Genomic DNA, 288358 nt, shown 5'->3' on the forward strand with positions numbered 1-288358 from the left:
TATTTGGAGTTCTATTCTCCATAACAGAGGTTTTTGGGTTAGATCACGGAAATATATAAATGTGTCGTTAAAATTCGCCACCACCCGACACAGCCAACTAGTAAGGGTTGTCACGTTCCATTCTTTTTAAAAACATTTAAATATACTGTGACGTTTGCACCACTCTAATAACAGCAACATGCACAAATTTGCTGAATTTTGTTTGAAAAAAAAATGTATTTCATAAGGGTTTTTTTTTTTACACTCAATGTGTTCATGTTAATTCAAAGTGTTCACATGTTAACTCTTAAAAGTCTCCAGTTTTATCAGGAAATCAGGGCCCCAGAGTGTAAAATGTGCAATATGCAACTACAATCATTCAATTGCTCAACTCTCAGCTATGAATAATTTCCATTTGCCTGAAACGCCGGCCTCCTACTAATTGCTATCGGGCAATTTTGGTGACAAACTCTGGCGAGGGCACACATTTGCCTTCCAAAAATTCATCACCGGAAAAAAAACCCAAAAAGCTCCCGCGGAGTCACAGCTCATCGTGTACACGGTACAGGCCCCATGCGTCCATTCACTGCTGGGTGGAAGGACTTCCCCGCACAATTTGCGGGTCATTGGGAGGGCGTTATATTTGACCACCCTTCACCACGTTTGGTCAGCGTGGGTCGGCGAAGGATTGGGAGGAGAGAGGCTAGAGAGCAGGCAAATGCACAACAACAATGCACTTCCCCCACCACGCAGCCCTGTAGCCTGCACAGTCGGCTTGCCATGCGTGGCGGCCCCCCACTCAAGGACTACCCCATCCCGGCCATGCTCAGCTTCTGGGATATGACGATAATGGCTTACAAGACCTTGCAGGCGATTTGATCGGATACAAACTCAGATATAGAGGGGGCTATAAAGCAAGATTTGTTATGCAATCCGTGTTTCATCATCACACACAGACGCACTAAAATCGGGAAGTTGTCACACGTCCGTGAACCCATTACGCTTGCTCATGTGCTATTGAGGCGACCTCCGTTTTCATCTCTGTTCTTTCTCACCAGCCGCGAACTATCCACTGCTGGATGAAGTCCAACCGCGAGCTGAACAGTGATCTTTCGCAGCTCTGAGCGATGCAAAAAAATGGGTCCAGCGCCGATGCAAACACACACACACGAGCCGGCTTCATTGCTCCATCTCCGCAGAGGATGTTCTGCCGGACACGTTCACTCCTCCGGCTGGCACTCCACCCCCCCCCCCCCCCGTCATTTGTCTCTTGAACCCGCGTGGATGAAACTAAAATGTAAAGAATGTAATCCCTTCCGTGCAAAGAGTCCCTGTCCAAAACCACTTTCTTTTCTCATCTGTTTGCTGCCTGCACCGAGCAGTGTGGTATAAAGTATGGTCAAACAACTCCCCCATAACCCACATGGCGTGGAGACGCGTGCAGCCGGCATTGGGTTGGCAAACACACAACAATGGGTTCTTAAAAGTATCGATCTGCCCAGAGCCCCCTTTGCTCTAAATTGGGGCAATTCCCGCTTTCTTCTTATCCGATTAAAAGGGTTGTAATTTTTAGAGCAAGTGGACATGCTGCTGCTGATGACACAAGAGGCAAAGGTGAAGCCCTACACGAGCGCTTGCTCTCGCCCACTGCTGGAGTGGCATTCACGAAAGGGAGCTACAAGGCCTTAATTATAACAGATATTGGGGGGGGCACATCACCCCCAATAATCAAATATGCTCATAATGTCACCACCCCCCACACTATATTGCTATAAAAATATTTGTAAAAAAATAATTGCGATGCTATGTAAATAAAAACAACAATTTGCTAAACCTTGGCCACAATATCTGGACTTGTCTTCATATAACAATGCATATACTCTTTGGTTTTTTCGGTAAAGTCACGTAGGTAAAATAAAATAGAAAACAACTAAATTAAATCACGACGTTTCGGAGGCAACACAAGCTTCCGTCTTCAGGTGGAACAGACAGCAAAAATTTGCTGTCTGTGGAACAGACAGCAAAATTCGCTGTATCCACATTTGTGGATATAGCGAATTTGTGCACAGCAAAGCAAAATTCGCTGTATCCACAAATGTGGATACAGTGTCTGTTCCACCTGAAGCCTTGTGTTGCCTTCGAAACGTGGTGATATAATTTAGTTATTTTATTTTACCTACGTGACTTTACCGAATAAACCAAGGAGTATGAATCCTTGCAGTCACGAAAGCTTCAAATCTAGAAACAATGCATATATTTCTGTTTACATGATTGTGGTTATGGTTATACTTATTAATCCATAATCTCTGCCATTACATACAGTGAAACAAGACAAGGTAAAAAAAAGAAAAACAGAGCAATGTAATACAATACACTATTAGACGTTATTGTCAAAAAATAAATAGAAAGTCCATCCTATGTGTTAGTGAATTTTTAAAATATTTTAGGCAGGAAATTTGTTTTAAAATTTAGATTTTTTTTCTGGGGGGGGGGGGGGGATACCCCCAGACCCCCCCGGAAGATTTGGTCCCCGCCAATGTGGACTCTATGGGTACGGCCTTGCTCTCTGTACACCGCGCCTTCAACACTACGCGCTAACCGGTGCGGTGAAGTATGGTCAAAATACCCCCCCCCCCTTTCCCCTACGATGCTTAACGCAGTGGGGGAGATGGCCTCGTAATGAGGCGGTGGGCAAAAGGGGGGCAAGGAGAGGGTAGGCACATCTTAATTGCGATGATTGTGAAAGACACTGCTGAGTAAATGCATGGGCGAGAGTGAGGACGCGAAGAAGATTACGCAACATTTATTATGTTTCTGATCGGCGACTCCCACCACCAGCACCCCCAAAGGTGACAGGAAGGCCACCAGGAGACTTTCCCATCTTGGGAGGGAGATTCAAGGAATTCCTGGATGACTCAAATCGCGTCGCGACCGTCAACATTTTTAGGCCACGATTTATCCACGTGCTGGGTGAAAGCACCAGATTTCAGGGAGGATAATTTAAATTAAAAAAAAAACCTAATTAACTATTGAACATGCGAAGGAACTGACCAATCAAAACTAAATGAACGATTGCATGGGCGGATTAACGAATAAATTAACATGTGAATGGCCAACGGAATGGCAAAATGAACTAACAAATCAACAAACGACCACATTGGTCTAACGAAATAAGACATCTATTAAGCAAAGCATACGGAAATTTGGGAATTGACGAGTGTGTGCACAAAGCAACGAAGGAATGAGTGAACGAATGAACAAAGACAACGAATCGACTGAACTTACCAGGCTAACCGATGAATGAGCAAATAAACAAGGCAATGAATGAGTTAATACAAATGTGACATCGTCAACTGAAAGACCGTAAATCAATGAACAGACACAAGAACGGGTGAACGAACAAAACAAAGAATGAGTGAACGAAGAAAGCAACGAACGGATAAATAAACGAAAAACCCAACATGTCACGCAAATGACCATCATCATGCCTATAACAAGCGAGTGCGCGTTACGACCTAGCGCGCGCGAATGAACAAAGACGACGGAGGAATGATTGGGCAAGAACGAAACACGATCCCCCCCCCTTCACCTCGACAGCTCCGTTCTCGCCTGCATCCTTCACGCGCGACACGTGGCGCGGAGCCGGTTCACCGCCTCTTTGATCAAATTGCCGCTCATCAGCAACTCGTGGAGGACATCGCGGGGTTCGCACAGCGGCGGGGGCGTCGGCTCCTCCTCGGGGCGGCCGGGGGACGCCGACCCCGGAGGACCCCCGAGGGAGGCCCCAGCCGAGCCGACGACACCCCCGGCGAGGGAGGGTGCAGGAGGAGGAGGCTCGCGGCGAGCCGGGTAAGGGGCGGCGCGGGCTCGCTGAGCCGCGGCCGCCCTGCGCGGCATCTTCAGCCGCAGCGACTCCGCCATGCGGGTCGCCAGCTCGTCCACGTTGTCGCCGCCGCCGCTGCTGCCGCCGCCGCTGCTGCCGCTGCCGCCGTCCTCGTCGTCGCACGGCATTGCGCTTGCTTACTCGTGTTGTTGTTGTTGCTGCTTGCCGCTGTTATTGCTGCTGTTGTTGTTGCTGCTGCTCTTGTTGCTGCTTGCCGCTGTTATAGTTGCTGCTGCGACTGTTGTTGTTGCTGCTTGCTTGCTGTTGCTCGCTGCCGCTGCTGAGCGATCGTTGAGAACGTGACTGTGTTCAGCGGAGGCGGAGGCAGTGGCGGCGGCGGCTGCGCGCCGAGACAAAGAGACGGGGCCCGGAGGGATGCGACGACGTCGGCGGCGGCGGCCTCCCTCCTCCTACTCCGCCTCCGCGAGCACGTGGGACCCAAACAACAACAAGCCCGCCTCGCCGCGACGTCACGAGGCCACTGTCGGCGGACACCCGACGTCACGTCGCGCTTAGGGGTGCGGCCAACGTAGTGACGTCACGACGGACCGTTGGACGGCGTCGGTGACGTCATCGCGCCCGTCAACGTGTACGTCATCGCGCCAGTCAACGACTACGTCATCGCGCGGTTTAAATCGGATGTGGTGACGTCACGCGTTCACGATTTAGCGGAACTATTTTTTATATCCTTAGTTTTTTCGGTAAAGTCACGTTGAAGAGAAACAACAAAATAATAAAATGTATATAAAACAATAAAAAATTCTCACGACGTTTCGACCATAACTCAAACGGTCGTCTTCAGGTGTGCCCGTTTGTGTTATGGTCGAAACGTCGTGAGAATTTTTATTGTTTTATATATATTTTATTGTTTCCCTTCAACGTGACTTTACCGAAAGAGCTAAGAATATGAATTACTGCAGTCACGAAAGCTTTAAATCAAAACTATTTTTTTGTTCATATTCTCAGCTCTTTCGGTAAAGTCACGTTGAAGGGAAACAATAAAATATATATAAAACAATAAAAATTCTCACGACGTTTCGACCATAACACAAACGGTTATATAGTGTGATTCAAAAAAAATGTTGACACTTACATGGGACTGTCGTTTTTAATGGAAGCATAACAGATAATACATTTTCTTAGTTTTTTTCGGTAAAGTCACGTTGAAGAGAAACAACAAAATACCAAAATATATATAAAAACAATAAAAAATTCTCACGACGTTTCGACCATAACTCAAACGGTCATCATCAGGTGTGTCGGTTTGCATAAATTTATTTTTAAAACGTCACATTTATTTATTTATTTATAAAAAACGTTGGCGTCACGCGCAGCGATTGGCAGTTTGCCCAGGACTAGTCCATCTATTTTTTTTGAAAAGAGGAGGGGGGAGACGAAATTTTTTATAATGTATGCTGTCTGAAAGCCACTGTAAGCGTGCACAATCAATCAAGAACTGAAATGATTTATCAAATCTTTCGAATGATTGCTAAGATAGAATCCATCTTCTCGGTTGAAATTGTCTCTGTGCTTGTATATGTGGATAGCCTCATGAACGAATCTCTCAAGGAAGCCAGATGGCTTACAAAGAACCTCCGTATTGGAAAAGTCAATGGCATGTGAGCCTACTGAATTAGAACAATGATCTGCTACGGCCGAGGTGTTGGTCCTACCGTGTTTAAGGTCTGCTTTATGTTCACGAATGCGGTCCGAGACATGGCGTTTGGTTTCTCCAATGTAACTACTACCACAGAGGCAACTTAGTTTGTAGACACCAGGGTATTGTATGTCCGGAATCACATCTTTTACAGACGGAACCAGATCACGGATTTTATGTAATGTGTTGAAACGGACCTGGATCTTGTGTTTATTCAAGATTTTGGAGATCTTTTTTGTGATCCCAGCAATGTAGGGTAAAGTGATGGTTTTGAAAGGCTCCTCAAGAGGGTTCTTCTTCATGGTTTGAGTGATAGCTTTGCGGATTGTATAGTCGGAGTAACCATTAGCCCTAAGAGCTTGGTGTACGTGCTTGAGTTCACTGCTTATGTGTTCCTGGTCGGATATGCATTGGGCTCTATGATACAGAGTCTTGATGAGAGAATTCTTCTGTGATGGATGGTGGTGGGAATCCGGTTTCAGATAAGCATCCGTATGGGTAGCTTTCCTGTAGACAGAGTGGCTCATTGAACCATCAGGTCTCTTTTTAATTAGGACATCCAAAAAAGGTATCTTGCCATCTATTTCGACTTCCATGGTAAATCTGATGGCTGGGTGTATGGAACTGATGTGGTCGAAGAATTGGTCTAGAGCAGGCCGGCCATGTGGCCAGATGACAAAAGTGTCATCCACGTACCTCTTCCATAAGGTTGGGCGCAGAGTGGCAGTCTGGATGGCGTCAGTCTCAAATTTATCCATGAAAATGTTAGCTATAACTGGAGAAAGGGGGGAGCCCATTGGGGTGCCCTCAGTTTGTGTGTAGAAAGTTCCATTCCAAGTGAAGTATGTATTGGTTAAACAGTGTCTCACCAGGGGGGGTACCTCAGTGTTTAGTCCTTGATGAACCAAGTCTTCAATGATTGCAATGGTGTCAGGTACAGGAACCTTGGTGAATTAGGAAACTACATCAAAACTGACAAGCAGGTCGTCTGGGGACAGGGAAATACCCTTGATTGTTGATACCAGGCGAGTAGAATTTTGTACCGCAGAGGTAGTCTTTCCAGTGAAAGGACGCAGGATTTCAGACAAAAAACGAGCTAGTTTGTAGGTGGGGGAGCTGATAGTAGAGACTATGGGACGAAGAGGTGTATCAACTTTATGTATTTTTGGTAAGCCGTATAATCTTGGTGGCCTGGCAGCAGAAGGTTTCAACGAAAACTGTTTAGATTGATCAATTAATGCGGTTGAATCAGAAATTATTTTGTTGGTTTGTGTGACGAGGCTGTTGGTGGAATCTCTTTTTATTTTTGTATAACTACCATCGTCGAGTAATTCTTTAATTTTGTTGTTGTATTCTATTTTATCCATGATGACAGTAGCATTGCCTTTGTCAGCTGAGAGAACTACAATATCATTCCTCTTTTTTAATTTATATAATTCAAAACGCTCATCTTTGCTGAGGTTGCTAGCTGGCATCTTAGCGTTTTTGAGGGTTGCAGCGATTTCAGATCTTGCTACGTCTGCAGCGATGTGACCCAGGCCCCTGAGAGCAACGTCTACTTGGGCAATTATATCATTAACTGGTATGTGTTTAGGTGTGACTGCAAAGTTTAGACCTTTAGCTAAAACGGATTTCAGACCATCGGAAATAGAACTGTTACTGCGATTAATTACGACTTTATTAACGTCTAACTTTTTGGTGTGTGGGTCCGGTCTTTTGTTGAAGAGGAGGTTAAATTTGGAAATCAGGTTTTCCTTACATTTGGTCGACATAGTAGCAGCTGAAGAGGCAGTCATATTGTCTACATGTTCCCAATCCGATGTGGACATTATTGCCGTCAATGATAAGTGTGATTTGTAGAGTGTCTTGTCTAACTGATCTAGTTCTGTGCGTATAAGTCTGATTTTTTCTGAGATAAGAGCTAAGCTAGTTTTGAAAAGAATTCGTTTCGCATTAGAAATAAATGTGCCGTTTTAAAAATAAATTTATGCAAACCGACACACCTGATGATGACCGTTTGAGTTATGGTCGAAACGTCGTGAGAATTTTTTATTGTTTTTATATATATATTTTGTTATTTTGTTGTTTCTCTTCAACGTGACTTTACCGAAAAAACTAAGAATATGAATTACTGCAGTCACGAAAGCTTTAAATCAAAAGATAATACATTGTAACATAACAAATGTATATTAATAGCTTCAAAAAGTCAGAGTCTCCACTTGCTCGCCATCATTGTCAACGCTTGCTTGGAATCTTCTGCAGGTGGTCTCCAGAGCCTGGAGGCAGTACATTTCTTGTGGTCTTGTTGCAAATTATCACAGTTGTTAACATTTTTGTGAAGCATCCTGTGTATAAATTTTTTAAAGGCCACACTGACTTTGACAAACGTGTTCGAGTTACTCTCAACGGAGACACCCGAAATGCGTGACTTAAATGATTACATACCCAATGTTAGACTGCCGACAGCGTGCGTACGAGCTCGCCTTTCATTTTTGTACAAATTTGAAACTAAAAATTGCCAAGCCGAACCATCGATTCACTTGGGCCATTCCTATAACCTTGTTCACAGACAGGTGCACAATACAACCAATTAGGGGGCCACCACCTGGACTCACATTTTCCTAACAGCCAAACACATTCCCACCCACCAAGTTGCACGGATTTGCGTGCGAGAGTCACCAGCAGGCAAGGTCACACAGGCTGCGATTGCTTTCATCCGATCTGCTCCTTTGGACACAAACTATATTCATTCGCGTCATTGTGGAGAGGTAAAAAAAACCTGTATATTAACCCGAATCCGCTCAAGCGTCCCGTGACTTCTGAGTGGCCGACCCACTCTGAATCCCCTGCCCTGTCTCTTCATCCGCCGTGAAAACAGACGGCGGCTTCCATGCGGCTCAACTTTCTCCTTGCTCCATATTTGTCTCTGCCGATCTTCGTTCCCCTACCCTCATCTTCGCCCATTCATTCCTTCTCCCTCGCTTCCCTTTCCTTATTCCTACTACTCATCTTGAGCCGTGGCCTCGCTGGGTGCCTCTTCACCCGTTGTCATCTTTGCTGACCCTTTGGTCCAGATTTTTTTCATTCCTTTTCCATCCTTTTCCTCTTCATTCCCATTTTCTCTCATCCCTTTCCCATTTTCTCTTTCCATACTTGATATGCTCGACTCCACTCACCGTCTCGTGGTGTGCCATGGGTCAAATGGCTTATAACAAAATTAATTATCAGAAACTATATCTTCATATATCTGTCCGTCCAAATAAAAATTAAATAAACCAATGCTGTATAAATGAAACAGCACTGTTTCAACACGAGCAAACTCTAGATCGGTTTCGACATATACACTCATGTAGACACATTTTAATGCAGAAACCTCCTGAATGGGAGTCTTACAGGCTCGGTTTAACGCATAGGCTTGTGCGACCATTATTATCCATGATAGATTAGATCGCGTAGACATACATGTGCCGTTAAACCCGCCGCCATCCGATAGCGAATTAGTAGATTTTTGTTCAAGACCGAGACAGGAGGATTACTCCAATAATTTGGCTGCCACCTGATGATGCTAGTTGCAATTACTGGCGAAACGTCGTATTCGAATTGTAAATGTTGTAGGTTTTCTCTCCAACACAACGGTGTGCTGTACCAGTAACGAATTGACATTTTGTTTATGTTACAAATCTTACTAATTGGCTGTGTCAGGTGGTGGGTTTAACGACATATATATATACGCGATATAACCCAAAACAGCTCTATTATGGCTTAAAGGCTCAGTGAGGTTTTCATAGATAAACGGCCATTATGCTACAAACTGGTGCCAGCCCGTCTTATGGACAAGATAATTTTTATATTCTTAGTTTTTTCTGTAAAGTCACGTTGAAGGGAAACAACAAAATAATAAAATATATTAAAACAACATATATATTTTATTATTTTGTTGTTTCCCTTCAACGTGACTTTACCGAAAAAACTAAGAATATGAATTACTGCAGTCACGAAAGCTTTAAATCAAAATTTAAGATAATTTTTGTTCTCTTAAACCACAAAAATAAAATAACATTGCATTCGTGATCCGAAGCTGCGTGAGATGCAATCCCGCACTGTCAGCCACGTTGTGCTGCAGTCATCGCGATTCGCACCGTGATAATGTTCGGTCACGGTGGGTTTTTTTCCTCCCCGAGGTCAAATGTCATACACAGGTTATCGGTGCCAAAAATCCCTGGATCCTTTTGGTCAGAGTGAGCCTCACTTGACTCGACAACGAATATTGTTCAAGTTAATGTGATTGACGGACAAAAAAAACCTACGGACAAAGTTATTTACGTACAAAGATTGTTACGATGCCCCTGACAGATGTTCTACAATCTACATTGTATGCAATTGTCGGTTTGGTCCAATCTAACTGCCCATATTGTCCCACCAATTGATTTGTCTCCATCTACCTCTAATCATCGGCTGTTGCGGTTGGAGGAGGGTTTAAGTCACACGTTTAACTTACACAATATAACCTAGCCATAACCCCTTCCACACATCTTCAGTCGGCACAAGCGTATCAAATGTTCTTGTCGTTGTTTTTCACACCTGATGATGACTGCTTGTGTTGCAGTCGAAACGTCGTGAGAATTGAATTGTTTTATATATATTTTATTATTTTATTGTTTCCCTTCAACATGACTTTACCGAAAGAACCAAGAATATGAATCACTGCAGTCACGAAAGCTTTAAATAAAAATTTTACAAGCGTATCTGTTTACTCCTCTGACACACATATTTTAAAAGATGAACAGTAGAATGTTCTCTCAAGCCACGATTGCCGTCTTGGCTATACTGCGAAGCACACTCCAGATCACAGTGCTCTTGGACGTGAGCATTTAAAATCGTGTGTCCACGACTGTTTCAAATATAACTTGCTCCTGGCCAGGAATTTAACTTGGGTTAGATCGATTGCACGAAACGCAATCGATCTACAGTTTTGTAATGGGACACAAAGTTATTGGACTGTGTTGACAGTAGTGCCTTGGCTAAAAAAACTAAATTCAGAATATTCGTGTGTGACACCACCCTCTTTCATAAACGTGTACAATATTGTAGGATGACTAAGGACAATGGCCCTTATTCAGAGTATACTGAGAGAGAGAGAGTCGAGATATTAGCTGATTTATAGTTGGAGATGACATTGTGGAGTACTCATAAAGCTGAGTATTAAATCAACTGTTGAATTGTAAACTTTCAAAGTTCTCAGTTTTATCTGGGCCCCAGACCATAGTGTGACCTCCGACTACAAGGCAATCAATCGTTCTGCCTTCGCTGTGCTGAAAAAGGGCCATTGCCCAACACATCAGCCAGTTATAGAATGTTTATGTTGTGTTGTGAGGCAGTGTAAATGACAAATGTACGTTTATTAAACGAGTAATGGGAGACAGATTACTCTGGGTTAGAAGTAATTGATTTCACGATTCGCGTTTACAAATGTCACACACACACACACTACTGTATATGTGTAACCAAAATGTGCTTGGTTACATTATTAATAAAATGTCTCATAATCACCACTCATCTCACCAAACAGGATAATCAGGTGCATTCCATCCATTGTCAGTGCCGAGAGACACTGCTTTGCTTCAAAAGCATCATTCAGGTTAGAGGTTGTAATATTATATTGGGATCATAAGAATTACACTTGTACTGCTGTGCAATCAAAACAACCAGAATAAACACCTCATCCCAGACCCAAACATTGCACCTCCTGGCTTGGAAACTCCACAAAGACACCGGAGGAACCATCGACCGCATCAGAACATCAGCAGGCTGCTACACACTTCTTAATAAATGAAAAATGAAAGACAAGCCACAGTGCGACTGTGGCCATGAAACCCAAACTGTAGACCACGTATTTGAAATGATTAGCACGGTTGGCTACGTACGGTGCGAAAAAAGTTCAACAATCATAGTCTGCAGTCCTTCAAAGGAGGAATATTAAGACAACCCGAATCATCTGAAGTTATCTCGTGGCTAGCAGACCTCCGACAGTGGCATCGCCATACGCAAGAATAGAATGGTTTCAGCAAAACCCATTTTGCACGGTGTTTATATTCTGCCGTGTCTTCTCTCACTGCCTTCGTGGAGTAGCACTGAACAGCGTGAAGTGTGATCAAACAACTCTTAACGACCTGCAGGGTATGGGAATGCCACCGTGCAGCAGTGGATTGATAAAGGGTTGAACATGCCTATCGAGAGCGAGCACATCTTGAAAACTAACGTGTATCTGGGTAAAGTTTAGATACAGTGACCAGGTCCTAGGGAAAGGCAGCAGAACAAAGCCTCTCAGTGAAACGTTAAACATTGTATATATATTCTTAGCTCTTTCGGTAAAGTCACGTTGAAGGGAAACAATAAAATAATAAAGTCACGTTGAAGGGAAACAATAACATAATAAAATATATATTGTATTATTGTCTACATGTGTATTTTATTATATTATTGTTTCCCTTCAACGTGACTTTACCGAAAGAGCTAAGAATATGAATTACTGCAGTCACGAAAGCTTTAAATCACATTGTATATAGTTTACTTTTTCACTTAATGTAAGAGTGATGAAACCACAATATTTCGAGTTCCGTACAGTAAAAAACAACTACATAATCACTAAAAATGTGCCTAAAGGAGAAATGTTTTCTGATGATTGAATCAAACATGCCAACCTGGTGATGTTTTTTCCTCTCTTTCTGAGTTTGTTGTAATACAACCGCATTACTTAAATTTTGGGAATTATGATTTGGCAAGAAAACTTCTTCCACGCTGGTCTCCAAAAGTATTTTTTTTACATTGTTAGTTAAATATTAGGTTTCATGTTTACACAGTAGCGATGGCATTAATCGTTTGCCACTCCCATAGGCTGTAACTCCCTCGAACTCGTAATCCGAGCTTTCAAATCCATACCCCTATTCAAGTCTGGACTCGTACCTTCCTTTTTATCCTCCGCATGCGTGTGAGATTGTCTACATGTGTTCACGTCCAGGTACAATGACTGCATCTATAAAATAAATATGCCCACTGCTTCTGTCCGGTATCTTGAGGTGTTATATATGTATAGTTGCTAAATAAATCCACACAAGGCCGTAGCAATGGAGTCAACATTAGGGGGGACCAAATCTTCCTGGAGGTCTGGGGGTCCCAACCCAGAAAAATATCTAAATTTGAAAACTCATTTCCTGCCTAAAATATATTTTGAAATTCACTGACACATGGGATGGACTTTTTTTACAATAATGTCTAATAGTGTATTGTATTACGTTGCTCTGTTTTTACTTATTTACCATTTCTTGTTTCATTGTATGTAATGTTTGAGATAAGGGATTAATAAAGTACAACCATAATCAATTTTCGATTTAAAGCTTTCGTGACTGCAATGATTCATCTTCTTTGGTTCTTTCGGTAAAGTCACGTAGAATGAGAATAAAATAATAAATTGATAAAATAAAATAACACAATAATATTCTCACGACGTTTCGGCCACAACACAACACAAGCGGCCAGACAACACAAGCGGCCAGACAGTCTCGTCCCTTCACCTGATGAAGGCCGCTTGTGTTGTGGCCGAAACGTCGTGAGAATATTATTGTTATTTTATTTTATCAATTTATTATTGTATTCTCATTCTACGTGACTTTACCGAAAGAACCAAAGAAGATGAACCATAATCAAATAAACAGAAATCAATGTATTGATTTATATGAAGACAAGTCCAGATATTGTGGCCAAGGTTTAGCAAATTGTTGTTTTTATTTACATAGCATAGCAATTATTACTTTCTATTTTTATAGCAATATATTGGGGGGGGGGGACATTTTGAGCATATTTGAATATTGGGGGGGAGGGATATGCCCCCCCCCCCCAATATATATTACAATTACGGCCTTGAATCCACAGTATATTGTATTGACTGACGGAGGCCCCTATAGACTCACACACAGCAACTCATACGACTGCCTCTTTATTTATTTACATTAAATAAATGTCTCTATTTATGCGCGTAACGCGTTCTCGAGATGCGGCCGCGTCTTACGACGCTACGTGACACCACACTTCGTTTGCTTTCGAGCAAGCAGCAAAAACCACTCCCTCACCTGCAGCGGCGGACAGACCGCTCACCTGGAGCGGACCGATCGCTCACCTGGAGCGGACCGACGCTCACCTGGAGCGGACCGACGCTCACCTGCAGCGGACCGACGCTCACCTGCAGCGGACCGACGCTCACCTGGAGGAGGGGGAGAGGTGGTTGGCTGAACCCCGCCCGTTTAATTTGCCGCCTCCCGGTGACGTAGAGAAGACTGAAAAAAAACCCCAGCCAGGCACGAGGCAGCCAAGAGACGCTCGCGAGACGTTGCGGAGAGATCCGAGGGCGAGACGAAGTTAACCTGCAGCTTCGCAAGGTACGCGGGGGATCGTACGCGCGCACACGGAGGAGCAGGGCAGCATGATGTCACGCGCGTTCGTTCTTCTTTTCTTTTCTTTCGAGCTGATGTTTCGTAACGAGTGAAGCACAATGCAAGAAGCATCTCCAAGTGCCAGGACGAAGGGGTGTTTGAGACGATTACTCGGTTAAGGAAGCGATTGCAGAGCTAGTATGATGTACAGTGTGGTCCAGATGTCGTGTGACCCCCCCCCCCCCCATGAATTGACCCCCAACATTTGCTTCCCTTTTATATTAATTTCTGCTTAAAATAAACCTTGCTTGAACGCATTACGTTTTGGAGACATAAATGGGGTCACAAGACATCTGGACCACGCTGTACACAAATAAACATACATGATAGACAACATACACAACGGAGGAGAATACACAACATTAGAAAGGGAACATGTAACCGTCATTTGAGGTTATTCTCATATTATTCTGAAAATAATGTATTTCATTTTGGTCATTTTTTCGGTGCATTCATATTTCTGGGTAAGCTGTGCCCCAACTTTCGTCGCCAAATTCAGACTGTAGCTATACGGCCGAAAATTAAATGCCTTCCAAAATTGTGCAGTCGTTGCTGGTAGATTTGCTCGTGTCAGCCGTGGCAAAACATTTGCCAATGCAGACGTCAGTAAATGTTTTGCCAAAATTAAAAAAATAAATTAATAACTTTTAAAGTCTCATGGTCGCCACATGGCAAAACAAACCATTGGTGCAGTGGTTATCTCCGTTCGCAGCTCATTTCTCCAGGAACGCCTGCTCCTTTTATTGCCACAAAATGAGCGTTGAAAGCTGGAATAACTCGAGTGGAATAAACCACAAAGTGCTTGCAGCCTCAATAGTTGTTTTTATCCTTCCGATGGCTTTCTGGTGGTTGTGCAAAAAAAACAATGATTATCGGATTCCGCAGTGCCCATTGGACCATGGATCGTCGGACATTCCTCGTGACCCACGTGACCCCCCCCCCCCTCCAACTTGGTTTCATCCCTCGCATCCAACTTGGGCAACCGTGGTGTTGTTGTTTATTTTACTGCCTTTAACTGTTTCTACACGGTGTCTTGAAGATGTGGTCGCGTTCAGACGCTCTATATGTACCGCGTGGAATGCACAATATAAACAAACTATTAATTTTTTTTAGAAGCGACCTGGTCACAAGTGACAGCTCAACGAAGTGGCTTAACCATGTGGAAATGTATAACAAATACTAAGAAACGCCTGTTTCAAAATTCGGAGGGAAATCCACGTGACCACGTGGAGAGACATGCAAAACTCCAAATATTCAGACGTCAGGGCCAGGGATCAAACCCACAACCTCCTTCAATACCAGGGGTTTCCTGTGATCGCCCGTTGCCTGGAGATTTAACGGTTCAGCATCTCCCCCCAAAGAACCCACTTACATACCTCTCACCGTAATGTGGCACGCAGCAATGGGCAGAGCATAATTAGCCTGGGGCTTGGTGCGAGGAACTAAATGCCTCCCCGCCTACCCCCATCCAATGTTCCCCTCTCTTCACAGCCAAGTGCCTTGGGTCCCACCGATCCATGAATCCCGGTGCAGCTGCAGTAAAAAAAAACAATATATAATGTTAATAAATACATGGGTTTGATGAACCAAAGGACAGTAGTTGTACATCTCGCACCCCTCAGGGGCTCGTGCACCCCAGGTTAAGAACGACTGCTCTATAGTCAATGCCACTGTCGCACACCCAAGCCAACGTGAGCATTATTGGCAAGTGCTTCCTTTAGGTTAGACGTCCCTAGGCTTGATGCTGTCACGCTTGGTTGTTTTTTTAACAGTAAAAACATGCGATAGGGCATAACAGCTTTGGCAGGCTCTTCTAAACTGTCATGCTCACATGAGCACGCTTGACTGCGTGCAGTGCGAAATAAGTTCAACATACATATACTGATTTAAAGCTTTCGTGACTGCAGGGATTCATGTTCTTGGTTCTTTCGGTAAAGTCACGTAGAAGGGAAACAATAAAATAATAAAAATATGAAACAATAAAATTCTCACGACGTTTCGACTGCAACACAAGCAATCATCATCAGGTGTGAAAACCACAGCAAGAACCTTTTCTTGCTGTGGGTTTCGCACTGAGAATTTTATTGTTTTATATTTCTATTATTTTATTGTTTCCCTTCTACGTGACTTTACCGAAAGAACCAAGAATATACATATACTGTATAGGACAACAATTATTATGTTGCATTTTGCACCCCTTTGTGAGAATCTGAATTTGTATTTATACTGGAGGAATATGATGAGCTATGAAGCTCTTTTTCACTGATGTCTATTAGGGTTGGGTAAGAACGTTACAACAACAAACAATACAAAGGCATAATAGTAGTGCAAAGTAAAAGGAAGCTAAACAGATGACTCAAACACAAACACATGCAACTAAACCATCCCCATCCTACCAGGCAAAACCCACTGAGGTATTAACTTATCGGTTCAGAAGCGACCTGGCCACAAATGATAGCTCAACAAAAAGTGGCCCATCATTTGGACATTTGAAGCAAACAAAATAATGTAAATAATCTCAATGCATGTTTCTAAATGTGGAGGGAAAAAACCGGGCGACCCGGAGATGGGGATTGTTTGACTTAGTTTCACAAAGGTGGTCACCGTAGGGGTACAACACCGTTCAGAGATATCACTCACCGCTGATGTTTGCCAAGGCTCAGTTTGCAAGTACGTACCGTATGTTGAACTTCTTTCGCACCATACATAGCCAACCGTGCTAAGCGAAGGTTCGGGGTAAGGACAACAAACTAAAAACACACAAAAAACTGTTTTAAATAAATGAGTTTTCAATCTAGATTTAAAAGTGCATCGCTCCAATGGTTTCCTAATATCGGAAGGAAGAGCGTTCCAGACGGCCGCAGAAGGGCATCTGCAAGGTTGCCGAGTTCCCAGTGCAATGTGCGAACCACTGTGCCACCGTTCCCCGGCGGTTGTACGTAGCGGGGAGGTAGCGAGAGTAGAGTTGGGTAGTTGTGACGGCAACAGCCCAATAGCTCCACATTTTGCACACGGAACCTGTCGTACACAAAATCTCACCCAAGTCTCAGCAAACCCAGCCATACCCCTGCTTTTAGATTGAAAAGAGTCCCTATCGGAGCTTCATGCAGGACTGTACAATATATATATACAATTGCACAAGTTCTCAAAGCATTTGGAATTTAAAAATATAATCACAACTGGTGGCTTTCATTTTAAGACGTAGTTTGTTTTTATTCAAAGGCAAATGCATTCTTTTATCGGTTGTTGAGCAAGGGCTCAAATGCCCCCAAAGCAACAAGTGTCAATTTACAAACAGCACCATGGAAGGTGTATTATTAGATATAAGAGTTCATGCATCTCTTGAAGAATCTGGGAAAGAGACGATTGGATTGAATTCTTAAAGTGGAGTAAGTTCGAGTGAAGAAGTAGAAAAAAAAGTTGACCAGCAGTGTGGTGGTTGAAACACAGAACGGCAATCTGTAACCAGAGCCTCCACAATCATTCACTACCCATCTCCTCCCTGTTCTTCAATACTCTAAACCCTGGGAAGAAATGTGTTTTATGCTCAGGAAATAATGAAATACAAATAGCGTGTTAATCTGTGTATTATATACAGTGAGGGAAAAAAAGTATTTGATCCCCTGCTGATTTTGTACGTTTGCCCACTGACAAAGAAATTATCAGTCCAAAATTTTAATGGTAGGTTTATTTGAACAGTGAGAGACAGAATAACAACAACAAAATCCAGAAAAACGCATGTCAAAGATGTTGTAAATTGATTTGCATTTTAATGAGGGAAATAACAATTTGACCCCCTCTCAATCAGAAAGATTTCTGGCTCCCAGGTGTCTTTTATATATATAAGGAGCTGAGATTAGGAGCACACTCTTAAAGGGAGTGCTCCTAATCTCAGCTTGTTACCTGTATAAAAGACACCTGTCCACAGAAGCAATCAATCAATCAGATTCAAAACTCTCCACCATGGCCAAGACCAAAGAGCTCTCCAAGGATGTCAGGGACAAGATTGTAGACCTACACAAGGCTGGAATGGGTCTACAAGACCATTGCCAAGCAGCTTGGTGAGAAGGTGACAACAGTTAGCGCGATTATTCGCAAATGGAAGACACACAAAAGAACTGTCAATCTCCCTCGGCCTGGGGCTCCATGCAAGATCTCACCTCGTGGAGTTGCAATGATCATGAGAACGGTGAGGAATAAGCCCAGAACTACACGGGAGGATCTTGTCAATGATCTCAAGGCAGCTGGGATCATAGTCACCAATAAAACAATTGGTAACACACTACGCCGTGAAGGACTGAAATCCTGCAGCGCCCGCAAGGTTCCCCTGCTCAAGAAAGCACATATACATGCCCGTCTGAAGTTTGCCAATGAACATCTGAATGATTCAGAGGACAACTGGGTGAAAGTGTTGTAGTCAGATGAGACCAAAATGAAGCTCCTTGGCATCTACTCAACTCGCCGTGTTTGGAGGAGGAGGAATGCTGCCTATGACCCCAAGAACACCATCCCCACCGTCAAACATGGAGATGGAAACATTATGCTTTGGGGGTGTTTTTCTGCTAAGGGAACAGGACAACTTCTGTACATCAAAGGGACGATGGACGAGGCCATGTACCGTCAAATCTTGGGTGAGAACCTCCTTCCCTCAGCCAGGGCATTGAAAATGGGTCGTGGATGGGTATTCCAGCATGACAATGACCCAAAACACACGGCCAAGGCAACAAAGGAGTGGCTCAAGAAGAAGCACATTTAGGTCCTGGAGTGGCCTAGCCAGTCTCCAGTCCTTAATCCCATAGAAAATCTGTGGAGGGAGCTGAAGGTTCGAGTTGCCCAACGTCAGCCTCGAAACCTTTATGACCTGGAGAATATCTGCAAAGAGGAGTGGGACAAAATCCCTTCTGAGATGTGTGCAAACCTGGTGGCCAACTACAAGAAACGTCTGACCTCTGTGATTGCCAACAAGGGTTTTGCCACCAAGTATTAAGTCATGTTTTGCAGAGGGGTCAAATACTTATTTCCCTCATTAAAATGCAAATCAATTTATAACATTTTTGACATGCGTTTTTCTGTATTTTTATTTTGTTATTCTGCCTCTCACTGTTCAAATAAACCTACCATTAAAATGATAGACTGATCAATTCTTTGTCAGTGGGCAAACGTACAAAATCAGCTGGGGATCAAATACTTTTTTTTTCCCTCACTGTAACTCGTGTCGGCACTGGCTCAGCTCCGCGACGAGGACGTGATCCGTGTCTTACACTTTACACCATGGAATTCCAGTGGGTGGCTAGTGGGTGGGATACAAGGGATAGGGAAGGAGAGGGGGGTGGAGAAACGGGGGTTGTATTTGGCGCTTAGGGGTGGTGTGGAAGCCGAAGGCAAGTAGTGGAGGAAAGAGTGGGCGGATCAAGGACACATCTGGCAATGACCACAGAGCCCCGACGAATATCTGTTTACGCGCCCGAACGGGGCCGGCAGATTCACAGTACCGCCGAGAGTCAATGCGCCCGCTGAACCCACGGAGAAGAGACGCCGGATCGTCTGCCGCGATGGACGGGGAACCGACCACGCAGAAGGTACCTTTAATGGAAGCCGAGGTTTTAAAAAGGGCAACAATTTTCCAGTGGTCGTTTTCTTTAAAAAAAAACAAATGTCATTACAGCGGGCCGGTCCGATTCATTCATTTGCGCCCGTGATTGTTTTTTTTTTGGCGATAGAGCGACAGAGAGGCAACTCTGCACAAAATCCACCCGCTGACGCGCGTCTCGCCGCCTTGCCCGTTCTTCACTTTTGAGGCTTTCGCTTTAAAGAGCTTTGGGCTTCTTCATCGCCCCCTCCCCCGCAAGACGGTCGAGTCATGACCCCAGAATGAGGTCGTGTCGAGCGATGGGTTCCTCTTGCGTTGGGCGGGTGTTCACCCTCGTCGGTTCGTGTGCTAAATATTTCTTTCTCGGTTACCGCCTTCAAGGAGGGTATCTGGGCAACAAGAGGCTAAGCGGGTTACGGAGCCACAACTCGCCAAACTTACTTTAGTCTGCACCTCCCTGTACATTGTCACCCGCAGTGATTAATGATCACGAATGATCACATACGGTCCATGGCGGAGCAAGGATTTTTAGGTAGGGGGGTGGGGGGGGGGCAACCCCTCCAGCAATGAAAAATGTTAGTTGTTAGTAAGTAAAGGACTTGTCCCTTGCTTTTTATTCGACGCGTGTGTGTGCGGCGATGGCGCAGCCATCGATCGAGGGTGGAATTCGAACCGCGTTGTGTGATCGGCATCGCGCTCGCTGAAGGTGTCGATGCCTTCAAGGAAGTCGTGTCCTGCTGTAGACGCAACTGCGCACAATTCTGTGAGTCACTTGTAACCGCTTTGCCGTTATCTATTGCCAATTATGGACTCAGACTATTGTCCTTTCGTCTCATAGAGACCCTGGCACGTGATAATATGCTACACAGTGGCAGTAGGGGTCGCAACATTCCGATTTATTACTAATAAACCCCAATGATCCGATCGAAATTAGGGATTTCGATCGGGTCATTGGGGGGCCACGTGCCCCCCCTCCCAGTGACTCTGCCAGTGTATACGTTATTTCACGAAGAGCTGGGATGGGAAGCTAGTCTTAGTAGTGAGTACTGTAGGCGGTTCTAAAAATACTTTAAAATGTACATCCTTAGTGTTCAGAAATGTGCAATGTATCCTGCGTGTGAATGCGAGTTCACACAGCCAGCGACGCTCACTACAGCGGGCTGTTCTTATTTTTAAAGCCAGGCGGTTGATGGACGTACGCAGTGATAAAAAATAATTTACTTTCAAACGGAGATCGTTCTTAATGAGGAAAATTAACCACATCCACTGGCCAGGGCCTAACATTTACAGAAACCTTGGCACAGGGTGCATGCACTGTGACTGAGCATTTAGGTGCCGTTCTGGCAGCGATACTTACATTTCTTGGTAAACGAAATACGAGCTGTTTACAACTAAATGTTTATCCATGAAGGAGGGGTAATATGAGAAGGTCTCTTTGCTGTTTTTTTTCTAAACACTCAGGGGGCTCCACACCTTTCCCGTGAACCCCATGTTTAGTGCTGCTTAAGAGCACGGGGATTGAATATTGCAGCACATTGCCCTCCCGATGTTACTCACTGTCAGCCGCGAGCTAGCACATTGTACAGTAGGTCATGAATACATTCGTAAAAGGTTCGCGTCTTACAGTAACCAAAATACATTTACGTGAATGTAAGCCGCACTAAGCTACCGCTGGTCGTTTGAGGACTTTAAAATTGTTGGAGAAATAAAAAACGGTCAGGCAATTGCCTTTTTATGCCAATTTGTTACCCACAAATCCACCGCAGTGACTCATAATAAAACGTTCTACAATGTTCTACTGTACTGAATGGGCCCCGCCATGTCCATGTAGAGCTATTGCCTAAACATCAGGAAAGCCAGCAGCAATTCATTTAGCAGGCTACATGCTGCTGATGAGTACTGGGGTAGTGGAAACCGGTCCAGTGCTTCTTTGATGGAGCAAGTGCCGTTGAAAATCATTGCCTGGATGGCTCATAGGCTGATGGACTATAATAAGGGATCTTACAATCCCCCCCACCTAATCCTCACTGTTGACAAGCTATGGTTTCAATCAGATTAAGAAATAACTATTTACATTTAGCGGTGAATCTAGCGGCATCTAGTGGCTGGTGGGAAATGCACGAAACCCATGACATACGATCGTCGAAGTCGGCAGTCCCTCGGGTTTCGAGGATGACGTCCATCAGATGTAGTGGTGGCTCGTGAGTTGGCTGAAGGAGTCCAATAGATTCTTACAAAACATGAACCCATGCACGTATTGTGAGCTCGGGCAGCAAAGGCCATCGATGAATCGATGCATCCATCGCTTGCATCGATAGTTCACACAGCCAGCCAGTCACACGAGGCGAGGCAATCTCAACCTGACCTGCCATGTTAACGATCCCGTCTGCATTTGTAAATGCTTCTTCCCAAATGACTTTGAAAGTGTTCGTGCATTATCTATGTCTGTCCATTAATCCGAAACGGGGAGAGGAGGGGGGGGGTAGCGGGGTTGGGTGTCTGTGCACATTAATGCTCGTAAAACATGATCCAATATGAATCTAACTTTAGCATAAAGTGGTGTTCACTTACCCGATAAAAAAATTGGTTAAAGTGGCCAAACAGTTGCTCAAAATTTGGAGACACAAACCAGGCTAAAATGACATCACTAATATTTTTAAAAAACACATGTTGCTCTGAAAGCTTCTGTTACTGCTAATGAAATGCTTGAGAGGAGGACAATGCTTATGCGTGACGATATTTTCCTGAACCCGTTTATTCCGCTCTCCAGTGGCAGATTCGCCTCGGCATCTGTCTGCTGATCGCCGTTATGGCCCTGCCGCTCCGAGCCAGCTCCTCCGAGTCGTACATGGCTAAGCTCTTCAAGCACGTCGATGCCACGCAAGAGCAGTACGTGCAGGTGAGAGGCGCGCAGTGGCAACGGGCTGCGTGAAGAGGAGACCTCCAGGACAAAAGTCTGCTGTTGGCTCTCAGCCCAGCCGACAGTACATTGGGTCATCCGTATAGAATATTGAATGCAGTGTAAAGCCCACGGACACTTTGTAAGTCCGTGTGCTACGTTGGTCTCCGGGAGGTTATTCAAGTATATGGGCCCTATGTAAGTCCCAGGTCTATGGGTGCTGCTATATTAGTCTATGGGTCCTATTTTAATTGAGAGGTGCTATGTTAACATTGAGCCATGATAATTTATGGGTCCAATGTACCATATTAGTCTATGGACACTATGTAATTCTACAGATGCTATGTGGGTCTATAGGCACCAAGTAGGTCTCTACGTCCTATATTGGTCTATGGGATGCTATTCAGGTCTATGGGCCCTATGTACATCGATGGTCTATGGGTCCTATATTAGTCTATTTTTCTATTTTAATTTGTACGTATGCATGTTGAACTTCTTTTTGCACCGTACGTAGCCAACTGTGCTAACCGGAGGTGTGGGTGCTATTTGCATCTAAAGTCATATGTTAGTCTATGGGTCATATGTATCCTCATCATTTATGGGACCTGTGTTTGCGTATCGGCTGTGATCGTCTATAAGCATTAGGTTTGTCTGTATTGTTTATATTTCGTCGTTATTTCCTAATCTCAAGTTAATATTTCATGAGCTGCAAAGGTACTTAAAATAAAACAATGTAATGTTGCCACCCCCCACAATCACGTGTGTTTGCTGCCAAGTCAAGGTTAAAAAAAAGGACATGCTTTCCCCCACTCAGCATTTATAAATCTTATCGGCTACTTTTAGCTACTCTTTGCAAAGCAGTAAAATAATGAGTAACCTGAACTTTGAGTTGCGCAATTCAGGAGTGGTTAAAATATCAATCAGGGGTAAAATATATCCGTTCATTTGTTCGTTTCTCAGTCCGCTGGTCCTGGTAAGGGTAGCGGTGGCAGCGTGTTGAGTTGTGGCGGTCCAGACCTCCCTTTCTCTGGCGACAGACTCCAGCACTACACTGCTATACACTACACTATACACTACACTACTATACACAGACTCTAGCTCTTCCTGGAGAATTCCCAGGCGTTCCCAGGCCAGCCGAGCAACACAGTCCCACCGCCAGCAGCGTGTCCGAGGGCCGGCTCCGGGGTCTTCGCCCAGTGGGACGTTGCTGCTGCCCGGTAGAGTTCCAGGGGCAGTCTACTGGGGGGCATCCTTCACCAGGTGCCCGAACCACCTCCAACTGGCTGCTCTCGATCCGGAGGCGCAGCGGTAAAATTTGTCTCCTTTAATACTATAAAGCATGAATGGGGAAGGCTTACGGCCCACAGACGGTGGTATGGCCCATGGCTTCATTTCACAAGACGCATGGTCACACGAGGCCCATCACTTCCAAACGATATTTATCCGTTGTCGCTGCAAGCATCTTGGCCACACTAATCGGACACCAGAGGGGAATCTTTCGACTTATTAATGCTCTATTTCTAATTTTTTGTGAGCTCAATCAAATCTGCCGCTAACTGCAAGGGTCTCTTTACAGTAACGAAGGTGACTGATGTGTGTGCTTGTGTGTGCGTGTGTGTGCAGATTTGCTGAGCATTTCTGTGAGGTCCTGAGGGAGGGGAAATCCCTCAGCCAGGAAAACATCGTGGCACAAAGTGGGGATGACCCTGCTGAGGCTGCAGTGCCTCAAATATTGGAAGAAGTCACCCCCTGTGAGTGGCTGGCTGAGGTGCCATCTGTTGAGGAAGTACTGAAGGCGATCCGGAGTCTGAGACCAGGAAAGGCACCGGGTAGAGATGATCTCCCAAGCGAAATGCTGAGGGAGGGTGGCGTTTGTGCACAGACTGCCCTATATGACATCATAACAACAGTCTGGACAAATGGACGGGTTCCGCAGGATTGGAAGGATGCCCTGGTGGTCCCCCTCTTTAAGAAGGGGGACTGCACAAACTGTAACAACTACAGGGGCATCTCACTCCTCAGTGTGCCGGGAAAGGTCCTGGCAAGGATTATTCAACATCGCCTTGCCAGGCATGCTGAGGAGAGGCTTGCGGAGCCCCAATGCGGTTTCAGAAAAGGGTGGTCCTGCACAGATGCCATATTTTCTGTCCGTCTGCTACAGCAGAGGTGTAGGGAATTTCAACAAGACCTACATCTCTGCTTTATTGACTTGGTCAAGGCCTATGATACCATCAGTAGGCCTGGGCTCTGGGTTGTTCTTCGTGCTTTTGGAGTCCCTGACCCTCTGCTCACGATCATTAAGGACCTTCATGATGGTGAGCGGGCCTGGGTAAAACTACGTGGCCGGGAGTCAGAACCATTCCCTGTACACCTTGGGGTGCGACAGGGATGTCCTCTGGCTCCCACATTATTTAACATCTATTTTGACCACGTAGTTCGTGGAGCCTTCAATAGCTGTACCGGGGGAATCTCCATTTGGTACAGATATAATGGGAGGCTGATCGATGCCCGGGTGCGGTCAAGGGATGGCTCCCTATTGCTCAACCACGTTATGTATGCCGATGATTTGGTAATAGCTGCTCATTCAGAGGAGTAGTTGTAGACGCTGCTGCTGAGACTGGAGCATGCCACTAAGAGATGGGGCCTTACCATCAGCCCCACCAAAACTAAGCACCTGCCTGGGTATTTTGTACCATCGGACACTCCACCCCCCACAACTCCCAATCGGTGATGGGGCAGTTGTGGGGAGAGTGGAGAGCTTCCCATACCTGGGCAGTGTGCTTATGACCGGCTCCAGTTTAACAGCAGAGGTCTCACTCCGAATCAGTCGAGCGGCAATATCTTTTCATCAGTTGCATAACGCTGTGTGGAAGCTACCTGGTCTGTCGCTCCACACTAAGCTTCAGGTCTTCTCGGTTACGGTCATTCCCTCCCTTCTCTACGCTTGCGAAACGTGGACCCCCCTAATGGAACATCTTCGCCGGTTAGAAACATTTAGGCTAGCCTGCCTATGATCCATCCTGGGTTTAACCAGGCTGGATTGTGTGAGGAGCTCACAAATCTTTGAAAGATCTGGGCAAGGTCCCATCAGTGAGCTCCTCCGACAGGCAAGGCTGCGTTGGCTGGGTCATGTAGCCCGCATGCCCAGCCACCGCATGCCGAAACAGCTTTTGTTCGGCCGGATCGAGGGGGCTAAATGGGCGTGGCACGGGTTAGAGAAGAGATGGAGTGATGTGGTACAGGAGGACGTGGAGCTGAGTGGACTTGCCAATGACTGGTATCAGCGGTGTCAAGATCGGCCTCTGTGGAGGAGGCTCGTGAAGGATGCTACTAGGCAGTTGGAGGCAGTCGCCCTCCAACAACAACGGAGGGCGGAGGAGCGACGCTCACAACAATGAGCGGAGTGCCGGCTGGCTAAAGCACAGCAGGTTGGCACAATAGGGGGCACAGGTGGTGCATCAGCCAGTCATCTCAGTCATCTTAGTCAATCGACCCGTGGCACTTGGGTCTGCCCCGTGACCTCCTGCCAGCAGGCTTTCAACACTTCACGTGGCCTCAAGGTGCACATGGCCTGGCACAAGCGTCGTGGTGACGTCACCGCCACTTAGTGGCAAATGGCGGTTGTTGTTGTTGTGTGTGTGCGTGCGTGTGTAGCTTAGCGTAAGTATTTTAAAATCCTATTTGTCTCTCAGGAAGGAAAAATCCTCCATACCTGTTAATGAAGGATCATAGGTCTGGGTCATGTGACAACTGCTCAAGGTCCTCTGTCGCTGAGGGTTACCACCTGTCCTGGTTTTACAAGTATCGCCCTCCTTTTCAGATGACTCTCTTTGTTAATCTTTAAGTCCTCCTCCAGATACGAGCAGTGACAGTTTTTTGGTCAGTTGGTGTAATAATACCCAGCTCATTGTCTTGATTTTTTTTAATTGCAGTTCCTCCCCATTCCAGTACTGTGAAATATCCTTACGCCCGTTGTTGTGCCCTGGTTTTCGTTGTGTTTATTTCCTAGGTGGTAACCCTACCGTCACCCCTGACCTCTTACTCTACCCTGACCCCTGACCCCAAGGAGAACCTGCAAAGCAGTGTTCTTCATTGCAAGGCCCGCGGGCCACTGGCGACCACTGGTGGCCTTCAGTTGCAGCCCACCGACTATACACAAATAGTCAAACCCCCCCGTCATCGTCGTGCTGCTGTCAAACCGTTATGGTTTCAAATGCGCGGCGGCCCTCGAACTGACGATGTCTTCTCGGTAAAAGTGCCACCCCCCCCCAACCTTTGAAAATTAGCGAAGAACACCGCAGTAAATGGTGGCAGCCCTGGTCACGTGACAGCTGCTCACACAGTGCATCCCCCCCCCCCCTGTCGCGCCTGATGCCTGTGCAGGAGCTGCGCGAGTGGGTGGCGGTGCAGAGCGTGTCGGCGTTCGCCGAGCGCCGACACGACATGATCCGCATGGCGGAGATGGCGGCCGAGCGAGTGCGGTCCCTCGGAGGGGTCGCTGAGCTGGCGGGGGTCGGCAACCTCACGGTAACTACACGGCAACTTCACGGTAACCACACGGCAACTTCACAGTAACCACACGGCAACTTCACGGTAACCACACGGTAACCACACGGCAACTTCACGGTAATCACACGGCAACTTCACGGTAACCACACGGTAACCACACTGCAACTTCACAGTAACCACATGGTAAACACACGGTAACCACACGGCAACTTCACGGTAATCACATGGCAACCTCACGGTAACCACACAGTAACCACACGGTAAACACACGGTAACCACACGGTAACCAGCGCCAGCTCTCGCGGATGAGCTTGACCGGTCTGAATGTTGTACTGTACTTCAGCGGTGCTACAAAAACGTACATACGGTAATCGCCTGATTGACGTCTTCTGCCTTTTGACGTCGTGTCGCAAGTACGTCGTCGCTTTATGAATACCGCGACCCGATTTCCGTCCCGTCAAGCCACACTTGCGTACGTACGTATGTTAAACTGCTTTCGCACCGTACGTAGACAACCGTGCCAATCGTCGCTGACAGCATCGTCCGTCCTGTCCCGTATCCGTCGTCCCAGCTTTCGCCTCCACCACATATCATGAAACCGCTTTGATTGACGTCGTTTAGATGTTCGATGTCGCACCTTTCAGGAACGCATCCACGACATAAACCGGGTTATCACTGTATAAAGAAAGCAGATGATTAGTCGCTTGGCCTATAGGCTATTCAAACGAATATTATCCATCTGTATTTATTTAAGCAAATCAAACTCTGACACCCGTTTCGAACTTCTGGGTCTCACCAGCAAAGTGAGGCTTGATGAAACAATTGCTTCTGGGTTGCTAAACGTTATTGGCAAAGCACATTCCATATCAACGATTGGGGGCCCCCGTTCAACTAAATAAAATTTAGTGTACAAACTCATCCATTGTTGTGGAGCATAATTGGTAAAAATATGTTTATTAAACTATTTATATTTTTACACTCTTTGGCTCTTTCGGTAGATAAGGCCCACTGAACTATATACTATAGCTCTTTTTCAGAAGCGACTTGGCCACAAATGATAGCTCAACGAAGTGGTGTATAATGTGGAAATGTATAGCAGCCAAATGCTCTCAGCACATGTTTGTAAATGTGGAGGGGAAAACCTGGCAAAAATCCACGCGGCCACGTGAAGAACATGCAAACTGCAAATAAACAGAGTGGCAGGGTCAGGATCGAACCCACGACCTCCTACAGTATACACCAGGCGCTACCACCGCCGCCGTGTATCACGATCCACCCCACGCCCCACCCACGCTCCTCCATCTGGTCCCAGACACCGGACGGGGAGGTGGTGCAGCTGCCGCCCGTTGTGCTCGGCACCTTCGGAGACGACCCCGCCAAGCCGACGGTGATGGCGTACGGGCACCTCGACGTGCAGCCGGCGCGCAAGGACGACGGCTGGGACAGCGACCCCTACGTGCTCACCGAGAAGGACGGTGCGTCTCATTAACCCTTTCCTGTTCCGACGACGTACACACGTGCTAATGACGTACGTACGCATGCACAGCGTCGCGAGCTTTTTATTTCCGTTTCCGACGGTGTACGCGCACGTCATCGGGAACGGGCGGACCAGCATTCTGTTTGATTAAAAAAGGGGTCTAAATTATAGAATGCCATTCACTCTCAAATATGTGTACATGCAGAGCCGTCCTGCTAATCTATTGTTGGGTGAGAGCCCCCCAAGCCATGCCGGTTATTTGTCCAACCGTCACCACGCTGCCCAGTGCAGGTCGGTGAAGGCCAGGGAGCATACACGTGGGAGCATGGAAGGACAGTACAACACTGCAATTTTCTGAACTGTCCCCCGATGACAAAGTAGCTCCACAGCAGCCTGCAGTAGCGATTGCTTGCACAGTGGACGCCCGTCCAAGCGCAATCCAGGCTCAAGCCTTCTTAGCTTCTGACATCTGATGGGATTGGACACCTTCCAGGTGATTTAGTCATAGGCTTAATCATTGTCCCAGAAACTGGTTTCTCGCAGTTTTCAATCTTGTCAATAATTGCAATTAAGTCCGGGTTACATCACACGCTGGCACTTTCGTTGCATATTGTACCGTTGACTTTGATGCCAAGGTTAAGACCAGCGTTACTGCATGAGAAGACCTAAGAATAGAAATACGATTAGCGGTTGTTACAATATCATTGCAGAAAGACAAAAAAATGCTATCGAGAGCATTAAAATACTTTAAGGGGCGCCACGGTGGCGAAATGTTAAGTATCACGCCTGGCATACAGGAGGTCGTGGGTTCGATCCCGACCCTAACTCCTTTATATTTGGAGTTTGAATGTTCTCCCCGTGGACGTGTGGATTTTTCTCCGGTTCTTCCGGTTTGCCCCTCCACGTTTAGAATCAACATCACGCGTTAATAGTGTAGTGTTCGATTTCACTCGGACAACTTCTGTCTTTCTTCGAACACCGCTTTATTTACAACTCTCAGCATGTCCTCCACATTCCGCAGTATCCTGATCGCCACGGCTCGCTCGCCGTGCTTCACTCGCCTCGCTCGCCACCTTTGTCTCTCCACTCCCCACGATCACTTCGCTTACTCCGCCGCTAACTTCTTCGTCTCCGCTCTCCGCTATCACCGTCGCTATGTTCTCTCCACTGCTAACTACTTCGTCTCTGTTCACCGCTATCACCATCACTATGCTCACTCCACTGCTAACTGCTTCGTCTCTGTTCACCGCTATCACTGTCACTATGCTCACTCCACTGCTAACTGCTTCGTCTCTGTTCTCCGCTATCACCGTCACTATGCTCACTCCACTGCTGGCTGTTCTTCGTCTTCAGCTCCGCTATCGCTACGCTCTCTCCACTGCGGCCTATTCTCTTCTTCAGCTCAACTATCACTCTGTCTCCAAGCTCTCAATTCCCCGCTGTTGACTCCGACTTCAATTTCCCCCGCTGTTCACTCCGAGCTCTCCAACTTCAACTACCCCGCTCCAATTGCCGACCCCCCAATTTATCCCCGCTCTCCTTACTGCCCAATTAATTAGTCCGCGTCCCAAGGGCACTCCGCGTGACCGTACACCTGTTTCTCCTCCATACCTTTAGGCGCCACTCTAGCCCTGGCAACAGCACCAACCAATCACAGCCGTCCACGGCTCTCCCAGCTTAATTGCCCCAACATAACCTGCACTGTATTCGCCTTCGCTACAGGCTGACCCAAGATAACCCGTACTGTCTGTGTGATCATGTAATCACGCTGTTTGTACTACGCACCTTCCTACTCCACTACAATAGTATTGACTGCTTTACATTTCCACATGGTAAACCACTTTGTTGATCTATCATTTGCAATAGCCAGGTGGCTTTTGAGAAAAGAGCTACATGTATATAGCTCAAGTGGGCCTTTACTTGTCAAAATACCAAAACATTGTTTTTAGTTTGAACAGATTCTCCACCTTGAGAGAAACGCGTTCAACTTCACCCACTAAGGCAGGCACAGCTTATGCCTGTAGGATGTGATGGTTAGCACACCGGACATTGCAATCGAGAGGTTCCGCCGGTCTGATTGACGTCCCTCGCCGTGGTAGTTGAAACGATGGTGTTAGTTTCTCCAATTACCTCCCCCCTCTCTCTGCCTGTGTCCATCGGGCGGTATGAATGGGTACACCGCCACAGTTAGCCGTGCGGTGGGATTAACATTGTGGGTGCCTCCACCCAACCTCTTTTAAAGTCTCCTGGTCATCGTGGAATAGTGGGCTAACGTTTCCTCACGAGGGGAACTCCCCAGAGCTCCAGGATATATGTTAAACACAATGGAACGTGGGAGCACATCTATGCGGAACAGCCTCATGTAATGTATACAAAATCCTTACTGAGAAGCCCTATATAATGTCTCTCTGCGGTCAATCCACTGCTAGATGAGGGCCTTTCCATGCTCTGCGGGCCACGGGGCGTTATTTAATTACACTTCAGCTCGCTGGTTAGTGCGGCTTGGTGAAGACAGGGGACATAGACAAGGAAGGACAACAAACTAAACACACAACAATAACTGCTTTTTGTGTGTTAAGTTTGTTGTCCTTCCCCACACCTACCGATTTGTACGGGTGGCTACGTCGGTGCAAAAAAAAATAAAGAATGAACACAATGAAAACAATGGAGCGTGGTACTGCGCAACGCCACATCAGAATATTTATTTATACTGGAGGAATTCCGATGAGCTACGAAGCTTTTGTTTTTTTCCCCACAGACGCCAGCGGGTGGAGCGAGCGATGGCAGAGCCCGCAACTTTTGCCCACCTATGGAGGTGGTGGGGGGGGGGGAGGCGAACACGCGAACGAATCCCAACCCCCCCCCACCTCCCCTTACAAGGAAGCTGCACTCAGGAGTTTGGCGCCAGCCCACGTGCGGTCCGGGGGGCCCCGAGCTAGAGAGAGAAATGTGGGCACCGTGGGGCGTGGGCAGCCAGAACCTTGCCAACCCTCACTCTGGCCCTTCGTCACGTCTGCTCGCGCTATATTTATTGAGGGCGGTTATAAATACATTACCACGAAGCGCGAACTGCGTTGAGGCGTGGGGGTGGCGGTGGGGGGGGGGAACACGTCTCGCTTTACCAGCGGAGCGGAGGAGCATGCGGTGGACATGCACTGGCACACACGTGCCAGACTTAGTGCCGTTGATTCCTATTGGACGACGCGGTTGAGGGGGGGGGGGGGTCACCAGAGTCCTCGCGCGGAAGAAGACATTTGGTATTGACCACGAGGATGGCAAAAAGACATCAATCGGTAAACTACCCGCCGTAACGTATGAATCAGAAACGTTGACCTTTTTTTTACACCCGGCAAAGCCTCGCTGAGTCTCAAGACTCATTATTTTTCAGCAGAGGTCCTGCCAGGCTATAACGCTGTCGGGTGAGATGCCGGTGCTGTCGGTGCGGGATCGCTTTTACGTGTGATCCCACTTGGGGGCGATTTACATCGAGAGAGAGAGAGGAGCACGTGGATTAGAGAACATACGCAGGGTTTAAGAGGGGACAGGACATGGAGTCGGGAGGGTTTGATGGACACTGGTCGAGACTAACGATGGAACGGCACCCAAAGCAGGAGGAACGCGCCCGAGAAGTGACCCACCGCGGAGACAGAGTGACGAAATCAGGCCCGCGTGCAGCTCCTCGGTATTGCATTGCAGGAATGTGAGGAAGAGTGATGGCTCACAGAGGCCTTCATCTAAGATTAGATTGAGGATGATGACGATGATGGTGGCGGCGGCGATGAGACGGCACCGATTTTCTATTTGATTTCACGATCAGGGTGGAGCAGCGGCACAGTAAGTCGGCGTGCCGTGCTGCGGACCCGGCGACCTAAGCGGATACGTCGTAACTTCATTACTGACACCACCACTCGATCTGCGTCGCCTCAACCCGCACACTCACGTCGCTGACAGCATCGCCCCGTCCTTTCTCGTTATCCGTTGCCTCTCACACAGGGAAACTATTTTGCCAAAGGCGTTTCTTGTCCTCGTTTTGCAAATATTTTATCGAATCTTATTCCTCACTCTAGATGCACTATTTTGCAAAATGTTTCTCTAATCTTAATGTTTAGTTTAGTTAAATATTGAAATCATAATTAAGTAATATATATTTGGTTGACTTTTTTCATTGCTGTATTTATTGTATTTATATTTTTAATGCGACCTGTTGCAAAAGTTGTGTTTTTAATGTTACAGTTGTTCTGTTTTGTTGATGAAACCCGATTCAAGAGCTTCTTAGCTCACAGGGCAATTCTAAATAAACTGTTCAAACTGTTCAAACTCCACCGCCTACTGTGTAAAATTGCTTCGATGATTTACGCAGTTTCAGGAAGGCATCCCCAACGTAAACCGGGGTACTACACTGTATTTGGTCTGCAACTAAGGTGCGCCTAACCGCCTTTCCGCAGGTAAACTCTATGGACGTGGGGTGTCTGACAACAAGGCGCCGGTCCTCGCTTGGCTCAACAGCATCGAGGCGTTCCGTAGCATCGGGCAGGTGAGATGGCTCCCACTGGCCACGCTGATGTCTCCCCATCATGAGTTCTAAACGACCCTAAAGCTGCAACATGGGATGCAAGCCGAGGGACTTCCCTTTGCTGGGCACACACAGGGGCATCTGTGTCCTGGCCAGGGTTCGAACTTGGATCACCGGAGTTAATGGCGTAGAGCAGCACCGACCGTATGGTGTATATATATGCGCAAACATACGTACACGCAGATGCACACGCAACCTCGTCATCATCATCATCATCAGACAGCCACGTGACCGAGTGCTGGTGTACGTTGGAAGTTTTGAACCATGATGCCAGCACGCACACACACATGTACTTAATATTCTCCGTCACTGGGATCTTTATAATTTTTCACTGTGAAGCAGACGACGCGTTACCTTTACGCTCGGTACACCCCCGCGGCATTCACATCGGGGGGCGGCCGCCGGGCTGACACCACGAACCCTCCCGCAACAAGCGGCGAATGTGCCACCGCTCGGCTGGTGTCACCGCACCACCAGCGTCATGGTGCGAAATGTTGACTACCTCGCCTGGTATGCAGGAGGCCGTGGGTTCGATCCCGACCCTGGCACCTGCTGTTCATTTGGGAGTTTGCATGTTTTCCCCGTGGTCGCGTAGATTTTTCTCCGGGTCTTCCGGTTTTTCCCTACATATTTATAATTGTATGGATGTACGTTGAACTTCTTTCGCACCGTACGTAGCCAACCGTGCTAATCGCAGGTGCGTTTAAGAGTATTTGGCTGCTATAAATGTACACGCGATAACCCACCGAGTGGCCAGGTCGCTCCAGAACAAAAGAGCTACACAGCTCAGTTTGTTCTTACTGTTCCTGGTAAAATAAAAAATGGTTTTCAAAAATACTCGTAGTCTCACCCGAGCTCACTCCATCGTGCTCCTGTGGTTCCCCGCTCCCTTGCTTGCTGCTCCTCCTCCTCGTCGCCACGACCGCCACCACTACCAGCCGCTGCCCGTGAACCTGCGCCTGGTGTTTGAGAGCCTAGAGGAGGTGGGCTCCATGGGGCTGGCGGAGCTGCTGGCGCGGCACCGCCACACTTTCCTGCGCGACGTGGAGCACATGTGCGTGTCCGATAGTGAGTGGCTGAGCGTCGGGGTGCCCGCGCTCTCCTACGGCCTCCGCGGGAACTGCTACTTTTTCGCGGAGGTGAGAACACCCGGGTGAACGGTCACGTCGCCAGCCTGACACTCGGCAAGTTTTGTACCTGTGTAGTGTTGTAAAGACGAGTAAACTTCTTAGGAGGCACACTCTATTTATTGTAACTGTTCCTTACACAATCCTTAACACACACAGAGGGATATTCGGTCCCCTCACCCAATACCCGAGGGAGGTACAGCCTTCTAGCTTGGCGGGACTTGCACGTCTACCGCTATCCTAGAGTCCTCCGGCTTGGACCTAGGGGAGGCTATCTGACCCACCGCTGGCCCGGTGGGTCCTGACCACTGGGTATGCCGAGCCTTAGCCCTCAAAAGGGCTGGAAGGCTGGTCCAGGGTCCTGGCGAGTCTTCAGCCCAGTCTTCCGTCTTCGTGTAGGGAGAGAACTCCCCGAGCTCTGTTGGGTCACCCTTCTTATACTCGTTCGTGGCCAGGTACAACCAATCACACATTCCCACGTGGAACTGGCCAATTGGTTCTCCCTAAACTGTGGCTATGATCCACTGCACCTCGTCTGACCCCAACCTTTATGTATCCCGAGGTAACGCTGCACTGCCCCCTTGATACCTGGTGGCAATGCAGGTTACCGAATAGTGCGTGGTTAACACCTCTGTGAGTGTGCCTCATGAACAACAAGAACAAGAACGAGAACAAGAGAAAAACCCATATAAATACCCCCCTAACAACATAACGTATATACAGGGAAGAGAGAATCATAAAAGCCGGCAAGATTTAGCGCGCGTGTGTTTCGCGGGGCCATCGTAGGGGATGGTAGGTTTCGTCGGCGGCACAAGAGGAGGAGGATGAACAAGAACATCCGGTTGGTCTTTAGGCATCTCCACGGGGACACCTGACGCTCCATAGTCCATCGAGGCCGAACGTGGCCTGCACGGAGCTGTCACTCTCGTGTCATCTGCGGGAGGAATGACACGCCTGCGCTGTGGGTTAGGCACCAACGGGGCAACATCTGGCCCATCGGACGCGTCGCACATTCGGCCCCCGTGTTGTGTGTGTTGTGGAGGGACGTGCGGCGTGACGAAGGGTTTCAACCGAGATGGGTGAACGAACCAGCGACGCCGTCCCCAGCTAATTTTAATACATTGGGGATGCAGGACCTCCACTACCTCTACCGGACCCCGCCATGGCCTGAGGAGTTTTTGCGATGTGGATACCGGCACCTGGGGGCAGTGAAGCCATGCCCTGTCTCCCGGTGCCCACCGATGCGTGGACGTTCGAGGGTCACGCAGTCTCAAATTTGCTCGTTGGCGGGAAGCCGAATTCTCAATAGCAGCCTCCCGTGCCTCAGCCAACTTATAGAGGTTGAATCGCAAGTGGTCAACGAGCTTGGATTTCCACAGTGGCTGTTCGATTTCCAGCCAAATGTCGGCGGGAAGAAAGGCATCCCTGCCGTACATTAAAAAGAATGGGGAAAATCCCGTCGCCACGTGAGGTGCCATGCGGTATGCGGCGAGGACCCCCGGAACCTGCAAGTCCCAATCGAGGTGGGATTCATCGACCTGATGGCATAACATAGCGGTGAGAGTTCTATGCAGGCGCTCCACCATGTCGTCGGTTTGGGGATGGTAGGGCGAAGTGCGCACTTTCTTTGTGCCCAACAGGCGGCAAACCTCATTCAGCAGGACTCCTGAAAAATTTCTTCCCTGATCGGTCAGCAACCATTCTGGTGCGCCCTTGTCCAGGACGTAGCCCTGAACAAAGGCGTCCACAATGGCCGCTGCCGACTGGTTGGGGAGGGCCCAGGCCATAGGCCACCGCTTAAAATACTCCACCCCAACCAGAAGGTACTTATTACCCCGTGGCGTAGTAGGAAAAGGGCCCAAGATATCGAGAGCCACCAACTCGTTTATACGAGAGACCGAAATGGGTTGCAGGGGTGGACATGCCGGTTTAGCCGGTGGTTTACATTGCTCGCAGTGGATGCACCCCAGCAGAATGTCGGATACATCGCGCAGCATGCCCGGCCAGAAAAATTGCAATCGCAACAACCCAATGGTTTTATGGACACCCAGGTGTAATAAACGCTCATGCGCTGCCCATATGGCTTTGCATCGCAAGGCGGACGGCACGACGATTTTATGTTGACACGAGTCAGCATCCCAATGCATCAACAAGCCGTGCTTCATGACGAATGAATTAAATCGCCCCTGTCGTGGAGCCGCATTATTCGCGTGACGACGCAACAGCAGTAACGACATGTCGTCGCTCTGGTGCCGACCCCATTCGGCCAAAGTCAGCCCCAGCAAGTCGTCACTGGCCATTGGATCTGCATGATCCGACATCGGTGCTGAGGCGGCGGGAAGCGCGGCTGACACCGTTTTGAGAGGCGCGACCTGCGCAGGCAGTGGCAGCTTACAACGGCCCGAGCCCAAAAAGCACGCACATTTTTGAGCCGGCGGGAGGCGAGACAACGCATCAGCATTTCCGTGCTATGCACCCTTATGGTAAGTAACGTTGAAATCATAGTCCTGAAGGACTTCGAGCCACCGAGAAAGCTGGCCAGATAGTTGGTCAACCCGCAGAGCGTACTGTAATGCCGAATGATTAGATTGCACGGTAAAATGCTGGCCATACAGGTACGGCCTGTATTGCTGAATAAAAAATAATGGCCAGCAGCTCACGCCGGGTAACACAGTATCTGTGTTACCATAGGCAACGACCCTTTCAATGCCATCAACTTTTTGGAACAGAACACCCCCAATCCCCGTGTTGCTAGCGTCGGTGTCCAACACGAATGGTACGGAAAAATTGGGGTATGCAAAGGACGGTGCCGTCACGAGTGCATTCCGCAAGGAGTCGAACGCGGCCTGTTCTGCATCCCCCCAATGAAACGCCACCCCTTTTGACGTAAGGGCATGGAGCGGCTTGGCAATCGTCGCAAAGCCAGCAACAAAACGGTGGTAGTACGACGCAAAACCAATAAAACTATGAACATTGCCCGCAGATGTAGGGGTCGGCCATTGTTGAACACATTTGTTTTTTTCAGGGTCGGTAGAGATTCCCGAGCGGCTAACTATGTGGCCCAGATCACGCACTGACTCACGCAGAAGGTGACACTTCTGCGGCTTGAATTTTAAGTTAGCGGCCCGCATTTTCAAGAAGACAGCACGCAACTGTTCGATGTGTTCGCCGAACGTGCGGCTAAAGACGATGACGTCGTCAAGATAAATTAGACATGAGTCCCACTGGAGCCCAGCGAGGACCAGCTCCATGAGCCTCTGGAACATCGCTGGGGCCGAGTGGAGACCCATGGGCAATCTATTAAACTCGAAAAGGTCCTGTGGTGTCCGAAAAGCAGTCTTAGGTTTTGAAGCTTCGTCGAGGGGGAGTTGCCAAAACCCCGACAGAAGGTCCAAAGTGGAGAAATAGTTCGCCCCTGCCAGGGCATCCAATGACTCGTCCATACGAGGGAGAGGGTAGGCGTCAGCTACTGAGATTTTATTTAGGCGCCGATAATCAACGCAAAAACGAAGACTGCCATCGTGCTTTTTGACCAGCACTATTGGAGCACCCCAGGGACTAGTGGAGGGAGAAATGATATCGGCCTCCAGCATGTCATCCACAGCCGATTTAACATGCTGTTTCTCCGCCGGGCTAAGCCGAAACGGGTTTTGTCGAATTGGGGCAGCGTCACCAGTATCAATGTGGTGACGCAGTAGCTTGGTGCAGCCAATATCAAATTTAGATTTACTGAATACATCGGAAAATTCTTGCAGAAGAGTGCGCAATTTAATTCGCTGCGAACGAGACAGATCACCCGTGTCTCCGCAGAGCGCGTCCAACCATTTCTCATCCGATTTGGAAGGAGGTGGGACCTGCGGCGTGTCACGCACGTGTCCCGCGACTCTGATCCCCAGCGGCACCAGGGTCGCGTGAGCGAGCACAGTTCCTTGCGGAATGACGGTTGTGGACAATCCGACATTCAAAACCTGCAAGAACGGCTCCCTGTCAGCTGCTACGAGGGTCTGTGCAGCCACCAAATCTAACCCCTTAGCAGCTGTGTTTGAAGGCCCCAGCAAAATGCCATGTGCCGAGGCATCCGGGGCTAGCGTTTTTTTTAGTCGCAAGGGCACGAGCATTTGTGTCCCTGGCAGAATGCGGACTATGCTCGCGACGAACGCCTGCTCCGAGGCATTTGCCATGCGCGGATGTGAGGGTGTGGGCAAGAATGCTATCCATCGACCCGATGGGAGTTCGATGCAGCCTTGATCTATAAGGATCTTAATAGGCATTTTCGCGAGAAAATCTGTGCCTAACAAACACGGCACGGTGAGGGAAGAAGAGACCAAAATAGGCCTTGCCAATTTAATGTCACCAATCAAAATTTGCGCACGAATTTGCCCAATAATGCCCAGAGAACTTCCATGAGCGGCGAAACATGGGATAGAAACCCGTTCCAAGGGGCGGCATCGTACGGGCAGTATATTATAAATTAAATCAGAAATGATCGTAGCGGACGCACCAGTATCGACCAACACACGAAATTCCACACCCTCGATTGATCCAACAACCACGGATGAACCTGCCGTCGCCGCGACTACCCTATGGGCCAACTCAGACCACTGCCCAGGTCCAAGTGGCCGTGAAGAACCCCCGGAACACCCCCCATCACACGCCGAATCATGAGCCTTGCCTATAGTGCGTTGCGGTGTGTATGGTGTGAATGGGGGCCGAGCGTGAGAGGCGTCGCGACTTGCCTGACTGTGCCGCGATGTCGTGGGCGCCCTGTAGTCCTGGCCTCGGGATCCGGAGGGGCGTCGTCGAGGTGCACGGCAGTCGGAGGAGATGTGGCCTCATCGGCCACAGTTGAAACACGTTATGTCGCCGCGTGGAGGAGGCCGTCCCTGCTGCTGGTCGTCGCGGCGACCAGCGTGGTCGGACGGTCGCCGGCCCATTGACCTGGTAGCCATGAAAGCCCAGTCGGGGGAGAACTCGTCCCTGCTGGCAGGCTCCGACGTCGAAGCCGAGGCGGCGATGGTCGATTCCATGTGGAGCAGCAGATGTGCGTGGATGCTCCGAGCGGCTCGTAGTGAGCACATTCTGTCGTCGTCCACTGCTTGGATGACGATGCGCAGCTCGTGCGCCAGCTCCAGCATCTTCTGGAGAACGATAGCGTCGATGGCCTCGTCGTCCATGCGGGGGTAACCCGCTCTTGGCATTGCGAGTAGGGTGGTCAGGAACGCCAACGGAGACTCCTTAGGGCGGCGTCGCCTGTCGTAGAATCGGCTGCGGACGTCGGACACCCGTCGGAGGGCCGATTGCAGAGTTGCCCTGTGTTGCCTTGGGATGGTGAGGAGCGAGGTGAGAGCGTCGTTGTCCAGAGTGGCCGGTAGCACTCAGAGCGCCTGTGCGTCCGACCATCCCACATTTTTCTTGGTGGCTCAGGAAGCGATGCTGGAACTCCGCCCAGTCGCCACCTTCAGACGCGAATTCCCGGAAGATGGGCAGGCGCTGTTGGATGGCGGATGTTGTCTCCTCCTCGGCTTGCACCGTCTCGAGTCGGAGATTGGTGATTGCTTGGCCAAGTGTGTCTACTGTACCCTGTTGGTACAGTGATGATGCGGCGTCCACGGAGTATCTTGAATTTACAGCGTCGCGCGCTGATGACGCTGCGGGTCGTGATTGGCCCCCAGCGTTCCCAGGATGCCCCTGGCTTCCGCTTCCGGCGGGATCACGTGGTTCCTCGGCGGGAAAATCAAAATGTCCGCCTTGGCCGATGGCGGGAACATCTGCCGGCGGTTAATTCGGCCCGCCCGCGACCTCCGAGTTGATTTCGTCGAGAATGGAGGCCGCGGCTTGTAGAAGTTGGGCGAGACGGCTGTGTGCTGCCCGGAGTCCGTCCCCCATGGCAGGAGGAGCGACCGGCTGCTGAGCCGGTGGCTGGGCGGCCGTCAATGCGGCAGCATTCTCAGTGGAGCTGGCGGTTCCCGCAGGTGAGGCAGAGTTATCTTCATTCTGGCTTCGCACATGGGCCAAACTTCTTGTTTCCATTTTCAACCACTTCTGACACCAGTTGTAGTGTTGTAAAGACGAGTAAACTTCTTAGGAGGCACACTCTGTTTATTGTAACTATTCCTTACACAATCCTTAACACACACAGAGGAATATTCGGTCCCCTCACCCGATACCCTAGGGAGGTACAGCCTCCTAGTTTGGCGGGACTTGCACGTCTACCGCTAACCTCCTAGCTTGGCGGGACTTGCACGTCTACCGCTAACCTCCTTGATACCTAAGGAGGTACAGCCTCCGGACTTGGTGGGACTTACACGTCTACCGCTATCCTAGCCTAGAGTCCTCCGGCTTGGACCTAGGGGAAGCTATCTGACCCACCGCTGGCCCGGTGGGTCCTGACCACTGGGTATGCCGAGCCTTAGCCCTCAAAAGGGCTGGAAGGCTGGTCTAGGGTCCTGGCGAGTCTTCAGCCCAGTCTTCGGTCTTCGTGTAGGGAGAGAACTCCCCGAGCTCTGTTGGGTCACCCTTCTTATACTCGTTCGTGGCCAGGTACAACCAATCACACATTCCCACGTGGAACTGGCTGATTGGTTCTCCCTAAACTGTGGCTACGATCCACTTCACCTCGTCTGACCCCAACCATTATGCACCCCGAGGTAACGCTGCACTGCCCCCTTGATACCTGGTGGCAATGCAGGTTACCGAACAGTGCGTGGTTAACGCCTCTACACCTGCATATATATTTTATAATTTTATTGTTTATAAGAGCCCGGTACAAAGCACGAGCGACGGGGGGAAGGGGTGCAGATGTTGTGCGGACGATTTAGCCCCCGAGGCTCGGTGCCAATGGGATAGGTGAAAGGGATGAGCGATTTGGCTCACTGCCCTACTAACGTAGGGGCGACGTTCAGGAACTTGGCATATATTATGGGGGGGGGAGCAGAGGGATAGGGGTGGAGGGGGGGCGGGAAAGAATGTCCCCAAACAAAACCGCAAGATAAAAAATAGCATACACGCGCCGAGTGGGCCTGTCATTATTGTAGACCCCCTGGGGGCAGCGGCTGCCTCGTGCCCATCGATGGCATGATAGTGCCAGTAGTCCACCCCCTCCTGTGTGCCTGCAAGTGCTTAGAGGTCCCCACGGAGACGTCGTCGCCGCCTACGGCCGAATCGCCCGCGATGAGCTCGAGCTTCGCACAGATGTCACGAAGCTAAGCAGGGATGAGCCTGGATAGTGCTGGGATGGGTGACCGCCATGCACGGGGTCTGTGAGGCTGTGCTGTGTTGCGGTGTAGCGGTCAGCGCGCTGCTCTACGATCCCGGGGACCCACGATTCTCGGCCTTCGTTAGGTCGACTAAGCTTTAAATGAGTACCCGGTGTTGCATGTAAACATCGCTACTGGGGAGACAAAGGTGGCCCGGCGTGGTGCTGGCCACCCACCCCCTTGTGTGCCGCTCTGGGCTTCATAGGTGCTCGCTATCAGCACTTGCCCCAACAGTCTGTTAAGGCTACGCGGGGGGATCTTTGTCTTTGTTGTAGGCGGTAGAGGGCAGTGTGGCAAAATCCATTCGTTCATTTATACAAATGTTACATTTCTTTAATGAGTGAATTGCTTCACTGTTCTCTGTCTTACTCTTGTAGTCTTTATTGTATTATTTTTTGGTCGATGTAGCTCGCTGACTCGCCCCTATTGGACATCTGTGAACAAAAAGAGCTTCATGGCTCATCGTATTCTTCATCCAGGATGACTGAAGATTCAGAAGCTGATTTTTTGTTGTACACGCGCCAATGTATGTGTGTTGATTTTTTTCCGCACCGTACGTAGCCAACCGTGCTAATCGGAGTTGTGGGGAAGGACAACAAACTTAACACACAAAAATCAGTTATTTGTTGTGTTTAGTTTGTTCACCTTCCTTGTCTATGTTCCCTGTCTTCACCAAGCCGCACTAACCAGCGTGCTGAAGTAAAGTTAAATGGCCCGCACGGCATGAGGAGGCCCATATCCAGCAGTGGGTTGACCGCACAGCGATATTATATAAGGGTTCTCAGTAAGGACTTTGCATACATTAACAACATTAACACGCAATCAGAATCTTCGCTTATCCTGGAGAAATCCGACGAGCCACAAAGCTCTTTTTCCCAGACGTCCAGTCGGACGTTGAGGCGTTGAAACGTCGGGCTTCGGTCGTCCGTGAGAAGTCAGCCTCCTCCTCCTCTTCCTCACGGCTCCCTTCTCTCACGGAACATCTTCCCGTGGTTTCTCCACTGTGGCCCTCGCACAGGTGACGGGGACTAACAAGGACCTGCACTCGGGGACGTACGGAGGCTCGGTCCACGAGGCCCTGGGGGATCTCGTCGCTTTAATGAGTAGCTGCCCCCGCCCCGCCACCCCCAGCGCAATCACTCATCCCACCACTCGATTCACTCGCAAATCGTTCGCGTATATCAAACCCGCCCGCACTCGCTCAACAGCTGAAAAGGCCTCACTCCTGATCTCACTCGCTCACACTCTCACTCATCAAAGCCACTCAGGCATGCAACCACTCACTCAATCATTCACAACTCAACTTATACGTCAACCCACCCAGATTCACCCAATAATTCAAACTCTCATTCTTGCCCTCACTTACCCACATTCTCACCTAACCACTCATGTAATCACTCACACACCTATCTACCCACCCACAACACCCAGTCACTCACTCAGCTTCAAACCTTCACTCTCACTCATAACTCCCACTCACTCAACCAGCCATGCTTCAATCACTCACTACTCAAAGACAAATACCCCCCATATAGCCTTAACAGACAGTTGGGGCAAGTGCTGTTTGCGAGCACCTGTTGAAGGCCCACGCACACACTCACTGACCTAATCACTCACTCACCCACTGACCAGTTCATGGTTATTTCATAGTTCCATTTATTTGGTATAGCCCTGTGAGCCATTCGGCTCTTGAATCGGGTGCAACCGCAACAAAAAAAAAACAAAAACATGAACAAGAAATCATCTTAAAGTGACTTTGTGTGACTGTGCAAACAGAAAATCCAGGAAAAAACATCAAAATATGCCTGAAATAGCACCGTACACCAACGCTGTGTGCAAAAATCCCAGTGGGGTGCAAGTCAAACAACAACAAGAAAACTTAGATTAAGGCCATCAGTCTAACTCCGTACTACACTGAACAAAAACATGGCCAAACCAAAAAACTTTTAGAACTCACCAAAATAAAGCCATAAATGCAATGTAACAGTGATCATAGGAACTGTGACCGAATTTTTAACAATAAACTACATAAAGAACATGTAACACCAAACCCTAGAGCCACAGCTGGCTGCATGAGTCACTCCACAAACAACAGGAGCATCAGTCGGAGTATCACATTTTTCAATGCACCTTTAAGATCAGCACACTAAATCAAAATACAGATAATACTTTGCAGCGGTCATCCGGAGCGAAACATTTTATTTTATTTTAGGCCACTGAATAGCAGTGGCAAAGAGGGCTGTACAACTCCTCTAGAGCAGTTTTGAGTGAAGATCTCATAGGTAGTGATTCCAGTTGCAGTTTATTGGCAATAGCATTCCAGACCCTGGGGGCATCAATAGCAAAGGCCCTTCCTCCGGTTTTTGTACGGCAATAGGGAATGTGAAGCTGGTAGAGGAGCGATGACCTGAGGTCAAATTTGTTCTTTGAAACAGAGAGGAGATACAGTAGGTAGTCTGCGGATTTTTTTGTAAGTACATCGTGAATAAATAAGATCTGGTGTACAAGCCGTCGAACATTAAGAGATGTTAAGTTTGACCCAATGTAGAGATGACAGTGGTGAGTCCTATATTGGCAGTTCAATGCAAATTTTAAGGCCGAGTGATAGATGGAATCAAGCTTCTTCAGTACAGTACTTGGGGCTGATTTATACACGATATCACAGTAATTAAGTAGAGGCAGTATGGTAGCTTTTATCAATTCCAAACGGAACATAGGGGGGAAGCAGTGCTTGTGTCGATACAGAAAACCAATTTTTATTTTTGTCTTTTTACCAATATAATCAATGTGATCTTCAAAATTCAAATTGAATCCAGGATGACCCCAATATACTTATAGATCTTGACTTGCTCTATTTGATCATTATTTAAGGAATCTAATTGGGGAAAAATAACTTCCTGCTTTAGTCCCGGTGAGAATCATAGCACCTTGGTTTTGGAGGTATTTAGGACTAGTTTAAGAGCAACTAGCTGATGTTGTAGTTTGTTGAAATCACCCTGGAGCTTAGCAATCACGTCATCCGGAGAGCGGCCAGCAGTAATCAGTATCGTGTCATCTGCAAAAATATTTACCCTGGAATGATCCAGGTCAGTGCCCAAGTCATTGACATAAAGAGAGAACAAGAGGGGGCCGAGTATGGAACCCTGTGGAACCCCTTTTGTTATCTTAACACTGTTTGACCTCCAACCATCTGTGAATACAGTTACCATTTTCCTGTGTTTTTGGAAAAGCGAGGCAAGTTAGTTTACCAAGCAGGGTGTTGTGGTCTACTGTATCAAAAGCTTTGGACAGGTCAAGAAAAAGACAGGCACAGTACTGCTTATTATCAAGGCTACTGTAAATTTGATTCAGAGAGTCTAATGCAGCAGATGTGGTGCTGTATTTTTTTCGGAACCCAGATTGTTTTAGATGTAGTAGATTGTTGGTGGACAGGAAACTGCTAATTTGGTAGTTCAATAATAAAAAAAAAATCATCAATGGGGACAAAATTGAGATAGGTCGGTAATTATAAGGAACATCTTTAGGGCCCTCAGTGATGTAGCTATCAAGTGAGCTGGCAGTGCAACTGCACCGGGTGGGGGGGGGGGCTCACGGACCAGAGGGCCCATGCCAACCACTCGATGCCACTGCCACTGACCCAGTCACCCACCCAGCCACTCACTGACCGACGGGTTTTGTCAGGGTTCTCCTCTCTTCTGATCGACCTGCCAATGCCGTCTGCAGGCAGCCTCGAGAGCGGCGCTGGGAACATTGCGGTGCCGGGGCTGTACGACTCGGTGGCGCCGCTCACGAGGGAAGAGGAGGAGATCTACGAGAAAATCCACTTTGACCCCGAGGAATTTCGCAAGGAGATTGAGGCACCAGCCTTGCTCTACCCCACCAAGGCAAGGCCCGGCGGGACCCTACCCCCTAATTACCTTACCGTGCCGATTATTGTCATCATCATCATCATCGTCACAGTCATCATAATCTACTTCATCGCTGGTCTATCCCACTACTCGGATGAAGGCCTCTCCAACGTTGATGCCATCCCATTATTTTACTGTTATCCGATTGCTTGAATAATTACCGGTCTGATAATTATCAGACCGATCGCCGGTAGGGTAGCTGCCAGTTCTCTTACTCCCAGCGACGATCTGCGGGTAAATGTATTTGTCGGGGACCGAAGCTGCAGGGGTGGGAGGGTGGTGGGAGGGTAAGAGAGTAGGGGAAGGGAGGGGGAGAGGGGAGCATGTATGCATTCTGTGATTAAAAAAGTTGTTTTCCTTTCCACTGTTCACTCGTCGGGCCTGCTAATAACGAGCCACCACTGCTCGTGTTGTTGCCCTGCACGTGCCGGAGGAGGAGGCTGTCACATGGCTCTGTGGCTACGGGGGCCGACGTCCACTCACAATATATAACACCGACAAACAAACGCGTACATTTCATAATTTTCTTGCATATCCGGTGCTCTAACCGTATGACAGTCGCGTGCCCAAAAAAAAGTATTGTTCGCTAAATAAATAAATAAAACTGCTGATCCTCCATTTATTTTCATCGGGCAGGACAAAATCCTGATGCACCGCTGGCGCTACCCGGCTCTCTCGCTGCACGGGATCGAGGGGGCATTCGCCGACCCCGGCGTGAAGACCGTCATTCCCCGTCGTGTGCTCGGCAAGTTCTCCATCCGCATCGTGCCCAACATGGACCCAGACGTGGTGGAGGACCAGGCGAGTCATTTGCGTTGTGGCGGTGGGGATGGGGGGACGGGGAGCGGCTGGCCTGCCTTGCTCCGTCTCTTTTTTCCCTCGAGCTGCAACGTTTCTAGGAGGCTCAAGCTGAACACGTGGGGGAGCTGGCAGCCCATCCCTCCTCTATCGTGGGTTCCGTCCCGATCCCTAACGATGCCTGCTGTATATTTGGAGTTTGCACGTCTCTCGCTCCCCATGGTCACGTGGATTTTTCTCCGGGTCCTCCGTTTTTTCCGTCCACATTTAGAAACGTGCATTTAGAGTATTTGGATGCTATATATTTCCACATGATAAGCTACTTCGTAGGGTATCATTTGTGGCCAGGTCGCTTCTGAAAAAGAGCTAAATAGCTCAATGGACTTTACCTGGTAAAATAAAAATAAAATCTATCAGCCCTGTCGACTTTAAATATCCACGGCCCCACTCAGCTACTATCCCTGCTCACACAAAGTGAACAGGCTCCTCGACCTCCTCCTCGCTCCTTCCGACGTTGGCACCGCCTGCTTTTCGTAAGCATTGTGGGTTGAGAACGAGGTGAAAGCTAGGTTGAACCGGGAAAAAACCTCAACCTACGCCCACTGGCGTGGTGAAGCCTACCAATATTGTTGTTGAAGCGGTAAACTTATGAATGACGGCACTGTGGTGAACAGGCACGGACTGGGTCATAGGGCAGCAGTCTGGGCAAACGCCCGGTGGGCCGGTCCATTCCGAGGGCTGGTGGGCCGGCCTGTGTGTGTCAATGGAAAATGTGATCAGAGTAAAATTTTATTTTATTATAATTTATTACCTCTAATGTGTACACTTCATTGTTTATTTATGCTCTCAGTCAGCATTAAGTCCCCATATGTTCGGCAGCTCCAAAGATTCTTCCCCACGGGGCCTATTTGTGGTTTTTGAACCCAGCCCAAATGGGCCAATGAGATCGGTACGGCAATTTGGCGCCCCGTGCGTTTACAAATACCTGGGCCGATTTCTTTTGTCCCAGTCTGTCACTGGTGGTGGGTCACGAGGAATGGAGCTTCTGGAAACTCTGCTTACACTTGCGCTCCCCGCTGCTTATCCGCACCTGTGGACAGGTGCGGCGCCATCTGGAGGCCGTTTTTGCCCGGCGCAAAAGCCCCAACAAGCTGCGGGTGTGGGCCGAGGTTAAGGCCAAGCCCTGGGTGGCCAACGTCACCGACCCACTCTACACGGCTGGCCGCAGGGCCTTTCAAGCAGGTGGGTGCCACCGGCTCCCACAGTACAAACTGTTGCCCTTTTGTCAATCCACTGCTGGATGAGGACCTCCCCCACTATAAACTTTTTTTATTTTACATGGTAAGGCCCACTGAGCTATATATAGATCTTTTTCAGAAGCGACCTGGCCACAAATGATAGCTCAACAAAATGTCTTATCACGTGGAAATGTATAGCGGGTAAATACTCTAAATGGATGTCGATTATAAATGTGCAGGGAAAGACCGGAGGTCCCAAAGAAAATTCCACACGACCACGGGGAAAACATGCAAACTCCAAAAATACAGGTGTCAGGATTGGGGTCGAACCCACGACCTCCTCTATACAAGGCAAGGGAGTTAACATGTCGCCACCACGGCATCCACGCTGTCCGGTTCGTGGGTGTTAGTTGACCGTACATCACCGTGCCGGTCAGTGTGGGTGGGTGAAGGCAGGAAGCTTAGGCGTTGGGACAGAGTACCTTACAACATGGACTTTTCTGCACTGCCCTTTTCTGACAATTTATGTCTGCAACAGTCTAAAGCACCTGTTTTACGCATAGTAATTGCCCAGCCAAGCACCGTCCAAACTCAATCATGCTGAACTTGGCTTCCGAGATCTGACGAGATCAGCCACGTACCTGTGACTCGTCTATGAGAAGTAATACAGTACGAGTGGTCACTGCCCACATTTTGACTACATCTCAAAACGATAATAGACGACCGACAGGAACCGAACGGACACTTCAGTGAGAACTGGCTTGGGTGGTTTTGTGCGCAAGACTCCTTGTTGATTAATTAAAAAAATGCGTTGAATATTTTTTTTATTTGTTGTTCCGGAACGCAAGTGCACGGGCGTGAACCCGACCTGATCCGCGAGGGTGCCACCATCCCGATCGTGGCAGACCTGGAGAGGGTGGTTGGCAAGGGAATCGTACTGCTACCCATTGGCGGCGCAGACGACGCCCCGCACTCGCAGAATGAGAAGGTCGACAGGTGAGCAGCGCGTGACGCCGATACGCCCGTGAGCAAAACCCGTCGATTTACTGACTCGCTTTCTGACCGCCCGGCTCGGGTTTAAAGGGACCGGATTTCTGGGAGGTTCAATCGGGACACGTGGTGACCTAGCTAGCACCCACTCCCTCTTTCAGCCCCGCCTGCTTATACGTAGCCACGCCCGCTCGGCCACTAGCCCCGCCCACACAGTGAACGGCCTCTCTGACATTGGCCCCTGCCACTGCTCATGGGCCCTGCCCACTCTTCTACCAACCGCGCCTACTACTTAGTGGGAGAAGCTACACCGCCCACTGTTCAGGTACTGGGAGAAGCTACCACACCTACTGTTCAGGTATGTCGTTGAAGCACCAACATTTTTGGAACAACGTTGTTTCCACCCTTAACATCCTAAATCTTACTTTTAAAATATATATGCTGAACCAGAAGACTAGTACTGGATACAACTGCGTTTGCAAATGTGATTTGTAACTTTCATCCTTGCCCATGGATTTATAGTTAATTTTTTATGTGCAATTATATGGAGGGACTGCATGTTGTCTTGATGTGGTCTGGGACTGCTTTTGCTGTTGTTTTTCTGCCTTGCCCAGGCTTGGGAATTTGTAGATTTATTTTCTCACCTTCCCTGTTCGTTGCACTCCTGTCATTGTTTGCTGTTGTAACCTTCCGACCAAGCCCTACTGGACAACTGTAAAACAAAAGAGCTTCGTAGCTTATCAGATTTCTCCAGGATAAATAAATATTCTGATTCTGACTCAGGTAGTCCCTTCCATTTATCAGGTAGCTCCACCCTCCTTTGCCCATATTATCAGTTGGGCATAAAGCCGTCGGAAGAATACAGGGACTCCTCTACTTACGAACATTCGACTCACGAATGTTCAGAGATACGAACAAACCTGTCCGTGTGTCCAGTTGGCTGTTCGAATCGAGAGTCGTAAGTTCAACCGCCACTCAATATATGGCGGTGGTGGCATCTACATCTGCAGAACGTGAAGAACCAGTGGCATCTACGTCGACACGAAATTATACAGCTTTTAAAGCCATTCCCCATGTTTAGTGTACACGCTGTACAACGCGTTTGGAATCGACAGGAGTAAAGTTGTACTTACGAACAAATCGACTTACGAACAGACCTCTGGAACCCAACTCGTTCGTCAGTAGAGGACTCCCTGCATTCCACTTTTCGCAAATGTTTACGGGATACACTCGGGCAACTTTTTATGAAACCACCAGGGGACTGTTCCGACCAAATCAGGACGCCTTTAATCCAAGCGACTGCCTGGGCAGAGTGATTGAGTGAGTGCTCGCGGCATGCATGGCTGGCCAGTTTGATGCAGTGCACCGCTCTGTTGTTTGTCTCAATGCAGGATACACTTCATCAATGGGATCAAAGTGTTTGCCGCTTTCCTGCATGAGGTGGGACAGCTTCCGCGGGAGCCAGCTGCAAAGGATGTTGGGAATTCGGATGTGCCGCCCGCTCAGTGAAGCACAGGGCAGTGAACTACGAAACCTAAAAACGAGATCAGGCGAGCCTTCTCAAGGATAGGGAGGATAATTTGCAATTTTTAGCAGGTGATTTCTGCTGTCGTATCTGTTTGACAAACAACAATTCGGTAACGCTTCCAAATGCCGTGCGGAAGCTGGAAATGGAACCACTTGATTTTGGGAAGAATGATCAGTATCTATGTATGTTAAACTTCTTTCACACCGTACGTGGCGGTAAAGTAGCTTTGGCGTTAATTCCAAAATATATTGGCACATTTTGATGAAAAAAACAAATACTTCCAATTATGTCAGCTCTCGAATATCCTGGGTAATGGTGGAGACGGTTAACCCAGATAAAACAAAAGGATACATGATAAAAATAAATAAAAGTGTATTCGGCTTTTTTATGCGTGTGCATCGATTCCCCACGTGGAATGGGAGCGAAAACTTAGAACGAGGATTTTATCTTGTATGGTGGTGCAGAAAGCAGTTTCCGTACGACAAACATGTTCTTGAATTGTTAAAATCACACTTGTATGTTTCATCGCGGAATTCCTGAGGCAGGGCCGGGTTTAGGCCTTAGCTAAGTAAGCCACGGCTTAGGGCCTCGAGTTACGTGGGGCCTCTAAATACGGAAAACACAAAAAACTAAAAATAATTCAAAGTTTCAATTTTAATATAATCGGTTGAAAAATAAAGGAGATGGGGGGGGGAATGCTTTCTAAAACAGTAATATTTATTCCAATATGAAAAAAATTTAGAGGCATTCCTTGATGGGGTTCTCTTACGTTTTGCGGAAGTTTAGGGCCCCAGTAATGCGACCATCCGGCCCTGGTCTGAGGTCACGTGGGCCCCGAGCCACTGACCCTCAACGAGTTATGAGCAGCTAATGATTGTGCCGGCATCTGCATAAATACATTTTATTTGTTTTTCTTATAAGCACGGTTAATCAGAAACAGGGGTAACATGCCCACGGACAATCGAGAGATGACTATGTTTTATTGCCAACGTGATTTCGGGCCCCTAACGTCATGACCATGGTGTGAAGACTTTCTTGCTGACGTCGATAAAGTGATGGGCCGTCGGTGACAAAACGAGTGCCCCCGTTTTTAGTTTACAACCATGCCATTCATTTCGACGAAATTCTGTACAATTACACAACTAATAACCGCACGCTGATATTTGCAGGGTTGTGTATATAATTGCACGCTGCATGTGCTGCGATGAACCTACCAAAGCTTGGATTACGTTCAAATGAGAAACGTGCGAGAGTACAGCCTCCTGTGTCAATCCACTGCTGGATGAGGGCATCTCTACATCGTGGGGGGCCATGGGTGTTGCTTGACTCTACTTGACCCCTACACCAGTCAACGTGGGTTAGTGAAGTGAGTAAAGCCCAGCACTTGTTCAGATACTACTCACCGCTGATATTAGCCATGGCCGGGAATGGAATTTGGGTCATCAGGCTTGTCGTTCAGTGCGCTATTCACTTTACCACCACTCCCTTCGAGATAATATAATCTATTGCACTATTAAAAATAGAAAATTCAGATTCATAGAGGGTGGAAATCTCATCGAAGGTTTCCATTAAACGATCTGTCTCGTGCAGCATCATAGTATCGTGGGGTTTAAAATGCCTTTAGCCCGAGGTTACCAAGTGGATCGGAGGTTAAAGCACTGAGCTGGCAAAGCTGGGAGCCTGGGTTTGAATCCAGGCAGCTGGCTGTTGTGGCTTAGCTCTCCAACACACCGGTGTGCTGTACTCGTGACGAATTGGCACATTCTGTTTAGGTGACAACCCTTACTAGTTGGCTGTGTCCGGTGGCGGCGGGTTTTAATGATACATTTATATATTTAGATGATCTAACCCAAAAACCTATATTATGGACCTACAGGCTATCTGCCCATGGATCGTGATGATGATGATGATGTGCGTCATACCGTATATGCCATGACGATGCTGTTTGGTTGGGACTCGCTGAAACAAGAAGATGGATTGATTCGAGCCATGTTAATTTGTATGTGCTGTGGACATTAAAGCCATTAGAAAAATAAACTATGAGCAAATGCATACGGCTGTATTTCTATATCTTTATTGCTACGTAAAGCATGTTAACTTGCATGAGCTATTGCAGATCATATTGCCTGAAACCACAACAAATTCAGCGTGATTAATTTAAGTGAAATATGAAAAGACTGAATCTTGATTTGAAGCTGCAGGAATCCATACTCTCTGGTTCTTTCCGTAAAGTCACGGAGATAGAAAATAATAATAAAAGAACACGACGTTTCGGTCGCAACACAAGCGTCACCTGATGACGGACGCTTGAGTTGCGACCGAAATGTCGTGTTCTTTTTATTATGTTTTCTATCCACGTGACTTTACCGAAAGAACCAGAGGGTATGAAAAGACTGCATTGGTTGTCCCTTGATGATTCGAATATGTACGTGTTGGTGCCATAACATCACACGCCGCCGTCGTCAATTATGTGTCATGTCCCGGCTATGACGTTAACCTGCATCTGGCGGTGGTGTCACCTATAAACAACGCTGTTGAGGGAGGCAAGGGGAAGCCAGCTTGCCCATTCCTTCACTCCCCGTAATGCACGAGGCTCGAGTGTGGTGCGTGTCGCAGCGAGGTGATGGTGAGGGACTGGGCTGAGCTGGGATGGAAGGAGCTTCAGCCACGGAGCCTGTCCATGGGTAGAGAACTCAAGAGACAGGGAGAGAGGCTGATTATATTTCAATAACATTTTATTAATCCATTCGCACAATGTCAAATTGATCGATTTGGCCGTTCTTGGTCTCAATGGTGACACCAAGTGAAGATTTGCCCCATGCATAGAGACCCATGGTGCGAGGCTAGCTCGATCACTAAGACTCATATAGAGACCCCATAGACTCGCACAAAGACCCACAGACTCACATAGACTAATACAGAGACCCATGGTACGAGGCTAGCTCGATTCTCTAAAGCTCACATAGAGAACTCCATAGACTCGCACAAAGACCCACAGACTCACATGGAGACCCGTAGTCTCACATAGATACCCATATAGACTCATACAGAGACTCGCATGACCCACACGGTAACCCATGGGTGCGATGCTTCTGGGAGAAAGCCTCTTCTGCGGATATCACAGCTCGTTGCGGGATGGTGTTTTGCAAGGATTCGTGTGATGCCACTCCCTCCAGATTGGGTAGCTCCCCAAGCCCATCCCATTGAATTGCCCCATTCACTGTGTTCAGTAGTTGCACGGCAATAAGCTAAGAGTCATTCCCACGAGTCATCGGACTGCGGTCACCAAACCAGCAGAGGGCCCCAGTGCTTAAGCTTTGCTGTGATCATGTATTCATGTTGGAGAATATTTAAATATATTGTTGAAGTCGAAATAAAAATTAGCATTTGTCTCCACCTATCCCACCACCCCTTCCATTGATCCCCCCCCCCGCCTGTCTATCCCCCCCCCACTCCCCCCCGTCTACCCAACCCCACATCCCCCCGTGTACCCCCCACTCGCCCCCGTCTTCCCCCACTCACCCCCCCCGTCTTCCCCCACTCCCCCCCATATCCCCCCGTGTACCCCCCCCGCCCACTTCCCTCCCCCCGTCTACCCCCCCAACTCCCCCCCGTGCACCCCCCCACTCCCCCCCATCCACCCCACCCCCCCGTGCTCCCACACCGACCCACAAAAAAACAAATCGTGATGCCTTAACAGCCGAGCGTCGTTGTGCCCCCCCGCCCAACACAACGCAGGGTGAACTACATCAACGGCATCAAGCTGTTCGCCGCCTTCCTGCACGAGGTGGCCCAGCTCCCCACTGCCGCCACCGCCGCCGCCGGCGCCCCAGGCTTCAGGTCGCTGGAAGGCGCCCGGAGCCTGGAGCCCAACGGAGGCCCCGCCAGGTCCACGACCTCCGCCAAAGCGGCCGTGCTGTGCTGCGCGCTGCTGGGGCTGCAGGTGGCGCGGAGGGCCGGAGAGTGAAGCCCCCACCCACCACCACCCCCCCCACCACCACCACCCCACCACCACCCCCCCACCACCACCACCCCCCCACCACCACCACCCCCCCCCCACCACCACCCCCCTCCAACCAGCGAATCCTCCAGCCTCGATTATCTTTTTTTTTGCGCTTCGGTTTTTTTGTACCTCTCCGCGCCGTAGCTTTTGATTTTGTTCAAAACCGAGGACTTTTTTGGAGGCTTTTTTTGCCTTCGCCGATGGACGCCAGCCGATTCGCGCCCAGCGTGAGAAGTTGGATGGTGATCGCCGTCGTCGTTTTATTATTATTGTTGTTGTTGTTCCGGTTATTTTTAATGCTTTGTACAATGGAAGATGCCACGGTGTAACTATTAGTACGTTGAACTTGCAATTCAGAGGTCGCCGGTCTCTTAAGTCTCTCCCCCACCCCCACCACCACCTCTGTCTCCACCCAGCAGCATCAATTGGTTCACCATATTCACTAAATCCATCAGCAGCTCGCGTGCGGTGAAGTAATGTGTGGGTACCCCCCCCACTTCTCTTCCGATTACACGTGGCGAGTGTGTACGAGTGAGTCAAAATACCCTCTCGAATGCCTCTCTTTGAGGAGTCCCTTCCACCGGCAGTGAGCGTGGGCAAGAAATTGCAGGGCTGCGCCTTTACCGTACACCGCAAGGACGCTTCTGACAGGCTGCCCTTGGTTGTGTGGTAGTTGTGGGAAAGTTGCCATCGGTCCACAACCTTTTTACACTTTTTTTATTCCGTTGTGTCAGATGTTGAAGGCAACTTCGGTTAGTTAAGTCTCAGAACCCTCACTCGTGTTGTCAGCATCACCAGCAGCCATCCAGGGTTGACAAAGAATATTACCACTGCTTTGGCAGGAGGTCAACAGCGGTTGTCCTATGTAGATCCCTGCCACAGGAACGTGGAATTTCAACTAATGGCTCAGGAACCTCGTCATCAGCATCCACTCAACGTTCATTTGAGGTGACTTCACTTTTGGCGATGGTAGTGGGGGTGATGCATCGATTCAGTTGTCCTTTCCCCCGCAACTCCGATTAGCACGGGTGGCTACGTTCGGTGCGAAAGAAGTTTAATATCAATACACTGCCCATAGACTAACACTAACCATAGACTCAACACTGCCCATAGTCTAACACTAACCATAGACTCAAACTGCCCATAGTCTAACACTTACCATAGACTCAACACTGCCCATAGACTAACACTAACCATAGACTCAACACTGCCCATAGACTAACACTAACCATAGACTCAACACTGCTCATAGACTAACACTAACCATAGACTCAACACTGCCCATAGACTAACACTAACCATAGACTCAACACTGCCCATAGACTAACACTAACCATAGACTCAACACTGCCCATAGTCTAACACTAACCATAGACTCAACACTGCCCATAGTCTAACACTTACCATAGACTCAACACTGCCCATAGACTAACACTAACCATAGACTCAACACTGCCCATAGACTAACACTAACTATAGACTCAACACTGCCCATAGACTAACACTAACCATAGACTCAACACTGCCCATAGACTAACACTAACCAAAGACTCAACACAGCCCATAGACTAACACTAACCATAGGCTCAACACTGCCCATAGACTACAACTAACCATAGACTCAACACTGCCCATAGACTAACACTAACCATAGACTCAACACTGCCCATAGACTAACACTAACCATAGACTCAACACTGCCCATAGACTAATACTAACTATAGACTCAACACTGCCCATAGACTAACACTAACCATAGGCTCAACACTGCCCATAGTCTAACACTAACCATAGACTCAACACTGCCCATAGACTAATACTAACTATAGACTCAACACTGCCCATAGACTAACACTAACCATAGGCTCAACACTGCCCATAGTCTAACACTAACCATAGACTCAACACTGCCTATAGACTAACACTAACCATAGACTCAACACTGCACCTCTGATTATCACGGTTGGCTACGTACGGTGCGAAAGAAGTTCAACATACCGTACATACATATCGATCCTCCAAGCTTCAGATGCGTGCATCGATTCGCATGTGTCTGCTTGTAATAGGTTCATATGGACCGCCTGCAGGCTCCTTTAGACGCCTAACACTCGCCACGGTATTTGATCGATTCTCCGAATCAAACCGTGGCCTCGAATTGTGGCCATTCATCGATTTTGCTGCGACGCTGGTTTGGTTGGTGGTGGTGGTGGTGAGGCATTGCGGGCCGAGTCGATGAGATTCTGCTGTATTTATTGCACGTTGCTGTAAGGTATCATCCATTCTATATCTAAAGTCGTGTTTTCGTTCGTTGTTCTTCCCCCCGCACCTCCGATTAGTACGGTTGAATACGTACGGTGCTAAAGGAGTTCAGCATACATACATTATCTTTTGCATATACATATGTACACCAGTGTTATTAATATGAATGATATGCTTAAGTGAAAGCATAATAAAAGCATCTTGTTTGCATCGGTCCTTTTACGTGTATTTATTCTAATAGGATGAGCGGCATTGCTTTTCCTTCACTAAATCCCCATCAGCCATGGTCACTCCACTGCTGGATGAAGACATCCCCCAAGCCGGCACCACCCCCCCCCCCATGATTAAACCACACTAAGGATCTGCACGTAACCCGATTCCTCGTTCCGTCCCCACGATAGACTCCACTCAGATGCGTTCCATTCCTTGGCTGCCACTCAGTTATTATTACTATCCCATGGTCTCATCCCTTCCAGCGCCGTCCTCCGCTTCACCCATAGCTCTCAGGAAGAAAAAAAAAACCTAATCTAATGCTAGTGAGGGGGTGTCGTGGAAAATGTCATTGTCCCGAAAGTAGGCTTTTGAGCTGAGAGTGGGCAGATTAAATGGTTTAAAAGGCAGAGTTATTAAGTTCATTGTGCAGCCATCCGTGGGGACATGATAAGAAAACAAAATCTTCACGATCAAAAGTGGATTGTAGAGAGTTTGTTTCAGCGAAGTTGTGATGTATTAGTTTGAGAAATATAATGCAGGTGCTGAAACGGCTCAGAGGTCAGAGCGCTGAGCTGACGCTGCTGAGGTCCTGGGTTCGAACCCTGGGTTCTCAAGCGTCGTGAGTTGATGGTACCAGCCTGGTAAACAATGAAACTACACACACAAAACCCCTATCACATTATAATTTGATTCCGCAGGGAATATGGCGAAATTACACACATCTGCGAATAAAAAAAACAAATTTATTTTATTGACACGTGCTGCTTCTTACTGCGAGTACGGAGGTTATGAATGCGAGGTCATTGCCCAGCAAACTAATGTAGTCGGGACCAGTTACGATCATTTGTGGGCACGGGGCTCTCGCACAGTCTCAGATGCAGCTCCGCGATATCCACTTCCGCGGGCCGTTCTCTCACACCGAGATATTTGCACTCCACTCGTTTGCGAGATACCCCAATGGATTATTCCACCTCGCGACGCGACAGCGATTTACCGACAGCACGGTAGGAATGCAATCGGAGCGAACGGTAACGTAATTAAATAGCCATGCAGCGTTGTTTATTGTTCTTATTTTTAGGATGCCCTCAATTTCATTGGCGTTGTCACCAAGGGTCGTCGTCGGCAGTCCCACGGGTTTCGAGGATGACGTCCATCAGGTTTGGTGGTGGTGGCTCGTGTGGTGGCTGAGGGGGGTCCCAATTCTGGATCCGCACTGGGTTGCACCCTCGTCCCAGATGGAAGCGGAATCCGCGGTGCCGGGTTGGCTTCCTGCACCACAAGGATGGCACGCATTGATCACGTCCGTCAATTTGTCGCAGACTACGGCGTCACTCTTCATGGCCTGACCCTAGCAGTAGCAGCAGAAAGCAGCGTTCTCCCTCCGCTCCACCGTCCCTACCTCCCTCCCTCCCGCTCCCTCTCTCTCTCTCTCGCCATCCCTTGTTTAGACAATGTTTTTTTTGGGGGTGTCACGACGCAGTTGGGGTGCTCGGCGTGCCACGCGCGGGGACGCGTCGAGAGGAACGCGCGGAACGAAGGGGGTGCCGACCTCTTCTTACTGCCAAGAGGGAGAGAGGAGAGAGAGAGGGGAGAGGGAGAGAGAGGGGAGAGGGAGAGAGAGGAGAGGGAGAGAGAGGGGAGAGAGAGAGAGGAGAGAGAGGGAGTTGCTACACGTGTGGCAAGCTGGGCCACTTGGCCCGCGGGTCCAGCAGTGGCGGCGGTGGACCCGGAGACGACAAGTGCTACGGGTTGCGGCCAGCACGGCCACATGCAGCGCGACTCCACCAAAGCCAGCAGATCGAGGGTGAGAGGTGGATGCTTACCAGGGAAGCAATGAAGGACGCATCGGAGTCGCCTGGTTCAGAGGCAGCAGCAGCAGAAGGACATCGACCGCCGCCTCCACAACCACCACCACCTTCCTCCTCGTCCTCGCAGCTCACGGTGTCGGCATGGCTGGTCACGACTTGGGTGTGCAGTACCAGTTCAAAGGCATCCAGAAATATTTTAATGCTAACACCCTGATCGGCAGACGCAATTGCGTCCTCGCCACATATGCAACCATTGCGGGCATCGTTCTGTTTTTCAAGTTGAAGTAAAAAAAAAGCCTAAGCAGATTCAAGGTTCTTAAAGGAAACTTGATGAAGATGGGGACCATCCAACAACTCAACACTCGGATGTGAAGAAATTTGCGTTCCTAAAGTATCGGCTACTCATCCTGCTGTGTAATGCCCCAATAAAGGAAGTTTTAAAACAAAAAAAGTGAAGGACGCATTTGAGTTCAGCCACTCGCTGGCTACCATCGTCCCAACGTGCTCGCTGCATGCCCCCCCCCCCCTCCTTCTCAAAGGCAGACATCGCTTGGCCCCATACAAATCACCGAAATTTTTTTTTGTTTTACTTTTTTATGTTTCCCGTTAAAAAAAAACTAAATTGTGTAAAAAAAAATTCTCCGCTAAATGTTTAGCGATCTCACCAGTGTAGATTGAGAAACTTTGTTGCATTGGGTTACCATAAGTGGAAGGCAAAAGGGGAAAAAAAGAAACCCACTGCCATATAAATCTTGATCGCATGTAAATCACGGCCTGCCCTGGAATTTGATTCCCATCCCGAGGGGGTGGTGTCACACAATCTGGATTCCCCCGCTTCGTGTAGGACTCGTCTGGGGGGGGGGGTGATTATTCCATGTTTCTCCAGTAATGGTGCATTGTTGAGACAAGAGGCATTGGGTTGTATTTTGACCTAGTTAACTTGCGACATTGCTTTCTGTGCTTGTTTGGGTGGGGAGGGGGGTGTTTCATTTTGGGCACCACAGCCAGCTGCCCCGGCTTGAGTTAAAAAAAAAGTTTGTCTCGTGAGCTGCTCACAACTGCGTTAAAAACAAATGACTCAACAGTTTGAACAACACATAGGTGTTGTTGGAATTTGCTTTTTAAAATATGTTGCTGTGGTTTCCTGCACACTAATAATAAAAAAGTTTAATATGTAAACAAAGAGAGGGAAGAGGGAGAGAGAGGAGAATGCTGAATAAATTGTTGTTGCCGTATTAGTTTCATTAAGGGATGCTTCCGCCTCTGTCCGCCCAGCAGTATGAACAACACCACAGTTCATTGGCAGTTCTAAGGTGTTACTTTTCCAAGAGGTTTGGCCAGAGTGGAAGAGAATTTACCCACTAGAGGACGGGCTCTCGCTAGAGCTCCTTCTCGACTGGAGGCTCTTGCGCTCAGCAGTGGCGTGAACTGGCAATTTCAGCGCTGCATCTTTGCCACCTTTTAAATAGACCGATTATACCAGTTTTAGTAATTTTTTGGAAAAAATTGACAACTCGATAACAACATATTGCTGTCAGAATTATGACAATGATTTTAAAAGACTTTCTATAAATCCCATAGTGTAAAGGCTTAGTGTGCTTATTTTGGTTTATAAACCAGCTGTTTTAAAGTGTAGCAACATTTATAGCTTTAATTGCAAAAATTGGTCTGTTTATCGCTCATGGTGCATGCATTTAAAGTTATGAGACACTTGAGTGTAATATACTTTTACGTTTGTGGTTAATGAGAATTGTATTAAAAGTGTTTTTATATATATACATGACCGTTGTATTGAACTATACGTGTCCCCTGCCTGGCTCCGCCCTCGGCCACGCTCCCTTCTGGAACTCACGAGAAGGTTCTGGGCCCTACAACACGTGTCCCCTCTGTCACCTTTGGCCTACATCCCATCACGTGCCCCTGCCGGCCAATCGGGCTACTACGTTCTCCATTGCATCCTACTCTGCCAGCCCCAGAGACCTCTTCCATGACATCATATACACTGCTGGCAGAGGGCCACTATACCCACCATTCCTCTCTCTGTCGGTAGATGGCGCTAGGCGCCATAGTGACCCATTATATGTCACTACACTTGTAATGGGTTCATATGGGCCGCCTGCTGGCTCCTTTAGAGGCCGCTAACACTCGCCAGTGTTAAGGTAATTAATTGATTCTCTGAATCAAACCGTGACCCCGAATTACGGCGGCGACAACATACATAAAACATGCGTACAACATACATGCGGTACATCGACGGGCAGATGTGCGCATCTCATACACCACTGCCTCGTAATGTGCATTGCGCAGGGAGTAGCTGTCACTTGAATTTGCACAACGGGGATTGAGACACAAAGTCGGCTTCACGGGGCAGTCCCGTGGCTTAGCGGGAACAAGGTTGCGCTTGCTTCAGAGGTTTATGGTTCGAGCCCAATGGATATTTGGACCAAAGGCGAATCTGAATTTGTCTGCTTCACAGCCAGCATCACAGTCCAAACCGTGCACCCTTTATTACTTTATCTCAGTAGTTCACAATCAATATTCAAATACATTATATGCCTCGCACCCCCCCCCCCCCCAATACCCCCCCCCCCCCCAATATAGAAGTCAAACTCCGCCTAATGGATATACAACACAGCAGCAGCATCACCCCCCTATTGTGAAACAGCCGCAGACGACACGGCACGGGTCATCAAATGTTGCGCACGCTCCGAATGCGTAGGACGTCGCAGACTTCCCGTGGCAATCTCTGAGACGATCCGTTAATGCCACCCAGAGGGCCGTCCCGTCGGGGGGTTGAGGGGGTGCCCCGGGGGACAGATCACAACCGACGCCTTCAAACTATTACATTTGATACCGTGACGTCGAAGCGTGGTGGTCCACCCCCCCCCCCCACCCCCCAAAGCGTGGGGCCCGGGGCGGTCGCCCAAATTCGTCGTACCCTAGAGGGTAGCTCTGTCCATCTCAGTCAGTCGAAGCCAGGGACGTCGACAACCAAAATAACAAAGAGCCATTTGTTTATTTTTGTTCGAATTCGGTAAAGCAAAACAACAAAAAACCTTCAACATATCAATAGCCGCAATGCACTGCGTGGTGAATAGTAGACGGTGCTGGTCCTTAATAAATAACGGCACAGAGTGGCGCTTAAAGAGACGCAGGTTGCCGATTCCCCCACCCCCCCCCGCCCCCCCCCCCCCCCCCGGGGTCTAAGCGCAATCACGGCCCACCGAGCCTAAATCCCACCACAGCCGAAGCCACCGACGACGACTCCGCTGCCCGAGTCCACGTCGGCATTTTTGCTTTGACCCCGGCTCCTACGGGAGAAGAGTGCGCGTGCGTGTCTGTGCGTGCGTATGGGGAGCGGTAGTGTAGTGGTCAGCGCGCTGCGCTACAAACCTGGCGACCCGGGTTCGATTCCCGCTCACGGCCAACATCAGTGACGATTATTTGAACCGGTTCTTGGGCCTCCCCTAGGTCGACTCGGCGTCAAATGAGTACCTGGTGCGGTGTGTAAACATCGCCACTGGGGAGACAAAGGCGGCCGTGCGTGGTGCTGGCCCACCCAGCCCCCATCGTGTGCCGTTCCAGCCTTCATCGGCAATGCTCGCTAACAGCACTTGCCCCCAAAGGTCTGTCAAGGCTATACCGGGGGATCTTTGTCTGTGTCTTTGTCGTGTGTGTGTGTGGGCACATTTTAGCCGTGGGTCACTCGGGGCGGGTGGGCGAGGTGAGGGGGGCTGAGGGGGGCACCGCTGGCAACTGGCGTGCTGGGCACACGGGCCGATCGTACGAAAATACTCGCACGCCCCGTGTGCCCTCACTCTCTCACTCTCCCGCTCTCCTCCTCCTCGCGACGCTCAGCACTTTCTATTTAATCACACGTACAGGGGAATGTGTGCGTCTTGGGGGAAAGTGCCGAGATGTTGTTGTTTTTGTTGTTGTACCCACAACCATACCGATCCATATTCGTTTTTTTTTGGGGGGGGGGGTTGGGACACGAGGTGGTAACTTTATGCCAAAATCATTGTCGTGAACCCCTCCACCACCCGAGGAGAGTGTCACGTTAACAAAGAAGTGATTCATTATACGTGGCCAATGCAATCGATGAACTTTCCGACCCGGTCGGTGGCTTGAATTTTTTTTTCGCGAGCGAATTAATCTTCATCGCGGGATGGCGTGGGTCGCTCTTTGAGCTTCGTCGGGTGAACGAACTATGGGCAACGGAGTGGCGCGGCTTCACGACGCTGACGATGTCACCACCTGCGTCTGCCACTCGCGACGTCTCTCCGTCACTCTTCTCTTCCACACCGGCCTGCAAATATTCAGCGTCACCTCACGAATTTTCGCAACCGTGACCAGGTCACCCCTGAATGCGCCCTGACCTCGTCGAGGAGCGTAAACCACCGTGACGCAAACTGCGGTCATCCTCGCAGCGACGGCGGCTTTTGGCTGGACATCGAACAAAGGTGTCCATCGCATCGCGCGCTTTCAGATGCGCTTCTGCGGCCATCTGGAACGCTCTTCCATCCGATACCTAGGAAGCCACTGGAGCTGTGCGCTTCTAAGTAATCTAGATTGAAAATGAATTTCTTAATTACTGCATTTTGTGTTTAGTTTTGTGTCTTTCCCCCGCACCTCCGATTAGCACGGTTGGCAACGTACGGTGCGAAAGAAGTTCAACGTACGCAACATCAGATCTCAGAAGTCTGCTGTATATGGTCCTGTGCTTGGATGGGCGATTGCCACGCAGCTTGTCCCAAGGGCTCACGCAGTGGGCAGCGTTGGCCAGCAGAGGGCAGTGTAACAAAATACTCCCCAGGACTGTATGCTACTCTGCCATCTTCATACTCCCCTGACCACCGCGGTGAAATGTGATTCAAATAACGAACCGCACCGTGTGGGGAAAGGCCGTTATCAGTGGATACATATAAAAAAAAAACAATTATGTAATTGTTCAATGTATTCCGTGCCTGGCACCTGGCATAGTAATGTGGAATTTTCTAATCACGGGCTTGGTAGTTGCCATTGGAGATGAGCACTCCCCCATTGCTATTATTTAATTGACATTCAAACATCCACTCGTGGAAAATGTCTTATTCGCTAATTGAAACCTCTGGAGAGAAAAAAGAATAAACCAAAGCGTCACCTCTGTATCGCCACGTGAAAACAAATGTGCATCTCAGTCTTTCGGCCTCGTGGCAATTTCCGGCCTTTAATAATTGAGTCCATTTGCCACCGTGGCGCTGTCATTGTTAACAGCGCAGGGCTATCGCGAAAGGAATGGCGTTGCGCATCACGAACACAATCTGCAGTCGTTTCACATTCGTGGACGATGCCGCCGTGCGTGAATGCCGATTGAGAAATGTTCAGTACGGTATACATTTTTTTGTTGTTGCAAAATTTGCACGCTCGAACCACATTAACCAGGAACTTTAGTTGAAGCAGAACTCTGAAGACACGTTTAACCCTTTCAGGGCTCATCAGCGGCACCAACTGGCGAGATGTTAACTACCTCGCCTGGTATATGGGAAGTCGCGCGTTCCATCCCGACCCTGCCGCTTGTGTATTTGCAGTGTGAATGTTCTCCCCGTGGTGGCGTGGTTTTTTTCTCCTCCGGTTTCCCAGTCTTTTCCACCTCAACATTTAGTAACACGCATTAAGAGTATTTGGCTGCTATAATTGTCCACGTGATGAGGTCGCTTCAGAAAGTGAGCTACACAGCTCGGTGGACCTTACCTGATTAAAAAATAAAAATAAATAAAAGCAAAGCGTAATTGTTTAAAACAAATGTTGCGGCTTTAACCAGACGCCCCATGCACACCTGAGCGGGAAACCAATTTTTCCCGTTCGCGACGATAACGTTGGCACATAGCGCGGGGAATCGAGGAGGACGCCACGAGGACGAGTCTGAGGCGCGACGCGTCGCCGCACTCCGTCGGGACGGCATTCGGACGCGGCCGCGCGCGCGTGATCACGATCGTCGCCACGACCGCCGCGCAAGCGAGCGAGCGAGCGATAGTTCCATCGCAGCGGTCAGCCCGTGGCCGCTCTTCTTCTTCTTGACGGCGCAAACACTCGCCAGGGCGCCCCCCGCTCCGACGCTTCGCAGTGACCTCCTCGTCCTCCTCGTCCTCCTCTTCGTCCTCCTCGTGCTCCTCATCCTCCTCGTGCTCCTCGTCCTCCTCCTCGTCCTCCTCGTGCTCCTCCTCCTCGTCCTCCTCCTCGTCCTCCTCGTCCTCCTCGTGCTCCTCCTCGTCCTCCTCGTCCTCCTCCTCGCCGGTGCTCCCGACTATTTTTGGGAGACGCTGTGGGGGTGGGGGTTCGGTTTCATGACCTGGGCTTTGGCGTCGATCGCCGGGGGGGGGGGGGGGGGGGTGGCGGCGGGGGGGTCACGTGACACTTCCACTGATCGGCAGCGCCAGGTGCCGTGCGCGCCGCATGAACGAGCACAGCCAGGTGTGATCGCCAAGGGGGCGCAGAATTCTCTTTTGTTTTTGTGTGTAGAGGCAATCAAATAAATAAACGACGACATAGCGCCCCGACGGTTCTCGGTCGCCGCTTTGAGTTGCGAACGTTTCCGTCGTTCGCATCGGACCTGCCGAGCGTGCGGTGGGGTAAAAGTGTTCGCGTTAATTCCTCCCGCCCCCCCACCCGAGGTCCCGACAGGTGACCGTCACTTACAGGAGGTTCCGCCGTGAGGTTGGAGACTCAACGCTCGTCGTGACCGCTGGAGTTGATGACCCGCAGCGTCGCCCTCCGCTCCGTTCCGCCGAGCCCCACCGGATTGAGCGAGGACGCTGTTGAGAGCTTCGCGCGCTCCATCTCCCGAAGTGGGTTCACGATCGCAGGACCGCCGTGTTACCGTTTCGGGTTTCGAGTTTATTCTGGGGTCAGGATGAGTCTCGTCTGCAAGGGTGATCAGGGCCATTAGGGTGCCAGTGTACGGAGGGTGGATTTTCTACGCACAATAATGATATTCCGAAATCAAGTCACGTGGTTGCAGCACTTTCGTGTCAAACCAGGGAGCTTCGACTACATTTTCCGGCAGGCCACAATGACACCATGGCATAGGGTCCTAAGATCGTAACGTCTGCACTTGCCTCGCTTTCATCTCACGAATCTGCATCTTTGATGTCTTGGTGAGACATATCTCGCAGCGGGCCATAGCTCAGGGGCCATGCAATGGCCATACATTGAAGAACCCTCGTCTAGACTTGGCATCGGTATTTGCGTGTTGTGACATCTTCAGTGGGAAGTTTCAGTGGAAAGGGACCGTCCATAAATGACGTCACGCAATTTTGGACGATTTTTGCCCCCCCCCCCTCGTCACACGGCGTCACAAAAAGTCAGACCCCCCCCTCAAATATGACGTCACAAAGCTCTGCCCCCCCCCCCCCAAGAAATAAAACATGCTTCAAATCGCTTTAAACTATTGTCATTGTAGTGCGTATTTAACGTGGCGCTGCACTCTGACGTTGTAGGAGAAAACATTTATTAAAAAGTCTATTTAATTAAGTAGAACGTGTTGTCTATATTTATTTAAAGTTGCGCATTTTGATGTGACGTCACATCAACCCACCCCCCCCTCGTCACACATCGTCACAAATGTCTGACCCCCTCGGAGGTGCGTGACGTCATTTATGGACGGCCCCAAAGCTGTCACAGCGATTAAATGGTCAGCGCACTGGACTTGCATTCCAGGGGTCGCGGGTTCGATTCTAAATGAAGGCGCAAGTTTCTTAAATCCGTCCCACCACCACCGCCTCTGTCGACCCAGCTGCGTGTGCTCATCACACTCAGTCTGTGATCGGCAGGTGACGCGTTGTGTGGGTACTTTCGCGTCTTCCAATACGTCTGACCAGTGTGGAAGAGTAGTCCAAAATGACCGTGTAGAGGCTCTAGAGTTCCCTCCAAGAGAGGCCCTTTTCGCTGGCAGGGCCGTGAGAAAACGCAAAATTGCAGGCGGCACCACCAGCACCAACCGCTCGATTGCGGCACTTCTGTAAACCCAAATAAAAACCCGGCCCTCCGGCTGCGCGCAGCCACAACGGGCGAGAGACCTGCGGCAGGAACAAAGCCACGCTGGGCAAACGCAACACCGCCACCACTGGGGTTGCCACTTCTCAGGTACAAGACTAAAAATAAACCCAGACGTACCGTGGGTAAAAGACAAAAAAAAACCTATAGGTATTTTTCAGAAGTGACCTGGCCACAAATGATAGGTCAACGAAGTGGCTTACCGTGTGAAAATTTATAGCAGCCAAATACTCTAAACGTGTTACGTTGATTCTAAATGTGGAGGGAAAACCCATGGCAGCCAAAGTAAATATATCGCGACCACACGGAAAGAGAACACGCAAACTCCAAAAATACAGGTATCAGGGTCGGGATCGAATCCACGACCTTCTGTATACCAGACAAGGTAGTTACCATCTCACCACCGTGTGTAAATCCATGTCTTGAGTGGTGTATTGTTATTATTACCACTACTAGTAATAACAAAATATGAGTATTTTAATGTCCTGCGGGAACATACAGATTTCTAAGCGATGGCTACCTCGCACAGAGAAGGAAGAGGCCCGGGGAAACCAGAACAGGTGGCAAACCACAGCAATCGCTCGCGATTTACGCTTTGGCTGCGCGCAAACGCTGGCCAGGTGCCGGGAGCAGTTGAAGTGGTTGCAGAACCCTCGCACTCAGCACCAGAACCGTCTGGTGACAGCCAGAAGACGAGCCACCCCGCTTCACACCGCACAACCACAGAGACAATTCATGGCAGATATGATACAGAAGAAGAAGAAAAGGTTACTCGGTTAAAACAATAATTGTTTTGTTTTGTATTTTTAAAATTTCGTTTACATTGGTATACAGCAACAAAAAAAGGGGGGGGGGGTTTCCGGGCAACAACTCTTCCGTGTACATTTGCATTGATAAAGAAATGTCGCATGGTTTGTATTTTTCTGGCAGTACAGTACAACCCTGATCCTCTGAGTCACAGTCATTAGAACCGCAAGCCCTTGGCGTAGTCGAAAAGCATTTACGCGTACGGAGGTTTCGTAAAAAGTTTAATGATCCAAATGAAGGGGCATTTTTTTCTCTCTTTTGATAATTTCCGCTTGTAAAAAACAAAGTTATCAAAAGGTAAACCAGTGCACATTTTAACCGTGCGGCCGATGGGGTTGCGTAACAAAAAATAAACCACCTTTACTGTTTACGTGCAGAGAGACAACTGCGGGAAGAGGAGGCGTTGTTTATTTCGCTCCGTTGACATTCCCCACCATTCAGCTGTCGCGTTTCTCTTCCAACGAGAGAAACGCGCTGAGTGGCAGTGCTGACAGCCGTGGCCTGCCGCGGCCGCTGGCGAGGAGGGCCGGCTCGAGATGGAGGGGGGGGCCCCTTCGGGTCAAGCATCACGACGCTCGCACAGGGGGGCCACGCGTCGACAGGGCCTATCGTGGCCCGGAGCACGGCGTCGTGGGGTGTGGGGGAGACGGGGTGTGCAGGGGGTTGAAGGGGCGAGCAGATAGAATGCGCAGGGTTGGTTCTACTATATTTGACAGGAGCGAGCTAAACTCTGGAATTGAAACGGTGAGATTCGATCCCTCTACCCCCTCACCCCGTGTGACGAGGGTGAAACCAAATCTCGCCCGCATTGCCCACGCGTCGCCCACAAGGACCGTGTTCTTTCGCGACGAGCGTCTTTGTTTTTTTTTGCAAGATTTTTTTTTACCGCCCCGCTCGCATTTGCGTCCTTTTACATTCACGCAAAAAAAATAACGATTGTGATTTTTCTGCCTGGTCTCTTCTCCATGACGAACCATTCCCCTCCCCCCACCCAAAACATTTCCGTAAATGGTACTGGTTTCAATCAGCTCCGGAGACATTTTTCAAAGTACTATTTTATCCACCCCCCCACGCTTATACAATGTATATCGGCGGGTGGAATTATTTTATTACTTTTCCCCAAAAAATCAATTCGCTTTCCGATCATGGTCAACCTCCCTAAACTTCCCCACCAAAACCCAAGATAACAACACGTGCAACAACAACAATCCAAACGTCGCTGAGAAACTGAAAGCTTCCCCTTCCGACCCACGCCGCACAGCTTAGCGATATGCATGTTACGGTTTCTTCAAGACCCAACTTAGAAAAAAAAGCCCTTTCGTTTGTATATTGTGTTTCAAGGTCATTACTTGTTTTTACTGACGCGACTATAAAACGCATCACACACAACGCCTCCTCATCCTCCTCAAAGCCTTCAGCTTTGCTCAATGAGAGTTTCGTCATGGAGCTGCAGAAATCACATTTCAACGTTTCATATGTTCAATAAATAATTTAACCCTGAAACAGGCATTTCATGGTATGCCTTGAGGGCCAAATCTTGCATGCAAAAGGGGGGGGAGGGGTGTTATGTTTTTCAAGTTTTAAGAGAGCCACTTACAAGTGTAATGAAACCTAACAGTACTTTTAGCCATTGGACTGACAGTGACTTCTGCCTTGAAATATTTTTTTTTTAATGTTGGGTGAAATTATCGTGGAAATTATCTTGGAAATAATAAAAAACCATTTAGGTAAATATCAAATTTCAGATTGTTTCTCCCCCCCCCACCCTCAAAAGTGTAAAAATTGATGTTACTCATTTACGCTGTTAAAGGTAAAAAAACACAAGTTCACTTCAATCACATGTTTCAGAAAGACGTTTCCCTGATAGTGATGGACGCCTAGATTATCGACGTGGCACAGCAGCGGCGGCGGCGGCGCAGTGAGTTACGCTTGTCGCTCAACAGGACCAGGCGACCTGAGTTAGATTCGTGGCCACGGCTAACCCACGTGGGTGGCGACCGTCATACGAACCGGTCCTCGGCACCCCCCACCCCACCCCGCCCCCACCACCCCAACCCCCACACCGTGCCCCCCCCCCTCCCCGACCCCACCAACCCGCACTGACCAGCATGGTGAAGTATGACCAACGTGTCGTGGCAGGGCCTTAATTCAGCGGTGGATCGACAAAGGGCTGCGAAACGTTATTTAATCATATTAGTAAAACCGTCAGGGGGAACTAAAACCCCCACATTGGCTTGCATCATAAACCATGCACAACTGCACTAAATATTAATGTTTATAAACCGGTGATTGTAATCATACTATTATCAAATTCGTCCGTGTCACTGATTATTAGCTGAGTCAAACTGACATGCACAAACGGGCGTATAAAAGATAATGTTAACGATCAATTCCTCGGCAGCGGCAATACAGCACAGGGCGCGTAAGTTTTGACGAGAGGGAAATTATACCGTTGACGTGGCCTTTGGCCATGTCTCGTGAAGTCTCAATGTGCTGATACAGCAGAACGGTGCGACGCTCAAAATGTCCACGGCTACTGATGTCCAATATTGCCCGCGTCGTGCATGTCGTCCCGTTATCGTAGAATGGACAAAATGTTAGCGGAGAGAGAGAGAGAGATGACGACGATGATGATGATGATGACGATGTAGGCCAACTGGATCGTAAGCAGCTATACTGCTGGCACCGATCTCAGAAGTGTGTGCGTAAGCATGCGATTCGGGGAAAATTATTTAAGGCATGTCACGATGGAGACAATGTAAGTGACAGTCCGAGAGATATCGTAATCGTAAAATACAATCGAAACCCACATCGGGTACAATCATGTTAAGAATAGTGGGGGGGGGGGCTTTCCTGAAAAAAAAACTAAATTATTAAAAGAAAAACAAAGAACTTTTGGATTTTTTTTCAAATATATTTCCTTCATTTAACAACATTTGTTCTAAAAGTAGAGTATACGCTACTGCCAAACTAAGTTTTGATTTAACAAAAAGTAGCATTACTAAAATAATCCTGGCCACCGGCTTTCGACCACATTCGAATTCGTACTACGGGGAAAATCCCATGCGAGTTGGGACGCTCACTTCTCTAATAGACTGTCGTGCAGTTCAGGTGAGCGTTTACAAAAAGCAAATTCAGCTGAAATATTTTTTCTTAGTCGCAGGGTTCCATGGCTTAAGTACAAAATGCAACGATATTTCCAACACCATCAAATCACAATCAAATTGGGTTAGTGGGGGGTGCAAATATAGTTATTATTTATAATGCATGCATTAAATAATTTTGTCCGTACATATTTAAATTACATAAATTATTAAATAGATTGAAAGGAGGCCATGCGTTTTTACTTCATTAGTTCTGTGAACCGTACATGTAAAATGTATGTTTCCTCTTGTTTAAACACAATTCATGCTGTTTCCAACTCCATAAATTCAAGACGAAAAAAAAAATCGTTCATTTTATCCAGCGTTTACATGACCGTCTGGAAATACCACGTGGAAAACACATGAAAAATAAAAAAAAATGTTACAACAGTTTAGCGAATTGCAAGGAGCGTGATGTAAAATTACGCGTTCAGGCAGAGGCGTCGTCAGAAACCGCTCAATTATTTAGCGACAATGTAACTTACACGAACAATGCTCAGAAACTAGGTCAAATACTCAGCTCACGGAGTGCCCTCCCCTTAATTACTCGCAATTAAGAGGAAGTCAGTCAAAATATGATCAATATACAGTACTTAAAATAATAATCTGGAGCATATACTAAATAATAAAACTTGCTCAAGCGAACATTAACTCGTTAACGGTGCAACAATTTCTATATCCAATTTAACACGTGAGCATCGGTTGTGATAGCAACCGAAGCAGAAGCGACACGGATGCAAGCATTCGATAAAATTCGTCTTGCAGTGAAAAATATAAACCGGTACAGACTTGAACGGACGTCATGGCGCGATGATATTTTTTTTTTGGCGAGATGCGTGGCAACGCTTCGTCTTAAGAAGGGAGGTGGGGGGGGGCGGAAACGCCTACGGAACGTTGCGTCTGTACCACCGGTGACAATTACCAAAATGGTCTTGGCACAGGTCCACCCATGCCGTTCGCACTTCGCACGGTTCAAACGCAAGACATCGCAACCACCCCCCCCCCCACCGCAACTTCCAGCGTGCGGTGACACTTTTAGAGGGCAGCGTGCGGCACGTGCGGTTAGTACCGCTACGTCCTCGTCTTCTCACGGGGCCCATGGGGCGGCAAAATCTGCCCCGGGGTGCGCCGTGACAGTGCCTCGCGGAGCCGACGGGCGCCGCCGGTTTAAAAGCCACCACCCGCCGCGTCCTCTTGGCCGCGCGGCGCGGAAACTAAGCATGCAATTTGTCGTGCGTTTAAACGCCCGACGCGAATCGCCGGAAATTCGACCGTCCGTAAAGCTACCTTGGTGTTAAACAGCTTGCAGCACACCGGTAATTTGGCACTAATCTCTCCGCGCCGCCGAAAAGGTCGTGGCCCGCGCAACGGGCGAAACACCGCGGTTCCCGGCGGCTCGTTAACCCAAACGTGCTCGTCACGTGCGGCCGGTGAGGCTGGCACAGCGGCGCCGCCAAAACCGCGTGATTGTTGCGGTCAGGCATACGAAAGTCTCGACGCGCGGGCGGCGCCAGCAAAACACACGCCTCGCTCGTACCTACGTACGTACGTACGAGCGATCCGTCGGCAATACCGAATGCTGAGGGACGAAAGCAAATTTGCCAACGGGCCAACGAGGGCCAGAAGAGTCCGTACCTTGCGGCGTGACCGCCACTTTCTTGTGGGTGTTTATGGACCAGTGGCCGTGCCTCGGAATGACAGAGCCAGACCGAGGTCGGCGATTGCAAAGGGCAGTGGTGCGATTGCAAAAGGCAGGAGAATCCTACCGGCGCAAGTTGCACGAGAGCTCCCGGCGCAACAAACTGCAGTGCCATCGCAAAGCCAAACGCTCACCCAAGTGCGGGCCTTCTGGGTTAGGCCACGCGTCGAGCATAATCTCCTCTCGGGCCAACGCCGCGCGCCAGCTGCTGGCGACTTCAGGACACGAATCGTTGAAGATGCCCGCAAGACGGTAGCCTAATCCAGAAAGCCACACTTGCACCACGCGTGGCTGCGGAAATGTACGCGCTGGATATCGTTTTACAGTCCCGGACAAAGATATATTTTTTTGGTTTTGTTTCAAATACGGTACTGACACATGCTGTCAGATTAGTGTTGCGAGCCGCGGCATACGTCTCTCATTGGCACCCTTCGATTGAAACAAAAAATAACAAATACATATAAATGACCAAACATACCCTGAAAAAGAGCCCTGAGACCCGGTGAAGCTCTGGTTTTGCGATCAAGAACCACGCAACGTTGTTTTTCCAGGCCCTGAGAGATCGCGCGACCTCATGGAGAGAGAGGATGGTGGCCCCCGTGACTCCATCTCCCTGGATGTGCGCACTACACTGCCGACGATTCCCACCGCATCTTCAAGTCCAGACTGAAGACCTTCCTCCTCTCCACTGCCAATGGCCACTTGCCTAAGAACAATCTTGTCGATCTATCTCACCTCTCTGCCCAATCACCTCGTATCATCATCTCCCCCCAGACCGCACTCCTCCTCGCAGCTGCTGGCTGCCTCAAACTCTGGACACACATTGCGGTACGTTCATCACTAGCGTGGAGGCTGTGGCATTTGACACGGCAGGACGCGGGCGGTGTCTCGTGTTCCCCTGGTGCCCTGTCGCAGACCTGCGGCTGTGCCTCGTGACGGCCTGGGCCCGTGAGGATCAGTACAAAGCCTCTGGCGGCTCCGGCTTAGGGGTATGGGGTCAACTTATTTTGATCAGGTAAGGCCCCAATGAGCTGTGTAGCTCTTCGTCTGAAGCGACCTGGCCACAAACGATGTCATGTGGAAATTTATAGCAGCCAAATACTCTAAACGTGTGATATTGATTATAAATGTGGAGGGAAAAACCGGAGGACCTGGGAGTAATGTCCACGCGACCACAGGAAGAACATGCAAATTCCAAATATACAGGCGTCAGGGTCAGGATCGAGTCCATCACCTCCTGTATACCAGGCGAGGTATTTAACATCTCGCCACCGTGGCGCCTACAACCATGAAGGCACTTTTGAGTTTGATTGTGAAGTCCAATTGGCAACACCTGGTCTCAGGATTCAGTGTGAAGGGCCCCTTCAAATATAAAACTCAGATATTGGAATCGAGCAAGGGACACCGATAGACATGCACAGTTCAAATAATAGACGTTTACACGAATGTAAAGTTACACGTTCAGATGCTATGTCATTACAATGCGTATTGTTTTGTTTATTGCTCTATTTGGGTACCTGGCACTCTGCGCTACAACCACTTAGAAGCCCTAAGAGTCCCAATAATTCTGCTCTCAAATGTTCTCCCGTTGTTTTTTTAGCATGGATAAAAAAAAACAACGACAAAACAATACGGAAAGGATTCAAAACTGAACCGACCACTCCGTGGGCGTTTGCTGCCAGGGCAAAATGCAGGCATGCAGAGGAGGTGAATTTACACCGGCACGTAACGACGCATCGATCAGTCGATTGCCAACGTCGATCCTCACGCTCGTGGTACATGCATCAACAAATCGACCGCTCGAAATTTATGCAAGTAGCACGTGTAGTATATTTAGCCTGTCGCGGCAAAATAAAAGTACGCCGGTGAGATGACGAAACGTTGGGAACGATACGAACGGGGAGAATGATTCATTGATTTGTTCAATCGATTCGCCTACCCTGCATCGCGACAATTGATCAGATCGCTGGAGGAGCAGAATTAGTGGTAGGAGTTGGTGTAAGGGGGTCGGGGGGGGGGGGCTGGTGAATTGTGACATGCCTGACAGCTCGGAAGAGGTTCGAGCGAGACATGAACGCACCTCTGTTTGTCGTTCCGTGTGTCGGCTGGCCCAAAACGTTTTCCCTACCGGCGCTACCTCTCGGCCCACCCCTCTGCTCCCCCAACTCACCCCACACGGCTCCATCGAGCCAACCCCTAGCACAGGGAGCTAGGCGCTCGTGAAGCCGCGACTGCACGTGGGTGCGCACACAACTGGCACTTCATGTAAATCGACGCGTGAACTTTGCTGGTTGCTTCGGGAGAGCACTTGCATCATGCATAATACGTTAATAACACCGAGCGCACTCCGACAACAACATCGGCTAAGAATCCCTCCGCTACGGACACTGTATAAATACTAAATGCACATGCCGAAATGCCACGCGGTGTAGATACGAAATCAATTTGCAATCGTTTATATATTTAAACTTCTTCGTTCCAAAAAAATAGACTTTTGCAGAAAGTTGTAAGAAAATGGAAGAAAACGTCTCTGTTGGGAAACTGTACCTATGTGTGAAATGGCCGATGCTGTTTTGAAACATCAGATTTGCTCGCGACTTTTCATTTTTCTTCAAATTTTCTTTCAACCAACCAACATTTATTTTTTCAATTTTTTTCTTTTTTTTTCATCTTTATCCATCCTGCAAAAATATTACCACGATTTTTAAACGGGAAAGACCGTTTCGTTTTTTTCGTTGTTGTTTAGATTTGTGCTTTCCCGTCACCCCAACCACCCACGTCACGCCCAATTAACTTTTTTTTTTCCCCCCAACCACACGCAGAAAAGAAATTAAACGAGAGAGCAAAAAACGTGATAAGACAAAAGCACTTTTTTGTTCGCTGTCTCGACAAAGTCCACGCGTGTTACTCCACTCCGTTGCACCGGTGATCGCAGAGGTCAAAGTTCACACTTCGTTCCCCCCAGCACCGCCAACCACGGCAAGTCGGGGTCGTGGGATATTAGGGCAGTGTGGGAAGCCGGGGGGGGGGGGGGTGGGCTTGGTGTTGGTGATGGTGGTGGCGAGGCGGCGAAATTCGAGGTGGCGACCCTCCCCAGCAGGTGCCATCGCCCGCGGAGTGTCGAGCTCCGGAGTCGGCGCCGCCCTCCTCACCGTCGCTTCCCTCGCCTCGTCGGCAAAAAGGGGAGCTCACGTGAGGAGGTGAACGAAGAGGATGGCGAGGCCCAGAACCAGCAGCCCCACCAGCGCGACGAGCACCGCGTCCGGCGCCTGCTGAGGACAGAACCGCACCGTGCCGGCCACGTGCCAGGGGTCAGCACCACCGCCTGCAACGTCACGGTTTTACTTGCAGCGTCACCGTTTATTTTGATAATTTCACATTGCCCACTGGCGCTGCTCCGTTTCGATGAACCCGAGGTGTTAGGTTTGGCGTACGTGGAGCGGTGGCGGAGCGGTTTGGGCAATGTGCCGCGTAGCCAAACCAACCCGAGTTCGATTCCCTGCAATGACTAACATCAGTGGCGATCGAGATCTGGCATGGGCCTGGGCAACCCCCCTTGACCGACCTGCACTAACCAGGCTATGCTTCACAGGTGGATATAATCCGCGAGTAAGGGGTGATATTGCCATGTGGATTTAACCGATTTTTTTCAGTAATTAAGGTAATTTGTAGGTAAATCGTAAAATATGGATAAATGTAGTTGGCAAACATGACCTACACCATTTCAGGATTGCACACCGGGACCTTCAATATCCGCTTTTTTAACAATTAATGCGCCAAACCCACGGTATTAACCAGGGTGGCCGCCGTATTCGATCCGTGAACATCTGACAACAAGCGGTGAAAAGCGCCACCACTCAGCCGTGTCAACTCGGGCTCTGCGGCATTCGGGGCCTCTCAACGAGACGAGGGCCGCATTCTGCGAGCCACAAATTTAGCTCGAGGGGGGTGGGGGGGGGCGGTCGGTGCTGCTGGGGTTTGCAATCGTCAGGCATTCGCTGAGCTTTAAGCACGAGTTGCTGAATTCGACTTCGTGGCTCCCAGATCAAAGGTGTAGGACTCCCCCCCCCCCCCCCCCCCCCTCCTGTAGGAGTACAGAGACGTTTTAAGTCGGGCAGTGCAGTTCCGGTCAGCGGAGTTTGCACAAAGGATGAATCAACATAGCAGGCCCCATCAGCCGCATATGCACTGTATGTATGTTGAACGTGGCCAACCGTAATAATCGGGGCGCATGGTGGTCTCCCGTCCAACATTATCATGGCTAGAATATGCTTAGATTCCAAGATATGATGAGGTTGGGTGCATTCGGGGTTACATAGGCCGACATTCACAAGCGTCACATGATTCACTTGGGTCTTTGTTTTCATCTGCCTCCTCTGCCCCCCCCCCCCCCCGCTGCCTTCTGCCAAAGTGACTGAGCTCACATTTTCTGTCGCATAATTTATTTATTTTATAATCACGAAAACCGGTGTAGACACAGCGGCTCACAACATACACTGTGAGAACAGCCTCTTCCAACAGCCTCGTGGAATCAAAGAGAGCGGCGAAGATCAGCGACTAAAATATGACCCCTTACAGCAGGGTCAATAAATTTTTGGAGGCCTGGGGCAAAATGCCAGATAAGGTCCCCACTGAGGGCCCCATCAGATCTGAGGCCCAGGGAGAACGGGGCCCAGCTGATCTTCCCATGGGGTGGCCGGGTCAATCGATCAGGCATTCGGTTTCTCGATTCCAATCGATTTTTTACGCTCATGACACCGTGGCTGAACCCAGTATTTCCACACGAGAGAATACACTCTCATGTAGCGAGGATAAGGGCATAGCATTTGCATGGTGAATGTACACGCACAGCGCATCTCTCTGCACCTCTGATTAGCACGGTTGGCTATGCACGGTGCAAAAGCAGTTCAAAAGACAAAGACCACCCCATATAGGCTTTACAGACTGTTGGGGCAAGTGCTGTTAGCGAGCACCGATGAAGGACAGCATGGCACACGAGGGGGTGGCCGGCCAGCACGCCCGTCGCCTTGTCTCCCTAGTGGTGAAGTATTTACACATTGCACTAGGTACTCATTTGAGGCTGAGTCGTCCCAGGACCGGTTCAGATAATCGTCGTCGGCGTTGGCTGTGAATGGGAATCGAACTCGGGTCGCTGGGTTCATAGCGCAGCGAGCTAACCATTACACTACCGCTCCCAAAGCAGTTCAACATACATACATACATCGAATTGTGCGTGCGAGACTTGATTATTTTCGTATTTATATTAATTGGGTTGGGTGAAGCGGTGGCGCATTGGTTAAGCGCACTGCTCCAAGGCCATGGCGACCTTAGTTTAATTCCCGTCCATGGGTAACGTCAGTGTTGAGTGGCATCTGAACCGGTCCGGTCCTGGCCTCCGTCTCCCACCACCGCTTCTCATGTCACCAACCCGCACTGGTGAAGTATGGTCAAATAACTCTCATGACCGACGCGGCATTAAGTCGTGTCTGGCCAAGGCAGGAAGCTAGTGTTGTCACGTGCAATTTTAATTGAGGAATCGATTCATTTATGACGGCATTCTCTCCAAGAAAGCCACTGCACCTTTCAGGAGATTCACTTATGGAGGGGTTTTGTCGATTGATCTTTTGACGCATTTATTGTGCGATTACTGATCAATCGACCACTTAACGACCGATCAATTATAACCCCTCGCTATTAGTTAACCCATCTACTTGGGAAAAAAAAACCCATCACGGCACACGTCTCATTCGAATGATTTAATTTCCGCAAGGGATCTCTTATCGCCCCCGGCCCCCTTCCCGCCCCCCCCTTGCCGTGGGGGTCCTGGAGGCCGGGTCCGTGCCGCTGTTAGAGAAGGAACATTCTGCTGCCTTGCGGGGGGGGGGGGGTACGGGGGGGGGGGCGCGACACAACGTCCAGTTATTTTCAGCGGCAACCCGAGCCACCGCTGACGCCACGGGTCCCGGACTCACGCGCCGTCCCTGCCCCTAAATAAGGCCGGCGCGGCCACGGTGACTTTGGGTCGGTTTGGGGGTGGCAGTGTCGCGGAGCCGGAGCCGAATGACAACGCACCAGCGGGCTGCCACCTGCTTATCGTCGACCAAACCGTGATTGGCACCTCTCCTGACCGCTGAACCCTCGCGTGTTTAAAGAAATTGAATTGCCGGCGGATATTGAGTTTGATCGGGCAAAGGTGGGCAGCCCCCTTTTTTTCATTACTGGGGGAGGGTTGCGAGTCACACTTTTGCACGCCTTTGGCGGGCGACCACGCATTAGTTGACTCTCAAATTTGATGAGGCTAGGACTCGTGAGCGTCCACTGTGCGGAGCTCAGAACTGCTCGTGAAAGACAACAGGTGACCGAGCATGCTAAAAACAGAAACAGTGGTAGTGTTGCCAGGCCGACCATAGTCCGCCCCCCGGTACCCGATTAGTGCGGCTAAGACGCGAGTGCTGATGGGTAAATACTGTATAGTTTGCTTGCCGGCCCTTTTCTGAGCGGTAGGCCTCGCCGGCGCGGCCATGGGCAGTGCAAAATGAATCGTCAGGTTGGTTTTGTCGCACTTCCGAGCCTTCGGTTCAGCACCCCTGGACTAAAGTGGCACGGCGTGCGGTGGCCCGGGCTGGGAGGCGGAGGAGTCAATGGATGGGCACTGGAGAGAGAGTGCAGAGGAGAGAGGGAAAAGTGCTGGAGAGAAAGAGAGGGAGGGAAAGTGCTGGTGGGAGAGAAGGGGGGGGGGGGGGGGTCTTGAAAGAAAGGGAGAGTACTGGAGAGAGAGGGAGAATACTGAAGAGAGAGGGAGAGTACTGGAGAGAGAGGGAGAGTACTGGAGAGAGAGGGAGAGTACTGGAGAGATAGAGGGTGCTGGAGAGAGAGGGAGAGTACTGGAGAGAGAGGGAGAGTACTGGAGAGAGACGGTGCTGGAGAGAGAGGGTGCTGGAGAGAGAGGGAGAGTACTGGAGAGAGATGGAGAGTACTGGAGAGAGAGGGAGAGTACTGGAGAGAGAGGGAGAGTACTGGAGAGAGATGGAGAGTACTGGAGAGAGATGGAGAGTACTGGAGAGAGAGGGAGAGTACTGGAGAGAGAGGGAGAGTACTGGAGAGAGAGGGAGAGTACTGGAGAGAGAGGGAGAGTACTGGAGAGAGAGGGAGAGTATTGGAGAGACAAAGAGGGTGCTGGAGGGACAGAGAGGGTGCTGGAGGGAGAGGGAGAGTACTGGAGAGACAGAGAGGGTACTGGAGAGACAAAGAGGGTACTGGAGGGACAGAGAGGGTGCTGGAGAGACAGAGAGGGTACTGGAGAGAGAGAGGGAGGGTAATGGAGAGACAGAGAGAGTACGGGAGAGAAAGAGAGGGTGCTGGAGAGAGAGGGAGAGTACTGGAGAGACAAAGAGGGTGCTGGAGGGACAGAGAGGGTGCTGGAGGGAGAGAGAGAGTACTGGAGAGACAGAGAGGGTACTGGAGAGACAAAGAGGGTACTGGAGGGACAGAGAGGGTGCTGGAGAGACAGAGAGGGTACTGGAGAGAGAGAGGGAGGGTAATGGAGAGACAGAGAGAGTACGGGAGAGAAAGAGAGGGTGCTGGAGAGAGAGGGAGAGTACTGGAGAGACAGATAGGGTACTGGAGAGAGAGCGAGGGTGCTGGAGAGACAAAGAGAGGGTGCTGGAGAGACAGAGAGGGTGTTGGAGGGAGAGGGAGGGTGCTGGAGAGACAGAGAGAGTACGGGAGAGAAAGAGAGGGTGCTGGAGAGACAGAGAGAGAGTACTGAAGAGAGAGGGAGAGGGCGCTGGAGGGTCAGGGTGGGTGCTAAAGGAGCAGTGCTGGAGGGAGTGCTTGCTGCATGTGGTTCTGAGCATTGCTCCCCGGCTCGCCGCTTCCCATTAGCCGCCGCCACGAGTTATCACTGCTCTTGCGTATCCACAGCAACCGAGAGCGGTCGCCATGGCAACCCCGCATCCGCCACTTGGGGCAGAGGGCGGATGCTCGCCGGCGAGCGAGCCAATGGCCGGCTTGGGTTTAACAAAAAAAAATAGATTTCGTTCTTTCGTTCGTTCATTCCCCCTTGTTGTGAAACGGCGATGGCGAGAAAGCGATCCCATCAGTGGCGTTAATCGCTCACGGAGCTTACGTGACCCCTTTCAAAGTGAGCCGTCCCATGCATTGCAAAACCCACTATCATAATCGTGGGTGATCCCATTAGAGGGTTCGTCAGATTCAGGGTTCGTATGCATGTGGCTACGAGGGGAAATATAGAGACGCACGCATACACATTCTCACTCACAAGTGCATACGTACAAACACACACACGCATGCAGACCTACACATGAATATGCAAACACAGATCTATATATATATGTGTGGGTAGATAAACAAACACAGACTCGTGTATACAATTACACATACACACTTGCACACAAAAGCAAAGACAAAGATCCCCCGTATAGCCTTAACGGACTGTTGGGGCAAGTGCTGTTAGTGAGCCTGGCGCTGTACACGAGGGAGGGTGGATGGCCAGCACCGCGCCCGACCGCCTTTGGCTCCCCAGTGGCGATGATTTTTACACATCGCACCAGGTACTCATTTGAGGCCGAGTCGACCTAGGTGAGGCCCAGGAAACTTGCGCACACACATATACAGAGAGATGCTATTATCTGAGATTCGGGAGGTGAGCAAATGCTGTTTGACGCAACCACAATATCCTCAAAATGAACCCCCCCCCCCCACATACAAATGCAACGGAGCAGACTAATTCAAACTAAAATATAACAGGTCCACCATCACCTGTTACGTAACCACGTATCAGGTCATCAACTCACGTCGTGGAAAAACCGAAGCGACGGATTGACGCGTCAGCAGAACGGCTGAAACGCTCCGGCTCGGTGATTTGGCACCATTGTTGGTAAGTCTCAGCAATTGGCACGGTTCGGCCAAAATTGGAACCAGAAAAATAAATTCCGAGCACTCGGCAACGGGCCACGCGAATCGCGACCAGAGAAAAACGTTGTGTCGCGTTCCCTTCGAACCGCGCGCGAATCTCACGCGAATCTCACGCGAATCTCACGCGAATCTCACGCGAATCTCACGCGAATCTCACGCGAATCTCACGCGAATCTCACGCGAATCTCACGCGAATCTCACGGAATCTCACGCGAATCTCACGCGAATCTCACGCGAATCTCACGCGAATCTCACGCGAATCTCACGCGAATCTCACGGAATCTCACGCGAATCTCACGCGAATCTCACGCGAATCTCACGGAATCTCACGCGAATCTCACGCGAATCTCACGCGAATCTCACGCGAATCTCACGCGAATCTCACGCGAATCTCACGGAATCTCACGCGAATCTCACGCGAATCTCACGCGAATCTCACGCGAATCTCACGCGAATCTCACGCGCGTCAACGCGCAACTTCACACCGCACGCGCGCACGCGTGCGTACCAGCGCACAAGCGAACCACACACACACACACACGGTGGCGATGGTGGTGGTGGTGGTGGCAGTGGTGCGGGTGGTGTTAGCCGGCATGCAAAATGTTTAGCACGAGCGGCGATGGGCGAGACGCAGTGCCGTGCGGGTTAGAGCACCAGAGGGAGGGAGAGTGCGTGAGCGCATGGCGTGAACGAGTACGCACGTACGCATGCTCAGGCCTCGTCGTCGCCACAGAGTCTGTGGCCCTGGGTAGCGCCATGCTTAGGGATGAGTTTCGGATGTAAAATGACAGTTTTTGGAATTAAGATTTTTTTTTCAGGAAAATTTTTGGGGTATTTTTGCGGGGGGGGGGGGGGGGATGGGGGGGATTTTTGGGGGGGATTTTGGATCGTCCGAAATTTCGTACGTAGGCCCGATTTTAAGAATGTTTACATTCCGTAATAATAATAATAATTTCACGTGTCTTTTTGTGCGACATCCACGCGACGCTTCCATCGGCAGGGAAAAGCGCAGAAGTGGTATTGTACAAATTGTGTCATTTCCTGTGACCTCGTACTCAATTGGAAACAAAAAACGACAGTTTTTTTTCTTTTACATTATTCGAAATGTCATGCCTAGGCCCGATTCTTGAGAATTTATTTGTTTTGGATCCGTCCAAAAATCGGGGGGGACGCAATGCCTAAGCCACCGCGGTAACCAACGTTAGCCCGAGCCAAGCACGGCCGTGGCAAGCAAGGACTGACGTCTCGTCGAGGGGCATTAATTACGCTGGCTATTTCGTTCGGTCGTTGCCCCCGCCCCCTCCCTGTGAATCTCATCACCAGGCAGCCAATTAATTGGCCAATGTGGAATTTAATCACGGCTAAGAGCGTTTGGATCGTCCCAAAATCTGAAGTGCCAACTCCGTGAGGGAATTATTAAATGTCTGCATTCGTTAAATAAACTGTGGACATTATGTTTTCTCAAATCAATTGCAGATGTTGTGCGACAGGATTCGGAATTTTTTCTTTCTCAGTTTATATCGAGTACGTAAAAAAAAAAACAAGAAGTCCCCACCCTCTAGTATTGCACTTAAGAAGGACCCAGGAGGACTATCAATTTCGGAATAATTACCATTACCAATGAGTTTTGCAATAGAGGGATAATTAAAATGTAACACCAATGATGCAGGAGAAAGGGAATGGGCATATCTACACAAGCAGCTATTTCAACAGCCAATGTTCATTTTTAATATATTTCAAAAAATGTTTTCAAACTAGCTAAATGTATTTCCGAGTAATGCCTGCTGCCGTTGTTTCGACGCAGCATTTGGCTTATCGAAACATACTCGGCCAGCAAAAGTAAAGTCAAATAATTTACGTTTGCCAATTCTGGCCAGTGTAACCGCGAGATGGGTGGCTTGTGCACTGACTTAATGGCACCGTACGGATGAGGTGGAGGCATCAGCTAAAGCAATGGGATGTCTCGAATAAATATCAATTAAATTATGCTTCAATGGAGGTGGCGGGGGGGGGCGGTGCAGATAGAAAATTAAAATGAGACATTCGCGAAATAAATAAATTTCACAGTGGGGGGGGAGGGGTGGGGAGTTCCTTTGGTGCAAGGTGTCCCGCCCCTCCAGACCCACGACGTTACCTCTGAGGCCCCCCCTCTGTGCAGGCGCCTTGCCATCCTGCCCAGGCCACCTAGGGGTCCTGAGCTGAGCCCAGACGCTACACTCATAAGCCAGGGCGGCACAAGCGGCGCGGAACCCTGCGAGCGGACACACCCGGTCAACGAGACACAACCGTAAACCGGTTAACGAAATTTTTTGTTTTACTTTTTCCGGGCAATGAAAGGCGGTGGGAGCTTTTCGGGTTTTTTTCTTCCGTTTCTGATATCTTCTCCGCAATCATCCGGCGGCGAGAGATCGCCGGAGCGAGTTAAGCTCTGTCGATCCCCTCTCGCCGAAGACCACTCGCAGACCTCGTATCGTCTATCACTGAAATCCGGTCCCGCTTGGGCACTTGGGCACCGGGACAGCGGTGGTTCACCTATGGAAGATGCAGCTGGTGCTTTCGTGAAGGCGCAGCGGAGAGCAAGTTGTGTGCTCGGCACTAGAAAAGGAGAGAGGCTCATATGCGCCTATTCATTAATTTAGTATCGTAGCGGTGTTATTACTATTATTATGCGTGTTTGCACAGGGTAACACTCACTGAGTCTCATGACTTTTGCATGAGGGTCCTGCCAGGTTTTTCCCAGGGAAATGTAAAATTTCCATGTACATTATATTCCAAATGAGTATTAATATATTAAATTGCTCACTGTTTTCCAAGGTGATGAATGAGAAAAATATAGGCCCGTTTTAGTAAAGCACATCAAATAATCTACACTGAAGCGGTGCAGGTTAGAATTATTTTAAGGTCTCCGCCAGTTAGAAAAATAGGATGCTTACCCACCTATACTGGAGATCTGTGGAAAAAAGATCTTCATAGCTCAACGAATTCCTCCAGTCTAAATACACATTTTGATTTCCAGATGCGTCGACTGCAAGGAAAACCGGGGCGACAAATTGCCCGTCGCTGAATAAAAAATTCGGTCCGAAAATAAAAAAAAAATTGTTCTTGTATCGTCCGTTGCCCACTTACATTGCCATCCAACCAATGATGGAAAGATTGATGACAATTTATTTTTGAAAGTTCAAGGCTGCGCAATGAAACCGGCAAGAATGAACCGTCCAATCGTGAGACCGTGCGAGGTGGCCAGACGGCTTTGGGGAGGCCTTCATCCAGCAGTGGATGGGTCACGACGATTCGGATCTGTTCAAAAACGTACGCTGCCATTGCACCACGTGCGAGCAGGTTTGGGCGGGGTCGCTTTTGCTTCCTTCGACGTCTGCCAGTCCTGCTGCGAGTTTTACAGACTTCTCGATTAGTAGGGGGTTTCACTTTGCGTGTGAGCCCAAAGCCACGGCAGAGAAGCAGCGAGGGCACCAAGACCAAAACTAACGCGACAGAGAGACAGATGCTGCCGTCGGTTACCATGGTTAGCACACTGGACTAGCAATCCGGAGGTTTTCGCTTGTTCCGATTCACCGGCACGGAAGTGAAAACAACGGTGCAATTTAATTTTAATCCCACCCCCCCCTCCGCCCGCCCTACCGCTTGTGTCCACCCAGCAGGTACATCACAGTTGGCCAATCAGCAGGTCGCATGCGGTGGGTAAAAGTGTGGGTCGCTCCAATCTCTTCCAAGACGTCCGGACAGTGTGGAAGAATAGGCCAAATACACTACATAGGGGCTCTGCAGAGCTCCCGCCAGTAGCGACAGCAGTGGCGTGAGAAAGCAATAACAGGATTGCACTTTTACCTTGTTTATATTAAGAAAGAGGGGGGGTCATGATAATTCATAGGAATGTGGAATTTCCACCACCAGTATCAACGCTGTCTATTGTGATGAACATCACCCAGTGCTCGTTTGAGCATAGGTGACTTCATACAATTACACAAGTGTGAGATTTATATAACGTCTCAAGCAGCTGTAAAACATTTTCAATAACCATTTCTTATGAGCTAACTGACTGGTGGCACAGTGGCCTTCTAAAACCTCATTCATCTTCCCATTCAAATACAAAGTCATTACATGCCACACGTGCCTGATGACTGTTAAACACATCCCACATCACACGGGCCTCACACACACACACGTGCACACGGACGCATGCACGCGTACGCAACATCCTCGATCTTAATTTCAATCGGCACTCTATACATCACTTGGGATGTGTTTGGCAATCACCAAGGCGCGTGCAGCGTGCAACGACCTAATCAGCACGTGATAGGAGGTGAACGAGTAAACTCGGTGGGACGCATCGCGGGAGGTCGAGAGGAACGTAGTTACAGAAACTCGAGGTCAGGCAGAAAAATGTGGCCTTCAATTGGAAGGATGCAAGTTCAAATCCCACTCGGGATTTGAAACTGCATCAACGAGTACCGCTCTGTTGAAGGGCAACCGTGGTTCTATGGATAATCTGACCCCTCGTCATAGGAACGTGCAATTTCCACGACTGACTCTGGGCGACGATCGGAAGGAGACAAGCACCACTGCCATGCACGTGAGAACTGGAACAAAAAAAACAGCTCCCGACTCGGGCACACGCTCGCTCCCCCCGCCCGCCCGCTCGCTAGCTCGCTCGCTCGCTCACCTGGTCCGACTGCACGTACTCAACCACCTCCTCCACCACCACCTCCGGCTCCACAGACCCATCCGGGGTCACCACCTCGGCCTGCTGCTGCTGCTGCTGCTGCTGCCGCCGCTGCAGCTGGCGCTGCGCTCCGTTCGCCGTCGCCGCTCCCTGCTCCGCGGGCGATCCTCTGTCCTCCCGCGCTCCATCCTCGTCCGGTGCGCCCACCCCGACCTCGTTGGCGCCCCCCTCTTCATCCTCGTCGTCCTGCTTCGGGGTGCTGGCGGCGATGGGCGGCGGCACGGGCGACGGCGTCCGCCGCAGCGCGAAAGGCGCCACCGGCGACGGCGTCTCCTCCTCCTCCTGCTGCTGCTCGAAGTCGTCGGGCAGCGGTCCGGTCACCGTGGCGACGGGGTAGCTGTGGAAGTCGGCGAACATTTCGGCGCCGCCGGCGCGCCGCTGCAGCCCTTGCGTGGCCGACTCGTACGCCGTCACGTGGTGGCTGCGGCCCTCCTTCCAGCCGGAGCCGAGCCGCCGCTTGCCGGCGCCGCCGACGCCGCGAGCGGCCGACCTGGGACTGGGCGGGGGCGTGTGGACGGGCGTGCCGTCGGCCGTCGCGTCTTGGCGGCAGAAGCGAGGGCTGGACTGCTCGTCGTGCTGAGCGCCGCGGCTGCCGCCGTGGCGCTCGTCGGCGTGCTCGGGCAGCGCCGGAAGGTGGTCGTCGCTGTCCGCGGCGTCGCGCATGATCCGCTGCTTGTGGTACTCCAGTCCTGGCGTGGCGGCAGAGAGTGCCGCGGCAGTGAGGGCGGGTTTTAATTTTAAAGCCCCAGTCGACCGCGGTGGCAGCGCCAAGCCAGAGATGCAAATTGCGCATTACCAAGGCTGCAGCGAGTCTTTCCGCACGAGAGAATAACGTCCCGTTTACCGAGGAGAGGGTTAAATCATTTCCACGGTGAATGTACACCGAGCCCATTTCCCCGCAACCTCCCATTTGCACGGTTGGCCAAGTACGGTGCCAAAGAAGTTCAACATACAAACATACACTGCTGGATATTGTATCATGTGTGCCAGGCCGAATCAGAATATTTATGCCGGAGGAATCTGATGAGCTATAAAGCTCTTTTTCACAGATGTCCAGAAGTCAGCACACTGCCGGCCGAGGGCTTCTCCATACCAAGCGGTAATGAGGTTTTTTTTTACCGTACTTTACCTCGCTGGCCGGTGTGCGTTGACGAATGCGATGGAAGATAGACGAGAGAACACAGAAGTGCAGTACAGCAATATATTTTGCTGCACTGCCCCCTGTTGCCCACGACATAGCCATGCGAATGCCTATAATACCTCGAGTGCATGGTGGTAGTGGTCACGCATCCAAGTACTATCCAGGCCATATATGAAGAGCTGAAGTGACACTGTCTGCATGCTCGAATCATATCTTGGGGCAGCGGAGCGGCACTGTTGGAGGCGCTGAGCCAGACGCGGGAATTCCACGTCTTGGTGGGGACTCATTCTCACACTGTTGACTCTCCACAATGTGGTGCCAATGTTGAGACGTGCGTTGCCAATTTCCGAGGTGATGATGATAATGATGATGGATTTGGGAGGAGGTGGGATGCTGATGGTGGTGATGACGACCGTGAATGTTTTGCTGTTTAACTGTGGATCTGAAAGGTCAGGGGTCAACGAGGCGGTGTCACTGCTAAGCCACGTGACGGTGCCCATGCGCCTCTACTCAAATTGAGCTCTCAGTGTCCTGTCATGAGACGAAGTGTCCCTTTGGATCTCGAGCAGTGCCGGCATCATCATACTGTGCTGAGAGAATGGAACCGTTGGAAGCAGATTTCACGTAACTACTTCTGAGATACCATCAAGTTACCCTTTTTTTTGTATCCACATGCTCGGGCATGCTTCCCCACAAGCCCCGCTTGCTACAAGACAAATGTTCGCCACGTGACAGTCGAGCCGACATATTTTTTTATTCCTTGGCACTGAAATGAACCCGATTGAAATTCCTAATTGAATGTTTCGGCGCTTCTCTTCGGTGCAGTCACACCGACGACCGAGCTGAGACCGTCGACTCGCTACACCTTGAGAGCCCGGCTGTACCACGGGCGGTGGCTGAAACCTGGGAATCTGGAATCTCAGCGTTTTCCGGATCAGAACTCTGACCTCCAAAGCCACCTGCGCACTCACTGCCAGCTCTGTAGTGTGACCTTGTTTAAAGTGGGGGGGGGGGGGCTTACAAAAACTCTGTGGCGAGCGGCGGCGGCGGTGGGCACGACAGTCTACGTTAAACAAACTTTAAACAAATGTCAGACGAAACGTTAAACGGGTTGGTTGACGATGCAGCCCGCCCTTCTCGAGCATGGCTTCTGCCCGAGCCTCTCACCACCCCCGTGTGTATGCATGGGCTATGAAATGTTGAGATGCCCACCGCTTAATTGGCCCCCAACAGCCAAACAATCCCCCGCCTCCCCGCACCTTCTGCAGCGCGGTGTTTCACGAGGAAGCCGCAGCGCCGTTGCCCGTCGTGATTTTAACGAGAGGAGGAGGGCGGCCTGGCGCTGCGCCCGCCGGGACGGCCGCAGCTCCGGCAGTCGCGAAGTGTGGGGAGCGCGCACGTCAAATTAGCCCCTCTGAGTCGGTCCAATCTGCCGCAGGGCTCTTAATTAAGCGGGAGGATCGTCCGCAGAGAGAGAGAGAGAGACAGAGAAGTCTCAAGTTGCGACTGCTCGGCAGATTCCTCAGTCTGGGCTCTGGCACTGAGCCCCCCCCCTCCCCACACTCACCGCCTGCCACCCACCTCCCCACACTCACCGCCTGCCACCCACCTCCCCACACTCACCGCCTGCCACCCACCTCCCCACACTCACCGCCTGCCACCCACCTCCCCACACTCACCGCCTGCCATCCACCTCCCCGCACTCACCGCCTGCCACCCACCTCCCCACACTCACCGCCTGCTACCCACCTCCCCACACTCACCGCCTGCCACCCACCTCCCCACACTCACCGCCTCCCACCCACCTCCCAACCCCATCTCCTACTCGGCCCGCTTTTGATCAGCGCTCAGTTTCAGCCGCGCAACTTTTTACAATCGAACATGAAACGGAATCTGAGAAGGGGCATTTTGTCAGCTACACCGCCAGCCTTTTCATCTTTTTATTGTCCCCTTCACCCTTTCCGTCATTATTTTTTATTTTTGTTGACCGACGTCAAAAAAAAAATAACACGGCACCCCCAACAACCAGTTGTGTTCACCCGCGGCACGCGCTGAGCCCCGCTCAGATCGTTCCCCCCTCACGTGTGTTCGGGCAGTGCCGTGCGCATTGTGGATAGGGCGGGTTTCCGCATACCGTTCGGCAGGTTGTCCGACGTTTTGCTCCGCGTCCTGAGAGCTTCAGGCGAAATTTTTTAGGCGAAACCCAAAAACACGTCGGAGACCTACACGGCGTGACCGCGAGCATCTGCGCAGTAGATTGTTCGGCTATTAAAAAGTCGAATCAATTGAAATGTTTTTACGTGTCTATTTAGTTGAATTCCGCTCGCACTATTTGCGGCTGTTTTTATACAATGCACAATTTGTTTTTGTTTTTGTCTCTTGCAGGCTTAACATTGATGTTGCGTTTGAATAAGTTCAAAGCACAGATGTTTTATAATGGGTTGTGTTTGGAAGTTTGATATCTGCATTATGTTGCACAGACATTGTTTATGCCAACTCATGAAAATTCAATCCATTAATCCACTTGGTTCATAAGTAAAAAAAAGAACACATCAATCATCTCGGTCTGTCGTGAATCCATCAGCCCACTTGCGACAACCATTTAATTTGACCTGTCATGCGATGAACATCGGCGTCATTAGTGCTGGTCTAAGAAGGGACCAAAAACAGCGCCTCCGATTAGCGCGGTTGGCCATGTGCAGTACGAAAGAAGCTCAACATACAAATAAACAGGCTTGGTTTTAATTGTCGAGCCAAAGTCCCCAGTCACCACGGTCGCAGCACCGAAAATTGCGCATTGCCATGGCTGCAGCGAGTCTTTCCGCAGAATAAAGTCTCATCAACCGGGGAGAGGGGTAAACCATTTCCACGGTGCATGTATACGCGCAGCCCATTTCCCTGCAACCTTCCAATTGTTGGCCAAGTACGGTGCAAAAGAAGTTCAACAACAACAACCGCCATTCGCCACTAAGTGGCAGCGGCGTCACCACGGCGCTTGTGGCCAGGCTATGTGCACGTTGAGGCCACGTGAAGTGTCGAGCGCCCGCTGCCAGTGGGTCACGGGTCAGACCCAGGTGCCACGGGTCGACTGTCTGGGATGAAAGACGTCCAACATACATACACACACACTGCTCGATATTATATCATCTGTGCCAGTGTTGTGTGTGTGGTTTTTTTTTTATTTCTCGCGGGAGTTTAGAGTGCGAGCAATTGCTTTCCTTGCCACCTGCAATATCCGCCACTTGACCGCAAAACCACGCGCGTCCCTGTAGCGTGGCGCATACGACAACGCGCAGCAGCAGCGGCAGCAGAGTTCTCTGCAGGGACCCGGCGAAACGTCGCGCCGGGAATGAGCGGCACGTGGCAGAAAGGGGTCACGCGAAACGCCGGGGACGGGAGCGGACTCGTCACGGACTGCATGCTCGGTTCCCGGTGACAGGTGCCTACGTCGGGAAGGAAAGGTCACCGCGAGACGCGGGGCATCTACGCGCGTCCCTCTCTCCCGGCCGCGGTGCCCGGCCACTGCCAGCACGTGGGCCAGAACGTGGGCACAGTGACGACGATGATGATCGTGATGACGGTGGTGATGGTGATTTATAAAGTCAGGGTGTCTTCACGAGGCAATACCCTTCTCCTGTTTGCAGCCCAGAGCCGGCGGTGGTTGGTGGGAATTCCTCATTCCTACCATGCGATGATGACCACAGCGACTGTCGACTGCCCACAAAGTGGTAACAATTCGACCTGGAGATCGATCACGGCGCAATCATCTACACCGCTGGGTGGACAGGGGCGATGGGGGATTTGAGAAATTCGCACCACTGTTTGAACTGCCGCGTCCAAAGATCTAATCGAACCGGTGAGCCTCTGGATTGCAAGTCCATTGTGCTCAATGGATTGCAAGTCCAATAACCGTATTCTCAGCATGATAAGACCCACTCTTTTTCCCTTGCACGTATTTGAACGCAAAAGTTGGGGGTGCGTATTGTAATGCAGTAAATTCTTCTGTGTGTGCGTGCGAGGCCAGATTTGTAGAACTGCGTTGACACCAGGGAGAGGTTCGGGGTGCGTCTTACTTTCTGGAGCATCTAAACATCCAGAGAACACGGTAACACCATGGCAGCTTCTCCTCCTCCACACAATCCTCTCCCTTGTATCAGTTTCAGAGCCCCAGACGAGATACTTCACTCATTGGTACCACCTGAGATGACATGACTCTCGCGGTTTCAATTTCTTTACGTGACCGATAACAGTGAATTACGTGATAACCGCTTGAAGTGAGTGGGTTATTCGTCGATTCGCTGGTTATATAATGCACCCTTATTAGCCGTATACATAAACAGGTGCTACTAAAGCTGGTGACCAATGTATCCTCTGGCCCACGGACTAAATCTGGGACAGACGCGTGGCGCACGCTGATGGGAACGCGCTGCTGGGAGCTCGGGCACCGGGCCTGGCAGGCGCAGCGACTGCTGCTTACAGCCATGCACAGCAGCAGCAACAGCATCAGCGGTGGCAGCAGCAACAGCATCAGCGGTGGCAGCAGCAGCAGCAGGAACAGCGGCAGCGGTGGCAGCAGCGGCAGCAGCAGCAAGAGCCGCAGTAACTCACTTAACAAGTATTCCGCCACGCAGCGTCCATGTTTTTGGTTACCGTTTATAACATAAATCACGGGGGCTAGCACAACCAAACAAAAATAGTCGAGCTCACGGAGCATTCTAGGAGCCCCCCTCTGCTCCCACCTCCTACCCCCCCCCCGCTCCCCCTCCCGGCTCTCTTCAATTCCGGCCCAGTTTTAAAGCGATTTCCGGCACGCTTGAGCGTAAAAAAGTAAGAGTGTTCTTGTTTTTTTAAATAAGACAACTACGTGAGAAATATCTTTTTAAAAATAATTGACACAGTTGCGGGTGCCTCTCCGTTGGTTCATTAAACGGCTCCCTGGCACGCGCGCCACCAAGGCCACCCTTCCCGGAGAGCTGTGCCTCGCTCAATTTGGCAACGAGCACCCTCTTCTTCTTCTCGCGAATGGCAAGCACGTGCACTTTACACGTGCCGGTTTTGAGTCTGTGAGCCGCGCGACAACAGCTTCGGGAGTTGCGCGACCAATCCTGTCCCGATTTAAAGCTTTCGTGACCGCAGGGATTCATCTTCTTGGTTCTTTCGGTAAAGTCACCACGTAGAATGGAAATAAAATAATAAAAATAAAACATTCGTATCACTTTATTATGTTTTATTTTTATGATTTTATTTCCATTCTACGTGACTTTACTGAAAGAAGCAAGAAGATCAATCCTGTCCCGTCTGCCGGAGAGCGGGGCCGAGCCAATGATGCAGTCGGTTGAACGATGCGGGGCACTGTTTGCTTCGGCGCGGCCGCGAGTCATGGCACAGTTTGGCGGCGTCCTGAAGCGGTTGATGGAACGGGAACGTGAGTTGCTCAGGGCACCCCGCTGAGGTGTTATTCGATGCACGCCTGTCCGTCTCGGCTCCGCACAATTAGTCATCAGAACGCCATGCAAACTCAGGGATCGTCGGCAGTGGGCCAGGTCGGTCAGTGTCACTGATGCGGCGATTGTGAGCGAAGTCAAAGATAGACCCACACGACCTATTGTCAGATTCAAGCGCACCATCTCAGTGAATCTGGCCTCGCTCAGTGTCTGAACACAGCGATTAGGAACCTCCTGAGATATTTGGAGAAAGAGAAAGCCAAAGCAAGTGTTTGCTGGATACATACATAGAGTGAGGCCTTCCTGGATAAATGAATGGCATCATTATTATATTCCAAAAGGGTCTCCTGCCCACCAGGACAGGATGCGACGTTTGTGCGAACGAAGCTGCCCTTTGATGTCTTGTCGCGCGAGCAAGGCTGGAGGGAGGGGGGGAGGCGCACGAGCGGAGGTGCGTCGCCTGGCGCCGTAATCAATACCGACACCATGACCGCGGAACGGAATTGGGGGCCCCCTTGCGATGGCGTGGCGCGACCTCTGCTCGAAATTCCCGTCGCCAATTCTCAAGTCCAAAATTACACGCAACGGGCGAAGGGGTAGAAAACACGCGGGCCACCAGCCACTTGCCGGGCGAGTGCTAAGCGCTCCAATTAAGGACGAGTTTTAACGAGCTGGGTCAACGTGCTGCTCGTTCATTATACAGCCTCAGGCTCCCGGATCAAAATTCGCGCTCAGCGCGAGGACCTTTGATCCGCACCCACCTGCGAGTCCATTCGCTCGCGTTCTGCCGCTCGGTAAACGCGGACGCGCCGCGGTTCTTTGTGTTTTTGTTTTTACTTCCATTCCCGTTCGAGGTCCTTTCGTCTTGCCCTCGCCCAAGCGAGATGGCTGGGTGTCAAGCGCGCGTTTCGATAGGAAGAGAAAATCCCCCAGGGTAGTTTTGCTTTATAAATAAATTCGCCCGACATCAGTTGAGAACAATGCGGTGCGGCATTGTTAAAACGCGGTCGATACGTTAACCGTGCATCACCCGTGACGGCTTAGGGCACCAATTAGAGCCTGCGCCGTCAATCACTGATTATTTGCCATGATAACGCCGCCTTGCCGCACCGTCGTAATGATGCGCAATAGCACCACGCCGATGTTGCCGTGCAGATCTGTGTGTGTGTGTGTGGTGTCAAGACACCGCAAGTCACTGTGCTACCCGTGTTCGATTCCTGCTCACGGCCAACATTGGTGACGATAACCAGAACCGGTCCTGGGCCTCCCCTAGGTTGACTCAGCCTCAAATGAGTACCTGGTGCGGCGTGTAAACATCGCCACTCAGGAGATTAAGGCGGCCGGGCGTGGTGTTGGCCACCCACCTCCTCGCGTGCCGCGACGGCCTTCATAGGTGCTCGCTAACGGCACCTGTCCAAAAAGTCCATTAAGGCTACACGGGGGAATTTTCGTTGTTATTGTTGCGCGCGATGTACGCGAAGCTATCAGCGTGCGTGTGGTGGCCTGTGCGCGTCGAAGCATGGGACGCTCAATCCCACACGCCACGTGCATGACGCGGCATTGCACTCTGCACGTGACGGCGCTGTTGTGTGCGAGCGACAATCCGTACACTCGTGCGTGCACGACGCTGCGTCGTTGCTGTTGCTGTACCCGGCTGGTGGAACGTGGGCGCGAGCTCCTTGGAGATCATCCGCGCCAGTTTAGACGCCTCCTGGGCAGCGTGTGCCGCCGCGTCTGCCGCCTCCATCTTCCCGCGCGCGTGCTGGGTCCTGGGTTCAGACAACGACGACAACAGCAACGGCAAAGTGCCCATCAGCAAACTCTCACTTCTCTTGGTCGGGTGTCGCCACCTGTCCTGGGCTTTCCTCGGACCTCCCGTTATTGAAGTAGCTGCTGCTGTCCAGGGAAGTTTATGCATCTTCTCAGGACACTAAAAGCCACGGTTTTTGACAGTTGCGTAATAATAACAGCACGCCACTCAAGATGATGTGCCTATATGTGGTTGTCACCTATTCGGGTATTCTGAACTGTTCATCCCATGATATGTCCCGTTTCTTTTTTTTATTTCAGAGGTGGCAAACCCTACATAGCTGCGAGTGAGCACCTGTTAAGGCGAACTTCGGGGCACAATGACAGCCGGCAGTCATTCATGCTGATTCTATCTAGTGGAGACTCAGACAAGGTCATATTCTAGTTGGCACCGATGTTGTGTATCATAGCTAGCAAATGAACCCAGAGTTTCTGGGATTGTGGCCCAGTGCGCTAACTCCTGAATAACTCCACCTCTGCTCCACATAAAGAAAATGACACAGTGCCTCGCTTTTTGTCGATCTGCCCTGACCAGCGTGGTGAAGTGAGGCCAAACAACTCCGAAGACTGACAATAGGTTTGGGAGAACTTCATCCAACAGTCAATTGACAAAGAGATGAAAAAAGAAAAATTATGTTCCATTGTTATTCGGTTTATAGGCAGGTAGCAACGAATCAATACATTAATTTAAAGTGTTTAAACCCTAATACTCCTGATACTTGCATTGAACCGTGCGTGTAAGGATCGATTATCTACAGTTCATGCCAATGCTACATTTAGTCAAAGGAGCAACATAAACTGGACATGCGAGACAAAACAAATGGGTAATAACATATTCGAGATGGGGGGGAAATGAGACAAACAAGAATCCATTCTTGAATCGAATCGTGACCCCGAATCACAACAATTCATGGAATTATCGTGGAGGGGGTGTGAATTATTATTATTATATATTCAACTTATAAAGAGATCCCATTTAAATGTCTCCGTGAATTCTAACCAATATATTGATTCCTGTCGGACTTGTATCATATTCTCACGATTATAAGATGCACTTTTATTCCCAGACTCCACTCGATTGGTTTAATTAATTTATATATTTCCCATTTTCCCCGTATATCGTATAATCAAGGTTTAAAAAAAAAAATTCTCAAAACGATGCCAAAGGTGTCGGGAGCGTAAAAAACACGTTTTGGAGCGTCTTATAATGCAGAGGATTTTACAGCGGCATAATAATTTGGGCGGCGCAATTACTCCATGAGTCAACGAACGGCCGATGACTTACAAGAAAATGGGGTCAAGGAATTCGAACAACAAAGTCCCGTGTCTGTCTGCGTGTGGGTCTCGGAAAGAGCAGACACGGAAGGATCGAGTGGGCTCTGGAGACGATAAGGCCTGGGTGATGGTGACACTCAACGCGCTGCGATGAATTATTCACAGTGCGTCTTTTACGGAGAGATTTTTTTTTTTGCCGGTGGTTTGTGTCACTTTCCCTTGAAAGGCTGATCTTCTTCCCGGGCGAGGGTTTGGAAGCGGGCAGCCACGTTAATGAACTTGGTTTGGTTTGTCATATGAACCTCGATTTTACTCCTTGGCCACAATTATTAATTTTGGTGGATTAAAACGCGTGCAGTGTGGTTTGTTTTGGTCACGTGATGTGCAAGGCAGCATTGAGAGGGCCAAGCTTCACATGATTCACAATTGCACCTTTTTTCTGTCTCATACATGCCAACCCATACGTTTTACCCAGTATTTTTGTACAGGGAAATTTAGTTTTCAGGTCCATACGGTGTACAGCCGTTACAATACGAGCAACGTATATATGTTTTGTCGATTTGTTTGTTTCTCCCTTGTGATGGGAATTTTGTAGGATGTACGTTGAGATTTATAAGCACACGGGGTGACCAACAAGGTCTGAATTGGTCTGTAATAAGGTAGGCACCGATACGGGGTTGACAAGTATGCTGTCTACAAATCACCTCGTGTGATGTAATGCTGCCGAATGTTACCGTGCAGAGCTCCGGGCGTTACTCCCTTATGTGTTTGGGTTTTCTCGGGGCACTGTAAGTTTACTCCCATTAGCCAAACAATCGTTCATACAGAACTGACCAAAACCCACCGTGTTAAGACTTATTACTGAGAAGAAGAAGGAGAAAACGAGTCTTGCGACTCGGTGAGGTTTTTCTTGGCTAAAGGGCTCACTATTGTATTCATACAATGTGACTTCCACGAGCTAAAGGCCTCTTTTCTCTCGGCTACATCAGCAGCAGCTGCTCCTCCGGGTGCCGTTACCTAGCAACGATAAGGCCTGTGGCCTGGTAGGGCCAATGGTCAACATTCCCCACTGTTAGTTTCACAGTAGGCTTTCGCGACCGATATTATTCATCGCAGACGAGGGGTTATTTTTTTTAGGTTAGATAAATATATAAACGCGTCGCTAAACCCGCCACCACCCGACACAGCCAATTGGCAAGGTTTGTCACGTAAACAGAACGTGCCAAATGCGTCACTGGTACAGCACACCGGTAGTGTGTTGGAGAGTAAATCCACAACATTTACAATTTGAGGACGACGTAACCCCACCGTCGCTGGAGTCGCCAGCCATCCTGGCTATATCCAAGGATCGTTGCGTTTACCGAGGTGACCAACAGCATCGTGTAATCATGCACAACTCGTGTAGACGTTCTCCAATCTTCCGGCAATTGTGATAAAAGTCTTCCAACCCGTGGCATTGTGATGTCCCGATTTAATTTGCACCTCAGAGGTGGCAGCTGTAACCGTTGCACCCTCCTCCACCGTTACAGGTGTACAGTTTAACACGTAGGAGGCTTTCGCGACCAATATCATCCATAATAGAGGTTTTTGGGTTCGGGGCCGTCCATAAATGACGTCACGCGATTTTGGACGATTTTTGACCCCCCGCCCCCCCTTGTCACACGGCGTCACAAGAAGTCAGACCCCCCCCCCCCCCAGGTGCGTGACGTCATTTATAGACGGCCCCTTAGATCGCGTAAATATATAAATGTGTCGTTAAAACCTGCCACCACCCGACAGCCAACTAGTAAGATGAAGCTGGTTGTAATTACTGGCGAAACGTCGTGCTCAGATTGTAAATGTTGTGGCTTGGCTCCCCAACACACCGGTGTGGCTGTACTAGTGACGAAATGACACGTTTAGTTTACGTGATAACCATTACTAGTTGGCTGTGTCGGGTGGTGGCGGGTTTGAAAGACACATTTATATATTTACGCTCTCTAACGCAAAAAACCTCTATTATGGAGGTGTATATTTATCTACTTAATGTAGCCACGTGGACAATGACACCGGATTTGACGAAGCCTCCAAGCTCGCCGGGCCGAGGCTCAAGGCTGCCTCTCGGGCCTCATTAGCGGCGTGCGGAACAGCGACCCAAAGCACCGGCCGGCGTTATGAGAAGGAGTACCGGGGAGCTCGTTAATAAGATAGGAGAGCAAAGCAACAACAACAAATTAATTCCGCAAAAAAATAATACGCTTCATTTGCTTGTGCAAACGCGCTGCTGTTGCTGCAATCATTACTCATTTTCATTGGTTGCCAACCAACGGTGTCACATTAGTGGCTGCTCTTGTGTCATTTTGTCTCCCGGTATCTGAGGCCGGGGTCTCCCTTGCAGGACAGTCACTGTCCCTCTCATGGCTGGAAATAAAGGCTTCAATTATTCTCGCCTTTTAAAAAATTAATGGCATTTTTGTTCCACCCCCCCTCCCACTTGCCTGCAAGGTAACCATTAATATGAATGCTTTTCTTCATAATTTAACCCCCCCCCCAGAGAGCTTGGCTGCTTACAGCATTCGTCTCCACAATGTGCCCGAGCATAAGGGGCAAGAATTAACAGAAAGCTTCGTAATTTATGCCGCCACCGATTGCACTGATAACGGCGAAGTCTAATTACACAACTCTGTGTGTGAGGTTGCATTTGATCATCATCGTGGTCATCATCATCATAATAATGAGCGGATCGTGCTCTTTCGTGCCATTCTCAAAGTGCGAGGATAAATCCGTGGGCAGTGTGTTTCACCGGCAGGTGAGTCTGGCGTTAAGGGTCAACACTCCTCTGTGGTTTAACCAAAGTGAGTAACTTGCGAGGCATTTTACAAATTTGAACCGTTGACGCTGACACGTCGCCTCCTCCTCTTTTGCGAATGATGTCACTGCGAAGCAGACAGCGAATACTTATGGTTCGCTAAAACGAAAATATTTTTTTATTTATTTTATCAGGTAAGGCTTCACTTAGCTAAATAGCTCTTTTTCTGAAGCGACCTGGCTATCACAAATGATAGCTCAACGAAGTGGGCTTATCACGTGGAAGTTTATTGTGGCCGGATACTCTAAGCGCATGTTGATTATAAATGTGGAGGGAAAAAAGGGAGGACACGTAGAAAAATCTAAATATGTAGGCGGCAGAATCGGGATTGAACCCACGACCTTCTGTATACCAGGCGAGGTAGTTAACATCTCGCCAGCGAGGTTAACCTCACGCTAACCGGGGCGGCCGCAGGGTGCGAACCGTGAAAGCCTCTGCAACAAGTAACGAATGTCGGAATCAGAATATTTATTTTGGAGAAATCTGATGAGCTATGAAGCTCTTTCCCACAGATGTCCAGAAGGGGTAGGTCAGAAAGTTACAACGACAAACAATAAATTAAAAAATCAGGAGTGCAATGCACAGAAAAGGTACGTAAATTACTCAATTATAATAACGTAAAATAGTCATAATAAAGGTTTTTGGGTTAGATCGCGTTTATTTATAAATCTGTCGTAACCCTCCACCACCCGACACGGCCAATCAGCAAAAAAAAGTGTCACGTTGACAAAAGACAAATAATTCACTACTTTAGCCCACCGGTGTGTTGAAGAGTGAATCCACATTTACAGTTTGAGTACGACGTTTCGCTGGTAAATACATCCAGCATCATCGGGCAATTCGCCAGAATGGTAAAATAGATAAGGCAATATAAGTTCAAATTGCATAAGTACACCAATTTCCCAGCTTGGGCAGGACAAAAAGAACAGCAAAAAAAGTCGCAGACTCACACCAAGACAACAGAGTCCCTCAATGAAACGTGCTAACCACTCGGCCAGGTCACCGAACGTTTGCGATCAGGAATCTCCCATTGCCTGGCAACGGGTCAGTCCGTGCCCAAGAACTTTGGAAGCCGAATATCCCCTGTCCGTCCCGTGTGCTAAAAAAGAAAACGCCACGCCGTTAAACTCAACAACGGATTTTGACGAGGCGAGATTGCGGGCGGGCACCTGCCCAGGAAAGTCTCGCTCGAAATTAGCGCGTGGCAACACCACCTCGGCAGAACCCAACTCCCGGCTTAAATTACCACAAATAAGCCCCGGCAGGAGGGCGGGTCGTGGGCAGCAAGATTAGGACGGTAATTAATTTTTCCAATAGCCGGCGCAAGATTCATTTACAGCCGGTATTCGTTCTGTTTACACCAGCAGAAATCAATTACGACGTCTACAAAGTCTGCAAGCAGGGTGGGGTGGCGCTGCGGCTCGAGTCTGCACGCCGGTGCACCCCCATTCGAGGCCCGTTTTGCTCGGGGGGGGGGGGGGGGCTTTTCTCGTGAAGCGCTGTCGCGTCAGAATGTCCACGCGAGGCGCACGGGCTGGGTTTGTTGCGCTCCAGGGCGCTGCGGGCTTCCTCGAGAAATTGAATCGTGACGCGGGGCGCCCGAAAATGCATCGGAGGGCCGAGGCCGTGACACGGGCTTCCAGAAAATAATGATTTGAAATGAAATTTGTTTTTTTTTTTACGTTTAGACGGCGTCCAAAATGGCTTGACGCCAACAAGAGGCTGAAAATCGTTCGAAGTGTCAGAGGGCAGCCTGATTGATGTTGTGCCAATCGCACACTGTGTCAGTGAAAATTCTTACAGACGTTGTGCCAGTCACACTGTGCCATGATGTAGCCTTGTTAACACGCTGGCCATTGCTCAATGTCAATGCGTAGCCTTATTGACTAGAGTGCCAAATACACGTGTTGTTCAGTAGAACCACACGGAGACGAGGAATGCTGTAAGGGCTATTGCCTTTTATTGACACTGTTGCACGCAACACTCTAAACTCGCACCGGAGGTAGGTGCTCTCTGAACATTATCTGGTCCTGCTTCGGCTATCCTTACGGGCCGTCTCACTCGGGAACCCTCTCTCTCAGCCGATCCTTACTGAATACTCGGGGATCTGACTCTAAGGCTATTCCCTCGGCTCTCCCACTCGTCTGCCCGGAGCGGGGGCTCATCCAACACCGTCCTGCGACGAGGAGGGAGAGACACCTTCCAGCCGGCTTCTTGGCCTGGCTCCCCACGACGACCACGCCTTTGGCGGCTCCTCCCCCTAGCTCGCACCCGCCTTTGTTCCCGAAGGAACTTCTTCCACGACCCGTCACATGACGTGACCTTTGACTGTCAACTCGCTCGCAACTCCCCCTGTCCGCCCCCTCATGGTTGCTGACACGACTCCTCTACACATGCACTCCGTCAGTGCGGCAACGCTTCCCCACTCACGATTCAAACAAATTGTCCCTATTTTGCGGTTGCAATTTAATTCTGCAAGCAATTATATATCTGTAATAACACTGTTACTCACCTCTAGTGGCTGGAGTGGGGGGGGGGCGAAAGGCACGTATGAACCCATTAAACCATTGGTAACACCTGGCTGAGAGATCCCCATTGTCACGTAAACAGAACATGCCAATTCGTTATTAGCACAGCACACTGCCACAAATCTGGCTGTCGCCTGATAAAGCTTACTGGCGAAACGTCGTACTCAGATTCTAAATGTTGTGGCTTTGCTCTCCAACACACCGGTGTGCTGTACTAGCAACGAATTGGCACGTTCTGTTTACGTGACAAACCTTATTCATTGGCTGTGTCGGGTGGTGGTGGGTTTAACGACACATTTATATCTTTACGCTATCTAACCTAAAAAAAAAAACCCTGCAGTATGCATGTTATTGGTCACGAAAGCCTGCTACGTGTTACACTGTCAATGATGGCTGTTGAAGCCGTGGCTAATAAGAAAGTCGTTCCACCGCTTATTCTTGGAGTCGTCAAAATCTTTCTGATCCCCGAGCGTATGCTGCCCGGCAAAATGTATTATTATTATTAACTATGCAAGTAATGTAAGGGACGAGTGTAAATAGATTCCTCCTTATATGGTAGGATTTCATATGCCCGGTCAGATGATATGTTTTGGTTGTGTCTTTTTAGTGACTCAGGGCAGTCTTGGAAAACGGATTAATCCTGGTCTGTTGAATACTCACCTGGCAAAAACAAATCAATATAACTTGTTTTTTTTTACTTTAACCAATATTTTACCCTTTAAACTCATATCATCTTGTGATGTGTGCTCGGTGGTTGTGGAAAGTTTCCACGATCTTTGACGTTTCCTCCAAGATCATTCAATGTAAACAATTGTTCCCTGTACGGTTGTCCAGAGAGACGCTCGCCGTACAAAGATGCAATTATAAATCTCAACGATCGTTATGAAGCGCCACCCACCACTGCCGGTCCATCGCCATTTAGCAAACGTTTACAACAACGACTTCCGCAGTTTGGCGTGTGGGGCGGCGAGGAACGTCTGAGTCAGTGGGGCGAAGCGCTCGCCTCTCCTTGCCTCTCCCCTTTCCAGGTCCCTCCGGGGGGATGAGAAATGTACCTACCGCTCGGCACGATGTCGCAGGATTTTTTGGCGTTTCGCCGCACGGTGCGGGGACCTTCTCGTGAAACGTCGGACGTCGTTGCCTAGCGACGGCACGTGGCGTGACCCCCGACAACGCATCGGATGCCTACGCGGCGGCGCAGCTGCGAATACCCACGCAGTGGTGATGAGCATGCTTGCTGTCTTCAACTGCGGAGGGCGCAGGGCTGCCCTGGTGTTTGTTTGTGTTGGGCAGTGGCACAGGAAAGTTGAGCGAATTATGTACAGATCAAAATAATGCCAAGAATCCCCGAGGGAAGAATTTACTCTCGGTGGTTAGGATAACATGTACAGCGCTTGGACACAGGCTGTGTCAGTGTATTCAGTCAGGCCTTGACTACACAACGCAGGGAAAACTTTGCTCATTGCTTGATCACTATGAACGCAAGATGTGGAGAATAATGGCAGAAGTGCAGCTACTGCAATGTCTTGCTCTCCACTGTTGGCGGAAGGGCCTCCGCTAGAATCTAATCTAATTCACATTTCATATGCAGCGCCTTCACTCAAAGTGCTTGACATAGCTTACAAAACAGTGACAGAATACAATAATTTAGATAGCAGGGGCGTTACAGGCATTGAGGAATGAGCAAACGGTGATAGAGGATACTCAGGGATCATGAAAGGGGAGGGAAGGGAAGGAGTGGAGGGGCGAGGGGAGGGAAGAGCATGGGCAATGGATAAGAGGTGAGGCTTTAAGAGAGGAACAGAAGGAGGTTGTGGAGGGAGACTGCTCAATGTAAATGGGAATGTTAGTCCAGTGGAGAGGTGCAACGAGGGAGATGGACCGAAAACGGGATTGGGCACAGAGAGAAGGCAGGACAGAGAGAAATAGAGAAGATTGGGAACTCTAAAATGCATATTATTTATTTTACTTTGTGTTACACGAACACAAAAAATACAAGATCCTCCATATATCCTGGAACAGACTGTTGAGGTAAGTGCTGTTAGCGAGCACCTATGAAGTCTGGCACGGAACACTAGGGGGTGGGTAGCCAGGACCAGGCCCGGCAGCTTTTGCTTCCCCAGTGGCAATTTTTTCACACCGTACCAGGTACGCATTTGAGGCTGAGTCGACCTAGAGAAGGCCCAGAGCTGATTCAAATATTCGCCGCTGTTATTGCTCATGAGCAGGAATCGGACTCGGTTGGCCGAGTTCGTTGCGCGGTGCACTAACCACTGCGCCACCGCTCCACGCATGTATACACACAAACACGAACACACACATGAACACACGCACGTACGTGGATTATTGCCTGAAATTAAAACGAGGTCTCGCAGGAAATGCCACGCCCATCGGCAAATGAGACATTCGTCTAAAAATCCACAAACATACGCACGAAACACCGACAAACATCACGCACGCACGGGCGCAGTCGGGCAGGAGAGTGGGCGTACACGGGCAGATTATCGCGTTCTTGTGCGTGACACTCAGGGGGCCCACGAAAACAAGAATCACCGGAGACGAGAAAACGAATCCCCCCACCGAGATGGAAGCAGATTGCGTGGAAAACGAGTGCATGGTTTTACGCACCTAATCAGACCGAGAATTCACCGGGGAGAGCCGAAAGGGCAATTTGAGTACAATTTCTGAACCTCGGCCTTAGATTTTGGAATACAAGAAAGCGCGGACAGACGTCCAAGCCCCACGCAGCCATCCCACCCTGTGCACCAGGGGGTAAATGAAAGGCGGCAATCAATGCCTGCTTGGGGCTCAGGGCCTTGAGAGAAACGGGGAGAGACAGGCATCAGGAATTGAAAGGAGAACATTAAAAATCTTCGCGTCGTGTGTTATTCTGCCGCTGATCCGTACAGCAAGTCCAAACGAGCTTGTGTAAAATCACAAAGTTTACCGGTATCACGACCATCATCGTGATCACAACAGACGTCGGTTTATTTATTTTATTCACAACATTGTTCAACAATAGTGCATAAGGAGGGTAGCATGTATTTATTTAGTATGCGGACAGATCCAAGTTGTTTAGAGGGAGTGATTTTGCCAATAACATCTGAAAAACCAGCAGTGCTTTTTGTTATTTCAGCCTCACTCTGACCCAAAAGTTCAAAAAGGGGCCAGAGTTGGCTAATATTTTTCCAAAAACATCGCACTGGTTAATGTTAAACCTAGGAGGCCAATGGGCTGATAGATTAACGAAAAAATATATCATTTTTCACATGTAATATCGGACAGATTTTGTATTTATTTTATTGCCTAGAACCTTCAACATCAGCGTAAGACAGGACTTTATATTAACTCGAGTGCTGATTTCAGTGCAACGATTTGGGGTGGCCAGGTGGCTCAGAGGTCAGAGTGCTGAGCTGGTACCACAGAGATCCTGGGTTAAAATCCATGATTCAGTCGCCTGTGACGAACATAAAAAAAACCTCACGCAATTTGGGTCTGCACTGGGAATTAAACAATTCCCTACTCGTTTTTTATTGAAATGTTGTACGTGGAAAACATCTCATCGACAAGGGTGTCCAGGGTATCTCAGCTTTGACTCCTGTGCCGCAGATTACCCTCATATGGCAGGTGGGGAAGTACTATCCCCTTAGCTGTGTGGACCAGATATCACATGAAGGGATCTCAAAGGAAACTCTGTGAAGTCCACTTCCGCGGGCTGTTCCCAAAGACAAAAATTGCCCCGTTCTGCAAGAGACCCCCCCCCCCCCCCAATTCCGATTCGTCGTCTCGTGATGTGCCGTCGATAGCGCGCTCGCGATAAAACTGTGAGAGAAAAAAAAAGACACGACAATTTTACAAAGGAAGCATGTGCCAGCTCTAAATTCTTGTTCGGCGGCAGTTAGGCGCAACGGTGTCCACAGAGCGGTTCTTTCTCAACGCGGCTCTGAATCCGTGTTTGCTCCCTGGCCCGCACACACTACCGTATCCAGTGTAAACACGCCGAGGGTCTGCGACCTCCCGAGCGAGCGCCGTTCGCTTGGGCGCTGCCTTTTTGGCCAGCGCCGAGGCTCCTCGCCGTCGAGGCTCCTTTTAAGGTGCCGAGGAAACCGTCCGAAACCGCTTTGGGATGTGGGGTGGGGAAGAGGCCGCGAAAGGAGAGGGAGCAGGGGGAAGGGGGGGGGGTCCCATCCTCTCCGTGCCGCTAACCCGGGGTCGGCGACCTGCGGCTCCGGAGCCGCTTCATCACGTTATTTATTGAGGACTGTCACCGTCTCGTATTCATCCCTTGCATTGCGGCTCTTGAAATATTGAGATTTTATTATATATTTTTTATCGAATTGTAAAAAAATGTCTCTTCTTGTTATTTTGGGTTGCCGCCACCTTGCGCGAACGGCACTCGCGATGTCCCCCGTTCGAGTTTGGATAGCGGCGACGAGGCTTGACGTTCAATCACTCAGCCGTCCTCACCGTCTTCCCTTGCTGCCAAATCGGCCACAGATGTGGCAGATCCTGCGCTGGATGAGTTATCATCCTCCGCGGGGGGCAGAGTAAAGGCGAGTGCGTAACCTGGCCTGACCCGAGCACGCGTGGGCTCTGGGTCAATTTCACAGCGTGGGCCAAATATTTACATCAACACCCGAAGAGGTCAAACGAAAGCCGAGGTCAGCGCAACCCACGGTCCAATGGCCAATGGTGGGGAGGAGGGGGAGCGTGAATTCTGAATTGATTCAGATAAGGGTCACGGCTCACAAATGCCTGCCTCTCACAACAACGACGCAGTTTCATTAAAAACTGCGGAACAAAAAAAACTAAAAGCGAATAAGTAAAAACCAATTCAATTACAGCCCTAATCACCTTTCAATTTTGGCAACTGCCGAGGCATGCAAAATCAAATTACAACTCGCCGTGCAATACGTAACTTGAGTCGGCTCCTGAGCATTGTAAAAACAAAATGGAACTTTCGTACGATGTAAATTAAAATGACCCGGGGTGTGACCTCCGCGCGCCAGTGGACACCCTTCATCTACGCATGCAGCTGCGCCACACACCTGAGCCTGCACTCACAAAGAGACAATATGGCAACGCCACTAACGATCGGCAACGTGAAAAATGTGCCGGTGGCGTTAGCTTGGCAAGGGCCTTCCCTGGCGGATTAGTATCATGGGTCCTATTACATCGAGGCATACACAGGGAAGGTATTATTGCTCAGAGTGTGAAGTTGCGTATTTGTGTACACACACACACACGTAGTATAAATGCAAAGCTCCCCTGTATAGCCTTTAGGAACTTTTGGGGAAAGTGCTATAGGCGAGCGCCTATGAAGGTCGGCAAGGCACACGAGGGGGGGGGGGGGGTGTGGGGTGCCCAGCACTACGCTCAGGGCACCTTTGTCTCCCGAGTGGCCACGTTGACACACCGCACCAGGTACTCATTTGAGGCTGAGTCAATCTAGGGGAGGCCCAGGACTGGTTCAGATCATCGTCACCGGTGTTGGCCGTTGAGCAAAAAATCAAACCTGAGTAGCTGGGTTCATATAGCGCAGCGCGCTAATCGCTGCACTACTGATCCCCCAAGAGAAGAGACTCTTTCTCACACACACGCACACAGAATCTCACATACACATAGAAAACAGAATTATCTCGTACACACACACACACACACGTGGAACAGACTATCTCGCACATTCACGTGATATAATACAATGTGAATTTGTTATTGCATAACATATGATCACATTTCAAGAAGTTATACGGAGGCAGTGGGCTCATTTCTTTCATGGAGTAGGCAGTCAGTCATTGAACATGAACTTAAATGCACGCAGTACGATATCTCTCACACACGTAGAGTACGTAGTATCCCAAACACGCAACCAAACGAACACACAAATGATCCATATTTGGCCTTAAGAATGCTGGGGCAAGTGCAGTTGGCGAGCAACTCTTTAAGTGGTGAGATTTACACACCGCATTAGGTACGTACTCATTTAAGGCTGAGTCGACCTAGGGGAGGCACAGGCGCTAACCAATGCACCACTGCTGTCACACACATGACAAGAAAAGACAAAGATTCCCCGTATAGCCTTAACAGACTTGAGGCAAGTGCTTTTAGCGAGCACCTATGAAGGCCGGCACGGCACACGAGGGGGTGGATGGCCAACACCATGCCCGACCGCCTTTGTCACCCCAGTGGCGATGTTTTTACGCACCACACCAAGTACTCATTTGAGGCTGAGTCGACCTAGGAGAGGCCCAAGACCTGTTCAGATAATTATCACTGGTGTTCGTGGCTGTGAGCGAGAATCGAACTCGGCACACCGGGTTCGTAGAGCAGAGCGCTAATCGCTACACCACCGCTCCCCACACACAGATGACAGACATACATACACACACGGATGACACGCACATCACAAAATCAGGGACACACGCACACAGTTGAAATGCGCACAAACCACACAGTCAGAGACACGCAGACACCACACGAACATGACACTGCCGTTAGCTCTGGACTCAGCTTAAATACACGAAGCCACTCAATGGAGAAATATGAAGCCACCACATGTCCATCGGGCGGAATGTTTGCCGTACAGTGACGCCACATGGCTTGCCAAAATTTAGCCTCAGCTGACGGCATTGTAATTTAATCCATCACCATCACTGCTGTTACCACAACCGCCGCTGCCGCCACCACCATCGTCGCCACCGCCACTAATGTCACGCGAAACATTTCTAAAACCCATCACCGCAACCACCTTCATCACCAGGTCACCACTGTTACCACCATCGCCATTATCAACGGCCCCTTCAACCAACGTGCACGGTCAAATATTCGCCATGACCCCCAAGACGTGGAGTCTCACATTTAGCAGTGGAGGTGGCTTTGCACGTCTGTGGCGCGCTGGCAGAAAGCAGTACAGAAAAAGTGTGTGCCGATATCGTCTGTAACTTCTGTATGGAATAGAGTATTGCCCCCTCGCATGCATGGGGTTTCTCCCGGTGCTCCGCTTTCCTTGCACGTGTATAATAAACGCTCACTAATTGGTTGAAAACATTTCAATATGTGGAGAACTGCAGAGCGATTGTTGGACCGGCTCCCCGCCTGGAAGCCTTCCATCTCTCTGGCTCCCGCTCAGCTATTGGGAGATGCAATTGGCCTGAACGCCGCGATATGAAATTAATAATTAGATTTTAAGCGTATGAATTTAAAGTAGGATTGACACAAGCGCTCCACATGAAAACTGGGAGCGCTCCGCTTTGACCCCGATAATAATGATGTGGTTGTTTCCATGAAACACTTTTAAAAACATAATCACATTTTAACTGACCCACCCATATTGGACGTCTGTGAAAAAAGAGCTTCACAGCTCATCGGATTCCTCCGGTCCAAATACAAAATTCTGATTTTTACTTGAGGTGACACACGAGGGCAAAAGTTGCACACTCATGATGATGGTCATCATTACCATCACTACAAACAATATTATCAACATTATCGAAGCGGTCTTTACGTCAGCTTCTCACGATCCAGACTCAGAGAGAGAGAGAGAGAGAAAATAATTCCTCTGACACTGAGTTCGATGATGAGATCGGGGGGTGGGGGGGGGGAAGGACGTCAACGCGAGCTGTTTGGGCTGCACAAATGTTCCGCCCCTCCAGGGGAAGAAGCCCCCAACAAACAAGCTGTGCCTCTGGCTTTAAGTGGAGACCACCCACGGGTGCTACCATGTCCCCAGCTGGCAGGCCGGCGGGGGGGGGGGTTCATATTGTCACAACCAGTGGTGGAATAAGGGGGAAAGGAACAATATGGGGCAATCACTCCCCCCGTCCCCCAACCTTGAGACCCTCATTCATTTCCGCTTGAAGCACAATACCTCGCTAATCTCGTCAGGGAGCATAAGCCATCAAGCGAGCTCCGGTCATCCTCGCAGCAGCAGCGGCTTTTGGCTAACCATCGAACAAAGACGGTGGTCACCGCATCGCACGCTTACAGATGCGCTTCTGCGGCCGTCTGGAACGCTCTTCCTTCCGATATTCGGAAGCCACTGGGAGCTTTCCACTTTTAAATTTAGATTAAAAACTCATTTATTTTTGTGTTTAGTTTGTTGTCCTCCCGCACCTCCCATTCGCACGGTTGGCTACGTACGGTGCGAAAGAGCAACTCGCTCAGCGGTAGACAGCCACCTCCTTGTCACTCTTCTATTGCCACTCTCATTCTCACGGTTGCTGTTTGTTCCTGTTTTAACCTCACTCCCCCCCTTCCCTCACTGCATGGTGAGAAGAATGGCCGTTACATTCACAGTTTACTCTGGCCTTATCAAGTCACGAGTAAGCCGCTTGCTTTTTTCGCTCCATTCTCAGTCGGGCAATCGTAGAGGCGCCGTCTCGCAGGCACAGAAAGGTGTCTGCATCGGTTTCACAACTTGGGGGGGGGGAGGGCGGCAGGGTGACATTACACCTTGTTTTTCCCCGATTGAATCATTTGCGAGAAATCTTACAAATCCGGAACCATGGCACCCGGCACACGTGGCCCTGCTGTGAAAGCGGTAGTGTTCACGCTGAATATTCACCACGGCGGCGGCGACGGTATTGACCAGGGGTGGCCATGGGGCTCGAACCGCGAGCCTCTGTGGCAAGTGGCAAACCCGCTAACGCTCGGCCAGGTCACTGCCCGATGAGCATCTCCCTGTGACATGTCTAATATTTATCTCCGTGAGATGTTAACTCCCTCGCCTGGTATGGCAGGAGGTCGTGGGTTCGATCCCGACCCTCACGCCTGTTTCCGTGTACTTCTCTCTCTCTCTCTCCCCGTGGTCGTGTGGATTTTTCTCCGAGTCCTCCGGTTTTTCCCTCCACATTCAGAATGAACATCACGCGTTTAGAGTATTTAGCTGCTATAAACGTTCACGTGATAAGCCACTTTTGCTGAGCTATCATTTATGGCCAGGTCGCGTCTGAAAAAGAGCCATATAGCTCAGGGGGCCTTGGTAAAATAAAAATAAAAACTGGTTTAGTTAAAAAAATTAGTTTATATATAAAATCACTTACGCCCACCGTTTCTGCAAGGTGTCCTGAGATGTGGTCGCATTTGGCCGCAAATAGAAACGCGCGTCGTATCGCATTGCATAAGATATGCAAGCGTGTTGAAACCTTCTCCGCATCGTCATCCACAGTTAACTTAGCCTGGCCAGCACGACCAAGGGAAAGCGAAGAGGCTTGGCAGCCAGGACGGCCACGCGTAGGATCATCGATGCTGCCAGTAGGGGCCCCCCTGTGCAGTGCTGCCTGTAATATAGCTGGGCGGCTGTGGTGGCGGTTAATGCCGCACGGGTAGCCTGTAATCCGGCACCGCGGAGGCAGCGAGGGTTGGCGGATTGCACACATGTTGAGAAACTCCCCCGTGGTGAGTCGATGAGGAGCTCCTGGTTCGCGTGAGGTACGCGGTATCACGTCAAATGTGGACTCTTCATGTTCCGTCTGTATGGGATAGGGCAGCGGTTCCAAACCTTTACTGTAGCCTTGCACCCCTTTGGTTCTCAATCGTAAAAAAAAAATGTGCGATGTTAATAACTACACAGGGTTTGATGAAACAAATTAAGTTGTTACTCACGTGCCCGTGCTTAATTTGCGTTTCGATGATTTACTTTCGAAAAAAAATCTGTCCGTGTCTCGCACCCCCCCCCCCCCAGAAAGGGCATCTCGCACCCCCAGGTGGTGCAGCGTGCACCCCGGGCTAAGGAGAAGAACCACTGGGATAGGGTGTGTCACCCTCGCACACGCGTGCGTTTTCTCCGAGCGCTCCGGTTTCCTCCCACCTGCATACACTCGAAAATTATTGGCTGACAACAACTTAATAAATAGAGGACCGCAGAGAATGGGCAATTGTCGGCGCTGGAACACCATTTGACTGCCTCTCCCGCTTTTCACTCGCATATGCGTTGCGTAGAACAATCGCTGTGTGTACGTTGTAACTTCTTTCGCACCGTACGTAGCCAACCGTGCTAATCGGAGGTGCGGATATATCGGTGCTCGCTTAATTTGCCTACGACCAAACCGCCCGGGAATGTTCCCGATCTTGCAAGAATCTCGGAAGCTAAGCAAGGTTGCCCATGTTTAGCACTAATATTGGAGACTACTAGGGCTTTCCAGCTGCGAGGTGGTGAGGATATGGCACTGTTAAAATGGATTCCGTCCGCAAATAGTTCTATGCGACCTGACCGAATCTGTCCGCGCGGAGCTCTAAGTGCTATCCCCCTCCTACGCATGCACGTTGGGGATTTCTCCGGACACTCCGGTTTCCTCCCAAACGTCGAACACGTAAATATCACGTTGGTCAAACATCCTGGTGCACGATCCACCTCGGGGAAATTTTGAGATACCTGGGACCGGCCCCGCGCACGGGCGCAGGATTGATAGACGCATCGCGTGACCGTGAGATTTGGCGACGGATTGTGGAGGCCAACATCCGGCGTTGGATTGCTCGTGGCCGATGACGACGGCGACGAACGGCCATGATGGCGATGATGGCGACAATGCAAATCCGATGTGGGCCCCACCTGGACAGGGCGATGTCGGCCTTCTGCTTGGCGATGGCGGCCGCCCTCTGGGCGCCCTCCACGGCGCGCTCCACCTTCTCGCGCATCTTCCTCGCGCGCAGCGGGATGAGCGTGCGCTTGCGAGCCGGCCGCGCCAGGGCGTTGCGCCGAAACTTGCCCTCCTGCTTGCGCCCGTCGGGCAGAGTGGTTCGCCCGTAGCCGTGGCGACGGTTGTCAAGCCACTCGCCCTCGTACTTGAGGCCGTCGGACCGCTCGGCCACGCCGAAGCCGCTGCGCCGGTCGCCCTTCCACTCGCCGGCGAAGGCCTCGGTGGCGGTGGCGTCAACCGCCTCCTCCTCGGGGCCCTCGTCGGCGCCGCCGCCCGCCGCGTCCGAGCGCCGGTCGGCCGCCTCGGAGGCCGTGTCGCTGGCGGCCGAGCTGCCCACGCTGACGGGGGTGGCGCTGCGGAACGAGCTGCGCTTGCTCTGCTGCGACGCGAGGCTGGAGCGTGACGACGAGCGGCGGAGGCCCAGCACGCCCAGGAAGGAGCCACCCCGAGCTGAGGGATGAGAGAGGAGAGGTGGAGGGGAGTTGGGGATGAATGGATGGATGGAGGAGAGGGAGGTCGCTTGAGAGAACATGGAGGTAGGGGAGGGAAAGGAGGCAAGGAAGGCCGGAGTGCAAGTAGGTAGGGATACATTCAGGAAGCGGAGGAGGCCGTGACCACACGTGGATGAGTCATTGAGAGAGGAACGGAGGAGGGCAGGTTAGGGACACGTGGCCACATTCAGGAGAGAGGAAGGTGACACGGAGGGAGATGTGGAGACAGGGGAACAGAGTCACACGGGAGGGGTTCGCTCTTGGGTGAGAGGTGACGGGGCGTTGGGCGAAACAGCACAGACAGCAACGCACACACGCTCCACCCGGCACGCACGCACACTCCACCCGGCACGCACGCACGCACGCTCCACCTGGCACGCACACACACTCCACAGGGCACACACGCACGCTTCACACGGCTGCCAAGTGGGACGCGTGCGAGCATCGCAGGCACCTCAGCGGCGAGCGGTGAGCGCGCCGCCACCGCACAAAGCGAGGAGGCGCGCCGCGAGAGTGACTCAAGCCGCCTCCCCTCCTCCCGCGGCTCCTGGGGAAAGTCTCGGTTGCAGCGCCGAGTGGGGCATCGGGTTGCCCGCGCCGGCTCCCCTTCCCTCCGCGCGCATCAGGCTCACTCAGCGCGTTGCCAAACCAGCGCGAGCCAGCCATTTGAACGGCGTCCGTCAGCGAGCGGCCCCCTCGCGCATCAGGAGAAGGCAGCTCCCGGGATGTGGTTATCGGAAGAGCGGGAATGCTGTTTGGGAAAGGGGCGTTGGTCGCATTCGGATGCTGTCTGCGCCCGACAGTGGGCCTTGGTGCAAGGAATGCAATGGGCCCCCCCCAACCCACTGTCCAATTCTACACCCCCCACACCCCCCACGGCCGGTGTCAGTCTTGTATGCCCCGTGGCAGGGCCCTGAAGCAGTCGCCACCCCCCTGAGCACTCGGAATCAGAATCTTTATTTATCCTGGAGGAATCCGATGAGCTTCGAAGCTCTTTTTGACAAATGTCCAGTAAGGGGCGCAGGGTCAGAAAGTTACAACAACAAACAATACAAAAAACACGATAGGAGTGCAAAGTATAGTAAAGGTAAGGAAATCACCAAAAAATAACGAACTAAACTAGGTATATTTTACCGGGTAAAGCCCACTGAGCTATTAGCTTCCTTTTCAGAAGCGACCTGGCCACTTGTGGCAGGCAGCCTTTGTTAAATTTCACTGGTCATCATGACCCATCTCTCACTTTCCACCCCTGACCCGACACAGCAGCAGCATGATCCACTCTTGGTCATCGGTGGTCGATGACGGTGGGGCGGTGCAGACGGCTGAACCTCAAGCTTCTTGACCGGTAAAGGTCAAAGGGAGTCATCAGAGAGGCCGATGCCTTTGATGCCACCACATCCCACCGTCGCCTCGGTCCGCTACGTCCCCCTGTAGCCACCGTAAAGTCGACACCCGACCTTCAAGGACTAGCTCTTACAATCTCACCACGATCACGACCACCATCACCACCATCACCACCATCACCACCATCACCACCACCACCACGACCACCATCACCACCACGACCACCACGACCAACATCACCACCATCACCACCACCACCACCACGACCACCATCACCACCATCACCACCACCACGACCACCACCACGACCACCATCACCACCACCACCACCACGACCATCACGACCACCACGACTACCATCACCACCACCATCACGACCACCATCACCACCATCATCACCACCACGACCACCATCACCACCACCACCACGACCACCACCACCACCACCACGACCACCACCACCACGACCACCATCACCACCATCACCACCACCACCACGACCACCATCACCACCACCACCATCACCACGACCACCACCACCACCAAGCGGGGCTTCAGAGGTCTTCCTCTTGGTCACCGATCTCTGGGTGCCACCGCGATGTCTCCCTGTAACCAGCCCTCCACCACCCTGGACGCGTGTCCCACCCGTCACAGCCTCTCCTCCTCCTCCTGATCACATCTCCGCGGGTTTCCTTCCACATTCCATTGTCCTGCTTGCCCTCTCCTGCCGTGACACCTGTGCTCAGAGTCAATGATATTAATTTTTTCTAGTTGCTCCGGTAAAGGCAATCTCTTGTGGCCTGTGCAGCGAAACAGCCCATCGGTGAAATGCGCTTCCATAATTTCACATCCACGCTCCCCGCCTTCGCCAGCACCGCGCTGACGGGCGTGGTGAAGTATGGTCAAACGACCCGCAAGGTGGAGGAGGACCTCGTCCAGTGGTGGACTGACAAAAGGCTCTGCGCGTACTTTACGTAGTCCTGCCAAAGCCCAACTTGGTGAACTGCACGGCAGAAGCAAACGCTGTGCCAGTTCTATTAATATCCATTACATTTGTTCCCATGGCTGCTTGGCTGTTCGTCCTTTCAACATTAAAATATTTCCCACACGCGCACGCGAGCTTATGTTTGTGCGCCTGTATGTGCGTGTGGGGAGCGGTGGTGCAGCGGTGAGCGCGGTGCGCTACGAACCCGGCGGCTCGAGTTCGATTTCCGATCACGGCCAACACCGGTGACGATTATCTAGACCCGGTCCTGGGCCTCCTCCCCTAGGTCGATTCAGCATCAAATGAGTACCTGGTGCGGTGTTTAAACATTGCCACTATGGAGACAAAGGCGGCGGGGCATGGAGCTATCTACACACCCCCTCGTGTGATGTGCCCACCTTCATAGGTGCTCGCTAACAGCACTTGCCCCAACAGTCTGTTAAGGCTATATGGGTCATCTTTGTCTTTGTGGGTGAGCGTCGGCACCACCGCTCCACCGGTGCGGGTGCCTGCCACGTTCACCTCTTCGTCTAGGGCTCCGAGCCTTGCTGCTGCTGCTGTGGCCGATGATGAAACATTTTATTTTCGCTTCTAAGTATTTAGTTTTTGTGTTCGTGGGCTCTGAGATCAGCTCGCGTGCGAAGGGCGGATGCCAGGAGGATGTTTACACAGCAGGACCAAGAGACATGGCGACGGACAGCTTGGTGGAGGACTTCTTATTTAATTATTAAACGAAACTATTTTTTATTTTACCAGGACAGGCCCACTGAGCGATATGGCTCTTTTTCAGAAGCTACCAATGACAGCTCAACGAAGTGGCTTACCGCGTGGAAATTTGCCGCAGATAAATACTCTAAACGCGTGACGTCAATTCTAAAATGTGGAGGGAAAAACCAGAGGACTCGGAGAAAAAATCCACGTGACACACGGGGAGAGAGAAATGCAAACTCCAGATATATAGGCGTCATCGAACCCACGACCTCCTGCATACGAGGCGAGGGATTTAACATCTCGCCACCGCGGCGCAGTTGATTGATCGCGGCCGACGATGTTGTTGATGCTGTTGACGACGTTGATGAAGTTGACGATGAAGCATCAAAACGCGGCTGCCGTACAAGCAGTGCAGAATGCGCGCATCAAGGGGGAGCCACCGCCGAGAGCATGGGAGAGGTGTGCATCGTGGTTCTAATATTTGAGACATTCCATTGATGCGAGTAAGTCAAAGGCATAAATGAGGATTCCACGGAGATTACGGGGGGGAGGGGGGGGTGGACACTCGTGGAGGTGGACGGGGTGACAGCCGGCGACAGACGGAGCTGGGAGTCAGCCACTCGCGGGCTTGCAGCGTGCACCAATCTACCGGCTCTGACCAAGTCGACGCCGAGGCTGCAAAGAGGACGATGTCCTCTGGTTGCTGATCCGCTCCGGCGATAGTCTCACCCCTTTTAGCCACGTGGAAACACTCACGACTTGGCCGATTACACCTGCATATATAGAGGATCACGGAAGCTAGGGCAATTGCGTGCATCTTTTTGTCTGCTTGCCTGTGGTTCCTCCTCGCGCCTCTACGAGAGCGAGTGAATAACTGTGCGGTGCGTTGCAAGCTAAAATTATTATTTATTTTTTTTGTTACGTTTTTATTGCACAAAAAAAAACGCCGGGGCCCAGTGCAACGCGTCGGTGTTCAATAGTAGAAGGACGTGAATTTTTATTCTATCATTACGATCAAGTCCTGCCAGAAGCCCCCCACCCCCCCCACCCCGGCCCCCCATTACGTATTTCTCTCCGCACCGTATTCGATTGCGGTTTTGCCCCCCCCCCACCCCCACGTCGTGCCCGCGGCCAACGGGCGCTCACCTTTCTTGTGGTCCGTGTCCGGGTCGGGCCTGAGGCTGAGCGCGAACCCCATGCGGGTGGCGAGACCGGGCCCCAGGGTGAGGCCGCCGACGCCGCCGAGCGAGATGGGCGACATGGGCGAGGTGGGCGAGGGTAGCGGGGAGCCCTTGTCTCCGCCGAAGGCGGGCGGAGAGCCGGGCAGCGGGGTGCCGTCGCTGTTGAGGAGGAGCGCGGCACCGTTGGCGTGCTCGCTGCGCAGCGACGTGAGCGACGTGCCCAGCGGGGAGCACACGGGCGCGGCCATGCCAAACGGCACGCTTTGCCGCACGCCGTAGCCCTGCCGGATGCCGTTGATCCACTGGCCCAGGAAGGTGCCTGCCGGAGGGGAGTGTGGGGGGGGATTGGGATCGGATCGGATCGCGATTGTGGCACGGACCACACCGAAGCCGCTGCCCAAAGCGTCGTCGTTATTCACTGTGGCCGTCATGATGGCCCAGCGTTCTCGTCGTCGTCGCGCACCTCCGATTAGCACGGTCGGCTACGTACGGTGCGTAAGAAGTTCAACGTACATATAAATATACCATCGCCGTTATCATCACCACCACTCTCATTGTCATCGTTGTCACTGTGGCCATAGTTTTATCACAGTTGCCAGTGGTGTCATCACTGCCACTATTGGCACCGTTATCATCATCATCATTATCAACGTGGCATTAGTTTCTCACAGCTGTCACCACTCTTATCATTGCCACCATAATTTATTTTCATCATCACCACCACATTCGGTGTTGTGTCGATGTCGTCACAGTCACGATCATCATCAACCATCATCATCGTCAGCGCTGTCACCGTGTGTTGGTGACTGTCATAATTGTCATCATCGTCATCAACATTGCCATCATAGGGGTCATCGTTGTCACTGCTGTTATCATGATTACTGCTACCACTACCATTGTTATCACGGTCATCATTACAATCATGTTTCGTCATGGTTAGTGCTTGTCATCATTGTCAATACCATCACTACCGCCATAATTATTAACATCATCATGTATGTATGTTGAACTTCCTTCACACCGTACGTAGCCAACCGTGCCAATCGGAGGTGCGGGGGAAGGACAACAAACCAAACCACAAATAAAAACTGTTCTCATGAGAATTAAAATTAGATGATTTACAGGTGCATAGTTCCAGTGGCTTCCTAACATTGGAAGGAAGAGCGTTCCAGACGGCCGCAGAAGCGCGTCCGAAAGCGCGCGATGCGGTCACTGGTCTTTGTTCGATGGCTAGCAGACAAAAGCCGCTGCTGCGAGGATGAAAGTCCAGTGCGAGGATGATCATCATCATCATAATTATTATTATTGCCTAAAAACGATGGGGACTGGCACGGCCTGTCAGATTGTTGTCGCATGCTAGGTGGACAGAAGATGGCAGTAGAGTAATGGATGGAATCTACCTGGATGGAGCTCCGAGTTGGGTTTTCCCCGAGTTCTCTGTGCTTCCCCCAGCATGAAGCAAAACTCACACGAATGTAATTGGTGAAATATTCCAGTGCAGGATCCTCCTGAACACAAGCCCTGAGACTCGGTGAGGCTCTCACTCCCATTATCATCGCCACCACCACCACCACCACTGTCATCAAGTATGTAACAATGCATCGATTCACTGATTACAATTGATTTGTTTTGCATTGATTCGTGCACATGTGAATGAATCATTTACGAATAATGTAAATTAAATGTGAGTGTTATGTTTAGGTCAACGGGTTGTGAACAAAACCCACTAAAAAATAAAACAAGAAATGTGAAATAATGCCGATGAGATGGAACGCACTAGTTTTACGTGATTTATGTTATCGTTGAAAATAAGCGTGACCTCGAATTGAATCGTGACCGTTTACCGAGTAATTAGATACCTAGACGATCGTCGTCGTCATTGTCCCCAAAGCGTCGTTGTCATAACTGTAATCGGCTGATCAATCATCACCACGATCATCGTCGACGGCTTTGGCGTTTCCGTGCCCACATTCACCGCGATCCCAATCCTCGTGGTCACCAGAGCTATTGCCATAAGCGGTCATCACCACCGCCACCGTTATGGCCATCATCACTGTGATAACAATTAGAATGGCTGCTACCACCACCACCATCGTCATCATCATCACCACCGTAATCATCCATGTGATTCCCCATTCTCAAAACGACGATCGTATTGAATGTTCATCATCATGATCTCTAACATCATTGTTATAATATCCCGAACCATTGACACTCATCATCAACACCATCATCAATATTTTCACAGTGTTCATCGCCATTATTAGCACCCCCCCTCGCCCCAATCATTACTATTCTTATCAGCATCACCACCAAACAACGCCGTGATCCGGCTACCAATTACTGCCGGGCGGAAGCCTGACACAGGGAGCTGTCAAGATTCACGAGACGAGAAGCAGCTTCCGACGTGAAAGATTAAAACGCGTGCGTTCATAGACGGCGCGCCGTTACTGAGCAGGAGGCCATCGGTGAGCGCAGCAAACGAGACGTGAAGAGAATTCAAGGAAGAGCCGGCGATGGAGTGCTGGGAGACGTGAAGAGAAACTTGCCACCACCGCCGTCGCCGCCACATTACAAGTGTAAATACTGTACAGGACACTGAATAAATAACGTAAACCGGGGAAAAGAACGCAACACCAGAAGACGGGGTCACCGACATAATCTGAGGACCGCGCGTTATATAAGTGCGGCGATCTAGATTTTTTTTCCCCCTGTTATAATGCAGCGTTACACTCCAATGGAGGCGCATTACTTGGTTCACCGATGGTTGGTGATCGTCCACGAGCGAGCGTTCGGCACGAGACATCACGTGGTGTAGAGGTGTAGGCCCTACGAGTGAAACCAAGCAACCTGCTGGCCTCAATGTATGGGAGGACGAAATCGTTGCAATGACTGATGTTGAGATATTAAAACCCATTGCGCGACTAATATGTTTGCGCACAATGTGAGCTCTCTAGCCCTTCTGGAACATAATTAGAGTTGACACCAGTCAACGGAGCAGTCAGGATTATCTACTTGAATCAGATACATTATATACATTGCATTGTCAATTCACTTCTGGATCATGGCCTCCGTTTGCCATACTGCACCGTGGTGGTCAGTAAGGGTTAGTGAAAGGGGGGTAGGAGGGAGCTGTTGTGGGGGGTGGAAGTTAGGCCAGGACTGGTTCAGATTTCACTCGCCGCTGACGCTAGCCCTGGCCAGGAATGAAGCACAGGTCACCGGGTTCTTAATCTGCAGTGCGCTAACCACCGTGCCACCGCTCCGCCATGCAATAGAGTTACCCTGGAAAATACGTCACAGAAAAAGGCCATCCTCATCGTTATCATCATCGAACACTGCTGATGTTCCAAATCGTTGTCCTCGTACTGTTTACTTTCCTGTTATATATACGGTGTTTGTATTGTACACTAATGCTAAGATACTGGATTGTTTATCATCATCATCATCAGGGGCCAAGGCAGCAACAGTAAGCTCACATTCGAATCGAAAATATGATTTACCTAGGAAAGCCTCCGTGAGCCTCAAGACCGTTTTTTCTTTCTCTCGAGGGCCTCACGTGCTAAATGTTTGACCAATCACACGAATATAAGCGGCACGTGTGACGAAAAAGCCGGAACACCCGGAGAAAACCCTACGGAATACCAGGGGGTGTGAGACACTCCGAGTATCTCTGTGCACGCATTCAATCAACAAACTGAATCCAAATGTGGACCGAATCTATCCGTCGACCAAAATCCAATGCTGTACTGCCACCAGCTGCTCATCAAACCGACCCACAGCCGGCAAGCGCTGGTGGGTCACCCACTTCAGTACTGATCAGTGATGACAATGGCAGCGATGTATGTACGGTATGTTGAACTTCTGTCGCTTCGTACGTAGCCGACCGTGCTAATCGGAGGTGGTGCGGGGAAAGGGCAACAACAACAACAATAAAACGATGACAAAATTATGGCAACAATGAATGAGCGTGTTGACGAAGATTATGAAACTTAACACTGGAGAGGTGAAAATGCACCCCACGTGTGCGGGGTGGGGTCACACCCTGGGACTGGCCGAACTCCTGGCTGGCCACACCCCGAGCCCCCACCCCACCCTCCGATTCTACACAACTACGACTACCTGGCAAAGCCCGGATGGTCAACCGTTCGAGGACTAACCATCTTCATCCGAGATTCGACGAGTTTCCGTGTATTCAGGGTGGAGGGGTCATTGCCCACGTAATGACCATGATGCAAGGATGTTGGCAGTGATGACAATGATGACGATGATTTAACACGCAGGCTTTCGCGACCAATATTGTCCATAATACAGGTTTTGGGGTAAATAAAAATGTGTCGTTAAACCCGCCACCACCCGACACAGCCAATTAGTAAGGTTTGTCACGTGACCAAAACGTGCCAATTCGTCACTAGTACAGCAAACCGGTGTGTTGTAGACTAAACCCACAACATTTACAATTCGAGTATGCGATCTAACCCAAAAACCTCGATGATGAATGATGATGATGGTGAGAATGACGTCTATGACAACACGATGGCGGCGACGTTGTTAATTAAACGCGCACGCACGAGACGTGGTGACAACGGTTCGATCAAGTGGCCCACACCTCGCACCATCATGCATGTTAACATGCGTGTCACTCGGGAAATAAACTTGTTCTGATTCTGAAACATCTGCCAAGCCCCGGTGGTTACCCATTTCACGCACTGAGCAGGCTCCAGCTAGCCAGCTTAGCGTTCGAGATCTAATCAAAGGGAGAAAAAAACACACACATGCAAAGACAAATATCCCCCGTATAGCCTTTAGCAGAGGGCAAGTGCTGTTAGCGAGCGCCTATGAAGAGGCTGGCACGGCACAAGAGGGGATGGGTGGCCAGCACCACGCCCGACCGCATTTGCCTCCAGAGCAGCGATGTCTATCTAACACGCCGCAGCTGGTACTCATTTGAGGCTGAGTCGACTTAGGGGCGGTCCATCACGGTTCAGAAAATCATCACCGCTGTTGGTGGTGTCCGCGAGCGAGAAATCGACCTCGTGTGCACCGCCGGATTTGAAGCGCCGCGCTCTCATTCGCGAGATGTTACCGACCTCGCCCGGTATGCAGAAGGCCGTGGGTTCGATCCCCACCCTATTTGGATGTTTTCCCCGTGCTCGCGTGGATTTTTCTCCGGGTCCTTCGCTTTCCCCCCCACCCCACCCCTCCACATTGAGAAACGTGTATTTAGAGTGTCTGGCTGCTATAAATGTCCACGTGACAAGCGACTCTGCCGAGCTATCATTTGTGATACCCAGGTCGATTCTGAAAAAGAGCCTTTACCTGGCAAAACGAAACACAGTGAAATCGCTAACAGTTATCAACACGACAACTCACGGCGCACGATCAATGCCAGGTTACACACACGCGCACGCACAAACGACGAACCCACCTCCATCTGAGTAGGTCTCCGTGCCGTACCCGTCCTGCAGCCCATTGCTCCACGTGCCCTCGTACCTCGCTCCGCTGCTCATGCTGTGCCTGCCCCCGTAGCGTCCCTTGAAGCCGTGCGTCCACTCGCCCGCGTACACCCATCGCCCCTTGTTCTCCACGCCCAGGCCATGCCTCTTGCCCTGCGCCCAGTGACCCTCGTACGCGTTGCCGCTCGGCCACGTGTAGACACCGACCACCTCGAAGCCATGGCTCCAGTTGCCCGAGAACTCGCCCTGGCCGCGCGGCCCCGTGCACACGCCGTGCCCGTGAGCTTTGCCGTCCTCCCAGCCGCCGCAGTAAGTGCCGCCGTCATCAAAATCAAAGCGTCCCCCACTCATGCATGAAGCGTTCCTCTGCGCCCGAGCGAGCGCAGCCTCACGCCCGCGAAGGAGATGATGTTGGTGGTGGTGGAGGTGGTGGTGGCGGTGATTGTGGTGATGGTTGCGGTCGTCGTGGTTGTGGTATTGGTGGTGGAAGGAGTGTCACTCGCGATGAAGAGATATGCCCCCCCCACAGCCCTCTCAAGAGTGCTGATGGTGCTGCTGCTGATGATGATGGTTGTGAAGGTGGAAAGGACAGTCTTCTCAATGTGGTGACGAAAATGGAATGTTCACCTCTCCCCACAACGGTCGACGGAGATCATTTCCACCTGAACCCGCCTTTTTGTGTCACCACCAACACCAACACCGTCGCAGCGTCCAGCCGGTGTTCAGGGAAGAAAAAAATGTCCCTACCAGCGCAGCCTTTTAAAAAAATAATGATATTACAATCATTGTGAGATAGTCACAGGGTACGCCTTTATCCTTTTCATTCTTGGCGCGTATGATGGTGATCTCCACTCGTGTAGAGCTGAAGATAGCAGACGAGAGGAGATGTTCTGCTGCTGCTGCTGCTGCTCCTGGCGGCGGCGATGCTGTTGCTGTGGTGCAGACAATGTCGATGCTAATTCGGACGCGATTCCAAGGCTTGCCTCGCTGGCATATCTGGTTCGTCGTCTGTTGTTGTTCTTGATTATCGCTGCTGCTGTTTTTTTTTTTCAAATAATATTTTCCGTTATATCGTTTACATAAATCCAGCGGTTGTGGTTGCGTTGCTTCAGGTTGCTTTGCGGTGTCTCAGCAGCCCACACGCACCCGATGCTCGGTTCTCTTGTGAAGGCTCCGCTTATCAGCATCAGCAGCGGCAGCAGCAGCAGCGTTCACCTGAACGGCTGAGCGGATGAAGCAGGAACAGAGAGAGGGGAGAGGGAGGGGAGAGGGAGAGAGAGCTCCAGAGGAAGAGAGAGAGGGGGGGGAGATGCGCACAGCTCCGAGCCCCGCCTGCCTGCCTCCGTTAGGATGCACGATCAGTTTGGCTGCCCAGACGCTCGGTTGGGTTCCTGTGCCGAGCCGAGCCTAACAAGGCTATGTGAGTACCCGGGCAATGCCACCAAAAATAACCTAAGCCGCGTCTCTCTCTCTCTGCCTCTCTGCCCCTGCTCCTCCTCTCTCCACCCCCCCTCTCTCTCTCTCTCTCTTCCAGCCGCCTCCTCTCTGCTGCTGCTCGTTCCCCCAATGTCCGACAAACCACAAATTCGTTACGCTTTTCTCTCGCTCTCCGCAAGAAAATTGTGAGTTAGTGGCGGAAATTCCACATTCCTGTGGCGAGTCTATCCATAGAATAACAACTGTTAACTTCTTCACAAGGTGTTGCTTATATATTTTTTTTATCAACCCCGCGTTGACGATGAGCTGAGTCAAACCCGAACCAGGATCTGAACTCGCCACCAATCGCTTTACCAAAAACGCCTGGCCCAGTGGTTCTCCATCATCTTTTTGGGATTGGGCCCCCCTCCGCGCCCCAATAAAAACCACTGTTCCCCCCCCCCCCGCCCGCTCCCCACCACCAGCCACAACAACACACCACAGGCTACTGGAGGCCACAACACACACACATCACACACCCGCGGTATTGGGCGTTCGTCTCACGGTCGAGTATCAGCGGATCTTGTCGTCACGACGGGGTGCTGACCTTCTCCCCCCACTCCCCGCACAATTCGAAAGTTCTCCCGCACGGTATCCACGACGAAGCCTGTGCTTCGCCTACACCGCACAAAAAGGGCTTTGACCCACGGGTCGAGGGCCCGCTGGTGTAACTCAACCTCAACAACCCCACCCCACCGTCTCCCCTTCCCCTACTCGCCATTCAGCCCCCTCCCCCCCCCCAGCTGAGAGGGCAAAATACAACCCTGCTGCTTGTTAAAACTTTACAGCTCCCGCGTAGAATGCAATTAAATGTTCATTACTGAGGCTATATATAAGTCGGGGCGGGGGGGGGCTTGGAAGGATGGAACGCGAAGAGTTGGGATGAAGTCGCGCCCGACCTCTTTGTGCATCGCAAGCGAAGCAGAGTCTGGTTTGGTCACCTGGATGGGTGAACCCAGTGCCGGATTATCCCAGTAGCAAAAGTAGCTACAACATATGTAGCTACTACATATGTAGTAGCTACATATGCAGTAGCTACGGGCCCCGCACTTTCAAACCCCCAGCGCTAAATGCTTTCAAGCTATCAATTCGGGTTCAGTGATTCTGCACTTGCTCTATTAATGTAGTACTATACCGCCTTCAGCTTTTACGAACGATCGAGTGTTTAAGGTTAGCGATTTGTCTTATTATCTGGCTGATTAGCAAATGAAAAAAAAAATACAATTACTTCACTATGCAAGTAAAAAAATGTGTGTTTTAATATTTATGTGTTTAAAAAAAAAATAGGGCCCCTTTATAACATCATGTTACAGGCCCCGCACTTGCTAAGTCCGGCACTGGGTGGACCATCACCACCACCACCACCGGGGGCTTGCCAGGTGCTGCAGGTGTGTGTATGCGAGGTGTGACCAGGAGATAGCCCTGTTGAGTGTCACCCCATCCCACCCCGAGCCGTACGCGTGGTTTGGTTCCCTTTCGGCATCTCCGGTTTCCTCCGACGCGAAGCCGACCGCTCATGAATTGGGATTATTCCAAACATGCCACGGAATCACGGGCTCCTACTGAAAGAGTGCCAGGACTCATCGCGGCTTCCTGTGGTAAATAACGGGCATTGCCATTCGTCTTACGAAGCTCCCCTCATCTATCTTTTCACAGGCGGTTGGGGAAAGTGCTGTTGGCGAGTAGCACCTACGAAGGCACGGCACGGCACACGATCCGGGTGGGTGGCCAGCACCACGTCCGGCCGCCTTTGTATCACGAGTGGCGACATTTACACACCGGACCAGGTACTCGTTTATTAAGGCTGAGTCGACCTCGCGGAGGCCCAGAACCGGTTTAGGTAATCGTCACCGGTGTTGGTGGCCGTGCACGGGAATCGAACTCGGGTGGTCGGGTTCGTAGCGCAGGGCGCTGACAACTGCGCTACATATCACCTCCGTGTGCCGTGCCGACCTTCATAGGTGCTCGCTCACAGCACTTGCCCCAACAGTCTGATCCCGACTATACGGTGGATATTTGTCTTTGTACAGATAGGTAGAATACGTCTCCTTCACATCTCTATCTCTCCACGTAAAAATCAAAGTATTCGTTTACGGAACCCATCGGACACACAGTTCTCTGCAAGCGTAGAATATCAACGGCATCGATTCGGAACAAGCAAAACTGAGTTTGCTTCGCACTTTGACGCAGTTTGTTCTGAGCAGTACGAAGGCCGTGGTGCCCACATGGGCTGTGTAAACAAATACGCTCATATGTGTAATGATCGACAAATGACCCCGAGCCAATATGCAGCCGGTTGGTAAAAAGAGGCCTCCACGGTGATTGGTCGGTAGGCAGACTTTTAAAGAGATTGGAGGAATAATGTTCGAACGAGATCGATCGGAAAACAGAGAGAGTATTCTAATAATAGGGGTTTCCCCCCTTTTTTCTGGCAACAAAACTGAAACCTTTTTACGAGGATTCATGTCTGCATTAACCACAATCCCTGCATTCAAAATGCAAACAAAAAACATACTATGATAATATATGCACTGTCCTTGAAACTGATTGGTCCACACCAAGCCGTCCCTTGGTGTGGACCAATCAGTATTCGTCAGAGCGGAAGGACTGGGATTGGCTAAAGGAAAAAAAACACGGACAAGAAGGTTCGAGAAAGGGGGCCCGAGGAATATAAAAGGGGAGAGCACGAGGAGTGGGCACGTTTGGAGGACGATACGTTGTCACCACATCTACCCCTCGTTTGTAGGAACGCAACAGGAGGATTTATCCACAAATCTGGCTGTCGCCTGATGAAGCTAGCTGTAATTACTGGCGAAACGTCGTGCTCAGATTGTAAATGTTGTGGCTCGGCTCTTCAACACGCCAGTGTTGCTGTACTAGTGACGAATTGGCGCGTTCTGTTTACGTGACAAACCTTACTAAATGGCTGTGTCGGGTCGTGGCGGGTTTAACGACACATTAAACCCAGAAAAAACCCCTGTGTTATGGAGGAAGACGATACAAGCTGGAAGACACGCACGAAGCCTAGGGTCCTTTATTGTGGCTGTGTCCAATTAAAAGTGTCTCTAACTACTTCGTCGTCAGAGTCGTTACACACGTTATATGAATGTGCAGACGCAAATACGTAAAGGGGACTTTTATTAAATCTTGATTTTAAGCTTTCGTGACTGCAGGAATCCATACTCTTTATTACTTCATATTCTCCACAATGACGCGAGTGATAGGATTGCGTTGCGACTTTGTGGGTCACGAGAGCCGTCAACTTCTCAATAGTTGGTTGCGATTCTAAGAGTTTGCGTAGCGTGAACCCCGGCGAGCCGAGTTTGACTCCCGCACGCGGCCAATACCAGCGACGATTATCTGAACCGGTCCTGGGCCTTCTCCCCTAGGTCGACTCAGCATCAAATGAGCACCTGGTGCGGTGTGTAAACATCGTCACTGGGGAGACAAAGGCGGTCGGGTGTGGTGCTGGCCCACCCACCCCCTCGTGTACCGTTCCGGCCTTCATAGGTGCTACTCGCTAGCAGCACTTGCCCCTGCAGTCTGTTAAGGATGAACGGGGAGTGTCTTTGATGTAGCACACGTGTCGTGATCAGCGTCTAATCAACTCCTGTACAGTGTTGTGTTTATTATTTAGCGTCGTCATCCACACGGAAAGCCTCTTGTTCGGGGCGGTGGGGGGGGGCTTTGCTGTGTGAAATCCCAACTGAAAAAATTGCAGATAATTTGAAGCATTGGGACGTTTGGTGAACTCCCAGCTTTAAATTTCGATTTCAAGCTTTCGTGACTGCAGGGATTCATTTTCTTGGTTCTTTCGGTAAAGTCACGTAGAAGGGAAATAATAAAATAATAAAAATAAAACAGAATAAAATTTAATTCTCACGACGTTTCGGCCACAACGCAAGCAGCCGTCCTCAGGTGAAGAAGAGAGCTGTCGGACGGAGCTGTCGGAGTTTACCGAAAAAAAAAAACCCTCCCAGCTTTGTTATGTTTTTAAAAGTATTGTTGGGTTTATTTTTTGCCTCTGGGAGGAAGCCGGGGAACCCGGATACAACCCACGGCAGAACAGGGTGAAGAGAACACACACACACATTCCACACACAAAGGTGCCGGAGTCTGGAATCGAACCCATGCGCTGTTTTGTGTCGTGAGTGCGACACGATTGTTTACCACCACCCTGCCGCCCCTTTGATAATTCACGATGTTACATGATTTGTGTCCCTGGGTAATAAGTGTAATTTTTTTATTTATTTTATTGCGTATGCCTAAAAAGTATAGAAAATGGCTATTCCCCACAAACTTTGCTTTTGTGTCCAGGTCATTATGTGAACGAAAGACACAAATGCACACCACGTTTTCTCATTGAAAATAGGTATATTTCAAAATATCAATGTCCTTGGTCACAAAAGCAAAGTTTGTGGGGAATAATAGCCATTTTCTCTACTTTTGAGGCATAATCGATTAGGAAATAACACTACCCAGGGACAAAAACACAATTTTGTTACACATCTTGACCTTGTGTTGTTTATAACCCATTTGAAACCCTAATTGGGGGGCGGGAACGAGTATACCTACTATAATCACCCAGGAATGTCTGTCCTTAACGCTCGCGACGTCACTCCACATCGACCAGCCCCCCTCATTAATATTCATGAGCAGGTGACGTCCTCCAAATGGACACCCCCCCCCAACCCTCATTAATAATCATGAGCGGGTGACATCAATCCACATTGAACAGCCCCCTTTATTAATAATCATTAACAGGTGACGTCACTCCACATAGAACATCCCCCCCTCATTAATAATCATTATAAGGTGACGTCCTCCAAATAGACACCCCCACACCATTAATAATAATTAGCGGCTGACGTCACTGCACATGGGGGGCCGAGGCGCCTCCTCCCCCCTCCTCCCCCCTCCTCGGCGTCAACTCACAACCCTCACTACAAAGGCAGAACCCTCACGTCACGTGATCTCCGTAACGCTGTTGAGACATCAAAGTATAAAGGACGTCATGATGAACAAGGGATTATAACCTTAAAATTAAATAGGTCTGCGTCACCATGCCCTTACAAATTGCACACGCATTGATGAAATTAATATCACGTCGCAGTGTGCTTTTCGCTTGCAAGTTTCAGATTTACTGCAATACATCAGTCCTTGTGACGGGCAAAAAGTGAATTATAATGATTTATCGTCCACAATTTAATCCACAATGTTGTTTTTGCCATACCCAGTGCCGGATTAAGCTAGTGCGGGGCCTGTAGCATTTATTATAAAGGGGCCCTAAAAAAAAACACAAATATTAAAACATAAATGTTTTACTTGCATAGTAAAGTAATTAAAACATTTCATTTGCTACACAGCCAGATAACACGACAAATCGCTAACCTTAAACACCCATTATTTTTATTCACTTTATTTTTATTTTCTTTATCGAAAGAACCATATAATACTTAAACACCCAGTCGTTCATAAAAGTTGATGGCATTGTAGTACTATAGTAATAGAGCAAGTGCAGAATCACTGAACTGGAATTTATAGCTTGAAAGCATTTAGCGCGGGGGCCCTTGAAAGTGCGGGGCCCGTAGCTACTACTTATATAGTAGTAGCTACTACATATGTAGCTACTACACGTGTAGCTACTACATATGTAGCTACTTTTGCTACTGGGATAATCCGGCACTGTCCACATCCGTGTCGTGGTCACGAGACGGGTAGCTGTCCACTGGGTAGATGTCCACTGGGTAGATGTCCACTGAGTAGATGTCCACTGGGTAGCTGTCCACTGGGTAGATGTCCACTGGGTAGATGTCCACTAAGTAGATGTCCACTGGGTAGATGTCCACTGGGTAGATGTCTACTGAGTAAATGTCTACTGAGTAAATGTCCACTGAGTAGATGTCCACTGGGTAGATGTCCACTGGGTAAATGTCCACTGGGTAGCTGTCCACTGAGTAGATGTCCACTGGGTAGATGTCCACTGAGTAGATGTCCACTGGGTAGATGTCCACTGGGTAGATGTCCACTGAGTAGATGTCCACTGGGTAGATGTCCACTGGGTAGCTGTCCACTGAGTAGATGTCCACTGGGTAGATGTCCACTGGGTAGATGTCCACTGGGTAGATGTCCACTGAGTAGATGTCCACTGGGTAGATGTCCACTGGGTAGATGTCCACTGGGTAGCTGTCCACTGGGTAGATGTCCACTGAGAACTGTCGCAAAGATCGGTTAGAGGTCACGGGAATTTCCCCGTGGAAGATGACACCCTAGAACTACTTGGGGGATGTCCTTTTATTTCAATCGCTCGTCCCCCCACGTTGCACGGCACCACTTCCTCCTCCTCACGTGTCCTTCACGTAGTAGTGCCGCTGATAGTCGTCGTCAAAGCTGAAATAAGCTGAATTAAGTGACAACCTAAATATGATGGGGGCTTGTTTTTGTAACAACAACAAAAAATCAGGGTCTTGAGACAATCAACTAGCTGCTCTTGAACCCCCCCCTCCCCCCCCGTTTTAATCACGGGTGACCACAATCCGAATTTGAAATCTACATCGACACAGGGTGGTGCTGGGCCACATCTCTCGAACACGGCCATTATGAGTAACCCACGAGCCACCGGGCCACCTTCGGCGATGCAATGATGCCGCGTGTGTTGTGACCCAGCGATATGATTGTGACATCCCTCTTTAACATTTCAAGAGGGGGGTGAAGGGGGGGGGCTGCAATTTTGCCCGCGGATTGTTACACCGCAGCGGAGGCGATAGGTTCTTGCACTTCGACAGCCGCGTCATTCGGCAGCGGATGACTCCGCGTGCCAATTAGTTGACGAGCTCCGCTAATTGGCACGCCGCGGAAAGCCGCGAGCTTGGCCGATCAGCCGTGTGTGGAAGTGGCGACAACAGACAACTGGGGGAGGGGAGCGGGCGGGGGGGAGCGGCCCCCCGCCCCCCCCGTTATTATTTGCCAGACTCCAGTGTCTGTGCGAGCCACCGCGAAGCCGTCACGCTTTTCCTCCGCTCTAATGTAAAATGACTGAACACAAATAAGCAGGCAGTGGGGCTCGTCTCTCTCCAAATGCCGTGCTCATGGCGATACGCAGCACGCGCGTGTGCGGTGGGGAGCGGTGGTGTAGCGGTTAGCGCGCTGCGCTACGAACCTCACCACCCGGGTTCGATTCCCTCTCACGGCAAACACCAGTGACGAATATCTGAACCGATCCTGGGTCTCTACTAGGTCGACTCAGCCTCAAATGAGTACCTGGTGTGATGTGTGAGCATCGCCACTAGGGAGACAAAGGCGGTCGGGCGTAGTTGTTGTTCACCCACTCCCTCGTGTGCCGTGTCAGTTTTCATAGGTGCTCGCTAACAGCACTTGCCCCAACAGTATTTTAAGGCTATTACAGGGGATCTTTGTCGTTTTGTGTTGGCAACAACTATTCACAAGAGCAGTATTCAGTGCAAGACTGAGCTGGAAAAAAAATAAACAGGGCGCAGAGACCTTCAGCCTGGAAAATAGGATGATGGTGATGATGATGCCACTTTTTCTCAAGTGTAGGCACAACCAGATCTCGAATGTTGGCCAACAGCCAAATCACGATTAATGGCGTTCCAATTGGAAGTTGGAAACATTACTCTGCTTTTGATTTAAAGCTTTCGTGACTGCAGGGATTCATATTCTTGGCTCTTTCGGTAAAGTCACGTAGAAGGGAAACAATAACATAATAAAAATCATTATTATTTTATTGTTTCCCTTCTACGTGACTTTACCGAAAGAATGAAAATAATAATTATTGTGTTGCTTCCCTTCTACGTGACTTTACCGAAAGAACCAATAATATTACTCTGTTTGCTTGCTTCCCATGGAAGTTGTCGAGGCAAGGCGAGCCAGCAACTCCACAATGCTTCCAGAAAGACCCATATAAGGCTGCCTAACGCAAATGTAAACGTTTATTTTCACATTGCGACGAAGGCTGTGTGTGGAATGTACGATGGAATGGTGAAGTCATCTTGACAAGCGCATCATGCTGGGAATCTTGCTATGCTTAATAAGACACATTTTATCGGTGATATATATACTTGTAATTTAGTTCGACACTATTAAAAAAGCACAAGATAATGTAATAGTTGTTCCAAAAATGCAATGGAATCCATGCGTTTCACTCTCCAACTAACAGTGCCGTATCAGTGGAACTCTCCAACGCTTTCCTTGTAACACATTTCAGCCTTTGTTCCGTTTTCTTTTTAAATGCCCACAGTTTGAGACGTTATATTTAAATGCCCACAGTTTGAGACGTTATATAGACTTTTAATGAACAAAAAAAACCGTGTGGGCTTGAACTCTTTGGTTCTTTCGGTAAAGTCACGTCAGTAGAAAAATAATAGATCACGACGTTTCGATCACAACACAAGCACTCGTCATCAGGTGGGACAACCACAGCAAGAAAAAAAACTGCTGAAATAAGCCTACTTCAGCAATAGGCTACTTCAGCAGTTTTTTTTTCTTGCTGTGGTTGTCCCACCTGATGACGATTGCTTGTATTGCGATCGAAAGGTCGTGATCTATTATGTTTCTACCTACGTGACTTTACCGAAAGAACCGAAGAGTATGGATTCCTGCAGTAACGAAAGCTTCAAATCAAGATAGAACGCGTCCTCTATTGATGGCTGATGGCCGGTGGTCGAGACTAACGACGGAGCAGCAGTCAAAGGATGGCACCGTCACAGAGTTCGTCCGCCGCCGAGACGGGGAAATGAAATAAATCAGCTCGCGTGCGGGTGCCAGACCGGGCGCTGGCACAATGCCCGTTGCGTGGTTAGCTCCCCGCACCTCCGATTACCACGGTTGGCTACGTACGGCGCGAAATAAGTTCAATGATAAAGTTCACCGATCAGGCCACGGTCGTTGTGCGAAGGGGGTGAAGCGAGACGCCGGTGGTCATTGTCCAATGGCAGAGCGCCAACGCAATTAGCACGGAGCCTGGCAATAGAAAATAAAATCACCTCCCCTTTCTCTCTCCAATCAATTCCAACCCCCCCCTTTTTATAGCCGCCCCCCCCACCCCCCTGCCCCCGTGTAATTGCACCGCCTGCACACTCGACAGCTTCGCCGCTGTTTTTATATGATGGTCGATGGACTTTGTGCTAATAAGTTCTCGTGGTCGCGGTTGACAATAATAATATAATCAACAATTATAGCTTAAAAAGCGCCTTTCACAACATCTCAGTGGCTAGGCAGGTAAGGCCCACTTAGCTCTATAGCTCTTTTTTTCAGAAGAGACCTGGTTATCGCAAATGATAGCTCACCGAAGTGGCGTATTATCACGTGGACATGTACAGCAGCCAAATCCTCCAAACGCGTGATGCTGATTCAAAATGTGGAGGGAAACCCCGCAGGACCCGGAGAAAAACCCACACGACCACGTTGAGAGAGACACGCAAACTCCAATTATACAGCATGCATCAGGGTCAGGATCAGGATCGAACCCACGAACTCCTGCATACCAGGCGAGGGTAGTTAACATTTCGCCACCATGGCGCTCCAAGTTAAATAGGATGGCATGGGCCCTCGTGTAAGGAACTAAATGGGACCAATCCCCGTCCAATTTCGCCACCCACACACCCTCCTCCACACCTCTCATTTCTTAATAGCCCGGCCGCCTGGGCCCTTGTGGCCCGTGGGTCATTGTGGGGCAGTTGCACCGCCTGCACACGCGGCCGCTTTTGTGCGCGTCAACAGCTGACCTAATTTACACCAAAACAACCTCGACACATTTGTCAATAACATTGCCTTGAAATAATAAATGTATAATAATAGGCGACGTTCCGGGCAATGGTGCCTTATAGCACTCAAAACAATATTTTGTCATGAAGTAGGGTCATCGCCCGAAACGTCGCCTACTATAATTTTAGAGACATATGTGGCTGGGCTTCATGCGCGCGCGTGTGTGTGTAAACTATACACTGTGGAACAATTTTGTTTTGTCCCTGGGTAGTAAGTTTTAATTCCTAATTGCTTATTCCTCAAAAGTACAGAAAATGGCTATTATTCCCCACAAACGTTGTGACCAGGACAGTGATATTTTGAAATGTACCTATTTTCAATGATAAACGTGTGCATTTGTGTCATACCCTTACATAAAGTCCCGGTCCAAAAGCAAAGTTTGTGGGGAATAATAGCCATTTTCTCTACTTTTTAGACATAAGCAGTTGAAAAAATAACACTTACTACCCAGGGACAAAAATCGTGTTACATAGTGTCATGTTTGTGGATTACTGCCAATAGCAGGAGCAGCAGCAGCAGCAGCACCAACAATTTTGTTTAATTTCTACTCATCAAGTTTTAAAGGGGAGCCGCAGCCGCGGCTGTGGCTGCTGCGTGTAACGTCCGAAACAAACCCCACCACACGACGATTACAAGGCCCCCCCCCCCACGGTTCTCGCAGAGGCCGTGTTGAGAAGAGCCATGGCCACGTGCGAGTGGCTTCACGTGCGTGAATTATTAACGAGAGAGCCTCCCCCTCTCCTCCGCCTCGCGATGTGCCGAGGGGGCCAGGCTCTTTTTTTTTTTTCTCTCTCTCACTTTTCTCTGTGTTTGCTCAGCTTATGCTTTTTTGGTACCTGCCCCGCTACACAAAACAGAACCACCGCACGGACACACTTTGCTGCAACATGCGGGGATACAAATCGGTGCGTGTGTTGTGCGTGCCACGTGTGGTCGATTCCCGCTCATGGCCAACACCGGGGACGATTATATCTGAACCGGTCCTGGGCCTCCCCTAGGTCGACTCAGCCTCAAATGAGTATCTCGTGCGGTGTGTAAACGTCGCTACTGGGGAGACAAAGGGGGCCGGACGTGGAGTTGGCCACCCACCCCCTCGTGTGCCGTGCCGGCCTTCAAAGGCGCTCGCTAACAGCACTTGCCCCAACAGTCTGGTCAGGCTATACGGGGGATCTTTGTCTTTGTTTTTGTAATGTGAGATGGCACGGTCGCGTGCATTGCATCACCTTGCATATAAACACACGTAAGTGTACAGGGCGGGCGGGAAGTCGCTATACCCCCACCCCTGTATTAAGTTATTAACGTAGAGAGGTTAAAAAGCGGCGTGTAAGAGACATCTCGCCCACCCTGTACGCTGTCGTATTAATTGTAGATGTTTTATTACGTTTACTGCAGTGCCACATGTGGCGAGAAGTAGCCTCTCCGAAAGGACGCGAGGCGGAATGGTCGAGCGAGCGGTGATGGTTCGTTGATGGGGCAGCGAATCTCAATTTGAGATTTGTCGCTGTAGGGCGACGCGCATGAACGAGCACGCACGTGAGCCGCCTACGTTAAACGGCGTCGCCCTTCACCAAGCATCGGGCACGTGCAGCGTGTGACGCAGTCGGAGATTTTGGGTAAACTTGAAAATGCTGGATTCATGGTGGGTCACGAGGAACTGACGCTTTTTGGGAAACCCAGTCGAATCTACATAAACCAAACGTAATATTTGGTTTATTTAAAACAGAAATGAATATGCAAAGCAACAAAAACAATTTTAGGGGTCAAGTGATTGAAGGTCGCAAGACATCTGGATCACATGAGGAGAAAGCTTTAACCCAAGGTTCTTCAACTCCATTCTCCTGCGGGACACATCGTACAATCAGTGTCACATAAGCGACCGCTAATCTCGACTTCTCGTTCGTCTTCCATCTCGCCGATGTGTAATCTTTTGCCTACGACTCTCTCTCTCTCTCTCTTGTGTCTCTCTCTGTAGCGCACTAAACGGCTGAGCCGTATCTCTTAGCCTTGCCGGGCCACTTCAATGGCCTTCGTTGGCCAGATGCGGCCCCGTTGAAGAGCCACGCTTTAAGCGACACTTCGCACTTTAAGCCGCCTGGGCCACGTGTCCGTTCATTGCCATCCATTCAAGCCACGGGTTAGTGGCGCTAGCATTACTTCCCCACCCATACATCAGCTTATAAACAATAAAAAAACCTGTACTTACAAGCTTAACATTGATTAAAAAAACACAAATTATAACCAAGAGTCAAGGTCCTGGCTTCATTGGATTCAAATTAATATTTTACGATGATAGATTGTAGCCTCTGTACACACGGGCGCACAAAGATCCCCCGTGTAGCCTTTGCCAGGCTGAACGGGGGCAAGTGCTGTTAGCGAGCCCCTATGAAGGCCGGCACGACGTACACGCCAGAATCTTTATCCTGGAGGAATCTCATGAGCCACGAAGCTTTTTTTCACAGATGTCCAATGTATGCATGAATGTTGAACTTCTTCCACACTGCACGTAGCCAACCTACGAATCGTATGTGCGGGAACGCAACACCTGGTTCGCCTTTTGTCTCCCCAGTGCTGATGTTCACACATTGCTGCCGAGCTAACCTCGGGGAAGCCCACGAACGGTTGAAACATTCGTCACTGACGTTGGCTGTGGACGGACATCGAACTCGGGCAAGTCGGGTCCGTAGTGCAGTGCGCTAACCACTTCAAATCCCACTCCCTACACGCACACCCCATGCATCTGTACAATGTTACATTCACACATCGTACGTACAGTCCCTCCCATTTATTATTCATGCACGGGAGTGAATAAAAGCGCTGATAGCGACAGCTCAGCCATCCCATCAAAGTGTTTACATCATCATTAGGCCTCACGATCGGTCACATGTGGAGTTCTATGCGTTTTCGGGTCGAATGCCGCACGCTGCTCTGCGTTACGTCCGATGTTTCGCTCCACGCGCCGGAAGCTTCTCCCGGGTTATGATTTGTCTCTGTGAGCCAATATCGTGAGTTTGTAAATGCAGGAACACGTTTTTTTTGTGTTTTCATTGAAGCTCCCAGCAAGTGGAGAGAAATTTGGGTTCGTCGGCTCACGAGCTCGTGGAATGCACAAACCGACTGCTTCATAATCAACAACATCGTCATCGCAGTTCAACCCCTGAACAACACCCTGGTAAATAAAAAACCTACTCAACACATTCGTCAAAATCAGGAAATATATATAACAGGCGGCGGTTAGCTTTATGATGTGTTTTCAGGTTTGTAGAAGTTCTAAAGAAAACTAATTTCTTTAGAACTGTTTTTTTGTGTTTAGTTGTCCATCCCCTGCACCTCCGATTAGCACAGTTGGCTACGTACGTGGTGCGAAAGAAGTTTGACATACATTGTGCGTATTGTCCTGGAAGAAGCTCACAGGGCAAGGGGGAAAATGCGGGACACGATGCCGAACGATACTCGGGTACAATTCCGAAATCCCATCGGAGAGCTAAATGCCTGCAACTTAAACATGGCAATTAACCGATGACGTTCCCATGCAATCATCATCACATCGGAGACTATGCACCTCGATTGGCTCTCACGTTGGTGACACGGAGGGCGGCGGGATTCTGGAAGTGGGGCGATAATCGCGACAGGGGCTTAACAAGAGCTGCCTCCCATCATCCTCAAAGCGTCGCTGCCACCCCACCCACCTCGAAATGTGTCACGGCGCGAGTGTTTATTAACGCCCGGCCCAGGCGTGTTCCCGACGGTAATTGCGATTCTCCGATTGTATTATTATATACGTATTAAAATCAAATTACACCGGTTCCCATCGAATCCCATCACGGCACCTGGACGAGCCACTTTGCCCAACTCCGTGTCATTTTCAAAAGAGAACATCGATAGTTCCCATTCGCTGGACATCACCCGTGAGAGTGTATAATAATAATCATAATGTCCTCTATTTACCAGTCTATTTGCAAGCTGCTTCAATATACGGTTGCAATCGAAGCCATTAATACTCATTGTCAGCAAATCTATTGCCGTCAATTGGTTGTTATATTGAAGGGTACAAATAATGAGCATGTAGATAGTGCTCATCTCCTTTTAACACGAGCCAGTAGCGGATATTCCGCATTCCTATGGCGGGGAGCGAGTCTATCCATAGAACCACCAATATAATAATGCAATTTTATCCGTGGAAAGCCTAAACAAGAGTCTCAAAACCCTTTTTCAGGAGGGTAGTCAATCGAGCTGTTTGGTCATATTCCATGTGCTAATGTTTGTCTTGTGGGAGGAAGCCAGGGAGAACCTGGAGAAAACCCACGCATATAAGGGGTTAGACACTCAAAAGATACACACAGATTAAAACCACAAACACAATCCATGAAGGACCGAATCTATCTGTGGACACGATTCTGTTTTGCCCACTGATTTGCCACTGAGCAGACCTAAACATATAACGGCTGGCAAGCCCTGGTGGTCGCCCTTTTAACCCGTTCCCGTTCCGACGACGACGTGTACGTCATCAGCTTTTCTTTCAATTCCGTTCCGATGACGTACACGAACCGGATAAAAAAAACTAAAATGAAATAACTTTATCGGTACCGAAGCTCCCACAAGGCTATGCGGGAGGGCATGTGGCCCAGTTTAACACCAGCTATCACAGAGTGCGGTCGTGTCGCTGCGGTTCTCTGCGGTGAGTACAATGTCTTTTAAAAACAAACGGCGCTACGCCTCTCTAAATAAAATTAAGTACGAACCAGGTTAAAATCCCGCTGAGCTGAGACCTCCTCTATGCCTCACAGCCCAAACCGATGACATCTGGCATCCCAGGCACGCCACGAGCACGACAGTTGCAATGCGGATAGAGACAATGCCATCGCTGTGTTTGTTTAAAAGAACCGACGTTATAATTAAAGTGCCGCCGATGTTTTGGCGAGCGGCGAGGCGGAAGGCCTCTCCAACTCACGAACCCAGGGGTGTGATCTGTCACAAGCGCTCCGTGTCACCGGCCGACAGATGCACGTTAAGCCACGTTACACTTATGCGCGCATGGCTTTGTCTTGTTTTTTCATGCCAATGTGTGAGCGTACTGGGGATTTTGTTTACGACAGATGGCAACAGCGCGTCACGCAGATTGCTTTTTTTTTGTTCTCTCTTCTGCATAGCGGCGCGGGCTCTCGTATCGCTTGGCAACACCTCCTAAGTTTCGCAGAGCGTGCCGGGAGCTTCTTCAGGAACTGAATCAGAATATTTATTTACACTGGAGGAATCTGATGAGCATACATCCATGTGGAAACATTGTTGAGTGGTGGTTCTATGGTGCAGGCATTTCCAAACCTCATTAAAATATTCGGAATCAGAATATTTATGCTGGTGGGATTCGATGAGCTATGAAGTTATTTTTCACAGATGTCCAGTAGGGGCAGGTTAGAATGGTACAACAATACACAAATATGATAGGAGTGCAAAATATAGGAAAGGTAAACAAATCACTTTAAAAAATAATGCAAATAAAACTAAAATGTTTTTTTTAATCTTACAAGGTAAAGCCCACTGAGCTATTAAGCTTTTTTTCAGAAGCGACCTGGTCAGAAATGATAGCTCAACGAAGTGGCTTATCATGTGGAAATTTATAGCAGCAAAATAATCCAAACACATACCGATTCTAAATCTGGAGGGAAAAACCGGGGAGTTGGAGAGCCTTCTGAACCGAGCCAGAGACTCTCCCAGCACGTGGAACCGAAACTTCAGGCGAAGTATTTTTTTTTAGTTCTTACACATCACAATTACCCTGCACAATCCCACATACTCAAAACGTCACAAGTCCAGCAACAACCGGCAGTATATTGAGATGCCATAAAACGCGCGGCGCGGTGACAACCTGAGAAAACACATCGGGAGGGCTTTACAGCTATACGGCGCAACCGTGAAGACACCCGCGGTAGAATTGGAGAGCACGGTTTTTTGCGTCGATTTGGTTTTGGTCGCCACATCCATTCCAGCGGGCGGGCGGGCGTGCAAACGCGGCACGCACGCACATCGCGGCGCTTATTGCGTTGCACGCTTCGCGGAGGACTTCAGCAACAATAAACAAACAAAAACGCACACACAGCTCTTAAGAAATGTACGTTGAGGTTTTGGAGAAGCGTGAAACGGCCGTTACAAAAAAAAACATCGCAGCACAACCGCGAAAAAAAAAACCTATTGTGTGGAAACGATGGCGTGGACGGATGGATGGCCTGCCGTTCGCTTGGAAGCCACGGTTTTTGGTCTCGTAACGACCTCATAACCAGGCACGTGGAAGACACAGTGGCGTCAAGGTGAAAAATAGGGCGCTATTCGTGGCAGTGCAGCAGTCTGCATCGGCACAATGAAAGCGGCCATTAAGGATCGCGGTGATGGATTTGTCTCGTCTCCGCAACAACGCCCTCTTGGCCACGGGACTTACAGAGTGGTCGGCAAAATTGGTCAGCGGAGGGCGAAGATGCGAGGACAATGGAGCAATGTGCCATTGCTTCGCGTTGCATAAAGATATTTAGCAGCGCAACACGGCGCGGCGCCGAGCCGTAGAGATCTGCAGATCTTGATTTAAAGCTTTCGTGACTGCAGGGATTCATATTCTTGGTTCTTTCGGTAAAGTCACGTTGAAGGGAAACAATAACATAAAAATATAAAACAATACAATTATCACGACGTTTCGACTGCAACACAAGCAATCATCATCAGGTGTGAAAACCACAGCAAGAAAATTTTAAAAAAGTGGCGTTTTTTTTAACGTTAGCACCACGGATAGCGATTTGACAGTGTGTTCAGATGGACGAGTCCATCTATGTTCGGAAAAGAGGAGGGGGGAGACGAAAATAATGGATGCGGTCTGAAAGCCACCGTAAGCGTGAACAATCAATTAAGACCCGAAATGGTTGATCAAATCCTTCCAATGATTGCTAAACCAGAATCCATCTTCTCGGTTGAAATTGTCTGTTTGTATAATGCGGTCCGAGACGTCGTTTGGTTTCTCCAATGTAACTACTACCACAGAGGCAACTTAGTTTGTAGACACCAGGGTACTGTATGTCCGGAATCACATATTTTACAGATGGAACCAGATCACGGATTTTATGTAATGTGTTGAATCGGACCTGAATCTTGTGTTTATTCAAGATTTTGGAGATCTTTTTTGTAATCCCCGCAATGTAGGGTAAAGTGATGGTTTTGAAAGGCTCTTCAAGAGGGTCCTTCTTCATGGTTGGAGTGATAGCTTTGCTGATTGTGTAGTCGGAGTAACCATTAGCCTTAAGAGCTTGGTGTACGTGCTTGAGTTCACTGGCTATGTGTTCCTGGTCGGATATGTATTGGGCTCTATGGTGCAGAGTCTTGATGAGGGAATTCTTCTGGGATGGATGGTGGTGGGAATCCGGTTTCAGGTAAGCATCCGTATGGGTAGCGTTCCTGTAGACAGAGTGGCTCATTGAACCATCAGGTGTCTTTTTTATTAGGACATCCAAAAACGGTAGCTTGTCATCTTTTTCGACTTCCATGGTAAATCTGATGGCTGGGTGTATGGAATTGATGTGGTCGAGGAATTGGTCTAGAGCAGGCAGATGACAAAAGTGTCATCCACGTACCTCTTCCATAAGGTTTGGCGCAGAGTGGCAGTCTGGATTGCGTTAGTCTCAAATAGCTCCATGAAAATGTTCGCTACAACCGGAGATAGGGGGGAGCCCATTGGGGTGCCCTCAGTTTGTTTGTAGAAAGTTCCATTCCAAGTGAAGTATGTATTGGTTAAGCAGTGTCTCGCCAGGGGGGGGGGGGGGGGGTACCTCAGTGTTTAGTCCTTGATGAACCAAGTCTTCAATGATTGCGATGGTGTCAGGTACAGGAACTTTGGTGAATAAGGAAACTACATCAAAACTGACAAGCAGGTCGTCTGGGGACAGGGTAATACCCGTGATTGTCGATACCAGGTGAGTAGAGTTTAGTACCACAGAGGTGGTTTTTCCAGTGAAAGGCCGCAGGATTTCAGACAGAAAACGAGCCAGTTTTTAGGTGGGGGAGTTGATAGTAGAGACGATGGGACGAAGGGGTGTATCTACTTTATGTATTTTTGGTAAGCCGTATAATCTTGGTGGTCTGGCAGCAGAAGGTTTCAACGAGAACTGTTTGGATTGATCAATTAATGCGGTTGAATCAGAAATGATTTTGTTGGTTTGTATGACGAGGCTGTTGGTGGGATCTCTTTTTATTTTTGTATAGCTGCCATCGTTGAGTAATTCTTGAATTTTGTTGTTATATTCTATTTTATCCATGATGACAGTGGCATTGCCCTTGTCGGTTGAGTGGATGACAATGTCATCCCTCTTTTTAAATTTATATAATTCAAAACGCTCATCTTTGCTGAGGTTGATAGCTGGGCATCTTAGCGTTTTTGAGGGTTGAAGCGATTTCAGATCTTGCTACGTCTGCAGCGATGTGACCCAGGCCCTTGAGAGCCACGTCTACTTGGGCAATGATATCATTAACTGGTATGTGTTTATGTGTGACTGCAAAGTTTAGCCCTTTAGCTAAAAACGGATTTCAGACCATCGGAAATAGAACTGTTACTGCGATTAATTACGACTTTGTTAACGTCTAGCTTTTGGTGTGTGGGTCCGGTCTTTTGTTGGAAAGGAGGTTAAATTTGGAAATCAGGTTGTCCTTACATTTGGTCGACATAGTGGCAGCTGAAGAGGCAGTCATATTATACTTTGTTTTTTTTTCAGTAAAGTCACGTAGGTAAAATAAAATACATTAAAAGAAAAGAAAACAATTAAATCACGTTTCGGAGGCAACACAAGCTTCCGTCTTCAGGTGGAACAGTCACAGCAAGATCGCTGCATCAAGTGATGGAGGCAACACAAGCTTCCGTATTCAGGTGGAACGTTCACAGCAAGATCGCTGCATCACTTGATGCAGTATGAATCCTTGCAGTCACGAAAGCTTCAAATCTAGAAATAGGCAGTCATATTGTCTACATGTTCCCAATCCGATGTGGACATTGTTGCCGTCAATGATAAGTGTGATTTGTAGAGTGTCTTGTCTTAACGGAACACAAAGCAGACCTAAAACACGGTAGGACCAACACCTCGGCCGTGGCAGGTCACTGTTATAATTCAGTCGGCTCACATGACATTGACTTCTCCAAGACAGAGGTTATTTGCAAGCCATCTGGCTACCATGAGAGATTTGTTCATGCGGCTATCCACATATACAAACACAGAGACAATTTCAACCGAGAAGATGGGTTCTGGCTTAGCAATCATTGGAAGGATTTGATAAACCATTTCGGGTCTTAACTGATTGTTCACGCTTATGGTGGCTTTCAGACCGCATCCATTATTTTCGTCTCCCCCCTCTTTTCCGAACATAGATGGACTGATTTAAAGCTTTCGTGACTGCAGGGATTCATATTCTTGGTTCTTTCAAATTGTCTTGTTGTGGTTTTCACACCTGATGATTGCTTGTGTTGCAGTCGAAACGTCGTGATAATTTTGTTTTTTATTTTTATTATTTTATTGTTTCCCTTCTACGTGACTTTACAGAAAGAACCACTAATATAGATGGACTCGTCCATCTGATTAACTGCCAAATCGCTCTTCGTGGTGCTAACGTTAAAAAAACCCGCCACTTTTTCAAATTTTCTTGCTGTGGTTTTCATACCTGATGATGATTGCTTGTGTTGCAGTCGAAACGTCGTGATCATTTTATTGTTTTATATTTTTATTATTTTATTGTTTCCCTTCAACGTGACTTTACCGGAAGAACCAAGAATATGAATCCCTGCAGTCACGAAAGCTTTAAATCAAGATCTGCAGATCTCTACGGCTCGGCACCGCTCCGTGTTGCGCTGCTAAAACTCTTTATGCAACGGGAAGCAATGGCACATTGCTCTACAGATCTGTTCAAATTTCAGCCTATTCACGTGTCACAATATGATTCGTCGATAAGTTAAACAATTTGTGCACTAAATTTGATGAATTAGGAATACTGCTTTTTGGAGCGGAGCAGTGGTGCAGCGGTTAGCCGCACTACGCTATGAATCTGGTGACTTGAATTCAATCGACGGATAACACCAATTACGAGTGATATCTGAACCAGAATCTGAATATTTATTAATACTGGAGGAATCTGATGAGCTATAAAGCTCTTTTTCACAGATGTCCAGTAGAATGGGTCCTGGATCCTCCCATGACGGTTACGGCTACAATGGAGCGCTGTCTTCCCGACAGTTCTGTTTCTTCACCTGAAGACGGCTGCTTGTGTTGTGGCCGAAGCGTCGGGAGAATTTTATTTTATGTTAAATTTTTATTATTTTATTATTTCCCTTCTACGTGACTTTACCGAAAGAACCAAGAAGATGAATCCATGCAGTCACGAAAGCTTTAGATAAAAATGTAATGAGCTGTAAATTCGTTTTTTATTTTTCAGTAATTTTAGATTTGTTTAAGTTTATGTCATTTAAACATCACATGTTAATCATCACCTCCGTGCAAACTTCCTCTGAAACGAAAAATAAGATTTACCAAAAAAGTGCATTGAGAAAAAAATTATTTCAAGCTTTTAAAAACAGATATATCATGATCCAGTAACGCAGCCCTGAAACTAACACGGTGCAATATTGTTGATATTTAAATTCTTTAACTAAATTAACACCTCCTAAGTAGGTCTTAATTCAGATGAAATTGTACACATTTTCTGCTAATTACATTTTTAACAGCTTCTCCAAATATAGATTTAATGAAGTTCAGTGCGAGACTTCCATCTTGCATTTCCACTAGACCCAGGTGGCACAGCATACTGCACAATACAGGCACCGGCACATACACCCACAGCACCCTCTGCTGCTGAGTGTTAGCAAGGCAGTAATGTTCACAATAATACTTTCTCTTTCCTTTCCTCAGCCTACGACCAAATCACTCGACGAGTGATAACCATGCACAAACAAGTTGTCATAGGCAGCTATGGAGCTACTTCGTTGTTGGACTGTACTTGTATGCTCCCACGTTTACGGTCGCCACCTTCACCGACCCGAACTGGGTGAAATAACTGCCATGGCCTGCGTGGCGAGGCCCTCATCCAGCAGTGGTGATGCACATGCACCAAGGAAAAGCTCGACCCGAGCCTCGGTACTCTCTTTCAGAAGGGTCCTGAAAACTAAAAGTACGCGGGGTAACATTGAAGCTCTGCCACACAGAGAGATTCAATCCACAAAGCAGATCCAACACACCGAATCCCACGTGGACGTGCGATCGTAGACACACACACGGTTTGGCCAAACACCACGCATGCGTTTGTACAAACACGAGCCGAGTGTGCGGTGTCTCTAGGAGACCATCCGAGCATTCGCGAGCAGAGAAAATAAAAGGGGATTAACGTTAATTCCACGACGATGGTCCACAATGTCACAAGGCAAGCGCTCTGCGCGTCGCCTCGGTCGACTGGTGAGTGGTCAGAAGCGCCCCGTACTCGGCATGTGGCCGTTCGGAATCACAATACGATTCAGGATTAAATAGGTTTTCTCTTTCTTGTTTGCACAGTTTTGTTCGCTCCATTAACTGAATAGTAACCTTCAGTGAGGAGAGTAGTGGCTCCTGAGTAGGCACGCAGGACAATTACGCCGGGGTCCATGGGGGCCCCGGAGCGACCTAGGTGCCGGGATACGGAATGGGACGAGATTGGAGTGGGGAAACGGGGGGGTCCATTTCATTTCTGGCACCAGAGCCAATGCCCCCCCCCCCCACTGCATGACACCCATTTAACTATCCACACTGCACTGGCGATTTTACAAATCATCACGATTGAAGATTGCGATGCAACTCAAAAATCTATGCATTTTTTGTCTCGTTTTATTGTATCTTGGTTTTTTTTCTGTCGCGAGTTTTGTTCGGATCATTGGCATAAATGTAACCGTAGCAAATATATATTTTTTTATAAATTGTGAATAATCAAATCTTACAAGCACAATTCACTGCATATATTGATATAATTGATAATCAATTGTAATCGATGCAATGTATGATGCCCATTCTGCACCATTTTCCGATAAACACACGGGGCGCACCTGAACCCCGCTCACACGTGGGCGATCCGTTTCGTTTCTTCCCATCGTTAAGTTGCCTTTGTCAAGATGCTATGGCAGGAGGGACCCCAAGGAAGGGCGCTTAATTGGCGGTATTTTGTCAGCTGCGACCTCTCGGTTTTGATGACGGAGCGTGGCGATGCTGCTACGCGCTGTCGCGGCGCACGCTACCGCACTTGACGAACGGACTTTGTTCCTTTTTGTAATCGTTATTTAATCATTTATCATCCAAAACTCTCGGCCGTCTCGCCCTCCACTCGGCCCCGCTCCGGCACCGCGACTCTGAGCGGCAGCATGCGGCGGGCCGGCGAGCCGCACCGCGGGCACGCGAGGTCGGCGCTGGCCGCCTGCCGGCTGGCCAGGCAGTGGTAGCAGAAGACGTGGGCGCAGCCGCCGGCCGTGTGCGGGAGGCAGGGCCACTCGCCGCACGCTACGCACACTGTGGCAGCCTCCGCCGGGTCCTTGGCGCCACCGGCGCGGCCGTGCGCCGTCGGCGAGAAGCGCAGGCGCGCGGCGTTGACCAATGGCAGCACGAAGAGCAGGAACTCGGCGAAGCCGTGCCACAGCAGCTCGCGGTTCATGTACTCGAAGCCGACCTGGCAGAGCCGCACACGAGTCGGGGGGGATGAGGAGGGACGTTCAGCCACCACGGAGACAAATTGATGCCGTTAATATTAACGAGCGCGTAACAGATCTGGGACGGGTGAAGGATTTACACTGTTGCGTAGGTTTGCGCGGTTGCGCTGAATCGCTCTCCGATGTTGTTTTCGGGTTGTACCGCGTGCTGTCGCTCAGCACGATGTGTAATGTTTCACTCCCTCTGCTGGTAGCTTCTTTGCCAAATCTCCAGGAACTATTGAGTTCCTGAAGAAGCTTCCGGCACGTAGATGAAAAAGTTAAGACATCACGCCGAACAGCACGCGGTTCAACCTGACAACAACGCATCGGGGAGCTATTCAGGACGCCCCCCGAGCGAGCGGGTGAATGGTCACGCGGCCGACGCGTCGTCCCTTACCTGCCGCAGACCCTGCGGCCGGGCCTGCACGGCATTCAAGCCGAGCAGGCGCTCGGTGAGCGAGAGCCCGGTGCCCGTGCGGAGGAACACCACGTAGGCGAGCAGCTGCGTGGCTCCCAGCAGCCCCAGCGCCGTCCCCGCCGCCTTCTTCAGCCGGGGGAAGAGCGCGGCGGCACCGCCGCCGGTCACGAATCTGTAGCCGAGCCCTCCTCCGGCGGCGCCCATCGCGCCGCCGACACCACCGTCGGCGTGGTGCGCGGAGGCGCCGTCGCTGCCCCCCCCGCGCGGGTAGATGTCTCGCCAGCGCTCGCTGGCCCAGCCGCCGCCCACGGTGAGCGCCGCGAACCACAGCTTCTGCCGGCGGCTCAGGGACACGTGGCGGCCCCCGTGGTTGTAGCTGCTCGCACGCACACATGTACGCGCGTGTGTGTGTGCACGTGTGTGTGGGGAACGGTGGCGCAGCGGTTAGCGTGCTGCGCTATAAACCCGGCGACCCAAGTTCGATTCCCGCTCATGGCCACCAACACCAGTGACGATTATCTGAACCGATCCTGGAACTTCTCTAGGTCAACTCAACCTCAAATGCATCCCTGGTGCTCCGCCCCTTTTGTGCTCCACCCCTTATGCAAGGTAAAGGTGTAGCCCTCCAAATGCTCGCATACACCACTGCTGGTAGAAGGGCGTCCACTGTAGGAAGCTCTAGAAAGCATGTCTGCAGGGTATTTGGCCTCCTATTTAACGCTAGCCAGAGATCTACGATGAGGTGGGCGTACCCACACTTTACCCCACCACACGCATCCTGCTAATTGACTGTGGTCCATCCATTTACACTGCTGGGTGGACAGAGGGCGGCGTGATATATGCAGGTTTAAAAAACAAAAAGATTTGCGCAAACGAAAAGCTACGTACGTTTTCGTGCCACGTGACGTGAATGTACACGTGAGTGTCTCTCCGTGAGTTTCCCACGCACACACGCACTAATTGTGCATTACAAGAGTGCGGAAACCGGAAAATCCCCGAAACATCACTGCAGTTTGCTGAACGGAGCGCCCAAGACATCATCCGTTCCTGCTGCCCAGGTGGACGGGCGGGCGACCTCATGTTGACCACCACTGCAGCAACAACAAATGGTGGGGTGCAGGAGGCCTGGGGGTTCGTGTTAGGAGGTCGGCAAATCGTTGGGACCATGGGAAGGAAGCTGTAGTGCAGTAACTACGAGAAACTGAACCATTAAACCCGTGCTGTGTTGTGAGCCAATGCAGCACCACTGGCTTTCTTCGCAGACCTCGTGTCGCCAGTTTGAATGAAGGAACCGCGTGCCTGGCACTTATCGGTGCTTGCTATAACAAAACACAAAATCCCGGCTTGGACCCCCCCCCCGCCCCGTCACGTTGAATTGACTGAAAAACATTTGTGGTCACGTTGTCAATCCTGCAGGAAAAGAACCCGCTAACTAACCGATCAGCTAGCCGGAGCCACCAAACAGCCTATGCCAAGCTTATACCCAATCAGCCTATACCCACACCAGTTTAACACGTAGGCTTTCGCGACCAATATTATTCATAATAAAGGTTTTTGGGTTAGATCGCGTTTATTTATAAATGTGTCGTAACCCTCCACCACCCGACACGGCCAATCAGCAAAAAAAGTGTCACGTTGACAAAAGACAAATAATTCACTACTTTAGCCCACCGGTGTGTTGAAGAGTGAATCCACAACATTTACAGTTTGAGTACGACGTTTCGCTGGTAAATACATCCAGCATCATCGGGCAATTCGGCAGAATGGTAAAGCCCTCGCTTGCTCCCGGTTTTATATAGAGCAGCAGGGTGACGTCATCACTTAACTCATATCAGGTGCAGTGATTAGAGGCGGAGGGAGTATTGTAATTATATAATCGATTAGTAATCAGTCATTGGTTATGATTAGTAATGAGTTGTAGATTAGTAATTCTTTAAATCAAAAAGTAATGTGTATTATTTAATAATACGCTTCCAGGCCGCACTAAGCCTGTAGCTGTCAGAGCGATTAAAGTTATTCTTGTTCCTCTCAATTTCAATGGATTCTCTAATTAGTCTTTGCCAGTAATAATTAGTTTTACACACCACTGCAACATTGTCAAAATCAATTGAGTGTCCTTGTTGACAAGCATGTTCTGCCACTGCCGACAGTTGTGTTTGAGATAATTTAATATTTCTTTGATGTTCTTTTAGTCTTACACTGATGTTACGTCCCGTCTGCCCAATGTAGCAGCTGCCACATAAACAATTAATCCGATATACACCTTCTGTTGATAGTTTAGGTAATGCGTCTTTAGTGCAAGATACTAGTTTTTGAATTTTGTGTACTGTACCAAATCTTACTGTAATGTTTTGCTTTTGCAAAACACGGGCTAATTTGTCAGTTACTCCTGAGATATATGGAATTTTTATTGTTTTAACAATCTGGTCGCTTTCAGCAGTATTGCTTTGCGATCGTGATTTGGCATTCAGTGTTCTGTTAATTTGAGCATTATTGTAGCCATTCTGTCGTAGTGCGTCTTTAACGTGTTTAATCTCTCTCACTAGACTCTCACCATCTGACACTGTTTGGTAAACAATGCGAAGCTTCTCCAATTTATAAATAAACGCGATCTAACCCAAAAACCTTTATTATGAATAATATTGGTCGCGAAAGCCTACGTGTTAAACTGACTAACCTCTATGGGGAGGATACTTTTCTTAAAACCAGAAAATTGGAGAAGCTTCGCATTAAGCGGATGAAATTGATATCTTCACTGGCGTTCCTCAAAAGGTGCAGAGATTCAAAGGTAATACCAAACGCAGTTAAAATAACACATCACATAAAGTCTTCTAAAGCTAACCAAATACTACACAAAGCTAGCAAATTATTATTAATAGAGAGAATACAGCACAATAGGAGTGAATTATCTTACATTTCGGAATCGCTAAAGCAGTTACACTTAGATATAAGCAATAGTGTATCTATGCATTATTGGAATATAATCGATAACATAACACAACAATCGGCTGATAATGTGTTTAAACTAACAAAAACTAACCAAATTAATAAATTTTCTAGACTACATAATAAACAAATCCCTACTGAAAACCAAAAATGTAAAAACAAAACTGTACTGAACTTGACTAACACTGTATTAACCGGTGACATGGTCTCTATCCTTTCTAAAGGCCTTAACTTTGCCGTTACCCCACGCACAATTCCAGTGGATGAGATCATTGCTGAGGTAGAATCAGCAGTTAGACTCCTTCCACATAATGAGGCAGAGATGACTAGACATGAGGTTGCTAAAATAATTGAGAATAGCAAAGTTCCAAAAGTAAATATTAGCTCTAACGAGGCAAAAGCCTTAAGAGAGCTGCGTGTAAACAAGGATATCCAAATCCTAGCAGCTGATAAAGGCCGCACTACTGTAGTGATATCACGAGCCGATTATGATAATAAAATTAGAAATTTACTAGAGGAAAGTACCTACATTAAAATTAAACGAGATCCAACTAATACTTTAGAACGTAAGACCACTGCAATAATTGCAAATTCATTAATCCCTAAAAATGAGCAATACCAAATTAAGCCAAGGGCCTCAAAACCACCTAGACTCTATGGGCTACCAAAGATTCATAAAATCGGCATCCCATTACGACCCATAGTCAGTACAATTGGCTCTGCCACATATCAATTAGCAAAATATATAACCAAACAAATACAGCCCTACATCGGTAAGACATCTTCATTCATAAAAAATTCAGAACATCTTGTGAATGTGATTAAAGATATTAAACTTACTCCTGATGATATTCTGGTAAGTTTTGATGTGATTTCTCTATTCACTAAGGTTCCAGTGGATGAATCACTTAAATTACTTGATACACTAGTAAAGAATACCGGTTTACCAAAAGATATTCCGAAACTTGCTGGCCATTGTTTAAATAACACTTACTTCTTATGGAGAGGGGATTTCTTTAAACAAAAGGAAGGAGCAGCAATGGGTTCTCCTTTATCCCCTGCTATAGCAAATTTGTACATGGAAAACTTTGAAATAAGAGCACTTGCCTCGAGCACATTAAAACCATCCTTTTGGTTTAGATATGTGGATGACACTGTGGTTGTCTGGCCACATGGTAAAGATACACTTAATGATTTTCTAAATCATCTCAATGCACAAAACCCAGCCATCCAGTTCACCATGGAAATGGAGGTGAATAACACACTCCCATTCCTAGATATTTTGCTTGGACATGGCCTAAACGGTAAAATAACACACAGCGTTTACAGAAAGCAAACGCACACTGATGCCTATCTGAATGCAGAATCACATCATCATCCAGCTCAGAAATCCTCTCTTATCAAGAAGCTCATACATCGGGCTAAAACAGTGTCAGATGCTGAGAGTCTAGTGAGAGAGATTAAACACGTTAAAGACGCACTACGACAGAATGGCTACAATAATGCTCAAATTAACAGCACTGAATGCCAAATCACGATCGCAAAGCAATACTGCTGAAAGCGACCAGATTGTTAAAACAATAAAAATTCCATATATCTCAGGAGTAACTGACAAATTAGCCCGTGTTTTGCAAAAGCAAAACATTACAGTAAGATTTGGTACAGTACACAAAATTCTAAAACTAGTATCTTGCACTAAAGACGCATTACCTAAACTATCAACAGAAGGTGTATATCGGATTAATTGTTTATGTGGCAGCTGCTACATTGGGCAGACGGGACGTAACATCAATGTAAGACTAAAAGAACATCAAAGAAATATTAAATTATCTCAAACACAACTGTCGGCAGTGGCAGAACATGCTTGTCAACAAGGACACTCAATTGATTTTGACAATGTTGCAGTGGTGTGTAAAACTAATTATTACTGGCAAAGACTAATTAGAGAATCCATTGAAATTGAGAGGAACAAGAATAACTTTAATCGCTCTGACAGCTACAGGCTTAGTGCGGCCTGGAAGCGTATTATTAAATAATACACATTACATTTTGATTTAAAGAATTACTAATCTACAACTCATTACTAATCATAACCAATGACTGATTACTAATCGATTATATAATTACAATACCCCCCCCTCCGCCTCTAATCACTGCACCTGATATGAGTTAAGTGATGACGTCACCCTGCTGCTCTATATAAAACCGGGAGCAAGCGAGGGCTTTACCATTCTGGCGAATTGCCCGATGATGCTGGATGTATTTACCAGCGAAACGTCGTACTCAAACTGTAAATGTTGTGGATTCACTCTTCAACACACCGGTGGGCTAAAGTAGTGAATTATTTGTCTTTTGTCAACGTGACACTTTTTTTGCTGATTGGCCGTGTCGGGTGGTGGAGGGTTACGACACATTTATAAATAAATGCGATCTAACCCAAAAACCTTTATTATGAATATACCCACACCATCGATTAGCATGGATGGCCACGTACGGTGCGAAAGAAGTTTAACATACGTAGAGCAGTGGGTGGAATCTCCCTCGCTCAACATAGCGCCGCCCACGCCTACCTGTAGCGGATGTTGAGCAGGGCCTGGCCGACGGTGGCCTCACTCGAGTACAGCGTGAAGCGCCACAGCAGCAGGCGCAGCAGGGCTCGCAGCTCGGGCTCCCAGCCCACCAGCAGGCCCGGGCGGAACGCCTGTAACGCCAAGCGCAATAATGCTCGTCACGTGACGCTTGACCCTTATTTTTTTAATTCTCAGCATTGGAATTTACCCAAATTAAGTGCAGACCGAAATTTAGCGTGCTTTTATTTTGTTTTGGTCTGCTCATTGGTGACTGGGCTTGTGACCATCAACCTTCCACACTTGAGAACCTGGTTTAATCACAGGTGGCTGATGGGATTCAAGCCCAGGAAGTGAGCGGTGCCAGCTCAGCGTTTTGATCTCTGGGCAACCCGACCACTTCCTACTTTATTACTCTTAAGACTCGTTATGCCTGTGCCAGCTAAGTAACAAACATCAACACAATTCTGTTTAAGTAAAAAAAAAATTATAATGCCAATATACAATTGAAAAAGATGTTCGTGGTCATTAGCTTCACTGGATTGTTAATTTAACGAGGACCCCATGGAGTTACGGAACGAAGACACAGTAAACAAGGTGGCAGTTAAGAGGGCACCAGCTAATATGGGGCCATGGCGAGGGTACCTGTATCCTACCCCCTCCATGTGGATATTGGACACGGGTGCTCGCACATCTTCTCACCTGGAAGCAGCGACCCAGTTGCTCCCACAGCAGCTGCTCCAGCATGCGATCCAGCTCCAGTGCGTCCAGCTGACTCACTCGCAACACCCGCCCCGGGGGGGCAGGCGGTTTGGAAGCCATGCCCTCCCCGACCCTGGCAGTGCATACGCTCGGGGCAGCGCACATGGTCACGAAAAGCCGTGGACGGGGAACACAAAGGTCATTCGTCCTCTAAAACTCACATTCCCCTCTAAACTAATACCCCCTTTTCCATTGGCACGTTTGTGTTATACCAGCATGCCAGCATGTGGCCATCACGGTATGATTTTTTTGTTGATTTCCACTGGCTATTTTCTGTGCCGAGCCATGACAAAATCGTGATAAGCTGACAGGGCCAAGCAGGACCAGGTTAATACGATTCACCGAAACGCATCGTCTAGATATGACTCGACTTGTTCATTGCGTGCGATGTCAGTGGTACAACTTGGGTTCTATAGTGAAAAAACAACCTGGTGCCTGCAGAGTGCAAAAGAGGTATAAGAGTCAGGTGTGGTAGTAGCTGTAACCCATACGCCTGTGACCCAGAACTTTGGAAGCTAGGTTTTGTGAATAATTAGGAATTTGTGAAACTCCCAAATCTGCTGGAATGTGAGCCTGGTTAGTAATTAAATTTACGACAGCCTTGATATAACAGACGTTGTTGGCAGGATTTCATTTCTCAGTGAATATATTGCAGGTTTGTGGAAGACTGGATTTAGTAGCACGAGGCTCGTAGCCACAGCCAGACATCATGGATTTGGTGTGATGGGTGAAAATAATTACTCGGAGAGATGCGGCTAAAATCAAGCCCTGGTTGTAGGTTCAGGCTGCAAGATGGCCAAACGATGGCAGCACAGCAATTGGTTTTGTCAATCCATCTGTGTGGAGCTTTGGCTACATGCCCCTCATATGCACGGTGGGTATACACTGGATATTCCTCCAGTTTCCTCCCACGTCTCTCATATATGGAATTGACAAAACGCCCCAATGCCGGACTCTCCTAAAATATTCTCGAGAGTTAATGAGACTTTATTGGATAAGCAAAGAGAGATTTGATTAATTTTAGATGTTATCCCCTGTATGTGGGGTTTTCTCCAGGAATGTTTGTCACATGAATAACATGCATTTAAATGGTACTGGCGAATTTTTCAAATGCAGGACCCTCCTGGTGTTCCTGGACAAACGACAATATTCATATTTATCAGTACAACCTCCCTCTGCTCTAACAACAAGTTCCTCTTTGCAAAACCTCCAGTCAATCACCACTCAGTTGGGGGGGGGGGGGGGGTGTCACTCCTTCACTGCTGCTGTAGTGATCTCAAATTTCCTCTCGCTGGTCATCCTCACTGCTGACCCCCGTCCGCTCGTGAGTGCAAGCTCAAGGCCCCCCCTCTTCCCATCCTGGTCCCTTACCTACTGCTGCTCCTCCACTATCAACTACACTGCTTCATCCATCAGCCAACCACCAAACCGAAGGATCACCTTACTACTGTGTTCCGTCACTTTGCACATTAAGTGGTTAAATATATCTATGAATACGGCGCCCTGAGATTAGATCAGTGGCAAGTGATGTCTGAACCGATCCCGAGGACCAGCAGTGAGACGATGACAATAACAAATCTTAACACGTAGGCTTTCGTGAACAATATCCACAATACAGGTTTTTTGGGTTAGATCGCGTAAATATGTATCGATTACTATATAAATAACCCAACCGGCAATGGATACCCAGTGTCATTTATATGCATTCATTAATTCCCCCTCCACTTTGCTCAAGAAGGGCTCACAAGTGATGTCATCAAATCTACCCCTCTATTTAAGGAACGAAACAGGAGGATTTCTCCACAACTCTGGCTGTCGCCTGATGAAGCTAGTTGTAATTACTGGCGAAACGTCGTACTCAGATTGTAACTGTTGTGGCTTTGCTCTCCAACACACCGGTGTGCTGTACTAGCAACGAATTGGCAACGTTCTGTTTAAGTGACAAACCTAACTAATATTCTTAGCTCTTTCGGTAAAGTCACGTTGAAGCGAAACAATAAAACATATATAAAACAATAAAAATTCTCAAAACGTTTCGACCATAACACAAACGGTCGTCATCACACCTGACGGTCGTCATCACACCTGATGACGACCGTTTGTGTTATGGTCGAAACGTCGTGAGAATTTTTATTGTTTTATATATATTTCATTAATTAATTGTTTCCCTTCAACGTGACTTTACCGAAAGAGCTAAGAATATGAATTACTGCAGTCACGAAAGCTTTAAATCAAAATTAAACCTAACTATCTGTGTCAGGTGGTGGCGGGTTTAACGACACATATTTACGCGATCTAACCCAAAAAAACACCTGTATTATGAATAACAAAGCTATGATGTCCCCACAGATTCGTCCCCAAAAGCTATCCATAGCTCTCAAAACTCATTGATTCTACCACCTATACCCAACTGTTGTTCAGCTGCCACACTGCGGGTCAAACACTTGTTTGTTCTTTTCTTGCACTGCTCGGACCTTAGAATTCCCTCCCATGGTCACTTTGCACGAGTTCTCATAACAACCTGCCTCAATTAAATACACGTGTTAACTCCTGCTCATTACAAGTCTGACGGCGCTGTTTGTTGCTGGCCGCTTTACTACTGGACATCCGTGATAAAGGAGTTTGTTTCATGTATCATCGGATTTCTCCAGGATAAATAAAGATTCCGATTCTCGATTACGTGTTGGGCCTCAGCCCCCGCGAATGTATTTCAAAATAAAATCCCGAACCATAATCGCAATCCAAGTCCCAGGTGTGCCGCGCAAGCTCGGGCCAAATCCACTCCCCCATGCCGTTCAGTGGCCGATCCCCGGCAAACCACTCCCATCTCCATTGTTCAGTGATTGTTTTGGGTTCGGTGTGCCGCAAAAGGTTGCGCAAGTTCTAAAGTGAGTGCCGTGGAGTGGAAAAGGCGAAAGAAGGCACTGCCCTGACCCCGTTAAGCCTACACGAAAATGAAGCGATGCCCTTTGACATGGCATCAACGGAAAGAAAAGCGAAGTCAAAGTCCGCGATTGAGTGAACATCTCCGCGAGCAATAGCGACAGAGACTCTGGTTCTTTGCCCACATTTTGTTTCTATCACCTCGTCACCTCACAAAAGGGTGGACGGATCTGCCGAGTTTCACATTCAACCGAGCGCGTGGGGTTGCGCTCATATCCATTGGCGGCCCCCGAGCAAGTGATGGAAATTCCACATTCCTATGACGCGGGAAACAACTTCGCGCCGATTTCTCCCACACTTAGCTTCTGGATATCCGGGGCCTAAACGTACAACAATCACGACCCCCCGTGTAGCCTTAACAGACTGTTGGGGCAAGTGCTGTTAGCGAGCGCTTATTAAGGCCGGCACGGCACACGAAGGGGTGGGTGGTCAGCACCACGCCCGGCCGCCTTTGTCTCCCCAGTGGCGATGTTTACACACCGCACCAGATACTCATTTGAGGCTTAGTCGACCTAGGGGAGACCCAGGACCCGGTTCAGGTAATTGTCACCGGTGTTGGCCGTGATCGGGAATTGAACTCGGGACGCCGGTGTCGCAGTGCACCGCGCTCACCGCTGCACCACCGCTCCCAACACGCACATTCAGGCGCACAAACATAAGCTCGCGTGCGCGTGTGGGAAATATTTAAATGTTGAAAGGACGAGCAGCCAAGCAGGCATGGGAGCAAATGTAAAGGATAGTAATAGAACCGGCACAGCGTTTGCTTCTGCCGTGCAGTTCACCAAGTTGGACTTTGGCAGGGCTACGTAAAGTACGCGCAGAGCCTTTTGTCAGTCCACCGCTGGACGAGGTCCTCCTCCACCTTGCGTAGCGTGGCGTACTAACCACTGACACCACCGCTCCACACGTACATACACAGAAACACATACACCACACACCCCTGCTATCACTACGTTAAGATGATTTTTTGTTGCGGTTGCACCCGATTCAAGAGCCTTATACCAAATAAATGAAATGAAAAATGAAACTACTGGACACGGAACTTCTGAGCCGCGCACTGCTCGCTCTCTCGCACGCACGGCACGCATTCCACATTTAAAGAAATGAATAAGTAAATACAAGTTGTTTTTTGTAAAAAAAAAATCAAGACGCAACAATATAATTAATAAATTTAAACCGTCAAACTGACCTCTCCGCGTTGCCCGGGCAACACGCGCAACCCACGCCTCTTCAGGGCGCAGCCATGACACCCACTGCGAGTGACGCGCAGGCTTCCCCGCCCCCCCCATCCCACGTGACGCGCCCAATCGGACCAATAATATTGCGGGAAAGTCGCCCCCCCCTCCCCTCCACAAGTCCGCCCGCCCCACACAAACCTCCAACGGTGGCCGAGAGGGTGGGGGTGTGGCCAGCAAACAAAACAAAGGGGGCATTTACGAAACGCGGAGCGGGAATCCAAACGGTCCGCTTCGGGAGGCTGCTGGCAAACCGGTGACAAGCGGCATCATCATCATCGCCACCACCGCAGTTGGCCGCTAAAGTTAATCAATAACACAGGCGGCGTTACAGCTTTAGCGGACGGACTTCTGACAGCGGAGCGCCCGTACCCGTGGCATGCGTTACGAATGGACATCGCGCTACATTCAAAATTGTTCGTAAAAGTTTAAGCGAGGCACAGGTGTTGGGTTGGGGCTGCTCGCTTGCTGACGACGATGATGCCTGGGCGCGCAAATGGGGCCCGATCGGCGGGAGAGCCGCCAGCCAGCGGCGTCGGCGGCGGGACACGGAGCGCCGCGAGGATCGGCGCGCCGGGTCTGGCGGGCGGCTGCACGGGGGAGGCCGGGCGAGGAGGGGCGCGGAGAGACGAGACCCGAGCCCTGCTCGCCGAGGTGCGGCAGCTGTACGAGGCGAAGCTGCGGAGGCTCGAGGAGGCGGAGCTGGCGGGGCAGGACACGCTGAGGGTGAGTGGACTTGGATTTGGTGTCGTTTGGTCGACGTGATGCTGCGAGCGCGGACGCGATTTGAGTGAATTGGGCGGGCCATGTTTTTCGCGAGCGATTTGGTGAATGAATGGATTGGGCAGTGGGTGAAGTCGACGACGGTTTGATTGACGGGTTGGCAGAGTAGGCGTGCGAGTGGGTCGATGAATGAATGATGGGCCATTGAATGAATGAATGAGCGGGGGAAGTGAGCCGAAGAGCTATTTGAATTAGCCGGTTGACTGAATAGACGTGTGACTGGGTCAATGAATGAATGATGGGCCATTGAGTGAATAAATGAGGCAGTGGGTGAGCCAAAGTGCCATTTGAATTAACTGGTTGACTGAATAGGCGTACGAGTGGGTCAATGAATGAATTAATGTGCCATTGAGTGAATGAGTCAGTGGGTGAGCCAAAGAGCAATTTGAATTAACCGGTTGACTGAGTAGGCGTACGAGTGGGTCAATGAATGAATGATGGGCCACTGAGTGAATGAATGATGGGCCACTGAGTGAATGAGCCAGTGAGTGAATAAATGAAAGTTAATGCAGCAATTAATGAGCCGGTGTATTAATGAGCCAGGGAGCCAGATGACCTGCCCCTACTGGACATCTGTAAAAAAAAAGCTTCATGGCTCATCGGATTTCTCCAGTATAAACAAATATTTTTTATTCTGAATGAAGTGATGAGCCGGAGAGTAAATTGACCGAGTGAGCATGTAAATCAATGATATCCTACCTTGCGTGATTGGTGGGGGGGGGGTCACCCTAAGATGCGGGAGCGGCTGCTGCGCTCATACGTGGGTGACCTGGAGGAGCAGAACGAGCTGCTGCTGGAGGCGGCGGAGGACGCGGAGAGGGAGGCAAGCGCCAGGGTGGAGCGCCTCTCTGAGCGCCACCAGCGGGGCCACCACAACCTCCAGGTGCCACGCGGGCGCGCTGGGGAGGGTGGAGAGGGTGGAGAGGATGGAGTGGCTGGAGAGGGTGCAGTGGTTGGAGATGGTGGAGTAGCTGGAGAGGATGGAGTGGCTGGAGAGGGTGGAGCAGCTGGAGAGGGTGGAGCGGCTGGAGAGGGTGGAGTGATTGTTGATGGTGGAGTAGATAGAGAGGGTGGAGTGGCTAGAAAGGGTGGAGTAGCTGGAGAGGGTGGAGTGGCTGGAGAGGGTGGAGCGGCTGGAGAGGGTGGCGTGGTTGTTGATGGTGGAGTAGCTAGAGAGGGTGGAGTGGCTAGAAAGGGTGGAGTAGCTGGAGAGGGTGGAGTAGCTGGAGAGGGTAGAGTGGCTGGAGAGGGTGGAGTGGCTGGAGAACAGGGGGAGAATAATACAAATTCTACACAGAAAGGCACCAGAGTTGTAAATCGAACCCAAGACTTCTTGCTGTGAGGTACAAGTGTGGTACCACTGCGTCACCCTACCACCAAATAAAATCAGTAAATCGCTTAGGTGGCCAGGTGGCTCTGGCCGGAGTGCTGAGCTGGCACCGCAGAGGTCCTGGGTTTGAACCCAGGCAGCTCACTGGGGTTTAGTAAGGTTCTCGGGTGGTTTGAGTGAACCTTAGCCCTGCAATCAAAAACGGTACTCAAAAAACCTCCCGTATCATTAGATATAGTTCTGACCTGAGAATGAATAATATGGACTTGACGATCATGCGACAATGGAAGGGCGAGTGGGAATGTGATGCCTCCTGCTGTGTGGACCAGATATTGCTTGAAAGAACGTCAGAAGTAGCTCTCTGATATCCGCTTCCATGGACCGCTGCGCTGTGCATGCTATGTTGCCAAACGGATTCTTGGTCTCGTGACGTGGCGCCAACAGCACATCTGGAATTAAGTTGAGGGTAAAAGGCAAAACGATGGATGAGCGGTGATTAACGCACCCAACGCGCGTGTGAAGATGGCGCATTGCCCGGGTGCACTTAGGGTTGACGGCAGGCTTTTGTCGTCACACAGGAGGCGATCGAGAGGGCCACGGAGAACCAGCAGGAAGCGGAGAGGCTCGCCACCGATAACAGGAACCTGGAGGTCATGGTAAATGTACGTCCGCATGCTAGATACGCGTCCAGATACGGGAAGTCGGAGAGTTCACCCGGCTCGTTGGAAGATAAATCCGTTCGCCTAAGTTGGGCGGCGAAAATCTCTTTGAAACGGCCACCGCTGCAGTTTGTTGATTACAGTCGCACGTCCTGTTCAGAACTGTCTGTAATTTGATAGAATCTGTCACCACGTGTATCGAAGAGCTCATTCCGAATTATCATTCACTTGGTCCCAAACTCATGTCGTTGACCGAACATAGGGGGAGACAAACATTTTCAGTCTATCCCATCGACTTTCCAAACAGTCATTAGCGTCCGTCATGATCGCTGACGTCATCATCTCGGTGCATTCCGTCAAGCCTTGTGAGGGCGATGATTTTCGAGCCCACGGTGCCATTTGTGCCAGGCTAGGCGTCCCAGGCAGCGCAGCCCGGAGCGAGTGTTTCCGTGTTGTTTTTTTTCTCCGTTATACATCTTGGTGTGTCTCGTCGCCTCCTGGCAGGACCTGCGCTCACAGTTGGCGTGGCGACACCAGCGGCTGGAGGAGGAGGAGAGGGAGGGGCCCCTGCTTGGGAAGCTGGGGGTGTCTGATCTGTGGCCTTCATCGGCTCGCAACGCTCAGCGCTGGGGGTGAGTCCATGCACTCGTCTGAAATCCCGCAGCCCCTACGAGGTAGTTAACATTTCGCCGCGGTGGCGAGATGTTAACTGCCTCGTCTGGTATGCAGGAGGTCGTGGGTTCGATCCCGATCCTGGCGCCTGTATAATATAATTGGAGTTTTGCACGTTCTCCGCCTGGTCGTGTAGATTTTTCTCCGGGTGTTCCGAATTTTTTCTCTCCACATTTAAAATCAATGTGTGTTTAGAAAGCCATTTCGTTGAGCTATCATTTGCGGCCAGGTCACTTATGAAAGAGAGCTGTATAGCTCAAGTGGGCCTTACCTGGTATGAAAATAGTATAAAAAAATCACTCCAAACCCTACAAACCGATGACAGCTCTACCTCTGGATGGTGCAACTCCTCGTTGACTGCAAACGTCACCGAACGCAACCTGGTAACTGACCCTGAGCGGTGAAGTCCCAGGGTTCGACCTTCCATGGAAAACTTGGACAACCCTCGACCGCTTGAGGACATGGCCAGAGAAGACGATGCGGCCACTTGCTCCACAAGTGGAGCATGAGGAGCAGTACAAATGGTGACTGTGGCCACCACTCAAGTCAGACAATCGCCCCACCTTCCGAACTCCTGGCCCTGGGAGATCTATGCACGGTGGCATCGCGACCACTCACTCTGCCTCATCTGAAGCCATTGAATGGATTGCTAACCTCGACATTAAACTATATCTGCTTCCCCAGCCATACGGAGAAGAAGGGTGTATATAATTTCAACCCCGGGGTACAATTTCTATTATGGAAATATTACCCCTCCTCCCCTCCACGGAAAAGTACATCCCCTCCGGGTCAGAATAGCATGCATTATATTAGAGTTTGGGTTTAGGGTGTCTGCCCAAGCGTTCTTACAACACCGTTTCAATTGGATTGTGTACGTCGTAAGGTACAAGGGTAATAGGCTCACACACAACATCATTACAGGTGTGACAGAATATGTATTTATCGCAGATGTTCAGGAGGAAGAAAACTGACACAAACTCGCTGGGGGCATTACATTACCGTGAGGGGTATGAGCAAGGCGGGGGGGCGAGGGGGCGGGGGAGGGCAAGGGGGGGTGGTGGGGGGAGACGGAGGGCCAAGGTTGGGGGGGTTCGTTTAAATGATTGTATACGGACCCCGGGGCCGGCCCCTTTCCGCGTGCGCAGGCGTGACTCGGAGCTGGAGGAGATGAGGACCCGCCTGGCGTCCAGGGAGGAGACGATCGTGTGCCTGCGTAAAGAGGTGGCGCGCCTGTCCGGTCAGCCGAGCTTGCCGGCGCGGCAGGTAGGGCGCCACTTGCCACCGTGCCGTACTCGAACGCTCGGGGAGACGCTCCAGTACGATTCAGTCTTTGGTGTAAAGTTGTGTTACCTTTCGGGATTTACCCTTGTAAGGGTGGGTACACCGGGGCACCACGTTGGCGAGATGTTAACTCGCTCGCATGGTATGCAGGAGGTCGTGGGTTTGAACATAATCCCCGACGCCTGCCTGCTGTGTATTTGAACTTTGCGTCATGTTTTTTTGGTCATGTTTTTGTTTTTCTCCAGGTCCTTCGGTTTTTGTCTCCACATTTATCAACATGCGTTTATGACAGGTCATGGTATTTCATGCCATCTCTGCTCGATATTGAGTTCATTATATATTTTTGGGATAATTGTCATTTCATCTCTGTGTTTATGCATTAATGTTCATGCGACGTGTTCATTTTTTTGTCGGATTTGTGCCACTGCTCAGCCTATGAATTATAATAAAGTGGGCTTGGGTAGGACAACGGCATGGCCAGAGGGGATGAAGGCCGATGGTCAGGAATAATGACGGAGTGGCCGTCAAGGAATGAAACGCGTTCGAGTGGATGTCCAACGAGGAGATGAAGCAATGAACTCAGCCGGTGTATGCACTGTATGTATGTTGAACTTCTTTCGCACCGTATGTCGCAACCGTGCTTTTCGGAGTTGCGGGTGAGGACAACAAACCAAACACAATAATCAGTTTAAAATAAATTCGTTTTCAATCTTAGATTTAAAATCTAGATTGTGTGTCGGTGCTGGGGTGGATTGTTACATCGCTGTTGTTACACCGTGAAAGACGATGACGGTTTGCAAGAAGCCTTCACCCATCAGTGGATTCATCAACGTTTGATGATGATAATGATGATTGATATTCCTGCGGTGCAGGCGCTGTCGAGGCCGGAGGCGGAAGTGGCCCGTGTGAGTGAGCTCCACCGTGGGGCTCTGGAGGAGACGGTCCGCCTGCAGGCCAGGCTGGAGGCACAGCGGGTCACGTGGGATAGCGAGCGGGAGGTCCTGACCGCGGAGGTGAGTGGATGGAACCCAGTGCAGCTCTCCGACGCAGTTCTGGGTTGTACCGTGTATTGTTAGATGTCCGATGTTCCACTGCACGTCCTGGGAGCTTCTTCATTCCGCTGCCGAATAAGATGCCAGCACTGCGGAAGTCGGCGGTTGGCTGTCAGGTTTTAATCAGTTTTGGGCAAACCTTTTGATAAATTTGGATGAATTATCAACAGTGCAAGTCCCGAATAGCAACGCAACTTTAAACTAAATTCAAATTGAGATTGTCTTAACTTTCCGTGCGTTATCATAGCCGCACGTCAAAGATGGATGGACAGAGCTGATGCATTCACGTCTTCTAACCTTTTGTTGGGAAACGTTCATAAGGAACGTCAGGCTCGTGCCGATTCGTGCCTTGGCTCTCGCCCTCACAGATCGCGAGGCTGGAGGGCGACGTGCGCCAGCTGAAGTCGCGACACAAGGATCTCCTGGACGAGCTCTCGGAGGCACGGAGTCAGGCGAGTCCCGCGAGTCTCCTCCGCAGTGACGACGATTTTTGTACGGCCAATGATGAGCAAACTATGATGAGAGATTTCAGTTCGTGATTTTTGGCAGTTCAGTTTCTTTTTGAGAGGTGGTGAATTGCAGATACACCAACACCTCTACATTTATATTTTGGGGCGGTGTGAATTTATACGGTCCACGGTTTGGTGTTCGCAGCCGTGTACAAGGGGGTAACGTCTTTGATTCGGCACTCGCGCATCAGGTATCCGCTCGCATCTTCCGTGGTTTGTGCGGTTCCGGTTAAGCACTGCCCTTTTTGTCCCAGTGGAAGATCGCAGCCGGGACAGTGCAGCAGCGGGTAGGGGGGTACGCCGATCCGGTGTTTTCTGGGAACGTTGCTCGAATCCCATGAGTTGTTTCCGCGCCGTTTCGAAGCTCAAATTGCCGCGCGCAGAGTTCGTGCCGCGTGTTTCCAAGACGGCTTCGTGGTCCTCTCGACCGTGTGGGTGCGGCGAGATTGTTCACCACTTTTGTTTTTGGCTGCTTAAATTTCCACGTGGTGATAAGCCACTTTGTTGAGCTATCATATGTGGTCAAGCCGCTTCTGAAAAAGAAGCTAATAACTCAGTGGGCATTACCTGGAAAGATAAAATATTTTTTTGTAATTTGCTTACCTTTCGTATACTTAATTACTCCAGACTAGGTCTGTGAAACATATTCCCTTCCTGATAACCTTGCACTATAACAATTGCGTGAATAACAAAAAGTGCTTGTGATTTGCTTTTTTGATGCAGAGAACATATTTTCCTTCCAGAAGGTTCTTTGAAAATGTAGTCGCTTAGAATCATCTTCAGGAAGACTGTTCTCCATAGCAATAATGACCACCCAGCAAACAGAAAACATTAGCAGCCATTCACAATAATCTTCCACAAGACATCTCTTGCCAGTTTTAAGCAGTCTGTTCATAATCATCGTCTGGAAGACAGCCCCTTCACAGCAATGCCGTATTCTCCTGATTCCCAAACACTCTTTTTCTAAAATGACTCCAACGTTTGAGGTGCGGCGTACTTTCAGAAACACAACTCGGAGAATGTGGTATATATTAATATTACATTCATATGTTATTGTGTTACTATGTGGTTGTGCGGGTGCGGGGGCGCCTATGGCGCGCCTATGGCGCCCCCGCACAACCACAGCCTGCAGCGGCCCACCCAACTCCATCGGCCCACCCAACTCCATCGGCCCACCCAACTCCATCGGCCCCCCCCGGCTCCGCTGGCCCACCCGGCCCCGTCGGCTCACCCGGCCCCCTCGGCTCCATCGGCTCCCCCGGCCTCCTCACAAACGGCCCCGCCATCCGCTGCTGGGAGCGCACCCCGGGAGCGTGAGCCTCAGGCTGCCATCAGTGGAGAGCACGGGGCTCCCTCAGGGCAGCAGTGGACGGAGCACGGCTCTGCCTCACTCTCACTCACCCGTCTCCCTCAGGGCAGCAGTGGACAGAGCACGGCTCTGCCTCACTCTCACTCACCCGTCTCTTGCTCGCGGTCACGTGACGCACTTCAACCAATCCGGGGGCATACATGTTTGGGAGGGGCGCACCTATCGTTGGCTGCTTGCTCGCGGTCACGTGACGCACCTCAACAAATCCGTGCCGCGTTAATCACAGTCACAGAATGACAGAATGACAGAGCTGGGTTTTTGTATATATGTATTTATCATGTAACTTGTAAAAGTACACAATTGCAACTGTCACCACTTATGATGATGACGATGATGATGATGATCGTGGGACTAAGTTTCATTTTCGGTTTTGCTTTGGCTTTGGGCTCCCGTCGACTGCTCAGGTCACCGAGTCCAACCAGGTGTTGATGGACACGCGGCAGGAGCTGAGCACTGCGCGGATCGGTTTACGCGATGCCCAGGACCAAGCGGGTGACCTGGCGGGGCAGCTGGGAGGCTCCGAAGCCCAATGCAGGGCGTTGGCCCAGGAGGTACGGCGCGATGCCTTGGATCGCCGGGCCAATCGCGGGGGTGACGCGGTTAAGAGTCGACGGTGGGCCTGGGCAGGACACGCCCGCACGAGGAGGGACAATGGCCAGTAGTCAAAAATAATGAGACGGGAGTGGCAGCCAAGAGGTGGGAACCGCGCCAGAGATGCGAGCGATGACATCGGCCCGTCTAGCAGGTGTGCTAGGTGTTACTTCGCAGGACCATGAGAAACGGCAGAGGCTTTTCATTGATCGTGCCTGACTTTGGTGGTGGTGGCGAGGCAGAAGTGTGATGGGGGACAGGCCTGTGCTGGGACAGGTCAGGGAATAGGACACGGGCCGCGGTCGAGTGAGCTTCGGTGGTGTCGCGATGGCTGAGCAGCGCTGTCGGCGGCTGTCTGGCCACCTAGACGAGCCGCCTGGAGGGGGAGGTTTCCGCGCTGCGCTCGGCGCTCGACGGCGCGGAGGGCACGGTGCGGGAGCGCGAGGGCGAACTTCGGCGCCTGAGGGGCGAGCGGGACGAGGCTCGCACTCACTTCGAGGAGGAGCACGGCCAGGTGAGAGACGCACCCCGTGGCCAGGTGAGAGCGACACACCTGGGGGAGAAGGGACGAGGGAGGAGCGGAACCGTTTCGAGTCGCTGTGCGCGCAGAAGGAGGACGACCGGGTGGCGGCTCCCGTGAGCGGGACGCCTCCGCCGGGTCGTGACGTTGAGGCCTTTCTCCCCGTGCGGCCCCAGCGGGCGAAGGCCGAGGAGAAGGCGCATCGGGTGGCGGCCGAGGCCTCCGGGGAGGTCTCTCGGCTGCAGGCGGCCGTGGCAGGGAGCCGTCAGTTGGAGCAGGAGGTGTCGCGCCTGCAGCAGGCACTGGAGAGAACCATCTCGGCCCTGGAGGAAGCGCACAAGACCTCCGGCGGAGAGGTGCGCCACACGCCCCATGTTGCAGATGCATGTTCTATCCGTTCATTTATTCGTTGTTCAGATAATTAATTAATCCATCTACCCATTCATCAATCCATTTCTGCATCAAGCCATTCATTTTGTCTTTTAATTTATCCATTCATTCATCCATCATCAATCCGTCTATTCATTTATCTATTAATGTATTAATCCATCCATTTAGTCATTCATCCATCTAATCAATCATGTATTCATCCCTTCTTCCACCCTGCTCTTCATTCATCCGTACATCCTTTCGTCTTATTCTTAGTTTTTTCGGTAAAGTCACGTTGAAGGGAAACAACAAAATAATAAAATATATATAAAACAATAAAAAATTCTCACGACGTTTCGACCATAACTCAAACGGTCGTCTTCAGGTGTGTTGGTTTGCATATATATTTTTATATATATTTTATTATTTTGTTGTTTCCCTTCAACGTGACTTTACCGAAAAAACTAAGAATATAAATTACTGCAGTCACGAAAGCTTTAAATCAAAATCCTTTCGTCTGTTTATTCATCCGTCCATCCATCCGGATATTCCGCTCACGGATAACGATTGCGAACCGTGTGTTTATTCTCCACCACTGGCTGTGACGTCCTCAGATCCAGCAGAAGGACAAGAGGATCTTCCAGCTACAGGAGGCCCTGGGAGAGGCTCAGAAGCGACACGAGGTCTGCTACAGGGAGGTAGGGCAGCAACATTCTGTCGTGCAATCGTTAAATAAGAATTACATGAAAGGTGAAGGCGCAGCCCTGCAGTTACTTGCCAACGCCACTGCTGGCAGAAGGGCCTCCGCTAGAGGAAGCTTTAGAGAGCACCTCCACAAGGCATTTACTCCTCCTCTTCCACGCTGGCAGGAGCTTTTGAAAGAGGTGGGAGTGCCCACACTTTACCCCACCACATGCCACCTGCCCATCGACTGCGGTGTGCCCGTTTACACTGCTGGGAGGATGGAGGCAGTGACGGGGGGTATTTTATAATCTCGACAAAAAAATGTTTGACTGCCGCTCCGCCAGGAGATGGAGTCGAACAGGCGACGTCTGGGTTGCAAGGTCGGCGTGCTAAGCGTTACAGCGGCTAGCAGCATCTTATCTTTTATTAAAAAAAATGAAGCGCCTTATTCCAAGGTGCTTTACAGCAATTGTGTGGAGCTGTTGTTATTACGAGTGGTGGTGTACTGACGGTGACAGTTGGGGTTGGGGTAGTGATGGGGGTTGGGGTAGGGTTAGTGATAGGGGTTGGGGTAATGATGGGGGTTGGGGTAGGGTAGTGATAGGGGTAGTGATAGGGGTAGTGATAGGGGTCGTGATAGGGGTTGTGATAGGGGTAAGGGTAGTGATAGGGGTAGTGAAAGGAGTAGGGGTAGGAATAGTGGTAGGCCTGGTCGTAGCCGGGGGGCGGGGGCAGGGAGTAGCAGTAGCAGGAATGGCTAGACAAATTTGTTTACCTTTCCTATACGGTTAACTCTTATTGTGTGTTTGTATTGTTTGTTGTTGTAACATTCTGACGCGCCCCTCCTGGACATCTGTGAAAGAGAGCTTTATAGCTCATCGGATTCCTCCAGCACGAATAAAGATTCCGATTGTGAGATTGACATGCAGGCAGGCGCCGCTTCGCGCGACCTTCCCGTAAGAACGCCGTTTCGACGTGCATCTCGATCCACGAGCGCCAATGGGCGAGGTCGTGCCTGCGATCGCACGCGCGCACACCGCGCCGCGCGCTGCGTGAAACCCCCTCGTCCGCTGTGCCGGCGGCAGCTGCAGGGCCGCGAGGGCGTCTTGGGCCAGGTGCAGGACCAGGCGAGCCGCCTGGGCGAGGAGATGGCGCGCCACGCGCGCGAGGTGGCGCGCTTGGGCGGCGAGCGCGACCGCATGGGGATGGAGCTCACGCTGCTGGGAGAGAAGCACCGCACCGCCCAGCAGGAGGTGAGCGGCAAAGCTCCCGCCGGCGCGCGGGGGCCTCGCGAGCGCAAAGGCAACGTTCGCCCGTCTAGCCCGTTTTGGAGCGTCGGGGGCAAGCGCTGTCGGCGAGCGCCGGCGAAGGTCGGCGCTCGCCGGGCGGCGCACGACGCGGTAGTGTGGTCGGCACCACGCTCGGGGCCGCCTTTTGTAACGCGCGCACGCGCTGGTGCCGTACGGCGTGACCGTGAGCCGCTCGCACCCTGTCGCAGGTTTCTCACCGGGACCAACTCATCCTGAGCCTCAAGACGGAGCTGAACATCGCCGAGGAGAAGCACCGCGCGGCGCAGCAGGAGGTGCCGGCACGCGTACTCGCTCGCCCGCCCCGTGGAGTGCCCCCGGGGTGTTCCAAACCGGCCGCGTGTCCTTGTAGCGACGGCTTTTGTAATGTGTCGAACTAAAGCACGGTACTCGATATGAAACTAAATTACATTCCCCACCCCCCCCCCCCCCCAAAAGATATGTAATCAACGTTCCGTAAGTGTTATTTATGAGTATTTGTTTCGAAGTGTTTTTACTATTTTATAATGTTTTATTTTACTGAGCTGATCAGCTCTTTTTAAGAAGCGACCTGGCTATCACAAACGATAGCTCGACGAAGTGGGCTTATGACGTGGAAATTTATAGCAGCCAAATACTCTAAACGCACGCCGATACTGAATGTGGAGGGGGAAAACCGGAGGACCCGGAGAAAAATCCACGCGAACACGGGGAGAGAGAGACACGCAAACTCCAAACATACAGCAGGCGTCAGGGTCGGGGTCGGGGTCGAACCCGCGGCCTCCTGCATACCAGGCGAGGTAGTTAACATGTCACCACCATTACCACTACTTACTATGGCGAATCAGTCAGCCTGGAGGACCTTCAGCCTGTTGCATAAAACCCCGCCAGTGAAAACCTCCCTTGATTGACAGGGAACGTTTTGTACTTTAACTCACCCCTGGCCTATACTTCTCGACTTAAAAGGCTTTCCAACCTTGTCGTCAGCTGGGTCATGTGGCTCCTGTCCTCGGATCAAATACTGCTACCTGCGTGTGTGTGTGCGCTTGGTAGTGTAGCGGTCAGCGCGCTGCGCTACGAACCCGGCAGTCCGAGTTCAATTCCCGCTCACGGCCAACAGCAGTGACGATTATCTGAACCGGTCCTGGGCTTCCCCGAGGTCGACTCAGCCTCAAATTAGTACCTGTAGCGGTAAATAAAATCGATACTTGGGAGACAAAGGCGGTCGGGCGTGGTGCTGGCCACCCACCCCCCTCGTGTACCGTTCCGGCCTCCATAGGTGCTACTCGCTAACAGCACTCGCCCCTACAGTCTGTTAAGGCTACACGGGGGACCTTTGTGTTTGTGCGTGCAGCTCGTGGGCCGCGAGCGGGAGCTGCTGGCGCTGCAGGAGGAGGTGCCGCGTCTCCGTGGTGATGCGAAGGACGCTCGATTGCGCTGCTCCGAGCTCGACGAGCTGCTGTCCCAGGAGCGGCGAGCGGCGACACAGCTTCAGCAGCGGCTGACGGAGAGCGAGGACAAGGTGGGGCGCTCTCTCTCGCTGCTTTCTCACCTCTCACCACTCTCTACCCACGCTCTCACCATTCCCTCTCACCGCTCTGCTACCGCTGATCGTAGCGCGCATCGCGCACCGTGGCTGGAGACGCACAGACCCTTGCGCGGGGATTCGAGCTGGGATGATCGGTCGTTTAGGTGCATTTTGAAATTAATCTGGGATTAGATTGGTAACCTGTGGAGGGATTGACGGTGACCGAGACGACGATGATGATATTGACCGTGATAGCGACACAGTTGAATTTAGAACCTTACACATGTGAATTTCGACTCACGCCGATTGTCAACTTGACGGATCGTCGTCGCACTCCTGCCTTCCCCGCTTGCTCCCCCACCCCGAGCCCCCCCCCCGTTCCCCCCTACCACTGATCCCCCCGCCCCCTCCCTCCAGCTGCGCGATGCAGAGGAGGCCTCGCGGCGTTCGCGGGAGGCGCTGGACGAGGTGGGGCGCCAGCGCGCGACCGAGACCGAGCAGAGTGAGCGGCGCGTGGCCGAGCTGCGTTCCGAGGTGTCGGCGACGCGCGGCAGCCTGGATGAGGCCTCGGAGCAGCTCGCCGACGCGAGGGCTCTGGCCGGGGCCGCGGCGCGTGAGCTGGAGGCGACCGGGGAGCGGCTGCGGAGAGCCGAGGAGCAGGCAAGAGAGGCGGAGAGCGTGTGGGACCGCGGACGCTCGGAGTGCCCGCGCGTCGAGCCGCCCAGCAAGCGATGCGACGAATTGCCATCGTTTTTATGGCCTCGATTTGATTCGGTATTTTTTTTTAATTGGTCTGTTCCTCACTTTTTCTATCATGATTGTACGATGACGGTGACGACGGTGACGATTATGACGACGGTGACAATGATGGCGATGGCGATGGCGGCGGCAACGACGCGGGTACCGCGGCGCGTCGCGGCTGACGCCGCCGTCCTCCCAACCGGCAGGCGGCGCGCAAAGCGGCCGAGCTCTCCGCGCTGGACGCCGAGCAGTCGCAGCTGCGCCGGCGACTCGAGGCGGCGGAGGAGGACGGGCGGGCGGCCCGCGCCGACGCCGAGGAGCTGCTGCGCGAGCAGCGCTCCGTCGTTCAGCGAGCGGCGCTGCTGGAGGCGCGGCTCAACCAGCTCGAGGAGGAGAGGGAGCGACTCGGGACCGAGGTGCGAACGACTCGCCCCCCAGCTCTCCCCCCCCCACCCCCTCAACCGCCGTCGTCAGTGTGGGTTGGTGAACGTGACCCCAGGCCCCCGCTACAGCGAAGCGTTGTCCGGCCTCGACGCCTGCTTTGCTTCCGATATCTCTTGAGATTGCATGCGTTCCGCATATTTACAAGCTTGCACGAAAACGAGGAAGGTGAATCGTGCATATCTGTGGATTCCTGAACGCTTTCCAAATTGCATTCGTCGTTGAAAGTACTTAATTAGCAGTATGAATGGTACGCTTGAAGCTTAGCAACCAGATGGTGGCACACACAATGACGTTATCGCCTTGGCGTGTTTTGCGCTACCCTTTGATCAATGTTTCCGTTTTTTTCTTTTGTCAAGGAGTCACGGAACTTTCTGTTGATATTTGTTCTGCACCTCTGATTAGCACAGTTGGCCACGTACGGTGCAATAGAAGTTCACCGTTTAAACGGCTGCCGTGAAACTTAAACAGGGCTGCTCTAGTCCCTGACCCGCTGAACGGTAACGTTAATTGTTCAGGCGCGGAGTTAGCGACGGCGTACAAGCATACACCACGTACGACTATCTTCAGCAGCGCCAACGTGGGTCCCTTACAGACACCGACGCTTTCTTCAACCTCGCTTTGAAAGCGTCGCAACGCTTTGCCCCGTCGCCCCGCGTTGAATCCGCAGCTGGGCAGGGGCAGGGACGTGGAGCGGCAGCTGGGCGCGGAGCTGGAGCGAGCGCGGGCGGAGCTGGACGGGGCCGAGCGGCGGTCGCAGGCGCTGCGAGAGCGAGCCGAGGGGCTCGCCGCGGAGCTAGCGGAGAGCCGGGACGTGGGGCGCGCGCGTGACGCGACCTCCATCGCGCTCTCCAAGAGCCTCGCGCAGAGCCAGCAGCAGGTGCGGGGGGCGGGGGGCGGGGGTGTGGCGCCCACCGGCTCTGCCCGCTGTTGCGGCGCGGCTTCACGCGTCGGAAACAAATCGCGAGTGAAGGAAGAATTTCAACTCGTGTGGCCGCGCGGTGTTCGCTCGCCCTCGTCGAGAGAGACAGCGGCTCGGAGGTTGCGGGGAACAGCAGACGAGCGGGACGGCAGCCGGGGCAGTGAGCCGGCGCTATCAACAATTGCCCAAGCTCTGAGGTCCTCTATGTATTAAGTTGTTATTGAGTACACGTGGGAGGAAAGCGGAGCACCCGGAGAAAATCCACGTGTGCGATTAGATCGATGTAGCTATCTCGTTATTTATTTATTTAGGGGTAACAAAGGAAGAAAAATAATGCTTTCTTATCAGTTATGTAACACTTTCCAACATGCGTTTGCACTAGGTATTTAATCATCTGTATGGCATTCGATGGATGACTGTAAAGTAAAAAAGAACAATTTGCATATTCCCAAATAGTCCTTTACAGTGAGGGAAAAAAGTATTTGATCCCCTGCTGATTTTGTACGTTTGCCCACTGACAAAGAAATGATCAGTCTATAATTGTAATGGTAGGTTTATTTGAACAGTGAGTGACAGAATAACAAAACAATCCAGAAAAACGCATGTCAAAAATGTTATGAATTTCTTTGAATTTTAATGAGGGAAATAAGTATTTGACCCCCTCTCAATCAGAAAGATTTCTGGCTCCCAGGTGTCTTTTATACAGGTAACGAGCTGAGATTAGGAGCACACTCTTAAAGGGAGTGCTCCTAATCTCAGCTTGTTACCTGTATAAAAGACACCTGTCCACAGAAGCAATCAATCAATCAGATTCCAAACTCTCCACCATGGCCAAGACCAAAGAGCACTCCAAGGATGTCAGGGACAAGAGTGTAGACCTACACAAGGCTGGAATGGGCTGCAAGACCATTGCCAAGCAGCTTGGTGAGAAGGTGACAACAGCTGGTGCGATTATCCACAAATGGAAGAAACACAAAAGAACTGTCAATCCCCCTCGGCCTGGGGCTCCATGCAAGATCTCACCTCGTGGAGTTGCAATGATCATGAGAACGGTGAGGAATCAGCCCAGAACTACACAGGAGGATCTTGTCAATGATCTCAAGGCAGCTGGGACCATAGTCACCAATAAAACAATTGGTAACACACTACGCCGTGAAGGACTGAAATCCTGCAGCGCCCACAAGGTCCCCCTGCTAAAGAAAGCACATATACATGCCCGTCTGAAGTTTGCCAATGAACATCTGAATGATTCAGAGGACAACTGGGTGAAAGTGTTGGGGTCAGATGAGACCAAAATGGAGCACTTTAGCATCAACTCAACTCGCCGTGTTTGCCTATGACCCCAAGAACACCATCCCCACCGTCAAACATGGAGGTGGAAACATTATGCTTTGGGGGTGTTTTTCTGCTAAGGGGAAAGGACAACTTCACCGCATCAAAGGGACGATGGACGGGGCCATGTACCGTCAAATCTTGGGTGAGAACCTCCTTCCCTCAGCCAGGGTATTGAAAATGGGTCGTGGATGGGTATTCCATCATGAAAATTACCCAAAACACACGGCCAAGGCAACAAAGGAGTGGCTCAAGAAGAAGCACATTAAGGTCCAGGAGTGGCCTAGCCAGTCTCCAGACCTTAATCCCATGGAAAATCTGTGGATGGAGCTGAAGGTTCGAGTTGCCAAACGTCAGCCTCGAAACCTTAATGACTTGGAGAAGATCTGCAAAGAGGAGTGGGACAAAATCCCTCCTGAGATGTGTGCAAACCTGGTGGCCAACTACAAGAAACGTCTGACCTCTGTGATTGCCAACAAGAGTTTGGCCACCAAGTACTAAGTCATGTTTTGCAGAGGGGTCAAATACTTATTTCCTTCATTAAATGCAAATCAATTTATAACATTTTTGACATGCGTTTTTCTGGATTTTTTTGTTGTTATTCTGTATCTCACTGTTCAAATAAACCTACCATTAAAATTATAGACTGATAATTTCTTTGTCAGTGGGCAAACGTACAAAATCAGCAGGGGATCAAATACTTTTTTACCTCGCTGTATGTCCAGGATTATGTGTCCAAGTTTCCGGCAGCTCTTTGCCCCAAGTTGGCCGGTTTCCAATCGGACGAGCCCTACATTCACACTCGGATTCCCTTCATATCGCGTGTGTCGTGAAGAGAGTTCTAGCGGCACGACGTTACGGACGGATGGAACTAACAAACGTTTCTCTCTCTCTCTCCCCCCTCCGTTGTCACCGGGGACGGCACCGGCGGCGGCGCCAGCTGGCGGAGTGCGAGGAGGACCTGCTGCGGGTGCGGACTGCTGCGGAAGCGTTCCGAGCGACGCACGCGCACTCCGACTCGGAGCACGAAGCCCTGCAGGGGCGTGCGCGCCAGCTGCTCACGGTGACGAACGCAACCGGGAAAAACCCCCGTTGCCGCGCGTGCCGACGGGCACGCGCGGCAACGGGGAGCCGCCCCGCGGACGAGAGCCAAAAAGGTCGAGGCCGGCGCGGAGTTTGCCGACCGAGTCGAATGCTGCTGAAGGCAGATCTGCTGAAACGGTTTTTTTTTTGTTACATGGAGAGACGTGTGTGGTGTTGAGAGGGTGTCAACAGGGCGTATGTAGACACAGGTGACGTCAAATAATGAAGCTGAAATGGGGCAACAAGTGTGATAATCGTGGGACCGTTTACGAATGGGTACAACGGGTGCAATTAGACAAAGATGCATTGGCTTCGTATCGGAAGATGGCCGGTATAAAGCACCATTAACGGCAGTCCTAGTCGCGCTACGTTTTTCGATTACCACTTTTTTCGAGTCAATGGGACAGTGGCCTTTCGATGTACGCGATGCTCACTTATTGTCAGCGATGGCACCTTCGTTTTTTATGTAACACTGAACACCATTTTTCGCGTCATACTGCATTGGCAGCGGTGCACAAGCACGCCTAATAAGAACTCAACAAATTCGTCAGCAACACTGTGGCCTCAAGAGGAACAAAACTATATAAAAATAGGGGACCTTTTGGGAAATGGCCCTTCTTCATAGCAGAGAGATCCATTGTCGCTGCAATGAAGACCAAATGTCATGTAACAATATCCTTGTTTCACAAATGTGAAAGCGCTTTGAGTGGCAGATTTGTGTCAAAATTTATTTGACTTGCCAAACACTGTCTTTGCTTCACAAATTGATATCTCCGATGGCCAGGAATTGGAATCGGTGAAGGCTGAACTGCAGGCCCGAACAAAGGCCTTCGAGGAGCAAGGGGCCAAACTGGCACAGGCAACCGATGAGAGAGACTCCCTGGCCAGGGAGGCGGACAGGCGAGAGGCCAGGCTTCAGGGCCTGCAGATGGAGGCGTCCGAGGCGGTGGCCAGAATCCTCGTGCTGGAAGAGGACGTCGTGAATACTCGCAACCTCTGCCTGCACAAGGAGAAGGTGAGGTGGCCCAACGCAGTCGCTAACAATTAAAAAATGTAACAAAGCAAGAACGAGACTTCACTTCTTCAGGAAGCGGAACGTTGGGCATCGTGCCAAACAACAAAAGACAAAGGTGGTCGCGTGAGCGTTGGTGAGGCCACACCTCACCGCCTTCTGCACTGTGCCAGCCTTAATAGGTGCTCGCCAATAGCACTTGCTCAAACGGGCTATACGGGTCGACAGCCGCGACTAAACAACGGTACCTTCGTCTCTCCGCGTGCCACCACCTCCGCCGCTTCCCTTTGCCAGGCTGCGGAGGAGGCGCTGTGTCGCGCGGACCGCGCCGAGCGCGAGTCCGCGGGGTGGCGCGCCGAGGCCGAGGGCCTGCACGCCGACACGCTCGCCCGCCAAGCCGAGTCGCAGGACCTGCGGGCGACGGCCGCCCGGCTCCGTGCCGACAGCGAGGCCGCCAAGGCCGCCGGCGACCGCTCGCGCTCCGAGCTGCAGGCGGCGCAGCGGCTCAACCGCGAGATGGGTGAGTAGCTCGCTTGCGACGCGGATTCTGCACACGTTGCTTGGGTCCAGGCCTTGTTTTTGCCGGAGGCGGACAAGGGGCTTGCCACAAACAGGGGGGGGGGCCCGTTGGAAACCATGTGTGTACGTATATTGGACTTCTTTAGCGCCGTACATAGCCAGCCATGCTAATCAGAGGTGCGGGATAATCGGAGGTGCGTGTAATGATCGGGACGCCACCACGCACTGACTTGTCAACTTTACTTGGCATTAAGCCAAGTAAAGTTGAGTCAAGTTAAATAGCTGCTCATCCCGAGCTATTAATGCTTTGATATTTGCATTGCCTTTGTGCTGTTCGCATTTTGCCATTCTCTGGTCTAACACTGGTGCAGAGCCAAGGCCAGAAAAGAGGGGGGGGGGGGTCTGATGAAGGCCAATCACCACAAGCAGCTGTCATTAATGCAGACTTGATGCCTTGCAATAGGTGCCTGTTTGGTGTCCGAACATCCTAATACCTTAATAATAGAGGTAATTTTTTTTGGTTAGATCGCGTAAATATAAATGTGTCGTTAAACCCGCCACCACCCGAGACAGCCAATTAGTAAGGTTTGTCACGTAAACAAAAACACGCTAATACAATATCTAACCCAATATTAGTCGCGAAAGGCTACGTGTTAACCCTAACACCTACTGTATTATCGCCGGAAAGGGTAAAAAGGCCTATTCTCTTTTTAATCATCTTGTGTCAAGTTGTTGTTTTTGTCGTCGTCGTCGTTGTCTGATCCTCCCAGCTCAGGAGATGGCTCGCGAGCAGGAGCGCGGGGCCCTCATGGAGGCGGGCCTGCAGGCGGCGCAGGACAAGCTGGGCGAGCGCGTCGCCGAGGCCGTGCGCCACGAGAAGGCTCAGCGCCGCCTACAGGCCGAGCTGCGCTCCGCCCTCGAGAGCCTCGCCACCGGCCAGAAGGAGGCCCAGGCGCTGAGGTGACCACAGCATAAGCACGGCGCCACGCTGCCTCTCACAGAGATTCTCCCCCCCCCACCCCACCCCACCACCCCCGTGTAGCCTGAACAGACTGTGGGAGGCCCAGGCCCTGAGGTGACCACAGCGTCCGTCTAGCGCCACGCCATTTGTCACGAAGATCCCCCACCCCCACCGCCGCCGTGTAGCCTGAACAGACTGTTGGGGCAAGTGCCGTCAGCGTGTACTTACGAAGGCCGGCACGGCACCACGAGCGGGTGGGTGGTCAGCACCACGCCCAGTCGGATTTGTCACCCCTAAGTGGCGATGTTGACTCACCGCACCAGGTGCTCAATTGAGTCTCTTACACACACATGCACGCACACACACACGGGGCCTTGTTTCAATGACCACTGGGAACTGGCTGCCCCAGCCTAGGAATGGCCCAGGAATGGCACCATGGCCTGGGTCTGTGTCCCCACACTCCACGAGCCTTGAGGCTTTTGCTGGGCTACGTTCTGCCCACTCTGCCCCCATCCCCACCATTTCCTTACCTTTTGCGGCTGGGGATCCGAATCGGGAAGCGATCACAACAAGAAATCAGTGAAGCTGTTGATGACTCGAATCTGTAAATGATGAGAAAACCCATCGTAACAGAAAAATGAATGGCAGATCTAAACAAATATATTTAACAGCACACAAAGGTGTGCAGTATGGTGTGTACAACAGTCTTATCGAGACCACCAACTCAAAATAAATACGTTTGTTGCTATTTTGTCATGTAGACAAGGCATACGGCAATAGTGAACATTGATGCCTGCATTGTCCTGATGAGCCCCAATGATGATGAAACTGGTCTAATGTCATGTCCGTTTCACTGCTGCTGGGTTGGGAAGGCCACCGTTTTCTCAACTGTTTTGAGTCGGTGGTCTAACTGACAAGGTGGCCACACAATTCGGTTATTTTGAGCTGGTGTTCCGGATAAGGCTGAGCTTCTGTTCCATCCAATGCTGCACACACCTTTGCGTGTTGTTAAATCTACGGCGATGACGGCGAGAGCGTTGACGCCGTCACGGCTCGCCCGCAGGCTGCGAGCGCAGGCCCTCGAGGGAGATCTGTCCGCGTGCCGCACCGCGCTGGCCGAGTCCGAGCGACTCCAGGACGAGCTGGCGCGACGCGGGGCGGCGCTGGAGGAGACGCGAGCGCAGCTCTCCGCCCTGCACCAGCAGGTCTGCGCTACCTCATGCACGCACTCACCTCACGTACGCACATACCTCACGCACGCACTCACCTCGGACATATCTCGCGCATGTGTTAGAGAACGGTACGCAGAAGCGGATGCCACAGCTACCTCCGAGATTCCTCCAGGTGACCTCTGGTTTACACAGTCGGAAGCCACACTTTGTCATGCGCCCTGCAACTGAGAAAAACGTTTGTCACATGGCATCCAAACCAATGCTTGTTTATTTATTTATTCTCAGAGTGGGAATTTAGCCAAATTAGGCGGAACAAAACATTTATTCTCATATATTTTTTGGTGCACTAAGACCATCAACTTACTCCACTTGAGGACCCAGTTTAAACACAGGCAGCTACCTGGATTCAAACCCAGAATCTCAGCGTCACCAAGATCAGCGCTCTGACCTCCAATGTGAGCGCCAACCGCACCTAGCACGAGCGTCTATAATATCGTTCATTTATCCAGGGAAGTTTCAGTCCTGCCCAAGCACACTAACTTTTCTCAACAGTTCATATATGTCTCTAGTTTGGGTCCTCTGATTCATGTGCTCTTCTCGCTATCGCCACCATCACCACACTCAGCAGTGGCGGTCGTGGTTGGCTACGTACGGTGCAAAAGAAGTTAAGCATACATATGTACGTACATAGTACATCCGGCCTCCTCGGCAAACCGTTACCCTTCACGGCCACCGTCTGTGCGCTTTCGTTCCTGCCACCTTCAGCTGGCGACGGAGACGGAGGCGACCGCGTCCCTTCGGGAGGAGCTGGAGCGGCAGCGCGAGCGGAGCTCCGGCCTCCAGGCGGAGCTGGGGGCCGCGCGGGAGACGGCGTCGCGGCACGAGGGCGACGCGCAGGCGCTCGCGGCCCGCCTGCAGGACGCCGGCAAGCAGGTGCCACCGTCGCCGCCACCGCCGAAACAAAGACAAAAGATCCCCCCGTGTAGCCTGAACGGACTTTTTTGGGGCAAGTTGCGTCAGCGAGTGGCGCCTATTGAAGGCCGGCACGGCACGTGAAGGGGTTGGTGGCCAGCACCGGGCCCGGCCGCCTTTGACTCCCGAGTGGCGATGTTTTTACGCACCGCACCAGGTACGCATTTGAGACTGAATCGACTTAGGGGAGGCCCAGCACCGGTTCAGATAATCGTCACCGGTGTCGGCTGTGAGTGGGAATCGAACCCAGGGGACAGGATTCGTAGCACAGCAACACCACCACCACACCTGGCACCTCCACTACCAACCCCCCCCCCCCCCTTCTACCACCACCACCTGGACCATACCCACCGCCACCACCACACCCATTACTGCCACCACTTCCATATCTGCCACTACCACACCAATTACTGCCACCTCCACGGTATCTGCCATCACCACCACTACTGCCACCACCAAAAGAGCCAATGCCACCCTTCCTGCACCACTGCCACCTTCCCTACACCACTGCCACCACCACCATGCCTTTCCCCATCATCACCACCGTCACCATAACCACCATCACCACCATCACCACCATCACAGCCAACACCATCACCAGGCCCGCTGCGACCACTACCACCACTGCTGAGAGTAGTGATGGTGGGGATAGTGAGAGGACAACATGGAACGGAGGACCCAAATTAGAGAAACATTGACTGTTGGTAAAAGTTGGGCAAGACCGAAACTTCCCTGGATAAATAAATGATATGACTGACAAGCACACCAACATGTCTGGCCAAACCTGCCCGAAGGTCCTTGCCGAAGCCCTCTGACAAATAACAACTCCTGACCCCTTGCACGCCATGAAATTTCAGGTCATGTTTCCACGAACTAACAGCCCCCACGAAGCCATTTTCCCACGAACAACTTTACCGATTTCCCAGGTCACTTCAAGTGCTGTAGACTGTCGTGGGATTGCGACTCGCTTCAAAAATATGCCAGCGTTTCCAATTTACAAGCAACATTATCGCGTCGTCTGCGGAGGCCTCCCTGGGGAAATCACATAGTGGTACCCCCATTGGAGTTAAGCGCCCCAGGAAGTTCTGAAGAAGTCGGGAGGAGAGAGACCGTGGCTGCCGAGATGCTGGAATATTTTAAACACGTAGGTTGTGAAGATTAATTGTCCATCATTCCACTGGGGTTGATAAAATAGGTACCGCTTTGTGGGAAGTCCACAGTGGTTGGACTCCGCACAGACTCGTGTTGTTTGGTGAAATTGTGTTTGTTCAGTACAAATTTGCTTCTGGGTTCGGCCACATGGTGGTAGATTTATGGAAAAATCATGAAACATATTTACATGTGCACATGTATTGATCACATTCTGACCGAGAAAGCTCATCACGAGTGGCTTAACACTTTTCGCGATTGAATGTGACATCGACGTGTATGTTGATGTGAACATGCCGTTACGTTGATAAGCTATAAGTTATGATTGTGCCAATCGGTAATGATCGTGCTGCTTAGTGATAACTGTGTTGATCAGTAACGATCGCGCTGATCAGTAACGACCGTTACGATCGTTTGAAACACGATGCCGTGTAATGACGGCCGCTTTCTCGTCCCCTGCCCGTCCCGCGCCGCCCCAGCTGGAGAGGGCCCACGGCGAGGGGCGAGACGCGCGGCGGGCGCTGGACGGCTCCCAGACGGAGCTGCGACGAGCGCGGTCCCGCGTCGACGAGGCGCAGGCGCTGGCCGAGCGGCGGCTGCACGAGGTCAGCCCTGCGACGAACCTCTCCCCCTCTTTCTTTCCACAAGCCCTAGTCCCGGTTGCGCGCCACCGGTGTCGTAAGAGCGGGGCGGCACTTTGTGTTAAGAGGACGGCACGCATAAGCGGGCGGGGTATGACAGAGCTCCCTCTGAGATCACTGCACGTGACGCTGTTTCGCACGGTAGGGGGCAGCACTGTCCCACCTGTTCTGCCACTGTTAAAGTCCGCAGAAGTGGATATCACAGAGCTGCTTCTTAAAAGTTTTAAATACTTTTTTTGCGGATTTTTTTTCTCCCAAATTGCTCATCCTTGCACTACGTTATGTTGTTGAGGTATAAGCATAGTGACGGAGTGACACAAATATTTTATTACATCTAGAATGGAAAGGATGTCCGCTGCAGAGATGAAGCGATGAAATCAGCTTGGAAGCAGGTGGTAGAGAGATTGTCAAGTCGCTTGACCGTGAGAGATGATGATGGCTTATTTAACAATCATGGCTAATGCTGATGATGACGATGACAAGATTATGAATATGTATAATTGTCATGATGCTCTGTTAAATGTAAGTATATTACTTTATAAATAACACAACCCGTGCACAACTTGCGGTGACATTCAAATAGCATTTTGCGGTGCTAACCCATTGGGGCTCCGAAGCGGAAGTTATTTTTGGGGCCCCCTCCTTCAGTTGATAAAATCCTAGTGAGATGACGGAATAGGTAAGAGACATGTAAACAGAACAGAGATGTGGTGACAACAAGAGACGTTGAATGCAGATAACATACAGAAGAGAGAAGTTAATTGTCTTTTTTTATTTTAACGATCTTGTTCCGTTCATTAGGATTTCAATTTGAGCTGACATTTGAAAGAATCCAATTTTTGGTAATGAATCCTGAGGGCCCTCGAGCTTCTTTGGGGCCCTAAGTTCTTTGCTCGGTTTGTTTATTTCCCCCGCCACCGCTGCCCAGCCGCCAGCCAAGTGGCTCAGTGATAGAGCGTGCGGCTCGCAATCGGAAGGTCTGCGAGTTCACCACCCGTTTGGGGGAGGGTGTCGACTCAGCCTGCCGTCCCTCCCTTCAGGGGTGGACACAGCATGCATCGCTTCGTGGGCGAACTCAACAGCGTTTGTCCTGTCGAGAGACCCGTCCCTGCCATGGGAATGTGGAATTTTCTAAGCACTGACTGAGGGCCGCAGGACAGGAGACGAGCAACCCTCCTCAACGGCCGCCGGAGGAAGAAATCGCAGTTGACGTTTTGACCTTTTTGACCCAGGGGGGCCGGGACAGCGTAGAAACACCGCGAGCGTCGTCGCTGTCCACTCGCAGGTCACGCGGCTGGAGCTGGAGCTGGCGGCCGAGCGGGACAGGAGCCGGGAGCTGCAAGCGGGCGAGGGGCAGCTCCAGCGGCTGCTGAGCGAGCTCTCCGGCCTCCGCGGCGTGCAGCGTGACACGCAGCAGCAGGTGGGGGTGGGGGAAGATTCGATATAATAATTTATTGTTATTAATTTGCTTGTTTACGGGTGGTGCCAAGTTCTCCCAGTCGGGAGCGATGATCGATTTTGGCAAAAACATTTCGGAGCTCGGGCTTTTTCGATTCTTGCCCCTGAGATTTGGACCGCTGTGTGCCTGAAGAACTGTGCCCGACCGCTGAGATTCTCCCATTTCAGAAAGAAATTAAAAAGCCGTCGTGCCGACAGCTCGCGATGTTGCAACCCCCCCTGGATGCGCCCAATCTCACCAGAGCTCAGAAGCCGAGCAGGGTTTAGCCTGGATAGTGCTTGAGTGGACGGACGGTCACGGTGTAGAATAGATTTAATTGAGGCCACAAAATGCCTTGTTGTACTGTACTTCTATGCCCCCCAGGTGTATGCTCCCCGCCTTGACCAGCCCACGATGGCCAGAATGGTGAATTACGATCTCATAACCCACGTAACCCACACGGCGTGGGTAGGCCCTCGTCCAGCAGTGGATTGGCAGAGGGCTGTACATGCACAATATTGCCATTTGTCTATCCAGTCGAGTCTCACCGAGCTTCAAGACTTTTTTTCAGGAGAGTCCTAAGTTTGGATATTTTGCCATTTCCATTATTAAAAGTATCTTTGCATGTGGGAGGAAATCCGAGTACAGCAGGCGTACCAAGAGGGTATAACACGTGTCCGCACAGAGGGGTAAATTAACTCGCTTGCACCGCGCGGTCACCTCGCATCCACGCTGGTTTTTGAGAGGGCCCGCAAATCTCCACGCGATCCGCCAAACGTCGTCTCTCTAAAAGCGCCGCGTTTGCCCGCATCCCCCGATTAGCACGGTCGGCTGCGTACGGCGCGTGAAATAAGTTCAACGTACCGTACACGCGCAGGCGTACTCCACCCCGCCTGAACTTTCTTATTTCACGGGGGCCTCCGTTCAATAACGCAGCGCTTTGATCCTTGTTGATATAATTTCTGCGGATTGATTTGTCTTCATAAACACAGCTTAAAGTCTTAATCTATACGCCCTTCCTTTCTGTGCCTTTTAATTTGTTTTCCCACCTCGCGTTGACCTTGCTGCACTCGTCCTGCCCTTACTCCCCCCCCCCCGTCCAGTTGGGCTCTCTCCCTTCTTCCTCTCGTCTCTCCCCCCCCCACACCCGCCCACTTCTGTTCACCTCCCCTCTCCACGCCTTCCCGTGTCCTCCGCTCTTCCTTGTGCTCCTTCACGGAGCGGCGTGCCGTGGCGTCACGTGTCTCTCCCAGGTCACCAGGTACCACGTGAAGCACGCACGCATGCCGACTCGCTGCACCGGTTCTTGATGTTGCCCTTCTGTTTGTCTCCAAATTAAGGATGCATTTGTGCTCACTGGGAGAGATTCAATCTCTGAGACTGAAAAATATTGGATTGACTGTCATTACTGTCTATCCCTGAGCACTTCTTCAGTCAATGCGATATCTCTCACCACGTGCTCCTCTTTCTGCATCCGTGCATTTGCAAGTACAGCTCGGCTCTCCCATTATTCCATAATCAGAGTATTTAATTGTACTGGAGGAATCCGATGAGCTATAAAGCCCTTTTTCACAGATGCCCAGTGTGGTGTAGGGGGCGTTGTTGGAAAGTGGCGGAAGTGATGTCCGCCTCATCAGTGTGGACCAGACGTCACATGCAGGGATCTCAGAGGTAGCTTTGTGATATAACAAGCGGACGTTTCTGGGAAAACCAGGGCAGGTGGCAACCCGTCCTGTTGCATGACAAACGATTTCTCATTTGGCAGGAGATCAAGAGTACGGCACGCTGCCCAGCGCGCAGATGACTTCGCTGTCAATCGCCACCGACTCCAGTATGATGCTCGATTAGGGTCACAAAAACCAGGACAGGTGGCAAGCCTACTCTAAGTTACCTCTCTCTCTGGTTTTTATTTAATTATTGAAGGGGCACCACGGCGGTGTGATGTTGTCTTCCTCGCCTGGTATGCAGGAGGTCGTGGGTTTGATCCCGAGCCTGATGCCTGCTGTATAATTGGAGTTTGCATGTTCTCCCCCGTGGTTGCGTGGATTTTTTTCTCCCGGTCCTCCGTTTTTCTTTCCGCCATATTTAGATGATTTGGCTGCTATAAATTTCCGTGTGATAAGCCAATTGGTTGAGCTATTGTTTGTAGCCAGGCCACTTCTGAAAAAGAAGCAAATAGCTCGGTAGGCTTTACTTGGTAAAATAAAAATGTGTTTAACTTTAATTGTATTTTTTTAAATTTGCTTACGTATACTTTGCAATTCCTATTGTGTTTTTGTACCGTTTGCCGTGGTAACGTTCTGACCCCGTGCCCCTACTGGACACCTGTGAAGAAAGAGCTTTACGGCTCATTGGATTCCTCTCCGGTATAAAGATTTCGATTGCCGTGCCCCCCATCCCCCTCTCTCCCGCAGCTCGAGCGCAAGGAGGCGGAGGTGGAGTCGACGCACGCCGAGCTGTCTCAGGCCGTCGAGAGGCTCGTGCAGCTGGAGACGGAGGTGGCGGCGCACGACAAGAAGGTGAAGCGCTACAAGGTGGAGCTCAAGAAGTGCCGCTCGCAGGCGCAGCAGCAGCAGGAGGAGGTGCGTGCCCACACACACACACAAGACAAAGATCCCCCCCCCCCCGTGTAGCCTTTAACGGATTCTTGTTGGGACAAGTGCCGTTGGCGAGCGCCAATTGTGACCGGTACGGCACGCCGCAAGGTGGTGGGTGACCAGCGCCACGCCTGGCGGCCTCTGTCTCCCTTGATGCCGGTGTTTACGCATCGCGGATCAGGTGCTCGTTTGAGGTTGAGTCGAATTTGGGGAGGGCCCGGGACCGGTTCATACATTCGGCACCGATGTTGGTCGTGAGCGGGTGTCGAACTCGGGATCGAAAGGTTTTTTAGTGCAGTGGGCTAGCAACTATACTATCGGTCCCCACACATGCATACAAACACCGACATGCCAGTGACCTTAATCATACACAACATGGATTGTCTAGAAAAGCAAGAGTACAAATGAGAAAGAAAGAATCAGTTCTTGAATCAAATCGCGATCCCGAACCATGACAAGTTAAATCAGATTGCTGGCGCATTGAATCATTATGCGGTTTGCTATCCACTGCTGGATTAAGGCCTTCCCACGATGTCACCATCGTTTCCGGTCGTGTGACGCCACAATCCACCTAGTCCCTGGGCACGAACTATGGCAGTGTTCTCTCTGAGCTTCACGGGGGCGCTTCACGTTGGCGCTTCACGTTGGCGCTTCACGTTGGCGAATGCAGTGATTTCAATTCGCCGTTTTATTTTTTTTTCACGCAGGTGTCCAGCTGTAAAGAGCAAATCTCAGCGCTGGAAAGTCACCTGGAAAAGGCAAAGCAGGGAAGCTTGCAGGTGAGGGGTCTCCAAACAGCCATCGCGTTCTCGCCCTCACTCACACAGGCGTGTACAGTTCATAGTTCGTCCCTGCTCCCTTTGCCGAACCGAGATCGAACGAGCTGCGGTTAAACCCCGATTATCCGTGGCCCGGTTATCTGGATTGAGGGTTTTACCGTCCTTGGTGAATATTGCCGAGCGCTTTTTCTCGCACGCCGCTTTCATTTTTATTCGTTGCTCCTCGCTCTGAAGCGCCCCAATCCCTCAATCTGATGGATTGTTTTGTCTTCAGCCAGGTTCACACCTGAGCGACCAGTTGCGCAACCGACTTTTGTGCAACCAAATCACTTTTGCACCTTATACGTCTCCTCAACCGTTCGAGAGCAGCCGAGACGTCCGCCACTTTCAAGCGTCGACCCCCCCCCCCCCCCCCAGCGATTCGTAGCGATGCGTTTTGTCGCGCGCCGCGCACTCGCGAGCTGCGATCGGTCGTCTCGATCCTGGCCACGCTCGTGTCATTTCCCCGTCGCGCTACGGCTCGCTCGGACGCGGACGCAGCAGCCGCAGGCGATCCACCACGCTGCGCGATTCGGTCGTGCCAAACGACCGCTCAGCCCGCGGTGACGCCCGGCTTCAGGCCACTCTCGCCCTCACTTGACTCGCGCAGGAGCTGGCGAGCAGGGAAGGCCGGCTGGAGGCGTCGAAGGCCGAGCTGGAGGCGGCCCGGGAGCAGCTCCGCGTCCAAGAGGCGGAGGTGACCTCCCCATGCTTCCCCCCCCCCCCCATCCCCCACGCTCTTCCCCTCTCACGCCACCTCCTCCCCCCCCCCCCGCGATGGGAGACAGAGCTTTTTGCAGCCAGGCTCCGCGATTGTGGAATTTCCTTCTTCCTCGGTCCGTTATGATTTGGCGCAACCCAATTTCTCCGCGCCCTATACGTTTAGACAAACGTGTCAAGCCGACGCTGGCGAGGGCGCAAATTTTGTCTTGACAAATATCCGACGGTCGTCTTCTGGGTGTCACCGCCGTCACCGAAACAAAAAATAAAAAAAAATTAACGCTGACGAATTAACTCAAGGGTGGGCGACAATGAAAATAACGGCCGGCGGTCGATGATGATTGATGCTCGTTCCGAAGGCGATGGATGCGCGCTGAAGGATGATGGGGATAATGACGTTCGATTGACGGCACCGCATTGGCTCGTGCTGATTGATTGATTGATTGACGGTGGGGGGGGGGGGTGAAAGTGAAGGTGGGTGGCGGTAATTGACCGGTGCCCGTGAAGGTTGACCGCCGGGTGCCTGCGATGCGTGCGGACGCTTGCAGCTGTTGGCGGCACGGAGCGATGGGTCGCGGCTCCACCAGGAGAGCGAGCAGGTCATCTCGAGCGTGCAGGGCTGGCTGTCGCAGCAGAGGTACGCGCGCACAGACGCGGACACCCGACGGCAAGACGCCGTGTCTGCCGCGCCCGAGCTGTCGGTCGTGCAGAGCGAGTGTCTGTTGAATGTCGCACGACGCGGCTGCCTCCAAACTGCACGTCCGTGTCCGGACGAGTCACGCGTTCGGGATCGCAACGGCGCTTCAAATCGCCGAGCAGGATCGACGCTTGGAAGTCGCCTCCATCTCTTACCGTGGGCAAATGGTCGCACGCCTGCTCGCGACTGGATGGCAGATAACGCGTCCACGTTGTGGGCCCATCTGTTACGGGCACCTAGCACCGGCTAGATGCCGTGTCTGCTCACTTGTGCCACCCATTGCTGGGTGAATGGCTCCCCACACTGTCGCCGGCCTTCATGGTATGGAGAACGACTGACGGGGCGGTGAATAGATCCACGCCTGTTAAACGCCACCCTCGGTTCAATGTATTCGTACGGACCGAGTGTTGTGCACTCGAACTGCCAGGCACTCGCAGTGTGGAGCGAAGCCAGCAGAGGTCAGCACTAACTCACCACGCTTAGCGCATCACTTGGTCAGCACTAACTCACCATACGTGGCGAATATTCAAACTGGTCCGGGCCTCCCCTCGGCCGACGCAGCCTCAAGTGAGTACCTGGTGCGATTTGTAAGCATCGCTACTGATGAGACAAAGGCGGCCGGACGTATTGCTGACCACCTTCATAGGTGCTCGCTAACATCACTTGCCCCACCAATCTGTTAAGGCTATAAGGGGGATATTTGTCTTTGTGTGCATGTGTCCAAGATGCACAGGAGACTATTAATCACTTGGTGATTCGCTTTGGCCACGCTGGACGCTGGCATGCCTCGCAAATCCGATTTGGCCATTTTCCCCAGTGTGTGTGTGTGTGCATAAGCGTGCCTTGGTGAGCCAGTCTTACGGACACACGTTAGCGACCTGCCACGTGACTCGTCCAATTTGGGGGACATTGAGAATCGTGATCTCGCCTTCGTACACTCCCACCCAGGTAGATTCAAGCTTCCGATAGATAGGTGTGCGGCGTTATTGCGGAACGATCCTCGGGAGATGGAGAGATAACCAGGTGGCTGCACATGAACCTTATGGCGGGACCCCGGGGTCCCGAATAAACGGAAGTCAAAACTCACAATTTATTTATTTTTGGCGACTCCGTCCCACCGCGTACATAAACGCCGCGACCCACCTGGCGCGGATCATTCTGTTGTCGTGTCGTCCAAGCGTAGCGAGGACGAATGCGCAGAAGAAGCAAAACTTTGATTCGCGCATCGTGTAGAGCTCGTCGAGAGGAATAGATCGCCGTGTCGTTCGCCTTCAACAGACATACAATGACGCCGCAACGCAGTTTATGCGAGAGCCGGGGGCTTCTGGGACCCCGGGGTCCCGCCTTCAGGTTCATTTGTCTCTCCGAAGTATTCTGGGGATGTACCTCGCCTGCTGCTTCAGCACCATGTGCCACGTTTCTTCCCACGTGCTGGGAGCTTCTTCGGCCACTGAATTGGTTATTGGGCAACTGAGTTGGTTCCTTAAGAGGTTCCCCGGCACGAGGAGCGAAACGTCGGACATGCCGAACAACACGCGGTATGACCCGAACACACATCGGACAGCTATAAAGCACGATCTTGGAACACCTACGCAGCAGTAGTATTGCGTGCATGCTTGCATGGTTAGGTTGGGGTATAGGCACAGTGCGATTGTACGTGTCATTGCCGATATATCAATGTCACCCTCGATCACATAAGCAGGGTTGTGCCTGGACGGTGCTTGGATGGGCGATTGCCGTGCACACCAGATGTTGCCAGGCGCTACCGAACAGAGGCCAGTCACAGCTAAATCAATCCCCCTCACCGACCAGCGTGGCGAAACGTGCTCAAGTTAATCCACGCGGCTCTTGTGGCGAGCCTCATCCAGCAGTGGATTGACCGAAGGGCTACGCGAATACACATCGGTGCATTGTGACGATGCGTAGGCCAGGCAATTGGGTGGCACCGGATGCTTTGCGAGAATGGGTTGTCCAGCCTGGTGTGGCCTGCCCCGGGCTTCGCGCGTGTCTCCCTAGGAGCGCTCACGAGCAGCTGTGCGGCCAAGTCAAGCAGCAGGGCCGCGAGATCTCGGCGCTGACTGCACAGAGGGAGTAAGAAGCCCCCCCCCACCCCCCCTACCGCCGCTCGGCGCCACGCGGTCATCCCGCGGTTATCTCTCACCGCAGCGCAGGGTCCGTGGCAGCCATGCATCCACCGCCGCCACCGCCACCACCACCGTACCGCTCGGTGACCTTCGCCAATGTCAACGGCATCAATCAGGAGCGGTGTCCCCTGCACCTCCCCCGCCCCCCCCCCCACCTCCTCCCACCCCCCCGCCTCTGTGCCATCGGATGTCATAGTCGGCCACCCTAATCGTGCTCAATCAGTGTCATCGTTAATGGGCATCATCGTTATTATTGTCGCCCGTCGTTATTAACCGTTATCGTCGCAGGCCTGGGCGGCCGTTGGGTTGCAATTGAAGCTCGTGGGCCACCTCAAATCGACACGTGTTCTTTCTGCTCTATCTCTTAAAAAAAGGCCAAGACTACTGCACTGACAGATTCGAGACAGGAAAAGCCTAACACTCTACCTAACCCCTAACCCTGAACACCTTAACCCTGCAGGAAAACTAAAGTAGCAAAGCTCCTTAGAATTTCATCACCTGAAAACTCAAGGAAGCTCTGTGATTGAACAGCAATCTGGTCCACGATTGGATAGATAGATAGATAATAAATAGGGCAAAATAAACTCTTATTTTCCCATACCTATATGGGGACTGTAGAACTCACAAATCGTACTTTTTCACCCACGCCCACTCACAACGGCACGGAACAAAATACACAACAGGTTCATGTTTTGGGGCAAAAGCTCTTCTTGCTAACAATTCATTCATTGAGCCTTGTCAATCTATTGCATAATATCCACTGTAAGGTAGAGTTAACGAAAAACCATGGTGAGTTTAATTTTCAGTTATGCTTGCACACCATCGCTAACTCCGTTGCTGAACAATTAACGCTACTGTTCCACGGGTGGGGGGGGCTAGAGCGGGCCTGTTTAAATTTCACGGCAAACGTTTAAACGTTGATGTTATACATGTATGTTGAACTTCTTTCGCACCGTACGTAGTCAACCATGCTACTTGGAGGTGCGGTGGGGGAAGGATAACAAACGAAACATAAAAAATTGTTCTAAAGAAATGAGTTTTTGATCTAGATTTAAAAGTGCAGAGCTGCAGTGGTTTCCTAATATCAGAAGGAAGAGCTTTCCAGACGGCCGCAGACAGGGGCGGAGCCAGGGGGATTACAGGGTAGACAATTGTCACCCCCGAAAAAAAATAAAAAACGAGAATCTGAAACATTCTGCGTATAAGTGTACGACACTCGGTCTGGCGGACTCCATGCAACTGCTTTGTCAGAGTGTGTCGCCAATCGATGGCGTCTAGTTCAACAGCCTGACTCTCTAATCATTCTTGAAATTAAAATTTGTTGAATGTCACCCCGGGCTGAAAATCCTGGCTCCGCCCCTGGCCGCAGACGCATGTGAAAGCGCGCGATGCTCTGACCGTTTTTGTTCGATGGCTTGCGATGGTCGCATGTTGAACTTTTTTCCGCATCGTACGTTCGCCAACCATGCTAACGGGAGGTGCGGGTGAAGGACAACAAACTAAACCAAAAAGCAGTTCCAAAAAAAATAGTTTTCATTATAGATGATTTAAAAGTGCACAGCTCCAGTGGCAATATCGGAAGGAAGAGCGTTCCAGACGGCCACAGAAGCGCATCTGTTAAGCGATTTCCTTATCGCAGCGCCCACAGCTTTACAAAAACCCGCCCAAGTGTGCTTCGACAACTCCGCGCGTGCGTTCCCGTACACTCACAACACCTGCTTCCGCATTTTCACCTCTGCCTCCCGTCCTCCTCTCACCCCCCCCCACCCCTTGCGACCCTTCCCCCTCCCCGTCCCGACCACAGCCACCTGCAGGACACCGTGCAGTTGCTGGCGCAGAAGAACGCCGCTCTGAGTGCCGAGCTGGAGAGCTGTAGGGCCGACCTGGAGCGAGCAAAGGTGGTGGCCGTGGTGACGCATCGCTAATAGGCGCTACCGTTTTGGCACAGAGAGGCACAGAGGTCGTTGTGGTCATGACAATCACGAATTTGAATAAAGTTGCTGGATAATACCAGATCGGATATGGCCGTAGAAATGCACTATATTAGGTGCTTGCTTTATTTTAATCTTTTACATTTCAAATGTACATAACATTACTTCATTAGCTCCTGCTTTAAATTATTGGTCTTTAACTCTTTAAGGGTGATTTGAACGGTTTTTAAAATATATTAACATAGTTTATTTATATGTAAGGTAGTTTTTTGGTGGTGGCACCAACCGCGCCTTATTCCACGATCTTTCCGTTGAAATATATATTTTCCCCTTGCTCAAAACGTTGCCCTGCCACAACCGTAGGCTTGCATGTTTACCCACAATCCCAAGGCAAAAAACGCGTCAGCCCTCTGGCGCCCGTCCGCTCGCCAGATAATAAATCACATCGGTGGGTTGGCAAAACGTAACGATTCACGACGTTGACACATTGCGGGCCGTTTGAACAACGCGCTTGGCGGGTGACCGGGAAATTAATTGAGTTGGATTAAATTGGAGAAATAGCAACCCGAGTTGCGAAAGAACGGTCGATGGGTTTGTTGACCGCAGAGGTACAACAGCAACGGCAACAAAAAGTTCCTTTGTGTCCTTTAATCGCTGCACGAGTGCTGTGCAATTGATTACAATTGGCCCCGGGTTCGTGTTGACCTTCATTATTCGGGAACACTGTTCTTAGCGAGCCATATCCAGACTGGCCGATGCTTTCATATTTGCTGCGTTTGTGAGTGCGGCACTTTGTTTTTTTTGTATGCGAAATTTCCATGAAAAGGCTCTGTATAAATAAAACTAATTTTAATTGATCGATCGATCGATTGCCAATGATGCCGCCCGGCTGAAAGATTTGTCGATACCGGCTGCCCCTCCACCGCCGGGGAGAGCGGCGAGCCCGACGCAATCCGTGCGTTTCAAATCGCTGGAACGCTTCACCCCCAGATCCTGATAAACGGCAGATTTCGCCGAAGCAAGAGGGCACGCAAGGGCCAGGTGACTACTTCCGAGTCTGACATGTGTGCGCGCGTCCGTCCGTCCGTGCGTGCGTGCGTGCGCAGGCTGAGGTGGAGCGGCAGGAGACCGTGGTGACGCAGCTTCGCTCGCGACTTCACAAACAAGAGTGGGTCCCTTCCGCAGCGCCCCGGTGCCATCTCTCATCGAGCTCGGCCCACCAAAGCCAAATCCTATTAAGTGTGGCCGCAGGCCGCGTATGTGTATGCAGCCCTTTGCCGATCCACTGCTGGATAAGGGCCTCCCCCACCGCCGTGGGGGTTGTTTGACTATTACGGCGCACCTCCGATTAGCAGGGTTGGCTATGTACGCTGAGAAAGAAGTTCAACATACATACGCCACGGGCAGTGCCAGTTGGTGAAGGCGGAGAGCGTAGACGTACAGTACAACGATATAATTTTGCCACACTAACCGCTGCTGCCCGCAACATGGCCCAGCAGGTGACAGGCTGCTGTGCATGGAGGTCACCCATCCAAGCACTAACCGGACTCAAATCCTGCTTAGCTTCTAAGATCTCACGAGGTCACACATAGGCTGCCGCACATATAAGCATAACTCCATTGTGTGTCTCCATGTAAAGATATGTTTTAGTCCATCAGTCTATTTCGCTTCCCAGAACAGTATCATCAAGCGGCATTTGTTTACGAGATCACACGCTGGATGGGCTTCAACCTCCCGGGTCTCGTCAGCAGAGTCAGGCTTGTTAAACTAAGGCTGCTGGGTTACCAGATGTTATTGGCAAGAGCACTCCGTGCAAATTCCCGGGGGTGCATTCAATGCAAAAGAGACACGCAGATCGGCCAAATCTAAAAGACGACAGTACAGAGTCTGACAGGTCCAACGGCACGCCCAGTTTGCCACATTGGGAAGCGCGAAAAAAAAAACGAAAGACATCAGGCCGTCACATAGCAGCACAGCTCTGCAAGTCAGCCCTTGAAGGCACAAATTACCCTAAGTGTGCAAACTGAAGATTTGCCCTGAAACAATTGCCGCTCTAAAGTGCCCAGTCGTCTAGCAAATGAGCCTATTAGCTGTTGAATGCTGCGTTCTTTTTGACAGGCGTTGTAAAAATAATGATGATGAATTTGATGATACGCGGTGAGCATAAAATCTCAAATGCAATGAGTAGCCTGCTCGTAAAAATGCCCCCTTTTTACGGGTAAACAATATCGCGTCAAATCTTACCGTTGGAAACTTCGTTTTACCGCTGCGACACGCACGCGTTGCGTTGGCGTGGCGTGCAAGCGCCGCGTCCGTCCCAAGTGGCTGGCGGGTGGCTGCCGTACGGTGGCGCAGGCTCGCGGTGCGTCGCCTCGTCACTCCAGTCGCCAGACGTCGCAGTGGGCGGTGATTTCAGAGTCCGTTCCAGTGTCCCGCCGCACGCGTCGAGCGGTGGATTATGTCCCCTCGACTCATGATGCAAGCAAAGGTTGGAGCGACCTGGGTAGTGGGCGGTGCTACCTGGGTAGTGGGTGTGGCTACCTGAGTAGTGGGCGGAGCCTATGAGTATTGGGCGGAGTCAGCGCCAGAGTTGGCACTCGCTGTGGGAGGTGGCTTTGCAACAGCAGGTGCAGCTGACAAGAGGTAAAGGGCTGCCAGCTCACTCCGCCTTGTGCCCAGTTGAGCCTCTCAGAAGTTTATTAGGCTTTGGTGTTGAGCCGTGCCGTGCCCTGGGCGAGCACTCCTATTGTGTTTTTGTATCGTTTGTTGTAACCCAAAAGAAACCAATTATAAATCGGGTTCGCAATTGTTGTGAGTTGTTGGTCTGAACCCCGCCACCATCTGTGAAACTACTATACGTCTGTGAACAAGAGCTTTATAGCTCATCGGATTCCTTCAGCATGAAAACAATATTCTGATTCTGAGCGGTGTCTCTGCTCAGGCGCGAGCAGGAGCTGGAGTTGGCCGAGAAGGCAGCCGTTGCGACGGACATGCACGGGCGGCTGAGATCTCACATCCAGGTCACCCAGCAGCTCAACGAGCAGGTGCGTGTGGGGGCAGCTGAGAGGCACGTGATGTTTGTGTCCTAACCATGTTGATATCGACATTTTTAAAAGAAATGCGCGGACCTTTGTCAATCCACTTCTGGGTAAAGGTCTCGCATCACGCCGTGACAGTCATCAGACTCGTTTTGACTATACTTCACCACGGTGGTCCAGTGTGTGTTAGCAAAGGGAGGGACCCATAACCTCTTTTCATATATCGCTCCACCGATGTTAGCCTTTTCTTAGAATTTAACTCGGGTTCACCAGGCTCATAGTGCGGTGTGCTATTCACTGCGCCACCCGGCCCCACGCCGGTATTTACGTAATCCTCATCAGCCGTGGTCGATCCACTGCCGGATGGAGGCCACCCCCAGCCGTCGCGTGATCCTCAAGGGATCGCGCGACATAACGGACCACATGGGCCGAGCTCTTAGGCTCCGTCTCCGCGGTGGGTGCTTTAGGTCAGGGACACTTGATTCACCGTGAGAGTGCCTTTTGGGAGGTGAGTGGGAGAGATGGCTGGGCGTGAATTATGGGAGTGTCGGTGCATTGAGCCCACGATTCAGTGGGGTTCACAAGTGTAGCGAGTTGACGGTCTTGGCAGCCCGATCACCGATGACTGCTGAAAAAAAAAAACTGTCTTATTTTGTCACTTCATTCAGATTGTCCCGGTTATGGAATGGAAAAACCTGCGTTGAAATCGCACACTTACTAACACATATGAACACTCACAAAGACAGCAACAACAAAGGTCTCCCTTAGAGCTCTACTTTAATACACTGTTGGGATGAGATCTGTTAGCGAGCGCCTAATAAAGGAGGGGTGGGTGACCAACACCACGGCTGGCTGCCCTTGTCTCTCCGGTGCTAATGTTTACACACAGCACCAGGTGCTCATTGAAGGCTCGGTTCGACCGAGGGGAAGCCCAGGACCAGTTTATATATTTACCACTGACATTGGTTGTGAGCGGTAATCGAACTCGGCTTGCCGGGTACAAAGCACAGTGCGCTGACCACTGCGTCACCGCTCCCCACCAATGAATTACACCAAACACGTACGAACATCCATACTCAAGTGGACTCACAAAGACAGCAAAGACACACATCCGCCTATCGCCTTCAGATGTGTTGGCTGCGAGTTGGTTTTGAACTCGGGTTATTGGGTTCGTAGCGCTATACATTGGCACTCACATAAATATTGATGCAAAAAAAAACAAATTGTGGCCAATGAAAACAGATATGTCATTCCGTTGCTTTGATGAATTTTTACAATCAAGGTTGGACATTTGATTCAAGAATGTATTTATTTTTGTGCGATTTTACCCTCATTTGTGTATTCTCACTCACGACACTCGCACGCACTCGCACACACACACACGGCCTCGCACATTAACACTCGCACACAATCACACACCCTCGTGCATACGTGCGCACGCATACGCGAACACCGACGCAATCTTACTCGCGCACGCACACACTCTCTCACGCATATGCACTCACGCTTGCACGATCTCACACTCTTACACGTACCCACCTCCATACAAACACACGCACGCTCGCACGTACAGCTGAGCACAATGAGCAAGGAGAACCTGGAACTGCGTCAGAGCCTGCGGAGGCACGAGATGACGAGGGGAGACTTGGGTCTGGCCCATGCTCCACTGCCCTACAGTCGAACCACGATGCCCCTGCGCGGATCCCCCAGAAACCCCTACGCCGCCGAGACCATGCAGGCGAGTCTCTGAGCGCCCGCCGGGCCGAGGTGTGGATGGGCACGGTCATCGTCGTCGTCGTCAGCCATGATCTGTCCACTGCCGGATGGAGGCCTCTCTCGGGCCGTCGCCATCTGTCGCAGCCTCGCGATGATGGGGCGGAGTCCGGCTCCGGGTCTTGCACGCACGCGGTGGATTCCCATCGATTCCTTCATCACTGTGGTGGACTCCCTCTCGTTAGGATTGCCACGTGTCCTTGGTGTCCCAGGCTCATCCTCTTCATGAGGTGGCCGTCCTGGGAGATCTGTAAAGTCTTCCCACGACATTAAAAGTCCTGGTTATAGCAGCACTTAAGTCAACCCGTTAACATGAAGTTCTCCCCCTCCCTGCCAGTGTTGTGAGATGTTCTTATTCCCGTGATAGCGTTTGCTTTTGTACTTCAAAAGATTGCAACCCTACCTCTTAGTGAGGTTTTTTTTTTCTTCCCCTCCTTTGGTTGTCACTCTAGAATTGCTCTCGACCGCCGGTCATCATTTCCCTCCGGCGGACACGTCCTGCTCACACCCGCTTAATGCTTAAGTCGATGCGATGTCTCTAACCTGGCTATCGTCTCTCATCCACGACGTGCTTCTCTTTCTGTCCCGGTCCATTTGCAGGTAGAGCTCGGCTCTCCCATTATTTAAGAATCATCAGAATCTGTATTTTTAGACTGCAGGAGATGGAGGAATCCGATGATCTTATGAAGCTCTTGTTCACAGATGTCCAGTATGGGCACGGGGTCAGCTAGATACAACAGCAAATCGATTCTTCTACCAATTATTCGACCAAGCGGACACCACGAGATGGATGGGGGGGGGGGGGAAAGTCTCGCCTCTTGTTCCCACATGTGCCGCTGAACGGGAGGTGATGAGTCGGGGCTTAGTGGTGAAGGCGATGTCGACATTATCAGCCTTGGGGGGCGGGGGGACGTCTGGGTGCCCGCCAATTTTAAAGGGGGGCCCCCCAAAGTAATTGACCATTCTAATTTTAATCCATTCATGGACTCAATTGGCTCATCATCCCAGCTCTAATTCCAAGCTTCACAAGCTCCCGAGGTCATTTTTTCCATAATGAGGGCGGTGGTGGTGTCTGGGCATTTGAGCCGCAGACTTTGGGAGGACTTGTCCCTTTATTGTTGGAAATTGCAGAACCTGACACCAATAAAGTTTCCACCCTCCCCCACTCCACCCCCGCGTGTCTCTGACAACTATATGTAGTGTGTATATTTTAACCAAGAGGCAGAGATGCATGCATTATTGACCATTAGGTTATTATAAAACGTGTGATTTGTGTGCTTATAAATGACCATAAATGTGTTTTACGTTGGTGTACGGCCACAAGTTCTGTGTAATGATTGATCGTAAATTCCTCTGGTATCCCAGTGGAAAGAAAGCACCACGTAAAAACAGGACTTGATTTATCGCAGAAGTGTCTGTATCTAACGTGTATTCGTTTATCCGTGGTGGGTGTCTTTGTTTAATGCTTTACCGCAAGCCGTGAAATTCTGTAAATATAGCACGTGATTTTTAAATATACTTTGTCTACAAACTATTTTTCTGATTTTTTTTAAAGTCATCACTCAGGCGTTTTGAGTTGCACCTATCGCCCTCGCTCGACTTGAAATGAGCGCACAGCGCCAGGTATGTAACAGGTACTCCGCAATCATCTATACCACCATTTTGCCTATGATGACCAAGTCGAAGTAAAGGAATAATCTGTCCGATCTCGGAATATCTCGAGCGCAGTTGAGCCTGCTTAGTACTTGGAACAGGAAGACTGCCTGGAAATAATTGGGTTTTGTTACAATGGCCTGGAAGGTTGCAATGGAACAGTCAATCTATCTGTGCGGAGTTTTGAGCGTTACTACCTCAAATGCACGGGTTTTATTCTGGATACTCCAGTTTCCTCCCACACGAAGCCAAAACGCTCCTTCATGGATTTGACCAAACATCCAAACGTGGAAGGACGCTCCTGACGAAAGTCTAAGAGACTCGGGATTTAGTTGAAAAATAAATGGCAATTACTCTGCATGTACAGCCCTTTATCAGTGTGCTGATGGATGATGGCCTCCACATATCATGGGATATTTTTTTGCCAGAATCAAAAAATGAAAAATCTTAATAGGTTTTACCCTTTCTGGCAATGAAACAGGAGGTGGTGTTAAGATGTTCAAACACCATATCGAAACCTTTTGCAAGGAATCAAGTTTACTGCATTAACCACACAGGGTACTTACTCTGGTTATTCCGGTAAAGTCACGTAGAAAGAAATTAAATTAAATAATAATAGAATACGACGTTTCGATTGCAACACAAGCAACCATCATCAGGTACAAATGAAAGAGAAAACAAACAGTAAACTCAGAAATGTAATGCAATGCAACACAGAGAGTCGGCCAACACAACAGTCAACACCCCACCTGGTTGATTACGTTCTTCCAAAGATTGCTGAATTTGAGGGAGAGACAAAACATCGACACGGAGACACACAGACAGACACACAAGCAGAGGGAGACTCGCACAGAGACAAACAGAGGCACACACATATAGGCACACAGAAAAGTGTGCCTATGTGTGTACCAAGTTTACCATGTTTGTTTTCTCATTCATTTGCACCTGATGATGGTTGCTTGTGTTGCAATCGAAACGTCGTATTCTATTACTATCTAATTTAATTTATTTCAACGTGACTTTACCGAAAGAACCAAAGAGTAATTCCTGCAGTCGCGAAAGCTTCGAATCTAGTTCACACGGTACTTTTGGTGAACATGCAAACAAAAACATGCTCTGATGGTGTACGCATTGTCTTTGAAACTGATTGGCCCACACCAGAGACAGCTTTCTTTTTTATGGCCTAGAGCATCTTGACACCTCGTGTTTTATTGCCAGAAAGGGTAAAACCGATTCTTAGTTTTCCTTATTTGATACTGGCAAAAAGGTGCCATGATGTAGCTGCTCACACGGAGCTATACATACTTTGATACGTGCGTTGGCATTGTACCGTTCACCTTCTCTGGCGTTCTCTGGCTTCCACATGCTGTGTGGGCCATTGGGGGTTATCAGCGCTGGGCATTGAGGTTTGGAGAAAGTTGAAGGGGCGAGGACGTGCACGTGATAAGGGGCATTATTGTTCTGATTATATTTTTGGTGTGCAGGTGGTCCCATTTCACTCGACTGTGGAATTGCCATTCTTTATAGGGAGTAAGCGCCTTGTGTGAAACTCTCAGCACCAGCTCGCTCTCAACAAGAGCCGCCCGCTTGATCTAAAGAGGTAACTGTTTAGCGATTCTCTGCCCTGATGCTTTCATTTGCTAAAGGTCATCCCTGAATGGAAATATAATGCAATGCTCGCTTCTCGTAATAATAATAGGAACGTGGCATCTTAAATCTTTATAATAAGGTTATGGGGTAAGTGGTAAAAAGGGTGGCCGTATTTATATTCATGTGCCGACTTTCCTCATTAGCCTGGTTTGACTTCAGAGATGGTGTCGTCAGGCCGCCACGGTGGCGAGGAGATGTTAACTACCTCGCCTGGTATACAGGAGGTCGTGGGCTCGATCCCGACCCTGACGCCTGCTGCTGTATATTTGGAGTTTGCGGTGTCATCATCATCGCAGTGGCTAGGAGATGTTAGCTACCTCGCTTGGTATACAGGAGGTCGTGGGCTCGATCCCGACCCTGACGCCTGCTGCTGTATATTTGGAGTTTGCGGTGTCATCATCATCATCATCGCAGTGGCTAGGAGATGTTAGCTACCTCGCCTGGTATACAGGAGGTCGTGTTCTCGATCCCGACCCTGACGCCTGCTGTCTATTTGGAGTTTGCGGTGTCATCATCATCGCAGTGACTAGGAGATGTTAACTACCTCGCCTGGTATACAGGAGGTCGTGGGCTCGATCCAAACCCTGACGCTTGCTGTATATTTTGAGTTTGCACGTCCCCCCGTGGTCTTGTGGATTTTTCTTCGGGCTCTCCCGGTTTTTCCCTCCAAATTTAGACACATTCGTTTGAGAGTATTTGGCTGCCATACATTTCTACATGATAAGCCACTTCGTTGAGCTAACATTAGTGGCCACGTCGCTTCTGAAAAAGAGATACGTGGCTCAGTGGGCCTTACCTGGTAAAATAAAATAAAAAAAATGTTTATAGAGCTCTGTTGACTGGTGTGTAAATGAATACCGGTCCGCTCCAACATTTGTTCCCCCCAAGAAATGTTCAGAAAATATTTGTCGCCAACAGTGACGTCTGTACCCCCGTGGTTGGGGTCAATGCTTAGGACAAAGTTAAGACCAGCATTCATAATATAAGAAGACTCCCACATGTGATAGAATATCTTTTATTCCATTAGCCCATTGGTATTCCAAACCAATATTGTTTTCCAGCAGCATGTTTAAGCAAAAACTGTTGACGCGTTTCAACCTTCTGGGTTAAACAAATGCTGTTGGATTTCCAGGTTGTTATTGGCAAATTCCACCATGACGGGAATAAAAAAATAAATTTTTACTGGACCTGGACTCAGCAACTGTTTCTCAATAACTGTGGAAAGTGGTCGTAACACTCAGGTTTGAGTTGAACATAACATGGGTTAGTGACTTTCTATTTTATAAAAGAAAAATGATTGTTATGCAAAAAAATAAACAGGTACAAATGTTCAGAAGGGGAATCAACATACACACGCACCTCCGATTAGCACGGTTGGCTATGTACGTTGCGAAAAAAGTTCAATATACATACAGATATCGACAAATGTTTGCTCTTGGTGGGGGGAGGGGGGCGGGAAGAATAATCATGCCTTGGTGTTAATTTGGTGGGTAGTTTGTAGTCTCTGACGCCGGCACGGCGAGGCACCATGGTGAGGCCAGTTCCGTGGGGAGGCCGGGACCATGCTAGAGCAACTTCACCATCCCGGGTGCCGGTGATGATAACCACCGACCCACGCCGTGACTCACGTATATAGGTGCCCAATCTGAATGCGTATAATAGGGCGAGAATGACTAATATACCAATGTCATCCGATAATTTGGTGGTGGTGGTTGGTGATAACGATAGTGACGGTGGCAGGTGGTGGACGAGCCTGTGGATGTGAAGATGGTTGTGGTATTGCGTTGTGGGGAGCTGTGGTGTAGCGGTTAGCGCGCTGCGCTACGAACCCTGCAACCCGAGCTTGATTCGCGCTCGTGGCTAACGCCAGCGACGATTATCTGAACCGGTCCTGGATTTCCCCTAGGTCGAGTCAGCCTCAAATGAGTGCCGAGTACGATGTCTAAAAACATTTCCACTCGGGAGACAAAGGCGGCCGGGCGTGGTGTTGGCCACCCACCCCCTCGTGTGCCGTAGCCGGCCCTTCATAGGCGCTCGCTAACAGCCCTTGCCCCAACAGTCTGTTTAGGCTATGACGGGGGATCTTTGTTCGTTAATTGGTGGAGGTCGTTGTGATGGTGGCAGAGGTGGTCACGCCCCAGGGGTCACCTAAACATCGCCCTTGGGTTAGAACGCACAAAAAAACCCCTCGAGCCTCTGGAAAGTCGTCCTCTGGTAATAACGCCGCAATTCGTCATCGTTTGTTACCCGCCACGTGACTCGACCACACATGCGCGCTTTACGATGCAAATCGGGTAACGTCTGTTTAACACGTAGTAGGCTTTCGTGACCAATATTATTCATAATAAAGGTTTTTGGGTTAGATCGCGTAAGTAGGAATGTGTCGTAACTCTCCACCACCCGACACAGCCAATTAGTAAGGGATTTGTCAAATCGCCCGATGATGCTGGATATAATTACCGGCGAAACGTCGTACTACTCAGATTGTAAATGTTGTGGATTTGCTCTCCAACGCACCGGTGGGCTGAAGCAGTAACTAACTGGTACGTTTTGTTTACGTGACAAATCCCTTACTAATCGTCTGTGTCGGGTGGTGGAGGGTTACGACACAATCACACTTACGCGATCTAACCCCCCAAAAAAAACTTTATTATGAACGGGTAACGTCTGCGACACCGCTCTCAACCCAACCGGCGCGCGGTGCTTCCCCGCGGCTTTGCATCCTAGCGGCGTCCCCCGTTTGCCCACCCCTAAGGTGCCGCCGCAGCCGCTGCTGCTGTTGCTGCTCGTACGCTCGGGGTTAAGCGGAGTCCAGGCGAGTAGGCGGCTGCGCTGCGCCTGGGCAGCACCACCGTCATAATTGATGGCGCTGCTCTGGCTCCCTGATCTCCGGGCTCCCAATCGGGCTCCCCCCCCCCCATACCTCCGGGGTAACGGAGCCAACAAAAATAGGGTCAGTCACCTCCACCCCCCCGTGTCGCTGCCTTCACCGCTCCCCAGCGCTCTGTGCTTCTACCCCCCCCCCCCCCCCCCCAACTAAGCCACCTCACACGACCACCTCTCTTCACCTCCCCCTGCCTTTGTCAACAGCTGTTTATCGGTTTCCTTGCCCCTTTCTGAACTCCACTACCCCCCCCCCCCCCTTTCATCGCCTCCTATCAGACGGCCACACGTCTGTTGGCCCGTATTCCTTACTTCAACCAATTTACGCATCCGTCTTGTTGTCTCCGCTCTCCCCTTATCATCTCTCACTTTCCCCTTTCCTCCCTCCCCCTCCTCCCGCCAGTCATTCCTCTCTCGATCGTTCACATCGTCTCCCACCCCCGACAACCCCACCGCCATCCCTGTATCTCCACTCCACGTTTACCCTTTTTAAGATCTTCCCCAGTGTTTTGTCACCTGTCGTTGATGTCCGCAGCATCGTCCCGTCCCCGCATGTCGTGGGTAGCTGTCCCGAGGACATCCGCGAGTCTCAGGCCGTGACACTGCCAAATTGGTCGGGAGTGTAAAGTGATGCGGAGCGTCTCTCAAGACGATGCTTTTTGCACGTAGCGCTGAGGAGGCCAGGAGGCTCCAGAGGTCAGGAGACGCCGCCGAGTGCCTGGGTTCCAATCCGGGCTGCAGCCGTGGCCTGGCATTTCACCGGCGTTATCGCACATGTCACGAGTTGTCGGTCTCGGCACGGTCACCAATGGCTGCGCACGAGGAGGAGAAAAAAAAAACCTCAGGACAGTAAATTTGCATCTGCACTTAATTTGGATACAGTCCGCCTTTGAGAATTAAAAAAAAACTTTCGGTTTGTCATGAGACAATAACATTGTGCACCTTGTACGGGAAAAACACCTCCAGAAGACATTTTATTGGCCGTTTTGTGACATCTTCCATGGCCATTCTCTGACACAGGGTGCTGCACCACTCGCTGCAAGAGTTCCCAGTGGAAATGTCTTCCTGTCATCTGAATTATTCGTTTGTCGGTAATGCAACGAACGTTACCGTCGTGTGGCGGAGTGGGTAGGCAGAGTGCTGTGTGGACCAAAGGTCGATTTGAAGGTATCTCAGGTGTAGCTCTGTGATATCCATGTCCGTGAGCTATCCCCGAACAAGAAGAGTTGCACTGCTCTCTTGAGGCATCCAAAATAGATTATTCGTCTCGTGACGTGACACCAACAGCACTATCGGGTTAAAATCGGGGGGGGGGGGGGGGGGTAAAAATTTCAAAATGTAACAACAACAAGATCTGTGACTACACGGCCGCCGTAAACTTGTTTTTCCTACAGAGGCCGTGCGGCTGGAGCGAATGCACGGTCGAACAAGCACGGAAAGTAGCGACGATTCCGCAATCACATCCACGTGCGCGTGCGATGCGTGGGCCTGCGAAGCCACGAATACAATTGTCATGCTTGTCCAAAAAGCACGGTCGTAGAGGCAGCAATTAACAAAATACCACCACCCACCCCCCATAGTGTACAAAATGACAATGATTCCATTGCGTAGCTCTCCGGCGTGTATTTTTCACGTTGCGCATTGTTCGGTACGACGTCTGGAAGTTTCTCTCCGCAGCGAACCGGAAGGAGACGCAGTTGCACGTAGCCGCTGCGTGCATTCACGGTTGCGTTTTAATTGCACGAAATCACAACGTTGGTACCGCGATGATCATTGGTTTTGAGAGGCACATGACGATTACTGGGACGTGTTCGAGGTTCCAGTGACTCTCCCCCCCTCCCCCCCCCCACCATGTTAGGGTCACCACCGTGTTGCGCACCGGTGTTTGTTCGGGATCGCTCGACATTGTTTTTGATTCGTAACATGTTTGCATTTTAACCCCCTCTTGAATATTACCCCTTTGGGGAAGGTAACCGGTAACCGAAGTGGTCTCGGAGGCTTCCACTGTCGCGTCAAGCGACCGAGCCGTAACTGCTGAGGCCCGTGGTTCGAATCCATGCAGCCGCCCATGGTTGGACCGGCTTCTCAATTTTATCGTAGGCTTTCACGACCTATATTATGCTCCATAATCAGTAGCTTCTTTTGGATTAGATCGCGTCGGTATATTGTTAAAACAATCAAACTATAACCCTCCGCTACCTGACGGAGCCAATCAAAACAATGCGTCACCGTGAAGGCTTTGCTTCGCCAACACCCGATGATCCTGGTGGTTGTAAACGTCCAGCGAGACGGACAAAATTGTCAAAATGTACCTTTGCTTTTCAATGTGACCGGTTTGCAAATGAAAAAAAAATCAAGTGGCACAATCACCCAACTTGATTTGATTGGCTCTGTCGGGTGGTGGAGGGTTATCGTAAAACAAATTCCGAAAGAAGCTCCCGGCACGCGCAGTAAAACGTCACAGACATCGCGTGCCGAACAGCCACGCGGTACGCACCTAACAATAAACGTCGGGGAGCTGCGAAACGCAGCTGCCGCATAGCTCATCGGACATGCCAAACATCGCCGGAAGGAGTTAATTTCTTTATAATTGAGGCAATACCGTGGTTATCGTGGGAATCTTACACCACAGCGGAGCTCTGCCAGTGGTGAATAATAAAGGCAGTTATATGCAGATGAAAAATGGAAGCTATTGGGTCTGTATCTAAACTGAGGCAGGGAACTGACAGCACAGATGGCCGGGGAAGGAGTTCAGGCAATTAGGGGGCAGCGGAGGAGAATGAGCGACTGAACAAAGGTTGACTGGGAGCGTTAATAGAATCCTCTGGTTGTTGGAGCGGGGAAAGTATGGAGGGGAGTAGAGTGAGATGAGAGGGGAGAGGTAGGATAGTGCGTGGAGGGGAGTAGAGAGAGATGAGAGGGGAGATGTAGGGGAATGCGTGGAGGGGAGTAGAGTGAGATGAGAGGGGAGAGGTAGGAGAGTGCGTGGAGGGGAGTAGAGAGAGATGAGAGGGGAGAGGTAGGAGATTGTGGGTGGAGGGGAGTAGAGTGAGATGAGAGGGGAGATGTAGGGGAATGCGTGGAGGGGAGTAGAGTGAGATGAGAGGGGAGAGGCAGGAAGGTGCAAGACCGTGGAGGATTTTGAAGACTGAGTAGTAGCCCGATCTTGAAATTGGAAAATATGGATCTAAGGAGTCACTCTCTTCGTGATCAATCAATCAATTCGCTTCTGTGTCTCTGCGGTGCGCGTGGAATCTACACGGATGTGTGAGAATGTAAAATATGCATTTACATACATGTAATGAATATATAATCCACATTGGTATAATGTGTATCGATGTATATGAGGCACAAATGATATCTTCTCGCATGCACGTGTGTGACAGATGCAATGCATATATAATGAGCCTAAGAATCAAGCATACGAACTACAACATAACACGTGGGTTCAAGGACAAACTGTCAAGTTGGAGACATATTGACCGCAAATGTGTATTTTTGTATGTTGAACTTCGTTCGCACCGTACGTAGCCAACCTTGCTGATCGGATGTGCGGGGGGGGGGAGGTGGGACAGATAGCAGTGGGATTGGGCAGGGCACGTCACTGGATGAGATTGCCCGTGGTGGAGAGTAGTGAAGGAGTGGCAGCCAAAGGAGGGAACACGCCTGCACCCAACGTGGCACGATTAAATCAGCTTACGCTGACGGATCGCTGCATCACAAGACCCTAAGAGATGGCGACGGCTTCGGGGAGGCCTCTATCCAGCAGTGGAATGATCATGGCTGATGATGTGAATGTTGGTGAACACTTCGATCCAGCAACAGAATCAACGAAGGGTTACATCGCTCCTAGGAAGAGAGGGAGATAAAAAAAATAAGTGAGCCTGGTACAGGAAGAAATCCTCGGAAGCCCCCACCCACCCACCAACCAATTCCAATTTTAGCTTCCTCGGCTTTCTACCCGGCTCTGAAGGTGACTCCCTCACTCGGTGGAGCGGCGTTCACATCAAGGCGAGAGCCCACACGCTGCAGAGCGAGTGAGGCGGGGAAGTAAAGGAGCAATGATTGCGCTACTACTGAAATCTGTCGCGTTGGTTTCAGAAGTGGAACGCGCTTTGAGTGCGCGCCCGCTCGCCCACTCGCCCGCCCACTCGCCCGCCCGCCTGGTTCGCTCGTCCGCCCGTTCGCTCGGGCGGTGATTCCGAGGATCCCGGGTACCCTGACGAACACCGCACGACATTTGGGCTGACTGCAGAGCCGCGCCAATCTCCTCCGACGTGGCCAGGCGACTGACACACAGGCGTGCAAAACAAGTCCGGCAATGCGTGTACGGGTTGAAACAATGAACGCGAACAACTAAAATGGGCAGCCCCATAGTGAATCCACTGCTGGATGACGGACTACCCGCGCCGGTGTCGGTCACGGGGGGTTTGTTTATACCAGGGCTGAATTTCGCGTGCAATATTTTCCAAAGCCAAACTCAGTAACAATAAAACAAATTCTGTCTGTGTAGTCCAGTGGTTCTTTTTAACCTTGGGGGTGCCCTTTCATTGGGGTGCGAGATATGGCCAGATTGTTTTTTTAGAACGTAAATCGTCGAAACACAAAGTAACCACGGGCACGTAAGTATGGCTTACTTTGTTTCATCAAACCCTGTGTATTTATTCACGTTATATATTTTTGTTACAATTGAGAACCAAAGGGGTGCAAGGCTGCAGTCAAGGTTAAGAACCACTGGTGTTGTCATTGCTGACGAGGCTGACACTATGAACTCGCAGAAGCACACAGATTCGAACCCACCAGTGGTCACCGTCTCCACTCTCTGATCCCTGAGTCACCAGGTGGCCACTTTTGAATTTTATTTGTTTTGTTTGTTTTAAACATTATCTGCCTGCGAATAAACAGACCACTCGAATGATTAAACAACTCTCAAATAAACCACTCGTGTGCTATGGACAAGGACCACTGCCTGAAACGTTACCTAGTTGTTTTGTTTTAAGGTGACAACTGTTATTGACGAACGAGTAGAGAGGTTTGTGTGTTGGTAATTGTGCTCGAGTGATATGCGACGACCTTCACTTAGACCACAGGATCCACCGGTGGTCAACACGAGCGGTCTGGATGGAGGTGCCACCGCTAAGGGAGCGTTTCCCCGTTTCAGCCGAAATAAATAAAACAAAAGTGATGGGGCAAGACCCATTGACGTCGATGTAAATTGCTCCCAACAGCTCGCCCGTCAGAGTAAAGAGGATATTATTATTTTTTTTACTCGCCGCACTTCATAATTACGTCTGCCACCCACAGCGCTAAACAGAAATGTTGCTGCGAAGGCACGGAGGCAACTCGTGGTGCCCACACACCGAATGCAACAAAAACACGGCGAAACTGGCCTCGCAATACCCCTTGCATCTTCGTATTCATATTCTATGGTTCTTTCGGGAAAAGTCACGTAGATAGAAGAAAACATAATACCAATAAAAGAATACAAATAAAAACGAAAATAAGTGAAAATAAAAATATTTTTTGTGCCAGTTAAAAGGGTAAAACCTATTCTCATATCTTGTTTCTGGCAAAGGAGGTCTCATAATGTTAATGCTCACCCCGAGCCCTCAATACTCTGATAGTGCGCTGTTTTTGAGTTGTACGCCTTTTGGCGTCTTCTGGTCCAACACCAATGGAGACTAGGCTCTAAGAAAAGCTGTCTCGGGTGTGGACCAATCAAATTCAAGGACAGTGCATATTATTATCAGAGTTGTCTTTTTTGTTTGCATTTTGACTGCTTGTGTTGTGGTTATTGCAAACATGATGCCTTGAATAAAGGTGTCAGTTTTTGTGCCAGTTAAAAGGGTAAAACCTATTCTCATATCTTGTTTCTGGCAAAGGAGGTCTCATAATGTTAATGCTCACCCCGAGCCCTCAATACTCTGATAGTGCGCTATTTTTGAGTTGTACGCCTTTTGCCGTCTTCTGGTCCAACACCAATGGAGACTAGGCTCTAAGAAAAGCTGTCTCGGGTGTGGACCAATCAAATTCAAGGACAGTGCATATTATTATCAGAGTTGTCTTTTTTGTTTGCATTTTGACTGCTTGTGTTGTGGTTATTGCAAACATGATGCCTTGAATAAAGGTGTCAGTTTTTGTGCCAGTTAAAAGGGTAAAACCTATTCTCAAATATATGTTGTATTGCCCTGGCAGGGTCCCTACTAAAATAAAAAAAATAAAACTATAGTATTTAACCGGTAAAGTCCACTGAGATATCGGCTCTTTTTCAGAGGCAACCTGGCCACACGTGGTAACTCGTCAAAGTGTCTTGTAACAAATGTGGGAATTCATAGCGGAAGCCCAATATTCGAGGCGCATTTTTCTAAATGCGGAGGGCAAAACACGGAGAAAAATCCACGGGATAATGGGGAAAGAACAAACAAACTCCAAATATACAGGCACAATCAGGGTTCGGATCGAACCCATGCCCTCCTGCGTAATATGGCAATGGATATAGTAAAAGGATATCCATACATGTCCTTTGACACTTCTATGAGCACGTGACCTATGAGCAACTCACCATGCAAGCGCCTAATCGCATCAACTCTTTGGAAGCTCAAGCAAAGTGAACGCCGAACTGTGGTCGTGTGCCATGCACACAGTAAGTGCTTGTAGGCTGCTGCGGGGCTGAGTGGTTCGCAAAATCATCCGTTGTAATGTACTTCTGCGCTCCCGGGTCTATGCTCCGCACCTTTCGCCAACCCCCACTGACCAGAGCAGCCTGGTGAAGTAACCCCCCACGACCCGCACGACGTGGGGGGGGGGGGGGGGTGGTTTCATCCAGCAGTGGATCGACTAAACGAGCTGGGCATATTCTGCCTGGCGCGTGTGTGCGTGCGTGCGTGTGCGCGTGTGTGCACGGGCATTCATTGGTCATTGGCGATGAAACCATGAAGTCACTGCACGTAAGAACGTCGATTAAATCACAGGCAGCTGCAGCCTGGATATGAACCCACGTTTTTTGTTTTGTTTTAGCGTTGGCGACTCGGCGCTCTGAGCCTCCCGGCCACCTCTATGAACAAGGAGGGAGCGTGATTTAGGTGTGCGCTCGTACATGTGCCGTGTGCCCTTATGGGGCACAATTAATATATCTTTGGGAGAAATACAAAATAAAAGCAAAACTAAATTTTGATTTAAAGCTTTCGTGACTGCAGGGATTCATATTCTTGGTTCTTTCGGTAAAGTCACGTAGAAGGGAAACAATAAAATAAAGCAAAACTATCCATTCTAAAATAAAAACATTGCCAACGATACAATGGGTTGTTCTGGGATCTTGCTAATTAATGTGATTTGCGGGCTTGGACTCGTAAAAGGTTAACCAGGAGTTTATACCTCCACGCAGCCTGCATCGCTTATAAGTCTCAGCCGTTCATAAAATATGAAATTCCTCGCACAGCTAATTAACTATTTATAAACGTTAATGAGCATTGTTGTTCTTTGCGATGTGTTGAAATGTTTTAATAGGCGATGGGTTCGCCTGTTTGGAAGCGCTGGGTCTAGATAGTAAGATGATAATGGAATGAACATATCCACTGTGTGTGTGTGTACAATCGTGCAGCTGTCCTTGCACTAACCACAGCGCCACCCCAACTAAAAATATACCGCATCATATAAACAAATGACGTGCACGCGCGCACACACACACGCACGCGCGCACCAGCCATTACCGCTCACCTGAATCTATCTCGACCCACACTCGTTAGTCTGACAAGCCAAGGTCAAAATTTCCGCATTTCCATAATCGCACGGGTGAAGATGCATGACAAACGGCCCTCGCCGTTGTTGCAGTGGCTCAACCTGCCGGGCGAGATAGGCCGGGCCACTCTTCTCGTGGTGGCCTCGCGTAACACAGCCACACACACACAGCCACACACACACAGCCACACACACACAGCCACACACACACAGCCACACACACACAGCCACACACACACAGCCACACACACACAGCCACACACACACAGCCACACACACACAGCCACACACACACAGCCACACACACACAGCCACACACACACAGCCACACACACACAGCCACACACACACAGCCACACACACACAGCCACACACACACAGCCACACACACACAGCCACACACACACAGCCACACACACACAGCCACACACACACAGCCACACACACACAGCCACACACACACAGCCACACACACACAGCCACACACACACAGCCACACACACACAGCCACACACACACAGCCACACACACACAGCCACACACACACAGCCACACACACACAGCCACACACACACAGCCACACACACACAGCCACACACACACAGCCACACACACACAGCCACACACACACAGCCACACACACACAGCCACACACACACAGCCACACACACACAGCCACACACACACAGCCACACACACACAGCCACACACACACAGCCACACACACACAGCCACACACACACAGCCACACACACACAGCCACACACACACAGCCACACACACACAGCCACACACACACAGCCACACACACACAGCCACACACACACAGCCACACACACACAGCCACACACACACAGCCACACACACACAGCCACACACACACAGCCACACACACACAGCCACACACACACAGCCACACACACACAGCCACACACACACAGCCACACACACACAGCCACACACACACAGCCACACACACACAGCCACACACACACAGCCACACACACACAGCCACACACACACAGCCAGACACACACACAGCCACACACACACAGACACACACACACAGCCACACACACAGCCACACACACACACAGCCACACACATACACAGCCACCAACGCGCGCCACCCGCTGTGTTGATGTCCGTCCCTCTCTTAGCGGGCATGGCACGGTGTGATCAACGTGGCGTGCCCCCGCCCCCCCTCCCCCTTGCGTTATGGGCACGATATATTTTTAAATATATGATATTTTTTTGCGCGAGCGATAAGCACAATGTTCGCGAATTCACAAACACAGCGGCGACGATAAACGGTTGGTGAGCTGGCGTCCGAAATGGGCGACAGATATTCGTCCTAAATTTGGAGTATACGAGACAAGTCACATAAAAAAACAGATGATTACGAGAGGGTGATTGTTTCTGGACAAAAGGACAAACAAAAACTACGGAGAACTCTATGTGGCATCAGCTCTCTGGCGTGTCATCCGATTGTACCGCGTGAAAGACAAACGCCAGACGCCGTGTGGAATAACTCCAATCCAAGATCACTTTTGAACGATATTGGGAAACATTTGCACAGTTTGCTGTCAGTATACGTCGTTTCGCGTTTCATTTTCATCCGTTTGTTCGTTACAATGGACCAAGGGCAACAGGACACCGAACTCTAACGCTCTAAACAAATGTTTGCTGGTGGGAACAAGCATTAATTAATCGAGGGTACAACCAAACCATCGGCAACGGCTCTTTCAGGACTGCTTCGTCACTTTCTTTACTAAGGACGGGCGTCTCGTATGCACATGCATTGCGGCATTTGAAATATTGAGTTGTTATTTTGTTTTACCGAATTAAAAAAAAAGAAAATGAAGCATCACCTTCCGGCATCGCCCGCTCTCCCCCCGCAAACGCCGAACGAACATCCTTGCCACAAGACTCGGGAGGTCAATGGGCAACAGACATTGCTCGCTGCATGCTTGAAGTTCGCGTGACCTCTTCCCGCGTGATGGCCGTGCGGATTTGTTTTTATGCGGGGGGTGGGGGTTGGGGGCTCCTCCACACTTAGAAAACGTGATTTTAGATAAGGGACTCGGCAACCTGCGGATCAGCAGCCGCATGCGGTGGCTCTTTAAGGACTTGCTTCTCGATGTTATTTTTTGAAGGACCCGCACCGTCTCGTGTATTCATCACGTGAACTTGCGGCTCTTGAAATATTGAGTTGTTATTTTGTTTTTGTTTTCCCGAATTCGAAAGAAGAATGGCTCTTCTTGTTATTTTAGTGGCCGACCCCCTGGGTCTGAACGATGTATTCCACCTGTGTGCGTTCCCTGATCCAGGCGCTTCTCTTTCTGTCTCTCCGCGCAATTCCACGCGTGCAATTTCGTGGAGGAAGAAACCCGTCTGCTTGTTATATTCTCGTCTTGCTTATGCTGGTAATAAGCTCGGGGGCTAAATGCCACCGTCGAAGGCTACTGGTCCACGAGAGGGCTTCAGGAGGGAGTTGGTGTAAGCTTTGCTACTCGTCCTCCTCCTCTGCCGCTGAAGCACAGACGACAGTGGGTTTACTATATTGGGTCCATGGTTTGGGTTCCATCACCACAGTCGAGCTACCGTGGCTCGTGTTTAATTTTACATTCATGAAGGAGATGTGGGCATCGGCCCGTTGGTGTTCTCATGCGGTTACGCGGTTACACCGGTGGTTTTAGGGGAATGGCAAAGCACAGGGGGTGTGCGATGTTTGGGTCTCGAAGACAAATTATTTCCTTGGCGGGCGCGGGAGGGTGTACATTTTCGGTGAATATGATTATATATTATTTATATTATGTGAATAATTATTAATATCATCAACATTAATTAAATATTTAATATTTCCCGGGGGAACAAAAACTATATTCGGTAAGAACCATTATTCAACGCAGGGCCCCCGAAATATCCACGGCTTCATCATGTTTTATAATGGTGGAAATGCAACACTCTGGCACAGTAATAAGCCCTCTGGATAATTTGGAACTTAAATCCATAATGTCAATCCGTGTATTACTACCACTTACGTAGGTATGGGGTTAAGGTGCTCGCTCACTCCACTTCCACGAGAGGGAGCCCCTCTAGAGGGTAGTTGGCCTACTCTTCCACGTTGACCAGGCGTCTTGGAAGAGGCACCGGTTGTGTACCGAAATGTAAAAGTGTCGTTCATTTCAACTTTAAATGTAACTTCACAATTCGTTAGGACCTACGTAAAAATAAACTAGAACCGAAAGAATCAAAGCAAGCGGAGTAGCTTGGCATGGAGGTGCGTGTAAGACAGTCGACTTCTTCTTCTGTATCGTGTCTCCTGTCCAACCTGAACGGTCGTCGTTTTCCCAATATTCTGCACAGGCGACCGCTTCTGGCGTTGGCACTGCCAAATCTTGAGTGAGTGCCACTGCGGTGCTGCAGGGCATCTCAGGAGATGATCCATGTGGGTTGTTTCTCCTGACAAGCGCATTGTTGGGTTGTTGTGTAGAAGCCCCCTCCCCCCCATGATTTCAGGAGAGAGTTGCATCTGCCGAAACTCACTCTCTCCAGTCTGTTTCGACTCCACCATGTGAGGCATTTGGAATAGGAGCCAGACACGAGCTCCTCACTCGGGATGATTGCTCGCCAGCTCCATTCCGCAGTCCTGTCGCTTGATTTGTTTTCTCCATTATTTTTTGCCAGAGATAAGTCCTGGCAGATCTCCACTTGCGAGCCGCCCGCTGAGTTACGTTGGTCGGTTCAATTGTCCAACCACATTTTGTTGTTTCGGCAGATCTCGTGTGGTAGGGTAAAGTGTGGGTACTCTCATCTCTTCCAAGACTCTTGACCAACGTGGAAGAGTAGGCCAAATACCCCCCCCCCCCCTCCCAGAGCGGGTTTCAAAGAGCCAACTTTAACAGAGGCCTTTCCACCAGCAGTGCGGTGAGAAGATTTCTGCAGGGCTGCACCTGTACAATTCATCACCAGCTCTAGCAATGTGGGGTCATTGCTTGACTCCTCAAAATCAAATAAATTAATCTCGTTGTGTATCATCTGGTTTACGTTGTTTCTTTGGGTTTTCTTTGCTAGCTTTGTACAATTTTATCCACACCACTGGCACTAAATATAACATGTGCTAATAATTGTCTTAAAATCGCAGACATAATTAATTCACACACACACACACGATTCGACGCATGTTACCATCAGCAGAACGAATTACTGTTTGTATTATCCAGGAATCGATTAATCACTACATGCTTGTAGCAGCTCCAGGAATCAGATTTGCGCTCACCGTTGGGGGAGCAAGTAATAAAGGCCGATTTAAAGGCCGAAGAGAACAGAGAACTGTGAAGAGTCCAACCGTGCAGTCTGCGTTATAAATAATGGACCAGTGGATTCATAATTAACGGGGCACAAGGCATGCAATTGATCCCTCCGACACGGTCTTTGTTTTTTGTTGGGGGTGGGGGGGAAATTAGTTGTAGGGTAATTATGCAGGTTGGGGGATTCACCGTTCCATGCTGCACTACATTTGTACAGACTGTGAGATAAGTGTGTCTTGAAGTGGAGCTTTCAATAAACGTGGGAATGAGCACAAATTAATTTCAAAACTTACAAAAGAAAAGTGTTTTTTGTATAATTTGCCCGGTTTTGAAATCAGTGGAAAATGAGTCCAATTTGTCACGGCTCAAGTTCTAAAGCCCTCCGATCAGCGACAATATAAATCCGTGTCATCGTTGCCTTGCGGTCACTACGAGCAAGGTGCATAAACCATCATCACTCAAACTCTTGTCATCCTTCGCAGCAGCGGCTTTGGGCTGGCTATCGAACAAAGACGGCCACTGCATCACGCGCTTTCAGATGCGCTTCTGCGGCTGCTTGGAATCCTTTTCCGATATTATTAAATCTAGATTGAAAATTCATCTATTTAGAATTGCATTTTGTGTTTAGTTTGTTGTCCTTGCACCGCACCTCGGTTGTCTAATGTATGGTGCGAAAGAAGTTCAACACACATATAGATTGCAACACTACAGTCGCATTATTGCCTTCGCTAAGATAGCTGACCGTTATCATAAGTTTTATTATTATTTAGCCTTATATAATCACAATAATTAGACGCTGTAGTTGTTTTTCGGTGACCCTGCCCATGATGGCCAGTCTAATACCTGAGCTTATTTCTACATTCTACAGGGGCGATAGCGGCTGTCAGAGAATCATGACGAAGTGGCAGCCAAGGAATGGAACGTGTCCCAGAGAGGGTTCATCCGCCGTAGAGATGGAGCGATAAAATCAGCCCGCGCGCAGGCGCGATATGGATTATAACGTATCAGAAATGTGAGACGGCGCAACCTTGGTTGAGTCCTTCATCCCGCAGTGGACTGACCATGGCACATGATTGGTCTTCAGTGCTCTATAATTTCCACAGCGCTGCAGAGGAGTCTCTGGAGAAGCTCAACAGATTTGGCGAACCAACCCACGGTTCCTGTTGTGCTGCGGAGAACATAATCCCAGCCGTAGGAATGCGGAATATCCACCACAACGGAGATGAGCATCGTGTACTTACGTCCGTTCAAATCAAGCGAATCATTGCAGCTGAAACGTGATTAGCACCTCCGACCACCACGTGACCCCCACTTGAGCCCTCTGGTGTGGAGAAACGCGGCCGGGCGTGCGTGGCTGCCAAACGGTTAAATACCACGATCAGCCCCCGTGAAACAGGCTCGTAACAAAAAAGAAATCCTCTTCCCCTCCTGCTGAGGCAGCCTCCCTTGATATTTTGGAACCGTCCCCCCCCCCCTCCCCCTGTCGCTAATACATTGTCACATTGCAATTAAGAAGGGCAACTGATAATACTAGCACTGTCAAGAATATGTCATTATATCTCTCGCCTTCCTCTATAATTAAAAAAAGAGTCATTAGGTTTTTTTTCCCAAATTGGCTTTTTTCGTACATGTCACCGTAAATGGGATGGAGGATAACGTGGTGGATTTCTGATCTGGCGCCACTGTCGAGACGGCAGATTGCGAACCGGGATGAGAAATTTCGATTAAAAGCGGTTGGCGGATCTTGCCAGGGACGTGCGCCGTCGTTCCGCGCTGTCGAGGCCGCGATGCCGGCTCCCTCCTCTCTCGCCCATGCCTCGTCTCGTCGCCCCCCCCCCCTTCCTTCCTCTCCCCCCCCCCCCCGTGCCACATCTGCCACAAATAAGAGGACCCCATAGACACGATTGACCTATACCTCCGAGCCTTCATGTGGGCCCGAAAGACGTGCTCATTTAATTGGCACGCAGTGGACACAAGGCACCGCCGTAGCTTTTGAGGGTGCAATGGCGGCGCCGACTGTCACCAGGGCACATGAAACGCAAGGGCCCAGGCAGAGAGGGGTGGGAATTGGAAAAGGGGGTTCCCATTCCCTGCACCGGGGATGGTGTTGACAGCGGAATGGTTAGCGCACTGCACTTGCAGCCCAGAGGTCGCCAGTTCGAATCGATTGTCCGGCGCAGCGGAAAACAACGGCGCTCCTGTCCACCCAGAAGTATAAATGGGTGACACCACAATTGGTCGATCAGCAGATCACACACCGTGGAGAAAAGTGCGGATTATTCACACCTCTTCCAAGACGTCTGTCTAAGAGTGGAAGAGGAGGCCAAAATAATCCTCCTCCAGAGCGGATTCTCTAGAGCACCCCCATCTGCCAGCGGTGGTACGAGCAACACATTGCAAGGGTTGCAGCTTCACCGGGGCCTATGCCAACCACGATACGCCACTAAAGGGACACGCGGTGTGACAGTTCGCCAGCAAATGCACAAACGTTGCCGTTGCCTGACCGCGGATGCCACATCAGCAGCAGCAGCACCCTGGCCACTTTTGCACGCACGGCTGGGACAACGGGCCGGTGTCGTTGACAAACGTCCCTCATTGTCCTCGTCGGCGATGGGCCCCACTGTCGCTATCACCAACAATGGGGGCGCTAACCCGCCAACCCCTAGCGCATTTCGGTCTTTTCCCCAACGCGTAAATTTGCCCCAATATGTCCATGCCACCTTTGTCTCGCCCTCGCAGCGGGCAATTCACGGCAGCTTTTATTCAACGCAAAACGTTTGTCAGCGCTTTTTCATGCTCGGGGTAACATTTTTTTTATCTTTATTTTTACTGCGGTGCAGGCGAGCGAGTGAGCGAGCGGGGCAGCGGTGCGGGTCGCGTGGCCCGTTCCGGCGCAGGCTCCACCGCCGCCGCCACCGCCACCACTACCACCTTGTCACGAGCGCGCTCATGTGGTCGGAGGGCAAATGAAGCGTGCGGCTCCTGGCATCGCCGCTCCTCCCCGCTAACGCCGAACATCTTGCCGCGGTACGCGGGAGGTCAATGGGCAACAGACGTTGCCTGCTGCACGTTTGAAGTTCGCGTGATCTCTCCCCCGTGTGGTGGCCGTGTGGATTTTTTCCTCCGGGCCCTCTGATTTTGCCCTCCACATTTAGAAACGTGCGTCTCGATCAGGGCAACGCGCGGCTCTGGAGCCGCATGCGGCTCTTTAAAGGACTGCTCCGTGCCGGTTATTTATTGATGACCCACCCTCTCGTATTCGCGTGCATTTCGGCTCTTGGATATTGACGGGGGTTTTTCTTTTGCTGAATTTGAAGAAAAAAAGTCTCTTCTTGTTATTTTGGTTGCCCACTCCTGGTTTAGATGATTTGACTGCTCTACATTCGCAGATATTATATAAGCCACTTTTATGAGCTGGCATGTGTGGCCAGGTGGCCTCTGAAAAAGAGCTAATAAGCTAAGTGGGCTTTAACTAGTAAATAAAACAGTTTAGTTTAAAACTGAAAACGCCAGCAGCACCGACACTTTTTGTAAAAAAAAAATACACGTCCGAGAGAACATTGACTGGGGAGATGGAGCGATGAAATCGGATCGTGTTACTGGTGGATATCAGCCATTACGAAGGCAAGTGAGCAATAATTTTTGTTCATACGTATATGTTTGTTGTTCTCACCCATTGTATTCCCAGTGCGATATTGGCGTCTTGCGCAAAGAATCCACGAGGAAATCTCGCACAGAGCAGGACAACTGTTTGTGTTTGGCTGCGCAAGATTTTCTTTCTTTCTCACAAATTATTCTGAAAAATCCTTTCAAGTTTCCTTATTGTCTTTACCTAAACATGCGCACACGTTTCCCCACACACAATCTCCGACGAGTTCATCCGAAATGTCAGTTCTCAACGCTGGGATTTAGCAAAGTTTTTAAGTGAATACCAATTAAAAATACGACGTGTTTGTTTTTTTTGTGCAGTCATTGGTGACCGGTTTGAGACCATCAGCCCGCTACACTTGGGAGCCCGGTTCCATCACGGGGCGGCTTTCCCGATTCAAGTCCAGGATCTCAGCGGTGCCAGACGAGCAGCGCTCTGCTCTCCAACTCATCCGGCCACTTCATTTTTTTTTAATATTAAAAAAAACACAAACAAACCTCAACACACTCGTTAACAACCCTGCCTTAAAAGAAAATGTATATATTAAAAAAGAAATCGGTGATGTTTCTGGAAATAGTCCATATTCGTAGTTCAATTCCTTATGAAGAAGAGCCAATGGCGATGTCCCTGTAGTTGAGGAGTGCGTTGAGCGTTTTTGTTCAATGTGTTTGTGGCACCATTGCCAACGCAGCATCACCAAATAAGTGTTTTTTTTATATATAAATGATACTTCAACGCAATTGCATGATCTTATGATAACGTTTGTTGAGGATGCCCTGGGACTAGGTGCTGCCCCTCGGCTGACCCTGGGCTGCCCAGGCTGCCCAGGCTGCCCTGGCTGCTCCTGGGCTGCCCTTGATGCCCAGGCTGCCCAGGCTGCCCCTAGCTACCCCTGGCTGCCCAGGCTGCCCTGGCTGCCCTGGCTGCCCTGGTTGCTCCTGGGCTGCCCTTGATGCCCAGGCTGCCCTGGCTGCCCTGGCTGCCCCTGGGCTGCCCACGTTGCCCCTGGGCTTCCCTGGTTTCCCTTGCTACCGCGGGCTGCCCATGGTCGCTCGTTGATGTTGTTGGTGCCAGGCCCCGGTTTTTTCACCTTGGGCCGTGCCGCGATGCCAGCTCTCCCCTCTCTCGCGTTCCTCTGTTCTCTCCACATCCAACTACCGTCATGTGGATTTTTCATTTTACAAAAGCATGATGGGATGCGACTGACTTGAGGTGCTACGTGAATCGAAATCGTTGTTGTTGCTGCTGCAATTTTTCCTTAAAGCCAACACGCGTCCCATGCGTTTTCCATGGGAACGCAGAGTGAATCATTTAAAGAAAATGATGACAGTCACAGCATGCGCAGAACTCACTTCAAACCTACAAAACGACTGCATTCCCTGTCAAAGACAACAACACATGGCAACAACAGACATGTCAAAGTGTGCAAACATGTGAGACGGTTCTTCTGGGTAAACAAAGTGGCGCTGCTGCTGTTGCTGCTGCGTTGGCAGTGGTAGACAAGCCCAAACAACAACAACAACTTTGACACGTTCATTAACAACACTTCGTGGCCTTCAAAGGGAGACACGTACAATAGGTGGCGTTTCGGTTAATGGCCCATCTTCTTCATAGCGCATAGTTGATGTGCTACATTTGGTAATGGATTGGAGGGGCAGGGGGACAAACTGCCACGAAGCGCTACAAACTGTTCAACCAGAGCAAAGCATCTCCTCCAGCAAGATAGCTACCAGCGCCAAGGTTTTTTGGGTGAAGATCGCGGAAATATAAATGTATCTTGACTTAAAGTTTTCGTGACTGCAGGAATTCATATTCTTTGGGTCTTTCGGTAAAGTCACTTAGAACAAAAACAAAAAAAATAGTAGTTTTTGGTTACATTTTTTTTGTTCTACGTGACTTTACCGAAAGATCCAATAAATATAAATGTGTCATTACATTTATATTAAACGCGATTGAACCCAAAAAAACATATTTTATAAAGGATATTGGTCGCGAAAGCCTGCGTGTTAGACCAGCCACCAGACTCAACCACTGACCCTGCTAACCTCATTCCCATCACGCGTGTTATTTTGTTTCAGTGCTGAATGACGAATTTGATCATCAACAAAGCAATATATTAAATAATCGATTGATCAGCAGCGATTTAAAAATACTTAGGAGGCAGGGCAACTCACTTACATCATCATCATCATCATTGTTATCCATGATCAATCCACTGCTGGATGGAGGCTTCATTCCCGAATCCCAAAACGCAGGGAGTTCACCACAGTGCCGTGACGCGTTGACCCGAAAGTGACGACAACGGTGACGTCATAAACAACGTTAACTCCCGTGCTTAAAACGACGGCACTTAACCTGTTGTGCAAAATGCGTTTGTTTATGCAATTGATACGCGAATATTGAACGCGATGTTTAATGTTTATTTATTTAAACCTAATAATCTGTGGATTTTTTTCTTATTTCAATAACCGTTATCGACATCGCTACTCGCAGCGGCCGTCACTGTCCCAGAACCACCGAGAAACCATTGGACGCTTGGGCCAAGGTTGCAAATTAAGTTACAGTTTACGACAGAGTGTTTGATGCAACCCGGCCCTGGGAAAAGCCACACCCGGCAAAGCCGCCGAGAAACTCGAAGGACGTGAAGAGGCGGGAAACTTCGAACGAGGCACGTGGCGTCGGCAGCTCCTCTCGTGCTCATCGCGCCCTGCGGTGAGCGCGGTTGGCTACGTAGGGCGCGAAAGACGTTCGACATCCATGGCGGGAGCAGTAGAGCTGTGGTTGTGTGTGTGGGTAGGGGGCGGGAGGGACACCGTAGCAGTGCTATCACGCGAACCAGCGTAGATTAACATCATGGGACCTCCTTTGCCACTCCTAAAACATGAGAAAAGATTTTCCCCTTTTTTTCTGCCAACAAAACAGGTGTTGTGATTCATATTCTTAGCTCTTTCGGTAAAGTCACATCGAAGGGAAACAATAAAATAATAAAATATATATAAAACAATAAAAATATATTTTATTGTTTCCCTTCAACGTGACTTTACCGAAAGAGCTAAGAATATTAATTACTGCAGTCACGAAAGCTTTAAATCAAAAGGTGTTGTGATGTTAAAACACCAAACTGAAACCTTTTACTAGGAATCATGTCTGCATTAACCACAATACTTGTGGTCAGAATGCAAACAAAAAACATTTGCCTTTTGGCGTCCTACAATGCCAATATATTATCACAGCAGGAAAATGTTATTGCTGTGGTTTTCACACCTGATGATGATTGCTTGTGTTGCAGTTGAAACGTCGTGAGAATTTTATTGTTTTATATTTTTATTATTTTATTGTTTCCCTTCTACGTGACTTTACCGAAAGAACCAAGAATATAAATGTCTGCAGTCACGAAAAGCTTTAAATCAAAATATGAATACCTGTTTTGTTGCCAAAAAACAGGGGAAAACCTGTGTGTGTTTGGGGTGGGGGGGGCAAAGGGAAATTTGGTGGTGCAGGTCCCAGCCCCAGCGCCGGCATCACCGCGAGAACCGGCCCTGATTTGTTCAAATAAAGTAATCCCAGATCGGCGGAACGCTTCGCGAGTCGTCTGCGCACAACGCAAATGCCAAAGGGGGGGGGAAGTGGGGGGCTACGCTCGGCACGGCGTAACGCTCACGCCAATCGGCAGGGCAGGAGACCCTGCAGCGGCAAGGTCGTCTCCGTTGTGCGTAGAATGTTCCCGTAGAATGTTCCCGTAGAATGTTCCCGTAAAACGTTCCCGTAGAATGTCCCCGTAGAATGTTCCCGTAGAATGTTCCCGTAGAATGTTCCCATAGAATGTTCCCGTAGAATGTTCCCGTAGAATGTTCCCGTAGAATGTTCCCGTAGAATGTTCCCGTAGAATGTTCCCATAGAATGTTCCCGTAGAATGTTCCCATAGAATGTTCCCGTAGAATGTTCCCGTAGAATGTTCCCGTAGAATGTTCCCTTAGAATGTCCCCGTAGAATGTTCCCGTAAAACGTTCCCGTAGAATGTCCCCGGCAGAGGCAACGCAACACGAGCCGCCATACAAATTGTTGGATTCGTGAACGCGACTGCGTCTCGAGCTACACACACTCTCTCTCTCTCTCTGGATCTGCCCCAAACTCGTGCCTCTACGTATTTAACGCGCGCGCGTTGCGTATTGTTCGCGAAGTCTGTGCACTGCACCGTGAACCCGATAACCCCGAGTTCGATTACCTGGGCGCGGCTAACGTCAGCGCATAGTTGATGTGCTATATTTGGTAATGGATTGGAGAGGGGAGGGGGGTAAGCTGCCACGATGGTCATTTTCCAGTCGACGCAGATCATAGTGGTGACGCATTGCCAGACAGCTCCCGTGACCAAATGGCTTGGGGAGGCCTTCAACCAGTGGATTGATCATGGGGTGTGCAGTATCAACGATTCAGAGACAGAGTTTTTAGGAGGCACTTTCTTCATTATAAACGAACTCGTCCACACACTCTCCACAGCAGCTCAGCCCAGCCTGTACACAACACTAGTCGTCTAACACTGACGGCGCTGACTGAGATAGCCAACTACTCTCCTTCGTAGCGCAACGTCCAGCGGAGACGTTTAGTGACGGCGGCGATGAGACGACAGCGACGATGAGACGAGTCCCCTCCTAGAACCGGCAGCCTCGAGCTCCCCGCTTTCGGCTCCTTTTATGCTCCCAGCGCGGCCCTGGCTCCGCCCTGACCGCGCCTCCCTTCTCGAACCCGCTAGCAGGTTCCAGGGGCCTCCAGATGGAGTCCTCCGTGACCCTTACCCTAGTTCCTCCGCTCTGCCAACACACCGTGCACACCCTCACCGGCATGTGCGCTGTCTGTCCACCACAGTCGCCGCTGCTGTCCACCAGCCGGCGCTATTACACTACAGGTGTACTATCGCACGTCGTTGCGCTGCCTATGTTTGGGAGGGGAAAGCGGTGGGCCGTGCCGTGCTTAACACGCACAACTCGACGACCTGAGTTCGACTCCCGGCCACGACTAACATCAAGCGGCAAGCGGTATCCGAACCTTCTTTGCGCGTCCGCTGGACAGACTCAAGACGAGCGCCTGGGTTTCTGATGCCAGGGTGTCCTATTTTAAAAAATCCCTTCTTTGTGCATGGCGACCCACCGAGGAATTACGCGCCAACCACGAAACCAATCGGCGTCTCTCCTTGATTTCATCGCCCCTCCCCCCCCTCGCCCACTTTGTCTACTTCATTAACGTTTTTTTTATTATTTAAAACGCCTTCCAACTAAAGGTTGAACGCGTTTACCTCCATTAGCGGCAACATCTGTCCGTCTGAAACTGAAGGAGGGCACGCGATAACTCTCGGCGAATTATCGTTTCGCTGTGAGCGAGGCCTCCACATCAACGCGCGCGTTTGCTTATTCTGGGAGGGGGGCCACTCATCGCCGAATGCCAAGCGGACAAATTTCATCAAAGCGGTGGACCCCTGAATTTGGAAGGCTCGCACCAAAAGGGCTGAGCGCAAATGCGCAGGACGCATTTACTCTCTTCTTATTCTTCTTTGTTTTGCGTTGCCCCGACATCCGAAACCCCCGTCGGCTTCCGTGCCGCCGCGAATTAAATACCCCCCCGAAAAGAAACGCGTGATGGAAAGTGGCACAGAATTCACACTTTTTTTTAACCCCCCCCCCGCGCCCCCCTCCTCCATATTATTTCGTCTCCTTCTAGCTCTGCCGCTCCTCCCTTTCTCCCTTCTGTCTCCTGGTTTTTGGCCTTGCTCCTCTTCTCTCATGTTGGCCGTCTTCCCGCATTGCCTGTCTTTACTCTCATACAGCACATTAAACATCCTCCGCTCTCGCATGCCTGCCCGGTTCTCTCTACATCACCTCTGTTGTTTTATCTCCTCTCCACTCTCTTATTCTTTCCGCAGATAGTTTTTTTTTAAAAAATCCATTGCTTTCATCGCTTTCATCTCAGCGTGATTCTGTCCCATTTTCTGCATCCACTTCCTTCTCATTTGTGTGTGTCTGTGTACCCCATGTCTGTGTGTGTGTGTGTGTTTACCCGTGTGTGTGTGTGTATCTAGGTCGACTCGGCCTCAAACGAGTACCTGGCGCCACTGGGTAGACAAAGGTGGCCAGGCGTGGTGCTGGCCACCCACTCCCTCGTGTTCCGTGTTGGCCTTCATAGGTGCTCGCTAACAGCACATGCCCCAACATTCTGATAAGCCTATAGGGGTATCTTTGTCTTTGTATCTGTGTACCCGTGTGTGTGTGGGAGGAGGAGGCGCTGCAGTCGCTCGTATCACCACTTCCCACACGCGACAACCACTGTTGACTCGCCCACGAAATGGTACTCACTTTATCGACCCCAGAGAGACAACAGCCCAGAGAGCTGATGAGCCAACCCCGAGTCAGGATTTTGTAACGGACAACCTTCACATTGCGAGCCGCTCGCGTTGCGGCTGTGTCACCTGCTCGGATGCATGTGTCCGTGGTGGCAGAATTATCTCAGGAACAAAGTTGAGCGTGCGTGTGCGTGCGTGTGCGTGCGTGGCGGTCAGTGAACACACGGGGACACAGCTGCGCGGACTCGCTCCACCACTCTGCACCCCCCCCCAACTCCCCGCTCGCTTCCTTCCCTCCCTCCCTCTCTCCCACCTTCCCCTCGTGCCCCTATCGCAGGAACACTCATACGCAGCAGCGCTGCTAATTACACGGGCTGCTAATTACCCAGCCTACTTATTAGCTAGGATAATAATTGCTTTATTTGGCACGCGATTGGGCTGATAATTAAGCGGGGCACCACTCACCTGCCGTCTCAGACGATACGGGGGTGATCGCGACAAACCCTCACCAGGTTGTAAGGGAAATGCACAATCGTGGCCAATGAGGTTAGGAATCTGCAATGCACCTCAACAATTCAGAGGTGGTCAATTCGATTTCCCGTCGCGGTAGTTGAACCAATTCTCCCCCCCTCCCTCCCATGCCTCTGTCTACCCAGCAGTATTGATGGATACACCACAGTCTATTGATAAAAGTGTGGTTACTGCCCGCTGGCCAGACACCCAGGCTGGAAGAGTAGGCCAAATACCCTTTAGAAAGCTCCTTCTAAACTGAGGCCCTTCGGCGAGCAGGTGGCGTGAACCAGACATTTGCAGGACCGCACCTTTAACTTTAACCTATTTGTTGGTAGAAACGGCCAGCATCATTTCGCCCTCACTCTGTGAAATTTCAAGAGTTGCCGGGCTCCCGTGCGGGTGCTCGCCGGGCAAATATGAGCAGGCAAGGGGATTGTGTCGGGTCATTGTTGGCCGGTTTAATTATCCAAGCGTGCGATATGCGACACGTGCGCAGGGCTGTTACGCGCGTGTGCTCTCATGTTTTCCCCTTTTCGCGGCTAGATCGCGACTTCCACTCAATCGGGCGTGAGTACGCCCACCCGCGACAATGAGCAGTCAAGACCGGCGAGTTAATCACCACAGTTCGATATTGTTTGAATCAATTCCCTCCCCCCCCCCCAAAAAAAGGCCGGAAAATAACGATAATTTACATCGCCCCTCATTAAAAGTCGACACAATTGGTCATTTGAAATACGTTTCTTGTTGCATTTCCGTATGTACGTTGAACTTCTTTCGCACCGTACGTAGCCAACCGTGTGCCAATCGGAGGTACACGGGGGCAGGGAGGAGGGGAGAAAAACAGCGATACCCCGATTTAAGTCGTCCCCTTTTAACGTCGCTTCTCAAAAAGACGTCGTCGCTTTAATTAGTAACAAGGCGACCCAAATTCGCTTCGCCTTAACCCCCAAACTCACGTCGCTGACAGCATCATCGTCCGTCCTTTCTCGCTATCCGTCGCTTCTCAGCCTTCTCCACCATCACCCTACTCTGTAAATCGAATTCGATTTAACGTCGTTTCGATATTCGTCGTTGTGGCATCTTTCAGGAACGCAACCCCCCCCACCCTCCCCCGACGTAAACCGGGGTATTACTGTGTACATATATAAACATTATTTTTTATATTACCAGGTAAGACCCACTGAGCTATATAGCCCTTATTTCAGAATCGGCCTGGCTGTCACAAATGATAGGTCAACGAAGTGGGCTTATCGTGCGGAAAATGTGGAGGGAAAAAACCGAAGGACCTCGAGAAAAATCCACGCGTCCACGCGGAGAGAGACACGCAAACTCCAACTACACAGCAGGCGTCAGGGTCGGGAATGAATCCACGACCCCCTGTATACCATGTGAAGGAGTTAACATCTCGCCACCGCGGCGTCCCCTTATGGTTGAAACATATTTCATATGTAATATATATTTTATATATAATATATAATTTTTCAACCATTAGGGTGGCGTATCATTTTCTGGCTCAATGGCTAAATTACCGGCGATGCAGGGTGGGTACGCTGGCATTTCTCAGCAATGCATGGCAGCGCATGCCAGGAATTTACTACCCGGCACTCAACGGCGTGCCTCCAGCTTCCAGTTCCATAGGTCACGGAGTAAGGGGGGGTGTTGGAGATTGAACACCCTCGTTTTTTCCCCCCTTCTTTTAGCTTCTTACAATTTCGTATTAAATCACCGGCAGGGTTTGTCATCGTTGGCAGGCTTTAGCGCATCAGTTAATAAAAAAAAAATGCGTGTACATATTTCAAGTTGGCACCGACAGAACCCCGCAGATAGCCATCGTCTTTGTCACTCCCACTCTGCCGTGCGTGGACGAGAGAGTTTTGCATAAAATTATCCTGATCTTAAAGACATTACGAGATTGCTCACTCCCTATTTTAACACACACCGCACACCTCGCAATGAATTCAAGTTTGGACGGGCTACTCGGTAAAGTGTCCCAGATTTGTTTTTGCTTATTGGGTACATTTAATCGGCACCGGTATTGGTTTCCCCGCAGCTCAAAGACTCAGGCAGTCCCCACAAGACGCGTGGTGAAGCTAGGAGACGTCCGTGTGTGAGCTCGGCATTTGAAAGCCTGAAGACCAGAACCGGTGGTTTCGCTGACAATGTGTTCATCAGGTGAGGTCGTTCCAGGGGACGCCGGCGTCTCGTCTCCCTCCCCGCTCATGCCCCCCCCCACCGCCTTCTTCTGCTGCCTTTCCTTCCCCCTCTTGTTCAGCTCCATTCTTTTGTTTTCATATCCGCACTTTTTTCATTGTTTAAAGAAAGACAATTGCGCACTGAGAACGATTAAGGGCGCTTTATATATTATCATCATTATTATTATTGTATCCAGACAGCAGAGTGAGTAAGGGAGCTTCTGTCCAAGGAGCATGTTCTCGGGGGGGGGGGGGGGGGTCAAGGGCTTGGCAGGGGTTGTGTATAATCGGGTGACACGGGCGTCTATCACATCGGGGGTGGTAAGTACGGCCTGAAGGTCTGTGGAGCAGTGGTTGTACCGTACACGTCCCTCTGTCTGCACCAATCGCAACGCACTCTTCACGTGCCCCCATACCGCACGGATCGTCGGCTCGAGGTGTCAGCTCGAGTGCACGGCGCTCTGCGGGTTATTTCACCGTGGCGTCATGAGAGACGGTGGTGACTGTCGTCCGGCAGTGGACTGACCGTAAAACTTAACGTGTCAAAATGCTCTACATAGCAAAACAACAGTGCCGATGCAGTCAATTGAAAGAGTAAACGATATTTTTTGTTGTTGTTGTTCTTGTTGTTGTCAGCAAGCAAACACGCTCTCCCTTCAATGTGCCGTGCCCTCTCTCAAGCACGCCGGCGATCGTGGACCTCGTTCCATCTCTGCTCTCTCCATCATATTTACTCGGGAACTTTCCATTGGATTCTCCAGGTTGCATCCAATTATTTAAATTGCGCGTGCACTTTATTCACCGCCTTCCGCAGGTTCATGTACCCATGATTTTCCCCAGGCAGAACGTTATATTAACGCTCTTGTCTTCTCATTACATGTCCACTCAATCTAACTTTCCTTTCTCATATAAATGTTTTATTTTATTTTATTTCTGTACCCGCTCTCCACAATACGTTAATGTCGCTCGTCTTGTTTGGCCGTTACATTTTTAAAATCATTTTAAAAAAAACAACAACGCGCGTCTTGCTTTTAGTTTGCTTTGGAGGGTCGTTATAATTGTGCAGCTTTCACATCCATTTCGGAAAAGAGACGGTGTGTAAAGCAGACATTCCCCTGTCATTTCAAGATCATTCATCCGGCAGCGGATGCATACCTGTCAACCCCTCATCAGTGCCCTACTTTGTTACAGACCAATTCAGACATTATTGGTCACCCCGTGCCCCCTTTATAAATCTCAACGTTCATCCTACAAAGCCCCATCACAATGGAGAAACACAAACAAAATTATATGTTTTACTCAATTTCCCTGTACAAGAATACGGGGTAAACCGTATGGGTTGATAGGTATGTGGATGCCCCAACTGATACTGACGACGACGATGATGATTCTAGATTTAAAGCTTTCGTGACTGCAAGGATCCATACTCTTTAGTTCTATTCGGTAAAGTCACGTAGGTAAAAAAATAAAACAACAAAAATCACGACGTTTCGGCCACAACACAAGCGGCCTTCATCAGGTAAAGGGATCAGGCTGTCTCGAGGACAGCGCTGCAGTGAAACACAGCCACGCTCAGACCGCGACCTTTCACTGCAGCGCTGTCCTCGAGACAGCCTGATCCCTTCACCTGATGAAGGCCGCTTGTGTTGTGGCCGAAACGTCGTGATTTTTGTTGTTTTATTTTTTTACCTACGTGACTTGACCGAATAGAACCAAAGAGTATGACGATGATGATTCTCATAATGAGAACGACCATCTCTGTCCCGTGTCTATTTTAACGATGGCGACGAAGCACCACGGTTCTCAAAAACAAAAATCCGCTGGCTCACTCACCGCACCTCTCGATACCAGTCCCTGGTGACACCACTTTTAAAAGTCACGAACCTACCCCCGCCCCCACACTTCGCTATCTTCTGCAGCTTCTGTTGCTGCTGCTCGCTCGAGAACACCCACAGGGCGATTTTGATCGCAGCAGAAATGTAAGCTCATGGGTGGTCGCTTCCACCAATCTGTGATGCACAACCCCCGATAGCCTTCCCCTTTCTACCAAGCTCCAGGACATCTTCATTCTCCAGCGGGGGGCAATTCCGCGCTCACTCACCCCCACAAAGTGTCAACAACAACAACAACAAAATTAAACCATTTCTAACAAACACGGTACACGCGGCATGGCAAACTGCTTCGCACAATCCACGATGCAGGCTGTGAGTTCAATATCCTGCTCGGGGGGTGGGGGGGGGGTGTCAAATTGGCCCATCATCCCTCCAGAGGCCGATACAATAATAGCACTTTGTAAGAAGTCAACATTATTTGCCCTGTTTAACACGTAGACTTTCGCGACCAATTTCATCCATAATATAAGTTATTTTGGGTTAGATCGCGAAAAAATAAATAAATGTGTCGTTAAACCCGCCACCACCCGACACAACTGCTTCGCACAAGTTGATGAAACTAAAGGACAGATAATGTTAAAACAAGGGGTGGGGGTGGGCGGGGAGGAATAAATCCACCGGGGATGAGGGGGAATGTTATCAGAATTGGCGATGGCACACGCGCGGAATTCAATTCGTGCTTATCTGCATTCCTGCATACGAAGTAACTTCAATGTCAATGCCCAAAGGGATGGATATTTATTTTACTTCCTAATGAAAGAGTGACCTTTGTGAAAGGAAGGCGTGGAGAAGACAAAAATACCGCGCGCTAATGATTACGGCACCCGACGCTCCAAAGTCTTTAAGCGCATTATGACGGGCGTAGTATCACAACGGTGCATTCATTTTACATTTTAGGGGTTTTTTTTTCTTCCTTCCACGCAAAGTAAACAAAAAGCCGCTTCACAAAAAAAGTGTCGTGTGAAGAGCCGCCACGACGCTTTAATTTCATTCCAAATGTAACGTCGAGGACGCAGTCCATATCGCTCTGACCGTATCGTCTCTTACAAGCCCCCCCCCTCCCACACCACCGTTGCTCGCAAGTCAAAAGCATTTTGCGCTCCGCTTCTCTCAGTACGCCGCTCGCCCTCTCCTTTTGACCTTCCCCAAGTTCGCGTTACGTTGCTCAGGTCAACAGACGTTTCGAGTAAATGTCCACGTGACGATGAGCCACTTCGTTGAGCTGCCATGTGTGGCCAGGTAGCTTCTGGAAAGAAAAAAAAGAAAGAACGAATAGCTCAGATGGTTTTCACTTGGTAAAATAAAAAAGTGTTAGTTTTAATTCATTTATTCATAGTGATTTGCTTATCTTCCCCATACTTTACACTACAATAGTTTAATACTCGTTGGTTCTTTCGGTAAAAGTCACGTAGGTAGAAAAAAAATAGATCACAACGTTTCGTTCACAACGCAATCTTCCGCCTGATGAAGATTGCTTGCGTTGGCGATCGAAACGTCGTGATTTATTTGATTTTTTTTCTACCTACGTGACTTTACCGAAAGAACCAAAGAGTATGAATTCCTGCAGTCACGAAAGCTTCAAATTAAGAAACAATCGTTTTGTTTTCCATCGTTGTTTTCTGTAACTTTCAGACCCGCGCCTACTAGACGTCGGTGGAAAATCGCTTCACAGCTAATCGGATTTCTCCAGGATAAATACAAATTCTGATTCTGGTAACTGTTATTTTTTATTGCACCTTCGATAGTACTGCTTGTTTGTGACGAGCCTTTTTGTCTTTTGGGCCTGTAGTAGTGCTGCTTGTGGCTGGCGGCTTGGTGTTTTGGGTCATTTCAGCCTCTGCCCGGCAACATGAACAACATTCAAAACGTGGCGAGGCATGACTCTTCAGCCCTCATCACGCTGAACATCTGTGTCAAGTGCTCATAACCCTCAATAATTCTCAGCCTCTGTCACCCATAAACAATGGTTGTCCCATGTTCTTTGTTTTGTGTTTTCTGAGTCACAAACACGATGGACGGGCTGATCTTGGGTATGCTCGATGCGAGCGTGTATTAGAGTGCCACTCTCAATATGCACATGGACAATAGTTGAGTCTCCGTGTTTTGCATCACCGACTCTCCCCACACTAAATGTGTTAACTCCGTTGTGAAATCCAACAGCTGAGAATCCTCCCCTCCTCCTCTCTCCTGCGGCGATGCCCTCTCAACTGTGACTCTGCGCGTGTGTAAGTTGACTGCGGATGCACTCCTCCACTCCGCCGAGCAACCGGTAAATATCGAGGGATCGTCATCGAATTCACAGTGCCTCAGTTGTGACGGGCAAACGAATGAAGACAGACGGCGTGACCTTGAAATGAACGCACTTGAGTCTCGAGCGGCACCCTATAGCGTATGCTCTCTTGTCCGGGTTACCGGGTTCGTAGCACAGCGGGCTCACGGCTGTCACTGTAGCGGGTTCGATTCCCGCTCACAGTCAACACCGGTGACAATTATCTGGACCGGTCCTGGGCCTCCCCTGGATCGACCCAGCCTGAAATGAGTGCCCAGTGCCATGTGTAAACAAAATATTGGCACTAGGCATACAAAGGCGGACGGTCGTAGTGTGGGCCACCAACCCCCTGATGTGCCGTGCCGGCCTTCATAGGCGCTCGCTAACAGCACTTGCCCCCAGCAGTCTGTTTTAAGGCTGTACGGGCAATGGTTGTCTTTGTGCCGGTGTTAGTGTGTATTGTTTTTTTACAGTCTCTCCACATCTCTATTAGCTCCATCAGCGCGTTGGCTTACTGGAGCAATATTATCCAGCGGCATTGTTTCAGCGGGCAAAAAAAAAACACACAGTGGCCCATTTATGGACACCCCCGCTCAAAATAATACGGAGAAATGATCGAGGCAAATTTACACTTCATTTAAGAGCCTGCACATGATCTCGCACCAATGGCGATACCCTTATCGCAGTCTTCATCACTCTCCTGATACACTTTGTCTGACGCAGCTGGCGTGATTTTGTTCTCTCACAGCATTCAACGAGGCTCCAATTGAAATCATGGGTCGACCCACGGTGCACGTTGTGTTTCTTGGAGATGACCGAGACGTTAACGGGCGTTGCGCTTCTTGCAGACGTGCGGCGTTACGTCTGATAGCGCGCGCATTTCCAATGCAAGATTTAATCTTCACACTCGTTGTAACATTTGGTTCAACTTTACACATTTCGGCAGACACAGATCGTAAATATGTCACCGGTAACAAGCACGATTCAAATCTTAACTTCACAAAAAAACCCTTTCAAATGTAATTATAAAATATGAATAATACTCAAAAAACCATAAAGTGTGCAAGTGACAATGTACAATCTAACAGCGAGCGTACTGTCAAACTGTACCATCGCTTAATGTACCATTCAAAACGCTTTCAACCTCAAATTCCTTTCAATTTGTACGACATCACCGCTGTGCACTCATTTTATATTGGCGATGAACACGTTTCTGCTGCAGGCCGATCATGACCGAGGCTCCGGAATTCAACCATGAAATTAAGGTGCCATGCCCACGTGACTCTGGTTCTGCGAAGAGGATGCTTGACACCGCCAGTACGCTGGTGACATGTACATGGCAGTAACAAACACACGATTGAAAACTATTAAAACTATTTTTGTTATTTTGTTTTACCAGGTAAGACCCACTGAGCTCTGTGGCTCTTTCTCAGAAGCGACCTGGCCATCACAAATGATAGCTCAACGAAGTTGGCTTATAACGTGTAAATTCATGACAGCCAAATTATCTAAACGCACGTTGTTTCTAAATGTGGAGGGGGGAAAAAAACTGTAGGGCCCGGAGAAAAATCCACACGATCACGGGGAGAACGTGCAAACTCCAACTATACCGTCGTCAGCTCGGGATCGAACCCACGTCCTCCTGTATACAAGGCGAGGTAGTTAACAGAACGCCACCGTGCCGCGCAGCCCTGCAATGGCCTACTCAAGCCACTGTGGGCAAAAGGGCCTTCAAGAGGTGGGAGGAGCCACACTTCATCCCACCAGAAGTGACCTTCCCATTGGCTACTCATTGCACGCAAAATAGCTTGCCGGAAATGAACCACGATACCTCGCTGATCTCGACAATGAGCATTAACCATCACGCGAACTCCGGCCCATGTTTACAGCAGCTTTCGGCTTGCCATCGACCATAGACGATCACTGCATCGCGCGCTTTCCAATGCGTTTCCGCGGCCGTCTGGAACGCTCTTCCTTCCGATTATTTGGAAGCCACTGGAGATATACAATTTTACATCTATATTGAAAACGAATTTCTTTAGAACTGCTTTTTTATGTTTATTTTGTTGCCTTTCCCCCCGCTCCTCCTATTAGCACGGTTGGCTACGTACGGTGTGAAAAAAGTTCAACGTGCATACTTACCTGCGGTTGTACCCATTTATACTGCTGCTGTATAGATAGAGGCGGGGAGTGGAGGGGGGAGGGGGTTGATTTCAGAAACCTGCACCATTGTTTCACCTGTTTCACCTGTCACAACGGAGTGGCGATGTCTGAATTGCCAAGTCCAGCGTGCTGACCGTTACACCATGGCATCATCCAACACCACAGCAAACGTTGCGCAGACGCAAATTTGCCCCCCCCCCCGCCCCGTCCGCCGTGCTCAAATATACGCCGAAGTGGTTTGTCTCACAGAACAAGATGGACTGCGCGAAGTTACAAAAAAACATGCGAAAGGTGACAGATGGGGGATCCAAGTCTGTCAACCTCCCCGCTTAGAGGCGACACTCGACGACGATGATGATGATGATGATTTTGTTGACGTTCGTTCACTGTATCTAATGACGATTGCGTTTGGCGGTTGGCACAGCAGTCAGCGAGCACGTGGCTCGCATTCAGATCGCGATCAAACATTTCACTCGCACTATTTTTGAGTAATGAGTACGAGATGTCAACAGTTTCGGGAGGCTTTCATGAAGCTGGTCGTAGCCTGTGATGACTAATTTGTAGGAAGTAGACAGTGGAATGTCACGTGAGGCTACTTGTCTCCTTGGCTCCTTGACGAGAATGTGTAATTTCCATCAGTAGTTCGAGACCGAAAAACCGGAGACGAGCCACTGCCCTGCACTAATTTTAGAGCAGGGAATCACTGGTTACCCCCCCCCCCCAAAAAAAAGAAAACACCGTCGCCACACCTTAAAGGTCACATCCGATGAGATTCTATCCGAAGGCGAGCCTGGACTCTTGTCAGCTGTGACCCAAGTTCCCCGCGGCAGCAACTGTCGTCTGTAGATGCAGCCGAGCGGGCGAGGCGCCTTCGTCGGAGCGTCGCGAGCCGTGGCCCATCAATAAATTTAAAACGTGAATTCGGTACACGGTGCGCGCGGGTGACGCGGCGGCGTCTCGGAGAAGTACACGAGAACGAGCGTAGGAATCGTAGCGCGTCGCGACGTCCGGTCCCACCGCAGCTTCCTCGCCGAGGCGCCTCGGGGTTTTTTTTTTTAAATTTCATCTCGTCGAGCTGACGGAGACTTCGGTACGCGGTGTCCACGCTGCGTTATTATTTTTTTACCAGCGCGAGCCAGGCACCCCGCTGCACGGCGTGGGAGGAGTTATTTCACCAGGGAGGGTCTAATTAGATATATAGCTTTTTGTCAGGAGCGACCCGGGGATCACAAATGATAGCTCAACGAAGTTGGCTTATCATGTGTAAAGCCATACTCTCTGGTTCTTTCGGTAAAGTCACGTAGATAGAAAAAAAAAATAATAATAAAAGAACACGACGTTTGGTCGCAACTCAAGCGTCCGTCATCAGGTGACGCTTATGTTGCGACCGAAACGTCGTTTTCTTTAATTATTATTTTCTACCTACGTGACTTCACCGAAAGAACCAGAGAGTATGGATTCCTGCAGTCACGAAAGCTTCAAATCAAGACCTGTAAATTCATGGCAGTCAAATTCTCTCAACGGTTGTTGTTGTTGATGATTCGTCATGTGGAGGGAAACCCCGGGGGAGCCCGAGAAAAATCCACGCGAGCACGAGGAGAATGCGAAAACTCCAAATACACAGCAGATGTCAGGGTCAGGATCGGGATCGAACCCACGACCTTCTGTATATCAGGCGAGGTAGTTAACATCTCGCCACCGTGTGGTTCACAGGAACCGCACGTAGATATTGCGTATTATCAAAGCTGTACACCATTTGCTTGGACACATCTCATTCCACCTTTCAACACGGGATGCCTGCACATTCCTCAACATTAACCTTTTGCACACTCAGTTTGTCTCATTGCATTTTAGTTCTGTGTTGGTATCTGGGACAACACGATTCGCTCCTTTGTCGATGGCAGTACACTTACTGCAGCATTGTGTAAATCATCCACGCCGAGAGCAATTGACATTTTTGCCTACACAACGCTCTCTTACTTCACCCATGAATCACCGCCGGCTCGAAACCAATTCTCATTATTACAACACCTTCATACGCGATGTTTGTTTCTGGCCGCCCTGGCAGCTTCCACCTGTGGCCAGGTGCTCAGCAGCTTCCAATTTAAACGTTAACAACAAAATCCGCCGCAGTTGCACGAGAACAGCTGCGCTCAAAGTAAATAAATGCCCGCCTGCGTTTCGCTCCGAGCTCCGGAATTCTCGAGGGCATGTGCCCACATTCTAGGGTCGCGTTAACCTGGGGGGGGGGGGTGGGGGGTGGTGTGGTATGGGGGAGCGAGTCCCTCGACCGAGCGAGCGAACCCAATTAACGCTTGCTATCCTTGGCGGCATCCACCGGCGATCCCCGTCAAGGAGCCTCTCATGCTGGAGACCGCTCGACGAGCGTAAAGGCGCCCGGGAGGGACGAACCCGTGGCATGTATTGGTGTTTTGTTTTTTTTCCCGTCCAAATTTATTTTGAATGTTAATTTTTTTTTTTATTGAGCAATGTAGCTCTTTATCAGAAGCGACCTGGCCACAAATGATAGCTCAACGACGTGGCTTATCGAGTAGAAAATGTACAGCTGGCAAAATACTCTCGAAGGGCATGTTTATCAATGTGGAGAGAAACTCCGCAGAACCTGGAGAAAAATCCACGCGATAATAGGGAAAACGTGCAAACTCCAAATATACAGCAGGCATCAATGTCGGGATCGAGCCCACTACCTCCTGCATGCCAGGCGAGGTATTTAACATCTCTCCACACCGGCGCCCCAAACGTGCCAACGGAATCTGAGCGGTGCGCCTCAGGTATCAAGAGAATGGCTGTGTAAGATAATTTTTGTTCAGTTCCTGAATAATGGAATTAAGCTCCTGAAGAAGCTACCAGGCGTGCGTAGCCATTACCGCCACCACCACAATCACCGCCACAATCACCGCCACCACCACCGCCGCCACAAGGTGATGGTGGCTACGCGCGTGGCTGCCTGTAGTCCAGTGCTGTGGAGGAGGCAGGGTTGGTGGGTCGCACAAAGGATGCGAAACTCGTTTTCGTGCAGGGGGACGTGGAGGCGACGCCGTACCCTGGGCTCGCCAGCAGAATGCAGTACAGCAAAAGTGTGGACTGTTAGCGTCTGTCCCATCCGTATGAGATATAGCGTTGCCCCCTCGCATGCGTGGGTTTTCTCTGGGTGTTCCGCTTTCCTTACCACGTGTATAATAAACGCTCACTGATTGGCTGAGACAAAAACATCTGAATATGCGGAGAAACGCAGAGCGATTGTTGACACCGGCCCACCGCCTGCCAGCCTTTCAGCTCCTACCTGTGGTTCCGCGGTGACTGTGAGAAGCTATTTGCATGAGGGACACTATATACACTACATCGAACTAATCACGTACCTGTCAACCCATACGGGTCACCCGTATTCTTGTACAGGTGAAATTGAGTAAAGGAACAAAACGTCTAATTTGTTTGTGATTTTCTCTCCTTTGTGATGGGACTTTGCAGGATGAACGTTGAGATTTCTAAAGGGGCCACGGTGTGACCAATCAGGTCTGAATTGGCCTGTAATAAGGTAGGGCACTGATGAGGCGGTTGACAGGCATGTAATCATTAGCTTGTTTTAGGTTCGTGGAGCGAAACGTCGGACATCATGCCGAACAACACGCGGTACGCAACCATCGCGAGCACAAACGCGACGTTTCTTTGTCGTCTGCCTGCTGCCTTTTGCCGTGCAGCACGCAGCGCGTCTCGCGGCTTCGGGCAGCCCGACAGTTCGCAACCGAAGGAGCGCACGTGGCACGCGAGGAGTCGGGCAGCGCTCGTCCGTGCGCACGCGATGCCGACAGGCGTCGTGCATCACGAGCTTTGAGAATCGACATTATTCGGCACGTCGACAACAGCGTCGTCGTTACCCGTCGATTGACGGGTGCCCCCCCCCCCTTCCTCCCCCACCCCCTTTATCCCCCCCCCCCCCCCCCACTCTGGCCGCCTCCACACCGCTGCGTGAAATGCCACGCAAGATTCTCGCGGAAAAATTCCAGGCGAGGTATCGTTTAAGTAAACAAAAATCATTTGGGGTGGGTAGGGGGTGGTGTAAAGCTGCGACTTAATGTCGCGTTGCAGGCGGCAGGAGGTGGGGGGGGTTGGGGCAGTTTTAGTTTTCTCTTTTGCTAACTTGATGGAGCTCCCTCACCAATTACGCCTCCACGTTTCATACGAACGTGAACGGACTGTTTTGGCAGGGGGACTATTTTTAAGGGGGTGCAGATGAGTTGACGGACTTGGGAGTCCGGTTGTTGTTGTTCTTGTTGTCTGTGCAGCTCTCCCATGGGTGTCTATTTTTTTCTGACTTGCACCGCGCGTGTTGCTCGGCAAAGACGCCCGGCGTGTCGAAGATCTCCAGCGGCACGAGCGCGATACGTCTGCCCAGCCGTGTCCGCTTCATTTTTCCGGTCCAGGACGGCCAAATCAAAGGCGAAAGCGGTCAGATTGAAGCCGTGTTGCACCCGCGGGATTTCCTGCCAATCTTGCGTGTGTGTGTGTGCGTCGTTATAATCAGAAACAGCCACAATAGAGCCACTGTTGGATGAAGGCGGTGCCAAGCCATCGCCATCCCTCGACCATCGACCTCACTCGACGGCCATCAGTCTAGACCACCCACCATCGATGATGCTTCTAGTGACCTGTCTGGCACAAGCGCCCCCCAACTCACCTGTTTTTTAGCAGCCAATACAATGGCTGTAACTTGCATTTTGTCCCATAACATACATGCTCCACTCCGTTGCATCTCTGCAGTGTCATCCCAAGCGTGCGTCTCTCCGTGCTTCTGGTGTCCGTTGCACAGCGAATCGACCGGGCATTCAATGGCCCTGCTACGCTGCATGCAGGCGCTCCTGCACGGTGCGCCGAGAGTTACACGTCCGCGTGTATTCCGTCAGCAATCCAGCAAGTAATCATCCACGCGTCTTCTTCCCACGATGACGAGGATTTGTGCCCGAGGACACAGAGTCCAAGACGTGCAGAGGCTGCCTGCCTCTGCACGTGTATCGATCTACTTTGCTAAACACACAAATTGTCTTCACACGTTGCGCGTGTCTGATTATTGGCAAAACCTGGGCAAATGTTACTTTCGTTATCGACTTTCTTTGAGAATCGCACTGACCAATAAAAACGAATAACAATTGGCGAATTCCTGAACCGGTTCTGAGCTTCTTCTAGGTAGACTCAGCCTTAAATGAGCACCTGGTGCAGTGTGTAAAGATGAGCAATTGGGGGGGGGGGGCAAAGGCGGCCGGGCGTGGTGCTGGACGCCCACCCGCTCGTGTGCCGTTCCGGCCTTCATAGGTGCTCGCGAACAGCACTTGCCCCAACAGTCTGTTAAGGCTACACGGGGGATCTTTGTGTATATTTTCATGCCACGTGTGCTTCTAAATTTAGCATTTTATGAAATCCATTGCTATTCTTATACAGGTCACGTCATCAGCAATAAATCTATAATATGTAAGTCAGAAATAAATAAACAAGCGACAGATAAGCAATTAAGCGGACGAGTAAAGGAAGCGAGTGAGGGAGTGCTTGTAAACATTGAAGCGCACTCACCTGTTAGTGTATAACTCTGCGCGTGACGAATCCGTTTTGAAACATTATAATGAGGATGTTCACCGCCACCGAAACGCGTTCATTTAAACGCATTTTATTTTTCTCGGACAAAAAAATATATTTTACTTCACAGTGGTGCATTTTGAACAGCACGAACAAAGCAGCGCGGATCTTAACGATGCACGACGTTCAGGCGTTTAAAAAAATGGTTTGTTTTTATTCATTTGTTTTTCACGCATGAAAAATTGTTTATCTTCGTCTCGCCCACGAGACGCGTCGCCGCTTTGACAGCGGTCTTCGTTTAATGTATTCCCCACGAATAACTCTCACGCACTTTTGTGTAATTCTCAAACTCTCGTGGGGCCAGTGACAAGCGTAAGAATGGGTTTTACCCTCTATGGTAATCAAACAGGTGGTGTTGAGATGTTCAAACACCAAATATAAACCTTTTGCAAGGAATCAAGTATGCATTGACCGCACGTACTTGTGGTAAACATCAGCATGCATTGTTTGCATGTCCACCACAAGTGCGTGTTGCTAATGCAGACTTGATTCCTTGAAAAAGGTTTATATTTGGTGTTTGAACATCTTAACACCTGCTGTATTATTGCCAGAAAGGGTTACAACCTATTCTGATTTTTTTTTTCAAAGTCTCAAACGTGTCCGCAGTTTGTTTTGGTAGAGGGTTCCGTGGTTCGAGATTCCAACGACCGCCCGAATCAACGCAGCCTGGGGGCCGTATCGACCGTGAGAACACAACCCGCAGGCCACTGCACAGTGACCCCTGAAGATTGCGTGGACGTCATTCGCAAGAGTTTGGCCATCGCGCGTCCGTGGCGTGGCCCAAAGTTTGAAATGAAAACTAAAAATCACGGTGCAGACTACGCAATTCAAACATCATCGTCGGCAGTCCCTCGAGGTTCGAGGATGACGTCCATCAGGTTTCGTGGTGGCTCTTGAGGTGGCTGAGGTTTCGTGGTGGCTCTTGAGGTGGCTGAGGGAGTCCAATTCTGGATCCGCAGATCTTTGGGCACTGAGGGCACGCGGTCCCAGACGGAAGTGGAATTTCAAATATACACAGCAACCATTACCCTCCCCCCTCCTAGTGCGAACATTTGGCCGCATTGAGTGAGACTCTCCTGGGTGAACGAGTTAGAAGTGAAAAGAAAAGACAAATAGAAAAGATATTTGAAGTTTTCCACACAGCGGCGCTTCAGTTTTTCACGGGTTATTTCCAGATTGATGGTAGGACAGAAGAAGGTGGCACGTGAATTATCGTGGCCGCAGACACGGCGAGGAGTATATTGGATACGGTGTCGGAGTAAAAAAAAACATAGTTACTGCATTGTATATCGCCTTTAATTATATCACCTGAAAAGCACCTAACCTCACCAGACATTCGGAAGCTAAGCAGGCTTTGAGCCTAGATGGAGCGTGAATGGACGTCCGCCGTGCGTAACAGGTTGTTACGAGACGCGGGGCTATGTGGTGGGCAGTGCAGAAACATCAGCTGCTGTGCTTGTACTCCTACGCGTGGGCTGGGTAACAACTCGGGAGGAATGGGAGTCTTGAAAGAGTTCTGCCCCTCACCGGACACCCGCAGTCATTTACCCAGCCACCGATGCTTTGTGGGCGAGCGACCACAACCCCGGTGCACGCGAGCTGCAAACTGCATCACAGTGTGGTGCCCTTCCTCAGGGAACATCACTGCACATATGGCGCCTCCGAAGCACTCATCCCCTGCACCCCCCCCTCCCCCTCCAGAAGAAAGGAGGCCACCTTCTGCTGCGACACGTTGAAGGTGAGCTACGTTTTTTTCTTGTTTTTTTTTATTCTGCAGATGAATTAATGAAAAATAGCGGCCCGTCAAAATGCGCTGCTTGTCAAACAATTACGCGCGTGCCCCGTAATGGAATGATCTTACCACTGTCAGCTTTATTCACACTCAATTGATTGTGAGTCTCAGAGGCCCACTATAAAGCAATAATGCATATTTACACTGCTAACTAATTATCGGCTGGGGCTTATTAAATTCAAGCTGGCCAGCGTAAGGCGATTTAATTTCCACAAAGTAAACATGACCGGTGTCTTTCGAGCTGCCACTTAAAAGGTTGCTCCTAATTGTGCTGTTCCACACGAACAGTACACGCCACCAGATGAATGCAAACCCACAGCCATGCTCTGGGTCCATGCGGACACCTGTACTGTGACCTTTCTTGATGTCCATGATTTCTACACAACCAGAATAAGGCGACCGACAGGAGTCGCCCACATTTTCTCATACGTAGCAGTAAATAGTCAGCAATTACACAGACGCAATGTTTCGTGGGTCTATTTCCTCTTTCGGAAATAATCTTACATCTCATCTTGATTACTGCGAATCTCTGCTGCAATGCCTTCTCAAAACCCTCACTGATAAACTCCAAATGACCCATAATGTCACAGCAACACTCCTTGCCCACACCTGTAAATGAGGCCACGTAACTCCAATACATTACTGATCTTTCCACTGGCTCCCAATATAGTCTTGAATCAGGAAAGCTATTTTACCAAATGCGTTTCTCTTCCTCGTTTGGCAATATTTCATCGAATCTTCTTCCTCACTCTAGATGCACTATTTTTGCAATATGTTTCTCTAATCTTAATGTTCAGTTTAGTTAAATATTTAATTAATATTGAAGTATGTTCTTGGTTATTTCGGTAAAGTCACGTAGAAGGGAAATAATAAAATATAAAAATAAAACATGATCAAATTCTCACGACGTTTCGGCCACAACGCAGACAACTCTGTTCTTCACCTGAGGACGGCTGCTTGCGTTGTGGCCGAAACGTCGTGAGAATTTTATTTTATTATGTTTTATTTTTAACTATTGAATTATTTCCCTTCTACGTGACTTCACCGAAAGAACCAAGAATATGAATCCCTGCAGTCACGAAAGCTTTAAATTGTAATAGTGAAGTAATATATTGTATTTTTTGTAAGCCATCTGGCTACCATGAGAGATTCGTTCATGAGGCTATCCACATATACAAGCATAGAGACAATTTCAACCGAGAAGATGGATTCTGGCTTAGCAATCATTGGAAAGATTTGATTAACCATTTCAGGTCTTAATTGATTGTTCACGCTTACGGTGGCTTTCAGACAGCTTACATTAATTTTTCGTCTCCCCCCTCCTCTTTTCAGAACATAGATGGACTAGTCCTTCTAAATAAACTGCCAAATCGCTGCGCGTGGCGCTGACGGTTTTTAAATAAATAAATAAGTACACCGTTTAAAAATAAATAAATTAATGCAAACCGACACACCTGATGACGACCGTTTGTTTTATGGTCGAAACGTCGTGAGAATTTTTATTGTTTCATATATATTTTATTATTTTATTGTTTCCCTTCAACGTGACTTTACCGAAAGAGCTAAGAATATAATATATTGTATATTTTAAACATTTGCTGTATTTTTTCATTGCTGTGTTGTATTTATATTTTAATGCGACCAGGTGGAAACGTTATGTTTTAAATTGTAACGTTTTTTCTGTTTTGTTGATCAAACCATATTCAAGAGTTGCTGAGCTCACAGGGCAATTCTAAATAAACTCTCTCCTCTTATCTCACTGCTATTTTCTTTCATGTTGCCTCTCCGCTCCACAACCTAGCGAATGTCAATACTCAGTGTTAATCTTCGCTCCATGGGAGATCACTCCTTCTTTGCTGACACCCCTGGAATGTGGACTCCCTTCCACTGTCCATTCACATTAAGCTGACTCTATATCTCTGTCCCAATCCAGGCTAGAAACATACCTCTTCTCCTGTGCTGTGAGTGACTATTTCCACCTATTCATAACCCTGCTGTCCATAATCTCTCCCTTCTGCTTAAAAACAAAAAAAACACCCTCACATTTTCCACGATCTGATAACGCGCATCTTTCTTCCTGTACATTACATTTAAATGCAGCCTGATTTAGATGCTCTTTAAATGCAAATTGTCTTGTATTCTATCCTTCCATACGCACACTATAGCTGAGGCTTTCACTGGTAAATTAAGAGCATTATTATTATTGATATCTGTGTGCATTTTAGCACAGGCATATGCGACCGATGTAGTGGCGACACTGGATAAGCAAAGCACGGATCTACAAGAGCTCATGACAGGTGAGTCTTGTAGATATGATGACGATGATGATGTCGATGATGACGATGATGATGACGATGATGATGACGATGATAATGATGACGATGATGAAAAAACGACATTGGGAGTGGTCTCCACGAGCCCAGTGACCGGGGGAAGAGAAGACCTAAGGACCAGATCGGTGGGATACTGTTTGGGCAGATCTTGGAGGCGGCGTGTCTATTGTTGAGCAGTCGCGGCATCTGACGGGGGGGAGTGGGGGAGGAGGATAGAATGGACTGGCGAGAGGTGTGGGCATCAACTGCTTAGGTCATGATGACATTTTGATGTTGGTACTGTAAATACTTATGCACGGAATAATGGTTTAGGGTTTAATGGTTCTTACACAGCAGATGGAACCCTGCCTTTGATTTGCGGGCCACAGCCAACAGCGGCAGTCATTGGTGAGCGATATTGGAACCTGTACTGGACTTCCCCATTCACCAACATGCACTGACCAGCCTGGCGACGCATTGCAACGTTTTTTCATATTTTTATACACATGTACGAACATAAATTATCATTCAAATCTCCATAATATGTTTTTTTTTCACGTCTATAAAAGCAAACATACTTCTGAGTTTAACATACGTTTATATATGTTGTATACATGAAAGCCAATGTTGAAACGAGTTCCTGCTTAACGGAGCGTTGAGTCTGTGCTCATTCTTATGTTTACATCCCTGAGCCAGTGACTTAAATCCCACAGTCCTATAGCAGGGACAAGTCTCAACATAGTAACGAACCACACTCGAGATCCCCCACAAAGTGGTACTCATTTGATCGACCACAAAGGCGATTGTGGTCTGAGTCAACCCCCCAAAGCGGGATTGTAAAACCGACAGCTTTCCGATTGCGAGCCACTCGCTGGACGATGTACACCCACGCAGATGATCATTATTATTATACAGAAGTACAAAATAGACAGGGCAATTTGCATGCAAAATGCATACCCTCCTCCATGCGCTGCACTTTTGTTCATAAAGTTAATACATCGTGATGCAGAGATACGCGACGCGCGGTGTGTCGCACGACATTTTTTATTTTTTTTCTATTTTGGAGGAGCAAATTATGCGCTCTATATTAAAATATTCATCACACGATGCATTATTTATGTCGAATACAAAAAAAAAACTTCCCGGCCGGGAGTCCCGAGCGGGGCAAAGAGAAACGTCCGCGCTGACAGCGGGGGCAGCCGCGCGCGTCGGCGTCCCATTGGTCGGTCCGCTCGCTCCTGCGGCACGCGCCGTCTCGTTGGGTGGCCTCGTCGCAGTTGGCGTCAGGAGTCTCGCGGGAGCGGTGTCCGTCGTCGGTCAGACACGAGCGGTCGAGGTTCAGAGGTTAGAGGCTGCGCAGCCACAGCCGGTGTCGTGGATCACCCCCCGCCACCACCACCCCCCCCACACCAACATCGTTAGACACCGCTACGACGAGACAACCACAAAAATATTGGACACAATTTGTGTTTTTTTTTTGAATACGCGTTTGTCTCCCTGCGCAGTGACTTATGCCGATCATGCGAGCGCACGAACGGAAGTCGTAGTGTTCAGCACTGAGTGAGTAGCCAAGCTGCGTGTGGTGTAGATTTTAATATAATTATCGCGCGAACTTTGTCCGGGATCCCACTAATAATCCATCGCAGATCACAGCCGTCGGGGACCCGCTCGCTTCGACGGTGTGAACCTTGTGCGGGATTCCACTAATAATCCCACTAATAACTAATCCCACTAATAACTAATCCCACTAATAATCTCACTAATAATCTCACTAATAATCCCACTAATAATACGACTAATCATCCCACTAATAATCCCACTGATAGTCCCAATAATAATGCCAATAATAATCCCACTAATAATCCCACTAATAACTAATCCCACTAATAACTAATCCCACTAATAACTAATCCCACTCATAATCTTACTAATCATCCCAATAATAATCCCACTAATAATCTCACTGATAATCTCACTAGTAATCCCACTAATAATCCCACTAATAATCTCACTAATAACCCCACTAATCATCCCACTAACCATCCCACTAATAATCCCTCGTACTAGTAGCCCACGGAGACCCGCTCGCTTCCACTGAGTCACTGCTCCCCTTGTCGGGAGAGCGTCCTGTATGGGGGGTGGGGGAGATGTTCACGACGGAACGGACTCATCGTCTTGTTCACGCGGGGGGGGGGGGCGCTATGATCTTCTGCGGCGCGTTTCGCTTTTACGTGTCGCCTGCAACAACAACAACGACCAAAACGCACCGTGGTGATTTACGCCCCCTGGAGCGCAACGCGAACGAGATGTTTTACGCTCGCTGTGCGTTATGAATAAAGATTTCCAATTAATCTGTTTCGCCGATCAATCAAGAGGCGGAACTGTGGCGAACGCCGTTTTGAAGGGTTAACGATTTCTAAGGTTTCTCGGCATGAATTCGCCCGTCTAATTGAGGGGCCGACAATTACTCCACGTAAATAATTCATCATCGTTATCGGCGTCAATCGCAAACGTTCGCCGGCGATGTCAAACCGCCCTCGTAATCGCGGCGAGCCATCGGCGATGCACTCGTGTGTCACGGCGTCAATGCCACGTGTCAACCACCAGTCTCTATTCCTCAACCGTCACTCAGCGCTCATCAATGATGTCCCCTCGGGCCACATGAGTCTCCCTCTTCAAATTCTGCCAAATCCATCTGCATCGATGTATCTCTGTTCCCCGTGGGACTCACAATGGAGGATTTGTCCTTATCACTCTGCTGCAGCTACTGCCATGGTTAACACTCTTGCCGTGAACTTCACGCGTCGATCACGCCACCCGTGGCGATGACTCGGTCTCTACCAGACACCGATCTTCTCATCCACCACACTGTATTCAACCACCACCACACTGCAGGTCACAACAACACATTCACCCACTCACTCTCTCACACACTCACCCACCCACCAACTCACCCACCAGCTCGCCTACTCACTCAATCACCCACCTCCTCACACAATCACCCTCCCACCCACCTCACTGCAGATCACAACAACACACTCACCCACTCACTCTTTCACACATTCACTCACCCACCGACTCACCCACCGACCAACTCGCCCACTAGCTCACCTACTCACTCAATCACCTACCGTCTCACCCACTCACCCACTCACTCACTCACCTACCTACTCACACACTCAATCACCCTCCCACCCGCCACACTGTAGGTCACAACAACACACTCACCCACTCACTCTTTCACACATTCACTCACCCACCGACTCACCCACCCACCAATTCGCCCACTCACTCAATCACCTGCCGTCTCACCTAATCACTTACTCACCTACCTACTCACACACTCAATCACCCTTCCACTCACCACACTGTAGGTCACAACAACACACGTACCCACTCACTCTCTCACACAATCACTCACTCATCGACTCACCCACCAGCTCACCCACTCAATCACCTACCATCTCATACACTCGAATTACCCACCCACCACACTGCAGGCCACAACACTTCTCTTTGCGCTTCTTCACGCCCATCGCCTCCTCCCCCAAGGTGCTTATAATCCTGCACAATTCACGAGTCGTAGTGACCCTTTTTGTTTGCTGGCCGCTTGAGATGTTAGCCCTTTGCCTAGCAGCAGCGATACAAATACAATTCCAAAATGTACGAAGAACACGAAGCAGTTCCATCCCCCTCCCTCCACCACAACTCGCAACGGAAAGCGTCTCATGTACCACTCCTGCCCACAGCCTGGCTGTGGTTCTGTTTTCACTGCGGGAAGCGTACGCACGGAATAAAGGCGCGTTCAGATACCAACCCCCAGCTCCAGCCCCTGTGGTGTGGCCATGTGGGCCAGGGTGGTGTGCTGGGTGAGCAACGGGGGGGGGGGCGGGGGGAGGGGAGGTCAGGTGTTGTAGTGTACGAGATGCGGGATGTAAGAATAATTTGTTCAGGTGGTGAGTTGACGGAGTGGCGGCCAATGTACGGAATGGAACACAGTGTTGAGGAGCTGGACTGACGGAGCCAGGTCCTGCACCACAGAATCGTGAGATGGTGACGCTTGGGGAGGTCTTCGTCCAGCAGTGGATGGATTCACCGAGGATGATGGTGCTGAAGATGTCGAAGATTCATCTGGCGGCACTGGTTGCAGCCCGCTGCTCGTAATCGGAAGGCTGTGAGTTCAATATCCTGCTCGGGGGGTGGAGGGGGGGGGGTCAAATTGGCCCATCATCCCTCCAGAGGTCGATACAATAATAGCACTTTGTAGGAAGTCAACATTATTTGCCCTGTTTAACACGTAGGCTTTCGCGACCAATATCATCCATAATATAAGTTATTTTGTGTTAGATCACGTAAATATGTAAATGTGTCGTTAAACCTGCCACCACCCGACACAGCCAACTAGTGAGGTTTGTTACGTAAACAGAACATTCCAATTCGTCACTAGTACAGCACACCGGCGTGTTGGAGAGCAACGCCACAACAGTTACAATCTGAGTACGACGTTTCGCCAGTAATTACAACTAGCTTCATCAGGCGACAGCCAGAGTTGTGGAGAAATCCTGTTTCGTTCCTTAATTAGAGGGGTAGATGTGATGACGTGACTTGTGGGCCGGGTTTCACGACACTTTAATATATTTACGTGATCTAACCCCCCCCCAAAAAAATCTGTATTATGGATTAGTTCTCCGATCAATACGTGATATCCCGAGCGAAATTAATCTGCTCGTGTGCAGATGCTGGATGGATTTACTACATTATCGCAGAATCGTGAGAGACACCGGTGGCTTGAGGAGGCGTTTATCCAGACACTTATTGTTAAATGATAGGAATGTGGAATTTCTACCGCAGGCTCACGGCTGTAAACAACAGACAGGTGCCGTCTCATCCTGAATTGAGTGGGGAAAACCATTGATAATGTTTAACTCATAATCGTTAGGTCCGTCACAAGTAAAACAATTTTATTGCACAGAACAGAATGACAATGCCTGTAAACGTGATGCCTACAAGCGTTCAACATTATGAATTCAACTGCTGGCTTGCAGGCCAGATGTGACCTGCAATGCCCCTTGAAGTGGCCTGCGTATCTTCTGGGTTCTATCGGTAAAGTCACCCCCCTCCTCCGTTCCGAGTTCGTCGCTCTCCGTGGTGCTCATCTCTCCCTCACACCAACATCATGCTAATTCCCCAGTTACATGCTAATTTATATGTAAACTCCTTTGTCAAGGCGCTCTGTTCCTCTCACACAGCTTAAAAGACGCTGCTAAGCTTGGCAGGGTTCACTCAAGCGCTGTCTTCCGGACAGTCCTGTTTCTTCACCTGAGGGAGGCTACTTGTGTTGTGGCCGAAACGTCGTGATAATTTTATTCTGTTATTATTATTTTATCTCCATTCTACGTGACTTTACCGAAAGAACCCAGAAGATTAATCCCTGCAGTCACGAACGCTTTAAATCGAAATGTGGCCTGCGCAGCTATGAACCGTCAAGATATGGCTCTCTAAGACGGGGATAAAGATTAGTTGAGATGACAGAAAGATAAACAAGAAACATAGACGACAGGCCTGTAGACCAGAGAAAGAATGGTGAGATAAACAAGAGAGGTGAAAGAGCTGGAGACCAGAGGTACGAACTATCGGTCATATACATGGACATTATTTACATGTATTTATGTATATTCTTAGTTTTTTCGGTAAAGTCACGTTGAAGAGAAACAACAAAATAATAAAATATATATAAAACAATAAAAAATTCTCACGACGTTTCGACCATAACTCAAACGGTCGTCTTCAGGTGTGTTGGTTCGCATAAATTTATTTTTAAACGGCGCATTTATTTATTTATAAAAAAACGTTAGCGCCACGCGCAACGATTTGGCAGTTTACCCAGGACTAGTCCATCTATATTCTGAAAAGAGGAGGGGGGAGACGAAATTTTTTATAATGTATGCTGTCTGAAAGCTACTGTAAGCGTGAACAATCAATTAAGACCTGAAATGGTTTATCAAATCTTTACAGTGGCTTTCAGACAGCATACATTATAAAAAATTTCGTCTCCCCCCTCCTCTTTTCAGAATATAGATGGACTAGTCCTGGGTAAACTGCCAAATCGTTGCGCGTGGCGCTAACGTTTTTTTATACATAAATAAATGCGCCGTTTAAAAATAAATTTATGCGAACCAACACACCTGAAGACGACCGTTTGAGTTATGGTCGAAACGTCGTGAGAATTTTTTATTGTTTTATATATATTTTATTATTTTGTTGTTTCTCTTCAACGTGACTTTACCGAAAAAACTAAGAATATGAATTACTGCAGTCACGAAAGCTTTAAATCAAAATGTATTTATGTATTCATCCAGGAAAGCCACACTGAGTCACAGGACCATTTTTCAGTAGGGTTGTGCCGTTTCTTGTCCTTCCCCCACACCTCCGATGTGCACGGTTGGGTACGCATAATGCGAAAGAAGTCCAGCATATCTACGTAACATTTTTTAAAATGTTTTCAGCGAACTGATGCGTGTTTATATATATACGTGTGTGTGGAAGGAAATTCGAGCACACGGAGAAAACTCACGCGTGCGCGGGAGCAACACTGAATCCCCGTACAGATGGAAACAGATGGTGATCAGTCCACTTGCTGTACCGCCTTTCTCTTGGCGAGCCAGAGTATAGCACCCTGACGAATCACGGGAAGGAAGTTTCACAACATCTGCGTAATCCGCCAACCCTCGCCTCCGCGGTGCTGGATTACACGAATGTACAGGGCAGCCGCCGCTTGTGGCATCACGACGCCGCCCATCGACATCATCTCACGTGATGGCACACGTGACCTGCAACACGCCACGCGCATTACGTGGCCAGCCCGAAAAGTATCGTTGGACAACTCTAGCGTAGGGCAACAATAAAGATTCACACCTAGGCGGCGGCGGCGGTGGTGGTGGTGGTGTCACAAGACCCGTGGTAAAGGTCTTCAATGAGCAGCGGATAATCGAGGCGCTTCTTCAACGGGACTAACCACTGCGTAGCATGCGGTGTTCCTCCGCGTTCACACGCGGCGCGCTGTCGTCTCAACCTCCCCCCAAGCCCCAACCTCCTTTACTCGCGCTCGCAGATGGCAGAACGGCGGCAGCCAGGTGCAAAGGGAGCAAAGAATGCAGGCGCCTTTTAACACCGCTCGTTAATTAAGTTCTCGTTTCTCCGCAGCTCGCCATCAACCCTTGTGAGCTGCCGGGGTGGTCCCCCCCCCGTCCTCTCCCCCCCCCGCCCCCCCCCTGCTCACCCGCCCCCTCCCGCCAAGGCCCCCCTCCCCAAATTGCGTGCCTGGTGCAGCGTGCGATGGAGCAGGATTAGAATGTACTGGCTTTTCAATTCATTTGCATTTCCAATAAATCAACTGTATATATACTTTTTTGTTTAACTAGGATACGAAGGATTGCCGTGTTCGGTTGGTTTCGAGATGAAGCAAGTTGTAATCACGATTTACACTTTTGAAGCACCTTTCACGCGGAGTTTGCAACGTTCTGTACAGAGCTTAAAACATAAAAAACGTACAAAAAAACCCATGCTCATAAAATCATGCACGCCTAGTGAAACGAACACCCCGCCGAATAAAATGAAACACCCCAAGGGTAACAAAAATTTGAAGGAAGTGAAAAGGCACTTTAAAAACACGCACACAGCGACGTCTTAAGGTTGGAATTCAATTGGCCCTAGAGACTCGGGCGAGGCACCGAATATCTTGGTGGAAGTGGCAAATCCACAGCCATTGCGCGCCCCAACGGAGGAAAAGGCCCGGTGGCCCCATCAGGTGGAGACAACAACAAAAAAGAGGAAGTGAAATCACGAAGAGTGCAGGCACACTCCGGGGGTGATGTGGCCAAGCCTCTGGTTGATGTTTATCGCGGTGTGTGTGTGTGTGACCGGGGCGGCTTGGAAACACGCTGATGGTAACGTTGCCACCTCTGCGGTACAAAACAAAGCAACGGGGACACACGGCGGACGAGAGACTATCTCACACTACCGGGAAGAGGTGGTAAATACGGTACACGCAGCGTTGTATTATTTCATGGAACTGACAACAACAACAACAACAAAACGGGACTTGTAATGCTCTGGGGGAAGATTTTTATTTTCCAAGATAAACGACCTCACACAGGAGGACCTTCCTGGGGGAAATCCAGGACAGGAGGCGACCAAGGTGGAAGGCGGTGAGGGAGTCGCGCGCGTCTTGTGCAGCATCATTATTTATAAGGCTGCAGTGACACACATGCGCTTAAGCAAGCTGGACACCAACACACATCGACGCTTAATAGTGATTCACAGCCCATTGTCAATCCACTGCTGGATGAAGAGGGCCTGTTTGACCAGACTTCACGTCGAAATTAAATGTTTACGGGACACGTGACGAAGGCAACAAGATACCGGCGGCGTCCAATACGAATGTTAAAAGAAATCCCCAAACAACTAAATGCCTGGTAGAAGATGAGTAACGTTAAAGTATAGGAGTTCAACCTCATACGTAACATGTAAAATACGACGACATTAGAATCACGAGAGCTGATAAAAAAATAACTGAAGAGGAATGGTCTTTAAATCTATTACGGATGCAATATTGTTCAATGTACTTCGGGCATGACGATGGAAAGCACATTTTCCCAATTTGGTATTCTTAGGTTGTACCGCATGCTTCTCAGCACGGTGACTGCAGTTCGTTCTATGCGCTGGGGGAGCTTCTTGTCCAAACGTAGCATTTAATTTCGTGAAATTACATGGAAATATTGTGGGACATCTGAATCACAACGATTATCAATAAGGGGAGTTCAAAGTTAATTCCTACGAGGTGGGATCCTCTTATTTGTGGTGGCAGAGTGGGCCACGGCTCACAAACAAAACAAAAAAACCGTGGCTCTGAGAATATGTTGACTGTGGTGCTCGCGTTGTGCCGAGAGGAAGAGTTGGCAGTTGATGTCAGGGATGCCAAACTTTGGCAAAACAAGCGGCAGGGAACAGGCTGATCCGATGGTAATTGCGGAGAGCGCTCCAAAGTAGGTCACGACACCGATGCGTGTTGACCCACTCGAAATAACAAAAGCGAAGCGAACAAACTATGGAAATCGGCAAAATCCAGAGTGTCAGAAAAATTACACCACTCACACGGCAGGGCGTTAATTGGTTACCCAAGAGGCATTGTGATGCAACCCACTGAATGCGATCATGTAAACAGAGGTGCGTAGCTTTATCACGATAACTTTTCTCCTTTGTGCCGAGTGATATAATTAGAGCACGTTCGTACAGGGTGGGATGGTGGAGGAGGGGGGGGGGGTATTTAAGTAATATCGCCCATTATTATTATTATTTCAAACTCCCGCACTGCAAGAACGAACCCCGGGGAATCATGTGGATTGCAGGTCCAGCGAACTAAACCACGGCAGTCATCCCTAGTGCACCGGCGTCTATCGCGCGATTTTCTCTCCGGCCGTCTGGCGTACGGTGCAGCTGGAGAGCGCGCATTTAAAAGCAACAGCGTGCAGGACTCGGATGAGACGTGCCCCCTTAAATCATTCAAAAGGATGTCACGAGCGTCGAGATGGCGGTAGAGTGAGTGGATGGGTGGGGTGGCTGGGTTGAGGAGAAGTGAAAACAGTCTACGATTGTGGCGACGAGGCGGGGAAATGAAACGACGGGATACGCCCGGGGTATCCCACAATCAGAGTATTAATTCAAATACTGCAGGAGCTAGAACCGCTCTCTTTACCCTGTGGTTCTTTCGCTAAAGTGACGTAGGTATAAAATAAAATAAATCACGACGTTTCGGGCGCAACACAAGCGTCCGTCATCAGGTGGGAAGGCATGGTCAGCTGCTGAGACAGACTGTTTTAAAATGTTTGAAATGGGTGTAGCCCAAGGGTCATAAAGAAGTGGCCGGGGCTAGTGATGTTAAAGTGAGAAATGAGCATGTTACTGTAAGATAGGAGGAGAGCGGCCTCCTCGACGAGGGAGTGCAACCCAACGGGTGCAATCCAAAGGTCACGTGAGCATGAGAGTGCAATCCAAAGGTCACGTGAGCATGAGAGTGCAATTCAAAGGTCACGTGAGCATGAGAGTGCAATCCAAAGGTCACGCGAGCATGAGAGTGCAATCCAAAGGTCACGTGAGCATGAGAGTGCAATCCAAAGGTCACGTGAGCATGAGAGTGCAATCCAAAGGTCACGTGAGCATGAGAGTGCAATCCAAAGGTCACGTGAGCATGAGAGTGCAATCCAAAGGTCACGTGAGCATGAGAGTGCAATCCAAAGGTCACGCGAGCATGAGAGTGCAATCCAAAGGTCACGTGAGCATGAGAGTGCAATCCAAAGGTCACGTGAGCACGAGAGTGCAATCCAAAGGTCACGTGAGCACGAGAGTGCAATCCAAAGGGCATGTGAGCATGAGAGTGCAATCCAAAGGTCACGTGAGCACGAGAGTGCAATCCAAAGGTCACGTGAGCACGAGAGTGCAATCCAAAGGGCATGTGAGCATGAGAGTGCAATGCAGTCGTTTCACGGATGTCCCGCGCAGCCTCATCCTGCACCGGCACGCGGGATTGCCGCTTAAAAAAAGAAGTTTGTGGCATTTCTCCGTAAGTCGGGCACCCTCGATGTACCCAGGAGTTGCAACGAACCCATTGAGAAGGCCACTTGGAAAGCGTCGACCCCGTTGCGAACGAACGGAGAGGAATGGGACTGCCCGTAAGGATCCTCGTGTCCGTGCCCTGCGAGTGGTGGCGTTGTTTGGAAACAATAAAGTTGCCTTGAAGCAGGGCCGGCTCGTGTGGACTCATGTCACAATCACCACACACACCTGTGGAACATTACACCTGTACGCTTAAATAGCGCATAGACTTGAACAGTACGGCCTTTCATTTACCATAAACCTGCGTTAGATCGACAACTAATAGCGCACACTTCTGCATCTGGGCCAGTCCATACGGGAAGCTCTTCAATAAAAAAATCAAAAATGGCTTTTCATTAACAAAAATATATATGTAATTGCGTTTACACAAAGCAATTTTATGTTATTCCATTTTGTTTAGCATTTTCCCAAAGCATCCTTATTTTCATTGTTGAAAACGTTTCTGTGCACTTTTGAACACGCCTAAATTAGCTATCGGCACGATAATTGCAATTTGCGATATCTGCATTTCTGATTAACAAAAAAAACTAAATCATTACACGACAAAATTAACAAGCAACTCTTGTCGCTGACCTCCTGACCCCCAACAGCACAATCACTTCTGCCGGTAATTAAATCGTTGATTAGAACAATACAATTCATTACGAAATCAAAACATCTGTTAACAATTCCACAATCGATCCGGGACCCTGCTCACTACGGGGTCCACATGGCAAGGGGTGGGGGGTTGAGGCATGCAATCTATTGGCTATTGAAAAGCAAAAACCATGGACACCGCACCAAGATAGCTTTATCTGCATCGCCGGGTCAATACAATTCAACCTGGTGGAGGTGGGGCAAATCTGGGACCTGCCGATAATCACTGCAACCGATTCCGAGAGGTGAGACGCTGCAGTTGTTAAACTCCAGTCTTGCCCTCTTGGGGTGAGGGGAAGGATCTGTCATCTGGGATGTGTGTCATTTCTTTGCGGGGAGCAGTGGTGCACGACGAACCTTGGCGAGCCGAGTTCAATTCCCGCTCACGGTCAACACCACTGACGATTATCTGAACCGGTCCTGGGCCTCCCCTACATCTCAAATGGGTACCTGGTGTGGTGTGTAAAACATCACCACTGGGGGAGACAAAGGCGGCCGGGTGTGGTGCTGGCCACCCACCCCCTCGTGTGCCGTGCCCGCCTTCGTAGGTGCTCGCTAACAGCATTTGCCCTAACAGTCTGTTTAAAGCCATACGGGGTGGGGGGGGGGGTCTTTATATTCGTGTATTTTTGTGAACTAGTAACATCTGCATCATTAGGCCTCCTTTGCCGTCCCTTGGTGTGGACCAATCAGTTTCAAGGACAATGCATATATTATCATAGTATGGTTTTTGTTTGTATTTTGACTGCAGGTATTGTGGTTAATGCAGACATGAATCCTTGTAAAAAGGTTTCAGTTTTGTTGCCAGAAAAAAGGGGAAAACCCTATCATTACATTTTGGTACTGGCAAAGGAGGTCTAATGATGTAGATGCTCACCCCGAGCCCTCATTACTTTGATGGTGCATTGTCTTTGAGCTGTACGCCTTCTGGCGTCATGTGGTCGAGCACCAATTGGGTCGTGGCTCAAAAGAAAGCCGTCCCTTCATGTGGACCAATCAGTTTCAAGGACAATGCATATGTTATCATAGTATGTTTTTTGTTTGCATTTTGACTGCAGGTATTCTGGTTAATGCAGACATGAATCCTTGTAAAAAGGTTTCAGTTTTGTTGCCAGAAAAAGGGGGAAAACTCCTATTATTGGTTACATCTGCTTTCTTTTGCCCTCTGCCCATCGGCCGGTGTTTGGCTGAAACTCCCTCGACGCTGTTCCGATCTTGAGCTTTGATCCTTCATTTTCACTGCCGTCACGCGGCACTGCTCCTCCTCTGCCTCTCCCCTTGGCTTCATCGGCAACATCCCGAAGCCTTCCAGGATGTCCATCTTCAAGCCTCCACTTCCGAGGAGGTGAACCCCCCCCCATCCACACGTATGTGTTTTTTTGGGGTCTGGATCGGTGTTCTTCATTGCAAGGCCCCGCGTGTCCCCACTGGCAGCCCCTGACGTGTGGCCCGCGACAATACACGAATGGTGACACCCCCCCCACTCTCCATCATCACGCCGCTGTCAAACCCCCAATGGTTTCAAATGCGTGGCAGCCCTCGCGCCGATGGTGTCTCATCGGCGAAAGTGGCCGCCCCCCTCTGAAAATGAGTGAAGGACACTGCTCTGACTTGTTAGATTCTGTGTACGACTCCAGTGCTGGACTAAGCTAGTGCGGGGCTTGTAGCATATGATGTTAGGAAGGGGCCCTAAATATAATAATAAAATACGTAAATAATAATAATAATACACACGTTTTTAACTTGCATAGTAAAGTAATTGTATTTTTTTTATTTTCTATACAGCCAGGTAAGACGACAAATCGCTAACCTAAAACACCCAGTCGTTCATAAAAGTTGAAGGCGGTATAGTACTATAGTAATAGAGCAAGTGCAGAATCATTGAACCGGAATTGTTAGTCAGTTTAACACGTAGGCTTTCGCGACTAATATCATTATAGAGGGTTTTTTTTTTGGGGGGGGGGGGGTTAGATCGCGTTAATATACATGTGTCGTTGTTAGCTACATATGTAGCTACTTTTGCTCCTGGGATAATCCGACACGATGCTGCGCCCTGCGGGCTCCCATCTCATAGGTCGGAGCCTTCGGGCTTCGATTTGAACCCATGAGGCCGAACGTAAGGTTTAGGCTTCGTGGGTTAGAATTGGTAAAACAATCTAAACTACTCTCAAGAAGAAATGAATAGATAATAACATGAAGGAATACTTTATTTAAAACACAAAGTATTAACCATTCCTAATGCTATCACATTTTAGAAAACAGTTCCCCCTAGTGTTATACGTTCATAGGCCAAGAGTGCTAATCGTAAAGTGATATTTTGACTGCAATTGAAGCAAATACATTTTTGTTTTTATAAATGTTTAGATGTATTATTATTTGTTGCATTGTCTTCTTCCTTCCTCTGCTTAAGTGACTCGACCTTTTGAACAAAACCGTCACTGACGTTCTTACTTCACGTTGCACTGCTCGAATGAAGTTCAGCGTCCTGAGGTTTCTGTCCCGTAAATGGATAAATTGGTGGCTTTATATAGACGTAGAAAATGAGTCTCACAAATTCAACCTACGAAATTTTTAATGAAAATTTTAATTGACATTTTAAAATACATAAAATCAATCCCTAATTGAATATTAATGTTTCACAAATATTAAGCGCTCAAAATGTAGCTTTAAAAAAAATTTCAAACAGACAAACTCACACGCGCTACATTATAGTATGAGATGAAATGACATACCACAAATGTATAGCCTTTTTCTAAATCCACAACACGCTATGCACTTTGTGAGGGAAATTTTACCATACTTCACCGTGGTACATTTGCCCATTTTTGTGTGTACCAGAAGCAGTTAAACTTAAGATGCCGTACACATCAAAATTGTTGCTACAATAATTGTAAAAATAAACCCACAAAGCAATAAGGCTACGTCGTTCAATTTCCTTTGGATTTCAAGTCGCGAAAGCATTAGGAGAACTGGAGTTTGTGCGTGGCATTAAAATTCAACAAGCAAAACGCTGATTTTGCTCGAATATAATGGACCCAACTCTCAAGAAATACGCTTTTTTGTGTTCGGGTCGCCGTAAAGTAAAAAAAACACAACAAAAATTCGAGGAAATCGAAAGATGATTTGTCATGTAATAATGTACCAGGACCAGGTAGCTTGTTGTATTATATATATATATTACTACTACGACGCGAGCCTCTTTGCCTTTAGTGCATGGCAGTGCGCTCGTTTAATTGGCACACGAGGGAATGGCGCTAGCCAGGAGAAGCACTTTGGCCAAGGATAACCGACGAACGCCCGTAACGGAGAGGGAAGCAGCGAGTTTTAAACTTTACGGCGCGTTGGACTAATTTGGCCGGGACGCAGTCGTCTATCTCTTGCAACGAGTGCCCTGGGATCTTTAACGTGCAAAGCAGATGGCGCTGCTATGTTTAATTAGCATGCGTATACGCCAGTTAAAAGAAAAAGCGGGGATCCCGTACATTATAGCAACGGCTGCCGAGTGGCTTTGCCCGGTCAGATACATTTTTGCACGTTCTTGAAAAGTGTTCGAACTTTGGCAGGATGTCACATCGCACCGTCCGGATTATGAGAGGCACTTCTTTTATCCGCGGGGTTTTCAAACAACGTATTCGGCACCGTGCCTTTCAATCCGGAGGACGCGTTCTCTTCCGGAAGACGCGATTTAATACAGTCTTTCGGAATAACCTTCTCGAAGCCGGATCTGCGTAGCGACACATTACCGCCCAGAGGAGAAAAGACACCACCAGTCGTCTCTAATTACCTTCCAGCAGACATCGCTCCTCATTTTACAAGCAGTGCATTCAGAATTATCGTCTGGAAGGTGGATTTTCATCATGGTACCTTATTCTCCCAATTATAAAACACTTTTTATTAATGACCCCAAGTTTGCGGTGAGTGGTCCGGAGTCTACGGTACAGAATTTGTCTTTGCATATTCATTTGTGCTGGACAGCAGAGAGTATATGTATTCGTGGGCATTGGAATCATGTCACGTGCAGTGAAAGCCGGATATAGGAACACCTTATATAAGCAAAGTTCGATAAGTGATACACATAAGAATAGGTTTTATCTTTTCTGGCAATAAAACAGGTGTTAAGATTTTGATTTAAAGCTTTCGTGACTGCAGTAATTCATATTCTTAGTTTTTTCGGTAAAGTCACGTTGAAGAGAAACAACAAAATAACAAAATATATATAAAACAATAAAAAATTCTCACGACGTTTCGACCATAACTCAAACGGTCATCATCAAAACTAAGAATAGGTGTTAAGATGTTAAATCACCAAACTAAAACCTTTTGCGAAGAATCATGTCTGCATTAACCACGTATACTTCTGGCGAACATGCAAACAAAAACACGCTCTGGTAATTTATGATGCGTTGTCTTTGAAACTGATTGGTCCACACCTGAGACAGCTTTTTTTAGAGCCTAGCCTCAAAGAGTGTTAGACCAGAGAAGAGTCTTACACCTGATAGTGCATTGTCTTTGTGCTGTCCGCCTTATAGCGTCGCCCATCACGTTGTCTTCTAAGTCTCTTCACAACACGTGCCCAAATCATCCAAACATAACCTTCTAGAATATTACTAACCCTCCATTCCCTTAGGAAATGTTCCCTATCCATACCAACTCACGCTACTGTAACACAATCTTCTTGTTGTAGTTCACGTCAACGTGAACCGCCTGCTTATCCCTCCCCCCGTCCCTCGCGCAAACTTACTGAATGTTTTGATGTGCCGCATTTTAAACGATGACCGTCATCGGCGAGTCTCATTTCAGAAAAATCGAACGCTCTTTTGCACGAGCGAGCAAGTGCTCGAGCAAAACAAAAGCACGACGAGCCAACCCCATTAACGAATTGAGTCGCCCAAGGCGCTGGGAAAACTGGCAAACACTTTTGTGGAGAGAGGCCAGACCGCCTACACACACACACAAAAACTAACACGAAATTAAACAGAAAATCACGTGCACGCGCAATGTGCCGAGCGATAAGTCGTATAAGTTGGCCTCCCCGTTCATGCCCTTGTTCCGACGCGGTATTTAATTGTGTGTGTTTTTTTTTTTCTCGCAAATCTGTGTTCCGAAAACAAAGAGTTGGCAAAAATGTAAGCGGAAAGATTTTTATGTTGGTGCTAGGTGGGTTATGGCATCGCAGAAGGGGTAACAGTGGCATGGGGAAGCAGACTGACCACGATTGGTGATGAACTTGAAATGCAAAGCATTGAGAGATGGGTTTTGTTTGGCACGACCGTTTCGTCCGACCGGTGCCGTGTGGCTGAGAAGGTTGAGCGCATATGCCGCTTGTTGCAGAGGTTTTGCGGTTTAAGACCCAGTGGCCACCCTGGTTAATACTGCTGCTATAGTATAGCTCCTATAGATGCCGGCTGCTTCACAGTGGATGTTTGATATCCCGTTGATGTTGTGTCCAAAGCGAAGTAGGTCAAGTGTGCCAGCAGCACGATCCAATTAGCACCAATTTAAAAATGATTCGCAACTGACCGAGCTGGTGGAAGCCAGCAACCCAGAAACATCCACCGCCTCTACTGTGCATGTGAGAGTGGCGATTAGGTGGCTCACGCACCGCGTTACAATCTAGACGTGTTTTTTCTGCGATTTTCGACTGCGGCTAACATCAGTGGCAAGAGGTGTCTATTGATTTCGATTTAAAGCTTTCGTGACTGCAAGGATTCATCTTCTTTGGTTTTTTCGGTAAAGTCACGTAGAATGAGAATAAAATAATAAAATAAAACAATAAAATTCTCACGACGTTTCGGCCACAACACAAGCGGCCTTCTTCAGGTGAAAGGAACAGACCCGTCGGGACGACAAGCTCTGTCAGAGCTTCACTGAAGCTCGGGACGACAGAGCTTCACTGAAGCTCTGTCGTCCCGACGGGTCTGTTCCTCGCCTAGGTCAACTCAGCCTTAAATGAATACCTGGTGTCGTGCGCGAACAACAGTGCTGCGGATACACGACCCGCCACCTTACTTGATGTGCCGGCCTTGGTGCCTGTGAACAGTGCTTGCCCCAGCAATCTGCCAGGATATGTGGGGGACTATATTTGCGTGTATATATGCCCGATTGAGTTTGTGGTTGCTGTGTCGGTTGTTAAGCTAGAAAGGCGGAAAACAGAGTCGGCAATAACTCTGGAATGTCGCGTGTGTGTTTGGATCACGTCCATCTGGCCAGCGAGGAAGAGTAGACCAAATAACCTCTAGAGGGGCTTTTCTGCCCCCAGATGTGTGAGCAAACAATTGCAGGGCCACACCTGTACCGCCTTCTCACCGTAGAGACGTCGTTGGAACATGCCAGCAATGAAATATAATTATCATAGAGTGATAATTATTCATGATTATTCTTCGTTACTAGTGATGTTGATGATGACGATGTTGGCAATGTGGTAATTGCGTGAAGATGCGTCCCTTTCTTAAATATCCTGCCTTTTCTGGCACAAATTTGCCACGTGGCACAAGAAAGGGGTGGGGGGGGAAATGCATTCAAAACAAATTTAAAACATTTTTTTTCTTCAGTTTTCAGTGTCATTTATTAGGTATAACCCTGTGAGCCATGCGGCTCTTGACTCGAGTGCAACCGCAACAAACAAAAACATGAACAAGAAACATCTTAAAGTGACTACGCGCGACAGACAAGTCCAGAAAAAAACAGCAAAGTCTTCCAGAAAAAAACACCGTATTTCAACGCTGTGTGCAAAAATCCCAGTGGGATGCAAGTCAAACAATAAGAACCATAAGACAAATGTAGATTAAAGTTATCAGGCTAACTCTGTACTACAACAAACAAACATGGCTAAACCAAAACTTTTAAAAATCACCAAAATAAAGCTATAAAAACAACGTAACAGTGATCATAGGAACTGTGATTCGAATTTAACAACAAACGATATACATAACATGTACGACCAAACTTTGCAGCCATAACTGGCTGCATGAGTCACTCCATAACAGCAGGAGTATCAGTAGCAGTATCAAACTTTTTCAATACACCTTTAAAGATCAGCACACTAAAATCAAAGCATACCCACGGTGCCGTTATGCCGGTCCTTTCACTCACCATTGCGCAGGTTTCCGTCCCTGTGGTTTGATCATCAACACAAAGCCTCCAGTTGCAGGAACGAGCACGGCACTGCAGTGGCGCAGTGTGGCCAGACTGATCGCCAGCCGCAACGTCAACGCAATCGTCATAAACAACAAAATTCACGAGATTGTTTTTTTTTTAAAGGAACTCTCGTTTAATAAAAAAAAATCAATTTGCAGTTGTCCACAGCAAAAAAGCTTAATGAATGCTCATACCACGTGACCGCAATGTTTTAATAATGATTCGGACAAACCACGGTGATTGAAGATATGCCGATGGTGCCCTCTTGCGCATACCTCGATCTCTGTTGCGTCCTTGGGGTCAATGGGTCATTACTGTGGTGGCGGCCTGGCTGTGGAACTCCCGACCTGTGGAGATCAGGATCTTGGATAGCGTTGACATATTTAAATCCCGTATAAAATGTGTATTTAAAAACTACTGTTTTAAAATGTGTTTTTTTTTCAATTAGTTGTGTTCCTCCGTGGCTCTTATTCTGCCACCGGTTCTATCTTGAATATATTTCTTCTTTTCATTCAAGGAGCCTTGAGACTATTTGTTTGTGAAAGACACTTTGTAATTGCAACGTAATCATGCTCATAACAATAAGAAATCCATAATAATCTCACCGAGTCTGAAGACTATTTTATTCAGGAGGGTTATTAAATATTGTATTTTTAAACGAAACTATTATTTATTTTACCAGTTAAGACCCACTGAGCTATTTAGCCATTTTTGAGAAGCGACTTAGTCACAAATGATAGCTCAACGAAGTGGTTTATCAAGTTGAAATTTGTATCAGTCAAATACTCTAAACGCGTGTTTCTAAATGTGGAGGGAAAACCCGAAGGACCCTGAGAATCCACGCGACCACGGCGAGAACATGCAAACTCCAAATATACAGCAGGCAGTCAGGGTCGGGATTGAACCCACAACCTCCTGTATACCAGGCGAGGGAGTTCACATCTCCCCACCGTGGCACCCGTATTATGCTTCTTCACCCAGTTCTGCATTTGGATGTTGGGCCAATTCCATTTATGATCGTTTCGCTTCATGTGGGAGGGCATCGGAGTATCTGGAGAAATCCCCACGCATTCGAGGGATTTAACACTGAAAGCTCTGCAGAGGTGGATTCACTCGACAAACAAACTCAATGTAGTGAGTGAGTGAATGGACCAAAGTCATCTGTGGACCACACTCATTGCTGGCATCTTGCGTCAACCCAGCGGCTACACACCTACGACACCTCAGAATCAAAATATTGCATTTCTGCTGGAGCTTTGAAGCTCGTTTTCACAGACGTCCAGTAGGGGCGGGATAGAACGTTAAAACAACAAACAGTACAAAAACACGACAGTAGTTCACAGTACAGGAAATTCAAAGAAATTACCCAAAAACATACAAATGATACTAAACCATCCCCATCCTACCAGGCAAAGCCCACTGCGGTACTAACGTGTCTTTTTTTAGAAGCGACCTGACCACAAATGATAGCTCAACAAAGTGGCTTATCCACGTGAAAAGCCAGCACCTTGTTTGTGCACTGGCGGTCACCAACTCGAGCACTAACCAGGCTCAATTCCACTTGGGCGTAGAGAGGTGAGACGATGCCCAGGTACGTGCAGTGTTATTTGGCCGTAGATGGTGTGCCAGCCAACGAGTATATTGTTGGATTCGATGCAAGAATTCACTGCTCACTGACTGAACCCCCGGATGGTTTTGTAAGCTTCAGCAGGAGCCGCAGGTTCCCCTGCACCCCACCCACAACCTTCAGCTTTAATGCACTTGACAAAAGAGCCGCTCTCACTTTCCCTCTCGCGAACATTTCATCATGGACGCCGAATCGGTGTATACAACTTTTACAGCCGATAGCTCAGATAGTTTATTAGATAAAACCGTGAACATTTGAACAATTTGTCAAGTCTCTACCTGATGACGGTCGCTTGTGTTGCGATCGAAACGTCGAAGTTTTTTTGTTTATTTTACAATTTTTTTAAACCTATCTACGTGACTTTACCGAAAGACCCAAAGAATATGAGTCAAAGCTTCACAAATTTTTTCCAAGTTTCTGGTGCAGGTTGGTTGTGTTTGGGGCCGTCCATAAATGACGTCACGCACCTGGGGGGGGGGGGGGGGTCAGACATTTGTTACGATGTGTGACAATGGCGGGGGGGCGGGGGTTCGGGAAGTGTGACGTCACGTAAAAATGCGCAACTTTAAATAAATATAGACAACACGTTCTACTTAATTAAATAGACGTTTTAATAAATGTTTTCTCCTACAACATCAGAGTGCAGCGGCACGTTAAATACGCACTACAATGACAACAGTTTAAAGCGATTTGAAGCATGTTTTATTTGGGGGGGGGGGCAGAGCTTTGTGACGTCATATTTGAGAGGGGGGGTCTGACTTTTTGTGACGCCCTGTGACGAAGCAGGGGGGGGGGGATAAAAAAATCGTCCAAAATCGCGTGACGTCATTTATGGACGGTCCCTTTGGACTTCCGAGCCCGCTACTTGGGTACGGCGTTTTGACGTTTGCCGTGGTAGAATCTGGTGTCGAGTTGGCCTTTGTTCTGGTACCGTTTCGTGCTTTTGGACATTTCCCCCCCCCCCCAATGTCATGACAACTGCGCTATCGACTATATGTTACGATAATAAAGGGCCCAACGTATTCGTGATAGAGGGGCGCTTGCCCCTGCCGTGGAGAAATGTTCATCACTGGGCAATCAAATCGATATTCTATAATATGGAGTGGTCTTGCCAAAAACGATAATCTAAACTAAAGCTAAACTGTTATTTTATTTCACCAGGTACGGCCCACTGAGCTATTTAGCTCTTTTCAGCAGTAACCTGGCCACAGATGATAGCTCAATGAAGTGGCTTATCGCGTGTAAATGGATAGCAGCGCAATATTGTAAACGCATGCTTGTAAATGTGGAGGGAAATACCGGAGGACCCTAAGAAAAATCCAACGCTACCACGGGGAGAACATGCCAACTACAAATTTACAGGCGTCGGGGTGGGGGATCGAACCCACGAACTCCTCTCAGTAATTACCTCGTCACGTTTGGGAATCCAGCAGCGTTGACAAATTCGGCTCTTCTCACGAGACCCAGAAGAACAAGACCGGTCCAAAATGTTTGCACCTAAATAAATACTGTTTGACAACATTAGCGTGTTAAGCCCATGGGCTGATGGAATTAAACCCTGTCTTATTCATACGTGCAAACACAGGACAGACATCTGCTTGTATTTGCTTTCATCGATATGTTTAATTCCCAGAGCTGGAATTTTGTGAATTAAAGTGAACCACCAATCTTACTACGACGTGTTTTTCTTCTCTTGTAGTCATTGGTGACCGGGATGCGACCGTGTCAAATTGTTATATTTATATGATAGGTAGCCGGAACCTTGATTCAAATTCAGGCTGTGAGCACCTCAGATTATCACGGTTTGCTACGTAGGGTGTGAAAGAAGTTCAACGTACATACAATGCTGGATCATTCTTTTTGTGACTCCACCTGGTTCAGGAGTCAGAGAGTCTGGGCAGTGATCAGGTGGTTAAACCAGTCTGTTTTAGAGCTCACTTAAAGGGATCTCAAAAATAGGTCTGTGATATCTCCTTCTGCAGACCGTTTTTTTTCGAACACAGGACAACACACTGCTCTGCAAAAGTCCCCAATTGTCACTTCCTCGCAAAATTATTCTGATTGCACACATTGGAATATTATTGGGGGGGAGGGGGGAATTACCATTACTTTAAGACCGCACAAATCTTCTTTTATCGTAAAGTATGGCATATGGACATTTGGTGTGTGAGCGTAATAAGGTATGTTCTGAAATATTAGCAGTCTATAACACAAAGACCTTTAAGCCACAAGCAAATACTGTTATACAACGAGGTTTTGAAGTGTAAGCTCATGCAGTGGTCTCTTGCTCTGGGTTTCCATTATTTAATCCCATATTTTAAGCATTATATATAAGAATAATAGCAAATTGATTTTCTCTCTATATTTTAACCGTATACACAGGAGGTGGTAAAGTGGGCCAGGGGGTCGGACTGCTTGAGCTGGCACCGCTGAGATCCTAGGTTCTCATCCTGGCGACTGTTTGAGATTAGTGAGTTGATGGTCTCAGCCTGGTAACTAGTGAATACATGAAAGAAAACCCCATTTAATTTTAATATTTTTCTGCACTTAATTTGGCTGAATTATAGCTCTGAGAATTCAAACATTGGTTTGGCTGGCATATGACAAAGCATTCCTCTCATATGCAAAGTGAGTGAGAAGTGCTGCCCTCTCCTGTGTAGACTTGAAGTCACTAGAAGGGATGTCAGAGGTAGCCCTTTGAGATCTACTTTGTGGGTAATTCTCTAACATGGAGGGATGCACTGCTTCAGAGAGATATGAATGGATACTTCGTCTCGTGACATAACGCCGATAGCACAATTGTGGGGAAAATACCGTACACTAAAAAAATAAACTCACCACACTATTTAAAACAACCTACGTCACCCACATAATATGACAGAAAGACGATTTTGACCAATCAAATGCTTAACGGATACATATCCATCTGGGGCCATACTGTACGATATTCAATTAGGTTAATGTAGCGTTCTATTTATGTGCTGCTCATGATGCGCAAGATAAAATCATGCAATGAACCTGTTTGTTTAAAATCAATGGCTGCCCTTTACACTTCGCCACGCTAATAATGGCCGCAGGTAATTGAAAATAGTACAGTACAACAACGAGCCTCGCTATTGTCCATCACGTTTTGAATTTGCCCTTTTTTGTTTCCAATTCTTATCTAAGTAAATGTTTTTTAAGCAGTTTGCGCCATTTGCTGATTCCATTTAGTTTGCACTTTGCCAGGAAATCCCAGGTTCCTCTGTTGTCGAGGGAAAATAACCAACACCGGCTGGGCCTCTCCTAGATATCTATTTTTTTATTAATATTTTTGAAAAAAATTAAGGTTTCATTGTAATTTTCCAACAGAGTTGCATATATTTGGTCGCTGCATATGTATACACGATGCATACAGGGCTTGTAACGACGCAGACATTTATCGATTAGGATTTATTATGGACGTTATCCACCGGATCGTGAATGGAAATTGCACAATCTCAGATTTGTCAATTGAGATTTGCTGAGCATTGCTGCAATTGGGACTGTTTGGAATAAAAATTGTGTTGTATTAAAATAGTTCTGTCAGATTATGTAAGATTTATGAGCATTGATATTATGCGCTAAAAACGCCTAATTGTATAAAATTTGTTCAGAGGCTGTACTGTACATTGTACAAAAAGTAATCACAGTAAACATTTAAAACAAACGTCGAAATGTTAACATTATAGAGATAATGTTAACATTTCGACGTTTGTTTTAAAAAAATTAAGGTTTCATAGAGATAATGTTAACATTTCGACGTTTGTTTTAAATGTAAATTTCATTATTCCTTACAGTTTTTATTTTCTATTTCATGAATATCTAAAAAAATAACCCAGTAAGATATATGTGGAAGACGGTATAACCATTCCGGAATGCAACCCAACGTGGTTTTCCCATTTTTTCCTCTCTACGAGGTAGCTGTCCTGGGAAATCAACAATTATTGCAAGGAGATTGAGTCAAATTTTTGCTCAGTTGTGTAATAATTAGCCACTCATAGATGACGCGTTCACAGCTAGTTCTCCTCTCTTTCGTGACATATTCATCTTCAATTGATACGTGCCAGTTGTTAATGCACTACACAGGTGGATTTTTGTGTTTAGTTTGTTGTCCTCCTCCCTGCATCTCTGATTAGCGCGGTTCGTTAGTCAGTATAACACGGAGGTTTTCGCGACCAAATCCCCCCCCCCACCTACCCCCCAAAAAAAACCCGCTATTGCGGTTGGCTACATACGGTGCGAAAAAAAGTTCAACATACATACAACCATAAGGTCTGGCATATTTTTTGCGAGAATACACTTTTGGTTCGGCAACACTCCGAACATTTTTTTTTACTTTCACCAGATAAAGCCAACTGAGCCATATTCTTGGTTCTTTCGGTAAAGTCACGTTGAAGGGAAACAATAAAATAATAAAATATATAAAAATATATAATTCTCACGACGTTTCGACTGTAACACAAACAGTCATCATCAGGTGTGAAAACCAACGGCAAGAAACATTTGAAAGAAGTGGCGGTTTGTATTTATTTATAAACGTTAGCACCACGGATAGCGATTTGACAGTTTGTTTAGAAGGACGAGTCCATCTATGTTCGGAAAAGAGGAGGGGGGAGACGAAAATTAATCTATGCTGCCTGAAAGCCACCGTAAGCGTGAACAATCAATTAAGACCCGAAATGGTTTATCAAACCCTTCCAATGATTGCTAAACCAGAATCCATCTTCTCGGTTGAAATTGCCTCTGCGTTTGTATATGTGGATAGCCTCATGAACGAATCTCTCATGGTAGCCCGATGGCTTGCAAATAACCTCTGTCTTGGAGAAGTCAATGTCATGTGAGCCTACTGAATTATAACAGTGAGCTGCCACGGCCGAGGTGTTGGTCCTACCGTGTTTAAGGTCTGCTTTGTGTTCACGAATGCGGTCCGAGACATGTCGTTTGGTTTCTCCAATGTAACTACTACCACAGAGGCAACTTAGTTTGTAGACACCAGGGTACTGTATGTCCGGAATCACATCTTTTACAGACGGAACCAGATCACGGATTTTATGTAATGTGTTGAAACGGACCTGGATCTTGTGTTTATTCAATATTTTGGAGAACTTTTTTTGTGGTCCTCGAAGAATTGATCTAGAGCAGGCCGGCCATGTGGCCAGATGACAAAAGTGTCATCCACGCACCTCTTCCATAAGTTTGGGCGCAGAGTGGCAGTCTGGAGATAGGGGGGGGCCCATTGGGGTGCCCTCAGTTTGTTTGTAGAAAGTTCCATTCCAAGTGAAGTATGTATTGGTTAAGCAGTGTCTCACCAGGGGGGGGGGGGTACCTCAGTGTTTAGTCCTTGATGAACCAAGTCTTCAATGATTGCGATGGTGTCAGGTACAGGAAATTTGGTGAATAAGGAAACTACATCAAAACTGACAAGCAGGTCGTCTGGGGACAGGGAAATACCCTTGATTGTCGATACCAGGTGAGTAGAATTTTGTACCGCAGAGGTGGTTTTTCGAGTGAAAGGCTGCAGGATATCAGACGGAAAACGAGCCATCACTTTACCACTTTACCCTACATATACACAGAGACAATTTCAACCGAGAACATTGATTCTGGTTTAGCAATCATTGGAAGGATTTGATAAACCATTTCGGGTCTTAATTGATTGTTCACGCTTACGGTGGCTTTCAGACAGCATAGATACATTTTTTGTCTCCCTCCTCCTCTTTTCCGAACATAGATGGACTCGTCCTTCTAAACAAACTGTCAAATCGCTATCCGTGGCGCTAACGTTTATAAATAAATAAATACAAACCGCCACTTCTTTCAAATGTTTCTTGCCGTTTGTTTTCACACCTGATGATGACTGTTTGTGTTACAGTCGAAACGTCGTGATAATTTTATTGTTTTATATATATTTTATTATTTTATTGTTTTCCTTCAATGTGACTTTACCGAAAGAACCAAGAATATGAATCACTGCAGTCACGAAAGCTTTAAATCAAAATTTAACCGCCTCTACGGGGAGGGTTTCCACATAACTTTAAGATCCTTCAACAAACTCCGGGATAAGAAGGCTCAGCTGATCGAGTCTCTCACCTTTCTGAAGAGATTCCGCGACTCTGGGGTAATACCAATCGCATTTACACTGACCTCTGCTGCTGTAACTTCTTCTAATGCGAAACGAATTCTTTTCAAAACTAGCTTAGCTCTTATCTCAGAGAAAATCAGACTTATACGCACCGAACTAGATCAGTTAGACAAGACACTCTACAAATCACACTTGTTATTGACGGCAACAATGTCCACATCGGATTGGGAACATGTAGACAATTTGACTGCCTCTTCAGCTGCTACTATGTCGACCAAATGTAAGGACAACCTGATTTCCAAATTTAACCTCCTCTCCAACAAAAGACCGGACCCACACATCAAAAAGCTAGACGTTAACAAAGTCGTAATTAATCGCAGTAACAGTTCTATTTCCGATGGTCTGAAATCCGTTTTAGCTAAAGGTCTAAACTTTGCAGTCACACCTAAACACATACCAGTTAATGATATCATTGCCCAAGTAGACGTTGCTCTCAAGGGCCTGGGTCACATCGCTGCAGACGTAGCAAGATCTGAAATCGCTGCAACCCTCAAAAACGCTAAGATGCCAGCTAGCAACCTCAGCAAAGATGAGCGTTTTGAATTATATAAATTAAAAAAGAGGGATGACATTGAAATCCTCTCAGCCGACAAGGGCAATGCTACTGTCATCATGGATAAAATAGAATATAACAACAAAATTAAATAATTACTCGACGATGGCAACTATACAAAAATAAAAAGAGATCCCACCAACAGCCTCGTCACACAAACCAACAAAATAATTTCTGATTCAACCGCATTAATTGATCAAACTAAACAGTTTTCGTTGAAACCTTTTGCTGCCAGGCCACCAAGATTATACGGCTTACCAAAAATACATAAAGTAGATACACCCCTTCGTCCCATCGTCGATACTATCAACTCCCCCACCTACAAACTGGGTCGTTTTCTGTCTGAAATCCTGCGGCCTTTCACTGGAAAAACCACCTCTGCGGTACAAAATTTTACTCACCTGGTATCGACAATCAAGGGTATTTCCCTGTCCCCAGACGACCTGCTTGTCAGTTTTGATGTAGTTTCCTTATTCACCAAATTTCCTGTACCTGACACCATCGCAATCATTGAAGACTTGGTTAATCAAGGACTAAACACTGAGGTACCCCCCCCCCCCCCCCCTGGTGAGACACTGCTTAACCAATACATACTTCACTTGGAATGGAACTTTCTACAAACAAACTGAGGGCACCCCAATGGGCTCCCCCCTATCTCCGGTTATAGCCGACATTTTCATGGAGAAATTTGAGACTGACGCCATCCAGGCTGCCACTCTGCGCCCAACCTTATGGAAGAAGTACGTGGATGACACTTTTGTCATCTGGCCACATGGCCGGCCTGCTCTAGACCAATTCTTCGACCACATAAATTCCTTGCACCCAGCCATAAGATTTACCATGGAAGTCGAAAAAGATGGCAAGCTACCTTTTTTGGATATCCTAATAAAAAAGATACCTGATGGTTCAATGAGCCACTCTGTCTACAGCAAAGCTACCCATACGGATGCTTATCTGAAACCGGATTCCTACCATCATCCATCACAGAAGAAGTCTCTCATCAAGACTCTGCACCATAGAGCCCAATGCATATCCGACCAGGAACACATAGGCAGTGAACTCAAGCACGTACACCAAGCTCTTAAGGCTAATGGTTACTCGGACTATACAATCCGCAAAGCTATCACTCAAACCATGAAGAAGGACCCTCTTGAGGAGCCTTTCAAAACCATCACTTTACCCTACATTGCGGGGATCACAAAAAAGATCTCAAAAATCTTGAATAAACACAAGATCCAGGTCCGTTTCAACACATTACATAAAATCCGTGATCAGGTTCCGTCTGTAAAAGATGTGATTCCGGACATACAGTACCCTGGCGTCTACAAACTAAGTTGCCTTTGTGGTAGTAGTAACATTGGAGAAACCAAACGACATGTCTCGGACCGCATCCGCGAACACAAAGCAGACCTAAAACACGGTAGGACCAACACCTCGGCCGTGGCAGATCACTGTTATTATTCAGTGGGCTCACATGACATTGACTTCTCCAAGACAGAGGTTCTCTGCAAGCCATCTGACTACCATGAGAGATTCGTTCATGAGGCTATCCACATATACAAACGCAGAGGCAATTTCAACCGAGAAGATGGATTCTGGCTTAGCAATCATTGGAAGGGTTTGATAAACCATTTCGGGTCTTAATTGATTGTTCGCGCTTACGGTGGCTTTCAGACAGCATAGATTAATATTTCGTATCCCCCCTCCTCTTTTCCGAACATAGATGGACTCGTCCTTCTAAACAAACTGTCAAATCGCTATCCGTGGAGCTAATGTTTCAAAATAAATAAATAAATACAAACCGCCACTTCTTTCAAATGTTTCTTGCCGTTGGTTTTCACACCTAATGATGGCTGTTTGTGTTACAGTCGAAACGTCGTGAAAATTTTATTGTTTTATATATTTTTTATTATTTTATTGTTTCCCTTCAACGTGACTTTACCGAACGAACCAAGAATATGAATCACTGCAGTCACGAAAGCTTTAAATCAAAATCCAACTGAGCCATATAACTTCATTTCAAGGCGACCTGGCCACAAATCGTTGATCAACACAGTGGGCTTATCACTTGGAAATATATTACAGCCAAATACTCGATACGCGTGACGTCGATTCTAAGTGTGGAGGGAGAAAAATCCACACCACCACGGGGACAGAGGCACGCAAACTCCAAATATACAGCAGACGCCAGGGTCGGGATCGAATCCACGAGCTCCTGCACACCAGGTGAGGTAGTTAACATCTCACAGCCACCGTGATGATTATGATGAGAGAGAGAGAGAGACACGCAAACTCCAAATATACAGCAGGCGTCAGTGTCGGGATCGAACCCATGAGCTCCTGCACACCAGGCGAGGTAGTTAACATCTCACAGCCACCGTGATGATTATGATGAGAGAGAGAGAGAGACACGCAAACTCCAAATATACAGCAGGCGTCAGTGTCGGGATCGAACCCATGAGCTCCTGCACACCAGGCGAGGTAGTTAACATCTCACAGACACCGTGATGCGAGAAGTTGCGGAGCCGTGGAGTCTACGGGGCGGGTGGGGTGATATCGATGCCAGTCGGATCCCTTTAATGTCACCCCTCACTTATTATCGAGGACGACGCTGTCGGAGAGAAAAAAGGGACACTTATGAGTACATCAGTTGCGCTCTACAGGTTAATAAAAAACATTTGCATATTTACAAAAAAACAAACCCAATATCTGCGGAAATGTCAATGCCCATTCTTTTCGTTGTCAAGACAAAAACATAACCAAGGCTGACTGTTGTTAATTCTCTTTCATGCTGGGTTCGTCACCCGCGCGTTGCGAAGATGCTTTGGCTCGACACTGCGAGTGGCAGCAAATTCGCGGGGGGGGCGGCGGGGGATTGTGGGTAGGGGGGGGGTCCCAGACCCGATTCTGTCCCTCCCCATCCACCTTCGTGTAATGATCTCACATTAAGAGCCACCCGCCACCGCTCCTCTGTAATCTTGGGGCAGCGTGCGAGAGAGCGCTTCACGGCATAGACTCACACAAGCACAAAAGACAAAGATCACCCCCGCCCCCCCCCCCCCCCCGCTCCCTCCGCATAGCCTGAACAGACTGTCGGGGCTGGAACAGCGCACGAGCGGGTGGATGGGTGGGTGGGTGTGTGGCCAGCATCACGCCTTTGTCTCCCGAGTAGAGATATTTATCCATCGCACCAAGTACTCACTTGAGGCCGAATCGATGTAGGGGAGGTCCAGGACCGGTTCAAATAATCGTCGCTGGTATTGGCCATGAGCCCGGAATCGAATTCGGGTCATCAGATTCGCAGCGCGGCACGCTAACCGCTCCACTACCGTTCATGCAGCGACAAGCATCCCCCCCATAGAGCCTTACACGACGTGTTGTGGCAAGTGCTACAATTCATAAGTGGCCAATTCTAGCGCGCACGATCCATTCAATGAAAGTAGCATGGGTGCACGCGTCTTCTTTAATCAGATGTAATAAATAGCCTTGATGTGTGCCGAGACAAGCAGGGCCGGCGCTAGCGGCGTGCTAGGCAGGGCGCCCCATCCAAGTTCACTCCGCTTAGCTGCGCACCTGTGGTGCCACGGCTTCGAAGCAACTCTTGCAAGTGCAGCGAACCCCCCCCCCCTTTGCCCCGCACACTGAGCACACACACGCAGCGCACACACGTAGTGTCCTGGCAGGGGATTGCCTGGCACAACGGGATTTCATCTGAAGGGTCCCTAGGAGGAAAGTCTCACGGTTTCCCGGTGCCAGGAGATTGGCTGACCCTCGCAGGGCAGGTCAGATTGCGGTGCCACTGAGCTAGCTTCATAGTGGATGGGTGCAAAAAGGATCACCGGGCCAACCGCAATGAGTTATTCACGACATCAGAAGGGGCTGGGGTGAAATATTAAGTGAGAAGGGCAGACCGTGAGATCGGGGGATCACAGCGCCATGATCTCCCCCGACCCCTATAACCAAATACACACTCGCAGGGTGTGTATTCCGCAGTCGGGTGTCATTCCGGATTAACAAGGGTGAGTAATCAATTAATGAATACTGACGGACAATGGGTCGCAGAAGCACCCGCCGCAACGCTCCATGTAAGGGGAAAAAACGGGCGGTAACCATAGGTAGGCGCACGATTGGCCGCGCGGTACAACCCAAGGCTTTTGAAGTGAGAGTGATAAAAGGGGAGCCGGGGGCCGTTCAAAGGTGATCTTTTCTTCAACCTCTCGGCCGTCAAGATCCACTCCCTGCCGTCCTGCCTTCTCGCAGCATCCGTGTGATGCCAGCGAGTGCCGCCACGAGGCAGTGATAGTGTAATAAACGACTTCCACGACGACTGTTGACTGGCGTCTTTTTATTAATAGAACTTCTGCACAGCTCGGCTCTCTCTCTCTCTCACTCTCTCCAGGTAATTTCCCCCCCTCTCTCTCTCACTCTCTCCAGGTAATTTCCCTCTATCTCTCTCTACTGCCGTTGACGAGCCGTTCTCTGGCACGCCTCTCTCTCTCTCCGATCCCGCCACTGGCTGCGGCGTGCCGGGAGGAGAGGCGGCTTCGCTGGGAGTTCGCCACGTGGTCGTCGGCGAGGAGAGGTTGAGCGGCGATGCTGTCCGGACCCGAGGCTTCCCACACCGACCCCGGGTCCCCTCCTGTCTCCGCTTATATTTGTTTTGGCGAAGCAAAGCTCCGCCTCCAGCCATGCCCCCTTGTGGAACCCTCTCGATGGTTCCCGTACATTCTCTCTAGCTCCGTCCGTTACCTTTGGCCTCGATGGAATCCCCGCTTCGGATTGGATACCGATTACCCAGCGGTGGCCATGCAGATACCCCTTGTCACCCCCTAGGTGGCGCTCTCTCATTACAATAGGCACAGGTTTTTTCGTCCTCCTCCCTCCGACTCTCATAGCGTCCGTGCGACGCTGTGAGTACAGCTACGAGGTTACGTGGTAGGGCTGTCGAGTATCTGAGGACTTGGGCAGCAGTAGGCTAGGCACTTCCCCCCGGCTAGTGCGGGGTTTGCGCTGAGAATAAAAGTTAGTACGGAGCATGGGTGTGGTGTCTGTGATTTCTGCGTGGAGCGACTGCGTGGGGAACGCGCGGCGAGAGTGAACGCGGAGCCGCAGCATGTGCACGCGTTAAGAGACAATCGCCCACAGGTGCGAGCGTGTTCGTACCCCCCCCTGCGCTAGCGATCGCTGCGGTGTGCACGGGTGTGTGGTTAAACTCCGTGTGGCTACGAGCCAGCAGCACGGGTACGTCCCTCGGAGAGGGCGCTAGCGCGGGGGGCCCCATCACTCGGTTGGCGGGGGCCCGGCGGGAGCCAACCGACGAGGTGGAGGAGGGAGCGGAATCACCTGCCTAGCGAGGGCGGTGATGTGGACGTCGGGTCCCACGCATCACTGCTATGGTGGCCCCCCACAAAACAGATCAGCTGCCCCCCCCCCCTCTCCACATCCATGAGGAACTGCTGCCGGGCCTGGTAGTGAATGCGCGTTTATAAGGGATGTTCTTTAGCCATAGCCCATGAGCCAAGGGAGTTGAATCTTGATTTGAAGCTTTCGTGACTGCAGGAATCCATACTCTTTAGCTCCTTCGTTAAAGTCACGTCAGTATAAAATAAAATAAATCACGACGTTTCGAACGCAACACACGCGTTCGTCTTATTGTGAAAATCGCGATAGCCGCGGTGTCTGCTGCGAGTTGATCGGTACCACCTGGGGTGGCAAATGCTTCCCGAATCCACCGTAGACAGTGTCGACCGTGGGCAGATAAACCTTAGTGTAATGCTGCCTGAGTTTGTAAACACTTTTCCTACTTATAATACAGGTTTTATTTTTGGGTTAGATCGCGTAAAAAGCAAAAAAAAAACTCTATTATGGACGGCATTGGTCGCGAAAGCCTACGTGTTAAACTTTTCCTATTTATTCTCATTCCCGTTGATGTCTCGTATCACATTCGTACCCACCCACGCCCGTAAATTACATTCACTACCAAACACGCTACAGTTCCCTTGTCTAATAACGTCTCTCATATACAGCTACCATGATGACCTTGCTATCATACTTATTTGTGATCTAGATATAGAAATATTCAAGAACGCCATTGTTCGAATTTTCCACCCTAGGTGTTACCAATAAAAAATGTTTAGGCCAATGGATCAAGCACCATATTACACCATGCCTGCCTACCATTTGCCTGTAGTAACGCTCACACACCTCACCAGGTACACATTTAAGGCTGAGCCAATCAACAGGAAGCACAGGACGGTTCAAATCCCAGTGTTGTTCGTGGTCAGGAATTGAACTAAAGTTTTTTTTCTGGGATTGCACCACATTATGCAAACCACTGCACCATCACTATCCACTCCTCACACACAAAGGCAAAGATCCCCCAAAAATATTGATAGAAGCCCGATAGACTTTTTCGGCAGTGCCGTTGGCGAGCACCTATCCAGATCGGCATGGCTCACCAGTGTGAGGTGTGGCCAGAACTATTGTCGGCAGCCTTTGTCGCCCGAGTGCCGATGTTTATACATGGTACCAGACACTCATCTAGGTTTAGGCCCCAGACTGCTTCAAATATTCACCGCTGATGTTAGCCTTTGGCTGGGTATTTAATTCAGGTCGCTGGGCTCATACCGCAGTGCGCTACACGCTACACCACCACTCCCCATGACTCTCCACTCTCCTGCACACACCTACACAATTGCGCGTGTGCCGAAAAGTATCTTGCACAGGACTGTGCGTAGAACCACAGAAGGTCTGAACTGAGCTTGGCACCCATCAGAATTCAGCTCGAATGCACAGCAACGAGGCAGCCCAGAGTTGAGTAGCAGTGGGGTTGGCTCGTTGTTTGGGGAGTTTGGCAAGGAAGGGGGGGGGTGCAGGGAGGAGCAAGCAGGTCTCAAGGGTTTTGGTGGCGAGATGCTGGGGGTGGTGGCGTGTGCAGTTGGTAAGGAGGACGTATTGATTAATGCCAGGGTACAAGCCGAAAAATCCATCATGTTCAGTGCGGCTGCCAGAACAAATTCATCAACGTCAAAGTAGGGAACCAGAGAATTATTAGCGGGATCGGGTCAGACACTCGCAGCTGCACTGAGAAGTGCCATGTACACCATCGGCTCACTCCCTCCAGTGTATAATGTCAGAGGCGTATGGTGTCTTAAGCCTCTGTGTATGCAGCATCCGTGGCCCTCGACAGGTGCGGGTTGCCACCTGCGCGCGTTCTGTGCACGAGCCTCTGAGTTTTTATTAACTAGCGGCGCCTCCTATGAAGCACGTGGAGGCGGCAGGCTGAACGAAGGGGAGGGGGGGGGGCATTCTAGACGATGACTTTGCGTTTTCGCAACGCAAAGGACCGCACGCAACGTGGAAAACAAATGCAGTTTAGTCAAGAAATTCACTAACAAAATTAGAATAAACAAAATGTAAACGCCAAACGGTGCTCCCCCCCCCCTCCAGATCATGTTGAGGTATTCGTACACCACCTGAACAATGAAATGTCTATCATTCAGTCAGATGTGAACAAGTTAATTGGCAAAACTTTAGCACTCGGCTCACTCCTTTTCACCTTGCAGGGAACAAGTTAATCCGTTCCTATTTAAAGCAGATCCCCCTCCTCCCCCCTTGTCTCCCTCCCTTGAGCAGATTCGAGTGCTCTCCTCTCTCTCTCTCGCACCTCTTTATACCACTCTCCGGACACTCGCAGTATCCTGGGAATTATTTATGGCACATCTCATCCGAGTTCTGCACACTGTTGATTTTTAAATGCACCCCCCCCCCCGTCTCCAGCTGCACGCACGTCAGACGTACAGACAGACATCCCGAGATGGTGGTACAGCTACACTGGGGATGGCTGCCGTGGTTGAATGATTTAGTTCGCTGGACTTACAATCCATAGGACGCCCGGGTTCATTCTTCCAGCGCGGCAGTTGAAAAATGATTGGCGAGTTTTTTTAAAGGCCCCCTCCCAAAAGGGGGCCTGATCACCCAGCAGTATAAAAGTGTTACAACAATATAGCTGGGCGATTGGCAGGTCACGCACGGTGGGTTAAAGTTCGGGTAACGCCCGACCTCATCCGAGACGTCTGGAAATTGTGGAAGAGTGGGCCAAAAGGTGTACTCTCTTAGAGAGGGCTCTCTAGAGCTATCATCAGTGGACGATCGATACGTCACGCGGGGTGGGTTAAAGTGTGGGTACGCCCAAGCTCGCGATGATTAAGTAATATATATTTTTTAATACGCTTTAATGAAATGTACCGTACTAGTAATGGAAGAACTCCACGACTCCAGGAAGTGGCCCCAAAGCTTGCCATAACGTAAGGCACCGTGGTGATTTAGAGCTAACGTCAGTTGACCGTGGACAATTAGGCCCAAGCATATAAAAAATAACGTTTTAAAATGTTTATTTTTATTTTTTTAATGATAGAATATAGTATTGTCATCAGTAAGACATAAGTATACCAAGTTTGCAGTCGATAACACATTGGGAAGTGGGTTAAAATTGAATTACAAGACTTGAGGATAGAACAACAACAGACAGAGTGAGTTAAATAAAAGCGTGTTAAAAACCAGAAAATGTAATATCCTTGGAGCTTTACGGTTTAAAGATAAATAAAGTTGCCGTTCCCGTGTAGCGCGGCATAAACCAAGGGTCCGCAAAGGATTGTAACAATCCATCCAATCTCCGCTACATTTGTCCTGTGTCGATAATCCGCATCGACAAACCCCAGGCAAATCGTGCGACTAAAGTTTTGTTTTAAACGCTCAACCGCCTCCAAGAATTTGATCGTGCATTTATATAAATGTGCGACTGGGGGGGGGGGGGGAGTGTTTTGTGGCGACAACTGCCCTTGTCCGTATCTTAAGCGCAGATCATTTTTTATTGTTGCAGACACTGTGACGTTCCCAAGGACAGAAACACAGCTGACGTGTAGCCGCAAGGTGAAGGAGCAAACAGAGTGGCCGAAGTTTTACCAATTAAAGGAACAGACTCTCGCCAGGTGGAGGGAACTCCATCACGGGAGTTTTGTCAGCAAGATCACTGACTTGCCATGTAAGGATAATTCCAAGTTTAGCTGATAAACTACCCACCCCGACAATATTACTCGAAATCCAATCATCGGCTGCGAGAGTAAATCAGAGTTGTAATTGTGGAGAAGACGGATCCAGCAGCAGCTGACACTTGTGGTCCATTTTCCCTTAAAACTACCTGGCATTTCTGAATGTAGCGGTTGACCCTGTTCCACGTTGTTTTTTTTGTTATAAATTATTCTTTCTTCGGGAATAGTATCGACATTGTGCTATCGCTTGTCGTCACGTGATGATAAAGCCCCCGTTTTGTGTGTACGTTGAACTTCCTTCGCGCCGTACGTAGCCAACCGTGCTAATCGGAGGTGGACTCTGACTGCAAGACGTCGATGACCCTTTGCCAGAGAGGCATCCTGGAAGAGGGCATCACAGATCGACTGCTAAAGTCACTGAAATAGGGCGCTCTATATTCACGCTAGTGGCACACCTTTGATATGGGCTGCAAGGATCACCTGTCGCAGGTTTGTCAATTAAACCGTGAATGTTTGCCTTCATCGCCAGCGGTAATCTGCACGGGCGGCAACCCCAAATTTAATGCGGTTGATACTTCCGTTCAATCAATGTCGACAAGGCCGAGGTGAACTCACTCAGTTTGAGAACCCGGTTCAAGCACAGCTGGTTGTCCAGGTTTGAATTGAATCATGGATCCTCGGGGAGGCTGGCTTAGCGGTGACTTGCTTGGCATTAGCCCCATTGCGCCAGTTGGCCACCTAATCATTCCATGTTGCTGCTACTGCCGTTGTTTCCTTTGATCTATACTGATGAACATTCCTCCCGTGGGCCCCACGATCACGAGAGACCTGGCCGTGTCGGAGCCGTGCTGCCAAGCAAAGCGCTGCTGAGTGTTTCTCGCGAAGGGTTTTCGGACTCCCACAGGGCAAAGGGGGGATTAAAGGTCGCCACGATCGCCACGCCCCGCGGGGCTTCTGCGCAGGGCAAGTCCACATGGCGCGTGGAGGCTCCCACTACTTTTGTCCCTTATCCCTTATTTTCCCCTCCCTATGTAATCATAACCATCGACGCTCCCGCTCGTAGTCCCCAAGTGTGTGTGGTGCGGCAATGAGCCCAATCTCCCCGTCTATGGGCCCAGGAGTACTGAGGCCGGGCCTCAGTTTCGCGGAGGTGTTTCACACCCACCCCTCCCCCACCCCCTTGTTGCGGTCTGTGCCTGATCCTAGGCTCTTGTTACGTTGCAAAAAAAAACAATACAAAAGGGTCGCGCAAAGCCGTCCTGAATATTGTACGCAGGTGTCGCTGCGAAATTGAATGGACAGGACGAGTGCAAAATGGCTTTGTAAAAAGCCGAGCTGGTGCTCACGCGTTGTCGCGGTAATCCTGCGGTGTGGCAACGTGGGTGGGAGTGGGGGGGTGGCAGCTCGCAATCCTTAATGTGTACAGGGCGCAATCTGCCACGGTTCAATTTGAACTCTACAATGTGAAGCGATACGAGCAGCGCTCGCCCGAGCGGGCACGCGTGCGGAGCGGGCAAATGGACTCGAACGAGAATTGCTCGTGGGCACCGTCGTTCAATTACCGCCGTCGGGCACGCCTGCCCACGGGCACTTGGACAAATACCGGCCCGACTCATTTTCCTTCAAATTGTGCGTCGGTTAAATTGAACCCCTGCCTCCTCCTCCTGCGTTTTAAATGTTTGAGCGCAAAAAAGACGCAGAATTTAGAGGTAACGAACGACAATGCGATGGGATTTGATCGCACATCCACCAAGTTAACAGTGCAACCCCCATCCCACCCACCCCTCCGGGCCTTTGTGTAGACACGCGCGTAAACGATGCCCGTCGTCGGGATTGCTTTCACCATGCTTCGCCACATTGTTGGTTAATTTGGGTGGGTGAATAGGGTGGGGGCAGCAACGAGCGATGGTGTTGAGCTGTGGCCAGGAATCAAACCCGGATGGCTGATTTAACAGTGGTGCGCTAACCACTGCAACCACAACAACAACAACAAAAACGACCGTGCTACCGTATTGTGAATTATTGACTGCTGGATGAGGGCCTCCACCCCCGCAACGTCGTCGTGTTGCGGGTTACCGTGCGCGGGTTGGTGGTGGGGAGCGTAGAATCACTGCCCACGACGTCGCCCCGCAGTGTGTAGCACGCCTGCTATGCCGCAATGTCAAAGGTCAACCTCGGAGACAAAAGCACCGGCCGGGCACGGCGAGTCGGTTGACGTCCCGAATTGTCGAGGCCAATTTTTTTTTTAAATTTTATTCAATTTTAGAACAAGCGAAAGCAGCTGGGGATACTTTAATCAAGGGCGATGTTTGCAGCCATTTGATGATTTTTGTATAAAAAACAATTGGGGGGGGGGGGGAGTTCTTAAAATGCCTCCAAAACTCTTTTCAAGCGCTTTCCAGTTTTATGCGTGGACGAGGATGCAGCAGCAGCGGCAGCGCTAAGGTAGGGTGACTAATGAGGGCATTAGGGGGCGGTTAAGCATGAAAGCTATTTCATAAAAGGCAGAGAGCTCTGGCCATGAAACCCAAGATGGTGCCACGTGCACGTGTGCGGAATGAATAAGGGCACCAAAAAAAAAACTTCCGAGGCAGCTCCCGAGATTCGCAGACATACGAGGAGATAAATACGCCCGATACGCGATTTCATTAAGTGCGCTTCACCGTTAATAGTTTTCGTCCCTGTGTACATTTTGGAATTTGGTGGATTTTCCCAGATTTCGTGTTCTATTCACGTAAGAGTTAGGTTTTTATGCATTTCCGCGGAGGCAATTTAATTTCGTGAACAAAAAAAAATCTCACCGACGGTTAAATCACTGGTTCGTGCTATTTCCGATTTAATGTGAGGTCTTGTGGCTGTTAGGCTAAACGTATCTTTTGACGTGGTCCAGCATTAAACACTTTTCCCAGAAATATGTTAGATGTGCATGTTCGGGATGTTGTTCCAGATTTTCAGATTAATATTAAGGGAATAAAATCAGAAACATCTGGAACTAGGTACACATTTTTCAGATGATCCGGGAAATATTGGTTTTGGATCCATCCACACATGTGATCTCGCAAGTAGTGACGCCATCATGTGATAATATTTTTGCTTATATTCGTTAAAACATTTATTTATATAATATTGTGTACATTAAAGTTTGTTTTAATGATAAAACTTTGTTAAACATCAATCTATTAATATTTAATACTATTAGAATGATTAATTGAGTGCATGAACATTGAAAGTAAACACATTACAATCCAAAAATATGAAATTAATGAAAATACAACGCTCTAACTCATTCAGAATGTATGGATACTATTGCACCAGTGCAATACTGGTGAAATAATGCATGTTGCTATGATTTATAGTCGTGTTTACTTGCGATATAATGTGGCCCATTAATAGTATTTCATTGCACTGGTGCAGGCCAATCAGCATCAAAGACAATGCATATATTATCAGAGCATGTTCGTTTACATGTTAACCACAAGTACGTGTGGCCAATGCAGACTTGATTCCCTTGCCAAACGTTTCTATTTGGTGTCTGCACATCTTAGCACCTGTTTTATTTCCAGGAAGGGTAAAACCGATTCCTATTTTTTATGCAATCGTGGAGTTCGGTCAGTGGAATCACAGATCCAAACGGGTATGGTAACACATTCCACTGAGCAATTGGTGCACTCCAGCACGAGTAAATACATCATTTTAGCATAAACCCACAGAAGGCAAACGCTTCCTCCACTCCGATTGCTAATTTGTTTTGGAAATGAAACGGCACATACTGTTGTGCGCGTGGTGTGTTTAGAGTCAGTGAACTGTGTAGAAAACCATCCTTTAATTTTATTTGTCATTTAATTTCAACCCATTACTCCAATTAAAACAGATATACACTAAAGCCAGAGTAAATGGATGTTGCTACGCTTTATCGTGTTTACTTGCTATATAACGTGGCCCATTAAACGGCCAGAATTTAGAAATGCACGTGAACATATAATAAGAAACAGTCTCACATGCTCATGTATACCACCAGGCCCAAAATATCACAACCAGGCAACAGTTCAGCACCTTACATTATTGTCACTCCACCGGCCAGGCGGTGCAGTAGTTTCAAGTTATTTGTTTTAACCAGGTAAGCATTCAAGATACCAGGATGAGTGCCATTTGCAAGAGTGACTTGGGGCATTCGTCTGCCAGGAGGGGGGGGGGGGGGGGGCGATTGCTATCACCCAAGGTAAACGCATCGGCTCACATTCTGAAACTTACGAGTTCAAAATCCTGTTTGGGGGACTGACTCCGCTCATCATCCCTCCGGAATCTATAAAATAAGAACCACTTTGCGGGGAAAATTCAACGCCGGATGCTCTTTGAATAAACTCTTTCCACTATAGGGACGTGGAATTTCCACCATTAGCTCAGGGCTGTAAACAATGCTGATTTGACCAAGAAATAACGTTGACTTTTGTTTTACTGGCGGGAAGGGCCCTTGAAAGCCGATTGCAATTTAGCCACAAATACAATTTGAAATCATTGTGGTTGTACTCGTGCAGCTGCCAAGCCACGATTAATCATATAAAGTCACACATTTAGAAAACTCTCTCTCTCACACGCACGTTCATGCTAAGCACATTGAGGCCCACGTTGTCATTGAAAAATGATCAGGCTTGAATTGTTGCCAGCTCAGCACTCTGACTTCTGATGCACCTTCCATTACGGACAAGGTAGATATTTGTTACAGCCAGCCCCCTGACGTGAAACGCTCGAGGAGCGGCAGAGTAACCACACGGATCGGTGGCTGTGCAAGCGGCATTCGGTTAAGAACAAGGCGATGGCTCCTTCCACTCAATTCCTGCAGGAGTGCGTACTGCCTGCCTTGCTTAGCCCGAGTAATGGCATGTTCTATTCAATCCTGCCAGGGAGGGGAGCTGCAGGAGCCACGTGCCTGCCCCCGTTAGTGAGAGTAATGGCACGCTCCATTTACTCACGGGGGAAAATCCCCGTGCCTGTCTCGTGTACACGTGCAGACAGCCCTCCTGTCCTTCCACTGCTGGATGAGGGCCTCCCCGCATCCATGGCAGGTCTGGGGGTTACGTAACCACGCGTCACCGCCATGCTGTTCACTGTGCGTTCGTGAAGACAGGGGCGCGACGGACGTAGGAGCAGCTTAGAAGTAAGATACAACGCTGTTTTTATTGCTGTTCGGCAATTTGCTGCCCACAGCGTAGCCCACAGCGTAGTCCCCAGCGTAGCCCCGTAGTTTAATAACACAAGTTTACGCATGGTGGTGACCCATGCAAGCACCGTCCAGGATGAACGCTGCTTTGCTTCCGAGATGCAGCGCGATCGGGGACATAGGCGTACCAGCCTCAGCAACAAATCATTCGTATTGTTAACACACCCACTCGCTTGATGTGGATTACACTGTCGTTTTGAATGGGTAGTTTGAGTTCCTGTATTTAAATGTATACAATTCTGCTTTTGTCACGATACCAAATGAATCAGATGATGGCCCATCATTGTAATGGACACTGTTAAATGCATTTCATATATATGATTTATTAATATACACACACACTCGTCAGGTAAAAATAGGCAATTATTGCATACTGCTAGCCTGTGCTTATCAGCAGGCACAAGCACATAGTACATGCCAGAATAAGCTGTGCAGGAAACTGGTATTTAAAAAGCGATAAAGGCAAACGTCTACAAACAATAAACCATCAATTTATCTTTTTTTTACTTCCCCAAAACTTATTATTCGGGCACAAGTTCGAAGTGTGTTCTAAGCCACCCAGAACAGTTGCCATGTGTGTGTGTACACATTTACCCAATGCAGACACATAAAGGTCATTGCGCTAGTGTCGGGTCTGCTTTAGAAAACGTCTTGGCCAGCGCATCGATTTGGGCAAACTCGAGTGGACTCATCCATACCGTCCGGCAGGAAGGCGACTCGTGTGTGTGTGTGTCTGATCACTTGCCTGTGTGTCTGTGTGTGTGACGACCTATTTTTTTTATACGGGGAGCGTGCGTTTGGGTAGCGGTTCGAACCCGGCCATCTGAGTTCGACTCCCACTCAAGGCCAATACACAGTGATGATTATTTCAAACGGTCATGGGCCTTCCCTAGGTCGACTCAGCCACCTACCCCCTCGTGTGCCGTGCCGGCCTTCATCGGTGCTCGCTAACAGCACTTGCTCCAACAGTCTGATAAAGGCTACACGGGGGATATTGGCCTTTGTTATGCATTCGATCTGTGTCGATAATAAATAGCCAGCCTGACTTATGTATTCCCTGGGCTCTCGCGTGGCTCAATATAATTTCTATCATGGACAAGGTAGATATTTGATACAACAGTCTGATTTGATTTCATGCCCCAATGCGCCTTGGCTTAATTAAAGAAGAATGCCTCGCTGAAGCACGCTGCTTTTAAAACAATTCCATAACGAGCACTGAGTGAATCGCAGTCTTGCGCCTGCATGCGACTCTGCATGCTAATGTTAAATATTTCACGAACTCTATCGTAGACAATTATTTGTGGGTTATTGCAACTGTGATGCAAAACAGCCCACGTAGAAAGGATTTTAAGCTTCTAATTGGAGTGTATAAATCCATTGCCCCCCTCCCCCACCCATTAATTGACGGGTCCAGGACCAGCGAGTTAATTGCAAGAGATGTTTTAACGCTCACATTGTGACGTTGCGGTTGAATGGTCGAGTCTCTGGTGGCCTTAGGCGTGACGGGGAACTCGTGAAGACATACCCAAAAGAAAAACGATAGATAATTTACAGCCCTTTGTCAATCCACTGCTGGATGAAGGCCGCCACACATTCACGTTGGTCGTGAGTCTTTGGTTGACCATACTTCACCATGCTGGTCAGTGCCGATTGATGACTGCGGACTGGGCCCCGGACCTGCACCACATTTCAGTTGAGGTTATCCACGGTTGGGAATCGCATTTGGGCCACCTGGTTAACGTGGCGTAGTGTGATGACCGCCGTTCCAACACTCTACTCTTCATGGCACATAATACCTTAAAGAAACAGAGACTTACAGCGGCAGCACCATGTCTATGTTGTTAACGTAATAATCAATATTAACAATTTTTTGTATCAACGTCATCTTATTTGACGATGTTACTTTTGTCTCTCCCTATATTTACCCAGAAGCATAAATCCATGCTCAACGTATGCTGCTTTGCAGCGAAGCAAGCAGCGTGGGACAGTTGTCAACTAAAACAGAGTATTGTCGTGCTAAACCTTGCAAGTGGCAAACAAAAACACTGTGATAAATAAAGCATGAACGTCCCTTCTGGTCGTGAAAATATAGGTATCAAAGCATGTACACCTCGACTAACGGTGCCAGGTACGTGTTAAATATTAACACGTGGTCAAACGGGAGTAAGAATGTGTAGCACTGACCATAGAGCCTCTGGGAAAACAACTGAATAGTTTATGCATGACGTCTGCCCCGACTGTTGTTATATATGTTTTTTTATACATGGAAACAGAAATGGCAGGTGTTCGACGTGATCCTTCTCATCCACTTCACCTTCTGCGCATCCCGCATCAGAGTCGGCACACAAGAGTCGCGCCAATACAGCGTCCAGCCAGCTCATTTGTGCTTCCGTGACGGATGATTGATCATTTTGGCATTGCCCATAAGGAAGACTGAGCGTCGTGCTTAACGTCCATGGGTTGCCCCATATTAATTATCGTCCTGATTGGTGCAAGGGAGATTAAATGCGTATGGGGGCTGTGGAGTGGTGCACGCGCCTCTCAGAATGAGGTTGCCCGCTTAGCAAAAAAAACTCACCTCTGGGTCAGATGTGCCACTGGAATGGCAGTGTCTTGGTGAGCCCTGCTTTGAGCAGATGGTATCGCGCTATTGTACGATTATTTCCTGTCCTTTGACATTATTATTAGGATGATCATTCGCAGTATTAATGGGTACACTCACGGTTAGCCGGTTGGCATGGTCGTGCGTGTGGTGGTGGAGTAAAGTTGTAGCTACTCCCATCTTTGTCGAGGCATCTGGCCAGCATGGAAGAGTAGGCCGAAAATATATTCTAGAGCTGCTCTCTAAAGCAGTGGTTGTTAACCTTTACCGCAGCCTTGCACCCCTTTGGTTTTCAATCGCAATAAAAAATAATGTTAACACATACAGAGGGTTTGGTGAAACAGAGTAGTTGTACTCACGTGCCCGTGCTTAATTCGTTTTGGTGATTTACCTTCTAAAAAAAATGTGACCACGTCTCTCGCACCCCCAGAAAGGGCATCTGCGTGCACCCCCCAGGTTAAGATGACGAACCACTGCTCGAGAGCTACCAATACTAGAGACCCTTCATCCAGCATGGGCATGAGCGAGTACATTTGCACGGCCCTCCCCTTTACCGTTCACACTCCACAGTAATTCGTCTCGTTTCCACTTGCGGATTTCCATTAGCCTGCAGGTTCTGCATAATAATGAACACGCTACCCGAACACGGCGGGGATTTTCGAAAGTTAATTCCGCAGTGCCCATTGGCTGATTTCTGGGGGCCACATGTCAGGACACGGAGGTGCGTGCTATATAAATGCAGATACATGGCTAGGCCATGAGACTGCATGTCAGTGGTGGGGGTTTTGGGGGGTTGTGGGAGAGGACGGCTACATGCCAATTGAATATGGGTTTCTGTCTGGATAGAAAGTACCTGTCAGAACAATTAAGGGACACGGCTATCAAAGACCGTGGCTGCTGGCGCTGTCACAGGCCGCACTCTTCACGCAGGGCGTACGCACTTTGCCTCCGATTTGCTCTGCGGCAACAAAGCACGGAGATTCCATTCCACTGTAGCCGCTCGGGGGGGGCGTAGAGGTCAGCGCATTCGATGCATAATGCTGCGCCACACTGACCGCCAACTGCCTACGTGTCACACGCACACACACACACACATTACGGGGAGTCCACACGCTGCGACGCTGTGACAAGCAAAGCACACCCAGGCGCACTGCCTCTATTGCATGGGGTATGGATGGACATTGTGTTTATGTGGAGTTGAAATTATACAACTACAACAACAACAAAAAACCAGGCCATTCATCATCATCATCATCATCCATGATTTATTCAAAAACTAAAAACTTTTTTTAATTTTTATTTTACCAGGTAAGGCCCACTGAGCTATAGAGCTCTTTTTCAGAAGCGACCTGGCGACCTGGCCACAAATCATGGCTCAACAAAAGTGGCTCATCACGTGGCAATATATAGCAATAGCCAAATACTCTAAACGCATGACGTTGATTCTAAATGTGGAGGGAAAAACCCCGAGGACCCGGAGAAAAATCCACGCAACCACGGGGAGAACATGCAAACTCCAAATACAGAGGCGTCAGGGTCAGAATCGAACCCACGGCTTCCTGTACACCAGGCGAGGGAGTTAACATCTTGCCACGATTATGAATCTTGCCACTGTGGCGCCCCACTGCTGGATAAAGTCTTCGTCAAACCGTGGCCATCCCTCGCGGTCTATTGATGCAACAATCGATCTGCTGGCACACGGGCCGATCTCGTCTCTCCATCACCACGCTGGGCTTTCTGCTAGGATGTCTTCCGTAGATTCGTCGCCATTCCTCCCATAAGTGACGGCCAGGGACGTATCCTGCCCAAGTCCTCTTACATTTTCTTCCGTCAATATGATGTCCATAATGTACATTTGTTACATGTGTTGCTCTTCATGTGCTCGGTGTAATTCCACACATTCACCGCTCTACGTTGCTTTGCATGCGTATTGGTGTTTTAAATAGCAATGCTTTAAATATCCTGGTTTGAAATTGGAATAGCATCCCAGACATCATGAGAATTGTTGATACGATTTTAAGCAGAAAAAAAACCGCGTTATTTTAATTCTTCTTCTTAATTGTGTGTATAAATTATTGTGTGTTCTTAAATATACTGCATACGTGTTTTTGTTGTTATAGGGATAAGTCAAGGACTATCTAAGTCTGTGCTCTCCGTTTGCCTGGGTGAAAGTGGTGGGGCTGTGTCCTGACCCAATTCTAGCTAGTCTGGCTAAAATTTTTTTACATTTTATATATCAGGGTCATTCATGCCAACAGCATCCCACAACGCTGTACATTAATTATTATATTAGGACCAAATGCCATATACAGCCACTGCCAAGCAAATTAAAACCCTACAACTACCAAGAAAAAAATGAATTAGCATGTTAATAAATGGCACCAAAATAAAAGGGCACAAACAACAACAGCAGCAAAAGTTATCACAACAAAAGATGAGTCCATGAGATCGAACTCCTACACATCCAAACTTTCTACGACACATCTTAACTAACTACTATACATCTTAACTAACTACTACACATCCTAACTATCTACTACACATCATAACTAACTACTATACATCTTAACTAACTACTTCACATCCTAACTATCTACGACACATCCTAACTAACTCCTACACATCCTAACTACTACACATCTTAACTAACTACTATACATCCTAACGAACTACTATACATCTTAACTATCTACGACACATCCTAACTAACTCCTACACATCCTAACTAACTACTA

The 288358-nt window shown here is 49.5% G+C and overlaps 4 protein-coding genes across 10 annotated transcripts; 2 read left to right on the plus strand and 2 right to left on the minus strand.

Annotated features, from left to right (window-relative positions):
- The first annotated feature begins 13798 nt into the window (after nt 1–13798).
- On the plus strand, nt 13799–56370 carry LOC116952102 (cytosolic non-specific dipeptidase-like). 5 transcript variants are annotated; one of them, XM_076074073.1, is made up of 13 exons: nt 13933–13951; nt 19487–19584; nt 22366–22494; nt 26878–27021; nt 28316–28478; nt 32926–33014; nt 33992–34192; nt 42455–42539; nt 45160–45320; nt 45981–46145; nt 47243–47384; nt 48229–48376; nt 53637–56370. In XM_076074073.1, exons 2-13 carry the CDS (start codon nt 19510–19512, stop codon nt 53863–53865), a joined length of 1731 nt encoding a protein of 576 aa, XP_075930188.1. In that variant the 5' UTR covers nt 13933–13951; nt 19487–19509; the 3' UTR covers nt 53866–56370. The 5 variants fall into 5 exon arrangements, with proteins under 5 accessions (XP_032827043.2, XP_075930190.1, XP_075930188.1 ...); XM_076074074.1 differs by lacking the exon at nt 13933–13951 and adding an exon at nt 24118–24245 and having other exon boundaries at nt 19398–19584; XM_032971152.2 differs by lacking the exon at nt 19487–19584 and having other exon boundaries at nt 13799–13951.
- Nucleotides 56371–74468: 18098 nt separating this feature from the next.
- On the minus strand, nt 74469–123212 carry LOC116952178 (junctophilin-2-like). 2 transcript variants are annotated; one of them, XM_032971302.2, is made up of 7 exons: nt 121365–123212; nt 115902–116255; nt 111137–111674; nt 93778–93896; nt 85483–86231; nt 82936–83052; nt 74469–75136 (listed from the first exon to the last, which is right to left on the minus strand). In XM_032971302.2, the coding sequence occupies exons 1-7, from the start codon at nt 121741–121743 to the stop codon at nt 75053–75055; spliced, it is 2340 nt and encodes a 779-aa protein (XP_032827193.1). In that variant the 5' UTR covers nt 121744–123212; the 3' UTR covers nt 74469–75052. The 2 variants fall into 2 exon arrangements, with proteins under 2 accessions (XP_032827193.1, XP_032827194.1); XM_032971303.2 differs by lacking the exon at nt 82936–83052.
- A 12206-nt stretch (nt 123213–135418) lies between these two features.
- On the minus strand, nt 135419–156279 carry PEX2 (peroxisomal biogenesis factor 2). 2 transcript variants are annotated; one of them, XM_032971139.2, is made up of 5 exons: nt 156192–156279; nt 152000–152132; nt 151301–151431; nt 145764–146160; nt 135419–145344 (listed from the first exon to the last, which is right to left on the minus strand). In XM_032971139.2, the coding sequence occupies exons 2-5, from the start codon at nt 152117–152119 to the stop codon at nt 144973–144975; spliced, it is 1020 nt and encodes a 339-aa protein (XP_032827030.1). In that variant the 5' UTR covers nt 152120–152132; nt 156192–156279; the 3' UTR covers nt 135419–144972. The 2 variants fall into 2 exon arrangements, with proteins under 2 accessions (XP_032827030.1, XP_032827029.1); XM_032971138.2 differs by having other exon boundaries at nt 152000–156274.
- A 13533-nt stretch (nt 156280–169812) lies between these two features.
- On the plus strand, nt 169813–199467 carry PMFBP1 (polyamine modulated factor 1 binding protein 1). Its single transcript, XM_032971137.2, has 19 exons — nt 169813–170027; nt 170723–170932; nt 173247–173369; nt 174174–174404; nt 174696–174921; nt 175691–175880; nt 176945–177086; nt 177819–177986; nt 179654–179779; nt 181101–181235; nt 183668–183835; nt 184558–184629; nt 185279–185365; nt 185937–186025; nt 188102–188176; nt 190034–190127; nt 191267–191328; nt 193102–193204; nt 194772–199467. Exons 4-19 carry the CDS (start codon nt 174318–174320, stop codon nt 194946–194948), a joined length of 2001 nt encoding a protein of 666 aa, XP_032827028.2. The 5' UTR covers nt 169813–170027; nt 170723–170932; nt 173247–173369; nt 174174–174317; the 3' UTR covers nt 194949–199467.
- Nucleotides 199468–288358: the final 88891 nt, after the last annotated feature.

The sequence above is a fragment of the Petromyzon marinus genome, chromosome 45, assembly GCF_048934315.1.
Source record: "Petromyzon marinus isolate PM22_M1 ecotype Great Lakes invasive population chromosome 45, UKy_Petmar_22M1.pri1.0, whole genome shotgun sequence".
Lineage (NCBI taxonomy): Eukaryota > Metazoa > Chordata > Hyperoartia > Petromyzontiformes > Petromyzontidae > Petromyzon > Petromyzon marinus.

What these genes read in the sequence shown, in the direction of transcription:
- LOC116952102 (XM_076074073.1), top strand. Translation starts at nt 19,510, where the DNA reads ATGCGCCCGCTGAACCCACGGAGAAGAGACGCCGGATCGTCTGCCGCG. An exon ending in CGTGCTCACCGAGAAGGACG is followed by an intron (nt 28,479 to 32,925) that starts GTGCGTCTCATT and finishes GCCTTTCCGCAG; the next exon opens with GTAAACTCTATGGACGTGGG. An exon ending in ACTGCTACTTTTTCGCGGAG is followed by an intron (nt 34,193 to 42,454) that starts GTGAGAACACCC and finishes GCCCTCGCACAG; the next exon opens with GTGACGGGGACTAACAAGGA.
- LOC116952178 (XM_032971302.2), bottom strand. Translation starts at nt 121,743, where the DNA reads ATGAGTGGGGGACGCTTTGATTTTGATGACGGCGGCACTTACTGCGGC. An exon ending in GGAGACCTACTCAGATGGAG is followed by an intron (nt 116,256 to 121,364) that starts GTGGGTTCGTCG and finishes CCCCTCCGGCAG; the next exon opens with GCACCTTCCTGGGCCAGTGG. An exon ending in AGTACGTGCAGTCGGACCAG is followed by an intron (nt 83,053 to 85,482) that starts GTGAGCGAGCGA and finishes GTCCGCTCGCAG; the next exon opens with GGTTCCGCGCCGCTTGTGCC.
- PEX2 (XM_032971138.2), bottom strand. Translation starts at nt 152,164, where the DNA reads ATGTGCGCTGCCCCGAGCGTATGCACTGCCAGGGTCGGGGAGGGCATG. An exon ending in CTGCTCAACATCCGCTACAG is followed by an intron (nt 146,161 to 151,300) that starts GTAGGCGTGGGC and finishes GCGTGCGAGCAG; the next exon opens with CTACAACCACGGGGGCCGCC. An exon ending in GGCCGCAGGGTCTGCGGCAG is followed by an intron (nt 145,345 to 145,763) that starts GTAAGGGACGAC and finishes CGGCTCTGCCAG; the next exon opens with GTCGGCTTCGAGTACATGAA.
- PMFBP1 (XM_032971137.2), top strand. Translation starts at nt 174,318, where the DNA reads ATGGAGGCGTCCGAGGCGGTGGCCAGAATCCTCGTGCTGGAAGAGGAC. An exon ending in TCTCCGCCCTGCACCAGCAG is followed by an intron (nt 177,087 to 177,818) that starts GTCTGCGCTACC and finishes TGCCACCTTCAG; the next exon opens with CTGGCGACGGAGACGGAGGC. An exon ending in CCGAGCGGCGGCTGCACGAG is followed by an intron (nt 179,780 to 181,100) that starts GTCAGCCCTGCG and finishes GTCCACTCGCAG; the next exon opens with GTCACGCGGCTGGAGCTGGA.